We start from the raw sequence: 286,061 nt of genomic DNA on the forward strand, positions 1-286,061 counted from the left end.
CGCCAGGGCCACAGGTCTCTGCTGAGAAACCATCCCACCTTTCCACTGCACCCAGTGCTTCGGTCTGCGTTTAAAAGAGAAGCGGAGGATGGTTTAATGTCAGTAACATTCGTCAAACGGCCCATGGCCCCTGCGCTCACAAACCAACCCTCCCTGCAATGGGAGACAATGCACTAATAACACACAGGCCTCAGCAACGTGGTGCCTGCTCTTCCCGGCTCTTTAGGCTGTTGTGTTTGCATTTTTCTCACCCTCAGGGGCAGCATTTGCATCTCTCCTGTCTCTTAGGAAACGTGTGTGTGTGTGTGTGTGTGTGTGTGTGTGTGTGTGTGTGTGTGTGTGAGAGAGAGAGAGAGAGAGAGAGAGAGAGCACCATAAACGCAGAGGCTGTGGAGTGAGGGTGATAATTTTCTCTTTGAATCTACGACAGTTCTACAACTCCAGCACGCACTGTATCTATGAACAGTCACTTGTTTCCATGCTTCTGTCTTTGAGCCCCAGGCCCCATTCCTACAGCGTCACAGTCCATCTAAGACTGGCCACCAGGCCAGCAGGGTCTGCATCTCCCTCATCCGGCTGGCGGCTCCGTGAAGGTGGCAGCTACCTCCACCATCAGACCGGTGGCTCTCTGAGGGCAAGGGCTGCTCCTCCTCCTTCAGGAGTTTTCACTCCCAGTGCCAGGCACACAGCGGGGGGTGGGTGGGGGGGGGGGCAGAAACCAGTTCTGACCTCGTTATCATGAAGGGAGTGACCGGCAGTTCTGGCGGCTCAGCTGAGATGTCAGAGGGGCAGGTTGTCCAGTTATCCTCACCCACGCCCTTCACCGGCCGAGGGTGGAAGTGTCACTCACACACTTTGGGGTATGAGCAGGAAATATAGGAAAACGGACGTCCTCAGGTCAGCCTAACTGCATATCTTTTTAAACAAAAAATATTTTAATTTATATTAGAGAGGAAGGAAGAGGGAGCGAGAGATAGAAACATCAATGATGGGAGAGAATCATTGATTGAGCCCACAACCTGGGCATGTGCCCTGACCGGGCATGGAACCGTGACCTCCTAGTTCATAGGTGGACACTCAACCACTGAGCCATGCAGCCAGGGCCTAACTGCTTATCTTCTCCCTCTCGCTGTGCTGGATCTAAAGGCACCCATGGCCTGGCACCTTTCCCCTGACCCCTTTCATCCCTCAACTGGATATCAAAGAAAAACAACAAAAATACCCCTTTTGTGGCATGGCTCAGACACTCCATTCCCAGAGTCCACACACTGCAAGGCTGATGAGGGCGGATCACGTCTTTCTCATTTTCCCCCCAAAAGTATATTTTTATTAATTTCAGAGAGGAAGGGAGAGGGGAGAGTGAGATAGAAACATCAATGATGAGAGAGAATCATTGATTGGCTGCCTCCTGCACTCCCCCTACTAGGGATCGAACTCGCAACCCCAGCATGTGTCCTTGACCGGGATTAAACCCGAGACCCTTCAGTCCACAGGCCGATGCTCTATCTGCTGAGCCAAACCAGCTAGGGCATCTCTCTCATTTTTAATTTTATCCCCGGGCACTTGCCACAATGCCAGCCCATGGTAGATGCTTAGTAAGTGTTATGTACTAATGAGTGAATGTCATTTTCAGGAAGGGCTAGGGTGGATCGCCTCATTCTTGGGAGGCCTTATTCACTCCTGGGAAAGTGCCACAACCCAAAGGGTCTGGCACTGTCACCCTTTTTGGAAGAAAAGCTATATTCTGGGGTCTTGGGGCTAGAGGGCAGTGTTCACCTATTGCTGCAAGCAGAGCAGCGTGTGTGTGTGTGTGTGTGTGTGTGTGTGTGTGTGTGTGTGTGAGAGAGAGAGAGAGAGAGAGAGAGAGAGAGAGAGAGAGAGAGAAAGAGAGAGAGATGACTGGACATTAATGAGCTCTGGCTCCACAGAGAATTCTAGAAGTCCCTCAAAACAACTTAGCTCATCTCCCCGAGATATCCTGCTTCTTAAATATGCCAGGAAAAGTTCGTCTGCGTCTAGGCTGCTGAACAATCAAGTTAATTTGAAGAGTTAAGGTATTTTTTAATCCAGTAAATTTTATTTATATATAACAACAGTACAAATCGCGTCCTTGGCTTGCAAAATAGGAGTGTTTCATATTTACAATAGGTACACAATAATATATTAGAATAACAAAAAAACCTATTTTATTGGAACATCTTAAATACTTCATTTTCTTCCAGTTTTATTTTTTTAATTTCGCAACACCTGTAAAAACAAGAAAACCAGACAACGATCGCTGCATTTTCTTAAAAATATAGCTATCACACAAATTCCAGTGTGTCAGGAAGAGTGGGCTTGGGGAGGAGAGGTTGTGGGCAGAGGCTCAGGCCCCTAGTGTCGTGGTACAAGGAGCTGGTCCCTTCCTCCCAGACACACCTGAGGACATCTGCTCTGGATGGAGGGCACTAGTTTCCATTTTGCTCTCCACCTGCAATGCCAGGAAGGAGGGTAACAAGTCAGGGCCTGGACCGAAGCCCAGAGGACCGCCCATCTTCCTTGAGGCTGGGACGGGGGCAGGGTGAGCTGCGGAAAGGGGGGGGGGCGGTCTGAAGGCGGAGCTTCTTTCAGGTGAGGAGGCCGGATGAGGGGGTCCGGGGAAGCCAGAGTCTCAGGTTGCCTTGCTGGGCTGCTGTGCTGTGTGACCAGCAGTGGGCTGATCTCTCCCAGGTCTTTCCTGAGTCCCAGACTGAAACTTGGTCTTTCCTAGGTGGCATCGCTGAGCCCAGTAGCTAAAACTTCACTCCTGGGGGAAACCGGGAGAAGGGAAGAGAGGAGGGAGGTTGGAGAGAGGGGGAGGATGCTGCCAGTTTCTCAGAGCTTGCTCCTGGGGCTCCCCAAGGCCCTGAACTCCATCCCCGAGTCTCGCTGTGGGATCCACTCCTACATGGACCCTGTGTCTGTGCGGCTGCTGGCGTTTTCTCACCGTTGGAGCCCCTGGGTCTCCTGTCTGCAGCCAGGCCTCCCCCAGAGAAGCTGGCTCAGTGTTTACCGGCTGCAGGTTCACGGGGGCAGGTGTGGCAATAGGGAAGCGCCTGGAGATTTAGCGGACGAGGCTTTCAGGCATTCTCTAGGTGTTCTGCTCGGGCCATTTGCAGTCTGTCACACCCATCCTTACTTCTGCATGCGCAGCGGGGCCATTTCTTGTCCTCATTTGGTGGAAATGAAGAAAGTCCAGGGACTCGAGGAGCAGGGGAACTGTCGCCACAAGAGACAGTGGTAATGGAAACGAGGGAGGCTCTATTGCCCAAGTGATGTTCCCAGAATAAGGTAAGGCAGCTGGGTAGGTGGGCTTTCTTCTCTCCTCCGGCCTCCTTGCTTAGAAGACTCCTGCCCCCTGCAGGCGAGGAAGCAGAACTGCGCCTGCTAAGTTGGTGGCAAGAACCAGTAGCCTGGAGAATGTAAACTTGCTAGAAGGTCCTTCTGGGTCTTGTTCGTTGCCTTTTCTCAGCACATAGAGCGGTGCCTAGAGAATAGTTACAGGTCTGAAGGTTCCCTGATTGAATGAATGAATGAATGAATGAAAAAAAAACACAGGTCCCTCCCTGTAGTGACCGTTGACAGCTGATCCACGAGTTCAATGACCGAGCTCTGCAAAGAGGGGTGCTCTTAGCCAGTGGTGGATGGGAAATGGTCCTGAGGGGTGCGCTGTGGGGAGGGGGAGAGGGGATGGCACAGCAGCAGTCGACACCAGGCTGAGGGTGGGAAGCAGCAGGCCGCTGGAGTGACTGGCTCCACCATGATGACATCTTGTCCATCTCCGTGTTGCCCAACACCTTTCTGGGGTCCTGTTTCTTTTCCAGGGGATCGTCTTCTGTGCAGATCAATAAAACACAAGCCGACTGCCTTTCCAGAGACACCTCCTTCCTGGCCTCCCACCAAGGTGGATGGCTTCATGTAGGGGAGAGGCCGTGCCTTTCATACTTATTCTTCACTCAAGGTCAAACCGTCTTCGAATTGGATAACAGTGATGAGGGAGGCCAACTGACTGCCTCTCCTCCCTGTTCCACAGGGTGGACTCCACTGGTTCTTGGTGATCCAAGGTCAAGAGCTGGTGGAGGAGGACTAGGTGAGCAGCCAGAGAGGGGGCAAGGCTCTACAACCACTTGCCCTCCTAGCCTGGCTTGAGTCCAACCGACGTTTCCTTTTCCTTAATTTCTTTCTCAGGGATGCCACTTCCCTTGCCAACCCAACTTCCCCAACTCAGAAACGAGGCCAAGTCTCTTGCCAGCTTTGGCTCTTCTCTCTGCGTCTGTGCGCCTGCTTTTTTCAGTCTCCCCCCCACCCCCCATCATCCTCTACCTTCTCCAAAAACCTTCAAGGAAGCACCCCCAGGGGCAGTGAGCGGCCACCAGAAGTAGCTGCTGGGAGGTGCTCAGGTGGATGCCCAGAGGTAAGGGATGGTTAAGATGCAATGGAGATGTCTAACTTGCTTTTGCTTCTTGGTGGAGCCAAGTCCTGGGTGCCAGTTAGAGCAGTGGTGTGATCAGAAAGCCTGCATGCAGAACTCAGAAGTAAAATGAGGCGAGCCAGAATTTTGTGTGTGTGTGTGGGTAGCACAGAGTTCCTTCTCACATTCCTCTTGCCCATATCTCCTCTCTTCTCATCTCCATAAATCATGGGCTCGGAGCTGATAAGCTTTGGGTGCTGTGAAGAGTAAACACTTTGGCTTAGTGCGGAAGGCCAGTCATTAGTATTTCTTTCAGGCTGTTAATAGAGCCCAGAGAAACTTTAACAGAAGAGGATTATCAGAAGAAAGTGGCCTTGGCATGGCTGGTCGGGAATTAGAATGAAAACAAGCAAGTTTCCTGAGTATTTCGCTGAATGCTTTTCTCTTCCCATTTGTCAGCTGCATTCAGGCAAGAAACTGGAGCTGGGAGCAGGCGATGTCTGCTGTGTGGTCAGCCCAGCAATCCAAAGCCACACGCCAGCGATGGAAGCCAGCCCTCCGGCCTCCCTCCCCCAGCCCTTTCCTGGGAATCCAATGTGGTCAGCAGAGCCTCTGAAAATTGGAATTGTTTGGAGGTAAATCAGGGCACAGAGAAGCTGGGGCCCAGAGTTAATTACAGAGGAAATGACTCTGGTCTTGTCTCCCTGGGGATGGCTGGTCCCGTTTCCCAGCATTGCAGCCCCTTGACAAGGAGGTGGGAAGGGGAGGTTGGTCCGCTCCTGCCTCCCCCACTTCCCATCCCTTTGCCTCTCTCTTGTCCTCCTTCCCCCACACTTCGGTGCTGCTTGTAGAGAAGTCGGAGCCGTCTGCTTGGATCCTTGCCAACGTGGGAGGCCCGGAAACCCGGATGGCTGTCCCGGTCACGGAGGTCTTGTCACCAACAGAGGGCCTTCCTCTTGGTGACTCCCACTGGCTCCCCAGAGTCCTCTGGACCAGGGCTTGGCGCGTGGGTCTCTCTGCTTGGAAACTGCACTCGGGAGAGCTGGTCATCATGGTTTTAGGTGCCAGCAGGAGAGAGCAGGAAAGGAGCCCAGCGAGAAACCGCCCACGTGTCCTTCCAACTCGTAAGGACAAGAGAGGCAGAAGTCATGCGGGGATCGACAGTCTTTTCTCCCCAGGAAGTGCGCCATCAGGAGCGTCCACATGTGAGCGAAGGGTTGTCTGCCCTCGCCAGGCACAAGAGAATGAAAGAAACAAAGCAGGACAGGAAAGCCCGCGGCTTCTGTAGCGCTGCCCTCTGCAGGTACTGCTTGCTGTAAACATGGATGGATGCTTGACTCTCGTTTTCTCTCTAACGGTGAAAACCACCAGCAGACTGGAACGGAATCCAAAGCCAAACACTCATGCCCCCGAAAGGAACCTCCTGGAGGCCTGGCCCCGGGCCTCCAGGCCCTCTCCCCAGGGTGCCTGGTTCAGGACAGTGACTGATGTGAAGGCGGAGCTGCGCATGTCCTCAGGGAGGCCAGTCGTCTGGTCTGAGAGAGGCCCACCTCTCCCCCACTTCCGCTAGGAACTTTGGGGAAACCAAAGGGAAAGGTACCAAAGATCAGCTCCTCATTTGTTGAGGTTTGGGATTAAATAAAACACACACACACACACACACACACACAGAGACACACACACAAAACAAACAAATAAAAAAGCATAGCAAAAAGCATTGGTACTCTAGAGACACATCTCTCGAGAGATGAGAATATACAGGTGTGTGGTCTGTAAAGCTCAATTCCCCATCCGCCAGGCTGAGCTGCTCCACGGCTTTGCAATTGGCGCAAAGTTCTGTAGTTCCCACGCTCTCTGGCTGCCGGGATAATTCCAGGTTTTACTGGCCTCTAGTTTTGCAAAGTGTTTGGTGCAGACTTGTGCTCATTCTTCTTCTCCTCCTTTTTTTTTTTTTTTAATGCCAAGGGAAAAGAAACAATTTCCCCTCCGATTTCTCTCAGCATCTCTGTAGGTGTGTTTTTTTTGTTTTTTTTTTCCTGGCATTTGGAGACAGGAGTTAGCTAAGGAAGGAGGGCAGGGGACAAGAGAAGAAAGGGGGGATAGAACCCAGAATTCAACAAAAGTTGGACGGGATTAACAGGGAAGCTTTCTGTTTTGTTTTATTTCTGGTTTTCCTTTTTCTTAAAAAAAATTAAATAAAGTTCTCATTATTTCCCCAATATACATCAAATGAGTTTTCATGCAAAGCAGCAGTCACAGAGGCGGAACTGTGTCCAGCTGGCGCCTCTCGGCTTGAAGAGCCGCCTCCTCCGCGGCCTGGCTCCTCTCCTGTGCGCCCTGGGGTGGACGACGCCCATGGTCTCTCCCTGCAGGATCCGCCTGGCCTGCGAGGAGACTTGGCTGGCGTGGCTCCCCTCTCCCCGGGATGGGGTCTCGGGGGACAGCAAGCTCTGGGGTCCGATCCCCTTCACTTGTCCTTCCTTCCGAGACGCCCAGCGTCACAGCGTTCACGGGTCCCTCTGCCCAGGAACGGGAGGCTCCGTCTCTCAGCTCTCCATGGACATAGCATTGATGAGCTGTTCCACCTTGTAGGCCAGCCGCTGGCGCCGGGCCTGCTCGTCCTGCTCCAGCGCCCCGATGAGCTGAGGAACAAAGCAAAGGCGGGGAGACTTCAGGACTCAGGACAGGAGACGCATTTCAGAATCTTCCATCCTTCTATCTGCCTTTCCCTTCTGCCCTAATGAGCATAACCTTAAGTAATGTATATGCTTAACTGACTATGTCTGTATATCTGCATTTATATATGTATGTGTGTATAGATGTATATATTATGTATGCATGTGTATATATGTATGTGTATGTAGTATATGTTATGTATGCATATATGTATATATATAGGGACCCTGGACAGCACAGGGATTAGGGGTGCTGACCTCCCAGATAGAAGATTCTCGTATAATTACAGTCAACCCTCTGCATGGGTGGTTCCCCAAAGAATGTTTCATCTCCAAACAACGTGGGTTTGACCGGTGCAAGTTAGCGGAATTGTGGTCAAGTGAAAAAATCCACGTGCAAGTGGATTGTGCAATTCAAACCATGTTTAAGGGGCAGCTGCGTAGCTAAGGTGTTTGAAAGAACATCTGGCATACAGGAAGTGCTATGCAAGCGTTAGTTACTGTTGTTATCATCGTTATCATTACTGACACCGCTTTCAGGCACAATGCTCATGTGTGACAGGTGGATTCCCCGAAGCTGTCCCGTGGAACTGCCACTCATGTGAGGGTCCACCTGCGTCTCTGAAATGTAACTGGCGGGCTGTGCCCTAGTGCGCACCGATTCATTGTTTAAGGAAGAATGAAGTTAACCGCTCAACACTTTCCACTGGAAAACAACAACATTGCTAAAAGTGTTATTTATTGCGTGACTTCGAGTGAAAGACGAGGCGATGTGTAAGGAAGTGCTGGGTGGGTGGGGCAGGCGGGGCTGCCTTTGGAAGGATGGGGGTGATTTTGGAGCACAGGGGTTTTTGCCTCCATGGATGTGTTTTCTAAATGACCCTCTGATGCTGCTATTTCAGGACGGGCACAGGCGTTTGTCTAACCGCCTGGCTTGCTGCCTGTGGGTGTCTGTGCCCCGGGGCCCTGTCTTACCTCTTCGCTGTACTTGCTGACGTAGGAGTAGATCTCATTGAGGGCACTCAGCATGTGGAACTCCACAGCGTGCAGGCGGGACTGCTCGGCGAGGTAGGCGTTCATGTCCTGGTCGCTGATGGCGGGCAGCTTGGCGATGTCTGCATAGTATCTGCCGTGCAGAGGACAGGCTCCTTGAGTGGGGGCTCGCCCGGACCTGGAGCCCCTTGCGAACACGAGGAGTCCCCATTCACTAGCGCCTTCTTATTTCTCTCCTGATGTGGCTTCCTCTGGCCTCTTGCCTCAATCTGAGGCCCCCTAAGGCCAGGTTCCATCTATCCGTGAGCTCCTGGCTGCAGTGCCCCCCAGTGGTGAAAAGCCCAGACTCTGAGCAGAATCCTTATATTCAAATCTCAGATCTGCTACCTGCTAGCTGTTGAACCTTGGGCAAGTGACTCACCCTCTCTGTGCCTCAGTTTCCTTATCAGTAAAATGGGGATGATGATACTACCCACTTCACAACTCTGTTGGATATTTTAATGGGACGGTACAGACAAAATCTTTATCACAGTGCTGGGTGCTTAGCATGTGCTCAATAAATGGTAATTAGGATGATAACAACCTTGACCTGATTTCAAAGGGCACAAAGCTTCCTTTCCTCCCCCCAGCAGGCAGTGTAGCCAAGGGAAAGGATAGAGCAGGCATAAAGGTATCAAACACAGTTGTGAGTGCTGGGTCAGTGAAAGCCACAGGGTGGGGACAGGAGCAGGCAGCGGGCAGGGGCCTGTCCTCGGTGCCACTGACCTCTCCACCCAGCTCTTGTAGCTGGGGATGTCCTTGGCATACAGCAGCTTGTTGGACGGGGAGTCCTTGCCCAGCCGGTGCTCAGACGTGGAGCAAGAGTCCATGAAGGTCTGGGCCACCACGGAGAGGCAGGCGTCCGTGATGCTGCCTTTGTGGATGTCAAACACGAACTGGGGGTTCTTGATCACGTTCACCCAGAAGCGCAGAGGGAGGCTGGGGAAGAGGCGGAGCAGACCCTGAGGGTTGCACCTCGGCTGCCCTCACCCCTGATGCTGGCCACTAATATTCCTCCCTGGCCCCCAAATTCAAGTTCTCTCTCCAAGGGGCAAGGAATGGAATGACAGAAAACTAGTCCAGCCAGGCCTGCAAATTCAGCTCAAGCTGCTCCCGATCCTGAGAGACCACTGCACCCTGATGGGCTGACCCTGCTCTCTAACAGCTGGGGGTGGGCGAGGGGCGTTCTGTTCCTTCCTGGAAGCCGTTTCCAAGGGCCTCCATGCCCCGGGGCAGCACAAGTACAGAGAACGGCACAACTTTCTCAGGGCTGCAAACAAAGCCACCAGGCTCCCTGAGTCCCTTCACAGTGCCCATGGCCATTGTCGGGAAGGGGGCAGCCCGAAGCCCCAGGCAGGGCCTCCGAAGGGCACAAAGGGCACCACCTGTGCTCCCCGCCCAGCCCAGGCCTCTTCCCAGGGCAGCCCCGGCTTCTTGGGCTGAGGAATGGGCTCCCTGGGGGCAGGTCTTTCAGGACTCTCCCCAGGGCTTTCCTGTGTCTCAGGCAGGGGCACAGGGAGCAGAGGAGGCCATTGTTGGCGTGGAAAGGACCCGCTGTAGCTCCGTTTTTCCCACCCCAAGAGGAACCCATCAGTCCTTAGGAGGGTCCCTTTGGCAAAGTGGGAATTCATCATCGGAGCAGAATGCATTTTCTCCGCTCCTCAGGCCAGGAGGAGGGTAAGCCCGGTTAGTCCCCTTCAAACCCAGAACAGCTGCTGTTTTTTCCTGCCTTTCCCAGCTCTGCCTTCTCCTCCAGCTGCCTCCGGGGCCTTAACTCTTTTGGCTCCTCTGTGGAGTGAGCGCTGTCCTCTGGCTTGTCCCTCGGGCTCGAGGTGATGGTCCAGCCACCCAGCCTACCTCTCCTCTCCTGTTTTCATCTTCTCTTGACTCAGATGGACCCCAAACTTTCCCGAATATCTTAGTCCTGCCAAGACTGGGGAAAGATCTGCCTTGCCCACTCCAAGCCCTTCCTTTACGCTTTCTGCTTATCTTCCAAAATAAATGGTAATTAGCCTGGCTGGTGTGGCTCAGTGGTTGAGCACCAGCCTATGAACCAAGAGGTCGCGGTTCGATTCCCGGTCAGGGCACATGCCCAGGTTTCAGCTCCATCCCCAGTAGGGGGTGTGGCAGGAGGCAGCTGAGCAATGATTCTTTCTCATCATTGATGTTTCTATCTCTCTCTCCCCATCCTTTCCTCTCTCTGAAATCAATACAAATCTATTTAAAATAAAAAAATAAATGGTCATGAGGATGATGGTGACCTGGCTTCCCATAACCTGGGAGGAGCTGCCCCCACTGAGAGGTGATGCATGTCTTCCCCCCTCCCTCCGCCAGCCGTGGGGACCTCCTGACAGTCTTTCTTTGGGCATTGGGGGCTTGAGTCTGGGTAAGGGGACTCCCCACCACCACCGCAGGGGAGGGAATTTCTATGCCTTGGGCCTGGCCTGCCACAGGAGGCACTGAGATGGGGAGAATCCAGACTTTTCTTTTGATTTCCCTGAATTTGCCTACTCCTTGCGCTGGACTGGGATCCTCCCTCACAAAGGAGACATCCATGGCCCTGTCCCTGGGGACACAGGCAAAGGGCCTGCCCAGGTGAAGTGCACTGCGGGCTCCGCACCCACGAGCACGCGAGTCTCTCCACTTCACTCCCCTGCGATCAAAGCTGCAGGCTCCGAGGGGCTCAGCGGCCATGACACACCAGAGAAGGAAGGGACAGAAGAGACCGGAGTTGGGTATTTCCAACGTGTTTTGCTGGTTGCTAGGACTTTGGATTCCCAAATAACAGCCGGGGCCCATCTGTGTCGGCTCTGTTTCTGACGAGACCGCTGGCTCCAGACAGCTGTGTGGGCTGCTTGCCCAGCCCCATGCCTGGACCTCCCCTCTCTACTCTCTGTCTCTTTCCTGGAGGAAGGGTTTTGACTCTGACTCCTGGCCAGGCCCGATCGGACCTGAAAGCCAGCCCTTCGCTTGGCTTTTGGTTCAGGTTCAAACCCAGGGGAGAGAGGTCTCATGCCAGCGGCCTGTGGGAGCTGCCTCCTGCGCTGGGTCTGGCTGCGGAGGTGACTTTCAGGGAAGAGAGGGCAAGCCTGCAGGACATCTGCCCGCTGCTTGCTGACAGCCACGGGGTACAAACTTGGCCTTCCGGGATCAGGTTTGCAGGGACCTCCTCCTGATCTGTGGGCTCAAGTCCACAGCAGGTGTGAGCTCTCTCCGGAGCATGGGCCACCTTCCTCGGGGCTCTCGGCTTAACTCAGGGCTCCCAGATCTCAGGAAGTGCCTTCGACTCTGTCCTACTCAGGGTGCCCGGCGCTGCCCGGGCTCTCAGGCTCTGCTGCTAGTTCTCAAATGAGGCGCTTTGCGTAGGTTCCCCCAGCTCCCTTTCCCTGAGAACAGACACCTCAGAGTCAGGGAGGAGGTGCTTCCCGGGAAAAGGTCTCCACCTAGAAGGGCAGAGCTCAAGTGTGCGCCCTGGTGCTGGGCCCCAAGCCAGGCAGGCCTCCCTCGGCGGCAGCGGGGGACCATGGTGGCTCTGCAGAGCATATGTGCGCTATTTGCCCAAGGCGCCTGGGCTTACCAGCCACCGCGAACAGGCTCCTCTGTCCCCCTGGCCCCTGCTGGCCCCAGCCCCTCCCACACACAGCTCGCAGCCTCCCCAGGGCTCCCCAGGGGTTACCAGTTGCTTTTCCAGGTGTGCCGCACATCTGTGTCGTGGATGCTGTGTCTGTCCGCCTGCTCATCCAGGAAGTCAAACATGTACTTGATGGCCAGGGGGAGGGCGCTGCCCCGGTGCACAGTGCTGAACAGGGTCTCGAACAGGTCATCCACGAACTTCTGCAGGGTGCCCTGGGGGAGGGGCAGGGGGGAGAAGATGAGGTGAAGGGAAGGGGAGAGAAGGGGGACAGCAGGCAGCAGGCGGGCAGAGCAGATGGTGCCTTGGACCCATCCCGCCTTGGAAATTTGTCTGCGACTCCAGCCTGAGCAGACAGTGGAGGGGCGGGGGGCGGGGAGGTGACTGTTGGGATGTCGGGGAGGCAGGAGGGCCAAAATGGGCTGCAGATTCCTGAGAAGCTCTGCTCTGGCGTGCAGCCACAGGCCACATTTATGCAGTGTCCATGCCAGGAGGGAAGACAGCGAGAGCTCGGAGTCCAGGCTTCCCATGGGGAAGGGGGTGCAGGCTGATAGGAGAGGGTGTTTGAAGAACCACCCGGAAGACTGGGAGCCTCCTGGCAGGAGCATGGCAGGGCCGCAGAGGGTCTGATAGGTGTGAAAAGGCTTATGATGTTAGGGGCCTGGGGTAAGTGGTGTCTGGAGTTGGGGCTGGAGTGAAGGGTCCAGATCTAACCCTCAGGAAGAACCCTGACCCACAGGGCCTTTGGAGGGTGTCTGTGGAGGGACAAGGCTGGGCCTGGGTCCCACAGTTCGAGGTTCCAGGAATACCTCTGCCGGCCAGGACAATGTCTAACCTCGGTGTCTCTTTGTTGGCCTCTCATTAGTCTTTTAGGCAAAGCAGAATTAAAGACACGTGGCTGGATGGTGTTTTTGGGTGCCATATCAGGAAGCAGGTCTGAGAGTTGGAACCTGGATGCCACTGTGCTGGAACTTCAGTGGCATTTTTGTGGGGCCAGTGGGGAGAGTATTTGAAACCTAGCCCTGCCTGGCCTACGTAGCCGTGTGGTGGCCACACTGACAGGCCTCTTAGTTCTCTGTGAGGGAAGCAGGGAGCAGCTTCACATCACAGTTTCCAGCAACGCAGCCCCCGCCCCCGCAACAGGGGCATATGGGATTGGGGAGTGGGGAGGAGCTTTCTCTGTGATTATTGGCAGGACCAGGCCTTCCTTCGTGCTTTCCCTCCCATTGTGGCCAGCAAGTGGGCAGAAAAGACAGCGATGGTGAGAGCCGGCATATCTGTCCAGTCAGCACCAATAAGAAAACCACAGTCTGTTCCTAAGGGGCTGGGGCAGATGTGGGAGGGTGATGCTGGGCCTAGGAGGGGGCCAGGAGCAGCAATCGGGCTATGATTTTTGCCAAAGGGAAGAAAACAGCAGTGGCTGGTCCCGTGGAAAGCCTGCTGGGAGGCCTGGGCCTGCTCGTCCTCTGGGTTCCCTTGAAAGACAGACTCCGTCATGTCCTCCCTGGGCCGAGCAGAGTAGGAGTTACCTTGGTGGCCAGCAGCCGGGTCAGGTAGATCTCCGACACCATCTTGCTGCCCCGGTCACCCTCCTTCTGGTCTCCGTGGTCGTGGTTCTTCACCAGGTGCCACACCTTGACCCCGCTCTCCAGGTCTGGGGTGATCATGGGGGCCCGGGACCGCAGACTGTCGGGGCTGCCTGTGTACCTGAAGGAGGAGTCTGAGGAGAAGGGGGCGGTGGAGGCCTGTGAGCAGCTGATTGCACCATCCTTGCCTGAAGAATCCTTCTAGAACCCCTGCCCGCTTGCCACACCCACTCGGTAGAAACCAGTTTCCATTGGAAGGGGACTCCTGGCTCCTCCTGTGGCAGGGGGGTGGGGGGGTGGTGGGGGAGAGGGGTGGTTAGGGATTCTTGGTTGGCATGAGGACAGCCTGAGAGCTTTGTGTAAAAGAGGATTCAGGAATTCTGGGAGCTGGAGAGACCTGGGGGATTTCGGAGTCCCCCGGCCCTGATGCTTCCAGCCAAGATGATCAATAGGTAAAATGTCAAACAAATATTTCCTCGAGGGCCTGGGGGAACCTGATACTCGGGAGCTGGGAGCTGTGATCCTCCCTCTTTGCAGTTCATGGGTCCAGAATCGGAACGGCCAAGGCCTTTGGAGCCGCTGGCCTCCGTCCTGAGGTGTCCTTCAGCCGGAGAGCCCAAAGCCTCAGTGCACAGGTGGATCCAGAGGAAACAGAGTAAGAGCAGCACCAGAACCTCATCCCCAGAGGGCACGGGGGGCCCTAACGCTCCTCAGCGTGGACAGGCTAGGACCGTGAACCGACTGCCCAACCTGGGACCCTTTTGAGAGCAAACGGGGCACTATTCCTACTCTCGCCAGGACAACAGACGTAGACTGGGATATGTGAACCTGCCCCATCCAGGTGCCCCTTGAGCTCCTTCACCAGGCCTGGGCTATCGAAGGAAGGGCACAGGCTCCCACAGCTCTGAGGAGGTGGGCTGCTCTGGGAACCACTGGACTAGGGAGGGAGGGAAGCTAATGAGCAAAGGCCTCTGACTGGAGGCAGCAGCAGCCGGGGCTTCCCGCCATCAGAAGGGACAGCGAGTGGTCCCTGGAGGGTCACAGGAGACCGGTCCTCACCATATCTGCTGATGGATGTCCGGGAGATGCTGGCAGAGGCGGGGATGTTGTAGGAGGAGGTCTGTTTGGGGACCAGAGCCACCACCGATCTGTCGGACACCTAGAAGGGTAGGAAAGGTACAGTGCGGGTGACTGTCGGCGTCTTGCGAGACTGAGTAGACAAGCACTTCTACACGGTTATGGAGAAGATGTGGAGCAGAGTGCAAGCAGGTCAGGAATCCCAGAAGTAGCAGGTTCCTGCCATTCAACATGGCAGCACTCCCACCTGTGGCTACTGAGCCCTGGGAATTTGGTTAGTTCAAACCGAGATGCGCTGTAGGTGCCTGAACTGAAATGTGCTACAAATGAATGTTCAGGCCCTGGCTGGTGTGGCTAGGTGGTTAGAGTGTTGGCCCATACACCGAAGGGTCGCAGGTTCGCTCCCTGCTCCGGATCAGGGCACATGCAGGAGGCAATAAGCCGATGTGTCTCTCTCACATCGATGTTTCTCTCTCCCCCTGCCTCCCTTCCACTCTCTCTCAAAAGCAATGGAAAAAATATCCTCAGGTGAGGATTATAAATAAATAAACAAGTGTTCGATATACACTGACTGGGTTTCAATGACTTAGTATGAATAAAAAAGTACAAAACTACCTCATTGATAATTTTTATATTTATTACATGCTGAAATGCTAATTATTTCAGATCAGTGAAATAGATATATTGTTGACATTAATTTCATCAGTGTATTTTTAGTAAAAATGTAAATGTGGCTTGCATCGTATTTCTATTGGGCAGTGCTGGGCTAGAACCGGTCCCCTTCAACCTTGTGAGTTATGGACAATGATGCCCATTTTTCAGAAGAGGGAATCAAAGCATCAAGGGATAAGCAACATCTTACAAGGTCACACCCTGAGCACCTGGAGAGACACCGTCCGCAGCCAGGTCTGCCGGCCCCAGAGCACCGGTTCTCCTCATTAATAAAATCCTCATTGGGATTTTATTTCCAGTCACACTGGTCTGAAGTCCATTTTCCTTTCTGGCTCGGATTTCTTTCTGGCCCGGGTCCTACAATGCCTGGGCCACCTTGAAGAGTTCCTCACACAGAATGGCTGCTCTTAGCGACTCGGAGAAAAAGACGCTGTCTTGCCCAGTTCTCTGCGAGGGTGCCCAGCGCAGCACCCAGCCTGGAGGGCAAGGGCTGATAAATGAGGAGCCATATTGAAGACATTTGGGGCCATTGTGATTTAAGATTACCCTCCATCCAATAAAAACGGAGAATCCCCAGAATTGTGATGATCCAATTAAACCCCTAACGCAGAGGGAATAAAATAGCTATAATAATGTTATGGGCCATAAAACATTCCTATTAAACCATTTTTTATTTTAACAATTTTTATGAACTTTATAAGTTTGATTTATAGCTGCACGAGTCATAAAACCATCTTTCTGGGTCTTAAATTGTCAGTCCTTCTCTCCCACCAAAAAAGAATTAGATGTTGGGAAGTCGAACTATAAATGAACATTAGCGCTAACGAGATTCCCTGATAGCTGGTTTTAGTGGTGGTGTTTAATTTTACCCTCCCCATAAATCTGCAGGAGCCCAGGAAGATGTTAACATCTCTCTGTTAATTAAGATTATGCAGATTTTCTGCCCTGGGAGCTCCAGGGACCTTTGACTCCGGGGAGGGTAACTAGAGGGCAGTCTTTGACCTGATGGCCTAAAGCTGCAGGGTCCTGCCTGGGCACAGGCCCTAGAGGTGCCAAGCTCCCTGATGCCCAGCTGAGCCGCCCTCAGGACCTCCAGCAGTTTGCAGCATCAGCACCAGGTCTGGAACCAGGGGGAACTCTGCACTCTGTCTTTCGGGAACTCTCCTTGCCCCTGACGGCCTAGAAATGATACTTTGAAAGCCTGGGGGCAGGAGGTTACACCCCCCAGAAAGGACAGATTATCTATCGTTTACCGCTTGTTGTCACCTAAAGGAAGAGTCACAGATGCCCCCGAATGAGCACAGTTCGACTCAATTCCAGGTCTCGTCACCAAATCTCTCGTCCTCAGTCTTTCTCTTGGCCAACAGGCAGTGCAAGTCCATGGTCAGGATGCCCAGCTGGGTCTGACCTTGGCTCTGCCACTTCCTGGCTACATTATTCCAGGAAAGCCACTTCACTGCTCCGTGCCTCAGTGGTCTCTTTTGTCCAAGGGATAATCATCTTGTCTAGGTCTGTTGTGCAGATTAAAGGCTGCGGGCCGAGCCTGGTGCCCCGCGAGCACTTGGTGAGAGTTGGCATTATGCTGTTATTATGAGCAGCGGCATCATCTCCGGCCCCCAAAGGGAGGAATACTCCCGGTGGTCCCCTGTCACTCAGGGCTAGCATGTGGGAAGTGCTGCGCATCCAGTAAAGCTCAGTAAATATTTGAGGAATGAATGAATACATGAATGATAAATGGCATCAGGGAATTGGAAGTGCTTTGTGTGACGAGCACTGTAAGAATAGAATATTCCATTCTTCTGATCGAGGGCCATTGGACGGACAGCCCAGTCACAGTGTTAGGGCAACACGGGCAGAGAAGAGAGGCCTCACTCCTGCCCTGGGGACACTAATAACTCGGGGGCAGGATGCTTACTCTGTTTGGCACTTTCTTCTCCAGCTCAAATTGGTTCATTACAACTGTTCTGCAGAATACATTAAGCACTGTGAAGCTGGGGTGGGTGGGATCAACACGAATGTTTGTGGCTCCGTGGATGTGAGTATGCATCCTGGGCACCTCACCTGTTGTTTCTAATCCTTCCAACCGCCTTCACAGTTGGATTGTTATTTTCATCACACAGATGAGAAGCCCGAGTTTTGGTGAGATTAAAGTCACACCACCGGTGAGTGGGGAAGCAGGGATTTCAATAAATACAGGTCACAAAGCCCTTTCTCCTCCCACTACAGCACACTCCCCCTATCTGGGGCAGGGATGCAGGCCCATAGGGGGATGCAGCTTGGAGAGGAGCGGCTCAGGGGTTCCCCAGTGCCCCTGGAGGCACCCAGTCAGCTCCAGTGGCTGTGAAGGTCCCTGATCTCCTGGTCATTGGCAACTCGGTGCCTCAGAGCCGAGCCTGCCAGCCCCCGCACCCTCCCGTGTGAGGCGCGGGAATAGGAGGATGTTATTAGTCAGGCAGTCCCAGCGGGCCTTGCAGCCTCAGGCACTTCCTCTGGTTGGTTTAATTTCCCTTGGTATCTCTCATTTTCAGCTTCTATTTTATAATTTTCCCTGAATCCCCACCTGCCTACCTGTGCTTACTCTTACAGGGGCCCGAGCCCGGAGTAGTTACCATAGGAGGGGAAGGAGGAGGGGATACCTCCTGGATCTTCTCTTCTTTTGCTGGGATTTTTTAAAAATTATATTTTCTTTCTTTAAAATGGTTTGTGTTTTTTTTTTGTCGTTGTTGTTAATCCTCATCCGAGGATATTTTTCCATTGATTTTTTAGAGAGAGTGGAAGGGAGGAGTAGAGGCAGAGAGAAACATCGATGTGAAAGACACATCAGTTGGTTGCCTCTCACACTCGCCCTGACCAGGACCAGGGATCGAGCCTGCAACCAGGATCACCCAGTCCTACCTTCTCTAGGGACCTTGACTAGGATCGAACCCTGGACCCTTCAGTCCACAAGCTAATGCTCTTTCCACTGAACCAAACCGGCGAGGGCTGGGATTTGGGGATTTTTTTTTTTTTATTGTTCATTCAACAGGCAGTTGAGTTCTGCCAGTGTGCTAAACACTTTACCTGCTGTACTTAACCTATTCCACAGGACTTTAAGGGGCAGGGATCACCATTAACTCTATTTTACAGATAAGGAGGACGAGAGCTTCAATCATTTCCCCAAGGACGTCATCGAGCAAGTGACAGAATGTAAGACCTGAAGTCAAGTCTATCCCAGTGGTCGGCAAACTGCGGCTCGCGAGCCACATGCGGCTCTTTGGCCCCTTGAGTGTGGCCACAAAGTTTCAATCGCACTGTACGTGCGTGCCTGCACGTGGTATTTTGTGGAAGAGCCACACTCAAGGGGCCGCAGTTTGCCGACCACTGGTCTATCCAATTTCCTGCTTTGCTGTGCGCGAGAAGCGTAAACTGCATGAGGCACCTACAGTTGGTTACCTTCGAGGCGGACTTTACAACATGCAATTTCCCTGCAGAGGCAGGGCCTCCAGGATAGCAATGCCTGGCCTCACCCCAGGCCAGTCAGTTTCTCAGGTGGGCCTGGTGCTCATGTGTTTGATAAGTTCCCCCAGTAATTCTAATGGGCAGCCGTGGCTGACAGTCACTGCTCTAGGATCCAGGAGGAGGGGAAAAGGAAAGATCAGAAAACCCCTTTGAGGCTTTTCAGGGCCGAGGAGCCAACCTTGGAGGGGAGGGGACATTTGGGACAAAGGTCCTGAAGCAAAGCCGCCTCCCACACCGAGAGGCCCCCCTCACCTGGTAATGCATCAGGGTGTTGAGCCGCTTCCAGTCGCCCTCGATCTTGGTGGTAATGTCCTCGTCTTGCAGCACGACCCTGGCGATCCGGCCTTGACGCCACTCTGGGTGGAGGGGTGGTGCAGGTCACTGTGAGGGGGTGGGGGCTGCCAGCCAGGATCACCCAGTCCTACCTTCTCTAGGGACCTGCAACCCCAGCTCCCTCGAGCTGGTGCATTGGTAGCACCTAAGGCATCTAGGCCTCCATGGGGTCCAGACAGCTGGGCAGACGTGTAGGCCTCACCAAAGGCGGCCCCATCTGAGCAGTAGTTCAGGCTGCCCCTCACTGGGCAGGACCCAGTCACGCCACAGCCCAAATGCCCTCCTTGGAAGCCACCCCCCCCCCCCGCCCACGCCCACCCCCCGCCCACACTCCAAGCCAGGCCTCCTACCCAAGTCCATGTCCACGGCCCTTGGCCGCTGGGAGTAGGGCACGTTCTTGTAGATGGCGTCGAGGATCTTCTCCTTGACCTGCGTGATGGTGTCACAGTTCAACACCTTCACTGGGATCTCTGGACTGTTCTCGTTGTCGGGGTTGACACAGTTCAGGATCTGCAAGTGGCCAGAGAGAGGGAACCGGAGGGAGTTGAGGGAGGAGACGAGGTAACTCTGTCCAAGGCCCCCTCCCTTTCTGGGGATGTGGGGTGCCTCTCTGCCTGTGCTTCACTTTCGTTCACCTCCCTGCCATCTGCCAACAACAACCTGAGCCATTCTGCCCGCCTGTCCTTTCTCAGAGGACCGGGACTCGACTTCCTAGCTCCTGGATGGCTGGGGGTTGCTGTGACCCTGGACACAGGCCTCCTGGCTTCTGAGATGGCCCCTTCCCCGAAGCTTCTCTATTAGGAATCCACAGACTCACGCTCTTTCCCATGATGCCAATTTCCTCATACTTAAGGGTGGGTGATATGTTTTCTCCACCCTATATTGTCTAGGGTAAACTGAGGCACCAAGAGCACTTTGGGCCCACCAACTGAGATGGCGAGAAGGCACCCAGGTGGTCTGCCTGCCCTTGGAGCACATGGACTTGCTCCCAGGCCAGTCAGTCTCCTGGCCTCTTTATCGACCCCCTCAGACTGGCTGTGTGGTCAGAGGGTGAGGTAGAGATCAGGGCAGGAGGTTGGCGCTGTCCCCCCGAGCTTCAGGCCTCCTCACCAGGGTCTTGTACTCGATCTGCTGGCGGATGAGCTTGTCCTCGCTCAGGGAGTAGCGGGCCTCGCCCGTGATGGCGTCGATGGGGCCCTTCTCCATCTGCTGCTTGATGGCGCAGTAGAGCATGAAGAGTGGCTCAGCTGCGCACTCCTGCGGGCACAGGCGGGGCGGGCGTGTGGCAGCACCAGCCTCCTCCCTCCTCTCCCGACCACCCGGCCAGGTGGGGCCCTGCTCCTGAGTGGTCCCCACGCAGCCCCGGGGGCAGGCCCAGAGGAGCAGCCCCCTATCTCGCTCTCAACTGCGGCTCCCGTCTCACTCCCACTCACCTTCAGGAACTTGTGCAGGAGGAAGGCAAACCAGTTGGTCAGCATCTTCTCAGCCACTGACTCTGTCCTGGGGAGGGAGAAGGGACAGGGACAGACCTTTAGGAGAGGTCTCAGGGCAGGGCCTGGTTTGCTGGGGGCACGGATGGACACAGGGCTGAGAGCCAGGACACCTGGGTCCTAGCAAACTCAGCCAATAACCACAGTGGGACCTTGGGCCAGACAGAAATTTCTTCTTTCCGGGCCTCAATTCCCCGTGATGAAGGAGTGGTGCTGCCGTCTGCAGATAAAGGTGCCCAGCCCCCCATCCCCCAGGGCTACAAAGAACCAGTTCTCCCTCCTCCCTCCTGTCCCTCTGGGATTGCTTGCATGCCTGAATACTGTACTCCAGTTCACACGTCCAGAAGGTACCTGGGTACCTGCCCTCTAACACTCAGAGTCAGACTGCCTGGGTTCAAATCCTGGCTCTGCCATGTACTGGCCGTGTGACCTTGTGCCAGTGAGCTCACCTCTCTGAGTTCCATTTCCCCATCTCTAAATCATCATCATCATCTACCCCACAGGATTGCTGTCAGGGTTGAGTGAGTTAATAGATGTAAAGTGCTAAGAATACCACCTGGTATCCTGCCAGGTGGGGTCACTGGGATCAGGTGGGATCTTGGATCCCAGCCCCTCTGGTAGAGAGCAGTGTGTGTGTTTCACTGAGGGGGGACCTGCTTCTGCAAGCACCACCCGTCCCCGCCCCCATCCTGGGCTGCAGGTCTGGGGACTTGGGAAGGAACAAAGCAGCTGTGACAGGTCCTCAGCGATGGGGACGTGGAGGGGCATTTTAACTCCCTGCACGTGGTGCAAATTATACCCTCTGGTTGCAGTAAATCCCAGGCATTTGCCAGGGCTGCTCAGCGATCAGGGCCTGGGAGAGAGTGCCGATGCGGGAGAAATTGCAGCTCTCTCCCGGGCCCCTCCCAGCACCTTCTCCTGCATTGTGCCTGAGATTAGCTCCAATTTAAATACAACCGTTCATAGTGAGAGTTGCTAATGCTCAGATTGGCAGGATAGAGGCTCAGTCGTCAAATAACAAAGCCATTCTTTCTCCCTTCTCACCCCACGTGGGGCCTGGAAGCCTGTGCCCTTGCTCAGAGGAGGCTAACGGGAAGGCGGCGACATAGGCGTGGTGCATTCCAAAGCTGTGCTCTGCTTCCCAGAGCTCCAGAGGGTGAGCTCTAGGGATGGGCCCCAACGTCTCCAGCCCTCTCTCCCCTGCCAGGAGAACGGCAACTGGGCAGGGGGCATGTGGTGGATGCTGGTGATTCAGGTCCAAGACGCTGGGCCCGGGAGGCACCGGCCACACCAAGTCTCTAGCCTGCTGCTGTCCAGTAGGGCCTTCTGCTGGATGCAAATGCTCTCCTTTGGCCGGGATGTGGTGACACTGGTGGAAGGTGGCTAGTGTGATGGAGGGGCTGAATGACACGTTTTGTTTCGTTGTAATGGATGGTCACATGTGGCTGCCATGTTGGACAGCACCGCTCTGGACACGCAGGGAGGGACAGAGATGGTGAAACAGGTGCTCTCAGTGTTGTTTTATCCCGAGGAAACTAAACAGCAGAGGCCATGTCACTGGCCCACGTGTACACAGCCAGTCGGTGGTGGAGCTGGAGTTCAAGCCCAGATCCGAGCCAAGGCCTGTGCTTCTCCATCAGGTCTAGCAGCTGCAGACACCCCACGGTGCCCGGGAGATGGATTCTGTTCTGTGGGATGTGCGCACACAGGCCCTTCCGGGAGGAACCCTCTGGTACCATCTACGGGACCTGCTCTCACGGGCGGTGTCCCTGGTCATACCCGCTGCCCTCCGGGCCTGGCCTCAGCTTACCTCCGGAGCAGCAGCTTGGGGTGGTTCTTGTTCTCCAGGTTCTTGTCGATGAGGTCGGAGAGCAGCTGCTTGAGCACGTCGGTGGCATACTCCAGGCGGCCCTGCAGGCCGGTCATGATGAGCGAGGCCACGTTGCCGCGGTCGCGCATGGAGAAGCTGCGCTGCAGCTCCAGGGTGCGGATGAAGGTCAGCAGGAAGACCTTGTTGTTGATGAGCTGGGCGAAGAGCTTCAGCGCCTTCTCCACATGCTGCTGCCCGTTGCCCTGCACCTGGGATGGGCGGGGGGGTGGGGGGGACACCCTCAGCGGACAGCTCCTGGCCTCCTGGCTCCGCTCCCCCTGAGGGTCTTCCCCCCACCCAAGAGGATGTAGGCATGGCCGGGCTCTGAAGGCCACAGTCTGCTCTGACCTTCTCCTGGGTTGGGAGGGTTGGGTTCCAGGCGGGGCCCTGGGTGCAGATGCCATCCACCTGATTCTCCCAAGGACATGATAGGAGACACCCCGCAAAACCCACTCCGTTGACTAGTCTCCCCTTCATCTCTGTCCTGATTTATCATCTTCAATAAGATAAACCAACAAACAAACTTCACAGAATCCTACATCTTTCCCTAAGCCACCTTCGATCCGTTGGAAAATGAGGCAGAATTGTAGTTAATGAATTCAGTTATTCACTTAAAAATGGCAAACAATGAGCCTCGCCCTGGAATCACCCCAGAGCCTGGGTGCCCCCCTGGCCGTGATCTTCCCGATTGGAACTGTGCCTGTTGGGGTGATGCTGTCACCAGCTGTTTCCCCTCCTCACTTTTCTCTGAGCTGCCGGGCCCCATCGGCCTGTCCTAGGACACCCAGGCGCTGTGTCCCTACTGTGTGGCTGGGCCAGGGAGGCGGGTGTTACCTCCAGCTCCCGCAGGACAGGATGGTCCTCGATGCCGGGGAATAGGACGCGCATGGCATAGGTACGATAGTCCAGGTAGGGGATTCCTGAGCGGTCCAGGTCGCTGGTCAGCTCAATGATGTCTGTCTGGAGTTCAGCAAAAGCTACAAAAGGGCAGCAGAGACAGGGAGGCTCAGGACGGGAACCCCAACAGAAAGGGGAAGGTAGGAGAAGTTTGTGAAGAAGGAGGGGGGTCTGGGAGTACAGACAGGGAGGGTTATAGGGGTACATCTCCAGTGGGGATGGGGTCTCTCCAGGCTGCCTTTCTTAGGTGGTGGGAATATGGGTGATTTCTATGTTACTTCCTTTTTGGTGTTTATCTATAATTTTTAATTTTCTTTGTACGTATGACAAGAAAAAGGAAGAACACCATGCTACAAGTGCTAAAAGCAGGTGAGTGGCCAAGCAAAGACCAAAACAGGAAGCTTTGACCCCTCCTTTTCAAGCAAGAGAATAAATCAAGATGCAAAAGCTTGGGGGACAGTAAAAATCAAAACCACCATGAGATAGTGTGGCTATTACAAAAAAATGGAAAATAACAAATGTTGGCAAGGATGTGGAAATATTGGAACCATCACATATTGCTGGTGGGAATGCAAATAGGTGCTGTCACTTTTTAAAACAATTGGGCAGTTCCTTAAAATATTAAACAGAATTACCATGTGACCCAGCAATTCCGCTCCTAGGTATCTACCCCAAAGAACTGAAAGCAGGAATTTGAACAGATACTTGTACACCCATGTTCACAGCAGCATTATTCACAATATTGGGGTGGAAATAACCCAAATTTGCAAGATGAACGGAGAAGCACAATGTGGTCTATACAGTCAGTGGAATATTCTTCAGCCTTAAAGTGGAATGATAGTTTGACACGTGCTACTACATGGATGAATCATGAAGACATTAGGCTAAGTGAAATAAGCCAGGGACCAAAGGACAAGTACCATATGATTCCACTTATGTGAGGTCCCTAGAGTTGTCAATCTCATGGGACAGAAAATACAATGGCAGTTGCCAAGGGCTGAGCAGGGGGGCGTTATTGCTTAGTGAATACAGTGTTTTAGTTGGGATTGAGAAAGTTCTGGAGATGGATGGTGGTGATGGCTGCACAACGTGAATGTACTTAATGCCACGAAACAGGAGGAGGAGAGAGCCCTGGGGTGTAGAGATAGTGAGGGTTAAAATGGTAACGTTTGTGTTATGTGTATTTTAACACACACACTCATATACATGAGAAACTGAGAACAAAACCAAACCCAGCCTTGGGGCACCCTGGCCATTTGGCCCTCAACCGACAGGGGAGCACCCCCTTGGCGGCAGGCCTGTCTCCTTGTACCCTCCTCTCCCCTCCTCCCCAGCCCTGGCACCAGGAGGAGCCCCTGACCACCTTTGCTCAGCCCAGCTCTTCCCTCTCATCCAGCAGAGGGCTTGTTTCTGGTCCTGATGTTTGCAGCAAAAGAAGAAATGTTTTGATTCCTAATGGAAATGTTTGCCCAGAGAGCTCACTGGGTCCTCAGCCCCCGGGGACGGCAGGTACACTCATTGCCTCACGGCTGTGGTTGCGTGGGAGACCGGAGATGGAAAAACACACACTCTCCACTCCCACACACGTCCATGGCCAAGGTCACCACAAGCGCAGCTTCAGAGCGCTCAGCCTGCTGCACGGAAGAAAAACAAACCCTGGAGTGGGAGGCAGGTGAGATGCTCCTGCCATTCCTGCTGCTGCTCCTGCTGCTGCCCCTTCCACGTGCCCAGGGCCTCTGCAAAAGGGGCCAGGCCCTCCCACGTGGGGGATCGGGAGGCTGAGATTCTGATGGAGGGGGACTGGGGCCCTGAGAGGAAGATGAAGGCAGCCAGACTGAGGCACGCGTCAGGGCAAAGGACAGACCAACGCGATCAGGCCTGGGCCTCACTGTGGGCATTAACAGGACTTCTCTGGTCTCGAGGGCACAGGAAACGGAGGTCAAAGTGGAGCACAATGGCTGGGGTGGGGAGGAAGGAAGTGAAGATGAGCGCTGTTGGTAAGGAGGGAGGTAGTAAGTTCGCTAAAGGCAGAGTGCCTCCACGCACCTTCCTTACACTCCAGGGCCACACGGGACTCCAGGTTGTCCATCTGCATCTGGAGCCTCTTCAGCGTGAGGTCGTTTTCTCGAGACTTCCGCTTGTAGGCGATGAGGACGATGATGACGATGATGAGGAGGAGGCTGCCTCCTGCCGCGATGCTGACGATGGCTGGCAGGGTCAGCAAGCTGTCTGAGACGACACTCACGGAGCCCGGAGAGAACACCATCCCGCCCACGTGGACCTGCACATGGCACACACACAGACGCTGTAGAGCCCTGGCATGCCATCGGATCCTCATCGTTTCAGAAAGGACACGAGAGACCACAACCACACAGTGCAGTCTGTATTCAAAACAACATCCTGCTGATTATCTAGTCCCCCTCCCCCCATTCTTGTGTTCTCAGCTGCTATACATTTCCCATTTTAATGCAGGACGTGGAGAGGGATATGGACTAGAAGGAAGAGAGAGCCTTTATTAGGGCAGATCACGTATGTACGGTGAAGAGGGGAGGACATAATATGAAGAACAGGGAACACTCACCATGACCTTGTGCTGCCCCGTGAGGTTGGGGGGCTCGCAGAGGAGCTGTGTCTCGGACACAGTGACGGCACACGGGGTCTCTCCAATCAGCACCGTGTAATTGAGTTTGGCGCCTCCAGAGGCAGGAGGGCAGAGGTTTTTGCCCTGTAGATAACAGTCATCTTAATAGGAATAATTGACACATGCGCTCAGAAGTTAATTGCCTTTTTCAAAAAAAGGTGAAGGGGATAGATTAAGGAGGGAAGGGCAGCAGTGCAAAAACCAGTGAGTGACTCCATGGTAAGTTTTGAGAGGACTTCAAACAGCCACAATTTAGAGAGAAAGAGAGAAAGCAGATGGAGGAGAGAAAGAAGGAGGAAGATAGTTGGAAAGAGAGAGGAAGGGGAGACAGAACACTAAACAAGTGAAAATTTGGGGAGGACACCTCGGGTATCAATGGAAGCGGTGGACTAACAAAACACTTGTCCCAGATATGTGACCTCCTGAAATATGTGCACAGGTTACAGTGGCCACAACAGTGGTCAAGAAAGGCAATGGTGACTTTCAAGTTCACGGCAGCCCTTTTGGGTCCCAAGGCTCATGAGAACAAGCAGCAATTCTCCACAGTGTTTCTCAGGAATCTCAGGTGCAAGATACAGGGTGGGGCAAAGGTAGGCTGACAGTTGGTCGTATGGAAAAGAATCTATATAATAAAAGCCTAAGCAACCATTATGGCAGAACAACCAGAACGACTGGTCGCTATGATGCGCACTGACCACTAGGGGGCAGACACTCAATGTAGGAGCTTCCCCCTGGTGGTCAGTGCGCTCCTACAGGGGGAGCACCACTCAGCCAGAAGCCGAGAGGTAAGGAGCCTGCTGGTAAGGAGCAAGGGATCCTGGATTGCGAGGAGCCAGCAGGCAGACATTTCCTGAGGGGTCCTGGACTGTGAGAGGGTGCAGGCCGAGCTGAGGCCCACTGCTCCCTCCCCAGTGCACGAATTTTGTGCACTGGGCCTCTAGTAGAATAATAATAACACAAGAATAAATACTGTGTTCTGCATACTCACAACTGTAAAGCTACATTGCCCCACCCTGTACATCGCCCGATGGGTCAATATCTACAAATAAACTCCCTTTACAGGGGGAGGACAGCTTTGCGAGTCCATCCTGTGTAGAAAAGAGAACATAAAAGGCAAAGAGAGGGGATGTTCTCTACAATCCCCGCCCTCCCCACGTTCCTACCTTCAGAATGATGGGGGATCCTGGTTTCTGATTCAAGACTCCAGTGGGGCTGAGTAGTTCAAAGGTTGGGTTGGGGTAGTAGATGAACTTGGTGTCATTGTAAACGAGCAAGGACTGAACATTGTTAAAGACAAAGCCAAACTCGTCTGGCCGTTCCACAGTGTCCAGGCCGGGCCGGTAGTCCGTGGTCAGAGAGGGTGCCAGGCAGGTGAGGGTGGTGTTGTTCACAACTTTACACACCTACAAGGCCCAGAGAGCAGCATTCAAGCGCCTAGCAAGCGACCGGGGGTCTGCGGGGCCCCTCCCACCCTCTGCTTGCTTTGGCTATTACTATTAGGCTACTGCTTGTCTTCATTAGATAGTGAACCCCTTGACGAAAAGGGCTGTGAGACTAATTTTGGGGGGTTGCATTTTAACCTCATTCATTCATTCATTCATTCATTCATTCATTCATTCACCAACATCGCTTGAGCACCTCCTCTGTGGCAGGTGCTGTGCTAGGAGTTGGGGCTACCTGGTGAATAGTCACAGTCTACAGCGGGAGACAAATGATTCAAGCATGATCTAGTCCTGGCAGAGGACTGAGAACACAGGAGGGGGACGAATGGATATGAGGAAGGTCCTGGTGGGGTGGGACCAGGTACAGGGGACTGTCAGTGTGTGGCCATGGGCATGTGTGTGAATGCACATGGCTCACGGAAGCTTCCCCAGGGAAAAAATAAATGAAATTTAATCTGAAGAATGAGTGGGACTTACCTAGACAAGGAGAGGGAGAGAGAGGGGAACAAATCCCAGCAAAAGCCCAGGATGAGAGCATAGAAGGTTCGAGGAAAACGTGGGATGCAGTGCTGGGTGTGAGTGTGAGTATGGAGGGGAGCTGGGGGTGGAGCCGGACATAGTGTGAGATAAGCACTTTGCCGGCACATAGTAGGTGTTCAGTTAATATTTACTGACTACATTGATTCATGATAAGGAGTCTTCAACTCTTTAAATGTTCTACGTAGAATCTCTCTCTTTTCCAACCAAGTCCCCTAACTTCGAGGGAATGTAGCCTTGGTATGGACACTGAGTTCGGAATGTCCTTTCTTTATTGGTGGACGCTGGTCTCCCAAATAAAATCCTAGCTGGGCTGACCCCTCCCTAGCATGAGGTGTGTCATGCTCGCCTCTGGCTTAGAACTGGGGCTGCCCGAGGCCACAGCTGGAATGAAGAAACCACTACGGGACCCACGTGGGGCTTGGGAAGAAACTTGGACTCCTAGCTCCCGGCTCAGTTTCGGTCTTGGGAGCCATGGTGTCCCAGCAACAGCCAAGGGCATCTGTGAGAACTCGGCCTGCTCAAGTACACACTGTCCTGGCAGGTCCGCACATGTGTGTCTGGCCAACATACGCACACATGGACTTCATGCTCAGAAAACAAGGCCGTGTGTGAAACTGAAGAAAGGCTGCCACTGGCACAGAGATGAGGTCAGAGCTCCCAGGCCAAGCGTTAACCCTCTGCTCCCAGAGGCCATTTGCGTTTCAATCAACAGCTCACTGAGGGCTTCCTGCCATCTTGGAGGTCAGTCCCCATCCCCACCCTTTTCAGTCACACTTCAGCAGCCCTTAGAAGCCCAATGTCCCTTTCATGTGCCAGCTGGGGACACTCTGGCGAGAGGAAAATGGGGTGCAGTCTAAGGGTAGAGTTGAGCCAGGGAGACTGAAACCCCGGGCTTTGTGGGCAGACACGCAGCCAGGGTGCCTCTCTTCCCTCCCCACCCCACCTTCTTCCCCACTCTTTCCAGTTCCCCAGACTGGGCTCCTCTGGGAACACGCAGATCACTCCCAAACAAGCAGCCTCTGTTTGCTTCCTGCCCGGTGCTGCATCGGCATTTTGTTTGCCAAACATTCCTTGGGGTTTTGCGGCCTTGGCTTTGGCCCTTCTCACTTTTCACTAGGGGCTGCTTCATGGCCCAAAGGCAAGGAGAGGCCCCAGTCGGCTGAGGCTGCCATGGGGCCCAGGCTGGGCTGAGGGGCCCAGTGCTTCTCTCTCACCACCCTGAGGGGAAGGCCCAGGGCGGAGTTCATGGGCTTCTCACTGTGGAGCTGGCCCTCCCTCTCCATCTGCCCGCCTGCAGGCCCCAGGCAGGTCACTACTGAAGCTGAGGGCCCCAGCCCAGGCTCCTCTTCAGTGGCTTCCCCGGGACCGAGCATCAGCCTTGGAGGCCGACCTCATCAGGCACATCCTCACTCTCCCAAATTCCCCCTGTGCCACGTGAACCGTGCCTCGTACTGTCTGTGTCTGATGCTTTCACATCTGGGCCTCGCTGACTCTGGAGGGACTGCCCCTCCCCAGACTCGCCAATCCCTAGGGACCATCAACAGCGTGCCGCCTGCTAGCTCGTGCTTTCTAAGGCAGACAGCTCATCAGCCCACACGCCAACCACCTCCTTCCACACTGTGGGCAACTATCCACCTTCCCTGACTCTACCAGGGCTGGGCGCCAGAGAACTAGGGCCCCTCTGCCCCACAGCCCATTGAAATGATCATGATCCCAACTGGCCCCAAACCTGCCTGCCTTGCCTGGCTAGTTCCTTCCTGTGGAAACCAAAATAGTTGTCTTTCCTCCTTCTGCTTCCTAACCTACTCTGCGGCTTCCTCTCCCCATCCCCCACACCCCATGGCATGCCCCCCCCCCCCCTTTCTTGGGATCTGTATTGTGTTGTTGTTATTAATCCTCACCTGAGGATATTTTTCCATTGATTTTTAGAGAGAGTGGAAGGGAAGGGGAGAGACACAGAGAGAGAAACACCGATGTGAGGGAGACACATCCATTGGGTGCCTCCTGCATGCACCATGACCAACCCTGGGGATTGAGCCTGCAGCCAAGGTACATGTCCTCGACTGAATCAAACCCAGGACCCTTCGGTCTGCGGGCCGACGCTCTATCCACTGAACCAAACCGGCCAGGGCGGGATCTGTATTAACAAACTATCCAATGGCAGTCATCTCCCGATCTGTTGGCCTTGTCATACCTGAATAATAAAATCTAAGTTTTAAAAGTGCGCCTAATTTTGGGGGATTTTATTTTTCCTGAGTGTGAACTCGCCATTCCCATTCCTACCCCTCACGCTCTTCCCTTCCACATAGGCCCCAGAGTTGGGCAGATGGAGGTGGTCTGTGAGCTATGGGGCAGTGGTCTCAGTCTGGAAGTGGAGTTGGGGCACGGATTCTTTACCCAGGGGTCACACTCTACACCCGGGATAAGGAGACATGTGCTCCTCTAGCGCAAAAAGCTGTGATCGTGGGGTGTAGAAGGTTGCAAAAGGTGTCCCCATGCCTGGCATGATGGAACTCCAAGTCTAGGAGCATCTCATGTGGTTTAGTTATGAAGGAGTTCAGTGGTTGAGCATTGACCTATGAACCAGAAGATCAGGGTTCGATTCCCGGTCAGGGTACATGCCCAGGTTGCCGCCTTCATCCCCAGTGGGGGGTGTGCAGGAGGTAGCTGATCAATGATTCCCTCTCATCATTGATGTTTCTATCTCTCTCTCCCTCTCCTTTCCTGTCTGAAATAAATAAAAAAAATATGTATTTTTTAAAAAGTCCAGATATTTGGGATCTAGCTTGGTCCTGCCACCAGTCATCTGCATGGTTGGGAAGTCATTATTCCTTTCTGGCCTCAGTTTCCTCAGCTGTGAGGGGGTAGGCCCAGATGAACCCTGAGAGCCTCCAGGTCCAGCCTTCTAGCATCCTGTCATTTAGTGCATTTCTGTTTCCTAAGGAAGCCTCAAGCACTCTGGGAATGTGTCAGAGATGAAGGTAGACATAGAGCCATCCTCCCCATCAGCATCTCAGCCTCGTCAATCCCCAGAAGGTCGAAGCAGTAATGATAGCCATTTATTTGAAAAATAATGGCCATAATTCATAGTGCCAGCATCTCCTGGACTATAATTATAAATACAATAACGTTTCAGAAAATATTGGCCAAGAAGAGCCACTAGAACAAACTAAAATATTTATAACATATCAGACATTCTGCCCTTATGATAGAAAACTTCTTTAAAATCACAAAAAATCCATAATGAAAGAAATTGAATTACATGGCTCTGCTCAGAGGAGTAAAGTAAAATGTTCAACCTGATCATCTTAGCAACCAGCATGGGTTTATTCGCATGCAGTGACTACCATTTGTCAAGTGCCAACCTCGTGGGGGCCAATGGCTGCAGGTGACCAATCTGCATGCGAGTCTTAGCACCATATGAAGTGACAGGGGATGGAGGATCAGAGAGGTTAGATGACTTGATCATGGTTGTTCAGCTAATCAATGGCAGTGCCCTGCTTCCAATCCAGAAGTACCTGAATTTGGAGTCAGAACTCCTTCACCCTCTCACAACACTGCTGCTTATCAGACTTCAGAGTGAGCATGTCACACAGCAAGAGCCCTTTTGTGCTACATCTTAAGCTCAGAAGGCACTAGGTCAATGCACTCACTATATCACCTTCTGACAAGAAATGACTATCTACATTAATAAAATGGAAAGATGCAAATTGACCGTACCTTTGCAACACCCACCAGCCAACCAGGAGTGAGTATGCAAATTAACCAACCAATGATGGTGGTTAATTTGCATACGCAGACACTGAGCGGCCAGGGGCGGGGCTGGATGCTTGCGCTGTCGCCAGGCTAATGACGCAGGCATTCCAGACTGCCCCAGCTGCTCAGGGCCTCTGAGCAGCATGGGAAGGCAGAAAAGCAGCTCCAGCCAGAGTGAAGGTGGTGCTGGCAGCCAGGGGAAGGAAGGCCTATTCTTGCACGTGCATCAGGCTTCTAGTGCCATAATTATAAAAATCATTGTCAGGCTTAGGCGTTTGGGGACATGATTCTGGGCTCAGTCTTGAGCCATCTTTCTTCTCCTACGTCCAGTGCCCAGCACATTACAAAACACTGATACATGCAATGTTTGCCGAGGGCCAGGTGACCAGTGGTTACTCACATTGACAGATTCTTTGCCATTAAACTTGACTCGGATCCTTGGCTCCTGAATGACATCCAGGTTGGAGCCTGTGATGGTCAGGGGTGTGTGGCCACTGGGGACAAGCAGAGGCTAGGTTAGGTAAAATTCAAATGGCCACCACCTCACCCCTGGATCCTCTCACAAGCCATACTTGGGCTGAGAGGCTGATGCCACGCGGTGCATTCCTCCACGCCGTGCCTCACCTGGCGATGCTCCACTCCGGCTCGATGCTCTGCACCTGGGGGTCCCCTATGTACTCAAACTTCAGGCTGTTGTTCACACGGGCTCGGTCGACACTCACGAAGACAGGAACACAGCTCTGGCCATTGGACGATGGGGGTGAGACACACACGATCTCATTCATTGACCGCCTGGTGGGGATGTGACAGCAGGAGGGTTGTGAAGAAAGGCGGGGGCAATCAGGGTGCCCTCTGCTGGAAAAGGGGCTTGCCTCAGTCTGAGGGTGTGGCCAGGACGTGTCCTTGGTCCCATGTACTGTATACTATGGAACATCTCCCTTGTCAGTATCCTCTTTCCCTGACATCCAACTCTGGTTCGATTAGGAGGGAGTGGCTGGAGAAGGGGATTAGAGAATGAGGCAGGGGCTGGGCTTCATGAGTTTCACTCTCTTTTCTGGATTTTTCTAGAAAATGACTATTTAACTGATGCTTAGAGTCTAGTCCAGGGGTGAGCAAACTTTTTGACTCGAGGGCCACAATGGGTTCTTAAACTGGACTGGAGGGCCGGAACAAAAGCATGGATGGAGTGTTTGTGTGAACTAATATAAATTCAAAGTAAACATCATTACATAAAAGGGTACGGTCTTTTTTTTTTTTTTTAGTTTTATTCATTTCAAATGGGCCGGATCTGGCCCGCGGGCCGTAGTTTGCCCACAGCTGGCTAGTCAGTCAGTTAATAAATATTCATTGAGTCCAGCAGGCATGGCTCAGTGGTTGAGTGTCGACCTATGAACCAGGAGGTCACCGTTCAATTCCCGGTCAGGGCACATGCCCAGGTTGCAGGCTCGATCCCCAGTGTGGAGCGTGCAGGAGGCAGCCGATCAATGATTCTCTCTCATCATTGATGTTTCTCTCTCTCTCTCTCCTTTTTCCTTCTTCTCTGAAATCAATAAAAATATTTAAAAACATATAAATGCATACATAAATAAATATTCATTGAGCACCTACCATGCAGAAAAGTGAACACTCAGTTCTTGCCCTTAGGGAATTTATGGTTCAAGGAGGAGATTATCAAATACTGGGCAAGTTGGGTTATCATCCATGGATTCTTTAAGAATTCTCTCACCCCCATTGAATGTATTTGACAAATAGTAGGTGTTCAATTTTTTAGGCCTAAGAGATGTCCTGAGGATGAGTCTGGCTTGCTGAGGGCCGAGGCCATGCATTGTCCATGTTTCTCAAGTAACCACAGTGGGGACCTAGTGAATGTGTGGCCTGATGGTGACGGGACAGCTCCTGGGGGCCTTTCTCATCCGCAGTCTCAGGGCTCTCACTTCTCATTATTTTTAGAAGCACCCAGCCCTGTGATTCATGAGGTGTAAACGGACTAGTGCTAAGTGACCAGAATGGTGTTTGGGTCAAGGATGCAGCACATAGGATGGAGGCAGGCAGGCCTATGTGTGAACATGCACAGGAACATGTGTGCATTATGTGTGAACCTGCACAGGAACGTGTGTCCATATGTGTGAACCTGCACACGAATGTGTATATATGTGTGAACATGCACAGGAACATGTGTGCATATGTGTGAACCTGCACACGAATGCGTATATATGTGTGAACATGCACAGGAACATGTGTACATATGTGTGAACCTGCACACAAATGCGTATATATGTGTGGACATGCACAGGAACATGTGCACACATGTGTGAGCATGCACAGGCCACACAAGGACAGTCTCCCAGTGCTCCTTCGAGCGCATCTCACCCATAGAACTCGCAGGTCTGGTTGCCCAGGTACACAGCCACGCTGCTCCCAGCTCCAAGATAACGGCCCGTGATGGTTACCATGGTGCCTCCGGACTCTGGGCCCCGGATGGGGTTGAGGGACAGCACAGAAGGGTTCTTTGTGAGGAAGCAGAGAAATGATCACAGCTCAGGTTTTGTGCAAAGGGACGGACACAGGCTAGACTTAAGGACAGAAGGAGGAACCATGTCCATGCTCTGAGTGGAGGTACTTTTCCTGCCCTTTTGAATCCCACACACTCTCTCCACCCCCCCTGGAGCTGAGACCCTTTCTAAGAGGCTCTGGGCATGTCCAGGGAAGAAAGAAAGGTCATGCTTTGGAATTAATTAACTCCCCAGGGAGTCTCGTGCCCATAACATTGATGGGAAGGCAGAGGTGACACTGACTAATCTATCAATTAGTTTACAAATTGAGAACAATTTGAAAATGCTTCTCTATCTAGAACCTGTACTGATTTTTTTGGCACAAAATCGATAGGGCTGGATAAAGCATCACTGCCTGGATCAGGCCACCCTGAGGCTAAAGTCCTCTATTAAGGGCCACGCACATCTGTTCATGCCTCCCTAAGCATGTGAAGGACACGGTAGTGTCCCTGGTGCAGAGGGCTGTAAGGGAATGTTAGACATGGCTTCCCCGTCCTGCACCAGGAGGATGGATGGCCCATCGCTGGCGGGGGCTTTTCAGTAAGCTCATTAAGTTGTAAAATTAAGCCTGAAGCTTAGAAGAAATGTCATCAGGCAGCTGACCTGAGTCAAGAAGGATTTGCTTCTGCCTCTACAGAGGGCGCTGGGGCAGAGTGGAAAGTGTATTTAACTGAGCAACTACACAGGCATGAACTAGTCCCCATTAGCCACTCAGTAGCAATGAGCCCTGAAGCAAGGCTCTGGATCGCCCTGGGCTTTCATTTGCTCCCCTGTGGAGAGGAGGGTGAGCTAAAGCGTCTCTACAGCTCCTCCCTGCTCTGGCATTCCAACCGCAGTTCTCTCTGCATCCGGTGTTTCTGCACTTGCCTCTCACAGAAGACCCCGTCTGTCTGTGCAGAGGATGGGATAGGCTGGAGGCAGATAGGCCGAGGTTCTCTCCAGCCGAGAGACAAGAATACAAGAAAAAGGTGCAGATGCCGGGACAGGAAGGCAGAGACGGGAGAACCAACAACAAGCAGTAAAAATGCTGCAGAGAACAGCATCTGTGGTTTAGGGATTTTTCAAAACTCTCAGCAAGGCTAGTTTGCCCCCACCTGCTGGTGCTAATACTTCCTAATGAAGCCAGGTAGGTAAGTGTCAGAAAAGGGATTTAAGGGCCCGAAGGCAAATTACTGATTCAGTAGGCACCTTAAAGGAGGCCTTTGTGGTTTTGCTACCTGTTGCCTGAGCACAGAGAGATGATTTCAGGTGTGAATGTGTGCTTACTTGCGTGTAACCACACCAACACACAGAGCAACTCGCTTGTATACCCCACTCCTGTGATCCCGCACAAAGACATGGTCCTGCAGGATTTCAAGGGCCTCCGCTAAATTCCTACTTACAAAGCTTGAGGTGAATCCTAGACCTTTTTAATTGGGTCCTCCAGGCGCTCTGGCCTCATTAGGCCGAATTAGGTGTGAAGATACTACCTCCGCAGGGAAAAGGGCCACCCCTCCCTAGCCTGGGAGGTGCTTTCTAAGATCTGAATTCTAAGAAAGGCCGGATTTTGCCACATTTAGAACTCTGACCTTTGGCTCTGCTGGGCTCCAGTCTTCACAGAATCCTTAGTCACACCCCCATCCCACTCGGAAAGACAGGCTTGCAAAGTGAGGCCCGAAGTTCCCTTTTCTGGTCTCTTGGTGTTGGTGCCTGGCTTGGGAGGAGGTGTGTGGAGGAGTCCAGAAGGAAGTGTGCCCTTGCTGGGAGCCTGCACTAAACCCCACACTCACCACAAAGGTGTACTGTTGATGGGACTTGGTCATGAACTCTGGTTTGCACTCGCCAATGCACAGGCGCACCGGCCCAGACGTGGTCCCCACGAGGGCATGGCCCATCTCACAGACGATCCTGAGAAGAAAGCACACCTTCCGGTGAGAAGCCAGGCAAGAGCTGGCATCCCTGCCCCTGCTGCTCACTATCACAATGAATGACTCCTCACAGCCTTTCAACAGTGCTGAACCAACCAAGATGCAGCTTGCTCACCCATCTGAGCTGTGTGACCTCGAGAAAACAGCTTTCCCTCTCTGGGCTTTAGTGTCTCATCTGTGGAGTGAGAGGTTGGATGAGATCATCTCTACAGCCCTGTGTGCCTCCAAAATGCCCAATTCTCTGAACAAGCGTGTGGTACCCAGTGCCGAGTGCAGTGCCTACCCCTGGGTGGCTGCCCACTATTTGTGAAATAAACCGAATGCCCAGCAGAGAGGTTCTGCCCAATTGAGTGTTCTTTCCCATGTGACAAGCCAACACTGCAACTCTCCCTAAAAGAGGGAGCGAGGGTCTATTTGCCGAACTGATTCAATTGTGGTTTGCTTCCTGCAGTGAGTTTTTAAAAGAGAAGAGATAATCCGGTGAGATAGTGAGAGCCCAGAACAGGAGCCTGGAGCACAGCGGGAGGAGTGGAGTCCTGTGGCAGCGGGCGAAGAGCTGGGAGGCAGATGAGTTCATTAGGACAGTGGCGGGCACTGGACTCCCATTTAATCAAGGGCTGAGCGCAGGAAGCTGCTGGGGGAGGCGGGGACCCAGCCCCAGGGTTGGAAGTCAGGTCTCCTGTTAACAGGAGAGACAGCTGGAGAGGAGAGGGATGCAGCATTCTCTCTCATGAAATGCAGATCAATACCCCCCAGGGATGACTTCCCTGGGGCTTGAGATAAGTTACAACAAGCACAACCAGAGACTGGTTGCCTTGGCCACAGATTAGAAATGGTGGGTGGCTGGAGGGACTGAAGCAATCGGGTTCTTGGGGGGACCTCTTGCCTGGAATGGTAGACGTGGGGTGCGTGGGAAAGGGCCCCACCAGGCAGAGCAAAAAGGAACCTGGGGACAGAGACAATGATTTTCGTTCCCTCCCAACCACACGTTAAGAGTTCAGAGCATCCTGGCACCCTTGGTAGGTTTGCTTAGTGGGGAGTCAGTAAAAGACCCCCTCCTCCCCCCATCCCTCACCCCCTGCACTAATCCCCAGCCTTATCCTGGCCCGGTGGGGAAGATCGGCTTTTAACCGGCTTTTAACCCAGCGATGCTTATCTCAACCACTTCTCTAGGAAGGAAGGTAACTAAACCGAAATTTCATTCCGATGCAATAAAACCTGCATTAAACAAATACACCGCATGCTCGCACACACGGCGTGCGCGGATCTCCATTTCCTCCATCACAGTTAATCCCAAATAAGCACTTCACTCCTGGTGAATATTTACTTAACATGCAATAACTGTCTGGCTACGTTTAGCATATTAGATTCAACAAGCAAGAACTGAATCACAGGGACGGCTACTCTCCCGTCCCTTTCTCTGTGAATGAATACGTTAATTATGAACCTGGAGTAAAGATGAGAGCGATGATCAATTAGTATTTTACACGTAGCTGTCTCCTCAAACCTCATTAGCAGAGCATCGGAGAAGCCTAATTTATGGCACTGTGTGTGGTGATCTCAGTGCTGCTACCTGCGTGGAGTGGCCACGCTCAACCTGCCTCCTGGGCCCTAGCGCCGGCTGCGTGGGGCCGGGCCACCCTGCAGGCCATGAGGAGCTCCAGAGGCACAGAAGAGAAGTGGGCAGGTATGTCTCCTTCCCTCTCTTCCAATCAGGGCTTTCTTGTCCCTCACCCCCCCGCCACTTGGACAATCTGTGCCGAAGCGATTCTCAAGAAGAAAAGGAGGAAGGAATCATGGCAGGCTTGATATCATGGCAAGAGGAAACATGAGAATATCTGAAGGTCATGGGCATATCTGTTCCTCCTTGGGCCACCCCAGGGCCTGTCTAGGAGAAGACAAAGCCTAGACCGGCTTCAGCTGTGCCTGGAGGGTGTTAGCAATGGGCCAGGACCTCTGGGCACTCTGCCTTTTCTAGGACTTTTTTTTTTGCTCAGGGGTCATGTCCCAAAAGATACGCCTCACATGTCAAACACCTGGGAGAAAGGGGATGCATGGAGATGGGCACTGACCAGGTGTCCACGGCTGAATGGCTACAGTAGGCTCTGAGTGCCTCGCCTAGAAAGGGGTGATGTGGGGGGTCAGGGGCTGGGCAGGGGGGCCTGGACCGCTGCAGCTGACCCTCTCCCACCGGTGGAATGAGGTTCCACTGCAGCGAGTGAGCGGGGAGAGAGGTGGTGGGCTGCGGAAAAGGGTCGGTCGGTCTCAGAAACAGGTGAGAATCCTAAGGAACCAGGCAGCGTCGTAGAAGAACTCAGTGCCCTCGAACTCTAGTCCTTTTCCTTCCTGGGAGCCAGGGCTTGCCTCCTGGAGTGTATCTGTTGCAGGTAGCTGTTCTCTGAGCTCAGGGACAGGGGCAGTTCAAGGAGACAGGAAGGGCAGCGGCAGGGAGTGGGAAGTTATCATGAGGAGTGTGGGTCCGGCCAAAGCAGATTCTGTGTCTCCATAGTACCTGGAGCTACCCTGGACTGAGCGGTGACCTGGCAGGCACCGGGTAGGACAGGATCCCGTGTCCTCAGCCTCTCCTACCGGGAGGGTCTGATGAGCTCCTTTTATAGACAATGAAACTCAGGCTCCGAGGTGCTCGGTGACTCACTGTAGCCACAGCTCTGTTAGCCGAAGTGCCCTATTCAAATCCACGTCAGCCGGCTCCAAAGCTCATGCCTTTGACCACTCCACTCCACTGCCTCTGGGATTAATGGAAGGACCTGTGTGTCTGTTGGGAAGGGGCCAGGGTCAACATGGCAGCCATGCTGGGGTGGAGTTGAGGTTGCTGTGGGAAGAGGAGTGGGGGAGGGAAGGCCTGGCTGGGGTCCCAAAGCCCCGAGAGCTAACTACCTGTGCCCCCGCCTTCCTGGCTGTCGATGGCCACAGGCAGCGGTGTGTGCACCACTTCCTCCTTCGGGCCTTACCAGGGGGCCAAGTTCCTGTGGTTTGATTTCTGGAGGCCGCCTACCTTCCCTGCCTCCTCCCAGTGTCCCTGGTGGCTCTGGGCTCCCTACGTGCCATTAGGAGACAACAGATGGCCATGTTTTCTCCTGATAAAGTGAGGAGTTGGACTAAATCCCTGTCCAGCAGTTACTTAGCTCTAGTGTTTGAAGGCTTGACTCCTCCTGGTTGGCAGGGATTTCTGGAGACACATTAGTGCCACCAATGAGCTTTCTAATAATGGGAGGAGCAGGCCCCGTGGGGCATACACTTTATTCCTTCTGCCATCCTAAGGACCACAGATGTCACTATAGGGACCATCTATGTCTACATACCCATTTTCCAGATGAGACATTTGAGGAGCAGAGAGCAAAGTTGCTTGCCCAAAGTCTCCTACCTAGCTCATCAATAGCTGAACTCTTGGCCCCCTGCCACTGCCCTCATACCCACCCGACCACCTCCCTTAAATTGGCATAGGCGATAGTTTTCAGCCCAGCACTGTGCACGTGGGGTGGGGGGCACAGGCATCTAACGTCCATCCAGCTGTGGCTGAGTTCACAGGTGCCGCAGATAGGAGGGAGGTGGTCTGAGCCCCGGAGCTGAGAGTCGATCACACAGAGCCCCCGTCCCAGGACTGGCTCCGTTGCGGCCTCAACCTGCGTCCCACTGCCCGGAAAACGCCCTGTGGTGGGATCCTCCGGCCCTCGCAGTCCTGTGGGGTGCCGACTGTAGGACTAAGCAGGGCCCTTTAACCAACATTAACCTAATTGCTGAGTGATAGATGGCAGGCACCAGCATCTGGTGAGCCATTACCGTGCCTGCTAATCCTGCCCGCAGCCAGGACTCTGCACCATGCACGGCGAGCCAAATCCATCTCTCGAAGACATCTGTAACGATTGTGCCTGCTGCTCCCTGCCCGGGATGGAGGCTTTAATGATGTTAACAAACTCTGAAACCTCGAGAGCAGTGATGAGCCTGGCACGGCTGGAAACCAGGGTTGCATCCCGCTGAGGCGCCGGGCGCGCCCGCCCCTGCGGCCTGCCCTGTGCCCGGAGGCGGTGGTGGTGGTTTTCTAGGGCGACCACCAGCCTTGGCAGGGAGCCCTGGTCCATTCTCCTTCCCGGGCTCCTTCCAGTTCCTATCAGGACTGTCTTCCCCGTGGCCCTGCGCGAGTGCAGAGCATTTGATTTCATAGATAAAACTTTCTTACATTCGTAGGGCACGTTACAGTCCCCGTGTTCTCATCTTACTGAATTTTCCTCAAAACCCGTGCAGCAGGCATCATGGTTTCCATGAGGCCGATGATGGTCAGGAGACCGGACAGATGGCTAAGGTCTCGGGGCTGGGCAGGGGAGCAGCCAGGACTCAGAACACCTTTGCATCCCAAACCTCATGGCACGTCCATGTCCCGCTGCCCAAGCTCTTCTCACCTCAAAGCCATACCCCTCACTCACCCAAGCCCTTTCCTGTGGCATCTCCCCAAGCTGGAGACTTAGCTCATGTCTAGAGGCACAAGGCAGGGCCTGGACGCCCCAGGGATTTGGGTCAGTGAGACCAAGGGGCTAGCTCAGCCTGGCAGGGCACTGGCCCCTGTAAAGCCCTTGACTGTGAGGATCTCTCAGACCGGCCTGGCTCTTGCCCACAGCTGTCCCCTCCTCTCCTGGCTTGGAAGTGCTACTAAGTCACGTCCCTTTCCCCTCCCTCCTCTCTTCCTGCAGACCCTGCCAGCCTTTCTCGACATGCTCTCCTCGCAGGGCTAAGGTTGCCGGCGAAGGATCCCATAGGAAGGAGCTGCAGGTTGAAGGATCAGGCTCCTTCTCCCCTGCTGGCAGGCGTCCCACCCAGCCTCGGAGTCTGGGAGTTCACCCTCTCGCCCTGACCCAGCCCTGGGCCGCACTGGGATCAAGGCCCCGAACCTGGAAGCCACTTCGTGATGCACCATGAGATTTCCAGGCCACTCTCACCCCGAGTCCACCCCATCGCTGGTCAGGAAGGGAAGACTCCAGGCCCCGCTCTGCCTCGGCCACTTGTACTCTGAGCAAACGGGATGAGTTTTCACTCCTTTCTTGCTTTGTAAAATGACGATAACGGTATGTACCTCGCAGAGTCCCGACCAATGAAAAATGAGATAATCGGTGACACTGTGCAAGTGCTGATAGAAGAAAGTGATGCTACTTTTATGGTTGCTGATGCCACTTTTATGGTTGCTACTAAAGGCTGGCTCTGGGGGTGGGGGTCAGAGGGAGGGCCCGAGGCTGCAGGGGGCAAAGCTTAGGGGGAGAAGCCCCATCCCCAAGCTGTGCTCTGAGACCCCCTGGCAGGGCTGTGTTCTCTGAGGAACGAGGGCGACCTGACCAGACTTTATGTGACCAATGATGCAGAGTGATCTGGCTGCTCCCCGCCTTTTCTCCTTTGAAGGGGAGGCACCCCTCCTTGTACCCTCCCGCCCCCCCGCTTCATGCCCGCCTCCTGCCCACCAACTCCACAGTGGCCGCCACTGCCAAGTGAACACCCAGATTGGAACAGATGTCACTCGTGGAGCCCCGATCGCCTGTCCGCTGCGACATGCCTATTTTCTAATTTCCAGCTGACAGTTCCCTTAGTGAAATAAATGAATTTGCTCCGGCGGAGGCCCTGCTCGGATTAAGCTGCTGTCAGAGCCCCAGGAGCCAAACAAATTGTTGCCCACAGCCCACCTTGAGGAATGCATTCCAATGGGGCCTGGCGGGGAGGGGCTGGGAAGAGGCGGAGCCTGGGCTGGCTGGGAACTGACTCAGCCATGCCAGCGGGCAGGGGGGAACTGAAGGAGGGGCAGCATTGCACAGGGATCCCTGAGGCCAGAGGAGCCAGGGGACAGGGAAGAGAATGGACTATGACCTTCTGAGAATGGCGGTGGGAAAGGACAGGGCCCTGGGTGGACTTCTGGGGGCAGGGTCCCCGGGAGAAGGGAGATGAGAAATGACTCTTGGAAAAGCCCCCTCAGAGAAAGGGGGGTGGAGGGGAGTCTCCGCCGGCCCAGAAGCTCCCCTGGGAAGGGGCAGGCCAGAGCAGACCGGACTCACTGCTCAGCGATGATGTACTCCCCGGGCAGGGGTGTGCAGGGCACCCCAGCCACCTGCACGTGATGGGCGATCTCGGAGAAGTCCAGACCCAGGTTCACGCCGTGGATGGTCACTCGAGTCCCTCCTTCGGGTGGTCCAGACACTGTCAAAATCTGTGGGAGGGAAATGGGATTAGCAAGCCTGCGGTCCTCAGGAGTACAGACAGCAGCCTCTGTTGCCTTCCCTAGGGAGGCGCGGGGACTTGGATGGACATCTGGAACCTGGGTGAACAGCGAGCGTTTTCTCTACTTTGTAGCTTGTCTAGGATCCTGGCACCATATTTCTTATACTACCTCCTCGGGTCTTTCGGTCATTAACTCATTCATTCATCCAATTATTAAACAGAAAACAGAAAGTACTAGACTCAAGGAATAAAACCATTGTTTGAACCATTGTTTGAACATGTCTCTAATTCACCAGTTGCCTGACTGTGAGAGTCATCTCTACCAGTCTCACCCCAGGAGCTCCCGAGTACCAAACAGAGGGTGTTTGTGAGCATTCTCTACACCAAAGAGGCCTTGCAATTGTGAGGTGCTGCCATTGCCACTCCTGCGTGCGGGACTCCGTGGGAATACAGTGATGAATGCACAGGAAGTATGCCTGCAAGGAACATATGGTTGAGAGGAGAGATGAAGGAGGCCATACACAATGCTGATGCCGGGCACTCAGTGGATTCCAGGCAAAGCTGGGGGATCCCAGAGGAGCCTGAGGTGAGGCAGCAGCAGAGGGATGATCAAAGATGGGAGGGTGTTTTACGTTGTTCTGGAAAAAAATCCCTGTGATGCATGCTGCAACCCCCCCTTCCCCCAACAATAATAACTTTAGGATTTCCCAAATTTTGCTGGCTTCCTGTGAGTAAGGATTATTTATGGATTCATTTCTTAATCCAGTCACCACCTGATGACTGTCTCATTTTGCTCTGGCCCAACAGGGAAGGGAACTGCTTGGGAGAATCAGGCTCTCCCAAGGCATAAACTTCTGTCTAGGGCAGTGATGGCAAACCTATGACACCCGTGTCAGAGGTGACACGTGAACTCATTTTTTTGGTTGATTTTTCTTTGTTAAATGGCATTGAAATATATAAAATAAATATCAAAAATATAAATCTTTGTTCTACTATGGTTGCAAATATCAAAAAATTTCTATATGTGACACGGCACCAGAGTTAAGTTAGGGATTTTCCAAATGCTGACACGCCGAGCTCAAAAGGTTCGCCATCACTGGTCTAGGGAGAGATCAGGCTCAGGAAGAATGCAGCTCTTAGAGATCCCACGGATGCCAGGGATACGTTCACATCGTGGGCCACAGTCATCCGAAGCGGAAGGACATCAGACCAGAACCCAGTCCTAAGGAGCAACACCCAATTTCAGAACTGGAAGGGGACTTGGGTATCTTAGTCTAAGATGCTTATACAACCTATATGCACAGCTGTAAGGAAGTCCAGGGCTCCTTCCACGACCATAGGAAAGGCAAGGTCGGGAGAGAGGGAGGGGGTTGGTCAAGGCCAAGAGTCCACCAGACTCTCCCGGATGAGGCCTCTGGGCAGAAAGCTGCAGCCTTGGTCCCTTCTGTCCTTAGGCCCCTCTGGGGAGCTTACCCTTATGCTCTTACGTGCTGGTGGGTTGGCCAGTGGGCAGATGAGTCTGGGCACAGATGACAGGTGAGTGTAGGTGAAAATGCTGTTGAAGGCTCTGGAAACTCTTCCACCTCTCGCCTTCCCTAAGGGGCCCTGCTCTCTTCCTGTGATACAGGCACCGTGAGTTCTGTCACCAATTCAAACACGAGTCCCCAGGTGATCGTGGACTGAGAAGAGATGTTGGGGATGGGACCACCACCATCCCTCCTCCATCACTGCCTGAGACCTCAGTAATTTGGCTGCACAGCCAGGACCTGAGATCACTCTGACCTCCTGACATCCTCCCCTCCCCCGCCATCACCTGCAGGCCTTATAAGGTGCAGCCTCCTTCCTTCCTTGTCAGCCCAGGCCCTGAACTCATCTCATCCAGGGACTCATTTCACCTAAGTCACCTTGTCTATGGCTCTGACTCCCTTTCATGGGAATAAAACATCCCACCTTATGAATAAAACCAACAAGATTCATGAAATGAATCAATGGAGGGAGAGTGGAGGGGCACACAGGCATCTCTGAGTGCTGGCACGAGTGTGGGGGGAAGGCGGGACAATTTGGAGAGAAAAGCGCTGGTATGAGGAACCGTGGCCCACAGCTTTTCTGTCCCTGGGATGCTAAAAATAAGCAATACTTGGTCTTGGCTCTCCCACTCTCCCCTGGCAGTGTCTCAGGTCCCCGGGCCTCCTGGACTCTGCAAGATGGACCCTGGGCAATGAGGACCGGGGAAGGGGCTGCTCCCATGCCCCATGCAGGAGCCTCTGTTGGAAGGAATATTGCTCTCAACAAGCTTGAGCACCTGGCTGGCTCTCTTTTGATCCACTTGGAATGAGCTCAGCTGGCCCCTCTCCCCCTCCCCCAGCCACCTGGATGGCAGGAACCCACCTACTAAAAGCAATTGACAAACCCGTGGTGATTGGTTCACTCTCCTTCCCCCACTTTTATTTTTAAAAATGCATTCTTTTGCTCACTGCAGTTAATTACAACCTTTCAGAAAAACTGTGAAATGAAATCTTTCTGGAAAGACTAAAAATATTTTCGTCTTGCAGGTAGCATGTAGGGATTTTATTGTGAGGAGGCAGGGGTGTCAGCGGGTTCCATGGGGCAGCTTCCTCCTGCTGGCAAGTCGTTTAGTATCCCCTGCCCACGCCTCAGGGTCAGGGTCAGGGACATGGTCATGGGCACTGAGCTGCTCAGAAGCATAAGCCAGCTTATACTGTGCAGGGAAGGAAGACTTAAAAAAATCATGAGCAAGTGTTATGATCTTGGCATGAAGACACATGTTGAAGAGGTAGATAGTTTGGGGCGTAGAGACACCAGCCTGATCTTTTCTAAGCCAGCGACCAGCTGCGGGGATGTAAACCTGGAGAACCAGAGTCCTTCTGAGTCATTGGAAAGCACCCGGGGAATGCTGGGGCCATGTGGCTCTTCTTCCCTACAGGGCACACGCTATGTGCTATGTGACATGCTATGTGCTTGCGGCCAGCACCTGGGGTAGGGGGCGGAGGCATTCAGCATCCATCATGCCCTGGGGCTCACATCTTCCTTGATTAAAACGAAACTGATGGGTAAAAGTCTGGATTTCCCAAACATAGGTGAGGTGGTGAGCATTTGATTTGCACGAGAATTCCCAATGCCTCCATTACTGATGACTTTCAAATCTATATTGTTGGCTCAGACCTGCCTCTCGAGCTCCACATCCATATATCCAATTGCTACTGGATACCTCCACGTCCACTGTGTGTCCCGCAGGCACCTCACATTTCACCAGGTCTAAAAATGAACTCTTAATTTTTTCTCCTTCCACCTCTAACCTCATTATCCTCCCAGATTCTCTTTCAAGGTTAACGGAATCACTGTGCACCCAGCCGGGAATCTTGCATTTTCAACTGTTTCCCTTCTCTCGCCTACTATGCGTAATGCATATGGTCGGCGGGCATGACCAGTTCTTACTCCCAGGTATTTTTTTGAATCTGTGCTCTGCTCTGTGCTCCAGACCAGGTGATAAGCAGGGCTCTACCACCTCTCACCCATGCTAACAGCCAGAACCCCATGTTCCTCCCTTAGGTCTGACCTTCATGAACACATACTTGCCCAGTTACCATCTGCTTTAAAAACCTGTCAAGGCACCGGTTCTTCAGGTTCTGACCTTTGTGACTTCTTCATCCACATCTGCCACCCTGTACTATGTCTTCTGTACTATGTCCCCCCAGATACCAGTGATTCTCATACATACACGCACTTTAAAATTTCTGGGCCTTTGCTCATGTCATTGCTCTCCCCTTGCTTACAAATCAGAGAGAGTCAGGTGGAGCTCTGGGCTCAGAGTGCAAAGGGACAGGAAGGTATTCTGTCGGACACAACCCCTGCTATCTGAAAGCTTCCATGTGAGAATGAGTGTAAGGGCCTTGATGCCTGTGCAGTGGCTGGGGTGGTAAAAACGCAGGCATCCTGCTTTCCTATTTCGCCTCAGCACAAGGTGTTGGGGAGATGCTACAGAGGGGAGGCTTGATAAGAAAGGATCTATTCTCCAGAGAGGGAGTGAGCAGGATCCCTCAGGACACCCCCTCAGACCAGGCAGCTGCAGTGTCCCAAGCCCACCCTGGAGACTAATCCTAAGGCTCTTTTCTTAAAAGCAGCATTAGAGCCCGGCCCATGTGGCTCAGTGGTTGAGCACTGAAATATGAATGAAGCAGGTCACAGTTTGATTCCTGTCAGGGCACACGCCTGAGTTGCAGGCTTGATGCCCAGTAGGGGACATGCAGGAGGCAGCGAATTGATGATTATCATCATTGATGTTTCTGTCTCTCTCTTCCTCTTCCTTCCTCTCTGAAATCAATTATATATAATTTTTAAAGCAGCATTAGATTGCAAAGCACCCAGTGTAGCACTCACAAAGCTTATTTCTCTCAGGAGCAAAGTCTTGCCCATCCAACCCGGTCTATAAAGAGGTAACTTGCTGGAGTCCCAGGTACTGCTTCTAGAACGCCAAGGAAGGCCTTGCCTTCTGCCTTGCAGATCAGGAAGGTGTTGGGCTACAGCAGAAGGGAGAGGTGAAGGTGAGAGGGCAGGTGGAGTTATACAGATTTCCCCACTGACAGGGGAGAAGATATGGCCGGGATGGAGAGAGACCATCCGATGCTCAGGCAGTGTCTGTAGCAGGAAGAGAGTGGCCTTTGGCGTCAGATAGACTTGAGTTTGAATTCCAGCTCCGACACGTGTGGGCTATGTGACCTTCCATCCCTGTGTCCTTATCAGAAAACGGACAGTGATGCTCGCCTCACAGGGATGTTGGAAAGTCCCTAATGCAGCGGTGGATTGGAGAGCAGGCCTTGAAAGTAGGCAATTTCCTTCCCTGTGTTCCCCCATACCTGTGCCTTCCTAGATCACAAAACCACGGGGTGGCAGTGTTGGTCGGGAGCTTTAGAGGGTGGGGCTCTTCCTTCTGATCTGGAAGGAGGACACGTGGACCAGACACACATAACCTAGATGCTGGGGTGGCCCAGCTGGGAAAAGGTGCCCTGGGTTAACTGGAGAAAGCCTGGGAGGTGGCCTGCAGCCTGGGCTTGGGCAGGGAGTGGCTGGGGTGCTGAGGGCAGGGCCTGGGTTTTGGTGGGTTCTGGGCCCTGCACAGAAGCATAGTCTGAGCCATGCATCACCTTTTCTCCCGGAATAAATTTGGGAAGACACTGGTCCTGTCTAAAATGGTCCACATCCCTTCCTCCCGTCCTTCCCACCACATCTTTTTCCCTTGGCTAGTAGCCGTTCTGGGGTAGGCACTGACCTTCACAATAAATGCAATGGATTATTTTAAGTCATTCAATAATTCTGAATGAGACATCCGCACAAACAAGTGGTTTGGCAGTTTGGGCTGAGTGAGTGTGTGTGTGTGTGTGTGTGTGTGTGTGTGTACAGTGGCTGAGGGTGTGGAGAGAGGGAGAAGGAAGCTGAAAACCTGTGAAATCAGCTGGCAAGATCTTTAGATATTGACTCATTTCAGCCCCGTGCTCTGTAACCTATTATCATGTGGACCAGAGAGCTATTTAAATTCTCTGTGGTCCTCGGAAGTCAGAGCCCGAAGTCAGGCACGAGGGAGAGAGGATCCCAGAAGCAGCTGCTGTTGCTGAGGGGGGTGAAGGGGGCATGACAATCTCCCCTACGTTCTGTGCTTGCTCCTGCTGGGACCCCCTCCCTACCCACCTCCCTGAGCTCTGGGTCCCCACAGCTAGACAGCTAACTCCCATGTGCATTTGACATGCCCAGGAAGCGTGCCCACTGCGAGTCAGAGGCTTTCTCCGACTCCCTGGGGTAGGGTTGGCAGCACCTTCTCCTACACGCCCACTGCCCTCTGGGAAGGTCCCAGGACAGCAGAGCCCACAGGGACTGTAACTGCTTTTTCCTCATCAAGTCGATAACTATCTTGGGACAGGGACCCTCTCACTTTAGCTTAGCAACCTAATACTCAGCGCGCTGCCTTGACAGACATCCCCAGCTCTTGTGACTAGAAAGTGCTGGTCTTGACCGGATTCTGAAACAAACTGCCCTTTCATGACGGCTGGGAGCATGGGGGTGCCCAGCGTGGCTGGGGATGCTGCTGCTTCTCCACGTGGAATCATCAGGACGCTCTTTCTGCATCTCCCCAGCTTTCATGTAAGCCAGTTTCCGCTGTGATTCCGCATCGAACGGACGACTTAGCAGCTGCCTCCTCATCAAACATCTTTCAGACACTGAGGACGGCCAATCTGTCACCCCTGGCCTTCGCTGCTGCGATTCTCTTAGCCTTCTGTCGGGAGATCTTGTTTTCTAAGCCCTTTGATCATTGCGGATGCTGCTCTTTGGACCTCGGGTTCCCGTGCATCCTCGGAGAGGGTAGTGACCCCTAGGCTTGTGCCCAGGACTTCTTTCCCTTGTCACGCAGACATTCACCAGGCCGGTCCTGCGCAAATCCGAGGGCCAGGGTAGCCCCTTGGTCTCCTTCCCCTTTCTTTCTTTTCTCTCTGGTCTTCCTTCACCCGTTTTAGGCACCTCTCACCCTGCTAGTCTCTCCTCCCTAAAGAAACCTTTATTTGCATCTTAATGGAACATTAGGTTCAGGTTATTACCTTGCCTTAAGAGTACTGGCCTTTCAACTGGCTGTAGGCTCTAAAGTGTTTGTCTATTTGCAGGATTCGGAAGGAAAATGTGGGAACCCATTAGGGCGATGGGCTGAGTTCAGCAGCCCTAAACCCCGTCTGAGAAGCAGTCACTGACCAGGCCTGGGTATAAAGGGGTTAGTTAGTCTGAGTCCTGGCCGAGCACTTCTTTATCTGCTCATCTTCAGCCAGAGGATGTGGGGTGAGGCTGGCGTGTGCTGATGGCAGGGGACTAACTCGGACAGTCCTGTGTCCTGCTGGGTCCTCTCACGCTCAAAGCCTCCCAACACCTCTGGTTTGGAGAGCCACTTCCCCGCCTCCCCAGACCCCACTGCCCTGCACCGCGGCCGAATCTGTGTTCCTGCCCGACTGTGTCATGCGTGTTTCCACCGTGGGTGCCGTGACCTGGAAACCAGTCCCCATGGTGCTGCATTCACTCTGATTCTCATGGAGCAGTTTGGAGGGAACTGTGCCACCAAGCCGCCCTAGGGCCAGTGCAGATGCAGCCGGTTAATTACAGCTGGAGAGCTCCCAGGGGCTGCACCAGGGAGTGGTGAGGGAGGTGCCATGGCCAGAGGCTCCGCAGCCTGGGGAGTGTGGGGTGGGCCATTCCTGGGGCTCAGGAGCCTTGCAGGGGTGGAGTGGGGGCCTCCTGCTGGGTCCGGGCTTAAGGGGTCAGAGGAGAACCCCTTCTTGGTGGGCGCCTCACAAAGCCCAGCTCCCATCCTGGAACCCATCTTTCCCTGGTTGCATCTCTTGTCTGATAGACACAGTGAGAAAAGACAGAATCTGGCATCCGCTCCAGGTCATTAAAGATTCTGCTAATGATGACGACAGGCTTTGCACTTACTAAGGTCTTATCATGAGCCAGGAATTGTGCCAAGGGCTTTACATATTTTATCCCATGATGCGCTCCAAACAAGCTTGGAGGGAGGGACTATTATGACTGCTATTGTATAGATGGGGAATAGTGGTCCAGAGAGGTTCAGTAACTTGCTCAAGGTTGCACAGGGAGTGGCAGAGCCCAGCTAGGCCTATCTAACCTGTGCTTTCAGCCTCGGCACAACAGTGCCTGAGCTGATCATCATCCCACCCTGGGGCAGACCCTGGATCAACTCAAGCTGATCTGCCCATGGGTTCCCTCTCCTCAGGCCCCCGTCCCCTCCCTCAGCTAAGGCCATGCTTGCTGCTTTCCAAGCTCTGAGTTTGGCTTTGTGGTCACCGAGATCTCTCCAAACTTCTCAGCTTCCCTCCTGCCTCCTCTCTGCCCTGTCCCTGTGAATGTACCCCCCTTCCCTCCAGCACCTCTCCCTGGGAGTGGGCACTGGCTTTTCCCCCTCCCTGCAGCGGGCTGATGCCAGAGGCCAGCACCTTCCCTGCCTCCAGCCCTGTGGTGAGAGTTCCAATTGTCTAAGTGAGCCCAGGAGAGGGGTTGAGGATGGTCTACTGGTCAAAGGCGGGCTCTAGCATCAAGTAGCTGAGGGTTAAGTCCCAGTCCTAAAACCTACTAGCAGTGAATTCAAGGGAGTTACCACACCTCACAGAGGCTTGCTTTCCTCACCTGTCAGATGGGGCTGGCAATTATAATAGCTCAACCTCCTAAAAGTTACTGTCAGGTCTGAATGAGTTAACATACCTGAGATGCGAAGCCCCATGCGAGGTGCCAGGTTAAGCATTCAGTGACTCTTAGTTAATTATTTTTCTCATTATTATTTTATGAGTAGGAAATCAGGCAGAAGCTGGGTTAGCTAAAGTTCAGAGGAAAAATGGCTCTTTTTTTTTTTTTTTTTTTTTTTTTTTAAATTGATTTTAGAGAGAGGAAGGGAAAAGAAGAGGGAGGAAGGGAGGGAACATCGATGTGAGCGAGAAACATGGATTGGCTGCCTGACACACACACCCTGACCCGGTACTGAACCCACATCCTGGGTCTGTGCTCTGACTGGGAATCGAAGCCACCACCTTTTGGTGTATGAGATGATGCTCCAACCGACTGAGCCACACCAGCCAGGGCAAGTGGCTCTGGGTCCTATGCAGGTGAGCCTCTGGTGTTGTTCTTGGTGGGGACTCAGGTCACATTGTGGTTCAAAGCTCAAGCAGCCCACAATCAAGACAAGTCTGTGAGGACAAGGCTCATCTCCTGACTTACTCACTCCTTTCCTGTTGCTTAGAGCTTCCCTAACCATAGAGAGCAGTGATGCTGGCATTGTGCCTGCAAATGCTGATCCCACCCTGGATCCCAAAGACACCTGATGCTCATCCAAGATAGCACATTCTTTTCCAACTGGGGTGTGTGTGTGTGTGTGTGTGTGTGCGCGCTCGCGCATGTGGGTGTGCACACTCTTCACGGTGGGCGAGAGCCCAGCTGATGGCTCTGCAGGAATCTATAGCCCTGGCGGTGCCAGCTCTCCTACCCGACATGAATCCTGGCTGCCTCTGTCTTAGCTGATAGGACATTCAAAACCTAATTGTTATCTCAGCAGAGTAACTCCATTATTCATCTTGACACCATCCCCCGTTAGCGGTGTGTTGCCTGGGATGTTATATTAATGAGGCCTGCAAATAAAGGAACGGGGATCAGAGTGCTGACTTGTTTCTCAGCAACGCGGGCTACTTCTCTTGTATTTGTCGGGAACTTTGCAGCCAGTCACTCTGGCCCCGGGCAGGTGATGTTCGGCCTTCCCTGCGGAGATTTGAGGCAGCCCTGCAGATACTGGTAAATACTGTAAAGGCCCAGCTCCCCAAACGGTTTCACAAATGCATTTGAGCCTGAGGGAATCCGGGGGGAAATCTTCTTTAAGTCATTTGGGCAGGAGGGAAGCAGGAGGAAGCCAGAGTGAGGAATCCTGTCAAACAGCAACATGATTTAGGCTTGGTCTTGGAGGGCGGTGTACACGGTTTTCTGCAACGGGCTTTCTTTCCTAGGAACATGCACCTAAGATAACGTTAAAGAGAAGGACTATCCCCTGGGCAGGGACTAGTGAGGTGTAGGGGAAGTTGATGAAGTTGAAAAATGTATAAAGCAAAAGCTACAAGGTGATCAATAGAGAGACAACTGTGTCCTGGCCTGCGTGTACCCTCACTAGGCAATGTGCAGGTGACTTCAGAAACACACAGGGACCTTCTTTGGGATCCAAGTGGTGGTAGGTTCGTGGTCATGCCCTGAGGGTCCAGCACTGGGGACTCACCCCTTGCAGTTCTGGCCATGACTTCACCCTGACCTCGTTCTCACCTACAGGTGTGGACCACGGGGCCCCATCCTCCAGGCTCTCCCATCGGGCTGAGATGCCTCGGAAGGCTGAGCCACCAGCCTAAGGAACTTCCAACTTTCACCTGAACCATCACAGAACTAATAAAGACAACCAGAAACCAACCAAATCAAGTCTGGTGGCTTTAAGAAACCCGAAATTAAAGTTACATCTGCCCTAAGCTAGCAAGAAGTGACATCCTTAAGCTCAAGAGCACCCCAAAACGCTCTTCCTGTTTTCCCCCCACTCACAGGAATGTGTGGACCTAGTTATGTAAAGGTTTTTTTGTTTGTTTTGTCTTTTAAGGCTCAATACAAAGCACAGCCAATATTCTCAGCTTGTCTGGCATCTCTTGGCTCTTCCAGAGGATTCTGACCCTGGGCCCAGGCATTTCTGATATACGTGGAGTGGAGTGAGGTGTATAGCAAGGGAGAACCCCTCCACCCCTCTGACCAAGAGCGGTCACATGGCATGGTGGGAGAGTCTGCTTTCTGGAGTCAGCGGCCTGGCCTTGAGTTTGCTCTGCCATGAACCAATGCATGACTTCTGGCAAACTGTTTACTTCCCTAAGCACAGCTTCCCCAACTCTTAAATGAAGATACTTAGAACCATCTCTTAGGCGTCGTAGGTATGCAAAGTGCACAGGTCCTGGCACACAGCAGAGTCTCGTTAAGGAAAAGCTGTTATTGCTAAGACTCCCAGAACTAGGATGCGGCTCATCGCTTCGTGTCCCTGGCCTGAAGTTTGTGTCCTCTTAGGCGTGGAGAGCTAGGACCCTGCTGCAGTCCTCTTTCCAAACAGGAGACGATGGCAAGGGATGTAGATTAGAAGTGACTGTCTCAGGTCCTTCGGAGGAAGCAGACTGGCTGCAGGGCAAGCAGTTCCCAGCCTCTTCCTGGTGGCCAAGTGCATAGATAGGCTGGAGTTCTACAGAGAGAGGCTGCATCGTCCCGCCTCCTCCCCCAGGACTAACCTATCAGCGAGAACTTCAAGCCTTGCCCAGTGCATGGCATACAGCGGGCACTCACTAAATGAATACTGAATGAGAGAATTCATTTCCTTAAAGCTGGGCATCTCCTTTTTTTCACAGAATGCTGTTATGAGTTGAACTCTGTCCCCTCCAAATCCGTATGTTGAAGCTCTCGCTCCCATTACCGTAGACTGGGACCTTATTTGGAGACAGGATTTACAGAGGTAACCAAGTTCAAATGGGAGCCTTAGTGTTGGCCCTAATTTAACATGACTGGGGTCTTATTGTTGTAAAAGCTGGAGATAGATATGAACCCAGAGAGAGCAGCATGTGGACATGAAGGTGGAGATTGGGGTGATGCTTCTATAAAGCCAAGAAAAGCCAAAGATTGCCACAACCCCCGAAGGTGGGGGAGAGGCATGGAACAGACTGTCCTCACAGCCTCAGAAGAAACCGACCCTGCCAACACCTTGATCTTGGACCTCTAACCTCCAGAACTATAAGAAAACAAATATCTGTTGTTTAAGGCGCCCAGTTGGTGGTGTCTTGTAACTGCTGCCCTAACAAACTAATACATTCACTTTGAGTGGAGACCTCTGTCACATGACCCCCAAAGCCCCTGGTCTTCTCAAATTTCTCCTCCCAAAGAACATAGTCTGTATCCTTCCCCTTCCTGCTGGATGCTGCCCACTCACAGCCTCTTGGAAAATGTTTTTTTCTGAGCCTTCCTGTCTAGTGGGTGGCGCGTCACATCCCCCTCTCTGAGGTCCCAGCAGGACCCGAAGCACACGCTGGGAAGAACAGAAACGTGATGGGCCAGGCATCTCCCCTCCTGGGCTTTCCCACCCTCTGCACGTCGCCTGTTCCTGGGGTTGAACAGGTGACACGTGCACAGACATCCAGGATGACAGCTGGAGTGGGAGCAGCCGGGGATGCCTCCCACGGGGGACAGCGTCATTATCACAACACGGGCTGGCTGGGAAGGAGCAGACGGCGAGTCCTGAGGGGGTCCTAACCTGAAGTTTATGCAAACTGGGAAATTCGATAGGCTGTAAGACTTGTCTTACATGAAACCTCCATAAGAGATGGGTCTCTAGGGGTGGGCTTGGTTGTCATGGAGACAGCGGGGGGTAAGGGGGCGTTAAGGAAGAACACAGCTGTTCATCTAACTAAACTCGGGCCCACTCCTTTTCCTAAAGCAGAACTCGTTCATTTGGGGCATCTCATTGAGTTGCCTGCCCCTGGAAAGGTCAGCACCCGTTCCAGCTCCCCTTCGTTTCCAGCTTTGGAAGTTCTGCAGCCCCCAGCAGCCTTCACAGCTGTCATAGCATCCTCCTCTTTCCACCCCTCAAGAAGCCTCTTCATAGGAAATGGCTTCTGTTGGCACGTGGGCTTGCACTGAGGGGATACCCATAAGGGCCGAGACAAGGAGGAGAAAAAAGGCATAGACCTCATAGAATTCCAGGGACAAGGAGGAGATACAGGGCATGGATCTCATAGAATTCCAGGGATAAGGAGGAGAAAAAGAGCATGGGTCTCATATAATACTAATTATTAAAAGAAAGACCTATCCTAATGTCAAGGAATTGGCCAAAAAGCTGAGGTAAAGAAAATAAGTTAATTCTTCTTAAAAGTTACTTCAAACAAGTTATACATTTTGGGCAAAAAAAAAAAAAAAAAAGCCATAGAAATGAGGTCATGTTCTTAGCACATCCTATGGAGGGGCACATGAGGCTGGTTTCCCCATTCCTAAGAAGTTAACTTTGATCCCGTGGCTGAGGTTGCGTGTGCCAGGTGTTTTTGCTGTGAAGTTAGTATTTCTTATTGTAATTCATAAGTATCTTGGGGGAGATAGCTTGAGACTATGTACATATCGTATTTCTCATCATACTTTCATCCACTAATTTTAACATTCATTGGCCATTCTTGCCTCAAACAATTATCACTGTGAATTTTGCAAACGATGGTTTTTCTATTTCCATAATTCCCTCTACATTTCGGAGCTGAAATTCTAGTATAAAGAAGAGCTTTCTCTCTCCTCCATGAGTTGTTTATTTATATCACTGAGGACCATCAATTCTTATTTTATTCTATTGCTTATAGCCCATTAGGATCATTATTTATTTTCTTGCTAAGATTGCCGCAGATTTGCCCATTGGGGCCAAATCAAGTTGGCCCCTGTGCCCTTTTGACATGTAACCTACAATTTTTTTCTTTCAGTGCTCACTGCCAGAAACATATAACCCGAATTTAATCATGAAGAAACATCGGGCAAATCCACAAATTGAGGAACAACCACAAGATAATTGGCCTGTATCCTCCTTCGACACTATCAAGGTCATGAAACACAAAGAATGATCAGAGCATGAAGGGGACATGACAATGAATGTCACCTTTGACCCTGGGCTGGATCCTGGACCAGAAAAAAAGGACTTCAGAGGGACAACAGGCAAAATGTGAATGAGGCATGTATAGGAGATGGCATTATTGTATCAACGTTAATTTCCCGATTTGATAATTACATTGTGGTTATGTAAGATGTTAATTTTAGAAAATCTGGGTGAAGGGTACATGGCAGTTCTATTTTTGTGCCTTTTGTTAAGTCTGCAATTATTTCAAAAGTTAAAAAAATTGAAAATGGCTTTTACAGGGAAAGGAGGATAGGTTGGAAGGAGGAGATGTAAAGTGAAAGAAAATATTCCTGATAATAGTGGGTCAAACATTCTAAGCCTGGGTCCTCCTTCCCCCCATGCCCTGTCCAGAATGATCTGCCCACAGTGGCTTGGGACACAGCATGGATTTGTCTCTCCAACAACATGCACTTTCCTTTCTCCACGGCCTCTGCTTGAAAAACACCAACAGGAGACCCCACTGCTCAGGGCCTCTGGCTCCTGCTGCTATGTTCTCTGGGAAAATCAATTATAGCCTAATTACCTCAGGGGGTTAATTAGCATCGTGTAGCTGGGTGTCCTCTGTGAGCAGAGCAGCCTGTCAGTCCCCGGTCAGTGAGCAGGGGCGGTGGAGGCAGAGGTTTCCCGGGGAGAAGCCTGCTTTGGGGCTTGGGGGCGGGGGGCCTGCCAGTCAGGGAGTAGACACATGGGGCTGGAGCAGCAGCCAGGGTTGGCAGAGGTGGGAGGTGATGGTGGAGTCCCCGGCTCATTTAAGAGCCCCGATGACACAGGCACAGAGACCTAGAGGCCACAACTGCATCAACAAGAAGAATTACAGACCAGAGCACGTTTCAGGCCAACAGCTGCTGGAAATCATGACAATCGGGGTGAAGGCGTGGAGCCCTGAGCAGGTCGGGGAGCCAGCTGACTGAGAGCAGAGGCTGGGACAGCCCTGTAAGCATTCTTTCCTGCGAGATAAATAAATGCACAGGGGAAAGCCAGTGGGCCCTGTCACTGGCCACATCCGAAAGTGCAATGGGATTGGAGAAGCCCAGTCTTTGACAGGCAGTGTCTCTTTACAGTCTCAGAGCACCTTCCTATTGGTTGCCCGAGGGCCTGGGTGCAGAAACCACCTGGCCCCAGCATTGCGTTTCCCCTGGGATATGCTTCCCTGTGGATGGCTGGCCTCTATCTGGTCCATAGCAGCTAGACAGGTCAGATATACAGGAAGGGGAAGCACCACTGCTTGTTTTATGTTACTTGAGCAAAAATAGTAAAGTGAAAGCTTTAAAAATGGTTTTATAATTAAATACATCCAAGCTAAAATTGGGGCTCTGACACTTAACGGCTGTGTGAACTCGGGCAACTCACTCCCTTCCTCTGAGCCTCGTTGTCTTCATCTGTCAAATGGAGCTGAGAATGGATGTGAGGACTGCCTGAGACCGTGACAACCAAAGCCACTACATGAATATGTGCTCACTCTCCAAATGACCCAGCTGTAGGTGAACAATATTCGTTTGCTCTCAAGGGTTTTCTTTTCTCTGCTCTGCATCTTGGATATGATCATAAGGATGCTTCAGAGGTTTCCCAGGACCCGGCAACACAGGGGAGAGCAGAGGTGCTTTCTTTGGCCAGAAGTGAAAAGGAGGCAGGAAAAGGGACAGAGCTTCTGCTCAGAAAAGAGGTAGAAGAGGAGCGGCCTGTCCCTGCCTTCTTCAAACACAGACCACGGTGGTACCTGCCCAGGCCTTTTTATGCCTCGTAACCAGAGGAACGTTCAGTTAGTTTCGTGGCACAGGTGATAGTCAGCAAGTTGGGAGCAGTGAAGAGTGATGAGTACGTGAACGCCAGCAACGTTAAATTCAACTATGCCTCTCCCAGGCCGTTCAAACCCCAGCAGCTGCATTTCCGTGCACATCACCTATTCATCGTCCTTTGCAATTTGCTATTCAGGACACATCATTTTTCCCCAGGATAATTAATTACCTGTTTCTTCCCATTAAAATGCACACACAACTTGGGACAGAGTAAACCCTGGGAAATGGCATGGTGGCTGATGGAGCGCCTGCCTTTACTTCCTCCGTGTTCAACTGTGCAACTCGGAGCTAATCTCAGCTGCTGAAATCGCATTTCTGCTGAGAAAAGCGAAACCTGCTTTCTGAAACGTTCACCGGCTACGTGGCCAATTTCCCATCCAGTGCCGCCCCCGCTTCCCGGCCAGCAGGCCTGGCTCTGCCTCCCTTGTTGGGTGCACGCACACTCTTGCACAGGCGCGAGGGCACACTTCCATACACTCGTCACTGACCCCTGGACGTGGGCCATCGAGATACTCCCGAGAGGCCAAGAATTCTTCCACAAAGGCTCAGCTGGCGCTCCTGTCCCACTGCCCTGGGGTCAGCTCCTGGCCATCCCATTCTGCTCTGGAACGCGGGGGGACTCACCTCGGTGATCTGCGGGTTGGAGCACTTAACGTTGTGGCTGGACCAGTCGAGCCAGGGACTGGAGGGGCTGGCACAGTGCTGGTGGAGGGTGCACCTGCGCTCGCCGCTGCACCAGCCGCACTCAAACTTCCGGTCGGCCTTGAGGCACAGGCCGCAGCTCTCCCGCTGGGCCGCGCACTTGTAGAGGTGGACTGCAAAGACAGGGGGGCGGTCTCAGAGGGGGTGGGACGGGGCCTCCCACAATTTACCCTCCTCTTACAGGTGTGACAGAAACGTCCCCAGCCACAGATAACATCAATAATCATTGCGATCACTGCAAGAACAATTGATGAATAATTAACAATAAATGGAACATCTTAGCAACCATTTCAAGGCAATACAGAGCTCTAGCTGGTTTGGCTCAGTGGATCAAGCGTTGACCTATGAACCAGAAGGTCATGGTTCCATTCCAGTCAATTGCGGGCTCCATCCACAGTAGCGGACATGATCCACAGTAGTGGGCATGCAGGAGGCAGCCAATCAAGGATTCTCTCTCATCACTGACGTTTCTATCTCTCTCTCCCTTCCTTTCTGAAATCAACAAAAATACATTTTTTTTTAAAAAAAAAAAAAATAAAGGCAATGCAGCAAATAAGATTATTTAAAAGTTCTGGCTCCAGATTGAATCAGATGAGGGCTTTAATGGAGGCTTCACCCCTCCTTAGCCACGTGACAAAGACTTTGACCTCTGGAACCTTGTTTACTTAATCCATAACATGGGGATAATTGTCGTTTGCTGTGAGGTTTGAGTGAGATGTGATATATTCAGTGCTAAGCACTGGGCCTGTAACATACCTGATGTTCTGTACCTGCTTGTTATCTTTTCTTTGAACACACACTACCTTCTTATGCTGGTACCTCTCTGACTCACATGTGGCCTCATCCTGAGATGGAAAGACTAACTTCCCCATTTCACATAAAAATGCAGCTCAGAGCTCAGCCGGCATGGCTCAGTGGTTGAGCGTCAACCTATGAACCAGGAGGTCACGGTTCGATTCCTGGTTGGGGCACATGCCCAGGTTGTGCGCTTGATCCCCAGTGTGGGGTGTGCAGGAGGTGGCTGATCAGTGATTCTCTCTCATCATTGATGTTTCTATCTTTCTTTCCCTCTTCCTTCCTCTCTGAAATAAATAAAAATATATTTTTAAAAAAATGAAGCTCAGAGACTTGTTCACTCTTAGAGCTCACTAAGGTGAGTGCCCCAAGCTGGGATCCTGAAATTCCAACTGGCTGTGTTGCTGGACTGCAGGTCCTGAGCAGGGAGGCACCTGGCCCCGGGCACAGTGGGAAGTGGTGGTCAGGGAGAGGCGTCAGAAAGGCCTGGCGGCTGGCAAAGTAGAGGCAGCCCTGATGAGGAACAGGGTTACCACAGCCCTGTTCATGGCCCTGTGGATGGAGAGGCTGTCCCCAGAGAGGACAAAGTGGCCACTGAGCAGGTCACTTTGAAGTCTGCAAACCCATTGCTGCTGCTATGGCATTTCCTGACTTAGAAGCCCTTGCCCGGCCAGTTAGCAGGCTTGTGAGCCTGGGGTTTAGTTGTTGCCTGCTGGTGTTTTGAACTCAGAGTTCCAAGTAGAATCTATAGAAGCAGAATACTCGGAAAGTGGTTTTCAACTCAAGTCAAGCAGACACAGCTTTCAGGAGTCCTGGCGTGTCTCCGCGGGAGGCCGTGTACATGCCCCAGGGAAGGCGTCGTTTTTCATTCTTCCCACAGGTTCCCATCCTGTTCCTCTGCTCTGTCCAGCATCCCCAGTCCCAGCTGTAGGGACTAGATTTAAACCTCCACCTGCCATGGCTTCCTAGGGTAGGAATCCTAGAAGACGGGAGTCTTACGCTGAGCAAACACACACTGAGCATTTGTCGCTGTGCACACATGGGCCATGTCTAGCTCTCATGGGATGCTCAGGATGACCTTGAGAAAAGGGCATCCTTTCCCCCTGGCACAGATGGGGAACCTGAGGCAGAGAGAGGAACGGTAATTAGCCCGAGTCCACACTACTGTGAGTGAAAGAGACAGGACGTGACCCTGGCTTGTTAGAATCTAGAACGTGAGTCCTCAAACACCATGGCCTCTTCCACCCAGCACGGTGCATAGCTCCAGGATCACTGGGGCTGTGGGAGGGAGACGGAGGTGAAGATGGCATTGCCCGTGCACTCAAGAGCTGCTTAAAAGTTGTCCCGCACCGCAAGGGAGGGTGCTGATGCGACAGCTTGGATGTGGCCATGTTTCTTTCAGCTCCAGGTGCACAGGCAGCCTCTGGGAACCGAGCCTAGAAGCTCAGCAAGGGAAACGTCTATCTCTCAGCACTGAGAAAATGTGGCCTGGGTATGAGGAGAAAGAGGAAAACCCCCAAACCTGCCCTGGCTCAGTTTCTCTCCCCCAGTGCAGGCAGCGTCCGGGACAGGGAGCTGCAGCCCATGGATCCGAAGCCTTTGCAGGCCCTGCTGTGGCCTTGGTCTCCCTCTCGGTGTCCCTGCGGTGACCCTCAGGCACAGGGAGAGGCCTGTGGCAACCCTAGCTGTTTGAACTGTGGTGAGGCATGTGGCTCACAGGGGCGGGGGGGGGGTGGGGGGGTGGGGAGTGTTCTGGGGGAGGAGGCGTCACACCCCACAGTGGCCTCAGTCACTAAGAAGGAAGAGATGTGTTTCAGCGTGAGCTCTGACATCAGATTCTCGTGGTTCAAATCCTGGCTCTTACTAGTTGACTCTTGGTCCATTTCTTTCCTTTATTTTTTCCAGCTTTATTGAGGTAAATTGACAAATAAGATTGTATCATATTGAAATCGTGATGCTGTGCTATACGCATACACAAGGCAAGGATTCCTTTCATTTAGTTCATTAACACACACAGCCTTCACCATACACATAGTGAGAACATGTAAGTTCTGCGCTGCTTGCAAATTTCAATTATACGACACGGTGTTATTAACTAAAGGCACCATGTTTTACATTAGATCCTCAGATCTTTCTCATCTTCTAGTTGAATGTTTGTACCCTGTACACACCTCTCCCTGGTTCCCCCAGTCCCCAGCCCTGGTAACGACTCTTCTACTTCCTGTTTCTATGAGTTTGCCTTTTGTTTGTTTGTTTAAGATTCTACATATAAAGATACCATACAGTATTTGTCTTAAAAACACAAAACACTTTGTGAATTGGCACATTGGTGCAGGGCCAGGCTATATATAGCCTGCATCATTTCAGTCTTAGTATAGGTGCTGTCGAAGTGAGCACTCTCGGTCCATTTCTTAACCTCACTGGGTCTCGGTTTTTTAATCTATAAAATTAGCATAATACTGGTGCTTACCTATCCGGGTTGTTGCAATGATTAAAAAAATAATTTCAGCCTGGCTGGCATGTCTCAGTATTTGAGCACTGACCTATGAACCAGGAAGTCATGGTTCAATTCCAGGTCAGGGCACATGCCCGGGTTGTGGTTTCGATCGATCCCCAATGTGGGGTGTGCAGGAGGCAGCCAATCAATGATTCTCTTTCATCCTTGATGTTTCTATCTCTCTCCCTCTCCCTTCCTTTGTGAAATCAATAAAAATATATTAAAAAAATAATCAATGTGTGCTCATCAAATTGGAGGTACCTTTGTCATTCTTGAGAGCATGATGGAATGTTGGTATTAACTGAACTGAGGGTAGCACCTGCCTGGCACATAGGAGGCGCTGCACATGATGAATGAGGGTGAGCCTCCGGGAGAGTCCCCCTGCATCAGCCCAGCTCCTTCCTGAACTTCCTGCGCCAGCTGTGCACTTGAGTCCCCACGCTGGCCTCTCCCACCCACCCCAGGACCAGGGGAGCAGCTTTGAAAACCTTCTTTGTGCAAGGACGGGGCCAGAACCTGATTGGAAACAAGATCCCCATTTTCCAGGGAAACTGGTGGGACATTCCGCCTGCTGCTCTCCTGGGTCAGGTTCCACAGACACTTCAAAGTCTCTGGGAGCCGAAGAAAACCGCGATGAGCCGGCAGCCACAGCGGATGCTCTGGTTGTAATAAAACAGGGATCCCCACAGGACTCCTTTGATGGCTTCCAGTGTTGCTTTCGGACCCTCGGCAGAGTTCCGCTGACAGAGGTAGTGTGTTATTCATGGCACAGCGGCCGCACGCTCCGATCTCGCCAGCCCCGGTCCTTCCCAGGGCCACGGACGGATCAAAACTCTACCCAGAAGCAGCCGCTTACCTTTCAGGTCCTGAGGGTTGTCGATGATGAAATTGCCATTCCACACCACGGCAAAGTCCACGGCCAGGTTGCTGATGTCCATCCCATCGTACTGGTACTGCGGGGGAGGGCAGAGGCACATGCTGGTGAGGTTATGACGGGGGGCAGGGATGCTGGGCGTCTCAGGGGACCGGAACTACAGCAGGAAAGAAGCTAGGGACCCTGGTTCCCTGGGCTGAGAAAGCAGCAGCGGGCCAATCCGAGGAACCCCATGTGCCGCTCAAATATCTCTGTGGCCCACCACCCTGGCTCCCAGTCACTAAGGCCAACAGGATCCAGGTCAAACCCCTTAGCTCGGCAGTCAGTGCCTTCCAGGTCCAAACCGACTCCTCCAACCTTCTCTTCCTCTGCTCTCCTCCAGAAGTCTCTGAGTCCACTTCACTGCAAACCGACTCGCCCACGTACTCCCCTCCCCCCCACCCCGCCCCCGTGCCTCCATTCCCTCCTCACAAGGAATGCCCCCCTCTCCCTATGACATGGTCCTTCCCCCCCTTTATCTTCCTGGTCTAGCTCAGACTCACCTTCCCCAGGTGTCTTCTCTGACACCCCAGCCAGCCCGCCCCAGGCTCTCTGTCCCCTGGGGTTGCCAACTTCTGCCTTTAACCCAGGACTGCTTTGCATGGTTCCCCGTGCAAGTCTACTCTCTCCAGAGGTGCATGTGCTGCCTGTAAACCCCAGAGCCTTGAGCAGAGCATGTGTGTAACACACGGTTGGCTGGGCCCTGCATGGTCCTTTCTTCCTGCACGTGAGCTGGACCTTGGTCAGCACTCTGCTAGGGAAGGGCCCAGAGCCTCACGGGCGGATACCTGATCAGTGCTGCCACAAACGGCCTCAAGCTGTGGCCAGGAGTCGATTCTCTATGGTGCTGACCCCACAGAGGACATGTAACCCCCCACACACACGTCAGAAATCGCCTCTCTCGGTGGCCCAGGCCCTGTGTCTTTGTGAAGGGGACCTCTGGGAACCCCCTCCGTGGGGACCGCCCCAGCCCTGGCCACTTAGCTCTCAGGGCATGTCCCCATCAGCCCTTTTGCCCGGAGCCCCTCCTGCCACCTTCTCCCTTTGTTGTTCCATTTCTTTCTTGTCCCAACTTCCCTTTGTGCTTGGCGGCCTTCCACCGATTACAAATTCCATCAAGCGCCTGTGACCCGGCAATCTGACAGCTCCCTGATAAGCGGCCCAGATCCTCTTTATCTCTCCCGGGCGAATTAGCTTCCCTCAACACCTTTGTCATGTCACCCCCATCTCCCGCTGACCTCCCACCTGCGGAGACAGGGAGTTGGCAGATAGAAGATCTTCTCCGGGCTGCTATTATAATTAAACACCTCGGGCTTTCTGTCTGGCCTTCGGAATTGGTTGAACCCTGGCTGCTCTTGAAACTCACGGCCTCCACTTCCTTCCTTCCCGCCTCCCCCCATCCCATCCTGCTTCCTGCTGGTCGCTCCCGTGCAGCGCCCTCCTGTTGGTTTATCCACTCCCCAAACGGGGACGGGGTTTGCAGGGTCTGACCGGCTTTGGCTGAAGTTTCGCCAAAGTCCTCGAGAGGCACCCATCCAACTCAGAAAGGGCACAGAGCACTCCAGCTCCTCTGACACCATCGCCTGATCTGTGCTTGCCGAGGGGCTGGTGTGCATGCCTACTCCTCTGTCCCCTGCCTCTGGGATCGGCCTGTGGACCTGGGAGGTTCTGGAAGCTGGGGCAGGCCAGGCCGAGGCCTTGGCAGGGGTGAGAGAAGCCTGGCTCCCGGCAGGGCCCAGGCCCGAGTCCTCTTACCGAGCTGTTCTGGCACTGGACACTGGAGCTGTTGAAGCGCAGGGCGGGGACCCGGTGGACGGCCCCCTGGATGCTGAGGACACACTCATAGCCTCGCTGGCCAGACTGAGGCTGGGGCAGGTTTCGAGCCTTAAGGGTGATGGGCTTTACTTCCCCGACGGGTATCAAGATCTCCTCCGTGGGCACCAGCTGGGGACAGTCCTGGGGGAGCAAGCAGAGAGATTCCGTCTGTCCGGCTCACGCCTTCCTGCTCACCTGAGCCAGGGCAGAAGACAGGGCCCGATGCCAGGCCCAGACCCTCTGGTGTCCAGGTGGGCTGCCCAGGAGAAAGACATGCCTCTCTCAAGGGGCACGTGGAGTCAGCAGGGAAAATGAAATCGATCTCTTAACTCCTGGCCTTGACACTGTTATTCCTAACCCACGAGTTGTCCTGGATCTGGAATGTGTGAAACCCTTTAGGAATTAATTTCCAGGCACTGGTGTGGCAGGCTGCGGATTTTATCTCCCGAGACACAGGATGAAAGAGGCTCCATGGGCCCCTGCCTCCAACCTGGAACCCCCACCTCTCGGTTCCACTCATCTCCCCAGCCGCTTGCACAGTCCCCGCCTGAGGCAGTCTGTTATCAGTGGCCTCAGCTCCCAGCTCCCACTGCGGCCTTTCCAGGAGGCTGGTCAGCCTCCCAGCAATGCTCTAAACACTGGCTCTGGCCTTTTATCTCATTTCATTACCAGGCCCTGCATGGAAGCCGCGTTGCTTTGAGAACAAAACTGAAACACACACACACATACACACACACACACACACACACACACAGGTCTTGATGGGGAGAGGCTCTGAGAAGGACCTTGAGAAAGGAAGTGATTGCTTTTCCGTATTTCTCTTCCTAGATGTTACTTCTCCAGCTCCCCGCAGCCCCGATCCCCTGCCCACTTTCTCCCTCACCAAGGAAGACAGAGTCCAGAAGCCTCGCTCAGTGAGGACCTGGCTGTCATCTCCCCCTGCAACCATTTCCTGTTTTCAGGGATCAACTAGGGAAATTCTGGAAGATGATGCCTCTCCCTATCCCCTTCCCGTCCGCTGCGGTTCCGGTTCGCAGAGGGAGCGTTGGGGAGTCCGTGGGGTTGATGCCCTTACCCTGCAGAGGGAGCTACTGGCATTGAGTGCCTGGGGGCACAGTCACAAGCAATACATTGTCCTAATGCTGGCAGCGAGCCTTAAGGCCCAACACTGCTCAACAGGCAACGGTTAGCAATGGGCAGCCTTAGAGGGAACGGGGAGAGCTGGGCTTAGGCAGGCTCTTCCTCTCTCTGGGCCTCAGATGCAGGCCCTTCACAACCTGGCCCCTGCCTACCTCCTTCGCTGCAGGTTCTTGTGCATCAGGGTCCAGCCATGTGAGCTTACGATTAGTTCTGAGGGGCCAGCCTTACTCATCCACCTCTGGTCCTTGGAAGGTACTTTTCTCTCTATGGGAAACACTCACTCCTACCCCCACCCCCCAATCTTCCTCCTGGCCCACCTTTAGCTAATTGCCTCTAATTAGTCTGCAAACTCAGCATCTCCTTCTTTTTCTTAAAAATAATTTTTATTGTTTTCAGAGAGAAAGGAAGAGGGAGAGATAGAAACATCAATGATGAGAGAGAATCATTGACTGGCTACCTCCTGCACACCTCCCGCTGGGAATCAAGCCCTCAATCCAGGCATGTGCCCTGACCAGGAATCGAACTGTGACCTCCTCCTGGTTCATAGGTCAACGCTCAACCACTGAGCCACACTGACGGGGCAGCATCTCCTGCTTTGGGAAGCTGTCCCTGACCCTCTCCCTGCACTGGCCTCCAGGCTGGGTTACGGATATCCTCCCCTGATCACATCTAGCCCTCAGAATTGGGTTCTGGTTGGCTTGCCTTTCTCACTGGTCTGTGAGCCTTGAGGATCAGGCTCTGTGTCCCCAGTCTTTACCCCAGTTCCTGACAGGTAGTGGATGCCTGGTCATTGCTTCTGGGAGGGTAAATGAAAAATGAGAAAACAAAGCAGCAGACAAAAAGATCTCTAACTTTCCTTCTAGATCTTATTTCTAGATTCTTTACAGAGGAGGGGACAGCCCTGCCTTCTGGACATCAAGACACCTGAGAAGGAGTTTGATTCCCAAAGCTGGGTTGGAAGTGGTCATTGTTTCTACAATCACACAATTACCAACTTGGCATGCCTGTGTCTATTAAGAAATCTGAGGATTTACGAAAAGCTGGACCCAGGGGAAATTTCCCATGGAAACCTATCTAGGAGGCCTGCAGGAAGCTCCAGGTGCTACCCCTGGCCTGCGGGTCAGCTGCACGCGAGGACCCAAGTAGGCGAGGTTTCCACGAGAGCCGGGGTCACAGGGCGACCCCAGACAGAGGGGTCCCTGTTCAGAAGCCAGTCACTCAAGCTGCCAACTCATAAACTTGCTCTTTGCCGAGTTTTCACCTTCATTCCCTGCGGGTACTCTTGACAGAGTCTTTCATATATTTATAGCCAAGAAAAAAATAAACACCACTTTAGGGAAACCCAGGCACCCTATGGAAAAGGCGGTACTGCTTCCTGTGAGTGGCTAAAAAAAAATCCCCATGGAGTCTAATAAATTGGAATGTTAATTTAGACTAGAAATGAGGCTGAGGTACAGTGTGTGTGTGTGTGTGTGTGTGTGTGTGTGTGAGAGAGAGAGAGAGAGAGAGAGAGAGAGAGAGAGAGAAAGAGGTGTGTGTGGAATAAATCTTCAGACTGGAACTAGTTGACATATTGTAAATGATGGCCATTGTTTTTCATCTCTAATGAGCCCAGAGAACAAATTCAAATTCCAGTAGCAGAGCATTAAAGATATGCTTTTGGAAGTAAAATGTCTTGGGTTAGTAAACAGGACTGTAGAATCCTTTTAACTTTGACAAAAATAGATACTTATATAGGGATTTGTTTTATTATGTGTAATATTATAGATGCACACACGTGTACACATCCTTGCTCTTTGTCTGGGCTAAATCTGATTCAGTTTGGAGATTAAAGAATCAAAAGAAGAGACTTCATGAGGGCTCTTAGGAGTTCGTTTGTTTTTTCTTAAGAAATTCTAAACATTTTACAAAAATTCCTTATGGTCTGCTGTTTCAGACCTTCTGGCACTACATTTAAAGACAATGATCAGGGGCTTCCCAAATGCCCAAACGGGCTCCCAGATTGCCCCAGGAGACAAGGATGTCTTAGGCTTTTGCTTGTGTATTTGGCTGCTTCTCTCAGGCCATAGAGAGTAGGATTCGTACTGCTAGTCTCTCGAGCAAAAGAAAAAAATGGTTAGTGGCCAGGTACACTGCCTCCTTGGGAAACAGGGGAAGACAGGGACCTCCGGGGCTGGCAGATGCTCTGGAGGGTGCAGCACCGAGGGGTCAGTGAGTTGTGGGTGGAAATCAGTGGCCAGGGCTGAAGGCAGGCGCAGTGGAGCGGGTGGCCCAGAAAGTTGCCGAATTGTCGGAAATGCAATACCTCTGGGACTTGAGGAAGGTGATGGCTTTCATCAGCTACAATGAGGCCTCTCCAACCTGTTTGCTTCTGTGAGCGCGCGCGCACACACACACACACACACACACACACACAGTTCCTGTCCTAATAACAAGAGACAAAAAACCATGCCATGCTTCTTCTTCCGTGGGATGTAAGGACTGTCGTTAACATCAATAAAATGCCCATTGCTACTACTGGCCCCCTGAGCGTGGACCGGCCTCTCTAGGTCATGATATTCTTCTGTTTATAGGCAGCAGCATCACCTCCTTAGCAGCCACCCGAGTTGCCATCAGCATGAACAGATGTATCTGGGAATACCCCAGGGGCACGGGGAGCCGGGAGGAGGCAACAGGAGCACAGGGAGGGCAGGACCCTGTCACAGGAGCCCCATGGTCTTAGGGTGGCATTGCCCTCCCGTTTAGCTGAGCATCGCCAGCGTTCAGTGCTGGGGACCCTCCACCCTCCGAGACGACTTCTCCCACGTGAAAATGGCATTATCTTCACCCACCGGACTTCAAAGAGCGAGAGCAGCCAGCATCCTGGGCAGCTAATCGGATTTATTTGGTTCTATCTTTCCCCTGGGGCAGGGCATAAAGAAGATATTTATGTATCTACATCTAACTAGGCCTGGCTTAGCCATGGAGGGAGATGAGCTTTTAAAGCTGAAAGCCATGCATACTCCCGTGCACTCCACTTGCTAACACCATGTCGCAGCTGGATCCAGCCCGGGGAGGCGGAGATTTGGGGGCTCCTGTCAGAGATCCGCTGTGCTCTAAGCCAGGAGGTGAGGGTGGGGTGGGGGGGAAGTTCAAGAGATGGTTCAACTGCAATTCCATTTCCTCATCTAGAAAATGGGGCTGATAATGACAAGAGCATGCATGAAAGGGTATAAAAGTATGTCATAAATGGTAATACACGGGATGAACAAGGTTAATATTATTCCTGTGTATTTCTCTCATGTTTATACCTAAACCTCAGTTTATTTTTCCATAATAGAGTCCATTTCATAGAGTAAATGAGATATACAGATATTTAAAATATTGCTTGTATAGTAAGCACTCAATAAATGTTTACTGCGGTGTTTTCATTTTTGCACCGCATTCGCTCCAGAAGAGCGGTTCCTTGTTGTCAAGTCCCTGCATGGAGGTGGGCCACCAGCCCTCTGGAAGGAAGTGGGCTGGTGGCTCTCTCTGGGTGTGGCACTACTGACCCACCTTCCAGGGGCAGTTTCTCCATCCACGGAGAAGGGTCCCTCACAGCCTGAACCCTTAGGACCGACAGCAACGGGCCAGACTGAGTGTGGCTCCAGTGTGGCTGTGGCCATGCAGACAGACACGCTAACTGGCCCTGGTTTTCTGTAGAAAGCATACTGCACTCCGCTTTTTTTGGACGCTTGAGTTCTCTGTAGCCTTGGGCAAAAATCCTGAATTTGTAGCATCTTGGTTACTATATGTGTCAAATATGAATTATGTGAAACTGCAGGTCTGTTGCGAGAATCAATTGAGATGCCATATGTCAGTGGTTCTCAATCTTCGGGCTAACCTGGGATGAGGCCCAAGAATTTGAATTTCTAACAAGTTCCCAGGTGCTGTGGCTGCTGCTCTGTACCCCCCATCCCGCCCCCCCCTCCCCTGCTCTCCACCCCCCCACACACACACGCTGAGAGCTCCTGTCACATGTAAGAGAACTACAAATGTGTAGCGCATTCGTGTTGCCATGCAAATCAACGGAGCTAGTCAGTTATATGTTGTTTCTAGGATGCACAGACCTAAAATTTTGGGGGTGCCTTACTGGAAGTATAAGAGATATTCTAGGAACCCCAAAGAGGCACCTACGGGGTTTCCAGTCTCCAGAAGAACCTGAGGCCTGTCAGAGAACCTAGTAGAGTCAGGGGAACCTCTCCCAAGCTGGACACGTGCACCTTTACTGCCCCACATTTTCAGGAATGAGGTTCCCATAAGCAGAGCTCTGGACAGAGAGAGCAGGGTGCGGGGGGCGGGGGGCGCTATGTGCTGGGATGGGCTGCACAGCGGCCAGGCCTAACAACCCGCTGGGAGCCTTCACCTTATTTCCCTTCCTGAGAAAAATCAGGGGCTAATGGAGTCTGGGCTTCCCTCACCGACCCATCCCAAGACCCTGCAGCCTTGCATATGAGCAGGAAGAGAGGGGTCCACCCCATTCCCGCTGGGGAAGGCTGGGGAAGGTGGGAGGTGCGGGCGGACAAAGGCACCTCTCCTACTCCAGGGAACTGACGTTAAGGAGAAAAAGCAAAACTAAAAGGCGATGGGAAGCCTCTGGGTGGACCCCAGGCCTCTTTCCTTATTAATTCAATCCTGAGATGCAAGGGGTGGAGGGCAAAAGCTTCCCTCAGGCCGAGCTCTCTGGACGCCTGGACCTCAGGCCTGAATCTCAGCCCCGGGGCTGCGAGGGAGCTGTGTTCCAGCGGCTTCTAAAAGGCCGAGGGAGGCCGGCATGCTTCCAATTAGCCTTCTGGGGCCCAGCCCCCGGCCTCCACACCAGGCAGTTTATTTGTCTTGCTCTGTGACACTCCTGCCCTCCTCCAGCTGCTGGCGGTTGCTGGCTTGGCTTTGGGTTTCTCCTGCCCGAGGGGGAGCCCCTAGGAGCAAATGCAGCAGCTGTTCCTTCTTGTCCAGAGCTGGCTCTCTCTCTCTCTCTCTCTCTCTCTCTCTCTCTATCTCTCTCTCTCTCTCTCTCTCCTTCTCTCTCCCTCCCCTCCCCTGCCCTGTGGTCTATCTCCATTTATTCTCTTAAGGAACTCAGCAGTTTAGAAGTGGCCAATGTGAAGGTCAGTCTCTGAGACTATTTTGATCCTTTGCTGCCTGCGCAGGTCTTCCAGTGGCTTCTGCACTTCCTGGCCGCCCACCTCCCAGCCTTCCCATTCTTCCATTAACTCCCAAGCTGGGGTAACCAGCCCACTCCATTCCCTGGGGCTCTCAGGCCTCTCCTACCAGTGAGAAGACAGGCCTGAGAGCAGTTTCAGCTCCTGTAGAATCACGGGCTGGGATGGATTCCCAGGGTCCACTAAGACCAGTGCACTGCTTACTGACCAGCTAAGTCAAAGCCCAGCAACTGGCTGGAGGAGACACCTTTTCTCAAAGGTTTTCAAGCAACTAGGTATCCCATCATGAGGCACCTGGGGGTGGGTCTGCCTTAAATCCCTTTGGGCACCGTCTATGTTTCTCTTATATAACAGGCGAATTCCATTTTTCTGGCTGAATATAACACATATTGCTTCAGAAACTTAGAGTTCAAGGCCAAGAGTATGTGTTTGGGAAACCTTTCAAAGGCCTACTTTCTTTTTAATTTTAATTTAAAAAATGTTTTTAGCTTTATTGAGGTGTAATTGACAAATAAAATTATAAGATATTTAAGGTGCACACCATGATGATTACACACACACACACACACATATATATAGGCCTGCTTTCTCATGTTTATCCAGCACATCTTTCAAGATTAGGAGACACATGAGACTCTATTTCTTGATATATTAGACACATAGATCCAAGGAACCCTTTCTATCAATGGCATTTGGGTAGAGTGCTCCTTGGTCCGTCCATTCTTTCAGGCATGGATTCCACAAACATTCACTGAAGAAGGCACTGAGGACTTAAAGGTAAGATGTAACCTTTGCCTTCAAGGATCTTGTGGTTTAGTGCAAGAGGGAGACATGTACAGAGAGGCTATAGCAGTAAGTGCAAATGCTACTTGTCACCTATTTATGTTTGTGGATTTCTAAAAGGTAGACTAAGAGAGGATGGTTAGCCCTAGCCAGTTGGGCTCAGTGGATAGAGTGTGGACTGAAGGGCCCCAGGTTTGATCCCAGTCAAGGGCATATATCTCAGTTGCAGACTTGACCCCTGGCCTTGGTCGGGGCCTATGTAGGAGGCAACCAATCAATGTGTCTCTCTCACATTGATGTTTCTCTCTCTCTGTCTTTCCCTGTCCCTTCCACTCTCTCTAAAAGTCAATGGAAAAATATCCTCGCTTGAGGATTACAAGGAAAAAAAAAAAGAGGGATATACGTATATATGCACATGTGCATATGTGTGAATGCATAAAGTCTCTACAGTTGTTCAAATGCAACCACTGACTACCCACAGGTATGAAAAACACTGGGAAGGGAAAAGGTAGTTGACCAAGCAGGCTTCATTGTTCTAAGGCATAGCGTGAATATGTAAGAAAGTAAATATCAGTGAATAATCATTGGATGGAATATTCATAGACAGAGAGGCAATTGGGTTTTTTTTTTACTGTTTTGATAACCAAGGTGGGTCAGGCCTTAGGGATGAAACATTGACTACATAATAAAATGGGACTTTTAGCAAGGCCTGGTTCTTTTCACTCACTGAATTTCTCTCTCTCTATAGGCCACCCACCCAGTCATACATCAGAGTCAGAGAATCATTGAATTTCACACTTGGAAGAGAAGCTGGCATGAAAGAATGGTTGCGAGTGAATGTTCTATTGAACTAGACTATGTCTGCAGCCAAGCAAAGGGCTTACACTCAAAGAATAAACGCCATTCACTGCACTTTTCTAGACCATGGAGTCTGTTTGGTGGGATATGTTTCCTCTAAGCTTTCAGCCTCAACCTTCAGTTCCCTTCAAGCTTTTGAATTCATAGAGTCTTAGGAGTCTAGTAGCTACAGAACACTTCTCTGCCTCTGGGGTGTTTCCTGCCACTTTCTGAACTTTATAACAACAGGGCTTTCTAACATGTAGAATCTCTGGAAGAAGACCAAGCTGGGCCAGGGCCAGGAGATGGCCAAGCTGCTGGATTGACCATCTGAAAGGGAGGGCCACTCAGATTCACTGGGAACAATGCCAGGCCAAGGTGATCCCCATTTACCTCTGAAATATTGATCCGGCCCTCCTGGAAGGAGCAGGTGGTGGGGTCGTGAGTGCAGAGGTTGCGGTACTTGCACCAATGGCAGCGGAAGGCGCTGTTGACACAAGACAGGCACCTGCAAGGACAAAGACAGTCAGAGGCAAAGAGAAGGACGCAGAGAGAGAGGATAAGGGCACCAGGCAGCCTATGTATCCTGATGTTAGTCTGTGATCATAGTCTCATTCTCAGGAGAGTATATTGATGGGGCAGCCCTCAACACTGATCATTGTGGATTCTCCTTCTAAGCTATTCACAGGACGAGAGAATTGAAAAAAATAAATGAGTCCAGAGTAGAAATATTGTAACTTATGAAGCAGAGGTGTGCTAGAGCTGGCCTGTATCAGTTCATGAGAGCTGGTTATTTATATCCTCAGGAATTTTGCAAGTGGGTTGATAGCTTGAAATCGACCACAGGGAGTATTTACACCACAGGAATTGGCAAACACTAATATGAGGTTCCCTACCCCGGACTGCTGGTGGTTAAACATTTCTTCTAGGACAGGCAAATTCCACTTTTCTGGCTGAATATAACAGATTGCTTCAGAAACTAGGAGTTCAAGACCAAGAGAGTGTGTTTGGGAAACCCTTCAAAGGCCTACTTAGAAGACAAAAAGGCTGAAAGAGCACTGGGGTAGAAACTGGGCAGCTCTGATTCCAGTCTTGCCTCTGCCTCTGCCACTGGGGTCATCCCGAGTCAGTCACTCCACCTTCTGAATAGGAATTTCTTCATCTGTCTGTAATCAAACTTTCCTGGCTCCTCCACAGGGATTTTAGCATCAAACCAGAGAATGCATAGGAAATGGTTTTGAAAAACACAATGCTAAATGTATTATTTTCAAGCCCTTAAATGACCTGTTATTTCAAACTCTCAAATCATATTTGTTAATGATTGGTTCACATCACTTGTGTTCCTGAGTGCTGGGAGTTAAACAGTATTAAATGGAAACGTTGGCTCTCCAAGTAGCCAGGCATAGGTGGCAATAGGCTGTGTGACTCATGCATTTTTGCCAGGGCGAGCGCTTCCCTCCCTGCTGTTGTACCTGCAGGATGTGCATATTATTTGGCTCTCTGTGTATGACCGGACCATTATAATGGGAATGGATTCTGTAACCTGGGGTTGGTCTTCCTGCCCCTCCACAGCTTCCCTAGCCTAGCCTTTCATGACCGGACAACCTGGAAGGGACATGGCGGGTCTGCAGTCTGGCACCACCTGGTGGGGGCTCTCATTACACTTGGGTGGATGGGGCTCCATCCCTGGGGGCCATTGGCTGTGTGTGTTGGGTGCGTTAGCCAACTGCATTCATTTCCCCCTTGGTGATCATTTGTTTCCCCTCCCGATATGCCCAAAGTGACTTCATTTATGAGCTTAGGCCAGATTGACTGATTCTTGCTAACACCTTACGATTCAGCAAGTAAATAATGACAATGGTCCAAGGATGATGACATGGGGTCTAAGCCTGGCTCTTCCACTGACTAATTTTGTGCCTTTGAAGCACTTGTCCTCCGCAGGCCTCAGTTTCTCACACTAAAAGGAGAGATTGAACTTGGTTCTGTGACTTGTTACTATGAATGCCAAGAGAGATAGTTTTTGGTAATAAAAGGATGGAACCCGTTCTGTCAAGGAGACCTGCTCTTTTGTCTTTCCTAAAACTTGCTGCTTGGGACAGCATCTCTGTTGCCATAGCAATGCATGGTTGAAAGTGGTGACATCACACTGGACTGCCATGGAGGTGAGAATGCGCTCACAAACAGTGGGTTCCATCACCACTGTGTTGGAGTTTGAGAAGAAGGTTGGGAGGTTCTTTTCCCAAGATGTTTGCATTTCCCAGAACAGGGATAGCTGGGATTTGAATGCAGTGGTTAGTGGGCAATGTTGTCTGTTTTGACTTCAGCCCTATTGCCCTGGCTCCTCCCCCCGGACCATTTTTAACACTTGTCCTTTCTCAGCACATCTGTTGACTTGTCCCAATGGGGCTCAGCCATGTCTCCTTCCTTAACTACTGTGGAGGCCCTAGAACTCTAGCAGATGATTCTAATCATCAAAATCAAGAGCAGGGAAAAGAGAATGAAGACTGGCTCATTGGTCTATTTCAGTGGTCAGCAAACTGCAGCTGGCGAGCCACATGCGGCTCTTTGGCCCCTTGAGTGTGGCTCTTCCACAAAATACCACGTGCAGGCGCGCATGTACAGTGCGACTGAAACTTCGTGGCCCATGCGCAGAAGTCGGTATTTTGTGGAAGAGCCACACTCAAGGGGCCAAAGAGCCATATGTGGCTCGAGAGCTGCAGTTTGCCGACCACTGGTCTATTTTAAGGGCTAAAGATTCCTCTCAGGTTTAGCTGCAAACAGACCATCTCCCCTGTGGATGCTGAGCCCACCATGCCCACCCTATAGACTTGATGCCTTGGACTTCTGCTTACTATGTAGACCCCAGGCTGTTCTTGTCCCAAACAATGGGAAGGATGGGTCCACAGAATATTCCTAATTACTGCTTCCTCTGGTATGGAGTTGTTTGATCTCACTCCTTGATGAATGTCCAAGGTCACTGGTCCCTTGACCATTGTTCCCACTTTGTATGAAAGAAGTCTCAGTTTCTTTCCCAAAGAGGCTCAGCAGAAACTGAATGTGGGTCCATTTGTCCACTGCCACTGGCTCCTCCAGCTTCCTGAGCAGCTGTAGGATCTCATAGCTTGTGGGCACCCACTGGTAGGCAATCTGCTGTTGTAGAAGCTGGTGAAGTCAGCTGGGCTGCATTCAAGGCCCTCTGGAGGCTAGGGTTTAGTCTGGCTCCCACCGCCTTCTTAAAAAGTTGAAGGCTGGGTTCGAAACCCAGTGGAGTTAAAGCCTCCTCTCCCTCTCCCAGCCCAGGTTCTGATCCCGGGTGCTGAGCAAGGCTATGGCCCCATCCCTGTCCCTCCTCTGGGGGTAACTGCATGCATAGCTGAGTCAGTTATCTGAGTCCTTCTTCATTTGGTCATGGATGACATGTCTAACTCTACTCACTGTCAATCTCTATGTTCAAATGCACCACCAACTGGTCAGAAATGAAGACTTTTTCTTATGGTTCTAGACCCGTGGTCGGCAAACTGCAGCTCACAAGCCACATGCGGCTCTTTGGCCCCTTGAGTGTGGCTCTTCCTAAGCCTTAGGAGTACCCTAATTAAGTTAATAACAATGTACCTACCTATATAGTTTAAGTTTAAAAAATCTGGCTCTCAAAAGAAATTTTGATCGTTGTACTGTTGATATTTGGCTCTGTTGACCAATGAGTTTGTCGACCACTGTTCTAGACCATGATCTTTGTCTTTACTTCAAACCTTCTTTTTACTCTCTTAGCTTGAGAGCTGGGGGTAGGGTTGTTGGGGGGCGGGGGCGGGAAGGGCAGGCAAGGGAGTCTGAATGAGACCCGAGGCTCTGGTCTGTGACTGCCATTCAGATGAATGTAACTGAATAAACTGAACGGAACGGGAAAGTAACCTTGATGGAGAGCTTCCCCTGTTCCAGACAATGTACTGGGCCCCGTAGGAAGACCGGGAGGTGAAGATGACATGATTCAAGCTCAGAGAAACCCCACACCCACATCCAGACCCAGGGCAAGGCTCTGACAAGGACTTACAGTTGGTGGGCGCTACAGTTGTAGAACTTGAACTCGGTGCTGACAAATATCTTCCCTGTCTCCTTGGATCTCAGCTGCAGTTCTAGCCCAAACCAGTCTGGAAAAATAAAGGACAAAAGATGGAGGTGACAACCTGCGGGCCCAGTGGAGACCCTGGGGGTAAATCATTCCGCTATCTCAGGGCTCGCGGGGCACAGGTGGTAGATAGCACCTGCCTGAGTCATCTCTTCAGAGTCCCTTTCATCCTGCTGAGAGCCAGGCAGCCCCACACCTGGCTTAGGGAGGAAGTCATCAGTCACAACCCACAGAGCCCAGCCTTTGGTCTGGCAAGTTCAGCGACTGAAACACTTTGAGAAGGATTAAGCCAGAACCCCTCAAGCCTCCAGTTCTGTGGAGAGAACCCCACTGGAAACCACCGGCTAAAGCCACAGCCATTCCAAGAAGGGAAGGGAAGTCTAGAAAAATGCTTTGCACACCAATGCAGCCTTAACTCAAATGGGAGCAAGGGATTTCCTTCTTCCTCAGTTTCTCTTTGGGGCATGTCAGTTTGCTCTCAAACTCGTTATATAGCCCATTTGGGTGTTGGGCACAAGGAGACTTGGTCAGGCAACTTCTGTGCCGGTACTTGTTACCTGGTTCCCTGCGTGCTCTACTCCTGGTCCCCCTTGGAGGGCAGGCCCTACCATGTGACTCTCATGGCAGACACTTCTTACCTTGATCCAATGGGATGACAGGAACATCCTTAGGCCCAGGTGAGATGCAGATGACTTTGGTCCCGGACACCTGTCCCTCCACTTCTGTCAGGTTTCCGAAGGCACATTTGATGCCCGCAGACAGATCTGGAGCATCATTCACAACCAGGCTGAGCTGTGGGAGGAGCAAAGAGGCTCAGAAGCAAAGAGCTGATGCCCTTGGAAGAGCCCCAGGGGCGTGGAGACCTGGCCCTAGTCCTGGCCCTGCCATTGCCGCCGCCTCACTAATCTCCCCTGACTTCATCTGTAAGAAAGGATGCTGATGTCGGTGATCTGGCTTTGACATTGAACAATTACAGCAGCGCTGCCAGGGTCAATGGTCTTTATTAATGTTATTATGAATTACTGGGGTGGGGTGCCCTCGGGGGAAAGGTACCCAAATCCATCTCAGACACAGCTAATTTTGACATGAAGCCACGCAAGCTTGAAAGCGAGTCACGAGCTGAGCCCTTCACAAGCTGTAGCCTTGGCTCCTCGGAGAGTAAGTGTCACCAAACTGGAGGTTCCCAGGAGCTCACCAGGTTGGTGAGAGACAGCCAGCTCCTCACCCTGGCTGTCCTTCGGGGTTCAGGGGCTGCTTATCAATGGGGTGAACGTGTTCAAGTTTCTGTTTATCTGTCCCTCTTGGGCTCCGGCCTGCTGACAGCTCCCCTGGAGGGGCAGTCACTTCCCAGGGTTCAGAGAGGATGAGAGAAAGCAGGGAATGGGTGCCAGTGGCATGGATGATGTCAGCTGTTACCTGGAACAGCTTCCAGAGACCTAGGCCAGTGGTAGCCAGCCTTTTCCAGTGTGAACACCCTCCTGGGAACGGTAAAAACGTCCCCGACTGCCCGATTGCCAGAAGAATCTGCTGCTTGAGAAACCATTTAATGGCAAGATGCTGTGCTGAATTCAGTGCACTTGGAAGTGAGCTTGTACTCAATGACCACAATATCACCTCTAAGTGGTATTTAAAACAATATGTGAGAAATGAGACCGGCTCCCTCTGGCAGTGGGAGGTGCCCATAAGGGGTCACAGTGACATACATCAGCCCTATGGCCTCTGTGTTGGGAGCCGTGAGGTCGATGGGCCTCCCTGTGTCTTCCTACGGGCACCTGGCGGGATTTAGCAGCAGTGGGCTTCGCAGTCACAGTGGGTGTCCCCTCGCCTTCCCATACATTTGCTTGCCGCTGAATCCCTGCCCCAGTTTCGTTTCCATGGGGCCCGGAGACTTAGGTACAAACTCCGCTATTTGTTCCCTCAGCTCCCTGGGAGCCGAAACCTCCCCGTGGGGATGAATGAACGGGAATCTTGGAAGGTTCATTAACTAATTAACATTCGTGAATGCTCATAAAACTTCAGAATGAAATAATTGTGCAGGGCCCGAGGACATGAGATATTTGGGGTTGCACTGGTTAAGGGCTATTGTCTTCTCTTTAATATTCTCTTTGAAGCACACACACATACTGTGAATTAAGTCTGTCTCTGTTCCTCTCTCACACACACACGCACACACACACAAATGCAACTCTCAGGTTTCTGTGAGAGGCTGTATGGGTGGAGGATTATAAATACAGCATCTACCAAAGAATGCGTTATCTGCTATCGGATTGCAGGATGTTGTAGATGTTGGCTGCTAAATGCAAAATCGAGGTTTACAAAACAGATCAATGGATAATGAATTTGCAAGGAGTATGCAGGATGACTGTGCCCTTTACAAAAGCAGTTGCCGCGGGTTTTCTATAAATACAGTTCCCGTGGAGCATGTAAAGCACGATCCATTTACAGCTTCCTGCACGAGTGTTAAAGGAACCCGCCCACACGCGTGTGTGCTCCGTGTCCCCCTGTCCTCCTGGTTGAGTGACTTACCTGCCGGCTGTGCTCAGACACTGAGATGCTGCTGGGACGCACCTCGAGGCTCATGCACTGGCTGATGCTGGCAGCAAATCGATTGGGTTCCCAGGCCCGTTGGCACTTGTCCCTGCGGGAGCACCTGCCACAGACACAGATTCGCAAGAGGTCAGGCCTGCGGGAACCCTCTGTTGGGCTCCATTGTCCCCTAGGCGTAAGCAAGAGGGGTTTGCTGCTCTGAGGCCTGTGGCTGGTCCCCTCATTACCACGTTCTCTCATCCCAGAGGCTTGGGTGCCTCCCAGATGGTCTCTATTGCAGTGAAAGGCAGGCTAGGAGGAAGTGGGATTAACTCCCAGAATGAGAGATTCCGTTTAGACACAAAGCATAGCTCTAGTCAGCATCTTTAGAGGTTTCTCAATGAGCCAGGGAGGGGAGGTGGGGACCATGAGTGCACAGGAGGCTAAGAACATAAACTTTGGGGCCAGGCGAGCTGGGTTCTAATCCAGATCAATTGCACGCTGGCTGTGGCCCTTTGGGCAAATTATTTAATCTCTCCGTGTCTCAGTTTCCCCAACTGTAAAATGTTGACCTTATCTCGTAGGGTTGTGGTAAGGATTACATGAGTTATTGCTTAGAAAATGGCTTCCTGGCCCCTGTAATAATATCAATAATGACTATTACTATCCTTCTCCGGGGATATCTGAAAGTCTGCCCAGGGTCTTAGCTGTGTGGGACAACATACATGCGATCTTGTGGCTGGGTGAATGGCTTTCTGAAGGCAGGGGCCGTGTTTTATTCACTGAGATACTCTACCTGTCACGCGGCACATTTTAAATAGATGTGTGTGGTGTGAAATAATGCCTGGAGACAGGGAGACAGACGAGGAGTCGCAGGCAGGGCTGCCTCTGTCAGAATACTGTGTGGCTGTTTCCCGACAACTTTATCTCTGGCTCCCGGCGCCTCGGCCCACGGTGGCAGGTGGGCACCATGGCATCTCCACACAGGGGCATGTGGTTGTCACTTATGTCACACGGAAACACGCTGGTGCTTCCCCAAACTAATAGCCAGGGGACACAGCCGGGACAGTACCAGATTCCCCACTGCAGGGGGGGGGGGGGGGGGCGGAGCAGTGATTCCCACGGAACTCCTCCGCCCTTCCCCCTCTTTCTTTCCAGGCACATAATGGATCTAAATATGAATGCTGTCACAGAAAAGAATTATGGAGGTTTAAGTGAATCCTTAAGATAGCTCTAAAGCGAGCTCTTGACTGGAGCCTTTATCTCATTGACTCGCTGAAATGGCTCTTTTTTATCATACTATTTATGGCACCAGCCCTAACAGAGATAAATAGCCCTGGAGACAATAACACACTCGCAAGAGCAAGGCACACAGAAGAGACAGGAAGGTTGCGAATCCCCCGGGACCCAGAGCTTCTTGAGCAATCTCCCTCAGCCCTCTGCCTCCGCTGAAGTCCAGCGTGTGGGCCCGCGGGCTGAGCTGGGCCCTTCTCCTCCTTCCCTCCCCCAGGCAGGCTGGTGGTGGCCTGTGGGAAGGGTGGCAGGAGGGGCTGGTGAAGAAGAGAGAAGAAAGCTCTGAGTATGACCAGGAAAAAGCTTGCTCCCTGCCTACTCTTGGCAGGCAGAGTGGCTGGAAGGAGGGGTGTGCCCTGGTAGGTGGCAGGGCGTCTCTGAGGACAGGTAAGCAGTTCAGACGGCAAAGGAGATCTGAGACTATGATGACGTGGCTCAGTCATTCTAGAAGCCACATCTGGCCTGGAGGGTGACAGGGGTGGGCCGGAGCCACCAGGAGGCTCCGGCATTGCCGAAAGGTTTGTGGGCACACCTACAAGTTGAGGGATGTGGATGTCCTCGCTGCTGAACGGATGGCAATCCTCCGTCCATAGCTTTGGTGTGTTCTACCTGGGAGAAGTGATGCTAGCAGGAGCTGGTGGCCAAGGCAGGGGCAGCAGGGAGTGAGTGGTACAGTTGGACATGCCCACTGCCCAGTGAGAGGGCAGGTACCCGGGGCACGCTGCGTGGCTGTCGGGTTCTTTGGAGGGAGAACTCCTCTGGAGGAGAGAGGCCACTGGGCAGGTCAGCCTCACAGGAGGGAACCCAATTTTAGGCACCTTTGCCATTCCTGGGCCACAACAGGGATGTCACCAGCCATCTTCATCCCTTGCCTGCCCTTAATGGGGACTCCATGTACGGGTTCCAGTGCAAGCATTTTTATGCAAAACTTTTTTTTTGCAAACCCAAGCGGGGAACCCAGTATTTGTGGGCTCAGATCCAGTCCAGATTTTGCATCTGCGAGGCGCCTGCTTCCCTCTCTCCCTCCGTAGCCCTCCCAACACCTGCTGCAGAGGCTGGGAGCCAAGAGCTATTGTGCGGCCCCTGAACTCTGGCCCCCGCCTCCGCCTCAGCCCCAAACCCAAACCCGGCGCATTTCATAGAGATGCTTTGCTGGCTGGCACCGAGCCACAGAGTTTCCAACTCCGCTGGGGAACAGAATTCCTAGTCAGCGCCTGCCTTTCAGGGTTTCACCCTTTTCTCTCCCTCTGCGGCTCTTCAAATTCAGAAATTTAAGTGTAACTTTGCATTTCTATGGAGCTGGCATTCAATGGCTGGTGTGTGTGTCTGTGTAACTAAATTGGGATATGTGGCCAGTAGGAGTGGGAGGCAGACTTCTTGGAATCCTGAAATAATGAGGCCAGAAGGGTGCCCCTGAGTTCAGGGCCCATAGGCATTATTTTGATTTGTGCAGCTTATTCTGGGCTTCCTCGTTTCCAGAGCGTTTATTATCTCATTTAATCCTCACAATTCACCTATGAGGTAGGTAGGCACTGTCCCTATTGAGTGACAGGGGCTCAGAGGAGTCAGTGGACCACCCTGGGCCCACAGCAGCTCCGTGGAGTCCAAAGTCCCGACTCTACTGCACGGCCATCTGCACACTTGCAACAGGAGACACCTGCTCAGGCTGCCCCAGAAGGTTCCAGAAGGTTCTCAGGAAACCTAGAGATTCTACAGCTTCCCGCTCGAGATTTTCCCAAACCATTACCCTTTCCGTACTGAGGAGGTACAGACTCAGAGCGGCGGGGAGGGCAGGCTTTACAAGTGCAATGAAAGAGCCCGGCCAGCATGTCTCAGGGGTTGAGCTTTGACGCTATGAACCAGGAGGTCGCGGTTTGATTCCCCACCAGGGCACATGCCTGGGTTGCAGGCTCGATCCCCAGTAGGGGGCATGCAGGAGGCAGCCGATCAATGATTCTCTCGCATCATTGTTGTTTCTATCTCTCTCTCCCTCTGCCTTCCCCTCTGCAATAAATAATAAATATATATTTATAGATATTAAAGTGCAATGAAAGACAGAGAGGCAAAGGCGTTGCGTGGGAGGAGGCCCCCCATGACCTGTCTTCCTCTTGCTGCTCCCGGCACAGCAGAGGAAAAGCCCTCCCTCCCTGCAAACCGCTGTCACATCCCTCGTCAACACTCCCAGGAAAGTACCTGGTCTTGTGCATTCCCGGCCCTTTCTCAGAACAGTCCCCAACTTACATGTTGTGCAGGGCACACCAGCCACAGTGAGGGTCCCCCGAGCTCAGGCACTCCCCACAAGTCGTGTACTGCTCACAGGATTCCACGGGGACCCTGGTGATCTGGTGGAGAGAGGAGAGATCATGGTTAGATCTGGTAGCGCCGCCTTGCCGATGTGCGTTCAGACTCGGCTACAATCTCCCCACACTTGCACCGTCACCACCCCTAAAGGGGAGACACTGGGGGGCATTTTGGTGGCCTCCATGTTCTCATCTGTTGGCCTGGCACAGGTAGGAGGCACAGCTAAGCCGACTGCGTTTCTCAGGTGGCAGGTCCAGGCTTCCTGCCTTCCCAGCAATGAGGCAAAACCTCAGTGTCCTTCTGCCCGCACTACAGTCCTCGCGAGAGCTGGGCTTCTCCTGCCAAGTGCTGAAAGCGGTTAACTCTGTTAAAAGGCTATCGCGTGCCTCCAACTCGTCTCTGAAGAGCTTTCAGCTGGGCTTGGGCTGAGACATCCTGCCTGCACAGAACACACTCGAAAAGGGAGAGGAGGAGAAACTTTTCCTATCAAATAATATTCATCATGTGGCACAGTCTCTTTACAGCCGACCAAACATACCACCTGGATCCAATTATCCCCATTCTCTGATGTCTGAATTCCGTTTCTTTAGTAAATGTCCCAGCATCTGAAAAGTCTGGCTAAATGGGAACATCCACAGAGAGGAGCTGCCTTTCTGGGGAAAGTGGGGGTTTTCAGATCAAGCTTCCCACGCCCTCCCTCCCCCACCTCCAACCCCCCAAGACTGCAGCCCCTGCCAACTCCTCCTGGCATCCCGGTTGTGTCCTGCCGGGCTTGAGCTGGGCCTGTTTGGACATTACTCACCCCTCCATGCCCAGCGTGTGCGACATTAAGGCTGGGCAGGAGGGGCAGGGGGTTGAAGTTTTCCAGTTGATATGTCCTAGGTATCTGTTGCTGGCTGGGGCAGGAGGCCGCGGGGCCGCAGAAACATCTACTAGTAATGGGCTGGGAATAGCTCTTCATTTGTTAGGGCGTAGAGGTCCCCCACCTACTGGATGTGTGAGCTCAAGTGAAAACACAACCTCTGGTCCAGCAGCACAGTGTTCCGCCTCTGGCAGGGGCAAAGGAGCTGATGGAGATGCCTTACAGCATCCTCCCGAGAGGCTGGGAGGGAGCCTGACGCTGCTCTTGCAGCAGATGTTCAATAGATGTCACTGTATGGAGGCTCGGACGCTACGCTCGAGAGAAACAACAGCAAACTGGACACAGATCCTGCCCCCGCAGGGCCCACGGTCCAGTGGGAGTTGGAAATGACAAACCAAGTTGCTCTCCACTGTGCCTGGGATGGGTGTGTGCCCTGGTTGATTAAAAAAGGGGTACCCAGTACAACCTGCCGGGAGGAAGGATGGAAAGGCGAGTGGGGAAACAATGGGCCTAGAACAGTGGACGGCAAACTGCGGCTCTCGAGCCACATGCGGCTCTTTGGCACCTTGAGTGTGGCCATGAAGTTTCAATCGCACTGTATGTGCGCGCCCGCACGTGGTATTTTGTGGAAGAGCCACACTCAAGGGGCCACAGTTTGCTGACCACTGGCCTAGAAGGGCATTCCAAGCTGAAAGACCATCACCCACATAAGTAATCAAGCTCAGTACGCGCACGTGTAGGGTGCGCCCTGGATGGGCGGGGTGGAGATGAGGCGGGTGGGATGTAAGCAAGGGCCCAATGACCAAAGGCGCCAGCCTCACGAGCCTTCCTTTTGCTCTGTTGCCCCCTCCCCCCTATGCTTACAAATAACACTTAAGATTCTCTATTTCAAGGCCTTCCTGTTAGTGAGTGACATGATCCGCTTAAACTTCCCTAACCTTCCATTAATCACAAAAATAGAAAATGCAAGAAGGAGAAATGCAAAATCCTGCAGTTTGATTTTAAAAAATTCCTCCTTTAAGTGGAGGCTGGGGGATAGCTGGTTTGAAACAGCTCATGCGGAAGAGACCTGAGGGTTTGCGTCGACTCTATGCCCAACACGACCTGACACAGCGATGGAATAGCTGGAGGGGCTAATTTGCTCACGGGCTGCGGAAACAGGCACAATGTCAAGGCTGAGAGAGGCCGCCCCACAGGGGGCTCCCCGCTCAGGTCTTTGCACCTCCCTCCCCCGACGAGGGGTGTTGCTCAACCAAGGATCCTTCCCAGAGGGAGGTCACAATGGGTGGACCTGGATGTGGCATCGCAAGTACAGCGGATGGACTTGGCCTGTTTCTTTGGCTCAAAAAAGACGAATCTCAGGTTGGCCATGGAGGCTGTTTTTCAATGTGTGAAGGGCAGCAGTGTGGCTGCAATAAGACTCAGGTGAAAAGTGTTAGGAAAGCTCAACAGAAGAAAGGCAAGGCTGTGCAATAATGCACCGGACCTCCCTTCCGGAGGAGCGCCCCCCAGTGGGATGTGTAAGCAGTTAAAGTGACCTGTGTTGTCGGGGGACTGTGAAGGGATTCCTGCCCTCCAAGGGGGCTGATCTAGTCCTTCCACTTCTGCCACTCGGGATTCGGTTTCTCACTGTTTACCTAACTCTGCCCTGACACTGGTTATGCTTTTTGTCCTGTATAACTTGTACAGTTAAAAGGTAATATCCAGCCATCGCCACCAGCCATGGATAGCACATTGCTTTAAGCACAGTGGTTCTCAACCTTCCTAATGCTGGGACCCTTTAATACAGTTCCTCATGTTGTAGTGACCCCCAATTTCATTGTTACAAATTGAACATAATTAAAGCATAGTGATTAATCACAAAAACAACATGTAATTATAGATGTGTTTTCCGATGGTCTTAGGCAACCCCTGTGAAAGGGTCGTTCGACCCCCAAAGGGGTCGCGACCCACAGGTTGAGAACCGCTGCTTTAAGGAGTAACCCTTGACCTCTGACTCCAGGCCTGCGATTCCTACCAGGAGCACCTTTCTGACAGGTGCTTGCCATACACTGTCCTAGTGTGCCTCTCCGGGCCTGGGACTCAGCCCTTGGGGATATCTGTGACCCCGGCCGCCCGCTGGGCTTCCGCCTGGCCCCCTCCCACCCACCCTCCCAGGCCTGAGAGCAGCAGCCCAGTGCCCGGCCTTTCTTTCTTGGGTTTCAGGTTCCATGTGAGTGATGTCTGCATCTGGCTGGAAATTAAAACAACTGTCTGCATTGCATTCGGCCCGTCTGTCAAAACACAGCCCGGCTCTCAGCAGCTGGGCAAGGGGGCCCTGAATGGGAGCAGTGTCTCCATCAACAAAGCCCACTTTCACGCCAAGTGCCATGGAGATAGTGAGAACCCTGTTCTTCTCCAAACATGAAACCAATAGCACAACTATTTTTCCTGTTTCCTGGGCCCTCCTGGTGGGAATTTTTTTTTTTTTTTTAATGCACTGAGTTGAAGAGCAAAGCGAAACAGGAAACTTATTGGGGTGAGGGGGGCGGTTCTAAAACATGAATGTCTCTCTCCTCAAAGATCTAACAGCCACATATAAACCAGGCACAGGGAGGAGGAGACCTTCAGAGTCAGATGTTCGTTACCACGGGCTCCCTGTCTTCGCTATATTCTCGGGCCGTGACAGTCATTCATCACTCAGCAGCCAATATTCACTGATCATGTCCTACACACAGGCCCACACCAAGCGCTTCAGGGGACTAAAAACAGCAGCAGCATTAAAACACAGCCATCATCTTCAAGCTGCAAAGTGACCTGTGTTCTAACAGAGGCGCGGAAAGAAGGCCGAGGGAATTCAGAGCAAAGAGAAAATACATCTGCATCGGCAGTGTCCAATGTGACAGCCACTCGCCCATGTGGCCGTGAGCATCCGGAAGGTGGCCAGCCCTGACTGAGATGTGCCAGAGACTCACAGTACACACTGGCGTTTGAAGATGTCTTACGGAAAAAAAAGAATGTAAAATACCACATTAATGATTTTTATCGACATGTTGAAAAGAAAAATTTAGTAAATACTAGGCTAAATAAAATTAATTTTAATTTCAGCTGCTGCTTCTCACTTTTTAAAAATATGTCTGCCAGCCCTAGCCAGTTTTGCTCAGTTGGCCTGCAGACTGAAGGGTCCTGGGTTCAATTCCGGTCAAGGGCACATGCCCGGGTTGTGGGCTTGATCCTCAGTGTGGGGCGTGCAGAAGGCAGCTAATCAATGATTCCCTTTTATCGTTGACGTTTCTATCCCTCTCTCCCTCTCCCTTCTTCTCTGACATCAATAAAAATGTATTAAAAAATAATTTAAAATATGTCTGCCAGCAAAGTTAAAATTACACACGTGGCTTACATTTCGCTCGCCTTTTAGTTCTGTGGGACAGCCCTGGACTAGATCAGAGTCCCAAGAAGGTGTCATGAGGGACACAGCACGTGTTGTGAATGATGTCTGCCCAGATGAAGCGGGTTCCAGGTGGAAAGAACCGCCTGAGCAGACATAGGAGAGCAGAGTGTCCTCAGAAAACCTGGCGTGAGGGCCAGGGAGCAATGGCTACACATCGGGAAGGACGGAGGAGACCACAAAGCTGGAATATATAAAGTCCTTGGTCAAAAGAATGTCCTTCAAAAAGAGGTGGCCTTGCCTGGCTGGTGTGGCTCAGTGGTTGAACGTCGACCTATGAACCAGGAGGTCACGGTTCCATTCTTGGTCCGGACACATGTAGGGTTGCAGGCTCAATCCCCAGTAGGGGGTGTGCAGGAGGCTGCTGATCAATGATGATCTCTCTCACCATTGATGTTTCTATCTTTCTCCCTTTCTCTCTGAAATATATATATATATATATATATATATATATATATATATATATATATATATATATATTTAAAAGAGGTGGCCTTGTGGTTCTTAAGGACCAATGGCTCTCAAGGCATGGGTCTCAGACCAGTACTCTTGGCATTAACTTGTGCCTTATGAGACAGAAAAGCCAGAGTTCACTGCACCAGAAACTTTGGGATGGTCCCAAAACATTCTCACAGCTTTCCAGCTGATGCCTATGAACGCTAAAGTTGGAGAACCACTGATAGAGACCATCTCACATCTTGGGGAGATCTTGTTAAATGCTAGGGCTCTGGAGCCAGGAAGAAATGGAATGAAACTCTGCTGTGGGGCTCTGTAAGGAACTGGACTGATTTGGAGGTGGGGGGTGAGTGAGGGTACTCTTAGGATTGCTTTATGTCCAGGAAGGAAGAAATGGTTTTAATAACTCTGAGTCTATGGAGGCCCTAAAGGACCAAGTTCAAGTCTCCAGGGTCAGGGGGGCACTTCACTCTGCATCCCCGGGGACAGGTGGGTACTTGCTCTACTAGGACCTGGCGGGGTGGGATGCGATGGGTGGGAGTTGTCTCTGGAAGCTCTAGGAGGGAAGAGTTTCAGGTGGCCTCTGTCAGGGCTGACTCAGAGCTTAATGGGACACTCTAGGAGGCTTTAATGAGTGTTTGTTTATGATGATTGCGTTTTAATTATGCCTGCGTCTCCCCACCCTTTTCACGGAGCGCTGGGATCTGAGGGTGGCTGGGTCCCACGTAGCCCTTAATGAGTGTGGTGATGAGAAGCCCAGGGTCGGAGGGCACCCTTCTGCCCCTCCACCGCCTTCTCCCCGGGACCACGGGCCTGCGTCAGACTTGATTCCACCCTCACACTCTGCATTCTTCTCTGCTTGATCTTATGTCTTGTAATTATGCTTCTAATGAATATAACTGTCCTATTAAGTCATTTACTTAAGAAACAGTCTTCATTAAAGGTGACTCACACTGTGCTCTTGGCTCCTCTAGCCCCAGGCCCCCCGTCTCTGGTACCTTCCTTGGCTGGATTCAGGGGAGCTGGACGTCTATGTGGGAAGGGCTGGCTCAGCAGGGCTTTGCAGAGTTTGGGCAAGTTCCTCCCGATTCTCTCCTTTCAGCAAATTTGGGTCGCCAAGGGGGTGTCAGGCCCCGCACAGTGAGGGACATGATACAGGACTGTTACTGGCGGTGGGGACCAGTCACTGGGGGGACTGCTGGAGCCAGCCTCATCCCTAGAGATCCCAAAGAGCTGGCAGACCTGCGGGTGTGGGCCACCCAGGGTGAGGGCAGACGTGGCTCTGGGCCCTGGAGTCACTACCTTCCTGGGCAGAGGCCCTGAGCACTCACTGCCTTTAGGTGCAAACCCATCGCTCTGCTCTTCGGAGAGGCGTTCCCACGGTGGAGGGAGGAACAGGAGCCCTTCGGTGAGTGCACTGGGGGCAGCGAATCCGAGCTCCACCTCTGCCCCTGAGCGGACACCTGCAAGGAGCCACTTGGCTCTGAGGACCTGGAGGGCTCTGCCGCAGAAACACTGGGGTTAAAAGCGGAACAACAGGTAGGACCCTGACCGTGGATGGGCCCCGGGTCCCACACAGTCCTTAAACGTTTACTGAGCATCTGGGCTGTGTCAAGCTCTCTGCGAGGCATTGGGCTGCATTCTCTGCCCTCCTGGAGCCCGTGGTGCGATTGAGGATGAAACCAAGGAGACAGGGCCTCTCAATGCGGTGGGACAGATGCCACCGTAGAGGTACAATCAGGAGACGGTTGTGGATGAAAGGACAGAGTGGGGGTTCGCCCCAGGGGGGTTTGGTACAAACACTTGGTGTTCAAGAGGCCAGCGGGATTCCTTTGTAATCCTGCAAGGGGGCCAAGAGGGAGGAGTGAGGGAGAGCTGTCCCCCCAGGCTGGAGGGGCCCCTGGGGCGCTGAGCATTTAATCCTTCCCTCCGCTTCCCTGGAATCTGCTCCCCCTGCCAGATAGTACACCTGTCCCCACACGTGTCCCCTGCTTCCTGACACCAGGAAAGAAACAGAGGCCTTCTCAGTGCCGAGACCAGGTGGCCGGGGTGTGAGGTGACACACACCGCCTGGTTGGAGCATGCAGTTGGCCTGATCCGCAGCCCCCTGGTCCCAGGGCCCGGGGCACAGCGCACAGCAGCTGAAACACAACTGGCCGGACTCCCTCTCCTTCCTTTGTACCTTCCCGCGGCCCCTGCCTGCCAGCCCAAGCTCTCTCCCTTGGAGTGTGTAGGTCTCGGACCCACTTTCTCCCTTTCACCCAGTCCGACCTGTTTTCAGGAAAAGATCTGAAGCTCATTTACAGCCTGGGCTGAGGCCCGGGCTGGTGTGTGGACCGAGGTCCAGCATACAACCACAACACCTGGAGGGGGTTTTAGCATCTCCAGGCGCCTTCACACACCTGCCTCTCAGGTCTGCACAGCTCCCTAGGAAGGAAGGGAAGCGAGGTCTCCTCCTGCTCCATTTGCACCAGCAGGAGGCAGGCGCATAGGGCTGGCTCAACCCTAGGCGTGGCCTTGCTGTGAGCAGAGAAGTGGCCAGGAGGACAGTCCTCCATAGCCCCTGATGTGACATGCTATGAGGCGTCTTTTGGAGGGTGAGGAGGGAGAGAAGGTTCAGGGGTCAGTTCCAGGAGCCGGAGGCTGAGGGAGCAGGAAGCGAGGAGCAGCCTGAGGGCAGGGGAGGCTTTTTGTCTCTGACTCCACCGCTCTCAGCGCTGCAGCCGTTAGTTGAGGGGCTGGATGGGTGGGTGGATCTCTCTGCACAGGCTCCCCCAAATCTCTGCAACAGGTGCCAGGAGCACTGGGAGGCCCAGGGCTTAGGGCTCTGTCCTTCCCTTTGCACCAGATGAGGCAGGGGGCAGAGTCCTCACCGGGAGACGGACAGGGGCAGATGGGCAATCAGGGAGGCCTAGCCCGGCCCCCTGCTCTGGCCAGGTTCTCTCAAGCACCAAAGCTATAAAGTGGACACTCCAGGGGTGGGCCAGGCTCGCCGGGCTCCTGACAGGCCTCCAGTGATATCCCCGTTGGCTCAGCAGGTCCCACGGAAAAATACCCATCCTCTCTCCTGTCCTTAAAGGGGAAGGAGCCCATTGTCCATGGCTGCCTGCAGCAGCATCTCAATCTCAGTCTCCCCTGCTGAGTGGGTGGGGGGCGGGGTATTGAGGCAGCAAGGGGATCCCCTCCTCCTGGGGGTTGGGGAAGGGAGAGATGGGGACTGAGGTCTCCAGCTGATGGCTGGCAGGTTCCTTGTTCAGTGCTGGGCAGTTGATGGAACTTGTTGAACAGGATGGAGCAGCAGAGATATTAATAATAATAATAATAATAATAATAATAGTCATTTTTCCAGCACTTACTGCATGCCTATTTTATCTCATTTGATCCCTATACCAACCTTGCAGGGGAAGCAATATTAGGCCCACGTATTAGAAAACTGAGTCTCAGGTTGAGTAACCTGCCCAAGGTCACCCACCTCCTGGGCGTCAGAAACAAACTTAGTTCAAGTTTGTCCGACTCCCAGGCTCAGAGGTGATGTGGAGACAGAGGCATCACTAGAGGGCAGGCCCCTCTCCTGGGGCTGCCCCGAGGGCTGGCTCTCAGGTCACCTTGCTTCCTCCTGGACATGAGGTGCCTTCCATGTACCTTCCCTGTGGTCCGTTAGGCATGAGCTGAGGCTGTTGACAGTGCAATTCCATCCCCCACCACTGCATGCCCCTGAGCTTTCTTACTCTTCTCTGTTCCCTAACCACATTCAGCAGGTGGATCCTGAGCAGAGCAACAGAGGGGAACCAGAGGGGAAGAGGGAGGGAGGGAGGGAGGGAGGGAGGGAGGTCGGGGAGGGTGGGAGATCCCTGCTGGGTGGTTTTCAGCCGCCAGGACCAGCACAGTAAGGGAAGTGGCTCTCAGCAGGTTGCACGTTTCCGTCCAGAGCCCCCCAGGAACGCCAGGGCGACTCAGTGAGGGCAGTGAAGGTGGCAGGGGTGTTTTGTCCCGGTTTTGCCAACTGTTAGCTGTGTGGCCTGGCCGAGCCAGTTAACCTCAAGCCTCCATTTCCTCATCTTTCCAGTGAAAACAGCAATGCCAGTCTCACCCATCTCACCTGCTCATCAGGGAGGACCCTTGAGCTCACATCTTCAGCCTCGGTCTCGTCTACGAATCAGCTTCCCAGTAATTAATGTGAAGAACTCACTATGGTTGTGTCCCCAGTGTTAGATCCAGTTCTTTAAAAATCAATAGTCATCTGTGAGATCCCCGCAAGCCCTCATAAACACAGCCCAGCCCCCTGCTGTCCCCTGAGCTGTGACAATCACATCACCAAGGTCATCAGGGAAAAGGAGACACGAACGCCCAGAAAGCCCGCGGGAGGTTCTGGAGGCTGTGACTGCAGCTAAAGCAACAGGCAACCTTCTGGTCAGAAGATGACCCTGGGCGTCTCCCCGGAACTCCTGACTCTCTGGAGACCTGAGGGGGGACTGGAGTTCAGAGAGAAAATCTATTTTTAATGACCTGGGGAGAAGAGTGGAGTGGCCAAGTACTTCAGAGTAATTAAAGCCATCTATCACTCAGAGAAGTGGAATCCGAAGTTGTTGAACTTTTCAATGACATTTTCTCCCTCCTCATTCATAAAACCCAGCAGAGGGTCACGCAGGAGTCAAAGGGGAGAGGGTGACGGGGAAAGACATGTCTGGCCCCAAAGAGTGGAATTTTATCTTTGTGGTAAGTGCTAGGGGAGCGGCCGCTCTTGAATCTTTTTTTTTTTTTTTAATTATTTTTACATTTTTCTTTTTCTTTTTTAGGTGAAGGCCAAATTTTATTCTGGTTGAGAAGGTGGACTTTGAAAGAGTCCGTCCTCGGTTTCAAATCCAACTCCTATGTGTAACGGCTGTACAACATTAAGTTCTCAGACCTCCTAGACCAGCCGTGGGCAAACTACAGCCTGCGGGCCGGCCCGTTTGAAATGAATAAAACTAAAAAAAAAAAAAAGACCGTACCCTTTTATGTAATGATGTTTACTTTGAATTTATATTAGTTCACACAAACACTCCATCCATGCTTTTGTTCCGGCCCTCCGGTCCAGTTTAAGAACCCATTGTGGCCCTCGAGTCAAAAAGTTTGCCCACCCCTGTCCTAGACGGTCAGTTTCCTTCTTTGTGAAGTGGTGACAATAATGATATCAACGTCACAAGGTTGTTTTGAGGTTTAAGTGACATCTGTGCACCAAGCGCCTTGCACACAGTTGGTGCTCAATAGTGGTCGCTGTCATGTTCAGTCTCTACAGACAGCCCCCACTGAAGGTGGCGTGTGTGTACAAGGAAGTGGTGAGGGCTCCTGCCCAGGCTCTGCACCCAGGGGTCGGGTGACCTTGAGCCGGCCACCGAGGCTCTTTGGGCTGAGACGGCCGCTGTATCTTGTGGGGAGAATTGTATCTGCCCTTTGCATGGAGAGCAGCACAGCCCCTCGCACTATTGTCCTCATGGATGACATGATCCCTTCTAAAGGCCTGAAGTGCACCGACACTCGGGTTCCCTGGCTGCAAGACGTCCACCTAAGCTTCGTCTCCTAAGGAAGAAGGGGGAACTTGGGTATGGAAAACATACAGAGAGGAGAGGAAACCCAACGGGCCAAGCAGATATCCCCAATACCATACTGTGTTTTCCCAGGCAGGACTCCTGGGCCAGAAGTTAGGAGTACGGCCCTTTCTACTAGTCCTGGGTTTTGGAAGGATCGACGAAGCAGCAGAGATGCTAATACTATGTTGTCTCCATGGCAACAGTGGATTTATTCGGTTAGGAAAAGCAGGTGGGGTAGGAAATGAGAGATGAGAAGGATCTGGGAAATAGGCCTTAAGAAATAACTAAAATAGATCTCTCATCTGGAAGCCAGATGCCTGGGATTAGCCAGGTCTCACAAAGCTCCCTATCGGGCTGACATCGATTCATCTGCCGCAGGAGGGAAAAGGGGTGACGGCAACTGGACGGAGTAACAAGTCAGTGACGCCCCTTTCCCCACCCATCCCCATTCATTCACCTCACACTTCTGTTCAGTCAGGTGGTTCTAGTGAGGACCCTGGATGCAGAGACCATGTCTACCCTTACCACACACAGTTTGATTTTACATAAGAGCTGGGCATCTGGCTAATGGTCCTGGCCTTTGGGCCACACCCCGTCAACTACTTCTGGCTCCTCTGCCTTCCAGTCACCAGGAGAGCAAGATGAGAGGGTTTGGAGCTCCAGTTGGTCCCACATTCTCGGTAAAGCATCTATGGTTCATGGGCTTAGCAAGGTGGGGTTTGGGTGTGAATCATCAGGGCCCAAGAGGAGGCTGGTCAGAGATCTGGGGGAAGCACACCTTTGCTGCGGTCTAGGAAGCAGGCAGGGGCTAACGTTAGTACTGTGTGAAGCGAGGACTCAGGAAATCCTTCTTTAAGAGGGAAAGTGGGGCCTGAGGGTTCACTGCTTCTGAAGGGGATCATAACCCTCCCTTCGGCAGAGATCCTGGCATTGCCTGGTGCCCGCCTCCTGGTGCCCGACGTCACCTCCGGTTCTGATGTTGGCACTCACGATTATTGATACAATCTCAGGGATTCTTTGTGTGTTGCTTTTCTATCCTAAATGCCCTCCCTGAAATCTGCGTCTGAGGTTCGGAAGGAACCTCAAGTTGAAGTTCCCAGGTCACCTTGATCTCGGGGGAGCAATCCTACCAAATGATGTATAAGATGGAATCGGATTTTGTCAAGCCCAACTACCCAGGCCCTTCTTTAGTACTCCTCCGTCAGCAGCTGTGTGCATAAGAAAAAAACACAGCTGGCTCAGCCCTATCCATGGACGCCGGATCTGAAACGGTCCCTCCACCTCTCTGCCTACGCTGTCTGCCCTGTAATTCTAAGTAGAAAAGAAATGATTGGCATCTCATGCTGTAATCCAGAATTCCGGTTTCCAGTGGACCCCATGGAGCACATTTCTTCAACCATCTCACAACTTTCCTTTCTAACCATCTAAGACATGGCCATCTTGTCCTTGCTGCCATATTGGATCTGAAAATATTCTGTCTTATTTTCTTAGTATGCCAAGTGGCTAGCACCTTTGGGAAGGACAGAGCCTTTTCTTGTCACTCACAGCTTCCTGGGACAAATTAGTAGATAAGTGGATGAGTGTGTGTATGTCTCTGTGTGTGTCTATCTTTCTGTGTGTGTGTGTGTGTGTGTGTGTGTGTGAGAGAGAGAGAGAGAGAGAGAGAGAGAGAGAGAGAGAGAGAGAGAGATATGGAGGATAAGAGTACATGTTAAATGTCTAAGGCAAAAAAAGTCTCCTGCAGGTATATTTAAATTTCCCTCCTGAATAGAGCACGTGTATTCATTCATGCCATTCATTCATTCATTCATGCAGCCCTGGCAAGGTGGAGATGTGGAAGGCGGGAACCATGCTTTGCTGAATCCTGTGACACTGTGCTGCTTTCGGGAACCTGTACAGACAAGACCATCCCACTGAGGCAGCAATGACGACAGGGACACAGTGCTCTGTACTTGGGAACTAGTCGATATGGGTTAATTGGCCTGGCCTTATGGATCTACATTCAGGTAGACGTCATTTATAACTGAGTAGACCTGCATCTGGTTAAAATACACTCAGTACTTACAATCTGTTCATCTGCTTCTTTATCATTCATGTACTCATTCATTAGTTCATTTAGGAATGCATCCTTCATTCATCGATTCATTTATTCAACAGACCCGGTGTCAGGTCTTGCACTGTGGTGGCACAAATACGAGTTAGCCCCGTTCTCACAGTCCCTCCAAAGAGCATACTCTCTGGTCGGAAAGCTAGAAAGTGAAAGATGTCACAGGAGGTTCTAAGCTGGGAGTGAGCACTTCTGGCTGAAGGAAGCAGGACGGCGTCATCACTGGTGGCAGCCTTGAAAGTGTGGTGATACTTTCATAGACAGGAATGGAGGAAGGACATTCTCTGAGGAGAGAAGGGCATCAGCAAAGAACACCCATGAGCCATGCAGGGAGAATCCCGGTCATCGGACATGTATTAGAACAGGCTGCTGATGAGGAGAATGATCTGAGGGAAGATCGTGCCAGGCCAGGGTCACGGACACAGAACAGGAAGAAGGGAAAGGAGAAGTTTTGCATTTCTTTTATGATGTGTCCCATGTCTGTCCCCGTCATTGTATTCCTTCGGCCTCCCTCTGACTTCCCAGCTGCAGGCCTGCACCCTCACCAGATGTGTTCTGCACATCTTCATTTCCCTTCCCAAAGGCGTAATGGGTGAGGGCAGGGGTCCTAGCGCCAGACGGCCTGGGGCCACATCCCAGCCCCTTGCTCATTACCTGTGTGGCCCTGGGCCCGTTATTCAGCTCTCAGCCTCAGTTGTTGACTTGCGACAGGGTGATAATAATAGCACATACTTATATAAGACCTAATATTTGCAGATGAGGAAGAAGCAGAGGCACAGGGAGTCTTAGTGAATTCACTTAAAGTCGCACAGCCAGTAAGTTGTCGAGTTGGGATTCGAACCCAGGCAGACTGCCTGCAGAAACCCACGCTCTGAACGCCTACACCAGTGGTTGGCAAACTCATTAGTCAACAGAGCCAAATATCAACAGTACGATTGAAATTTCTTTTGAGAGCCAAATTTTTTAAACTTAAACTATATAGGTAGGTACATTGTTATTAACGTAATTAGGGTACTCCTAAGGCTTAGGAAGAGCCACACTCAAGGGGCCAAAGAGCTGCATGTGGCTCGCGAGCCGTAGTTTGCCGATCATGGGCCTACACCAAATTGCCTCTTAGCGTGGGGATGGTCCAGGTTAGAAAACCCTTAGCCCAAGGCCTGACATGTAGCCGTTCCCTGTTATTAATAGAGTAAATATGTATGAAGCACCTGCTATATATTCTGCACAGGTAGGAAGTTCAAAAGATCACCAGACATGACTCTGATCCTGAAGTACTTAGAATATTGCCAGGAAGATGGACGAACCTCCAAACTGTAATGAAATATCAGCACTCTGACTGAGATGTGGGACAGCTAGCTAGCTCTAAGAGCAAAGAAGAAGGGCAAATCTGGGAAGGCTTCCAAGAGGCAGTGTGTTGTAATGACAGCTTCAGCTAAAACAATAACAATACAAAAAAAAAAAAATCAAAACAACAAGAAAAACTGCCTCCTGAATGAAGTTTAGAGTCCAAACACCACAGCCTCATGTTTCAGCTTTTCCACCTCTGCTCCCCATTTCCACCCAGACTGACATTTCCACTCTAGGCTCTGTCTGTCAGCGTCAGCCCCCACCCCTGGCCGGCCGGCCTCCTCTCAGACTCTACACAGTCCTGCCTCCTTAACTTGCTCTCACATTCCTGCTCCTCAGACTGTCGCCCCTCTCTCCCTGCTCATGGGCCCATCCCGGGGCCCTGCCCTCTCCACCCAGCCGCTGGGACCTCCCTCTGAATTTAGAATCAGACTCTGCCCAGGTGGCAGGACTCGAGTGAACTTTTAAACTCTCCCTCTTTTCAGGTGGCTGCGAGGACTCGGCCCTTTATTTCTTCAGATGAGCTATCCCTGTGTGTTCCCACCCCAGTTTCTTACACAAAATAGGTCTATAAACACCCGCTGAGAAGCTAATCACACGTGCCCAGTGATCCAGGTTTTATTTTAAGCTCCTTAAGTAAATGTACTGAGCTCTGGGAAGGCTGGCTAGGTGTGGCTGAGGCCCCTGGCATTCTGCTGGGATCCATTAGGTGACGTGGAGGCTTTTATTTTTTAATGGACTCACTGTTTACACCCCAGCAGAGGCGCACGGTGTCAGGGAAAGGACACGACTGTTAAGGCAGAAGAACTTGGCTCGGCCTCGCCCTGTACTCATCTGCCCTGGGAAGCCACTTCAGCTCTCCGAGCCTCAGTCTCCACATGGGTAAATACTATTGCATGTCCAAGTTCAAGCATCTTCCCAGGCGCCGAGATACAACAAACGCTGCGTGCAGAAGCGCGTGGGCAGCCAGGCCCTCGACTTTCAGAGTTGATTCTCAGGACCCAGGCTCACCCTTCTTCTGTTCTTCATCCTGGGTCCCCTGACCCAGCTCACGGAAATAAAATGGTCCAGAAATAAAGAGAGAGGATTTTGGGAGATGCTTGGGGGAAGGCCCTGGGATGCTGTCGCCTAGCCACCCTTCAGTAGGGCCACCCGGAAAGCTTGAGGGGCATACACTGGATTGGTGGGGACAGAGTAGACAGGAGAATCCAGAAAGCAGGACATCCAGAGGGCAGGTGGGTGAGCTCCCAGGAGGCAGAGTGAAGGCAGGACATGGGGAAGTCACGGAGCTCCCCACCCCTGTGACATGGCAGGAGAGGGCCGGGAAGTGCTTCAGGCGGGAGAGCTGGCCTGTCCAACCGGCCCCTGGAGGTGGGGCTGGGGCCCTGCTGGAAACATCTGTGTGGAGGGACCGTCAGGGCTCAGGGGCGGGTGGTGGGACAGCAGGAGGCATCGCCCATCTGGTGGGAGCTGCAGCCGAGGCTGTCCAAGGGCCAGGAGGGACCCAGCCCCGAAAACCAGCGCCATCAGCCAGCTCTGAGAGCGAGAGCCTCTCTGTGACAATCCCAGTTCAAGTGGAAGGGGACAGTAAGGACAGATCTAGTCGGGGAAGAGAAGGGTGGAAAGGAGGGAAAACAGGCCTCCAGCCCGCATGGCTGCAAGTGGGGAGTGCAGCTGCCCGAGGAGGGCTGGTGGGGGGGAGGTCTGAGCTTCAGTCAAGTCCAGAGTTTCACTTCGGGGCGGGAGCGGGACTTGATGATTCTGAACTGAGATGAGCCTGCATCTGGGATTCGAGGGACCCTGCATTATCCAGCGGTGAGTGGCCGAGCTACGCAGGCTGCCCGGGACCTGGGGGAAGGGGGCGTCAGGGACAACATAAAGCAGTGTTTTGATTCTATCTCCCAGCACACTGGTTGGGCCTGAGAACGCCATGGACTGCCATTCCTGACGCGGTCGTGAGGGTCACAGGCAGTGAGGGCACGACACTGCCCGGTTCAAGATCAGGCTTACTGGACAAGTCCCGGGGAATTATGGGTGTCACCTCTGGTGACAGGATGAGAATTTACTGATAACATGATTCTTAAAACTATCAAACTCGTGTCGTCAACTCTCAGATGGCTCATTGGCCCCTTCTCCCTGAAATCCTGGGATCCCTCTCGGGAGCAAAGAGGGCTGAGGTCTCTTTTCAACCCGAGAAGCTCAGGGGTCAAAAGAAGTTGAGAAGTGCCACACTGGGGACTCGTTGCCTCTGTCTTCCAAGACAAAAAGCACAGTCCTGGGCGATGCCACCGAAGCTGGCCTCATGAGGGCAGGGTGCTGGAAGGAACTGGCTCCTGGCCCGGAGTCCGGTGGCGCCCCTGCCTGCCCGGCCCAGCCTGAGCGCTCAGTGGGGGTTCGGGCTTTGCAGCCTCCCCTGCCTGGGGGCTGGTGGCAGGGACTGCTCACATCTTCACCTTCCTCCCTGCTTTCTAGTCGTGGCCTCCTTAATGATGGCCTCGAAGGTACCCGATGTCACTACGCCTCTGAAGATAGAAAGGGGTGGAGTGGGTACGTGGGGAGTTGGAAGAGAGACAAAGATTTTTCCTTTTTTTTAACCAGGTGCTTAGGAAATTAATTAGGACAAATAATCACCACGTTGTCTGAGTCTCTATTATATTTGGGTCTGGTGTAAAAAAAGGGGGGGGAATTTTAAATAATTTTGGAGTTATAACTGATGTAATTAGATGCTCAGTGAACACTTAGCATCGAGCTGTGCTTATTAAAATTACTGTTTTAATCAGAACATTGCCGGCGAATCATTAATAATACAATGGCTCGATTCCCTGGAACTCTAATTAGACCTGGACTTTTAACCACCTGAGCGTAATCTGGATCCGCACCACGGGTGATGCATTATCATCTCGGGCCCGTGGGGCTGGAGCATGTATACTGCTATTTGGTGACTGCCTGAATGGCTCATTGTGGAGTGTGAGAGCGTGCGGAGGGGGCACAGGGCACGGATGCTGACAGGGGGATCGAAGTGGAGGGAGTCAGCCGGGGCCCGGCTGGGCGGTCCTTGGGAACAAAAGGCAGAGATTTCTCCCGCTGCTGCAGGCTAGACCTGCCTCATGCATTGTTCGGCAGGGGCGCAACCAAGCCACGATGTCACAGAGCCACCCAAAGGCCCTTTCCCGGCATGGCCCGCCTTCACGCGCACCTGCCTCTCACCCAACCAAACACCTATCCAGGGAGGTAAAGTGTTAGTCCCTGCCCAGCCACTGCACATCAGAAACCCAATCCATCAGTCACTACGTGATGACTAATGGTTCATCTGGTGAAGGGCTGGGGCCACTTAATTTCCCTGTCCGGCTCTTTGTGTCACCCTAGAGAGAGACACTGGGAAGGGCTGACTTTTCCAGAACTTTTTTTTTTAAATATATTTTTGTTGATCTCAGAGAGGAAGGGAGAGGGAGAGAGATAGAAACATCAATGATGAGAGAGAATCATTGATCGGCTGCCTCCTGCACGCCCCCAACTGGGGATTGAGCTCGCAACCCAGGCATGTGCCCTTGACAGGAATCAAACCCAGGACCCTTCAGTCCACAGGCCGACGCTCTATCCACTGAGCCAAACCAGCGAGGGCTCCAGAACTTTTGAATCCTTAGGAAATTTTGCAGGTAACTAGGTCCAGAGCTGGAGAGAGGCTGGGTGGGTTTGTGTCCCCTAAGAGGCCTGGTTGAGCTGGTGTTTGGGGAGGGGCAGGGCTCTGAGCACAGATCTGTGGTTTCTCTGCCCCTCCAGCTGGTGGCTCAGTCTCAGCAACACTGATCTGGCCTCTGCTGAGGGGCAGGGGCAGAGTCCCCGGACAGTGTCACAGGGGCGGCTGAAGCAAAGGAACCGGAAACACGCTCTCTCTCCTCTGAGCACCAGCCAGCTCGTCAGAGGGACATGACAGAGATGTAAAAAAGATTTGGAACACTTATAAGCAGATACTGGGAAGTGAAAATGAAGCTGGAGCCAGACGAGCTACTGATCACAGGGCGGTGGGCTTCCTCAGAGGGCGAAGGATCCTTAGGGACAGTCACAGGAGGGCCGTGGGCAGCACCATCGGTGTCTCATTAAGCACCCTTCTGGCTACTACTGGGGGCCTTCAGACAACAAGCTTGAACCTTCTGGGGCTCCTTTTCTGGGCCACTCTCACCAATATTTTTGTGCAATTTGCAAAGGGCACCCCCTCTAGGTAAGGGTTGGTAAGATGAGTGAGGACTTGGTTTCAGCCCCACTTGGCCGGAGCCAGACTCCTCTGAGCAGCACACAGCCTGAACCATTGCATGTGGCGGCCCTGATGCCCAAAGTTCCCAGGAAATGGAGTTGGAACGTGTAGTGTGGGTCTACCAGCATTCTAGCTCACCCTCAGACAGAAGATTTTAAGGGCTAAAGACTGTGACTCTTACAACCCTCTGGGGACAGAGAAGGTGAGAGTCAAGGGTGGATGAGGTGCAGGGAAGACTTAAGAGGGAGGAGGGAGCTGAGGAGGGGCAGGGGGAAGTGTCCGGGCAGGAAAATGTCATAAGCCAAAGCAGGGAGAATGGGCTTTGGGGTGTGCTCTGGGGACAAGAAAGGACACAATAAAGATTTAGATTTCCCCACTTAGATTTCCTGTCTTCCTTGTCAGTAGACATTGTAACTAAGAATCTAAAAAGTAAAGGGACTCCAGGGCTGCCTCCAGGAAGACTAGCCCAATGGAAAACATCCTATATAATAAAAGGCTAATATGCAAATTACCAAACAGCAGAAGACCAGTCGCTATGATGCGCACTGACCACCAGGGGGCAGATGCTCAATGCAGGACCTGCTCCCTGGTGGTCAGTGCTCTCCCACAGGGGGAGCGCTGCTCAGCCAGAAGTCGGGTTTATGGCTGGCAAGCTCAGTGGCAGTGGCAGTGGCAGTGGCCGGAGCCTCTCCTGCCTCCGCGGCAGCACTAAAGATGTCCGACTGACGGCTTAGGCCTGCTCCCCTAAGCCATCAGTCGGACATCTTGCAAGGGCTCCTGGATTGCGAGAGGGTGCAGGCCAGGCTGAGGGAGCCCCCTTCCAGTGCACAAATTTTGTGCACCAGGCCTCTCGTTTTTTATAAACCAATAACTCTGGATGGAGGCGAGTTCCATCACTGGGAACGCTAAGCAGAGGCTCCATGTCTGTACGTGAGGGATGAAGTCGACTTAGGGGAGAGCCTGGCAGGTGCGGTGGGAACCAGTCCCTTTGCTTTGGAAACAAATGATTAGGCCTCCACTCAAGAATCCTTGTGCCTCCGAACAACGACTCGATGAATGACAGCCCCCTGACACACACGCTCACCATCACTCCACAGACGCCTGCTCTTGTACAAACACACTCATGAACACAAACACACATTCATACCGCACACTCACATGTCACACCAACACCCTGACACAACACACACTTCACACGTGCCTTTCACACTCACACCGATATCCCACACACATATTCATGTCACACACACTCATGACACACAGGCCCCCCTCCCAGCCGAGCCTGGACGCCATCGGGAGCTGTCTCCCTGTGGCTGGTAGGGAAGAAGGATTAGGGCTGCGCAAAGATTAAGCGGAGGAGTAAAAAATGACAAACAGACTTCTAAACAGGATTAGAGTCTTAATGAAAGCCATAATGAATGGAAGAGGCACACAGATATCACCCATAAATGGCCATAAATATCAGGCCAACCGATGAGATGCTAGATACTGCAGCTTTGAACCCCGTCAAATGACTTCTATTATAATTCATCAATAAATAACCAAGCTCAGCCTCGTATTTAAGGCCTTGTCGTGCTTTGAAGAATAGTCTCTGAGGCCAGGCAGACTGGGATTGGATTCTGCTTGTGCCCCGATCAACCTGGGCAAGTCAGGCTGCTTGTTTGAGTCTCAGTTTCTTCATCTATAAAATGTGGATAATTATTCCCTAAACAGTGATGCCGTGGAGAGTAAATTAAGTCCTGCACTGCTCTAATAATAATTTGTCATGCGAATAATTTACTATCACAGTTAGGATTAATTTTCACTCGTTCCCTCTCCTTTCAGCTTCCTGAGGTCAAGGAAGGCCCACTGACTGGTGGGACCATTAGGGAGAGGAGGGAAAAGGAAAAGGGAGGTAGAGGAAATAGGCAAGAGCAGGAGACTAAGGCAAGAGAAGGGCAGAAGAAGGGAAAGGCGGAGACAATGAGGACGGCAGACCCCTTGGCTGCCACACACGGGCATCCTCTGTGGCGGGTGCCCATGCCTTCCTGGGTGGTGGTTCCTGGGGGAAGGGGAGGTTATGGAGTAGCCAAACGATTATGGCCCAGCCTTCCCAAGGTTTCTAAAATAATAGCTTTATGGAGATATAATTCACATATCATAAAATCCCCCACTCAAAGTGTACAATTCAACGGTTTTCGGTGTATTCACAAATGGTGTGACCATTACCACAATCGATTTTAGAACACTTCTATCACCCCCAAAAAGAAACCTCATATCCATTAGCAGTCCCTCCCCCCTCCCCCCCACCTGCTCCAGCCCTAGACAACCACCCATCAAGTATGGACTTGCCTCTTCTGGACATTTCATGCAAATGGGATCATACAACATGTGGTCTTCCGTGGCCTGCTCTTCCACTTAGTATTATACTTTCTATGTTCATCATGTTATAGCATATATATTAGTAACTTCCCCAGTTTCTTAATTCCAAGTCAAGACAGTGAAGGCCCAGAGCTTATTATACCCACACACCAGCATGTGTCATAAATAATGGAATCCATCCAAGTGTGCCCCCTAAGAAGTCTAACCGAACCGGGCTAGGCACTAAGTGATCAGCGTCGGGTCAGGCCTCGGAGCCTTCCTGTTTACCCCTGGGAGACCGAAGCGCAGCGAAAGGATGTGTTTTCCGAGTGTGTGCTCCCCGCACCCTCCATATGCCTCTTCTGAAGACAGAAAACCAAACAGGCTCCCAGAGTAAGAGTCTCTAATCTGCGGATTTATGATTGAGATTTCATGTCAAAAGACAAATGGGAATCTCTTGGTATTCTGTCCATATGTCTCTCTCTTACCTCTAAAAAGTGGCAATTCCCAACTCTGTTTTTACAATGGAAAAGAATGACTCTCCTCTAATGGTTATCTGTCATTGTTTATGTTTAAAGTAATTTTAAACGTTGCAAGACTCCAGCATTAGGAAGCAGGAAAGAACACCCCTGGGCCAAAGGCGGTCCCTGAAGTGGGAGGGGCTTATCATCAGGACTGAAAAGGACTAAGCTATTCATTGGACTCAGGAAATGTCAATCATCTTTGCTTTCTAACTGATGTGAGATGTGTCCCTTAGGGCAGCAATTCCAAGAGTTTCAGGAATAACAGGGTATATGTTCCAGCCAGTGGACCCCAGAGACAGAAAATACTTAAAGATTAAATCGTGTGTGCAGCTTCACGCTCTGTATTGATAATCACCATCATTACCCCATGGCCACTAGATGTTAGTCTAGGGCCACGGGTAAAGAAATTGAACTCCCATGCAAAATAGAACCAGACATACCACTAACACTTACGCTTTAGGCAAACCCGACTAAAGAGGGTTACGTGCGGTCTTTCTCTCCTATAAATTCTAATATGGATTTAGCTTGAATTACAAGGAGAGGAACTTGTCCGCAGTCAGGCCAACACAGTGCGACAAGCTGCACTGTCCTTTGATGCCAGGCGTGGTGGCAGCGGTAGCAGCCATAGCTAGAGACCCAGGGAAGAACTCAGATAATGAGGAGTGACCGTGAAGGTCAGGGGTCACTGCTGGTCACTTCCTGTCTGAACTACTCAGTAACCAGCATCTCTGGTGACCTTGGTGAATACTGTGAGAGTCCTAGAATCAAGTTTATCTCTAGAGCTAAATTTATTTGAAAATGGAACAGTCACTATACCAAATGGCATGCTGTATCGGGCCCTCTTTCCTGAAATAAAACGATACAGTGCTGCCACTCTTTAAAAGGTCAAGCATTGCTTATTAACAATGCCCAAAGACTCTCATTAAATCTGCACACATGAGGACAGTACAAACTAATATCACACACGTGCAGTCGCCTGCATCCCAGGGAGGACTGCACCGGGACCAGAGTAGCCGTGTGGCCTCCTGTGGCTGCTGCCAGAGCACCCACGCTCCCCAGAGGGCTGCTCCCCAATGCTCAGCGTCTCCCTCCTTCCATCCAGCATAAAGGAGACACTGGGCACAGCCTCTCAGCCCTAGAGTTCCTTCCTGAATTGCAATTTACTCCTTACTGCATCCTTGGCAAATAAATAGGTGATCTCAGGTGAGGGAGGGAGGATTCGGGGAAAAGTGAGGGGACTAGAATTTTCTCCATTAATCTGGCATGCTCCAATCTGCACTATGAGCATACATTTGCATGCTGAATTCTAGAGGCAGGGACGCTAAGAATGTTAGGTAAAATAAAATTAATTCTTGTAATCCTCTGTGATCATATCCAAACCCAATATTCTCAGCTTGGCACAGAGAATAGGCCTGCCTGCCTGCTTTCCTATTAAAATTATTTTCTCAAACGCTGCATTCTGGCCACACACTCAGCGCTGGGAGGGGACGGGGACTCTAGCCGGCATCTGGTCCCCAGGAGCTTTGAGCCTAATGGGGGAGACACCAAATAGATAGTCACCAGATAGGTGGTTTTGACCGTAAGTTAAAGAGGCTCAGAGAGTAGGATTCATTCTGATTGGGGTGCATATGGATGGTTTTGCGTACTGTGGGGGGCAGAAGAAGCAAGGACACATGAAAGTGGCAGCAAGCTGATACCCTTGTCTTTCCACAGGTTCAAAATATCTGTATGGCTCCTCAGCCTGCGATCTGTTCCCTGTCCTAGGGAGGTTGTTAATGAGAGAGACGGCTCCCTGAGAGGGGATGGCTAACGGCCGGGCCCAGCAGGCCTCAGAGACGCGGGCAGAGCCCATGATCATGGGTAACTGCTGGGTGGGCCTGAGGCCGTGAGTGCGGCCAGCCCACCGCAGAGAGCAGGATGCCAGCCTTGCCCAGTTCCCCGCTGGAACCTGCTGGGCCTGGGGAAGCAACCTTGACACCGAGCAGTGGCTTGGCGCTTCCTGGCCCTCCATGAGCTGGGGCTTTTCCTGTGGTTCTGGAGGTGGAATCGGTCATGAACTGTGGGCTTCCTTTCCTTGGAGAAAGCAGACTCCCTGGGTCTCAGTCTCCAGGGGCTAGTGAGCTAACCACTGCCCATCCCTGCCAGGACGCTGCCAGGACAACTCCAGCTCTTGTTAGAAAGCAGCTGTTTCGAATGTTTGCGGTGCGCCCAGTCCTGGGCTCCGTACTCTACATGCGTCCCCTTGTTTAACCCCTGCAACAAGTAGTAAGTCTACCCCATTATCGACACTTTTTCTAAGAGGAAACTGAGGGCTCCGTGAGATTCGATAATGTGATGAAGGTCAACGTAGTGAGAGGCGAAGCCAGGATTCCAGACGTGCTTAACACAGAGCCTGCCCTTCCCCCACGCCACAGGTCTCCCCACAGCTGGCAGGGACAGGGAGCGGGTGTGTTCAGAGGCTGCCCGATCTACCTGGGAGCCAGAGCTCCGCTTTCGCTCTACCTGCTACTTCCCTTCCCCCTACCCCCACCCCCAACTCCAGAACACTCCTGGAAGGAAACTCAGAGAAGAGAGGCAGGCACACTGTGTCCTGGGCCCGGGGACAGGTGACCTTTCCCATTCCGCACCTTTATAAATCTTCCCTAATGAAGTTAAGGGGAAAAAAGAATTAATGAATAAATGAAGGTTAAATCACTCCCTGCAGAAAATTGATGCTGACAGCGCGGGCCAAGACAAGAGCTTGGAAAATCGGGGGGGGGGGGGGGGGTGAACTTTCACAGGAGGCTTTTAAAATTCCTCCCCCCAAATTCGAGGGAGCTGTAAGGCCGGCCAGCTCTGAGGTGGGCAAAGAAGGCTTTGGGAAGTCCAAGGCAGATGGCCTGAAGGCGATGGAGGAAGCAGCCACGTTCTATCTTGGATCAGTTTTTCCAGAAGCCGATTTGGCTGTAACACACACACATACACACACACACATACACACAAGGTTTACACAATGAACCCCTGCAGCCAATCAAGACACAGGTAGGTTGGGTCAGCCTGGCTCATTCCCGGCCTCCTGGGACCTCGGTGGTATATTTTCTTGTCAACCATCTCTACCTCCTTGTCTACCCCCAACGGCCACCTCCACATCCCCGGGGGCTGCACACCTCAGCCCAGCTGGCTCTGAGGGCCTGGACGTGACTGCGTGGCTGGGCCCAGGGAGAAAGAAGAGAGAAAAGTGGCAGGCCAGCCAGCTAGGAGTTGATGCGAGAGAGGTAGAGCTTGAGGACCAATGGATGAGAAAGAGGAGACACAAGGTAAAGCTCCAAGAACAAACTGGGATGAGGGGCTGGGGGAAACACATGCTCTTCTGGGAAATGCTGCAACTTCCTGCGGGACGGTGGGGGCAGGCCACTTGCTGGTCTAAATCTCAGTTCGTGCTCCAGCGACACAGGATGGAAGGGGAGGCCTGCAGAAGAGAATCAGCAGCAGAAATCCTCCTGGTGGGAGCCCCGAGCAGGAAAGATCAATACTTCTGCTCCCTCCTCCTCTCTGTGGCCACAGGTTTTTAGGAAAATGATCGTGAAGACACAGGTGCTCGAGGGAGCAGCCTAGCTGGCCCATCCTGCAGTGGGATGTGGCCTGGGAGGCAGGGAATCAGCACTGCGCTGCTGAGGGGGTGGGGATGTGGGGGGTGGGCTGGAGGGGGAGGCAGAGAGACCCCGAGCCAAGAGCTGACTAGATCAACCAGTAAATAAAAGGTCACAATGATTTTTCAGGCACCCAGGGAGCAGCAGGCAGAGAGCTCTGCTGACGGCAGGAGCTGACAATTGGCAAATGAGCCTCTGCAGTTATCTGTTTCCCTTCCTTATTCTTGTCTCATAAGACAGAGGCTAGAAATAGATGCAACTGGCAGGTGACTTAAAGATGAAAAATGAGCAACATGGTAGTGTGGGGGCTCCGTGGCAGCGGGACGGGATGCTCACGGAGTGAGCCAGCGGGAAGGGACAGGGCTTAGCTGAAGCTGGTTGCGGGGTTTGGCTCTTTCTCTGTCCCTGGGATTAGTTATTGCGTCTTCTCTGCAATCCTAGAAGGCAGGTATGATTGTTATCCCCACTTTACAGAAGTGAAAACTGAGGCTTACAGAGGATACACCAGGTCCTGTCAAAGAGGGGCAGAGCCAACATTTGAATACAGGCCGAACTGCGTCCAAAGATGAGCTCTCTGCACTACCCTTCAATGCCTCCGTTTCGTAGTTCTCTCTTCTTCCCCTGTCTATCTTCCTAATCTTCAACAAGTGTTTACTGAGCACCTGTAAGGGCCAAACATTGTACTATTTCTGAGGGAGACAGAAGCAGCCCAGACAGGCAAGGCGTCTGCCACCAATAAATGCTGTTGAAATGATTGAATGAATGACCAAATGAATGGATGAGTGAAGTGGTACAGTATCTCTCTTTTCCTCTTCCCATGAACCTGAGATGGGCAGAGGTTTTTACACAGTCAGAGAAGGGGCTGTCCGGAGGGGAAGTGGATTGGCCTGATCACAAAGGGCCGTGGCGGTGGGCGTCGCCCATCCCTGGCATCTTTTATCTTGGCTGAGCTGCTCAGATCCATGGCCTGTCCGGGCCCTGCGGGAGGGCCTGCTGCCCGGGAAGGAGCAGCACTGGGAACTGCATACAAGTTCGTTCCCCCCTCACCCCCCCTCCCCAAATTCTCTGCTGCAGCAGCAGGAGCTGCGGGGCTAAAGCACCGGCTCTTTGAGCCGAGGCTCCTTCCATCTTGGTGAGGGTAGGGGGCTTGAGTCTACCTGAAGGCTGCTCGCCCGGGTGCTATGAAAATTCCGTGAGGGTTGATGCCTTCAGCTCCAACAATAATGAATTCTGGGGAATGGGCCCTGAATATGCTGAACTCTTTTATGCCTCCGTGCTTTCCTTCACTGGGAAAATACTCCTTTGCTTTTTATTCCACTTGGTGAAATTAAATTATTTCATAGTTCAACTAAAGCACCTCCTCCAGGAAGTCCTCCTTGACTCAGGCTCTGTTGGGTGGCACCTTCTCATGCATTCCCAGCGTTCTGCATATCGTACTGTGATTCCCTGCTGACTCGGCTGTTTCCCTGGGGAATGTGATTTTGTGAGGACAAACTCTGTGCACCCAATAGGTCCTCCAAGGTTCTTTATGAATTACTTGGGGGCTTAGTGGTTAACTAGGCATTGTTCTAGGCCCTGTCCATTTTTCTCTCTCCAGTCTTCCTTCTGCCTGACTCTCCTCTCTGCCCATGTCCCCCTTCTCATTAGACATTACTTGAGGGACAGAGGCTGAACCCAGACTGTGTGCTAAGCCACCGACTGCTAAAGACACAGTCACTTCTCCCTCCACCTGGTGCAGATTTCAACTCCAACCTGTTTGCAGAGGTGGGGAGTGGGAGTAACTGGGAGGGAGACTGAGGAAGGCTACCCCGTGCTGAGTGGCAAGGGCTCGGGAATTTAACTGTGCAGCATGCACACGGTGAAGGGGAGACCGTGGTTGGGATGCTGGGTCCCTGAGCGGGCCGGTTACAGAAGGACCGTAGGGCCCACTGGAAAGTACAGCCAAGCGGAGGCCCTGAAAACACAGCAAGCCCTGAGGAGACGGGGCACAGCCCTGCTCTCCCCCAGGACCCTGTCCCGTGGAAGGAAACAGCCCTGTTAGTGTAGACACCCCCGAACACACAGGAGCGCTCACCCCACCTCACTCATCCCACACACCCCTGCTCTCACAAGCACATGTGCACGGGGCCCAGGTCACCGCCAAGTGCTGTGCACAGCCACTGTCTGAAACACACTCAGGGCTAGAAAGGAAGTCCCAAGTGTCATGGCTGCAGGGGCATTCAAAAACATTTGTGGATGGGGAAACTGAGGCTCCAGGAGGCCCTAAGTCAGGTGCACTGGCGGAACTCTGGTGATTAACGGAAGGCAGAACCCTCATCGACCACTCCCCTGTCCCTCTCCCATCTCCCTCTGCCATTGCTCCACCTCCTCCACCAACTCCCTGGCGGCTCAAAGCGGGATTTTAAGTTTCATCTCTAGGACCAGCCTCAGAGAGAAACCTCGTCTAGCAGGCAGCGCATGTGAGATGCTGGCCAGCATTCTCAGGAGTGAGGAAATCTCCCCCCCGCCCCCCTCGCCCGCCAGGATGTCTGGAAACCAGTACAGCCTGGCTGAGGAGCTCACAGGCCTTTCTCTAGAGCAGTGGTTGGCAAACTGCGGCTGGCGAGCCACATGTGGCTCTTTGGCCCCTTCAGTGTGGCTCTTCCACAAAATACCGACTTCTGCGCATGGGCCACGAAGTTTCAATCGCACTGTACGTGTGTGCCCGCACGTGGTATTTTGTGGAAGAGCCACACTGAAGGGGCCAAAGAGCCGCCTGTGGCTCGCGAGCCGCAGTTTGCTGACGACTGCTCTAGAGAAAGTGACTGATGATCAGTTTCCCCCTCACAGGCCTGGGCCTTCTCCTTTCCCCTCCCTTCTGGGCACCTAGGACCCCCGCCCCCTTAGGAAGGAGCCTCACCCACTTGCCTAAAGCCAGGCCTCCTAGGGCCCCCTCTCTGGGGGAGACCACGTGGTACTCGGAACTTCCCAGCATGCTTCTTTCCGCAGGTTTGCTGACTTCCCTTTGTCCCCTCCCCCTGCCCCGATGCCTGGTGCGTCCTCTCTTGGCACCTCTGAAGCTGTGTCCTCACATCGCAGCGACTGTCCCAGTCGTCAGCGGATGGAAATAACTTTTCGTGACGGCTCCTCTGATGCTGCCGTCTTTTGTGTGGATCAAAACAACACAACGGATCAGACTCTCGGTGTCTGATTGACGCCTAATTGGAAATCCAAAGTGGCACTAACTGCTCTGGTCTAAATAAAACCCATCAATGACAGAAACACAACCCAGGGAGCCCGAAGGAAGCTCTGGGGCCGAGGAACAGGCTGCAGAGTCCTGGGGTGTCACCATGGGGTCCTGGCCCTTGGCTGCCTAAGTAAGACTCCAGAGGGCAAACACAGAGCTTTCTAGAGTCTAAGAGCCCTGGTGGGGGCCAGCCTCCTATCCCATACCAGTCTACCCGGGCCAAATCGGGGCCTGGGTGCCATGCTTCTCATGTGTGTCTCCTCTCCTTGCAACGGGGTCCCTTCGCCAGACAGGCCGAGCTGTGGATGGGGGCAAAGAGTGTGCTGAGGAGTCACAGGTCCCTGCAGGGGGCTCCTGGGCGGTGGGGGAGGGCAGGTGGGACAGGAGCTTTGCCACCACAGGGTTGTAGGAATGGCCTGCTCAGGGCACCTCACCTTGCTGAGCCTTCCTCATGTGTCACATGAGGGTGACAGTACCTGTGTTTCAAGGTTGTTGTGAGGAGCTGAGATAATGCTTCTGAGGTGCCTGGCCCGCTGCATAGGATCAACAGCGGCAGTGGCTTCACGCACCACTCTCGCTCCCTCCACTGTGATCACCAGAGACGGCACCTGTGACTGCTCATGTAAGGCCCGGGCAGTGCTCACTATCCTTTACTGGATTTTAAAACAAAACAGTGCACTGCGCCAGTCTCCGTGGGGGTGTCCAGTGGGAGTTGTGAGTCTGTGCTGGTCTCCTGGAGCCTCGAACGCCACCTCTGAGGCCCTTCTCTTAAACTTGGAGCCCGGTGCACCCGCACAGCCGCCAGGGGGCGTCATCTTAGGAAGCTAAAGGTGAGTTTGGCTCTGATGTGTGGGGTGGAGTCCCAGGCCTTTTTTATTTCTTTTTTTTTGAGGAGTGCTGTGGCCCTGGGCAAATTAGGCAGATTGAATGTCACTGTTCTTATCTGTAAAAAAGACCAGGAGATACTACTTATCTCACGGGATTGTTACATTCACTGAGGTCATGTCTGTAAACTAAAATAAGAAAAGACCTGACCTACAGGTTAGCTAGCTGATCGCAACACATCTTCAGGCAGAGCTGAAAGGTAAGGCAGGGTGGATAGGTTCCTTTTTTAGGTGTGGCTGTAGGCAGAGCATGGTCTGCAGGGCTTGGCCCAGTGATTGTGCATGGGGCACAGCCATACACAAAAATATAATTACCACTACGGACGTTTATTAAGCAGGCACTATGTGCCAGGTACCTTTCAAAGTGCTTTTTATGTATTCATTCAATTAACTTAATCCTCAAGCCGATCTCATAATTATGCCCATTTTGCTAATGAGGAAACCAGAGCACAGAGAGGTCAAGCAACTTGCTCAAGGACACCCATCAATGAGTAGTAGAGTCAGGACTTGAACTTAGGCAGACAGGCAGAGTCCAGAGCCCAGTGCTTTTCACAGGGTCAGAAAACCACCCCTCGTCAGCCACTACCTGCCTCTTCACAATCTAGGTAGGTAGACCCGCCCTTCTTAAGAGTCACTTCCCACTTAGGCCTCCTGTCTTCAAGGATAAAGGGCTACTTTTCAAGAGAAAATCTCTGAGGCTCTACTGTTCTGGGTTGCTGTGTCAGAGAGAAGGTGAGTCCTCTGTTACTCCCAGGAGGGACCAGGAGAGGCCTGTTGCTGGCTGGTATGAGTTACTTCAATTATTGAGTGAATGGTGCGCCTTTGCTCTAGCAGTGCTGACTTTAGATTATATATGCTTTTATTTTCATTGAATTTTTTTTTAAGAGAAAGGAAAGGAGAGGTATAGAGAAATAGAAACAATGATGAGAAACATCCCCGATCAGCTGCCTCCTGCACGCCCGCTACTGGGGATCTAGCCTGCAACCTGGGCATGTGCCCTGACTGGGAATCAAACCGGCAACCTCTTGGTTCATAAGTCAACGTTCAACCACTGAGCCACACTAGCTGGGCTATATTGTAATTCATTTATACACTAATCTTCCCACCTGAATGTGACCTCTCTGAGAGCAGGGATTCTATTTTATTTATCTCTACACAGAAGCACACTTACCAGTGTGGTTTTGCATTGAAAGAAAACAGAAAGAAATCAAGACAGTACCTATCTTCAGGGCAGCCCTGTTTATAAGATGTTGGCTGGAATATTACTTAGAAAGACTGCCCTACCTACATCTGCATATGCAAATGACTTGTCAGGTGGACAGCTCTATGCATTATACATGGTAGACACTTAAAGGTCTATTGAATGAATAAGTCTGTATGCAAATGTATGCAAATTTTTCTATTTTAATTTGACCCTTGGGAACACCTTCAGGGACTCTAGGGCCCAGGTTGTTTTAATTTTCTTAATTGAAAGTCTTTTAGCACAACCAGTTTTCTCTCAGAGCGAAGCTGTTGTCAAGTTGGGAAAAGAATGCTGGGCTGGACCAGGTTAATCAGGATTAATTCTGGCTCTTCTGTAATTAAGAGGATGGCCTTGGCAAGTGCCTCTCTTCTCTGGGCATCAGTTTCCTTATCTTTAAAATAAGTGGAGGAAAAAAATAATAAAATAAATAGGTGTGGGATTGGGGTTCCCTTCCGGTGTTGAGGCACCACGACTTCCCCTCTCAGGGTCATGGTCACCTCCTCCTGGGCAGTGGGGTATAAGCATTCAGCAGTACCTGCCTAGAAAGAGAAATCAAATCCCTTGCCAAGGATTAGAGTCTCCAGCCCGCCCTGCCCATTTAGAGAAATGAGTTTTTTGGCGCCAGTTTTTTTAGCTGGGCATTGTATTCAATCACTTCTTTCCAAACCAAAGCATTTTAAAATAAGAAGCTGGAGTTTTCTCTCTTTAATACAACAAGCCAAGCATCTGATTCATAGGGTGGGTTTGCCTCTCCTCTCCCTGGTGTGAAAGTATTTTTCAAAAATGCTCCAATGAGAATATTAATCGCCAAGGAATCAGCTCCATGCCGGCGTCTCTGAAATAGGGGGAAAGACGGAGAGAAAATGGAAACACAGGCTTGAGGTGGTCACTGCTCCCTGGGCCTCCTCCCCAGGAGGTAGGATCCCCCAGTTTCTCTGGGAAAGGCACTGAGATGTGGACGGGCTCCTGGCCCACGCTGGGGGCCCGTCCTTAACCAGAAACACATGTGCATCAAAGGCTTGGATTGAAAGTGACACATTTGAAAACAAAAGTGCAGCAGAAATTCGCTTATCCTCACTTTCCTAATCCGCAAACTCTGTAATGCTCCCCCAAAGTCCCTGGGGCTCCACTGCAGCCCCTGCCTCCTCACATTCCCTCCTCCCCGCGGCTCAGCCAGGCCTCCCGGCCCAGGCAGCAGGCAGGGCTCCTGTTACCAGACTTCCAGGGCCTTGTAAAAATACACCTTGGCACGCTCGGCCTGCGCCCTGGGAAGCCTTATCGCCTGGACTAAACAAATGTGCACAATCAAAATAATCGTCTGAGATGTCAAAATAAATGGTCAGGGGACATCTGGACGCACGGCTCCGTGTGGTTTTCCCTCTCCCTTCCCGGAGTCTTTACAAGCCTTTCTGGTTTGGCAGTTCAGTAGCGTTGGCCACAGGTAGGAGGCTTGTATCACCATCGGCGCTTCGAAAATGCTTCTTATTTTGGGCCCTAGGTCCGGGTTTATAGTTGTCAGGCCCTCCCCCAAACCAAAGAAACCCAAATTAGTTCTCTTGATGAAGGCGGCTAGAGACTGCAGGCATGACATGGGGGACTGGTGTGTCGTTCCCTGCCCTACACAGGATCTTCACCCAAGGGGGGCGGGGGGGGGGGAGGGGGGCGGGTACTGTGCTATACTTGAGACCTGCAGACAAGTGGGGGGAGGGCTTCCCATCTTTGCAAAAAATTTTTGTTTCTAATAGCACCGAGTCAGTTCTCCGTGCCGCTACTCTCTTAAATGACTCAAAGCGTTGTGGTTAAAAAGTCAGTCTCCCGTGATCCGTGCGGGTAAGTTTCCTACCATCCATTGCCCTGCGTGCCAGGCGGACCACCAAGGAGGACCACCTTCTGAGTGGGCGGGTGCCACACCGCCACGGCAGCTCTCACGCTCTGCGGCTCCGTGACCCCGGGAGACAGGAACCCACGGATTTCTCTTCCCCGAGCCTCGTTGCTCAAAGCGTGCTCACGGGCCACACGCATCAGAATCACCTGGGTGGCTGCTGGAGCGAGGTGAGGCAGGGGGAAAAGGGAACCGTGGGATTTCTACGGCTAGGCCACAAAGAAGGCAAGAAAGTGTCTCTTTACTCTGGCAACCCTGAGCTGCCGTCAGCCGTCAGCTGCTCTGGAAGGCTGACGATCCTGAGGCCACCAGGCTGTGAGGAAGTCCAAGACGCACGGCAAGCGTTGTCCAAGGCACGCTGGCCGCCAGTCCCAGCTGATCCCAGCCTCGGAGAAGAGGAGCTTCCAGAGGATTCTAGTCCCTAGTCCTTCTAGTCCCCCCATGCCATTCAAGCTGTAGAGAAGGAAAAAAAAACTCTTTTGGGTGCACCTTGTCTGAATTCCTGGCTTACACAGTTGGTGTTTAACAACGGGTTGTTTTGCCCCTAAATTCTGAAAGTGTTTGGTTATGTAGCAATAAATGCCCAGAACGGTGTGCCAACCACACAGCTATCAGGGCGGGCAGAACTGGGGTCAGAGTGTCCACGGCCTGGAGAAAGGCTGGCCATCTTTTGCAACGAGCTTGAGACTTGGTTTACTTCCTGAAGAGTCCAGAATGAAAAGCCCACGGGCAGCCCCTTTCTGGCCAAGTATCCACACAGGCAGCCAGACCGGGCCCTGGCGGTGGGGGTGACCAGGGCTCGGGACCCCTCCCTTCTCTCCACAGATGCTGCAACCCTGGCCGCTGGGCCTCACACACGGGCCTGGGGCTGCCTCTGCCTGTATCAAGGGGAGCAGGACTGTTTAGTCTGCTGGGCACATTCCTGAATTTTTCAAATAAATAGGAGATTATGAGCAACTCAGCCTGATGCTGTCATTCGGCCAGGCCAGGGGCTTCTGAGGCATCCCTAGAGAGGGGCCTGCAGGCATGGCAGGTTAGAGATGTTTGATGAGACTGGGAACTGCTTCTAGCCCTCTCTAGCCCTCTCAGCGGTCCCAGAGAACTTCTACTACTAATAACAACAGCAATGATAATAATCACTACCGCTGTTTGAAAGCACTGATGATGTGTCAGGCACAGGGTAGATTATTTATGTATATTCTTTCAATCCTCACAATAGTTGCCATTCATAGGCCCATTATACAGATGAAGAGACTGAGATTTAAAGCAGTAAAATAACTTTCTCAAAGCCACACGCCTAGTAAGTGGCCATAGGTTGAGTGAAGAGCAGTCTGACTCCCGTGCTCCAGCTCTTAACCACTGGGTTATGCTGCCTCTCCAAGCCCTGAAATAGATGGCAGCATCCCATGCCCTCCCCTCCCAGCGCCCCCCCGCCCCCCACCCGTCGCCAGCCTTTCTGCTGTTCCCAAGGCCCTTTCCAGCCTGCATACAGCCATTCTCCACTGCGACTCCCTTTTTCCATTTCACCCTTCGCTGGATCATTTTATGCCTCTATTCCCTCTGCTAATTCAAACTAATTAAAGTATAAAATAGAATAATTGCTTCCATCCCCATACTCTTTTTCTATCCACCCAGAGTAGAGTTAGGTTCCCTTTCTAGGAGTGGCCAGCCTGAGAAGTTGGGTGGAAACTGGGGCTATCGAGTTTCTTTTCATCTCGTCGCTTGGTTTTCCACTTGGCTCGCAGCCTGATTTTCCCCGGACTTGCTGTCTGACTTCCATTAGACTCTGAAGATATGGGAGTGACTTGTATTCCCTCCCACAACATCTGTCTACTCACTGTTGAGGAAACTGGGTGGACTTTCTAGGGAAGAGCCAGGCATGTTACCAGTGGAGAGCCTGGGCAAATAACAGGATTGGGGAATAGGTTCCCCCAAACTCCCCTGGGTCTGGCTGGCTTCAGACATATTAACAGCATATTAACTCAACTTGTTAGGCAGTGGCACTAATGACCCAACACTTCTGATTAGTCCTATTCCATTTTTTAATTACATTTAATCAACACATACAGAGAGAGAGAGAGAGAGAGATAGAGAGAGAGAGAGAGAGAGAGAGAGAGAGAATGAATGAGTTATATTGAATTTTTTTAGCTCTGTGGGAAAATGAAAGCCTCTATAGGTGGACCTTAAGACTTGAGACTTCATTCTACTCTCACATGGTGTCCTGAATACAATAGGGTGCCATGTTTGCGGCTGGGGAGGGGAACAGAGAGAGCAGAGCTGGGGGGACAAGGCGAAGACAGGGGTGAGAGTAGGCTGCCTGGAGATTTATCATAAAGTGAGGTGACGCGAAGGCCCATTCCCATGATGTCTTGTAAGGTTTCAGGTCTTCCAGAGAGCTCCAAAGCCTTAAGTCACTGCCTCAAAATAGAGACACACTTATCCACAACCACCAGCATTGCTCCCTCTCTGCAGCGTTCCCCCTTCAGGGAAGAAGTCCGTATGAATACACACGGCCTCGTGAACTTTGAAGCCCGCCTACTGTGCTTTGGTGTTGTCTTCTGGAGAGAAGAGTCCCGGTGCCAAGACCTTAGATAAGCCCCTTTACGATCTGAGAGAGACTGGAGACTAGGATTGATTCTCTCCATCTTTATAGGTGAGGAAACGGAGTCTCTCTGCAAAGTTAAGGGGCCAGGCCACCCAACTTGTTAGAAATGGGACCTGGACTAGAACATAGGCCTCCTGATCAGCCTGGGGCCTCCTGGGTGTGCCACCTGCCACTTCACTTCCTTCTAATCACACTCATTGTAACCACCCTCCTGAGTCATGGAATCAGAAAGCCTGAGAGCTGGAAGGGGCCATATAAAATCTTCACATCGACTATTTGTGTGGTGCTTGAGGCACTGGAAACCAGATTCCCATCTGTGGTCTCCACTGAGCCTCATGTTGACCCAAGACACATTGAGGCGAATTGACTTATAAAAGGCCGCCCAGCTAGAAAATGTTGAGATTGGATCCAAATTGGAGCTTTGGACTTCAGAGACAACCCTATTATCTGATGCCACTCCTTTATTTTACAAGGGAGGTAACTGGAGCTGTGTGAGGGCCATACTTCCGGTTATAGCGAACGCTGGGCTAGAACCCAAGTCATCTGACCGCATTTTCATTGGTTGTTCTGTTGACATACATTAAAGCGTTTCCTTTAGGAGATCCGAGCTGTCTGTCTGTGAACACTCTGTGCTCATAGCTGCTCAGACTCAGACAGATGGGCTTCCTGAGCTGTTCTTGGCCCTCATCCCTGGCCCCAGCCCCTGGTGAAATCACCTGGCTACCTATTTTTACATGCTTTACAGCTCCCCGGGCAACAGGCCTCAGATCTCCACCACAAATCCCCCTTAGACTCTGCCTGCTGCTCATAGCTCCACCTGGTATATGTCACCTACTAGAGACAGCCCCATGGCGTTCAATCCAAACTATTCCTATATCTGTTCAGCGTGACTGGCTACTACTGAGCCCCTCTGTCTGATGCAGCTGAGGCAGAAGGGTAGGACACTTAGAAATAAGTGACATCGACACTTGGTTTAGCCAGAACTGATGCTCTCAAAGGTGACGCAAGAGACGGCCTCAAGAGGCCCTTATATTCTCTAACGGCCTCTCATCAGCCTCCATCCCTGGCCTAGGTGTCTTTGGCCACATTTCAAATGCAATTTCAGAAAGCATCCTATTTGAGAAACAGATATGCACCCGAAAAATGGATGCTTTGACTAAGGTCTCACTGGTCACTTCTATGTGCTGTTTCTGTTTTTCCACTTCAGTGGGCTCAGAGCTTTTACCCAAGAAAGTGCTTTTACCCAGGGTTACCCACTGGTCCTCAGCCATACATAATGCCTTTTGCAAATATCATGTATAATGGGGGTCTATTTGATCCCTCGGAACATCCTTTCACCCACCCATGCAGACTGCCATCTATCCATCCCGCCCTCTATCTGTCCGTTTTCTTGTAGAAAGTGTCTGGAATGATGTTCACCAAATGTTAACAAGGTGTTACATGTTGGGTAGTGGGTTTGGGGACTGGTTGTTATCTTGTTTTCCATATGTATTGTTGAAATTTGTATAGTGAGCAGCTACCATTTTTTAAAAAGAAATAACCCTTGGTTTATAAGAAAAAAAATTGGAAGAAAACGCAGAGTATTTATAGATTTAAACCTGATGTTATAGATTTCTGGGTATGTGTCTCTCCCTCGTTAGACTGTAAGCAACTTCAGGGTAGCGACTGAGCCCCGTTCCTTTTGATATTTTCCCTGTACATTGTTCCCAATAAATATATTTCAAGTAATGGTTTTTCAGGGCTCACCAACTGTCTTATTGGAACGATAGGTCAGTGTTTACTTCCAAGACTGTCTTTCCCACTGAAGGTCAGGCAGAGCCTCCTCCAGCTCCACCAGGTCCCCATCTGGACCTGTTTATGCCTCAACTGCAGGGGCCACATGAAAGGAGGTAAGAAGACAGGTGGGTTCGAGAGGATCTGGATGTAATTTGCATGTCATTAGCATATGATTTGTGCCGTCTATTCTCCAGAAGTAATTTTCAAGTTAGAGCTGCATCACTGCTCCACCTCATGCTGTCATGTGCCCATTCGCCTCTTCCTTCTTCCCTCCACTCATCCATCATCCCCGGAGTCAGAATTCTCACATTCAGAGAGAAAGGAGGGAAAGAGAACTTTGGGTGACACTGATCAAGGACACCTGGAATCCTGGCAGAGTACTTTGAGAATGACACATAAGCTAGAAGGCACCTTGTGAAAGTTTGCTGGACTTCTAGCCCAGCATCCTTGTCTCGCCTAAGTCATTGTCCTCAGCACCAAGACAGAATCACAGTCCTTTTTCTCCATCTTTGGCCTTTGTCTTGCTTACCGTGTTCAGGTCAACGTCAAGACCACCAATGCTGCTGAACAACTGCTGACCCACTTATTGAATGAATGGATAAAACCAGCCTTTCCTAAGGACTTTGCTTTCTGCATCTCCATTGATTTGGAGAATCCCCCATCTTGCCCTTCACCATGGCTCTCCTTACATTTGCCTTCTCGCTGCTCACACATATTCAGAGCAGATACAATCCTGGGAAATAATGCTCTAGCCCCGAGGGTGGGGAACCTGGTCAGCGGTTGCCCAGCAGAGGGTAGAATTCTATTTCTCAAGCAGAGCTTCAGCTCCTCAGTGCTGGCCAATTTCTACCCTGCCTCATCTAAGGCGCAGGCCAAGATTTTTATCTCCTGGGGGGAGGCCCTCTCTTGGGTCTGTCTCTCTCAGGATTGGGCCCAGCCCCGGAGGCCCGGATTATTTACACCTCTCTGGCTCCCTCAAGCAGCAGACTGTGGGCCCGGGAGCAGTAAATCTACCTCCTAATCACACCAAGCTGCTCCGCGCAGTCTGGCCCGTTCCTGCGGGGCTGTTCATCACGCTCTGCGACAGGGGCTGTGGCCTAGAGAGAAGCCTGCGGGAAGTGGCTGGCCCCCGATGCTTCTCTCTGGCTCTCTGCAGGAGCCTCCCTGGACTCTGCCTCTCCCAGGCCCCTGAGTAGCAAGCCCAGAGGTCTCCCTTGTTCGATGCAACAGCTTCTGCATAAAGGTCACAGGTTATCAGCTCCTCTGGGCTTCAGAAAGTAGGAGTAGGCGCCAGCACTTACCTGTCTCTCTGACATGACGTACAGGTAGCGCTGATCGGTGGAGAAGGCCATGTCCCGGAGGATGGGGCTCCCGTCTTTGAGCACAGACACCATCTCATACTGAACCCCGCCATGGGGGGGACCATCAGCTCGAATCTGCACAAGAAACAAGGGCATCCTCAACATCTGCACTCAGCAGTCTCCTGTGGGTGGGCCTCAGCCTCAGTAGTTTTACAGAAGATAATCACCCCACCCCACCATCAATTGCTCCCCTGACCCAGGCGAGGCTGCAGGGAAGACAGAGGTGCCCCTTAGCACAAATAGACCAGTTCCACTAAGACGCATCCTTTCCCACATGCTCTGAGTGTGCAGAGTCTGGGATTTCTATTGGTGGCTTTATTTGTGTGCGTCTCATAAGCCCTTAAGTGTGATTTTGAATATTCCAATGTGGTCATTCTTGTGTGTGTCTACAGACATTTATAGCACAGGATGATGAGTGTATGTGCAAGTGAGTGTGTGCTTGTGTACACTCATTTGAGTTTGGGGCGAGAGAGTCAACATCTGCACAGGGTTTCTGTCTCAGGCACGTAAGGGAGAATAGTGGGACAACACACAAACCACCAAAAAGCTGGCCAAGAGGTGCAAGATATTTGGATCTTAGGAAGGTCTGTCTGCTCCCAAACAGCCCCTGAATGTCTGCAGATCCACTCGGTGAGATCTGGTGAGCCAGGAATCCCAGCTCTGGCTCTCAGAGCCCATCCCAGGGTCATAAGTCAGAAAGGACTTGGACGTCATCTCGTCCAGTGCTTCTCAGTCCTGGCTGCACATAAACATCATCTGGAGAGTTTTAGAAAACATGGATGTCAGGGCTGGGTCCATTCATCAGGATCTCTGTGGTTGGGGCCTGGGCATCCTTTTTGCATTTCAAAGCTTCCCAGGTGAATCTAACGAGCAGCCAGAGTCCAGAATCACTGATGTAGCCCCGTGGTTCTCAAAGCCTAAGAATCACCAGGGGAGAGGGTTGGTAAATGCTTGGCTGGGCCCATGCCCAGAGTTTCTGATTCGGTGGGAATAAGGCCTGAGAATTTTCATTTCTAATAAATTCCCAGGTGATGTGATGCTGCTGATCTGAGGGTTTGAGAAGCACGAATCTAGTCTAAGCAGCATATGGATACAATACTGAGACTCGGTGGGGAGATGTCCCTAGGTCAATGATGGTGAACCTATGACACGCGTGTCAGAGGTGACACGCGAACTCATTTTTTTGTTTGTTTGATTTTTCTTTGTTAAATGGCATTGAAATATATAAAATAAATATCAGAAATATAAGTCTTTGTTTTACTATGGTTGCAAATATCAAAAAATTTCTATATGTGACACGGCACCAGAGTTAAGTTAGGGTTTTTCAAAATGCTGACACGTCGAGCTCCAAAGGTTCGCCATCACTGCCCTAGGTCATCCAAAAGTTGGTGGCCGGGGTCCTTGGTTCGAATGTGTCCCCATCCTAGGTTTCTTGTTCCCAGCAGAGCAGTTGACTGTTGACCAACAATCCTTACCGGTGGCTCATTTCTTTGTCCTCTACTCCTGGAAACCCCTCTAACTCAAGCCCCATCTCCTCCATGAAGTCTTCCTCAATCTCTTCCCCACACTAATTGCACTTCACTCAGATGCCTTTTTCCCTACCAGACATTTTGTCCTAGAATTATAATCAATTGATCTGTTCATCATATATGTACTAGCTAACGTGAATTGGTGACCTATTTATTTTATTTAAAAATATATATATTTTATTGATTTTTTACAGAGAGGAAGGGAGAGGGATAGAGAGTTAGAAACATTGATGAGAGAGAAACATTGATCAGCTGCCTCCTGCACACTCCCTACTGGGGATGTGCCTACAACTAAGGTACATGCCCTTGACCAGAATTGAACCTGGGACCCTTGAGTCCGCAGGCCGACGCTCTCTCTACTGAGCCAAACCAGTTAGGGCTGGTGACCTATTTAAATTGTTCTCTAACTGCTTCACATGTGCAGATGTCCATCAACATTTCTATTTCTCTCATAACCCTCTAACCCTGAAGACTAGGATGGGGCTGGGGACATAGCTGTTAATGGATAAAGGGGAATGCTTGAAAAATACTTGTTGAAAGGACATGAACTACAAACCAACTGATAAAGTATTATGAACTCTTTAGTGCCAAATCCAAATGAAGTCAAAAGACATTTTCTTTGGAAGATTTTAAGATTAAGCCTTCTTGTCCCAATTCCCTTTCTAACCATCTCCTCCCCTCTGCCCCTTTCTCCCACCCCATGGAGAGCTCCTTAGGGGAGGACATGGCTTATTCATCCCAAGGGCTGAGCCTGGTGCCTGATGCCACAGGTAACATGTCAGGATGGACAGGTGGAGGCATCCTCAGTTCCTACTGGCCAAGTAGGGAGGGTTAAGAGCATTACTTATTGCAGAGTTGGGGAAGGAGGACCAGTGCTTCCATTCCTATTTCTCTACCCTCCTGACAATGGCCTACTTGAAGGGCCTGAGCCAGGGCATGGTCTGTACCTGCTGCAATGGAATTGGACTGGAGTGGGCGGGAGGTAGACCATAAGCCCACTGTGAATGGGGAACCGTGTGGCCCTGGATTTCCTAGTGGCAGAAACAGCAGATTCCTGCCTGAGGCCTTGTGCCCAGCCCCAGAGTGAGAATAGTAGAGCAGGGCCTGGAATAGGGGATATTGTTTCTTCTCATCACTTTGATGGTTGAGATGAAGATGAGGAGGTAGCCTCAATGGAACCAAAGAAATTCTGCTCTTAGCCATTCCTACCCAAGTACCTCCCTTTGTGGGCAAGACTCTCCTGTTTCCCCTAAGCTTCTCCTTTGCCTCTTTTCTGCCTGGCTAGTAGCTTCCTGCTGTTCAAAGCTGTTGCCTTGGCAACTGTCACTAAGCCCCTCCTTCCAGGGAAGGGGCCAGGCACCACTGAATTCATTCTCACAGGATGGAGGAAGACTGTGGGGTCAGTGATGATGCTATGGGGCTGAGGCTACTGCCCTGCACCCTGAGCAAATCTGATTATGGACTCAAGAAGAGTGAAGGGCCAGGGTCTTTATGTGGGAAAACACCCCACCATCAAATTGGTTCCCCTTAGCATTCAAAGCAGCACTCTCTCTCAGATGGACAGAAACCAAATTTCCATGAGACTCTTCCAGAAGTGGTAGCTTTTAGTCACAAAAGTTCTTGTGCTATTGCCAAAGGAAGGGGGAAGAGGTAGCTGTCAGGACTCCTGGTTGGCTTGACCTCAGCCTTCTACTTCCATATCATGGGAAGTCCCGGCTCCCTTCTTCCTCTCAAGAGGAAGTGTCCAGTGGCTCTCGCCACCCTCCCTGCGACAGCTGCTCCTCTCCTGTGAGATTCCAAGACTCTGGCTCAGGCTCAGGAGCTGCAGAACCTGGCCCCCTCCTTCCGGCCTGGCCCAGGATCTCTCTGCCCGGGAGGCCAGTTACCCCTCTGCCAAGCAGAGCAGCCTCCCTCCCCACAAGCCTGGGCACCTGCCTGGACCCCCAGCAAGGCCTGGACACAAAGTCAGAAGGAGGAACACCACATGCCTGGCCCTCCCTCTCTGGTGCCTGGGACTAGATGGTACCCACGGCGAGGTTGAAGCTGGGATTGCGCCAAAGACACCTTTTCATCATCACATCCTCTGCAGCATCCCAGTTAGGACCGACCCCAGCCATTCACCTCTTACTGAATCGGAGACCTAAGCAGATTTGTTGTGTTTTGTTTTTTTATTCCCATCTGCAACCCCAATCTTTTAATAAACCAGTTAAAGCCAGAATCAAATCTGCATAACACTCAAACGTCAGAGCTAAAACCAAACCAGAACAGAAAATGTTCTTGGAGCTGAACCTGAACTAAGCTATCCTATTGCATTCAGTCTAAATGCCCCGAGAGAAGAGCAGCACTGCCCAGGGAGCCCCGCCCTCCTCTGACTCATTCCATGCGGTCTGCCCCCAGCTTGTGTGACTCTCCCAGAAACCTTCAGGAGGGCAGAGAAGATGGACAGTGGGCCAGGAGGCCGGGCGGGGGGAGGGGGGTGTCAAAAAAAGGGGGTGGGGCCAGGGACTGGCAGGCAGAAGGCAGGGGAGGCCAGCTGGCCCACAGCGGTCTTTCCCCGCCCTAATTCCGTTTGCTCCCTCTGGCCACACACCGATGTGGGCAGAGCATGGGTCTGCGGTTCAGGGTTCCTGGGTTTCTGGTCTGGCTCTGTTCTTGCCTGGCCTTGATTTCTGCTTACGGGCATACGTTTAGGTCCGTTACCTTGTCTCTCTGAGCCTCAGTTTCCCCCTCTGAGTAACAGGAAGAAGCAATCTGCTTGGGCCCTGTCAGTGGAGAACCACAGACTGTACGATACTGCTGAGAGACAAGGGCTTTGGAGCACATCTCATCCAAACACTCCCAATCAAAGGACGCAGCTAGTATTGGTGGAACGGGGGCTCCATCTGGCTCCCAGCCGGTGTGATCCAGAGGACGCGCATGGCTGAAGGGGGCTACGGGCTAGGTAGGAGGGTCCTCCGGGCGGGGGGGAGGGGGGGTAGGGGTCAAGGTCAGCCAGAGGGAGCAAAGGGAATTGGGGTGGGGAAAGACCTCTGCAGCCCAGTTGGCCTCCCCTGCCTTCTGCCTGCCAGCCCCTGGCCCCACCTCCTTTTCTTGGACCCCCTGGTCTCCCGGCCCACTGTCCATCTTCTCTGCTCACATTGTTCTGTCTTGGATGGGAAGGGTTGAGTTTCAAAGTTGTCCCCCATCCCTGCCAGACCCAGGGTGATAGTGAGGGGCTGTCAGAGAGTCCCAAACAGAAGAGGGATTTTAAAATCCACCTGGTTGAGTCTATTGTGTAGTGGCCCACAAAGTGACAGTTCCATTCAGTTTGAAGCTTGTGTCCCCAGGGCCAAGTTTCAATGCCCAGAAGACAACATTAAACTGCATTAGGCCAAGACCACATGGCTAATAAGGGTGGTAGAAGGGGATTCATTTACACACAAACCTTGATTCTCCTAAGAAAGGATAACACTGGGCCACTCTAGCTGTTCATTGCGGCTAAATGTCCAAATTCTCTCCTTGCCCACTCTTCCTCCTTCAGACCCCAAGGCCAAAGTGGGACAGTCACCTCTTTCCTGGGAGGCAACGATAACAACGATAAACTCCAAATCTAATTTGGTTGGTGGCTAAAAGTCCATTTCTCAGGGATGGCGTTGGGGCTGTGAAATCCAGGGGAGATTTACTGTCCTTTCCCCAGATGGGAGGGGCCTCTCGGATATGAGAATGAAATAGTAATCCTATTAGTAGCTTCCCTTTAAATCACAGCAAGGTCTGTGCAGAAATTAATGGCAGCCTCTTTACATGAACATCCAATTCAAATCAGCATATCCAATTAACTAGCTTACCTACAGCGCCCCCCCCCCGCCCCCCCCGAACTCTTCCTCTTATACATCAATGTCTTCTCTAGTTAGTCCTAAATTATGGTGCCTTTGCTTGGAATGTGATGCTCTAATATCACTTGATTAGTAGTAGTCATGGTCATAGTCATTTTTTTCAAGATCAGCTGATGAGCAGTAGAATCAGGAATTCTCTTCTTGGGCCTTCCCAGTAGGAAGCAGATGTGTGTGAGAGGGATCCCCACACAGTGGGAGGCACTGGTCCCTCTCTGGAGGGCTGGAATGGAATCCCAACTTTCTCGGTAATTGGCTATGTGACTTCAGGCAACTCGCTTCACTTGTTTGTGAAATGGTCTCCATTGCTGCCAAATGAGAGTGGTAGTGCCTGTCCTGACTAGCTCAGAAGAGATGTCGTGAGAATGAAATGAGTTATTAGCTATGGATTTCAGTATCATCCTGTAGGCATTTAGTACATGCCTACGGTGAGCCAGGCCTGTGCTAACCGCTGGGGACACTGTGGGAAAGGATCTTCTTAGGAAGCCCAAGGAACAGGGAAATGGACAATTCTACCCTCTTCACAAACACATGGGAGCCTGGGGAGGCCAGCCTGGCAGGCAGGACAGCACCTCACCTAGAGCCGTGAGGGGAGGCTTCCTGAAGGAGGTGACACCTCAACTGCAAAGCAGAGGCGGAAATGTGAGTTCTTTGCAAAGTTTAAAGCGTGATGTAATATGAAACAGTTGTTGTCATGTGTGAGCCCAGGCTTCTTGGAAACTTGGGGTTGCAGACCTGACACACAGTTACTGAGGGCTCAACAATTCCAGCCCTTGTCACCGTTTGTCCTAAAATTCACTGTGGAAGAGGCCTGTGTGACTTGATTGTATCTCTGCCTCAGCACTCTGGGTTGCATGGTATATAAATGTGTGTGTGCATATAAGTGGTGCATGTGCATATGTGTGTGCATATGTGTGTGCATGCATGCGCACATTTAGACCTTTAAAGAGGGCAAGGTGGAGAAAGCCTGGTGCTGCCCAGACTGAACTCAGTAGTGAGTTAATGAGCGAGTGTGTCCGTAGCTGTGCATTTAGTGCTGAGAGAAGGGATTCATGCTGAAGTTTATTTCTGTACAGCTTCATGACCCGGATTATTTATAGATGGAAGTCTTTAGTAAGTTCAGTCTCTGAGATTCTTCTTCCCTCTATCCTGCACACACACATACATGCACACACACACACAAGCAGCAGCAACTTCCAGGGCATCGTGGGCTCGCCCCCCGCTCCCCACCCCCCACCCTCTGGAGCTGTGCAAACATTAACTAACCACGCAGAGTCATAGCCAAGCAGGCGAGGCTCCCGGAGGACAGCCGGGCACCTGGCCCTAAATGCTTGGCTAATTGGAGAGGGACAGGGAAGCCTGAAAACTTGGCCAGTGGGTTGCACTGACCCAGGAGAGGAGGGGAAGAGGGAAGACAAGGCCCAGGATCTGCCTGCCCATGAAAAGGAAGGAGGTCACTAAGACGTGCTAAACTTGGAGAATTCTGGCCACCACCCCCTGCCCCCCCCCCCCCCAACACACACACACACTCCCAACACTGGTCCCTAGAGAGTTGGAGAGTTGTCGGTTACTCACTGGGGCTCTAACATTAGAGAATGACATTTCCATGTACAATCACTTCTATTTCTATGCGTGTTAGCAATCTGCCCTAAATACTAAACTGCACGTGAGGGGTGCATGGGACTACAGGCTCCTGGACTTCAGAGGGCCAACCCATGGAGGGCTTTCTTCTGAAACATGGTGCAGGGTCTAAGAGGAAGCACTTCTCTGGACTTCTGCACCTTGGGACGGCCTGAGATTTAAGAGCCTGGGTTGTGACAGGGGATAGTGGATGGTGTGAATATTTTATTGAGCACCTACTATGGGTAAAGTAAGTGTTCAAGAGTTGGGTTGGAGTTTGGCTGGAGTGGGGAGTGTTGTTTTTTTCTTTTCCCTAAATCGTGGAGGGCCTGGCAATCACGGATCCCTGTTGCCCATAGGCCTGAGAAGAGCAGCCTCTGCTTCCCACCTTCCTGAGGTTATTGGCTCACTGCGCTCCACCAGGGCACCGACGCGCCTATCCCAGGGGCCTCTCCCTTTAGACTCAGGGGAAAAGGACATCAAAACCCAGAAAGCAGCCCTAATCGGTTTAGCTCAGTGGATAGAGTGTCGGCCTGCAGACAGAAAGGTCCCAGGTTCGATTCTGGTCAAGGGCATGTACCTTGGTTGTGGGCACATCCCCAGTGGGAGGCCTGCAGGAGGCAGCTGATCGATGTTTCTCTCTCATTGATGTTTCTAACTCTCTAACTCTCTCCCTTCCTCTCTGTAAAAAAAAATCAATAAAATATATTTTTAAAAAAACAACAACAACAACCCAGAAGCAAAAGAATCCAACTCTGGGAACTCCCTGTCACGAAGGGCTTTGAGCTTCAAGGCGGGAAGGGACAGGAGCCTGTGCAGGTGAATGGCATGGGTGGGGCAGTTTCTGAGCACAGGGCTTGGTCTCAGACCAGCCCCACCTTTCAGTGTTGCTCCAACTCAAGACTCTGGGCAGGTCAGGAGGCTCCGGGAACAGGATGAAGCTGCCAGGGGCAGAGGAAGCACTTGATTGTTCTGGGAAACAAATAAGATAAACACAGCCAGGGACAGTCAAGGCATTAAGCAGCCTCAGATGAAATCACATCACGCAGCGGCAAAGCAATAATTCACAGGGAGCGTGCACAGAGCTGGGGGGAGCGTAGAGGGATGGGAGGAGGAATTAATAAAGAATAATGAGCAACTGCTGCCAAACAGAATCTCCGTTGACCCAAAGCTCTAATATGTGGGGCTCCAGGCACTGCACACAGGTTCCCGCCTGGGGACGCCCCGGCTGCTTCAGGATTGAATGAATGATTTAGAACCGTCCTTTAGGGCCCCCGTGGGGGGCGGTGCAGCCTTCCTCACCCAGCTCAGGGACAGGGTGTGGTGAGCATTAGGCACGCTGCCACTCAGGTTAACTACCTTGAAAGGCCCCATCACACTGCCAGGGAGGAGCAGGTAAGGGAACCCAGCCCTCCCTGGGATTAGATCTACACAGGCTTTCTTTTTAAAAAATATATATTTTTATTGATTTCAGAGAGGAAGGGAGAGGGAGAGAGAGATAGAAACATCTAAGATGAGACAGAATCTTGATCGGCTGCCCCACACTGGATATTGAGCCTGCAGCCTGGGAATGTGTCCCAACAGGGAATCGAACTGTGACCTCCAGGTTCCTAGGTGGATGCTCAACCACTGAGCCACACGGGCTGGGCGACACAGGCTCTCGAACCATTTCTCTCCCTTCATCAATTTAGCTTAAAGGATTTATTGAACCTCTATTGAACATGGCCATCAGTGTGCAAAAGGTTGGCGATATTAGCAGGAATAATCTTGAACCCTCTATGGGCCAGGCTCCCCATGCCACAGAATAGGAAGTGTGAAGTGTCAGATCACACAGCTGGTCAGGGGTGCAGGGAAGCGCAGAGTGGGTCTGCCTGATTCCAAGGCCTGGACTCTTTCTTCCGGCCACACTCTGAGGCCTCGGTTTTTCCAACTGGTAAGTCCAACAAGAGGGCGCATCTGATGCCCGTGAGACTCAAAATTACATCCCAAGACTGCTGAGTGCCCCTGGAGCTAAATCCTGGGACACAAAATAGATCCTGTAGCTGCCTCCCCCAGGGTGACGAAGACAGGCACCTGTAGTCTGGAAACAGAGCAAAGGCTGGGTGTCTGAGCGGGTTGTCACCCTCTTTAATTAACTCGTTCTTCTCCATGGCCTACCATTGTCCTGCATTTTGTAATCTGGAACAGTCATCTCTTGCTTGCATTGACACTGAGGATGGCATTGCGGGCTGGGAGGCCAAGAAGGAAGGTCAAGATTGGTGTGCACAGCAATCCGACACTGGGCTGTGCCTGAATGCACGGGGCTCCCTGAGATTTTCAAAGGAAAAATCATTTAAAGGATGCGTGTGGCATGTGTATACCACAGTGCAGCAAACGCGTGGTAACTGGGGAAAAAAAAAAGCGGAGACCACATCCCTGTCTCTGTATTTCTCTCCCATTGCTCGCGGGCGAGGTCTGAGTCTTTATTGCCTCTTATCTGTGCGACTGCAATAACCTGAGAAATCTGCCTGCCTCCAGCATATTCCTGCTCTAATCTGTCCTCCCAAACACTGCCAGATTAATCTTCTTAAAACACTTATTTGATCCTGCCTTTTCTGTATGCAAAACCCTTACATTTCAGGTGTTTGTCATTTTCTTTCTCTTGCTTATCTCAGGCTCCTAATTTTTTAAAATAATGAACATACACTAAGTTAGGAATATGGAAAAGACTGAATAGTTGCATGCATCCATGCACACACACACACACAGAACACCTTGAATTGCCCCCACTGGTAATTTAGAAAAGTCATGTAGGGGTTAGCTGACAGGGCCATCTCACCATTTTCCAATGATGTCTCCAGGTTTTTGGTCTTGATGCCTGTGCTTGACAATTCATTCTACCTCCCAGATCCTGACTATCCTTCAAGGCCCAATCCAAATGCCACCTCCTCCATGAAGTCTGTCCTGATCCCTCCTTTGAATTCTCATAGCACCTAGCAGTGTCTCTTGGCACAGTCACTGGTAAACACACGCAGTTATCGTGCCTAAGATGGTAAGTTCCCAGAAAGCAGTCCCTGTGTTTTATACAGCTTCACATGCCCCACTGCATTTGGCACTACTGTGCATACAGCAGGCCCGCAAGGACACATGCTGATGGAGTGAATGAATCCTGCTCTGGGGTCTGGGCAGGAGGGGAACATTAGCCACGGCTCACATATATTTAGCCCCTATGACTGTTAGACCTCATCCTAAGGGTTCTACTATTCCCATGTTATATGTGAGGAAACTGAAGCACAGAGGGGTGAGGTAATTCCTCAAGGTCACACAGCTGGGAGGTGGAAGAAACAGAATCTTATGCCTGTTGGGCCTTCACTTTCCTAGGCCTCTCCCCATCTCTAGAAAAGAATGGGTGGAGAAAGAAGGAATCCTGCTCTGCCATTGCCCTGCCCCCAAACCAAATCTTCTGGAGCTCGCACTGAAACACACTACACACATTTGCTTCTGTTAAAACGGTCTTTTTGCCTCCCCATTGGACCTATAAGGGCTCTTAGAAGGAAAGCACTAAGCACTCAAGGTGCTGTTAGGTAAAGAACTCCAGGGCCATGGAGCTGGAGCTGTGCTAGCTCAAAGGCAGACGGAAAGCAAGGGTTAAGGCAGTGGTTCTCAACCTTCTGGCCCTTTAAATACAGTTCCTCATGTTGTGACCCAACCATAAAATTATCTTCGTTGCTACTTCATCACTGTAATGTTGCTACTGTTATGAATCGTAATGTAAATATCTGATATGCAGGATGGTCTTAGGCGACCCCTGTGAAAGGGTCGTTCGACTGCCAAGGGGGTCGCGACCCACAGGTTGAGAACCGCTGGTAAGGTCACGTTGATGGGTTGGGTCAGAGCTGGGGTCTGAGACTCAGAGTCACAGGAAGAGGAATGACTAGAAAGGGGTGAGGCTGGAAAACCTCCATCCTGAAATCCAGAGCAGCCCACCCAGGGTGGCTCAGGGTCCCCATGTATCTGCTCTGTGGGTCTTTCTGGCAGAGCCCAAGGGCAGAGCAGACAGCTGGGGGAGGGTCTAACTCCTTTCAAAGATTCTGTTTGAATAGCTGTCCCCTTCACACCTTTCCCCATCTCCCCTCCCAGCAGAGGGACTTCAATAATGAGCGGCTCTGTGACAACAGACCCCTAATGAATTCATTACTATTCTTCTGGGCCCAGATCATTCTCATCAGAGTGGGGTGGTGAGCAAGGGTTGTCTGGTCTGCTGGCTCTGCTGGGCTCCCCGGGACCCTTCCCGGTCACCTTGTTCTCTTTGGCTGGACACCTGCTTCTCCTTGACGCCCGCCCCTCCTGGCACTGACGCCCCCACAGCTGCCGGGCATAGCGCCAGCAGGCAGACCTTGCTGGTGGCTGGGTACAACAGCACAGCAGGTGCGAGGATCTCCTTGGAGAGGGAGCAGGAGGGAAGCAGAGGCCTTGTGAGGGCCAAACTGGTTGCCTTTTCTCTGAGAATATCCAATGGGCTGAACGGTCAGCAAAGTGCAGCTCATTCTCCTCCGCCTCCCACATTCTCCAGACCCCGAGGGCTCCCACTCTCCGGGATGCTGTGCTCCTGGCCCTTGTGCAGCCGCACACCACGGTGCCCAAAGGGTGGCGGCGTTTCTACGCCCCGTGCAATTCTCTGCGTCAATTTGAGCAGATGGCAGGGGCCATGGCCACGGGGGCACGCTCCTGGCGATGCTATGGAACACAAAACCTTAGAGAAATCCTCCCTGAAGCTGGGTCACACCTGGTGATGCTGGACATTAAAGAACATACAGGTCCGCCTCCGCAGCTACCTCCCAGATTTTCCGCTCGCTTTCTACGTCTTCTAGGCCCCACACTTCCATCTTCCCTTCCTATAGGTACTGACTGTCCGGTCAGGGCTGAGGTCTTACTAGTAACTGGCTGGGGCGGAGGCCACCCAGGGACACTCAGCCAGGGAGTTCATTCTCACTTCCCTCACCTGCAGAACTGATAAGAACAGCACTGCCCACTAGACAAGGCTGCGGCAGGAACAAATGAGATAAGGAATGTGAAAGCGGTTGGGAAGCTGGAAAGGCTGCGTGGAGGCAAAGAGGTTTTGATGGATTTACCTTCAATCCAGAGATTTGTGTGGGACGCAACTGAGGAGGAAAACTGGGCAGAGAGGAAATTCTTCAGGGGCCCATTGAGGCAACTGGTCACCCTTGCTCTCTGTCTATTCCAGGGGAATAGCTGGGGAAGGAGGAGGGGGAGGAGGGAGGGGCAAAGAGGATGGAGAGCATAAAGAGGGGAGGGGGATGAGCGAGGGTAACTGGAGGGTAGGAGGAGGGAGTAGAGGTGGGGGGAGGAGGAGTGGGAGAAGGAAGAGGAGGGAGGAGGAGAAAAGGCAGAGGAGGGGAAGGAGGGAGGAGGGGGGCAGGGAGACGAGGGGAGGAGGATGAAGGGGAAGAAGGGAGAATCGGGGGAAGGGAGAGGAGCTCAGCCCTTGGCACTGGGGGAGGGTGCAGCCTGAAGTGGCTGAAGGAATGGGTTGGCCAGGGTCTGCATTGGACCTGTGCTGGGACACAGAAGGCTGAGGCCACGGGGCCAAAAGGATGGCAGTGTCTGACTCAGACCCTTTTTACTTTGTGAAAAAGAGAAAGTGAGGGGGAGGCTCCCCTCATTACCCACCGAGAGAAGGCTGCTCAGGGCAAACCTACCCACTTCTAATCTGCTCCTTAAAAAGAGCTGCGAGGAGCGACAGCGTAGCTTTTGTGCAAAGTACTAAAGCATCCCCCTCTCCTGCCCCTCCCACACCCCACTCCTCTCTATTTTTTTCTTCTAGAAGAGCACGTCTCCTCTCCAGGGACTGGAATCATTAACTGAACAGCACTTTGCCTCTCATAGCTTTTGACAATTTGGCAGTGGGCTGGAAAGTACCAGAGACACTGCAAAGAAGCCGAGGGAGAGAGGGTGGGCAGAGGGGATGGTGTGCGCCTGGCCCCTGGCCCGACACCTGGATGCTCTGGCGCTGCCTCCCCTTCCTGCCCAGCTCTGTGGTCAGGGGAGTTCAGGGTCGCCAGCTGCCAGGGAGGGGTGGTGGGATGGGCAGGGAACACCACAGGGCTTCCTGTCCTCACCCCCTTTTGTTGTTGCCTGGAGGCTGCCTGGGGTGGCTGACATCCAATCTGGACAAGGGTGCCCCAAGGAGGGGCAGGAGTGAACACCTGTCATATCCACCTGACACCTGAACCTCCCATGACAAGCGGCGGAGGCACACCTGAGGGTTGAGGTGTGGGAAGTCGATGGGGCTGGGCAAGGAAAGATGGACCTAAACAATGACCTTGGGCAGCAAAACCCAACTCCTGGACGTTTCCGAAGAGGTGAGAGAAAGCAGGCACAGGGATTTCCCGGTCAGGCTGTGATGGAAGCAGAGCAAAGAGAGAATTCTGGGGCCTCAAGAGGCACAACCTAGGAGCACGCAGAACTGGCTTCAGACAGTCGCAAGCATTAGGAGCTGATGGCTTTGAGGGATTCCTCAGAAGGGGCTTTGGGTCCCCAGCCACCTGGGGAGGATTAGAGAACTCTTCCCCTTTGCCTTACTTGGGGTTCCGCGCCTCACACTAGGAATCTAGCCTTATTTGGCAACCCTGGACTGTGTAAGTTCCCACTTACTAAGCTCATATCATGTGTTGCACAGGGCACCAGGTGCCTTTCACAAAATATCTACGTTAATCCCCCAAACCCATCTCACTGATGAGGAAACTGGGGCGCAGAGAGGTTAAATAACACGCCTCAGGTCACAGAGCCAGTAAGGGGCAGGCAGAGATTGGAACCTGAGTCGGTTTGATGGCGTGAGCTTCTATTAAGCCACATGCCTCCCCAAAATGCACCCCCCTTTGCCATCTTACTATCATTTTAATGGTCTTATTCAGCTGTCTGCGCCCCTATGGAAGTGGCAACAAAAATGATAAATTCCCAGATGTAGAGGCTGGATCTACAGAGTTCATTTTATTCAACTTTTGGCAGCGTGCCAAGCATAAGGGGGTGCTTTAAAAAGGTTGCAAGCTCTCCCTGAATCACGTCGGAGCTCCGGCAAGCCACAAACTTGGATCACAAAAGCTAAATCATCAAGCCTCACTTTCCTTAATGGCCTTATCTCCTCCCTTCTTATTGTTGGTTACTCCAGGAGAGTGATTTATTGAATGTTGATTATTCCATGGATGTCACAGCCTTGGCATCTTATTGTGAGTTATTGTAAGAAATCGCCACATAAAAGTTGCTTCCAATTTTGATGTCCAACTTTTCTCCTGGTTTCTGTGCAAGGTTTCACATGATAAATCACTGGTAGAATGTGACATCTGGGAATTGTCTCTCTCCTGAAAAAATAGGTCTACTTCTATCAGAGAGTAAGGATTTCCATCTAGTTCATTCCATTTCCCTTTTTGACTTGGCTGCCAGGAGACTCAGGCCAAATCTGATGCTGGGTGATGGTTCCTATAGGAGCTTTACTGTTGACATAATTACTTCCACTCCACTCTGTGGCTTGGATTTTCCAGTTCCATGCTCGTTTTCATGATATGTGTTTGCCAAATCTTTTCTTCTAAGTTACCTAATTCCTTATTTGAAAAGCGGGTAGAAATATATACAAATAATTACTAATTCATGCACAAATATACTGTTTGCACAGATGCATTTTTACTCTGTTGTATGCTGCCTTGACATATTCTCAGGCCTTTGCACTGTGTGCTTGTATCCTTTGTCTCTGGGTAGGAGTTAGCCAGTGGGTGTATCTGAGGGCCTGGACTACTCCCAAGATGGTTAAGTATATATAGATGGTGCGTTAGAAGAGAGGAAAGAGGTGAGGAGACAGATTCCACGTAAAACCTAGAGCCAGTGGTCAATTAGCTTTCGGTTGGGCTAATAAAAATAAACATCCTTAGATCAGCTATGGGTCTGGCCCATAACAATGCCCCCTACCTATTTGTGAAATGGAAGAATGAATGAATAAATTAATGAACAACTGCTTCACCGAGCCAAGAGATTCTTCACACAGAAGAGAAGGCAAGAACTGTTTGGCAGAGGGGCTCACCTTCAGGTCACAAGCTCCCACCCTACCCATGTCCCCGGCCAGGCCGAAAGCACTGGCCATCTGCACGGAGTGTGGCGAAGCTGGGCCAGTGAGCTGGGTACTAGAAGGAGAGAGGGGAGAGGGGGGGAGCAAGGCAGGGGAGGCCTGCTTCTCCTGCCTGCCTGCTGTCCTCCCTTGAAAGGGAAAGTGACAGCGACGCTGGACACAGGAAATGTGAGGAGAGAAAGGGAGGTATTGGAACATGTGTCTGTCTGTCTGTTTTCACTAGCCATCTCCTTTTAACTCCCACCTGCTGCTCTCTTCCTTCCTCCCTCCCTTGTCATTCTCTTGGCAATTCCAGTTTCTCTGGGTGTCCATTACATCCCCGTCTTCCTCTGTTTTGCTTCTCTGCCTCTCTCTCTAATGCCGGCACATACCGGTCTCCCCGATCCCTGAGAGAGAAGCTCTGGGAGCCCCCCTTCTACCCTCATCCAAGCCCCCAGAAACAGTCAGGAGCAGAAGACCCCAGTCCAGAGCAAGGGGCAGTCCCGCCTGCCCACTGACCTGTGTCCAGACCTGGACTTCGTTCTAATCCCAGTGGCCTTGCTGACATGAGTTGGGCTAATTTTTTTCCTGTAATTAGAAGTGACCCCACCCCCAGCCTATTCCCTCTCTAATCCCAGATAATGAGCTCGCTGATTGTCAGCGCAGGGCAGGAAACCTGGTGTTTGGAGAGGATTTGGTGGTAGACAGATTAGGCAAACACTGTGCAGCAGGAAGCTGCTCCGGGAACACAGGCCGTTCCCAAAGTTTGTTGTTAAAAGAGATGTGTGGTGGGCAACGGGGCCTGGATCCCTGCAGGTGGTCTGCGCTGCCTCTGACCCCTGACCCCTGACCCCGCCAGGGTCTCCAGCAAACAGGTGACATGTCTCAGCGGGCTCCCAGGATCCTCCCTGCGGAGGGTGCTCTCCAGCGCAACGGTCGGTCCCAGGGGCTTCCCACCTTGCTCACAGAGGGCAGTGTGCATGTCTGCATGTGAGAGGGAGGGAGAGCCCCATTGGTGGTCACCCACAGGCTGGCTGGGTGGCGGTCAGAGGTTGCTAAAATGTGGTGGATTACAACAAGACCACCAGGACGCCTACTGACCCCAGGGAGGGGGGATGCCAGGAAAGTGGGGAAATAAAACCCTCTCCTCCAGGCTTTGGGGAGCACTCCCTGTCATGGCCCAGGAGAGGGGCCCTGGGGGTCAGGTCCCCACCCCCGAAGAGGCTGCCACTTGTTGCTGTAACTGGCACCGCAGTACCATGTGGTAACAACCTACCATTTTTTGTTTCTATCATTTTTTATATATTTTATTGATTTTTTTTACAGAGAGGAAGGGAGAGGGATAGAGAGTTAGAAACATCGATGAGAGAGAAACATCAATCAGCTGCCTCCTGCACACTCCCCACTGGGGATGTGCCTGCAACCAAGGTACATGCCCTTGACCAGAATCAAACCTGGGACCCTTGAGTCCGCAGGCCGATGTTCTATCCACTGAGCCAAACCGGTCAGGGCTTTTTTCTATCATTTAAATGTTTTTTCTACAAGCCTCGTGATCATCGTGGGGGGAGGGAGGGGAGAGGTATCCTATTATAGAGGAAGGAAACTGGGTCCCTGAGAAAGAAAAGGCATCCCACAAGGTCACAGAGCAAACCCCTCCGCAGAGCTGAGGACACAGCCCAAGACTCCAGGCAGCTGGTGGTCCCTGCTCTTTGCACTGTCCACGTCTTCCAACCCCGAGACCCCTGTGCTGTGAGAACTTGAGCCCTTAGGATACTGGAGTGATGGGAGACTGGGGGCACCAGATATCCAAGGAGATTAAGGGCTCTGCCAGCCAAGGAGGGCTGGTCGACTCCTCCATGAGGGTTCTGAAAGCCTGGCGCTACCTTAAGGGCAATCTGGCCTGGCCCCTGGCTCAGTGGTTGAGTGTTGAACTATGAGCCTGGAGGTCATGGTTCGATTCCTGGTCAGGGCTGGCTCAGTCTGCAGTGTGGGGCATGCAAGAGGCAGCTGATTGATGATTCTCTCTCGTCATTAATGTTTCTATCTCTCTCTTCTTCTCCCTTCCTCTTTGAATCAATAAAAAAGACATTTTTTAAAAAGGCAATCTGAACTTCTTTCTGACAGGGAAGGGACTACGTTCCCAGGCCCCCTGGGGAAAGACTCAGAGTCCCCTTCCCCTTTCTCCTGCTCTACTGGAAGCCACAAGACCAGCTCACTCTGGTGCTGAGAGGAAGGGGCAGGAGCTGCAGCCAGGAGTGGGTGCCTGGGCGACCTGAGCTTTCAGAGCTAGGAGGGGGCCGTGGGGGCCTGTGGCTGGCACCTGGGGGACCGCCCGGCCTGCTGGTGGAGGCGCCTGGCCCTGCTTCCGCACTATGGCTCCTCCGAGGAGCTCAGGGTGTGGGAGGGGGAGGCAGGCGGTGGATGGATTCCAGATGGGCTATCAGGTTTGCCCACAGTCGACTCTGAGGCTCCTCTGGTCTGGGCAGCTCCCTGGGCTCTGACTCAGCGGCAAGGCCAAAGCCGGCTGTGGAATGCCCTCGATACCCAACCCACTCTGCCCCAGCCTCCCCCTCACCCCGCTGCACTGGAGACAGTGCATGTCTTCCCTGACCCCCCTCTCCTGCATCAGCACCTCCCCCCGCCCCAGGGTGGGAAGGCTTAGAGTTGCGAATTGGCTGATGGCTGGGCTCCCATCTCCAGATCTCTAACTTACTTTCCCCTGGGAAGAAGTAGTTGTATTCGGTTCCAGGTTCAAGTTCTGGATATTTGAGAACAAGGTGCCTGCAGGGGAAGCCTAAGGGTAGAAGGCAGAAACCCCATGTGTCTCTCTGATGGCCAGGTGTGTGCAGCTGGCTCTGGCCCAGGCAGGGGCGGGAAGACAGGGGGACCAGAAACTAGGCAGAATGAGGCAGCCAGCCATTACCACGGCATTGCATCACTGACATCACCACGGCATTGCACCACTGCCCGGCTGCCAGACAAACAGCAGCATCTCCTTCAGTCCACCCTACGGGCTGCAGGGAAGGGAGGCTTTCTTTATCCCCATCCTGCAGATGAACACACTGAGGCTCTCGGGTGGGGGGCGGGGGGAGGCGGGGTTAGAGCAAACATTTGCTGTTGGTCTCGAGTCTGGCCACAAACATTTTCCTCAAAGGATAGTGCTTTTGCTTTGCGGCTATAGCAGCGGTTCTCAACCTGTGGGTTGCGACCCCTTCTGGTGGTCGAACGACCCTTTCACAGGAGTCGCCTAAATACATCCTGCATATCAGATATTTACATTACGATTCATAACAGTAGCAACATTACAGTTATGAAGTAGCAACGAAAATAATTTTATGGTTGGGTCACAACATGAGGAACTGTATTTAAAGGGCCAGAAGGTTGAGAACCACTGGGCTATAGGAACAAACGCAACACAGATCATGCCATAGAAGCCAGGGCTGTTTTCCTTATGGCACGTAATTAACAGATGAATTATCCTCACAGAGGGCCTGCAGGGTCTCGGCATAGAACGGACTTTCACACGTTCTCGCCCGTTCACTGCTGTTTCGACAAGAAGATCAAGTTCACTTCTGCCTTGTAGAGAGAAGAGGGAAGCATTTCAAGTGGGACAAAGGGTTTCCATCAGGATTTCCTATGTCTGGTGAAGCGTGCCTCCGTTTCCCTTTTGGTGATCTGATCCTAAAGGTTCTATACCCCTCCATGTCAGCCTCGTCCCTCAGGGCTGGCCTGCCTCCTCTAGCCACCCGGGGTCCTTGGTTAATGAGTGGCAGGGCGGAGGTGCTGCTGCCCTGTCAGGGTTGATCAGTTGGGCTGAAATTTGTGTTTTGCTTCAAAAAAACCCAGTTTGGGATCAGAAAGCAGCAGGGCACCAGCTTCCAGAGAGAATGCCCCGGAGGCCAGGCATCTGAATTAACCACAGAGCCGTCCTTCCTTCCCTCCTCAAGCCCTCCTCACCTCTCCCCTGCACAGAGGCCTCTAACTGAAGAAGGACTCTCTGAATAGGCCTGCAGATGGAAAAGCCTTTTTTTTTTTTTTTTTTGCTTCAAAGAAGACGTGAAGCTCCCTCCAACCTCCCCAGAGTCAGAGAGGGAACAGGCCGTCTCAAACGCCATTAAAACACCTCTCACATTAAAACAGCCTTGGAATGTGCGACTTCCCGGGGTCAGGATACAGGAGTGCTGGTCTCCAGTACCTGGAGGTACAGACAAGGTCAAAGGCAGCAGCCCAGGCGGGCCCCCAGTTCTGTCCTGTGATGCACCAGTGTCCTTGGGCGAGACATTTGGCTTCTCTGAACCCCAGTCTCACCCTCATTAGTAAAAAAATAAAATCCTCATCTTTCTCACGAGCCACCTTGGGAGCCTCCCTCCCCTCCCCTCCGCTTCCTCTTTCCCCACTCATGGTGCTATTTTAAGTGGAGGCTTCCAGCCAAACTCTGTACTTCATTAATTACACGTCAACTGCTCTGTGTAATGTTTAATGCATTTTCTTTCTTTCTTTTTTAAAATGTTTTTTTTATTGATTCAGAGAGGAAGGGAGAAGGAGAGAGAGATAGAAACATCCATGATGAGAGAGAATCACTGATTGGCTGCCTCCTGCACGCCCCCTACTGGGGATCGAGCCCGCAACCAGGCATATGCCCTTGACCGGAATCGAACCCGGGACCCTTCAGTCCGCAGGCTGAGGCTTTATCCACGGAGCCAAACCAGCTAGGGCATGCATTTTCCAGATTCTATCAAGTCCACAGTGAAGGGAGGAGTCTGAGTGGGTTCTGGGTGCCTGGCAAGGTGGGTCCTGGGAGGGGGGGGATCAATCTGACTGGCAGCTTCCTATTGAAAGAACACACAGCACCCAGCTCCGGCCTGGAGGGTGGGGAAACCGGCCTCAGGAAGGGCCAAGGGCTCAGGACGCTGAGAGCATTGGCAGAGACGGCAGGAGGCTGGGAGTGATTTGGAAGTGTGGCTCAGTGGTAGGCCAGGGAAGGCTGGGGATGACACTGACCATCCATTCTTCTCCAAAGAGGATGGAGATGGCATGCAGGCAGGAGCAGGAACGCTGGGAGTCAGACCCAGGTATTCCATTCCTGGCTGCTGGGCTCGGAGTGCTGAGGAGCTGTGGTGTGAACAAGACCTTCCTTCAGCTCACCTGGGCCGCAGGTGACTGCTCTGTAAATGATTAAAGAGGCTGAGCTGTCTCCTAAAAGCTGTGGGAGCCACTAAAAGGGTTAAAAAATATGGACGCCAACTAGGGAGCCAGCACAAGCTCAGGAGCAGGATGTAAGTCCCAGCTGGGGGAGGGGGGCAGGGAAGAGGGCTCAAAGGAGGGCAGGTGAGGGCACCTGGAGAAGAGGATGGACTAATAATGCGGGGAATGCGGGAGAGGGGGGCGTGAAGGAGTGCAGGGGGCGCAGCACCTGTGCCTGGAAGGGCTGGTGAGGAATGTGGACTGCGGCCCCTAGGGGTGGGGTGGGGCGGGGGCGGGGAAAGAGGCTGGTGAAGTCTTTTTATTCAGCTTAAGCACCACTTGCTCAGGAAGCCCCGCCCCCAACAGTTCTGGTCCCCTGGTTACAAATCATCACCTGCCCGTGGAACCTGTGCACCTCTTTGACACGGTCACCACGGTGACAAGCAGCCAGCCCTGGTGTCTCTTCCCCATCAGCCCTGTGCCCCGGGCCCGGCACAGCACTAGGCAGGTCAATGCTCACGAAATACCTGCTCAGTGAACTTGAGCTCTGCCTCGGGCGGGGTGCCCTTCGCCATCCTTGGGCATCAGGGTCTGGGCTTCTCCCCCCCATTTCCCCAGGGCCCGCACCCGCCTAGGAGCGCAGGGCGGGAGATGTAGTCCTGGCTTCACCTGTCCCCTCTCCCCCACGCTGGTGGGTTCTGGCGCTTCGGTGCATGTTGCCCGGTGGCAATAATGAACAGTTCAGCATGGAAACTGGCCTTGGCAGGAGGGGCTGGTGTGTGCGTGAGCGATTAGAGAGCCTCCTGCGAGCGGACACCTTCAGCCCTGTAAGCTCCCGGCAAGAGGTCTCTGACCCCCTTCCCTGGCCAGCCTCCCAGGGGATCCTCCTCTGCCCCTTCTGTGCCCCCAAACGCTTCTGCTCTGTCACTACCAACATCTACCGGAAAAGGGGGAGGAGGGAGGAGCCCACAGTTCAGTTCCCACTGGCCAGAGAAGTTCCTGTTCTCAGCCTCACAACCCAAAAGGGAAGAGCACGCAGGTGGTCTGCCTCCCCCCTCCTTCCAGGTGACCACCAGTTACTCAATGGTGGTGTTTTCCTCTGAGGACCAGTTCTAGACACTTTCTGAGAGCTCCTTTCCTGCCAAATCCTTGTGGGCAAAGCATAGGATCCTTACTCTCAGATGTGGGCTAAGGGGGATCCTCAAGGGGCAGGGGCAGGGACCATCCCTGAGAACTCCTAAGAAGGGAATGCCTACTCCTTTCGGCTGCACCGGAGCATCCTTCCCGGACCCTGAGCCAGCCTGCCTCCCCCTCAGTGTCCCTCCAGGCCGCCGCCCCCAGGAGGCACCTCCTTAGGACTACTTAGCAGGCGCTGCGGATGCTAGCGGCACTAATGGATTCTGTTATCTCGCAGGGACCCTTGTCTGCAGATCGGCAAAGCGGAAGGAGGTGGCAGGTTAAAAATACTCGGTTAGCCAAGAGGCTTAGGCGGGGGCCGTGCTGTGGGAACCGCAGTGACGAGAGGCTCTGGGACAAGAAGTCACGAGTGGGACCCAAGCTGCTGGACCTTCGGCTGGCCAAACCTCTCGTCCGCCTCCAGTTCAAACTGGCTACAATTCTGAATTTGAATTTGCAAAGGAGCATGGGGATGGAGGGCTTCACTCAGCCTCTTTCATAAGGTCTGGACAGCTAGCCACTTAGAGGGTGAAGTTCCTGACTCTCGCGGCTTGGGTGTGGGTGCCAAGCTCTGATTCATCTTATAGCTCATTCTCTTTCCCGGGATAAGGAACCAAGTCCTGGGTGGGAGGGAATAACAATACCCCACATTATAGGATATTTTTATTGCTTCGGAAGTGTTGCCACGTACATCATGGCAGACTCACAGCATTCCTGAGGTGAGAATCATTACCCCGGCTTTATTTATAGGGAAACAATGCTCAGAGAGTTTATGAGACGTGTCCAAGGTCACGTACCTTGGAAGTAGCAGCATGTGGACTTGAACCAGGGTTTTCATGTTTCCTGTCCGGGATTCACCGTGCATTTTCTGTTTTGCTTTCCTCCATCCCCTTATTGGGGAAAAGCCCATGGGGACCTCCCCAACAGCTCGGGGCAAACTCTCAGCTTATGTCATTGGTCTTAAGTGCCACAGGCCCAGCTGCCTCTAACAGGTCCAGGGCTGGCCTCGCCCTAGGCTGGCCTCAAAGCCCTCTCCCTCCCACCCTGGAGACCGGAGGGAAGTTTGCAGCTGTGGCTTCCCCTCCCCAGCTCCGGGCTGCAGGGTTCCTGGATTGAGGGGAGCCCCAGGATTGAGAGGAACCCCAGGATTGAGAGTAACTCCAGGACTGAGGGGAGCCCCAGGGTTGAGGGGAGCCCTAAGATTGAGGGGATCCCTAGGATTGAGAGGATCCCAGGATTGAGGGAAGCCCCGGGCTTCCAGGTGAGACTCCACTCTCTGCCTGGGCCAGGGATCTAGGTCTGATTTTTTGACGAAAGAGAACCAATGCTCTACAATTTCCACTGGCAAACTGATTCATGCTTTCTGCTCCTCCCTCCTGCTCAGAAAGCCCCCTGTACGGGTTACCTTCCTGCTCTAGCTGCTTATTCTATGCAGGTTAATTGCGGGTCACTTCCCACAAGAGGGCAGGGCGCATCGCCACTGGTCCAAAGAAAGAGCACCCTGAAAAGGGGCCCATCCATACCACCCCAGGAAAGGGCACATTACATTTCCCACATTTACACACGGCGGGGAAAGAAATCAACCCCAACTGGCAAGGTTTGGGGAGAGAAAGAAAAGATCTCATTGGTTAGGAACTCCCACACAAACACCAGCAGCTGCTCGCCTGAGTCCCTCTCCCAGGCCCACCCTCCCTCGGCCAGGTGTCTGGCTTAGGCAAGTGTCCTCAGAGCTGAGATGAAGCTGGTTGGAAGTAGAGCAGCCAACAGGGCCAGCTCTGCCCAAACCCTCAGCAGGCTCTGCCCGCAGAGCTGGGAGCAGGGACTCCGAGGATAAAGACAGGAATGATCCCTGACCTGTGGGGACTTCAAATGTCACCCCAATGTCTGCTGTGCAAAGGGCGGTGCCCGGCACAGAAAGCGGGCTGTGATCTGGGCCTTGCCCTTGCCGGCACCTGTACCAGGAGGGAGCCATACGGGCTCAATGACCATGCACATGGGGGGATTTGGAAAATGTTCCGGAAGTTCCAAAGAACGACACATAAAGTCTATAGGACGGGGTGAGAAAAGGAAAAGGAACGCCCGTGCAAAGCAGCACAGTGATGAAATCCGCAAAGAGCACGGAGTGAGGGCTTCATGCACTGACAGTGATTAACCAGAGTCAGGAAGGGCACGGCGTGGGGGGGGTGGGTGGGGGGGCGGCACACGCTGGCAGGAACGAGGAGAAACTGCTTCTCCCTGTTTCTCTCCCAAGTGGCTAGACCCCTAACCCCGGCTTTGGCCCCTGGCACCTCTCCTGCCTGGCATGCAGCAGCCCTCCTTCCTCTCACCTCCAACCCCTCCGTTCCCAGCCCAGCGGGATTCTGTGCAATGCAGCTCCCGAGCCTGCACCTGACGCTTAGAATGGGAGAGGGCGAGGGCGTCCCCAAAATAGAGAGCAGAGCTCGGGGCTATGACAGAATGTCACTCAGAGTCTCTAGGTCCCTGGGGACTGGCACCAACTTTACTAGACAAAGGAAACCCACACGGAATTTCCAAGCTTCACTGACTTACGTCCGCGCAGAGCTTTCACCCCTTGGCTCACTAAATCTTTGACCAGAGCTCCGAATGGGAGCTTCCTGTGACTACTGAGGATTTCAAGGAGTTTGTGGAAGAAAAGGGCTGGGAGGAAGAGAGCAACAGAAAGGGAGAGGGGGACACCAGGAGAATATCGGGTGCCCTCTCTCCCACACCCCCTGACACCAAAGGGGGCCGCTCATGCATTCATTAACTAGTAGTTTGGAATGTACTCCATTGCACCTCATTGTCTGCAGCTGCCATTCCCTGGAGGCGCCATAATAGACTCAGCGCACACTATATAATTAAATATCAACACATGTGTCCCCTGCCCAGTGCTGGGACGCGTATTTACTTGTGTTAATTAGAACTGGAATGGCCCTACTGATGGAGGTAGGAGGGGCCGCGGCACAGGCCAGCTGAAGTGGAGGTGCTAGCAGCCCCCCACCCCCCTTGGCTCTCGCTTCTCCACCACCTGCTCCCCACATCCTGCCCAGAGAAGGACATCTCAGAACCCCTGGGGGAAGCTTCTCCCGAGCCCACAGGCCAGCGCGCCCCCGGCTCCCCGCTTCCCTAATGAGAGTCAGACGCGGCAGCCCGCACGTGCTGCATAATGACTATGTTTTTGCTTAATACAAATTGCGGTTATTTAGCAGCCCAAGTACCAATTCCCCACTGAGATCCCGTCGTTGGAACCCCACACACATACACAGACTCCGCAGTCACAAGCACAGCACCTGCCTGCTGCCCCTGCCCCCACAACCCATCCCTGAATCACTCCGTGGCCTTGGGGACCACCCAGTGTGATTAATACCGAGAGGGGCGACAAAGGGAACTTTTTATACGGATGCAGACAAGTGGAACCGAAAGGGCAGGGCTTTAGAGTCACAAGGCCTGGGTGCAGAGTCTGCTGGTGCTACTCACCAGCTGTGAAACCCTGGGCAGGTGACCTCGACCTTTGGAGCTTTGGTTTTCTTATTGGAAAGTGGGCACAGTGACACCTACGTCACAGGCCAGGATTACAAGGTGTAATTTATGAAAAATATTAGTGCCTCTCTCCCTCCCTTTCCCCTCTTTATGCATAGCCGTGCCTGGAGGGGGAGTGGAGGCATCTGTCTAGCTGAGGGGAGGGGACTGTAGGGATGTAACATCTCACACACAGGTTTCAGTCTAGGTCTAGAGCAGTGGTTCTCAACCTTCCTAATGCCGTGACCCTTTAATACAGTTCCTCATGTTGTGGTGACCCCCAACCATAAAATTATTTTCGTTGGTACTTCGTAACTGTAATTTTGCTACTGTTATGAATCGTAATGTAAATATCTGTTATGCAGGATGTATTTAGGCGACCCCTGTGAAAGGGTCGTTCGACCCCCAAAGGGGTCACGAACCACAGGTTGAGAACCGCTGGTCTAGAGCGTACGCCTTTGAGTTTAAAGCAGGTAACTAGCAACAGGCTCTTATCTATTTTGTTCACAGATATATATTCCCCCTAGAATAGTGACCAACATATACTGTCTATAGTCAGCGCTCAGAAAATACTGAACAAATAAATAAATGAGACTTGACCAGGTGGCTCAGTAGGTTGGAGCCTTGTTCCATGCACCAAAATATTGTGGGTTCAATTCCTGATCAGGGCACATACCTGGTAGCAGGTTTGATCCCCTGTCGGATGCATACGGGAAGCAAGTGATCGATTTTTCTCTTTCTCTCTCCCTTCTTCTCTCTCTCTCTCTCTCTCAAATCAATGACATATCCTCAGATGAGAATTAAATAAATAAATAGGTAAGTAAATAAGATAAATGGCTTTCTCTTATTTATTCCTCCTAACAACCCCACATGGTAGAGTAAATCGCCAGCACTGTGCAGAATCAGTAGGCCCAGAGAGGCTGGGTGCCTTGCCTAAGCCTGGGATAAAAATACGTGTCTGACTCAAGTGTTCTTTCTGATGCCTTCAGTAGGCTCTAAATGCTTGGGGAGTTGTTAATTTTTTTATTTTTTAATGTGAGACCTTATTTTATTTTTTTCATTGATTTCAGAGAGGAAGGGAGAGAGATAGAGATAGAAACATCAATGATGAGAATCACTGATTGGCTGCCTCCTGCACTCCCCCCTACTGGAGTGGGGGGTGGGGGGTGGGGGGAATCGAGCCTGCAACCAGGGCATGCGCCCTTGGCTGGAGTCGAACCTGGGACCCTTTAGTCCGAAGGCCGACTCTCTATCCACTGAGCTAAACTGGCTAGGGTGGGGAGTTGTTAATTTTGTGAAAAAGGAGGAATAGACATAAAAAGAAGATAAAGTAGGTGTGGTTTTTAAGGATATAGATACTGCTTCTGAGCGGCTAATGGACCCCAACACAGTTCTTAATTGGCATCCGTGGCCAGTAAGTCCCAGTTTCAACCAGGACCCGAGGCCAGGGAAAATGAGCTCCTCAGCAGGCACCAGAGGCCGGGCGTCTGCAGAGCTGAAGCTGGACCCACCCCTCCAGGGTCATGGGCTCCAGGCTCCACCTCCATCCATGTGGATTTCAAAAGCTACCCTGGCCCTTCAGTGGCTTCCGATGAGGCTGAGCTGATCCCAGGCCCGCCCTGCACTTTTAGAGTGTACTCCCTGGGTCCTGAGATCCTCACTCAGGCCCGCGGATGCTCCAGAATGAGTTCCTGGGAGCGGAACAGCTGGGCTGGGGCAAAGGCTGCCCCTCCCTCTGTACTGTGCTCCCCATTACGCCACTGAGAGGCTGGAGGAAAGAAGAGGCTGACCTTTGGGAGTCACTGGCAGACGGGTGACAGGCCACACACTCCAGACCCAGACAGGACACATACTAAAAGACTGATAAACAAGGGCAGATTAATGGGGTGATGACAAGACACAGGGAGAGTTCAGATGGGTTACAAGTGATCGGCAGAGTCTTGGACCACCGGCCTTGTGTGCTGGTAGAACTTTAACTCATCATGACTATTGCTGTCGCCCACAGTGGACTGGACGCTGCAGAGCCCAGCCTCAGGGAAGATTGGTGCTGCATCTAAAAGGATATTTTGGGTGCATCTGGTCCTGTCTGGGAATAAAGCCAGAGCCCCTATCCTAGAAAACATAATCTAGAGCGGCCCCAGCCTTGCGGGCAAGCGAGCAAGGGGCTTAGAGCGCCAAGGAATCAGAGAGACACGGACTTAGACTTGGAGGTTACACTTGGGTGTGCAGGGGCAGAAGCCCAGGGAAGGGAAGACAGAAGAGGGGCAGGGCTCAGGGAGGGGAGAGGAGGGAGAACAGAAAGAGCATATGCAAAAGGTAAGAAGGGGACCGCAGTCAGCAGATGCCAAGAAAACTGGATTCTGGCCCTGGTTTGGGAACAATCAAGTGTGGCTTTGAACAAGTCACTTCCCTTTTATGATCTTAAGTTTCTTTATCCCCCCAAAATGAAAGGGTCAGGTTAGATGAACTCTAAAATCGTTACTTTTTACAAAAATTCTAAAATTCCAGACTTATCACTCCCTCCCAAAATGTCTTGACTTTTCTGGTCGTGGCCAACCACAGAAACCAGGATCTCAAAGGGCTTTCCAGGCAAGTATGAAGCACCCCTGTGCATCCCTCATAAGATATTCACCACCTCTCCTCACTCCCTAGCCCCCCTCCATTTCCCCATATGCAGATGGCTTTGTTTTCCAAACCTGATAGATGCTGACAGGTATATTGTCTCAGCATCACCAGACTGCCAGAGGCAGCTTAAGTCAAATAATTTTCTCTCCCCTAATAACTTGGGGGATTTTTTTTTTCTCTTAAAAGGCAAAAAAAAAAAAAAAAAAAAATAGAGGTCTTCTTTTTAATGCTTTTTTTTTTTACCTTAAAGAGACAGAGTGTCATTTATCTCCTTCTTTAGCCCAAAGTCAAATGAAAGGAATGTTAAACAAAGACCAGCCTGCCTTGGAGCAGTCATTTGTGACTGGAGGCTGGGAGAACAGGGATGGGCCTCAGGGTCCCTCTCCAGAGACTAGTGATTGACAGGCAGAGGGGAAATGGGGTGGGTGAGATCTGAACTGCTGCCAGAAGGAGAGGCACAGCCACCCACAGAGGCAGGGGAGCAGGAGGCCCTGTGAGGTTGGATGCCTGCCAGAGGCAGGGTCAGGGGCTGGCTAGTAGGCAAGAGCTATCTGTGGGGGTGCTCATAAAGGGGCCAGTTCAGCCCAGCACGCTAGGAACCAATCTGATGCGGTCCAAGTCAGACAGGCTTCATGATAGAACTCCATGGCCCCCAAATTATTTGGCCTTCGGCCTTGGAACAGGCCCAGTGCTGACACTTTGCCTTCTCATCTGCCCAGTGCCTTATAAGCTGTATTGTTTTTAATGAACAATTCACCATGATTGGGTGGTCTGCCAACCAACGAGTCCCTTCAGGTCCTCTTGAGTGATAAATATCCTGGCAGTATGAAGATAAATAAAATATACCCTTTGCTCTCAAGAATCCCGGGAGCCAATGAAACGCACAAGATAGGGAAAGAAAAAGGACAGGGAGCTATGCCAGTAAGCAAATGCCTGATACAGATGACAGTCGTGCCAGGAATCAGGGGTCAGTGGGGGTTGAAGGGGAAAGCATCCTGGAGGGGGAGTCATTCCCAGTGATGCTGTAATGGGTGGTGCCATCTCATGAAGGGCTCTACCTTGACTGCAAGTGGGAACAGGGGGACACAATTGAAAGGTACGTAGGAAAGTTTGCTTAGCACTTGACAGAGTTGGAAAGAGGGAAATTGTCCATATGAAAGAAGAGTAGTGGTGGAAGTGGCGGGGAGGGGGTAGGACGCCATGCATTGGCGTTGTCACTGCTTTAGCCCAGGCGACTGGTAAGACTTGTGCGCAGGAGGGCGCTTTTAGCCAGACTTAATGGTACTTATAATCATAGCTAATTTTTTAAAATGTATTTTTATTGATTTCAGAGAGGAAGGGAGAGGGAGGGAGAGAGACAGAAACATCAACAATGAGAGAGAATCATTGATTGGCTGCCTCCTGCACACTCCTGACTGGGGATCAAGCCCACACCCTGGGCATGTGCCCTGACCGGGAATTGAACGGTGACCTCCTGGTTCATAGGTCGATGCTCAACCACGGAACCATGCTGACCAGGCCATAGCTAACCTTTATTAAATGCTTACTAGGGCCAAATACCCCTCTTAATATTTTATATGCATCGTCTTATTTAATCTGCAAAATAAAATTGAGCTAGTTCCCCATTTTAGAGGTGAGAAATTGGAGGCACGGAGAGTTTAAGAAGCTTGCCTAGATTACCTAATCTACTCTCTGAACGTCGGTTTCTTTTGCTATTAAATGACAGTAATAATAGTGCCTACCTAATAGAATTTTATGTTGTGAGGATTCAGTAATGAAGGGAAGGCACTTAGCACAGTGCCTGGCACACAGTAGGAGCTCAATAAATAGTAGCATTGGCATTGTGAGCAGTGTGGGTCTGCAGGAGAGATGAAGACCTATGGGAAAGCCACTGTTTGGAGCCTCAGTTCACTCATGGAGTAATGCTTTTGGGCTGGGGGAAGAATAATTGGAAAGGTAGGTGGGATCATATCATGAGAGGTCTGGGATGCCTGGATTTTGCCTTGTGAAAAGGTATGTTCTATTTTTTCTTCTATTTCTAGCTCACTATTTTGCCACTGCCTGAAAAACAACTCCTAAGAACCTGCAACTTACTGCAGCCCTTCTTCTTCCATTCCTGATGCCTCTGCCTCCTAGCCATGTCCACAGCACTGCCCACATCTGCAGGTGACAGGGGGCTCACAGGTCTGAGCTCAGCCTGGGGGGGGGGGGGGGCAGAACACGTGCCCTCACACTTATCTCACCGCTGCGGAGCTGAGCTTCTGTGCTCTTGGGTGCAAGTGTTCCAAGGAAGCTGTCTTCTCCTGCTAAGAACCTGGAGGGCACAGGCAGGTGACCTTATCGTGTCCTCAGAGAGTATGGCGTCGAGCCTACCTGCATAGAGAGGAGGGCTGGGCGGGCTCTGGCCTTATCTGGAGTCCCCTTAGAAGCCTGCAGGAAGCTGCCTTTTGCATTCAGGAGACACTTTCCAGAGCCACAGAGGAGAAAGGGGTAACCTAGTTGCTCTGGGACTGACTGGCCAATCAGGAGACGGGGCCCTGCAGCACCTCCTAAAGAATGTGGCCAATCAGCCTGATGCCATGGGAGAGCGCCCTGGCTGAGGAGGAAGATTAACAGCTGGTGACCCTGAGCAAGTCCCTGCCCTCTCTGGGCTGAAGCTGCTTCACCGCACATCTGAAGGCAGTGGGGGCAATGCTTGGGAGCAAAGCCCAGAGCCCTTCTCCTTAGGGTTCACTCCTGGCTGTATCAGGAAGTAGCTGCATGGCCCAGGGCAAGCGAGGTATGAATCTCCAGGAGCCCAATATCCTCATTTGAAAAATGAGATGGTGCAGGATTACGAACTGGTACAAAGACAGCCCTGAGAATATGACCCGAACCACTCGATTGCTGTGCGGTGTGACCGCGGGCACCGCAGGGTTCTGTGAAGTCTGTGGCTGCAGTTCCCTGCACCGTGATCGCCATTTAGATCAGACTTAGCGAGCATTAGCTGAGCGCTTACTACACGTGAATATGTTATCATCTTTAATCCTTGAACAAGCCCTGTGAGTCCTGTGTTATTATGCTCATTAAGAAACGGGAAAATCAAAGCTCCCATCATCTGAGTCACGTCCTCAAGGTCACACAGCTTGCACGTGGCAAATGCAGGATTCGCACACGGCCCCGCCCAGTCCTCTTTCCACTCCAGTCTGTCTGCAATGGGACAAGAGTTGCTCCTTCGGTACCAAGCTGTCATGTCTGGCCAAGATCTGGGGCCAAGGCTCCGGTTCCAGGCAGATCCAGTTCTGGGCCTACGTGTGTATGCTAAGCCCGTCTCAAGGGTGGGCAGGGGATTTGCCAGCCAGTGGAAATGCTACCGGCTGAACCAGCATAAGCCAGCCATATCGGGGCTGAGGCTGAGGGGAACTAAAATTAATCCTCTCATTACAGGCCTGACCTGCAGAGGGATGGGTAGCACTGAGCCAGGACGACGAACTCCCAGCAACATCTGCTGCTGCAGTCTGCTCGACTTTCATTTCCTCCGTCCCGCTGGGGAATGCTGCCTGCGCACGGGATGCCAAGACGTGATATGTGTGCACACACGCGCACATGCATACACATATGCACACACGCACAAACACATGAGCATGCACACAAACACAGGGGCGCACACGCAGGCACATACTCACATCAGAGACAGAAGGAGGGGCCCAAGGATTCGGAGTCTTGCAAAGAAAAGAAGTTAGTGGAATATGTGGGTTTTCTCCCTTATGCCAAGTGGCCTCTGAGGAGGGCCCTGGGTCAGAGGCTGGACTCTCAGAGTGATGAGGAGAAGGGTCTTTGCAAACGTGTCCAGGGCCTGCCTGGTCATGGAGAGGCCCTGCCCACCTCCTGGCCCCAGCTCCTGTCAGCCAGATGGGTTTCTGAATGTAGGCACGAGGGGAGTGGGGACTTGATCAGGCTGTGTGTGGGGCTGGGGGCGGGGAGGGAAGGGATAACTCTTTGGAGAGCCTGTATTCTTGTTTTATTTTTGCAGGGCACCTGGGGGAGGCAGGGAGGAACACAGCTGGTAGAGTCATAAGGAGACTCAGCGGGAGGGGGTGGGAGGAGGTGAGGGCTGCGGAGGGAGGGGTAAAGGCGTTGTCAACGTCTCTGGATGGTCATCAGCCAGATGTGCAGACCATATGGAGCCGGGCTGGAGGCGGGTGTGGGGTGCGGAGAGAAGGACAAAATGCAGGGAAATGACTGGGAAGGGCACCAGCGGCAGGTGATGAAGGCAGCGCACCTAGACTGGCTGGCCCAGGTGCCATCGGAGAGGGAAGTGGGAGGCGTTCCTCTGCCTCCTGTGAGGCTGGTTACTCTGCGAAGACGACAGAGACTGCCAGGCGCTCCTGCTGAGCCTGTGCCCCATTCCTCTGCTTGAAGTTCCCCTCACGACTCCATCCCCACCGTACGCCCCCTGCTCCACACTAGCCCTGACGCCTCCTCTCCCCCTTTAGACCTCAAGTTCACTGCTGCAAAGTGATGGCATTCCCAGTTCTGCAGTGTGGATGCAAGACAATGAGCTGGTGTGTCCTGGTCTCCCTCAGTGTCTCCTGCTGCTCTGACCCCTCCTCGGTGCTCGGACTCCCTGGCCAGGCCCAGCCAATTGCTCCCTTTGGGGGAGCAGGGTCAGCTGCGAGCCAGCTGTGGTTGGAACTCTGTGCACTGGCAACTCTGTGGGAACTCCCAGACCCCTTAGAACCCAGAGCTCAACAGCACACTCACCGGCCGTCAGCAGTGAGCAGACGGCTAGTCCTGCCGAAATCGTTAGGAGAACGTGTACAATGAAGGGGTAGAACTCCTGGGGACCCTATACCTGGAGACAACTCAGAAATTAGACTGAGGGAGGGTGGGAAAGAAGGCTAAGGGGTGAGTGTGGGGGAAGATGGGGATGTGTTAGGTCAAGAAGAAAGTGTGGAGCCCCGGCTGGTTTGGCTCAGTTGATAGAGCATCGGCCTGCGGACGGAAGGGTCCCGGGTTCCATTCCGGTCAAGGGCACATGCCTGGGTTGTGGGCTCAATCCCCAGTAGGGAGCGTGCAGGAGGCAGCCCATCAATGATTCTCTCTCATCATTGATGTTTCTCTTTCTCTCTCTCCCTTCCTCTCTGAAATCAATAAAAATATATATTTTTTAAAAGTGTGGATCTTCCACCCAGGTCCACTCATCTCAGCTCAGCATCTGACAGACAGTGCAGTGTGGACTAAGCGTGGGACGCAGCCAGCCACTGGGCAAGGGGGACCATTTCTTCTGGGGAAGGTGCCTCCATGGGCCCCCCGGGACTGTCATGCCTGCCACCCTGGAGTCCTCTGAACGGGAGACCCAAGGGCTCTAGCATCCAAGTAAGAAAGGATTGAGGTTACTGGCTTGAAGGCGATGAGAGAGGGCAAATGACCTCTGAAAAGCCCTGGTAGGGTGGACAAGGTCTCTAATGTGCTGGCATCTCTTAAAATTCTGGGCATCCTGGTGAGGTCTGGATCCTCCTTCTTGGTTCTGATCTCTGCTGGGAGGTCTGGGGCCAGCTGGCTTCATACCAGTAGGAACCACTCTCCTGGGGAATGGGCTGGAAATCTGAAAAGGTTATCCACAGTTCCCGTGTGTGTGTGTGTGGGGGGGACCTACAACCTGAGGCCCTGGAGGGGGCGGGGAGTGGGAAACCGCCTGGAGAAATGGTTTAAGAATGGCAGACTTCCCAAGAGAATGCCTAAAAAAACCCGTCAGTCCGAGATGGAAGACCCTGCAGTTCACAGGATACTTAACAGGTCCCTAGGGACTCACTGGGATAGTTACAGGGTTGGACATGGGTCAGCTTCCCCCTGAGTGGTATCTTGGGCTTTGGTTTGAAGTGAACTGATGGATGGCTCAATTCTGTCCTGAATGAAGCAACCAGCCTTACGTACCCTCCTCTGCCTCATATGTGCCTGGTGCTTCACAGTTTACAAAACGCTTTCAAAGTCGGGTTTAAGTTAAGGTCACACAAGCTCTGTTGAATCAATGGGCGAGGACTTCCCGCACCTTCACAGGTGAGGAAACAGAGGTGGCAGCAGGTTGATGACGAGATCCCGGTTACACAGACCAGGCAAAGCCTTCTAAGTGCAGGGGAGTGAGCACTGCAGAGGAGTCCTAATGGCCTGTAATTAACTCGGGGGCCCATCCATTTCCATGGGTGTGGGCAGGAGGGAGGGCTGTGACTCCTATAGTTCTTCAATTCTGCATGCATCCAAGCCCACCCTACCAGGAGCCTCAGTCAACCCGAGCATGGGCTTTGGGCTACATATCCGCAGGACTTGGGGTCATGGAGAATGAGACCCAAAGACCATGAGTGCCAAGGTCAGAATGAGGTTGACACAGGTTGGAAATGCCTTGAGGATAATGGAAAAGATCAAATAGAGAGAGAGTCCCACTGTGGGCACCAGACCGTCCAGGGATGTTGTCCAGGTAGATAGAAAATGCCAGGGAGGGAGGGCTTTTATTCAGGGTGACTTCTGAGTCACCGAGGAAGCTGGGGGGGGGGGGGGGGTTAGCTCTTGGTGTAGCCCATGCTGGGTCAGAGGCTAAAACCAGGAGTTATCTCTCACAGTCACATTATGTCCCTGACTTGCTCACAGTCCTTAAGCAGCTCCCCCTTGGTTGCCAAAGTCCAAACCGCGAGCAAACCATTCAAGACGGCCCACCACCTGGGCCCTGCCTGCCTGCAGGGCTGGCCCTCTCCGCCTGCCCCCTGCCTCCTTGAGCCCTGGGTCCTCGAGCCCCGGGCCACTCATGGTCCCTGTGCTTACACACTGTGTCTCTGCACAGACTCTTCCAACTGCTGTTGGGGAGTGGCCTTTAGCCTTTGCTTTTATTTATAAGTCAAGCTCAAAGGCCCACTCTTCTTTGATACCTTCTCCCACTTTCCCAGGCTGAGTGATGACTCATTCTCTCCACCTTAGGCCCTCAGCACTTGGTCCATGTTTCTATCTCTATATTTTCCTATAGCAGTGATGGCGAACCTGACACGCAAACTCATTTTTTTGGTTGATTTTTCTTTGTTAAATGGCATTTAAATATATAAAATGAATATCAAAAATATAAGTCTTTGTTTTATTATGGTTGCAAATATCAAAAAATTTCTATATGTGACACGGCACCAGAGTTAAGTTAGGGTTTTTCAAAATGCTGACATGCCGAGCTCAAAAGGTTCGCCATCACTGTCCTATGGCATCCCCTTTGTTAATACAAGGCAAAATGTGACGTATTTAATCTGTGTATTTCTCCAGCACGGTCCTTAAGCGAGTTGGAGGCTGGTTAGGAGTACAGATTCTAGGACCATACTGCCTGGTTTGAATCCCTGCTCTGCCTCTGATGAACCTCATCTTCTCTGTGCCTCAGTTGCCTCGTTTGTAAAATGGGGGTAATCATTACAGATACCTCATAGGATCATTATGAGGGTTAAATGAGTTAATATATGCAAAACCCTAGGGCAGCGCCACTGAGCAAGCACGCCGTGTTTACTCTAATAACGATTACCTTTTGAAAGCAGGAAACAACAACATGGAATTAGAGAGCTGGTCACATTTTCCCTCAGGGGCTTGAGAACCCAGAGCGATCGTAACATGGTGTAGGGATGGAAATCAAGTGGTGATGAAGTGCCACATGGAATTACAGCCAGCGAAAGCCCACTCGATGGGCTGTGGATCCAGCACCGTGGTTCTCAGTGTGGTCCCGGGGCCAGCAAGCATCAGCCCAGCCTGGGAGCTTGTCAGAAATGGGAATGCTCAGCCCTCACCCCAGCCCAGGGATCCTGAATCAGAAACCCCGGGGGGTGGGCGGGGGCTGGGGCCCGGCAGGGGGAGTTTTATCAGCTCTCAGGTGATTCGGGTGCACACGCAAGTCCGAGAACCGCTGGGCTGGACTTGGTCAGTGTCTCATTGTAGTGTGTGCTCCGAGCTTTCAAGCTGCTGTTGCAACACAAGTTTGGGGCCTTCCCCTGAGGACTGGGGCACGTGTCGGGGAGAAAACACTGCCGCTGATAGGAGACCATGTGCCAGGAGGCCAGCGCAGTCTCTGCCCGCGGCAGGAGCTCACCACGTGTCAGTTCCTATGCCCTTTCCTCCGTTTCCTGCAGAGACGTGGGACCAGGGGGATGAAGGGGAGAAAGCCATGCTCTTGGAGGAGAATCCGAGCTCTCCTCAGCAGAGGGGAGGGGCGAGCTACAGCAGGGAACTGTGGGAGGCTTGCTGTGAGGATCAGCGCGCAGTGTGCACCGTGGGGTGCCGGTTCTCTCATGGGCGTGTGCAGCGGGTGGACAGGGACACTGTCACTCCGCGAGCCTGCAGCTCAGCTAGAGGAACAGGTGGAGAAGCATGAGGGAGGAGAGGCTGGCTGGGGCCCCGCTTTCCCCACAAAGGTTTACACATGAGTCAGGCTGGCCCCAGCCTCCCCCCCCCCCCCCCTCAGGAGGGCCTGAAATGCCAAGGGAAGGAATAAATCTTCGGGGGGTGTTGCCTGCCTCTGCCTCCTCTCCAGGGGGGTTGTATATGTGAACGCTAGCAGCACGCTCTTACCTCACACGGCACCTGGGCGCCTGGCCCCCTGGCTGGGAATCTACTTTTGAGGGTATTGAATGAGGCACAATATAAACACCTGTATCCATGAGGCTGTGAGGAGGAGGGGAGTTCAAGGGCCTCGCCCCTTAAATCAACCCAATTTAGGATGATTTGGGGCAAGGGTTTGCAAAGTGTGGTCCCCAGACCCAGAGCATCAGCCTTACCTGAGAAGTGGCAAAATCAGCATCTGGGACAGGCTCATTTCCAGGCCCCAGCCCGTATTCATTAAACCCAGGCCTCTGCTGTGGGCCCAGCCATCTGCATTCTAACACCTTTCAGGGGCTTCTGATGAAGGCCCAGGCTTGAGACCCACTTGTTCAGGGCACGGATGAAAGTCTTTTTCTTTTTTGGAAAAAGGACATGTGCTACCCCACAGGCAAGGGGCCTCCCTCTTATGCTGGCATCTAGTGCTCCCACACAGTCTGTGCCCCCCCCCCCAAACCCCCCAGGATGAAGGCATTTTGGGCCTGGGCCAGGGGTGTCTCTGGGGACAGGGTGGGAGGAGAGGCCCTGTGGGTGGTAGAGGGGAGGAGAGGGGCGGGGAGGCTGCCACAACTCATTTTCTCTGCACACGAAAGCCCAGAGGAGGCCCCAGCCTCCTCGCCATTGCAACTGGCAAATTACCGGATGATGATGGTGATATTACCAATAATGATGATAATAGCGTCAATAACGTGAGGTCAGACGGGCATTTTCCCGTCTTCGGTCAAGGGGTAAGGTTGCAGCTTTCGTGCATTTGCTTCTGATTTGGAAGAAAACCTGGACCCCAGCCAGCTCCATTTCCATGCCAGGGGGTGCAGCTGGGGCTCCTAGCCCCTTGTCCTCCCCCCTCCCCCTTCTGCTGGAGCCTCCCTCCAGTGAGTCACCTCCCCACTCCTGGCACAGGGGTCTGCCAGTGTCTGGGCAGGTGAGGGGCTAGGGAAACAGCCAAGAAGCAGGCAGTACCCACCTTCCACCCCCACTGAACCATCCGTGGGCATTCAGCCTGCGGACTTAGATCCAGCCCCGAGGAAGGCACCAAGAGGTTCACCCTGGATGCTGCCTGCAGGGAGGAGATGAGGGGCCTGGGCTCTGCTGGCCTCCAGGTCGCTCAGAGAAGCCACACAGAGAAACTGGAGGCGAAACCATGCATGTGAGGGTAGGAGGCTTCAGCAAATTCATAAACAGTGAGAGCTACAGTCTCCCCTTAGAGCTCGTCTCCTCCCGCCCCTTGCCCAAAGATACAAGACCGAGCAGAGATCCAGAATTTCAAGGAGAGAAAGGGCATCTGGTAGCATTCTCCTTCCACAATAGCCCCCACCACCCACCCAACCCTCGTTTCTTATTTTTCCAAGATTTCCCGGGATGAAATAGTTCCCCAAATGCTGTAGCGTTTCTGAAAGGATCAAAGGGAGCAACCAAATACCCCAAGTCCTCTGCCTCTTCCCTCTCGCTGCCGGCCACCCTGCCCCCACGCGCCAGCTTCAAACACAGGAGGAAATTAGCACAAGGCCCCCTGTCATCACAGCAGTGACTTGTGAACATGTGCTCGGGGTGTTTCTCCTCCACCGCCAGAGGTTTGGGGCAGCTCACTGGGGGCTTGTATTTTTTTTTTTTTTAAAGAACTGTGTGTATGTTAAAGTCATTAAGGCTTGGAAAGGGGGTGGCGGGTAGGGGAGTAAAGGCCATTATATGGGGAGAGAAGAAAAATGACCTGTCTTCAGGCTGTCAACAGAGGAAACGCCTCTGCCTGGGGCAGAGGGAGAGGGCCTGGCTGGAGCCTGTGCAGCACCTCTGTGCCTGGATGCTGGGGCGGGAGGAGAAGGCAGAGAAAAGGTTTGGGCCTTGGCCGTGGCGGTGGCCGTGGCGGCCTGGGACTGGGCTGTCCCCATGGACAAGAAAGAGCGAGCTAGCACTGATGCAGCACTTCCTATGGATCCGGCATGCGGGGGGAACTGCTACCATCCCCAGCCCACAGAAGAAGACGCTGAGGGTCACAGTGTCATAGCTAGCAAGTGGTGGACAAAGCATGGGAACACAGGCCACGCGACATCATGGCTGAGTCTTTGGAGATTTAGCTCCAGTTGAGCCCAGCTCACTGTCTCATTCCTGCCTCATCCCAAAGCGGCCAAGGGGAGCGGGGACAGAAGAGTCCTAGGCTGGGGTCTGGGGATGAGAGTGGTGACATCAGGGCCGAGGAGAGCTATGGCCCTGGGCAGCTCAAGCGTTTGGTGTCTCCCCTCTGCCCAGGCGTGAGAAAGGGTGATGGGCTCCTCTGGAGCCCGGAACTCCCAGGAGGGAACTCCAGCCTCCAGGCCCTGAGCCTGTGGCTTCTGCCTTCCTTTAGGCCTGAATTTGCCTGCCCGGGGGACAGAATTGCACACGAGTTCTCCGCAGCAACGTGGCTATGTGACGGGGTACCCATCCTGGCTGGCGCTCTGCGGACTCTCACATCCACGTGGCCCCCACCCAGGCCAGCCAGACCGAGCCAAGCCTTGTTCATACTCCTGAGCAGCCCCTCAAGGAGGGGGGGCTGTCATCCAATTCTTCCCCCACGTCCCCTAACCCCCAGGGGTGCGTTCCCCTCCCCAGAGCTCAGGCTCCAAATCACCGCCCCAGTGGCAGCTGCTGCTTTCTGCGTGAGGGAGGTTCAGGAAGGATGAAAGTCCCATCCCACTGGCTGCTCCACAGGCCTCCTTTGCCAAAACATACTGTGAAAGGACCCCTGACCCTCACCTCATCCTTTCTCCGCTCTGCCTCCCGTCAGCCCTGATTGCCTCCCTCCCCACAGAGGGGGCTAGACAGCTCAGTAATTTAGGGATCACGAGCAATAAAGGTGCAGAGGTCAGAAGTCAGCGAGGGGCTGGGAGGGGAATTTCACCCCTGCTCTCTGGCCCGAGCCTTCCCACCATCTGTAGTCCAGGCCCCTGTGGGCCTGGGCTCGGGGGACGCGCCCTGGAGGTGGGAGGGGTGGTGAACGTATGGTTACAGAGGAGGGGAATGCATCGTTTTCACTCATGCCCTGAAAAGTAACTTTCGAGGCCCACATGTACCCTCCAACGTTCCCATTTGGAAATCTTGCCAGGAAAGGGAACGCTAGATTTCCCTGGGGACTCAGCCGCTGTGGGAAGTTCCTTCTATGATCTCACTTCAACTCCTCCCGGTTCTAGCTGCTACACAAACAAAAGCTAATTCACACGTGATCTGTCTCCGCTCTCCCACCCTGTCTGTTCAGTCTAGCTCAGCACTCAGCTCGGCTCCAGGGCGCAGAACAGGTCAGGTGGGGAGTGGCTCAGACTGGGGCAGGGAGGTGAGCACCTGGCTCACCCTCTAACGCCGAACCAAAAGCCTCAAGAGCAGGGGTCCTCAAACTACGGCCCGCGGGCCACATGCAAATACAAATATTGTATTTGTTCCCGTTTTGTTTTTTACTTCAAAATAAGATATGTGCAGTGTGCATAGGAATTTGTTCATAGTTTTTTTTTAAAACTATAGTCCGGCCCTCCAACGGTCTGAGGGACAGTGAACTGGCCCCCTGTTTAAAAAGTTTGAGGACCCCTGCTCAAGAGGATTAGACTGCCATTCTGTAGCTACCAGCAGTTCCTGCTCGGCCCACAGGAGTGGAGTGTTTTGGAAATTACACTCATGGAATGTTAGTTCTCCAAGGGCCCTACAGTGCAATCTCCTCACTTTGCAGATGGGGAAACTGAGGCGCCACTGCCTTCCTTCTGCTGGTTGGTAGGTGTTCTCTGCAGTTACGAGAAAGGAAGGGACCTTGAAGGGCTGCCTTACACCTGAGAAGGGGACGAGGGGGTTTGTGGCCAGTACTCCTGGGTTCTCACCCACCCCGGGAGGGGCAGCTCAGCCTCCCTGGGAAGAATCCGGCTGCTGCGGGACCTGGTGAATTGCAATTCACAGGTGGTCACTTCCCTGGCTGCCCAGCCAGCTGAGGCCAAGGGGCCGGGATCAGAAGAAGGAACCCTTTCCTCCCTGTGGGCTGTCTCCACACGTGGAATCCAGCCGGGGCTGCCGACCTCCTGGCCTAGTAAGGGCTTTCCTCTCTTCCTCCTGGGTACCCGGATGGACGGAAGGTTGGGGTCAGGGGAGGTGGTGGGATTTTTCAGCCTGGGGTAGGGATTGAAGCTCTTCCGGGGCTCCCTCCCCTTCCAGGGGTGAGGTCAGAAGAATAAAGGTCACAGATGGACCTGCCATGGTCTGGGAGGCACATGTGGTCTTGTTTGCACGGGAGGGAGATGGGGACGGTGGGGGGAATGGGCTTTGACAACTCAGACAGGAGAGAAGCATTGATGGCTTAGAAACCAGACAAGGTTCATCCTGAATCTGGGGGGAGGGCAGTGAGCGCCTATGAAGTCACCTTCTTGAATGTCACTAACATTTTATTTCACCCTCACTCTGCCTTCCTGACTCTCTTTTCCTCTTTCCCCCTTAACCTTGCTGGGCAGGGGACGGGGGGCGAGGCAGCCGGAAAAGAGGTCTGCAGGCCTCTCTGACTCTGGTGACCGTCAGCGGCCAAGAGCTGCTGCTGACAGAAAAGCAATGAAGGGGCAGAGACGGAGGGCGAGCAGATGTCTGCAGCTGCAAGGGCTCTGCACGGTGCCCCCACCCGCTGCCTCGGGGTCCAGGCTGGGGCTGGGGGCGGCCAGGTGCAGAGGAGGCCAGGCTGGGGCTGGGGGGAGGGCTGGGCCCCATCATGGTTGCTCCACCCCCAGCTCCTTTGTCCAGGGAACGGATCACAGAAAGACGGCTGGCTGGTGCTGGAGGTGGGAATTAGGCTCGCTCTGGGGCAGATGGGAGGTAGACTGCACTGGGGCATCTTACAAAACGTCCCCTTACAACAGGGACTGAGAGATGGAGGACCCTCCTTTAGGCTTCCAAGTTGCTTCTACTTCATATGCCAGAACTGCATCATCCAGTCCAGTGGCCACACGCAGCCATTTCCATTTAAATGAAGTAAAATGAGAAAGTCAGTCCCTCGGGTGCACTAACACATTTCATCTCTCAGTAGGGCCAGTGGCTATTGTGTGGGACAACCCAGGTATAGACAGTTTCCGGCATCACAGAAAGTTGCTTTGGACACTGCTGTTCTAGAAAGTTCATACTTGAGTCTAATGCTCGCTCTTGATTTCTTCAGATGGTCACAGGCTAGCCTGCTCCTCTGGGGTGAGGGAATGGCGGGCCCTAAGGATGGGTGTGGGTGGGACCGGACGGGGCGGAGGGAAGCGAGATGTAAGAATGTCACAACAATTATGTTCATGTTGGCAGCCCATGTGCTTTCTTTAGACCTGGAGCCTGTTTGCTGGCGCAGGCGGAGGGGTGGCTGCAGCAGAGGAGGAATCCAGGCGGCAGCTAAGCCAAGCGGGTTTTGCAATAATATCCTGCCTCCCACCCCCACCCCTGCTTCAGCGTCAGAAACACCAGGAAGGTAGACCAGGGCAATCCCAGATAAGGTGGGCGGAGTGGCATTAGAAGGCTTGCTCACCACACCCCCTGGCTTCCACTGGGCCGGCAGAGGCAAGAATGGGGACGGGGACATGGGCTGGGGATGAAGTAAGCGGTTATGCTCCAGTCAATTTTGACAATTGTTGACAGGATAGAGCAGGAATGAGAGATGCAGAGTCAGATACTGAGCATGCCTGGCCAAGCCTCCCACCCAACTCATTCACCGGCCTGGCTGCTTTACCACCCTGGGAGGTCCCGGCATGGAGAGAAGTCAGGAAGAGCACAGGCACACACGAACGCACACACACCCTACACACAAACACATACACATATATATATACACCCCACACTCCCACCACACACACACCCACACCATGCACCTATGTATGCAAATGCCACATGCACATATAAACACCAGACATACCACATACATGTACACACACAATAGACACATACACACTCTACACAAACACATACAAACATATATACCACACCCCTCCGCACCACCCCACATGCATGTAAACACACACATACATACACCACACACATATGCTGCAGACACATGCACAAACACATACACACATACATGCACACCACACACATACCGCACACATACATGCACACACCACACATACATACACACACCACACACCATGGAGTTGCAGGGTTTTAGTGGTAAGAACCTTGAGCCCATCTCTTAGTGGCTTCAGCTGTTCCTCCAGGCTCCACGGGGCCCACAGAGGGTCCAGCGAAGCAGGCAGCCTCCAGGGCCTCTAAACCCTGGGTCTGGGCCTTACGGTCTGGCCCCTCTAAGGCCGACAATCCACCTTTTCCCACAGGCACGTGGAGTCATTCCTCCCCGTCCTGGGGCCAGGAAGCCCTCAGGCCTCCGACACCCCTCCGCACCCTGCACTTTCCCGATGGACTTGCCCCCACTCTGCTCTGCAGATTAGGTTACTCGGGATCACAGAAAGGTCTGCTTCCAGCATGTCCTCTAGGCCTCAGGGACCTGCCTGAACGGTTCAAAGGAAAACTGGGCTGAGAGGCATGGCCTCCACCAGGGACTTTTTCTCCACTGGATCCAGGAGGAGGGGTCCCGGGGGATGAAGGCCAAGGACCGCGGTGCCGTCCATGATGCCAGTTCCTTCTCCCCAGGGCCCGGAAGAGCTGCAGGGAGGCCCCGGTGCTCTCCTCTCCTTCCGGAGGCCCCTCCTGCTCCCTGCAGAGCTAACGGCACGACTGGCATAAATATACCCGTATATCTCTCTATAAATATACATATCCTTAACTATATATATCTTTTCTTCTAAAGACTTGGCAAGAACTCCCTGGAAGCCTTTTCCATGACACAATAGAAAACCATCAGTCATCAGTTTGATGGTTCCCACACATAGAGCTCAGGGGGGACCTCGGCAGAGCCCCTGGACCCTGCTCCCAGTAACTCCACCCCTCTCACAGCCCCCACCCCCCAATCACAAAATACAACTCGCTTGCTTTCCTGAAGTTGCCCCTTTAGTCCTCTCTGGCCTCTGAAAGCAAAATAAAATCCATTGCCTTTGACCTCCCACTTAAAACATACATAGGCATTGCATCTGAGCTCCAGCTGGCAGCAGGAGGAAACCAGCCGGCCAGTGGCATCCCCTGGCACTTAGGAGCAGCGTGGGTAAGGGTGGGGTGCTGCTGGCTCGGAGTGGGTTACAACTCCGTGGACAGGATGGGGTCCCGCTGAGTAGGCATCTGTCAGGGCTTGGCAACCACTTGGGCAACAAGCAAAGATGGGCTGGGCTCCTTGTGATGGCTCCTTAGATAAACAGGAGAAACCCCGAGGTACCAGCGAGAGCTGGAAGAGCCGCCTACGTAATGACTTTCTGAGGGAGTTATCACTAGGCACAGGTTCTAAGAATCCCGTCCTCATCACCTGCATCAGCAGTTCTTGGAAGGAGGCCCAGGAAGAGAGGACGGAAAGACTGGTTCTTCCACCTTTCTCTTTCCCCCTCCACTGTTCAAGGGTGGGTGGGTGTAGCCCTGGCCGGTGGTGGCTCAGTTGGTTGAGCATCACCCCATGCACCAAAAGGTCGAATTTTCAATTCCCGGTCAGGGCTCCTGCCTGGGTTGCAGACTCAGTCCCCAGTAAGGGGCATGCAGGAGGAAGCCAATTGATGCTTCTCACACACATCCATGCTTCTCTCTCTCTCTCCCTCCCTCTCCCTTTCTCTCTCTCTAAAGTCAATAAAAATATATGCTTAAAAAAGGGTGGGGTGGAGAGAGCCCGGTGACTCCTCTCTGAGGTATTATGATCCCAGCCACATGCTGACACCGTGTTGAATCCCCAAACAGGTTTTCTCCTCTTGATTTTGAAAGTGGGGGTTGGAAGGGGGTTTCATAAGCAGAGAGTGGGAAATGCAAAGGGATACGAGATCAACAGAGAAAGGCGGGAAATGTAATTTGGAAACACACACACACACACACACACACACCAAAAAATACACCAGAAAAACAAAAAAAACCCCAACCCCACAACTCCACCTCCCGGAGCCTGTCTTGTTTGGTATTCTTTCTTTTTAAAGTCGGTTGGTGTCTTTATAACGGAGATGTGCCAGCAGGTGCTGCTGGCAGCTGTGTAATGACAGTGTCAAGAATGTCTTCCAGGAAGGTAGGCTGGGAGCAGAGGCCCGATGGAGAGAATGGGGGGAGGGGGGCGGAGTTGGCCCACATCTGCAGAGAGTAGCTAAGGAATGGCGCTCTGGGACTTGCACTGTTATTTTGAACAAAATTCTTCCTGTAGGAAGTAAGGGGGAGGGAGGAGAGACACAGTCCAGTGTTTTTCAGCCCCTAAGCACGTTGCGCTGCAATTAAGGGCAGCTCACTGTGTCTTGGGGCAAACATCTTAGCTCTCTTCTCAGCATCTCCCACTTTCTTCTTTTCTGCTCGGATCAACTAGAGAGGCCTGCGGTCCCTTGGAGAGAGACCCCAGCAGGCCCAGGGGTGCTCAGCCCTGCAAAGCTTCCACATCTGGAAAAGGTAATGGCTCCCAGACTGGCGGGGGTGTGTCACAGACCAGCGGGAGAAAGGTGGTTTTGGTTTCCTCGCTGACCTCAGCTCCACACTGTGCGAAGGAGGCTGTGGGAGGCTGGATTCGGAAGGGAGTGGGGCGGAAGGGAAGGGGCCTTCACCATGCATGCAGCCCTCAGGAACGCTCAGAATTTGAAATTCTCTACTGCTCGGTGCTTACTTACAGCTTTCTTCCCTACAACTGACCTTCTGAAGGCAAACCCCAAAACCTCACAAGCAAGTCAAAGTCTTCCTTGGAGAAACCAGGACTGCGAGACGATGTCCCCAGGGGCACTGTGCCCTCCCCAAACTGTTCCTCCCCTGCCTGTTGGGACAATAACCAAGATCTTATGAAAGTCCCTGGCATTTTTTTTCCTCCATCTGAAGGGCATTGCCAGGCCTGATTCTTGGGTTACGACCTGCCGATGTCGGGTTCTATCACTCGGGTCCTGCTCATTCTATGCTTTTCTATTTTTTTAATGGGGAGGGGGGTGTACTTTAACCTGTCATCACACAGGTAACATCTGTAATTGATGGGGGGGGCAGGGTGGACATAGGCTGCGGGCAGCAGCAGTTAAAGCATGCACTGTAATTGCCCTGGTCACAGGACATATGGTCAGGGGACAACGGTGATTAGCATAGAAATGTCTTCTGCGGGTCTCAGGCTGCTAATAAGATGGGAAGGGGACAGAGGCCCTTCATTTGCTTTCCAAATGACTTCACAGGTGTTTTCTCACCAAATGTGCCCCTTGGTCCTGGGAAGTAGGAACCAGAATGACCAATATCTCCATTTTAGAGATAAGGGAACAGGCTGTAGAGCGGGCTGGAGCGCAGGCCTGGAGGATTCTGGGCTTCTCTTCCTCAGCTGCAGAGTCAGGCCTCTGGGAGATGGTGCACAGGAGAGGTGAGAAGGAGGCAAGCACACCCCTGGCAGCTACCTGGGAAAAGGGCCCTTCATTCTCCGTTACATCTTCCACGGCCCATAAGCTAGACTTTACACATCACAGGGGCTCCAAGAATATTGTTTGAATGGCTACTTGCGGTAGGATAAGGGGAAGGACACAACAAGGGTACCAAGGCATCATGGGGGTTGTGAACTTTCAGCCGCAGAACTAGGGTTTATGTCTAGGCTCCCGGGCTTCCTGACTGAGTAATCCGTTGGGGTTTCTGTTGACCTCATCTTCAGAATGGAGAAGGCACACCCAGCTCCTGAGCTGCTATCTGGGCTAAAGGAGATGAGGAATGCAAACAGTGCAAACTGCGATGTGTAAAGCTGGGTCTTGCTGACCTTGAGGTTCAGGAGGTCACCAAAAATGGGAGCACAGAGAGAGAGGGAAGCTCCTCTGCAGAAGGCTCTCAGAGCTACACCCCTGCCCTCCTGCCCCAGACAGGTGAGTAGTGTGTCCAGGAGGGGACAGCGAGCTACGTTAGGGCGACAAGGCATCTAGTGCATGTGTTCTGTCCCTATGCATTCTACAAGTTCCTCTAATGTGAGGCGAATGAGAAGGGAAAACGGGGAGGACAATCATTAGGAACCTTGAGGATCCCTCCCAGCCTCAGAGTCTTAAATGATTTCAGATCTGTCTTCACAAAGGGTCAACTGGCACCATTCTTAGCTCTTCTGTGCCGTGCGTTGGCTCTCTGCTGGGTTAAGGGGTAGATATGGATGACTCTGGCTTACGTGGTCATGTCAGGGGAGGCGGTAGTGGCTGTCGTCAAGTCACCCAACTCACCACAGAGGCAGGGCACAAGGGCACTCTTGTGGCTGACTCAGGGGCCTGGGCTGACCTATCCACGGGGTCCCCAGAGGAGGCCCAGAGCAGGCAGAGAAGCCAGGCTTAGCAGGCCCACCAGAAGGCTGGACTGACTACCTCTCCCATCTGCTGGAGCCCCTGGAAAATGCCAACCTGGGGCCCAGGCGAAAGGATGCCCAGGCTGGCTAGCATGTCTTAAGTACCCCCTCTCGGCCAAGCAACCATGCTAAAAGACGACCGTATCTGACCTCATTTAATTTTCAAAGCACCCTGCCAGGTGGGAATCTTCAATCTCATTTCACAGATGAAGGACCCAGAGCTCCATAAGGTCAACCACTCTTCCCAGCACCATCGACCTAGTAGGTGGCCAGGACAGGGCTTGAACCAACACGGTCTGATTCCAAGGTCCGTTTTCTTCCCATTACACATGCTGCTCCCAAGCAAACAGCCCACGGTCAGGAGCTACAAATAAAACACCGCACCTCCTACGGGAGGCACTAAATCAGCACAAGGAGAGGCTGGCGGGGAGCAGATCTTTATCAAGACACTTGAGGAGCCAGAGAGATATCCCTGCCTCCTCCCACCGGGAGGGTTGGCTGTGTCTGTAAGATGAGAAACATTTTAGGGGTGGGGGGGCAGGGAAAGGGGAGTGCAATCTCAAATAAAATCCCCACCCACACCAAAATAAACTTGAAGGCAAACTGGGGCCTCAAGGGTTTGGTTCCCTTGCCTGTGTGTGTCTGTGAGTAGGTGAGCCTGTGTGGGGAAAGAAGGACAGAAGAAAGCAGAAAAGGAAAAGTAATGTCACTTTTCATACCCAGTGGCATTTATCAAGCAGCGTCTCCACCGAAATTTATGTTTCTCCCTCACGCACTTATTTCATGTTTTCTCCTTCCTGACCTTGTGCAGAGAGAAGCACAGGCTTTGGGGCCAGCAGAACTAGGTTTGCTCTCCGAATCCATACCCACTGAGCCGTCCAATAAACACATAGTTCATCAATGAATGGGAAAATAATTGAACCTCCCTGAGCTTCAGTTTTCTCATCTGGAACAATAAATAGTCATAGTGCCTGCGCTGCAGGGCTGTTTCAAGGATTAAGTAACATTTATTGAGCATCTACTCTGTGCCTGCCACAGACAGAGTGGATGCTCAATACAGGTTGCTCGCTTTGGTCCGTTTCTCCACGTCAGTACTGCTGACATTGGGCAGGGTGATTTTTTGGTGTTGGGGGTGTTCTCTGCATTGTAGGATGTTGGGTAGCATCCCTGGGCTCTATCCACCGGATGCCAGTAGCACCTCCTCCCTCTGAACACAACATTCAAATATGTCTCCAGACATTGCCAAATGTCCACAGAATTGCCCCCGTTGAGAAATACTGGCTTCATGTAATTAATGGTGATATCGGCAGCAAGCAATATATTTGAAAGCACAGAGTAGGCCCTGGTAGTAACATGTATTTTTTTTTGAATGAGGGAGTGAATGTGTGAATGCATACAGTAAGTACTAACAGGTGGAGTTCTGCATCGTCAAGCCTCGGTGTCAGGAGCGGTACCGTCTACTGTGTTCTGGACTCTAGGCAGTTGATGGAATCAGCAGGGGCTGGGAAGGTCATCACCCGGTGCCCCCCACCCCTGCCTCTGCTGCCAGCTGTTTTTTGGCCCAGACCTGGCATCTGCTGGGAGTTGCAGACAGAGCACTGACAGGTGAGTGCCCCTGGGAGCTAAGGAGGCTGAAGGAATTTCCCCTCTGGGAAAGGGCAGTCCCTCGGGATTTGCCTGCAGCAATGAGGGCTTGAATTTCAGTGTAAGAGATGTGATTGCTCTAATCACAAGCACTCCCCCAAAAAGAACCTCCTTTGTGCCCAGGGCCAGTCAGAGACACTGGGTTGAACCCCTGACACTCCACCTGGAGGCACAGCACACACCTGCAAGCCACTTGGACTCACATCAAGAAGGTACCTTACAGCTGGGCAGAGGGGTGACTCCTGTCCCAGGATTTTTTCCCCCTCCCCCCTCCTCCCCTTCTTCCCTCCTCCCTCCTTCCTTTTTCTAAAACAATGACTGAATGTCTACTCTATTAGTTGGTAAAATGGGCACGGAGATGAGAAGCTGAGAAGCGCAGCCCTTATCCTAAAATTACTGAGTGCACCGAGGGACAGAGAAAGGAAAAGGGAAATTATAATAATCATAGCTAACATTGACTGAGCACTTAGTCTATTTTGGAAACTGATCTATGTGCTTTACATGCATCAACTCATTTGCGTTGTCCCTCACAACAAGTCTGTGAGGCAGAAACTATTATTTCCGGTTTTCAGATGAAGAAACAGGGACAGAAAGGTGAAGCGATTCTTACTACATCACCCAGATTGCTAGGGGCAGTGTCAGGAGTGGAGCCCAGGGCACTTTGGTTCCCGGGCCTCAACTCTTCTGAACCACTTTGCTCTTCTGCTCTGATAATCATGTGATAGACGCTATGAAGTACATCACGGGGGACTTCCTGGAGGAGGGGTACCACAGAATCTTGAAGATGAGAAGTGATAGCTGGGCAAGGAGAAGGGAGAAGTGTTTCTAGTCTGAGAGAACAACACATGCAAAGTCCAAGGTGAGGAGCATGGAGACCCATCAAGGTATCATGGGGCAATTCTTACCCTCCCATGTGAGGCCCCTCCCCTGGCCTCTTGACTGATAGGACTACCTCTTGCCTCTCTAAAATCAATAAAAAAATATATTCTTAAAAAGGGTTTGAATGAAAGATGACGACATGCTGGGCCTGTCTGGCTCTCATGTGGTGTGTCTCTCTGGACACTCACGTGGAGCCACCTAGTTGGCCTCCTTTGCCAGCCGTGCTGTCTGATTTAAAGGCTGGGAGGGATCCATGCTCGGTCTCCCATAGGTGTGGTCTTCAGCACCACTCCTCCCTGTGCCGGATCTGCTCTCCCCGCCTCGGCCCTCTGGCTCACCTCTTGGCCCTGATCTGGGTTGTTTCAGCATCGTCTTGTTCTGCTGACACCAGGTCTGGGGGTGGGAGTGTGTGTATGTGTGTGTGGCAGGTGGTGATTATGATGTATGTGTGCCTGTTACAAGGGGTACACACCACATGAAGGTCAGGGAGGCCCAGCATTTCATCATCTTTCGTTCAAACCCTTGACTTCAGAGAGGAAAGGAAAGCGGGGAGAGAGAGAGAAACATCAATGATGAGAGAGAATCGTTGATGGGCTGCCTCCTGCTTGCCCCCCCTCCCCACCACCACCACATACACACTGGGGAACGAGCCTGCAACCAGGCATATGCCCTGACTGGGAATTGAATCGTGACCTCCTAGTTCATAGGTTAATGCTCAACCAATGAGCACGCCAACCATCCAAACCTTTTTTTTAAAAAAAAACAACAACAAAATAATTCTACTTATAACCCTACTTATATATGGGAGGGTGAAATTGAGGAATTAGAGTGGTCACGATAGAGCTCAAAGGCACACTGCCTAAAAACTTGTCTAAAAACCATTAGACAAAGGGCTGTAGACAGCTTTGAGAATGTGATGACAGCAATGGTATCTCCACACAGAAATTATAGACCTACAAATGTTTGCACAGCATTTTTCTCTAGATCATGGACCCCCTGGATCCTGGAATCAGGTTAAAAATCCTGTCCACTTAGCTTCGGCCATATTTTCCCACTGGGTCTCCCTGCCCCGCTGACTGCAAGGGGAGATGTAAGCTGTCGGTGGCTGCAGACAGTCAATGACGAAGCCCAGACAGTCCTGGCATTGCTTCGTCTGCCCTCAGAGAGCAGAGACCTAGGGTTTGGAAAGCCCGACCTTCTCGGGTTCAAATGTCTATGATGAAAGCATTGGTGTTAACACTGTTCCCACACAGCCAGCCCTCGTGGGCCTGGGGGTCAGAGATGATTTGTGCCTCATTTTCCTCACTAGCCTAATGCTAGTGAGCTCACATATCTGGGCTAGGATTAGAATAGACAAAGGAGGGCATCCAGGTTCCAATTCAGCGCCATTCCTGAGTAGTCATGGGTAAATCATTTGATCCCTCCGGGCCAGCTTCCTCGTCCACAAGATCACAGCCCATGGTTGTTGGGATTACTAGATGAGCTCAAAACGGGTGAGATACACATGAAAGCGCTTCATGTACCTCAAACCACTAGGATTATTATCTTGGTGTTCAGAGACTAAGAGATACACCAAGAGGATTGCCTTCCAGACCGGCAACCAGGGGGGCTGAGGGAAATCACTTTTACTTAACAAGGTCAAGTAAAACAAAGGTTTGTATTTTTTATATTTATTTTATATATTTAAATGCCATTTAACAAAGAAAAATCAACCAAGAAAATGAGTTCACGTGTCACCTCTGACACGTGTGTCATAGGTTCGCCATCACTGCTCTAGAAAACCCCAGCATCATCCAGTGGTACATCATCCAGTGGCCCTGAGTCATCTGTCCCCCTACCCTCCCCCTCCCCCCCGCCCACCTCCCCCCAACCAATACTCCCTCCTATCCCTCAGCCAAGGACAGAGACTCTGGGAACTTGCTCCCTGGTCCTGTGTGCTCAGGTTGGGGTGCTTATCTGCTATGATATGCAAATCAACTTCCACACTCCCAGTGATGGGAGAACAAGAAGGTTCTTCCTTGGTCTGCCTGCCGTTCAAGAGCTGATCTGGGGGCAAAGATCCAGTGGAAATGACCAATCTCCGCCAGAGTCACCGAAGTGCTCTGTGCAGCCTACATACGTGTTTTATGCAGCGTTCTGGCTGCTGGCGCCTGCCTGTATGTTTATGAGATTAAAGCCCAGTGCTCAATAAATAATTTAGCAGCTTGCTGCAAAAAAACATACACGCAGCATAATAGCTACTATCTCCAGCAGTCTGATGTGTACAGTCATTGCAAATGCACATCACTTTCATCTGTGTGTTTCCATTAGATGTGGGGTCCAAAACCAATAAGGAGGAGAAAGGAACATCGCCCCATCCTCTGTGTGCATCCTGCCACTCAGATGAGGCTGATGAAGCAGGAAACTCGTCAATGCACTAATTATCCAGGGCCTCACTGGCTGGTCCTGCACCTCCCACCCCCCTTCTATCTGTGCTCTAGTCTCCGCTTTCGGTTGCTGTTTGTACGTACAGGAAGAATCTGCAATCTCCACTAGACCAATTATTCACTTGGAATTTGGTTTTCTTCTCCCAGGGGAGCCCTTTGGGAGCAAAGCTGGGTCCAGGTGCTGTCATGAGTGACTTGCTCGTAGGTGCAGCGTAAAAGCAGAAATAAAAAAAAAAAAAACAACACATCACTGCCACCGCCACCAGAGCCCTGGCTGAAGTTTTAATAAGCCAGAAGAAGTGGTGACGGATGGTAAGGCTTGGCCCTGGGCATGATGGAGGGGGAAAGTATTGGAGAGGGGAGGAGGAAGAGGTTGGGGTGCTGTCACGGGGGGGGAGGGTGCAAGAAGGCAGACACACTTTTGGGAAGTTCCTCCAAGGTCCAGAAGCATCAATGGGAGATGAGCGGCACATGGCGATCTATGCAACAACATGAGCTCCCAGGAGAGAAGAATGTCAAAGGGAACCATCTTCTCCCCATTGGAAAGTTCCCCGGTTGTGATTACTGTTAAGGGACAGGTGGCTTCAGTGGGGGAGCCGGGCATGACAGAGTGACTGGGGAAATCTGGAAGGGCAGCATCCACTTCAGCACTAGCCCTTGATTCTCCTATAGGTGGCATCTACTCCATATCCACTGGCCACTGGGCTTGTGGGGACACCACCAAGCTTACCCCAGTCCCTCGCCCCCCACCTCCTTGGCCTTGGGTGCATTTATTGCCGGTGACTGTGGTTTTTCTCCCATTGTTTATGGCCTGGGACAGGCCGCCTACAAATAGCTCCCCAAAGAGTGGAGAAACGCAGGCATCTGCCATTCCGTGTGGCTCTTCCCCAGAAATGAAAAGGACAGTCATAAAAGGTTGCGCTGGGGGAGGGCTGGGGGAGGGGTAACGCATCATAAAAAGCGTAATGGACTAATGCAGATGCACAGACTGGCTGCAGCCCAGGGGTGTCTGCTGAGCTCAGACGTAAATACTGGGGAGGCACCAAGGAGACAGATTTTTTATTTCTTTGATTTGATGGTGGGGGGAGGTTGGGCACATTTTTCCCTCTATTTCTCTACGGCCATTCCTCTGGGGATACCACCTGTCTGTCTGAGACGGAAGCTACTCCACGTTTTACGGGTTCCAGAGCAGTTAGACTCTTGGAAAGACTGGAGGTGCAGGAGGGTTTGTGGGTGCATCACATTACCTCACAGGGTGAGTCAATTTTGGAGTTTTGTTTGGATCATCCAAGATTTTGCAAATAGCAAAAGAACAGAAGCGGGTGAGGATAATTATATTAAATGTGTGCTTCGATGCACGAATGAGTAACTGCGTACTTGCCCAACATCAGGCTAATTTCCAACATTAAGAGGACTGAATTATGTTCTCTACTTAGTGGGAATTAAAACAGCAGCTTTACCAACAATAACTCAACAATAATCTCCATCTTGCTCAACACTCCAGGTATGAAGTGCAAAACAGTTGTTTGGTAATTAATGAAACATTCAAGTTGAGGACTCATCCATACACATTTTTTTCTTCTAGCATTTTATGTGGCGAAGCACCTACATTCTCTGGTTGATGTTGGCCGTCGGCCAATTGCCATGTGTCCACACATTTGCCTTAGAGTGTGCACTTCGGTAGAATGGGCGAATGTACAGGGGGTGTGGGGGGCAGAAGGCAGAGTGAATACACATCCTGTATAATAAGGGCCTCCTGGGGGATGCGAGGATGCTCTCGCTCCTGTCTCCATACACCCAAAGCCCTCAATGCTAGCGCTCTGGGCCCTGAGCTCAAGGGTGAATTCAGTTCACCTAAGACCATGGGCTACCTGAGGATAAGGAGAAACAGCAGAAACGAGGGTACCTACAGTCGGACAAGAAGTGCCTTGTTCCATCTTTTAGTTGGTGGGGAGAAAAAGCCTGAAGGCATTTGAAATTCATGCTCCCGTTCACTCCATGTTTTGGAAGAGTTAATTTTCCTTGTGCTGTCCCGTTGATGGGAGGGGAGTAAAGTGGCATTCCTCGGAATGCCATGGGTACCAAGAGCTAGGCTGTTGTCCTGTCTATCTGGGTCTATGTGAAAGGAGGAAGGGAGGGGATGGGGAGTGTTATTAGGTATAGAAGACCTATGATGAGCAATTCAGATAATTCTTCAACCTTATTCTAAGTCTTATAAAGTAGCTATTATTATCCCTATTTTAAAAATGATAATTCTCCATTCCAAGCTCCCAAGTGGGGGAAGTAACTTAGTCAGGGTCTCATCCTTAACAAAGAGTGAAGTTAGGACTTGAACTCATACCATTGTCTTCTCCCAATGACTTAAACATATGAAAGGGAAAAAAATCAATAAATGATGATTTGGAGGAAAAATTATTTCCAGCCTGAAGGTCAAAGAGCAGGGACTAATGCATCCCTTATGCCAACTGGTGTGTATTATGATTCCAAGTGATGAAGTGGCGGGAGGGGGGTGGCCACCACATGTGCCAGTGGGAAAGAGTTAGAGAACCTTGTGTGCACGGTGACACATGATTACTCAAATTGGGGGTGAAGGGGGGATCGAGAGTCTCCAACACTGAACTGGGGGCCTGATAACCATAAAAGACTGGGCTCCCCAGTCAACAAATGCTGCACATTTGCCTGGAGAAGCATCTCGCCCTGAGAGAGAGCTCATCCCTTCCCACCAGGTGTAGCGCAGGCTCTTTTATGCGTGAGGCCAACCTGTGCTCTGTGGCCCATGGAGGTCTCTGGGTGGGGGGTCTTCGGAATCAGTTGTGAGCAGGGGTCTTGCCGAATCATCTACCCACGATGGAGGCCCAATTGGGCTCAGCCCGTTCAACCAACCTTAGGGCATAAAGAGAAGTTCCTCTTTCCTGAGTTGGCTCATTGCCACCGTAAAGTCTGAGAAGGAAACTACCAGAACAACTGGTCTCTTAGGTACAGCTGGCTAGCGTTAGGCTGGACTCAAGAGAGCCCTTCCTGGCTGTGAGCTGCCCGAGCCTTGACCATGAGCGGCCAGCACTGGCTCTGGCATATCCGTTCCTAACGACTTTAAAGAGTGTGAGAGACACCTAATTGCTGCCCACAGCACTGGGCAGGCGAGAGCCTTCCCTCCAGCCTCACCTTTGCTCGCTGGTATTTTAGTGAAGGCCCGATACCAAGATAGAATGTATAATTTTCACATCACTCCTGGCAAACCCCAGGTGCGCCCCATTAGCAGCGTTCCAAGGATGCCATTTTCTATCAAGAAAGAGACGTGCCGCATCGTAGTGCTTAGCTCAGGGCCCTATTAATAGCAATCCTAATTATATGGCTGAAAATTTAATTCATAGCAATGATTAGTGTCAGAATCAAAGGCATCAGGCATCAATATTGATGGAATTGCATAAGCCCATAAACAGAGAACAAGCATTCCGGCCCTGCCCCCGCCCCCCCCCCCCCCCAACGCGGCTTGCTGTTAACTATTGCATTAATGTCTCTTCCAATTTTGCCAGACGAAAATGACTCCATTTCCCAGTGTCCCCCTCCTTTGCCCCGCCAGCTCTGAATGGGTATGACTGGCACACAAAAGATCCCAGACAGCGTCTTTGAAGAAGAGCCCTAGGGCTCCAAGGGATGCTCGGGTGATGGGGCAGGCCTCACGCTTTACACAGCAGCTTTTGGCCTTGTCAGCAATCCCCCTTTGTCTCCCTTTCAGAAAGCTCTGGGCAAACAATGCTGCCTGGAGAAAGGGGAGTCAGCTGGGACTGTGTGTGGCACAAAAGGCTGCCACCCCATCCATTGTGGCCTGGGCTGAGATGGGTGGGGAGGGGGAGGAGGAGGCCCGAGGGGAGTGACACAAGGCAGCGTGTGCCCAGGTGACAGCTGCCAGGTCCTGGGTTTCCAGGGCATCTTTGCTGAAAAGAGCACAACGTGTTAGCCCTTCTACTCGTCTCTCGGCATCTCCTGGTAGCTCTCTGTAGGGCATATGGTGGGATATAGATGGACAAACAGAATCTTCAAGGAGGCCAACAGAGTGCTAACACTGGTGGTTAACAAAGCCCAGGTCTGGGGTCAGAAAGATCTGGGTTCAAATTCCAGCTCTTCACTCGGTAGCAACGTGACTCTGGCAAGTTACCTAGGTTTGGGCTCAGTTTGCTCATCTGGAAAATGGACATAAGGTTAATCCTTCTCTCCTAAGAGCAATGTGAGGTGCAACTGAACAAAAACCAAACTACTTCTCCCAGGGTTTAGCAAAGAGGGAGTGCTTACTTGGTAATAGCCCCCTCATGTCCCCCCGAAAGTGGCATGCCTAGATAGAGAACTAACATGTAGGGCTTGAGTTTCCCAAGTCAGTGTTAGGATTTGCCAGAACTTCTTAGCCCCAAGGCAAGAATTTTGGGGTTAAACAGGCCTTCTTGCTGGCCAGGCTCTAATAATAAGATTCCTGAGACATGTGGGGTGAGGGCTCAGGGAGGCTGGTCACCCCTGAGCAAGGCTGCATGGCCATGCCTGGGATAGGACGCTAACTGAGACTCTCGCCCTGGGGAGAGCGATCCCCGGACCAATTTTAGGTCCCGCTTAGGGAATGCTTGCACGCTAGGGAGAGGCAGAGGTTAGTCTGATGTTTCCTGCATAGGAGCGTTCTTCCCTTGGATGGAGAGAGAAGGGTCCAAAACATGGCAATCTAAAGACCTGGATTTCGGTCCCGCCCCTGCTGCTAAGCATCTCGGTGATTTCCTGCAGATCACTTAGCCTTTCTAGGCCTCAGTGGTCTTACCCATAAAATAGAATACACATCTCAACTGCCTAAAGTCTGGAAGCTGGACCACTTTTCTGAGGTCCTTTCTAGTTATGAAATCAGAGGAAGATCCTGACAGAGGTAGAGTCCCCCTCCTCTGCAGTTGGGGGGGGTGGTGGTTCCCGAACCCTCTTCAGGGTCCCAGCTGCATGGCCTCGCCCCCTTCCTTGACTGTGCTCTCACTCACCGTGACAGTAAAGCGTGAGATTCCCAGATTTGTTACTAAACCCTGTGATGCCACTGCCCCTTTGAGGTTAGGTGGCGACATCCAACTGGTGGCAGTAGCCGTTGAAATAGAAATAGAAATGTGCTACCAAGTGATGGCTGATTGGGACGAGGCCAGAGGCACCAGCTTCTAAGTTCGGCTGCACCTTGCAGCCCAGAACCCTTTCTGGAAGCGGAGACCAGGAGAGGGACAGAATCCCAAGAAGAGACTCTGAAGGCCAGACCTTAGTTGACCCTCCCCACCTGCACCTCTGCATCTGCTTCTCTGGGCAGCAGAATGCGTGATGACAAGAAGAAAAGAGAAGTTCAAGTAGCTGCAAGCTTTTAGCTGTGCCACCTTTGGACTCTACAAGTGTGTGCTGGGCCCATCTCCACCTGAAATATTTGTAGCTGTGGTTCCAGTTCCCACATCTTCCCCTTAGTTACCCGTGACCCCGAGTAAGTCCATAATCTGAGTTTCGGTATTAGTATGTGCAACAGAGCGGAGAAACATCCCAACCCTTCCTGTCCATTCAAAATGTTGTGGGATTAATGACGTAATATAAACCAAGGGAATCTGGCTGGGCCCTTGGGAGAAAAGCGTGACAATAATGTAGGAGGAGCAGTAGCAATCTGAGTGAGAGTCATACTCATGGCGAGAGTGCTAATAGCAGCAATGGCTGCTCTTTATTAAGCACCTACCACGCATCAGCCTCTGTAGTAGCCTTGCACCTCCCATGTCTGACACGCACAGCAATCTTGGAAGACCAGCTGAGAAAACTGAAGTCCCCCAAGATCGCACAGTTAATCTGGGATGGAGCTAGCTGTGCGGCACTAGGATATTATGGTTGCCCTGGGAGTGTGCAAAGGGCACGGAATGGCCCTGTTTTAGCCAGTCTGTAAAGCTGCAAGAGCAAACCACCACTTCCCCAGCCCCGCCCTGGGGAGGGGCCAGCCCGTATTGTGTGGCGACAGGGGACTCGGAAAGCTCTCACTGGTGACTAATGCAGCAGTGGGACGTGGTGCCAATGTCCAGCAGGAGTAGATTAGTTCGGCTCAGCTGGTCTAGTCTTTGGAGTATTTTTTCCCATGACTCAGGGCTGGGGGCAGGGGGGCAGGGTTCTCTTCCTCCATCTGACCTTGCAAACATGTCACTGAAAAGGGAGCTGATATGACAGCTCCACTTCCCCAGGGAGCCAGAGGAGAGTGGGCTTTGGGGGAGGGGGGGGCTCGAAGATGTTAGTGATAATCATGAAAAGCACTTTTGTGCTTGCTTTCATTTAGTTCTTACAACAACCATGCAAAGTGTTCATTACTGCCCACTCTATAGAAGAAAAATACATAGGCTCACAAGTTAAGGAGCAACAGCAGTGATATTTAAGTTCATATCCGCTCCAGCTCGGCACCACTCTTCTCGGGAATTAGTTCTTTCTGCTCTATTTTTCCCCATTAGCACTAATTATTTTCTAAACATACTGTTGGTTTATGGGGGGTTTTTTTGTCCATCTTCCCATATGAAGATATAATCTTCATTAGGAAAGGCAGTTTTGACTGTTTTGTTCACTACTTATACCCCCAAAATGGCACATAGTAGGTGTTCAATAAATTTGCATTCCATAATGAATTATTTCATTTAAGCTTCATTACAACCTCACGAGGCAGGTATTATAATTGTCCTCCTTTTACACCCGAGGACACTGAATCTGAGAGGTCCTGTAGCTAGTAGGTCTGAGTTAGGAAGACATCCCATGAGCTCACATACTTCTTTGTTGTGGAAATCAATTCCTACTGGGAGGCAGAGGACTGGACTCCTGGTCTTTGGCGGTCCCTTCCAGCCCTGGCCCACAGGCAGGTGAGGCGCACTGGCCAGAAAGAGGTGCATCTATGTCAGGGGTGGGCAAACTTTTTGACTCGAGGGCCACAATGGGTTCTTAAACTGGACCGGAGGGCCGGAACAAAAGCATGGATGGAGTGTTTGTGTGAACTAATATAAATTCAAAGTAAACATCATTACATAAAAGGGTACGGTCTTTTTTTTTTTTTTAGTTTTATTCATTTCAAACAGGCCGGATCCGGAACACGGCTGATCTATGTGGTTGGTGTTTTCCTAAAGCTGAGTGCCTGTAACATTAGTACCTTAGCCTCTTGGAAACTCCGCACAGCCTATGTGGGTCACCTGGATTCCATAAGCTGCACCCCTCCCTCCCCCTGTCCTGCGATGAAGCTCTGAGCTCCAAGGAGCAAACTCTTGGATATGAAGCAGCCTGCTGAGCGCACAGCCTGATGCCTCCTACAGGGATTGTCCAAGATTGAGGCAAACGAAGAGCTGCACAAAAAAGGTGCAAAAAAATAAATGAGTCTTCAGTTTCTCCCTTTCAGCCCGGCTCTGGGAGATCAGGGCCTCCTCCCCCTGGGGTCAGCTGGGGCTCTGCACAGAAACCCACACTCCGTCTCTACACCTGTCATGTGGGGAGGGGGGCAAGAGTGGGGGGGGGCACTCTGTAAATATGCCTCCTTCCCTGTGCCAACCAAATGCTGCCTTTCCCAGCTTTCAGAAGACCAGTTCTCCTGACTCAAGAGGGCTATAAAACAACAAAACAAACAGCGAGTTTGGCGGCAGGAGTCTGGGCAGGGAGCCAGACTCATTCCTAGGGCTGCGATGGTGAGTTCCGAGCCACCACTGGCCTCTTCCATGCCGGCTCCCAGGAAGGAGAGAGGGTGTCTACCCCTGACCCCTGCTCCCCCAGCCCCAGTCCTGCGGAGATGCCCGGGGAGTTAGGGCATCAGATCAGTAGTTCCAGGTTCCAGGAGAGCCAGGAGGTCTCCTGGAAATGGAGCTGCAGCCATGGCTGTTTACAGGATCCAGGGTTCACACTGAGAGACGAGTGAATCATTTCCACTCAGTGGAATGAGTGGCTATTGTTTGGTGGGGTTGGCACAGAGGGGAAGGCATGTTTCTCAGCATTTCATCCAACTTGGCCGGGTGTCTGCCAAGACAGCTCCACCCCATGAGGGAGCCAAGTCAAAGGTTAGGAACTTCTCTGGGTGTTTTGGGAGGAAGTACAATTGCCAATGTCAATATTGCCCAGGGAGGGGCCATATAACCTTGGGCAAGATGCTTAGTATCTCTGTGGCTCGGTTTTGCACATCTGCAAAATGGGGACGAGCACCACACTTAACAGCAGTATTTGTGGAAGATGGAAGGGGCCACGGGAAAGGTAGCTTGTAAGTAATCAGCGTTATCGAATACCTCCGGGGCCTGGGGCAGTTAGTTAATACTTTGGTGTTCTCAATGGATTCTTTCCAGCGCCTAAGATGCTACTAAAGAAGCTCCCACTCTTCCTGGCTTTGCTTAGCAAATTGTTGGTGAGATTACAAAGAGAAGAATAGGATTGGGACGTCAGCGGGCTGAGGACTGGAGACCTTGGGTTGGTATGGCCCTTAGGGAAAGGCAGAAAGAATGTTCCTCAAGAATTTCACAGGCATTTCTGCAGCTGGCTGCAGCTAATGGGAAATAAGGTGGTGCCCAAAGAGGCCACACGGCTTCCCCCAACTGGAAAAGGGCTGTCTCTGTGGATTTTGGGAATGTCCAGGGGGCTGATGGGGTAGAGCGGAGCAGTGGTCACCTGAGCCTTTGTACCTGCCTCCCTGCCCGGGTGAGGTAGATGCCACCCCCCTATGTTATTCTATATTAGGGGTCTCAAGCAACAGTATAAATGCCCTCCCCTTTTCCCAACCCAGCCAACATTTCTGAGAGCACCTCCCCACCCTCATCCAAGTGTTGTTAACCAGCAAACAAACTCTTTTCCTGTTACCCACAGCAGTTCTCTCACTCCTGATTCCTCATCCCACCACCGCGCATCCCTCCTGCCTCTGCCTCCTCCTCCCCGTCCAGCGTATCCAACACATAATACATCCTTCCTTTGCCAACCAGCCTCGTCCATAGGAGTCACTCTTGGTATCTAATCTGTGTACACAGGAGTCTGGTCAGGAGAAAGCCCCCCAAAAATATGACATAAATTTAATGAGCCCCTGATGTCTGAGAGATGTTGGCTCTGACCGTGGGGATGGATGATATAAATGTGAAAGGAGGGTCCCTGCCCGTAAGGATCTGTGAATCTCAAGAGAGGTGGACACATGTGTAGCTGCTCCTGTGTCAGATGCTGTCCTAGCAGAACGACGTGCCATGAGGGATCTGAGGAAGGCACAGTGCAGATGCTCCAAGGGACAGGGTAGAGATCTCGTCACCAGCCCTTGAGCAGCAGGCAAGTTTCCAGTGGGGACAGAAAGCGAGGAGCCAACACACTTCCTGCTGCTGTGTGAGGCCCGGGGGCCGGAGGAGGCCTGGACCGAGCCAGCCCTTCTAGCAGCTGCAGATGAAGAGAAGGAACCAGAGGGACTTTGCCTGATGAGGAAGAAGGGAGGGAATCCTTCCCCCCAGGTCCTGCTGGCTGCTACCTTCTCAGCTGGCCCTTCTCTCCACCGCCTCAGGGCCTGTGCTTGCACCTGGCTCCTCCCTTCAACCAGGAAGTGGAATTAAATGAGGTTGTGGTTAGCACTGTACAGGAGCTGTTCCCACTGCTCTTTCTCCATCTGCTTCGGTGCTAGCACCCAGCATCTGTCCTCTGGCCTCCCACAGCCTGCTCTTACCGGGAGGGATGCCATCGCAGTGAACCGGCCCAGAACAGCCTGTTGTCGCTCCCCTGGCTCCTGCCCGGGGCTTCCTGCCCTCTTCACCTTGGCAAAGCCGATCCCTGTCGCTGCCAAGCACCTACTCCTGGACCCTGAGGGGCTTTCCATCACACTCTGAGGCAAGCTCGAACCCAGCCGTGACTTCAAAGCCCGCACCCAGGGGGCCTTGGCCTCCCTCTCTGCTCCTGTCTCTGCCACAGCCTGCCCGCCCTGTCACCCACTCCCACCAGAGGAGCAGAGAAAGACTGAGGACAGGACTACAAAGATCATGTGGTTAGTGCAGGGGCCCTGCTACAGCTTCCCTGATCCATGACCATCCAGTCTCTGCTTGAATATTTCCGGTGACTGGGAGCTCACTCCCACTTGAGTCAACTCTTTCCATTATGGGACAGTTTGGCCACAAGAAACCTCTTCCTTTTTTTAAGTGGAAAGCTATCTACTGTCACTCCTATACAATAGCCCTGTCCCGTCCTCTGGGGCCACATCAAATAGGTCTAAGTCGTTCTCTACAGCTTAATGATTGAGCATGCTGTTTGTGGAACTCAATGATCAAGGATCCAATCCTGGGTCTGCCATTTACTCGCTATGGGGCATTAGCTGCATTTCTTTACCTGTCTTGGCCTCCATTTCCTCATCTATAAAATGGAGATAATAATAGCACCTACTTCATGAGTTACATACGGGCTGAGTGAGTTAGTAGATATAAGCTCTTAGAACAGCACATGACACATAATACATGCTCAGTAAATTACAGTATCTGAACAAAACGGTCTCCTCCTTTTCTCTTCTTAGCTTAACATCCTTTTAACAGTATTCATACGGCATGACTTCCACATCCCCCCAGCTCTCGTTTAGCTCACACTTTAGTGGGCTTAAGGCCCCCTTACAATGTTATCTCCAACGTGGAGCCCCCACTTCTCATGACCCGGAACTTGTCCTTCTGTCAGTGTGGCGAAGACTAATTAACTTTGCTCGTTTGTATCAAGCAGTTGGCTCCTGTCAACCTCGTGGTCAGTGAAAATCCCAAGATCCTTCTCACTTGCTTCTTTTAGGGGTTGGATCCTCACGGCACTACCTCTGCCCTCCACTCCACCAAGTCCTCCAAGCTCCCTATATACTCTATAGCACCCAAGGTCTAGAGTACCCTTCTTTCATACCCCCCAACTCATCCATGGACCTGTCTCAGTCCTTAAGCCAAGCCTGGTGAAGGTCCTCCCTGATACAGACTCCCAGGTTGACCACTCTATTGCGGCTGGTGTTTCTGGAATTGTTCCATCCCGGTGGCAAAGCTTCACCTGTCTTCTTGTCACCTGCATGCACTGACCCTTGGCCTGGGCAAGCATGACACATCTCCCATCTTGGCTTTGAGGACTTGTCCTTTTTCCTCCTGGTCCTTCTGCATATTTGTGGCTCAGAGGAAGTGGCCTCATGGTCATGCACTTGTCATGAGTCTCTGCTTCCTCTAAACTTCCCCTTTCAGGGACATCCTATTCCTTCCTGTGGGCTGCCATGGATGAGTGCTGGGCAGTCTGGCAGACGCCTGCTCAGGCTGGGAAAGAGTGCACAGTTCTGACACAGCCTGCTTCCCTCCCCTCCCTACGCTCTTAGCTGGATTTTTTTTTTCTTTATTTTCCTTCCTGTGTTGAAAGAGCTATGGGGCCTGGACCATGGTAAGATTTCCTGGGGACATTCCATAAATTCATCATGGGCCGTTTCTCTGGAGAGGGATGGGTGGGTAAGTGGGAGGCCAGCGGGAGCTGGGGTGTGAGTACCAGGTGCCTCAAAGGAGTGTGGGTAGGAAAGGAAGGGCGAGTTGCACAGAGAAGGGGAGGGGTATTATGAGCTCATAGACAGAGTCAAAGAAAGGCACAGCGAAGAGTGAGAAGCAGCAGCCAACTTGCAGGTTGGAACAAGCTGAGGGCAGCCACACTCCCAGCCTTGCCCTTGAACTGGCTGACTTGCCTCCATAAGGACTCGCCCGCCAGGGTTTGGAGAACTTTGCTCGCTCGGGTGTGTGGCCTGGAAAGATGCCCCAAGCAGCCCCTGCTGTGTGCTGTGCAAGATACACAGAGACATGGGGAAGGTCAACACAGGGGCCCTCTGAGTCTGGCTAGGTCGTTCTTCTTTCATTCAGTCCTCACCCGTCCGTTCAGCAAACACTAACTCCTTAACTCAGATCCAAGACCAAAAAGGGTGGAGGCACTAGCCCCTGGCTGACCCCTCCTGCAAGTCTGCGCCCAAAGATTGTTCCCAGCATCCATCCCTGGGCTCTGTGGCTGCTTCTTTAAGTAAAAAATGGTGTCAAACTCGGTGTCAAGGCAAGAAGCAACTTGGCCAAGTCTCTAGGCTTGGACAAGTCCCTGGGCCTCAGTTTCCCTGCTGAATACTGAGAGTATTGGGCCAGATGATCTCTAAGTTTCCTTAGAGGATGGTTCTATTTTTCAAAACACTTTTGAGGGCTATCCCATGTGTGACCACACATGGGGAACAATTAGGGAGAAAGAAGGAAATAAATATGAATAAAGCATGGCCCCTGCTTTTAATAAAACTTTCAAGAGGATAAAGGAGACGGAGTTACATGAGTGATCCAGAACCCTGTGGCTACTGCTGCCCCAGACAGCCCTTGTGTGGTTTAGAAAAAGGTGGTCTCTATGGGCAGAGAGACTAGTAAGAGCAGCCTCTCTGGGAGAATGTTTATACCCTCAGGGGCATGGTTGACAGGGAGAGCTGAGGCTGGACTTCAGCTCCCATAGGCCACTTGGTTCAAAGCCCCCTTGCAAGGAGCAGTCTACCCAACCGCACAGGAATACAGGAAGCTGCTGAGCAGGGAAGCAGTAGCCGCAGGGTCCAAGCTGAACCTTGTTTGGTGGAATACATCACTTTTATGTTTTTATTGATTTTTTTGAGAGAGAGGAGGGGAAGGGTGTAGAGAGATAGAAACATCAATGAGAGAGGAACATCATCAATCAGCTGCTTCCTGCACGCCCCCTATTGGGGATGGAGCCTGCAACCCAGGCATGTGCCCTGACCGGGATTCGAACCATGACCTCCTGGTTTATGGGTCGACACTGAGCCACACCGGCGGGCGGAATATATCACTGTTAAATCTTAATGGAATCTCATAAGGCAGTTCCTTTCCTCCCTTGTTTTGGGAAAGCAGGGACCACACTCAGCCTCCCTTCCATGTGTCTAAAAGCCAAGCCAGGATTCGCTGGCAGAGGAGCGGGCACGGCACAGGGAAAGGAGAAAGGACCAAAGGGCGTTGGTCTCATGAGAACCAGAAGAGGTCTGGAGGGTTCAGCACCTCCACATACACCCAGGCCCGTTGTTCTTACCTCCTCTGGCAGCAGCTCAGAACAAGCAGATCACGGAAATTCTTCCTCACGCTCCCGCCCTGCCACCCTCGTTCCCAAATAACATCTCTCCCAGGCTCTAAATGGATTAGGAGGGAAGAGCTACAGGGGTGATGGCAACATCAAGGGTGAGACGTGGTGTGATCCACAGGTGGGGGGAGGGCTGGAGAAAGGTGGCAGGAAGGTAAGTTTAGGGAAAGGGGATTAGCTGGGACCGGAAAGAATGTGGCCGCCGTAATCCCACATAATGAGCCAGACCGTGCTCGGTCTCCGCACCCAAGCACCAGGCAAGCAGCTACAAGCTTGCTGCACACAAGGGCACCCACACTGTTAGCCCAGACGGCCCCGGCCCTCCTGTTGGCAGAGGTGCCCAGGGCAGGCAGGGGTTAAGATGTCTGCTTCCTCCTGGAAGCTCAGGGCTTGGGGGTGGGTGGGAGTGGAGGAGTGGAGAAGACTCTCTAATTTCCGAAAGAAGAGAGACCGAAGGAAGGCGTCTTCCCCAGGCACCATGTGCCCTCGAGGGCAGCCCCACCATTTGCCCTGTCCTTAGAATGGAGACCCCTCATCTGCTTCAGCCAGATGCTCTGAACTCAACAAAGACTTTTGACCAGTACAATCAACTCTCGGGGCTGTGGGGAGGAATTCGTGATGTTAGCTATTTATAATACCGAGAATCGAATAATCAAATCAGTTCTTCTTAACTTGGAGATAAAGAGTGGAGTGTTTTTCTCCCTTAGGCAAACCCACCTTCCTAATTCCTTGAAGGGTGGGCAATGTGAAACACGCTTGCATTTCCTACACACCCATTGACGAATGGCTGGGGAAACAACTAGAAGATAAGCCGCAAAAATAACTCCCTATCCGACCCGTCTGCCAAGAAAATCAGAGTGGCCTGTTGTGCAGTCTCCACCAACAGCTCCCTTCCAGAAGCGGCTCCCAGCTGAGGAGCTGAAGGGCCGCGGGCTCGCAGTCTCTTACCTTCTTCAGCTTGCCACTCTTAGTCCCCACGAACACCACGCTGTAGCCGTTGTAAACATATGAGGCCACTGATGTCATGCGGTCCCGGCTGGTGGTGTACAGGGTCAGGCCCTCCACCGGCGTGGAACCTCCTAGCGGCTGGTTGATGTCTAATCCACAGAAGTTGTCGTCGATGGGGACCGGCTGGAGGGAAGGGGAGGAGATGGGGGTGAACAACAGCAGAGTCATGGCCATCAGTCTATAGCCCACCCCTAAGCCCCAGCCCTAGGACCAGGCTTCGGCAAGGTGTGACACAGGAGCAGGGCCCTGACACTCGGTGTAAACAACATCTCACCAGCTGACCCATGTGTCCCACAGGGGCATCTGGTGATACCAGCCATCCTCCTCATTCACCTGCAGTCACCACTCCCTTTCTATCAAGAGATCCAGGGTAATTTGTAAAGCTTATGGCTTAAACTCACTTTCTGGCCATTTTAATGTCTCGGTGGACATGCCATTTTGGTGATCTTTCTATTTAGACAGTAGTGGTTCGGTCCAGAGGCAACACCCCCGGATTTCTACCAGCCTGGAGAGGATTTCTTGTTTGTTTGGGATGCCACACCTCCCTTTGGGCATAAAGAATTTTAAGACAACTATTCACCACTTTCTATACGGGGGATGGATTGGAAAGGGTCATTTTAATGTCAAACATAAAATTTTAATTTGAAAAATGCACTTAATCTATATAAACCTCAGTTTCTTCATTTGTCAAACCACCTGCCCACCTTTCTGAGAGAATGACTGAAGAGCGAATGAAACAATGCCTGCAGGAGAGTCTGAAGTTACGTAATGATTTCCACTGTCCAGTATAGGCCTCCCGCCCTGTCCAGGTGACAGCCGCCCTGCCACCAGTGGTGAAGGGAGTGGTGTTATGCCTCTGTGTATCTTTCAGGAGAGAGTAGGGGCACTTCCATTCATTTTTATATTTTCATTATTGACAGAGACTAGGGCGTTTTGGAAAGAAGATCACCTTAAACCAATGAAAAACGAGTTGGACAGAAAGTAGGAAGCCCCGAGTTCTAGCCTCTGCTCTACCGCTAAGTACCTCTATGTATCAACTTGGACCAGTGGCATCCTCTTTGGTTGCTGTTAAAGGGGGGTGTTAAATTGATTATTTCTAAGATCGCATTCAGTTATGTAAATAAAAAGACTGTATGCTTCCTGAGGACAGGGGCTACCAAAGGGCCTATGGTCTCTGCCCAGTGCCCATCCTGGGGCTGGGCCGTAACAGGCCCTCCGAAACACCTCAGTGGACTATACACCTGGAATCCTGCGGGCAAAGGCTGCCCACTCTGGGCCAGCTGAGAGCCCGGAGTCCTGTGACAGCTGTTTCTTCTGGGTCTGGAAAGGCATCCCAGAGGAGGAAGGAAATGACTGTTGTCGCGTAGAAAGCGTCAGGGAAAAACTTGCAACCTGTTCCCTTCAACCTCCTCCTCTCACCCTTCCCAGGAAATAGCTGGCTGGTGCCTCACTGGTCAGCGGCCTCCTGGCCTTAAAATAACTGGCGTATAAGCTAGGACATGTGCTTGCTAAACCAGGGTCTTCCTTCCGTTCCCTCCCGAGAAACACAGGAACAGAGACTTGTGTTTTGGAGAGAGTTGTGCTCCTGCTGCTGGTAGGAATGGTGGTGCTGCCCTTGTGTGTGTGTGTGAGTGTGTGTGTGTGTGTGTGTGTGTGTGAGTATGTGAGTGTGTATGTGAGTATGTGAGTATGTGTGTGTGTGTGTATGTGTGTGTATTCTTTAGGAAAGAGAACTGACTTTTAGGGTGAAGATAACCTAGAACTCTGGTAAGATGGAGCCACCACCACACCCCAAGCCCTGCCCCAGCAGAAGGGATGAGCTTCTGAGGAAGGGAGGGAAGGGAGCAGGGGTATGCCGGAGCCAGCCCCTGAGGGTTGACGGCAGATCTCTGCATTCAGTGACATCACACCGGTGGAGTGAAATCGGCTGTGGTGGGAGCACTCACACCATGGACATTAGCAAATGCTTCTAGGCAAGGCTCCCACCACCACCACCACCACCACCACCACCACTGCCGCCACAGCCTGCTTAGAGCTCGCTGTTTAATCTTTACCAGCACACCACGGGAGCCCATGTGGAAAGAATCTTGTGCCTAGGAATGGAGCCAGAGGAGCAGCTACTACCTTTTACACCTTCTACTTGTCCTTCTCATCCCCACACGGCAGGCAGCAGGGGCCCTGGAAAACTCCTAAGATCTAGATTGTAGTCCTGTCTCTAAGACCAGCTAGCCACTTCACCTTGATGTGTCACATGCCCGCTCTGGGCCTCAGTTTTCCCATCTGTGAAGTGAAAAGGGTGGACCAGGTAATCATCAACCTTCCTTTCAACTCCGCAAGTCCCTGTCAAGGTTTCAGTTTATTTCCCACCGTCTCCTGGGGCTGACATAGCTGCAGAGTCTGCACACAGCCATAGTCCAAGCCAGCTTCTGAGAGATGATGACAGAAGCAAAAGTCTGCTGGTGATTGTGGGTTTCTCTACCATCCCCCCTGACTCTAGAATGTCCAGACCATGAGGAAAACGGATTATTCTCAGTCTAAACCCCTGGGAATGGCTGACATTTCTCTCTGTCCTCTAAACTGTCAGATCCTCCCAAACACCTGATGCGCCTTCACTTTTGCTCAAATGGTGAGATCTTGGAGTGTGGCTTTCTTTAAAGCAGCGTGGCTAGACAGAAATAACTTGGACTTGTAGTAGGCAGGTAGACATGAGTAGAACAAGGATGACAGCCAGGTACAAAAAGCCCCAGGTGCCTAGCAAAGGGCAAAACTGGGAAAACAAAGACCTGGCCCCAGGGTATCTTTGTCCCCTAGCATATCCCTGGTTTAGAGGCCCCCGACCATTCATGTTTCTGGTCATGCATTTTTTTTTCCTTTTTTTTTTTTTAATATATATTTTATTGATTTTTTACAGAGAGGAAGGGAGAGAGATAGAGAGTTAGAAACATCGATGCGAGAGAAACATCGATTAGCTGCCTCCTGCACATCTCCCACTGGGGATGTGCCCACAACCCAGGTACATGCCCTTGACCGGAATCGAACCTGGGACCTTTCAGTCCGCAGGCCGACGCTCTATCCACTGAGCCAAACCGGTTTCGGCTGGTCATGCATTTTTGATGCTCCCCTGGCATATTTCTAGTCTATTGGGTTAGACTCCCTTAGCGGGGGAAGGGAGGAGGGGTGGAGAATAGCCCTTAAGCATTAAGCCCCAAGACAAGGAGGCTCTGACCCGCATCAGATATATCTAGGCCTCGGTTGTGTTTCATCTCTAGGCCCAGAAAAGCAGCAAAATCAGACAAGTGATGTCATGACTGACCTCAGGACCAGTTGCACTGACCAATGGCCCCCGGCTCTGACACTGACCCATCAGTAGAGGCCATGACCCTGAAAGGACCCACCTGACAAGCTGGTGAATATTCTATTGGGACCCTCTCTGACAGGATAGTGCTCACAACTGCTTATCTTGTCTCTGCTGCCCTCTGGCCTGGATCCGGAGCTCCCTTTCTCCTCCTCTCTTCCCTTCACCGGATTATGTTTCTCCAGTTTGCAATCTACCATTCGAGCTTAATTCCCTTCCCTCTCCTCCGCTTCCATATCCACCTGCCTACCCGACACCCCAACTTGGCTTCCCAGTGGCCTACAAGCCTCTGCACAGACACCATCTGATCCTGTTATCTCTGACCGCCCGCCTCACCTTCCCCCACTCCTTCTCCCCCATGCGCTGATGCAGCTGCAGTGGCCTCCTTGCCGGTCCCCACACACGCCAGGCATGCCCCGTATGCTTGGCCCTTGCCGTTCCCTCTCGGGAATGTTTTCCCCAGATTCCCACATGGCTCGCTTCCTTACCCTCCTCAGTCTTTGCTCAATGAATCAGCCCTTTCAGGGACTGCCTCTTCCCTTTCTCTGCTTTATTTTTCTCTACAGCCATCATCACCATTTGACAGGCTACATACGTTATGAGTGCTTATTTGTCTTGCCTCACTAATGAAAGCTCCATGAGGGCAGGGGGCTTTGCTGTTCAGGTCACCACTGAAGCCGGCAGTGCCTGGTGTTGTGTAGGCTCTTGATATATATATATATATATTAGTTGACCCTTGAGCAACATGCATGTTTTTCAATAAATACTATAAATGTATTTTCTCTTCCTTATATTTTCTTAGTATTTCTTTTCCCTAGCTTACTTTAAGAATACAATATCCAGTAATACAAAATATAAGTATTGATCAACTGTTTATGTTATGGGCAAGGCTTCCAGTCAACACTAGGCTATTAATTACGTTTTTGGGGAGTCAAACGTTATAAGTGGATTTCTGTCCGCACAGTGGGTCGGTGCCCCAACCCCACTGCTCAAGGGTCAACCATAGTTGGAATGGCTCAGTGGACCAACAAACGTGTGTCTGGTGTAGGTCAGACTCGGTGCGATTGGTCACCACCTGATGACGTGAGCAGAGCAGGTGCGCGCCTCCTTACCGCCTTGGTGCACTGGACTTCCTTCCCCAGCAGCCAGTTGAGCTCCAGGTGGCCCTCACCCTGGTAGCAGGACTGCAGGCGCTCCTTGATCTGCAAGTTGATGGCAGGGATGGGGAAGGCACAGAGGGCGGAGTCATCGGGCGGGTGGTGGTACTGCTTCTGCCCTTTGGAGAAGATGGCGAAGAGCACGTCATCCTGGCTGCTGATGTTGAAGGCCTGGGCCAGGGAGGCCCCGGGCTTGGCGAGGTAAGCCGCCTGCAGGAGGCGGTATTCCACCCCAGCCCGCGTGCAGCCGAAAGGCAGGGACACGTAGGAATGGAACTTGGGGTCATTCTTGCAGAGCCTCACGATGCGCGAGGTGTAGAAGAGGTCTCCGGCCGAGTTGATGGCCACCCCCTCGGGGGTCTCGGGCTGCACCGTGAGGAAGTAGACGAAGCCCCCGCTGGCGAAGCCGTAGATGTAGAAGATGTCGAAGTGGGAGACCAGGGCCAAGGTGTCGGAGGGGATCTTGATGAGGGAGGACACGAAGTCACTGTGCAGCTCGTAGTCCAGCATGGCGGAGGACTCGGGGTCGCGAGGCAGCTTCCTGCTGGACAGGGTGGGGAAGTAATCCTGCTTTCCGTCCACGGCCGTGCCGATGAAGAGCTTGCCGTCCTGCCCCTCGGAGCGCACGATCACCCCGTACATCGTCCCCGTCTTGTTGACGCTGGACAGGTAGTGCTCCTTCTTGTGGAATGGCTCCGCCAGGATAAAGAGGTCGTCCAGCCGCAGCAGCTTGCAGACCCCCTGGTAGAGGCTGCCACAGGCCAGCAGGCGGTTCTCGGGGTAGTCAATGATGAGCAGCTTGTTGACGTTGTTGGTGAGGGTGAGCGCCTCGCTGCAGGGCTGCACGGTGAGGGGCGGGTAACAAGACTTGTTGTCCTCCCGCGGCCCAGTCATGTGAGCCACCTGGATGGTCAGGTTGCCCGTCAGCTTGTAGACCCGGTTGATGGCCCCGACGTACACTGCCCCCGTCCCTCGGTGGACAGTCAAGTGGTTGAAGGTCCAGTCTCGGTTCTCAGAGTGGAAGGTGCTGAACTGAGGCATGCCGGCTGCCGGGGGGGCCAGCAGCACCCAGACCACGGAGAGCAAGACCACAGACCGGCTGTCGACCTCCACCCGTGGCCAGGGCCTCCTCTGTTCCATGCTGAGCGGGGCAAGGACCAGGAGGCGGATCCTCTGAGCGCTCATCCACGCCGCCTTCCTGAGCTGGCCCTCACATGGTTCTGGAAAACACAAGGCAGGGAGGTCAGACGGGAAATCGGTCCTGAGAGGAGTGAATCGAATGGCCTGACCTGGAGTCCCAGCCCCGACTGGCTCTGCATCTCTTCCTTGCGTATTTCAGTGTTTCTATTTTTAACAGACTTTCTCCCTCTTGGGGTTGTTCAGGGAATCCTGTTATCTATTTTGGTCTCCAGCCTTTACGCTGTAAATTCCTTTCTTTTGCTTTACAAAACATCTCTATTTCTGTCCTCTTAAGACACCATTTTTATCTCTCAGAGAGGTTAAAAGCCAGTTCAAGTTCACCGGGCCAGTGGATCCCGGGTCGGGACTAAAGCCAGTCTTCCTTCCCGGGTATCACGTCTGCCCTCTCCCCATCAGGTGGAAATCTCCCGGTTTTAAATGCTTGAGGGCAGGCCCTCTCCTGGGCTCCCCTGGCCAACTACGCCCAGAGCGGGACATCGCAAACAAAATTCCTCTTGGTCTGACTTCCAGCTCCTCACGCAGCTGCACCTCCTTACTTCCTCAAGCTCTGTCCTCCACGGGAAAGGACTTCTGAATGACAGTGCCTCCCGCTGCCCCTCAGCCTCGGCCTCTCCAGAAGAACCCGATGTTACCTGTTACAACCTGTGAGACATGTGAGATACGCTGTGGCCAACAGGCCTGGGACTGTCACCCGTGCCGTTCAGGAACCTGAACAGCCCTGGGGAGATGGGTAGACACCCCCCACCCATTCCTCTTTGAGACAGGCGGGTGCCAGTCACTGCCACCTGGTGAGGGGGCTGCCAGGCCCTGGGGACATTGCTTCAACTTCTGCTTCTGTGCAGGTGGGCCTCCTCGCTATGGGGACTGGCCCTCTGAGCCCAGCTTCAGAGGCCTGGGTGGGTTTGGAAAATGTGAGAGAGGCAAACGAAAGCAAGTTGAGGGTCGGTCTCATTGTAGCTACTTCCGAGGCCTCGTGACTATTTAAGGATCCATGAAGTCACCCCGGGCCTCAGCCTATCGCTCGGAGCCTGTCCCCTGCCCTGACTCCTGCGCTCCCTCCCCTCCCTCCAGACCCTTCTGTTTTTCAAGGAAGCCTCCCAGAGGAGCAAAATGGGGGGTTCCAGGGCTTCTGGAGATGCTTGGGCCAGGGGAGCAGAGGGGCCTGTCCCCCACTCTGAAAGCGCGGCTCATGGCCAGTGAGAAGAGGGACAGCAGCAGAAGGAGGCCGCGAGCCGCGCCGTCTGGCAGGGACCTCTTTTCTCCCGCTGGACAAATGGACAAATGGCCCGGCACCCTTCTCAGACAAGGGCAGGCAACTCTAGGCAGCCAGGCGACAGAAGTGAACACACCCCGGCCCAGGATGGAGAACTGGCTCCCAGGCAGCTTAGCAGGGTCCTGCCTCCTTCCACCCACCGGGCTGGCTGGACTGGGTTAGAATCAGGCCAGGCGCCACCTCAGGAATTTACTCCGTATCTTTAGAAACTCTCCTTCCTCCCCTTGCACCCTGGGCCCAGGGCCTGACAGCCACCGCGGTGCCAGAGGGGCCACCTGACTGCTCTCCTCCAACCAGCTCCGCGGGGTGACTCATGAGGCCCGGGCTCCCTCGGAAAGAGGAAGGCCACAGCGGCGTGAGGCCCGGGCTGACCTCGGGGACTCCAGCATGGCCCTTCCGGCCCCGAGCCCGCACCCACCAGGAAGACCTCCGACAGGCAGAGCTTTCAGTTTAAAAAACCAGAGGTTATTTTTAGCGATGTCCAGGGGCTGGTCGCAGGACGTGAATTCCTCAAGAGGAGCTGCAAAAGGAAATAACAGAATCCTCACGTCCCCACTGGACAGGGCGCCACGGGAGGCCGGAGGCTGTGCTGGGCATGCCCCTGTCCCAGCGGGGGAAGGGCAGCGTGTCCCACCAGGAGCCACAAGGAGGAAAATGACTGTCACCACATGGTGCTAGGGTTTTGCCTTTTAGAAAGTGCTCTCTCAGACACTCCGGCACTGAGTTGTGGACAGCACTCTCCTGCCTTCTCCACGACATACATGCACATTACGTTTAGCCTGACATCCATGCACCTTATTTAGCCCCATGTACATGAACATTATAGTCAGCCCGTGGCTACAGGAAGAAGGTCCTGGTAGCAGAGATAACATCAAAGGACAAAGTGTGAGGCTAAGATCAACCGTCTCACCTCCCTACCCAACATCCCAAGACAGGGTTTGAATCGTGAGTGGCTTTGTTGGTAGGCAGAGTTTGGGAACAAGTTTGGGAAAGTGGGCAAGTCAAGTCTCATCTCCCTTTCTGGGAGAGTGGGGATCCCTGCAGTACCGACCTCTCTGGCTGTCATGAGAGTAAATGAGATAACGCAGGGGAACCTCTTAGCCCGCTGGCTGGCTGGCACACTGAATGCTCAGCCTCTGCTCATTGTTACTATTTTCACCGAAGCCTCCCCAGGAGACCACACTTCAGGAATCCTGCCAGAGCCCCCGGCTTCCTTTTTTTGCTCATATTCTTTCTTTCCATGGGAATGGACACCGTGGGTAGACCTTTGATCCCCAGCTTTCCCTGACCCCGCGAAGGGGTTCAATCTGGGAAGCATGTGTCAAAGGAAAGAGAACAGATCTGAGGTGATCTTCTCTATCATACCACTGCACAAGTCCCAACATAGTCCCTCGGCCGCCTGCGGGGACGTTGGCAGAGGCACAGGATCCTGAGAGCTGAAATGGGGAAATTGGTCTGGTGGCTAGAAGGCATGCAGTCATGGGGGAGGAGGAAGAGTGGGGGTCTCAGGAGCTTTTGATTCAAATCCTGTCTGTTAGCCATGAGCCATATGGCTTTGGACTGGTCTCGCATCTCCCTGAGCCCATTTCTTGATTTTAAAATAAAGGGGGCTTGCAGGAGCCAGTTTGTAAGATTTCTTCTTTCAGATGAAATAATGCCTGGAGGCTTGCTTCCTTCAGCTTCTAGTCTGTGACTGAGACAGCTGCGGAGGTCCTTCCCTCCGACCTGATAAAGCTGGTTAGGTCAGGAATTCTCAACAGACCACCACAGTTGGGCCTGTTTCTCCCCCACCCCCCAACCCCGACTCCTCCATCAGCATCCACTTTGACCAGCCAAGCGAATTCATCCCATGGGGCTCAAGGTTCACCCATGTGGGAGCAGCAGGTGCTGGCGGAGTGGAGGCAGGAGGCGGCATGGTCTCCTGCAGGGCAGGGGTGGCAGGGAAGACGCCCACTCTACCTCAGGAGTGTGGTTTTCACAAGGACAACTGACTCCCACAGCAATTTGAGGGCCTCTGTGTTTCCATGCCAAGGCTGATGGAACCAGATCGCTGTTCCAAAGCAGGGCCCAGCTGGCAAGGATCAAGTCTCCTCTCCGCGTTCAGAGAAAGGGGGACGAGCCCCCTCCTTAGTACCTCTGACGAGAAGCCGTGCAGTGCAATGGTTAAATGCATGAACGCTGAGCTGCGATGCTTGGATAGCTGTGCAAACTTGGTCAAGGTCCTCAGCCATTCTGCGATGCTATCTCACTATCGGCATCAAATGGGATTAGTACTTGCATCTGCCTCGTGGGATTATTACGGTGAACTCAGTTAATACAGATAGAGCACTTGGAACAATGCCTGGCCCATCGTAAGTGTTCACCATTCATTAGTCTTTATTAGTAGTAATTTATTTGTCAATATTTCCAGCTCTTCACCTCCGTCCATTCTATGCTCTGTCTTAGAATAAACCGTCCATCCTCGATTTGGTTGAAGCCAGTGAGCATAGGCCCGTGAGTTTGCATACCTATTATTTTCTCCTAACTCCGATCTTCTGCTAATGTCAGCCTCCGGAGTTTCCACTCCACGATGCCTCCTGTTCCCCATCGCTTCTCCTCTGTCTAGTTCGTGAAGTCACTTTGTCACATGCATTCAAGTGCCAAAGCTTGTCTCTCCCTCACCCCAAGTCTCGCACCAGGACATGCGGCGGTGGGACGCTTGCCTTACCAGCGGAGCCTCCCGGGACATCTTACCCCGAGCCCTTCCGATGCCAAGCGGAGGCCACGACCGCCTCTGTGGGAAGCAATGTCACTGAATATTTTATTTGGGCGGCCCGATGACACCATCTCCCCGATCAGGATTCGGGGGGCAGGTGCTGGTGACAGCCAGTGGAGGCATCGGATACCTTCCCGACCAGCTGCTGCGGGCGTCAGTGGCTAAGCAGCGAGGAAGTGACAATCAGGCATTTCCAGTTCAGCTCAGTGCAGGGTTCTCTCCACCTGCCGACCCGCTCTGTGGCCTTGCCCAGGAGATCCGGGCACGCAGCTTTCACTTGTCCTTTTCTTATTGCAAAAGGCACCGCTCGGAAGAGGCGTTAGAGTCGGGATGTGATTTTGTCAAATTGAGTCAAAGTTCGTGAGAGTAGATCTCACACCCTTGGACCCTCCTGTAGCTCCGCCACCTCCATTCTGTCATGGCCGTCACCCCCGTCATCACCCCCGCCGTCCTGGCTAGGATAGTTTTCCTAATGACAGTAACAAGTGCCTACGATCATGACTGCCCTATTCAGTGGCTCACACAGCCAGCATCCTGAGGAGCCAGACTGTAAAGAGAAAGGCTGTAAGCCAGGGCAGGGTGAGCAGAGGGAGGTTCCCCCCCCCCCCCCATCTCCTTTCCAATCAGTAGCACCTTTAAAGCAGCCACTCGGGGCCCATGCTGAAGGCCATTATGATTATTCCAATCCATGACTTATTTTTAGGTGAAGAAACTAAAACCTTCGGAAAGGAAAAAACTGTCCCAAGTCAATCAGGGACAGGCTGCCATCAGAACTCTGCAAAAAGTCTAGCACTGCCTCCGTCATGGGGCAAAGGGGTCCTGAGAGTCAGTCACATTCTGCCTTGAGGCTGCCCTGTTTGGGGGAAAGAAAGTGCCTTGAATGATGATGGCCCCATGATGGGAGCTCTCAGAACGGCCCCCTCTGTGCTGGGGAGAAGGACTTCCCGGGACGGACTCTAGGCCCAGGAAGTCATCAGGGGCAGGAAGGAAACCTATGCCATGACTTGGGGGCTGGGGGGTGGGGGGGGCTGTGCCACACCCCTCCGGTTACAGACAGCCTGACAGGCAGGCCAGCTGGACTCTAAGCACAGGAGGCCTCTTCTCCCCGGAGTCAGAGCTGCAGCAGGAGGGACTCAAGGTAGATATTCAGGGGACATCCTATCCGGAGAGGATCCCGGGGGCAGAGCGCCAAGGAGATGATGGAATTTTCCGACAGTGAAGGGTCCCGACAGCTGTCTAGGAATAAGTTACCCAGAGGCAGGGAAGACTTCAGAAGTCTTCTTCTGCTTTAAGATGTCTAGGAGGATAAAATGTCTAAATGTGAGATCGGGGGGCCCCCAGGTTGTCCCCTGTGGGTGGAATGACCCCGAAGGGCCCGGCATAATGTCCTCTGCGTGGCTGTACATGCAAACATTCCGAGCGTCACTGTGTAACACCGACCTCAGAGGTAGTCCAGGCACGTTGGTAGCACAAGGTGAGCGAGAGGGCGCACACAGAGGCCCTGGGGAATGCCAGCAGCTGAAAGGCCTCAATTAGAGTGAAAGGCGTTATCTGGTATTTAAATAATTATTAGATTGAAGGAATAATCATGGGTTTGAGCTGATTTTTTCCCCACTGTCACCCTGATGGCGCCTATAATATTATTATTCAAATGCCCATGATTCTCACCGAGGAGAGACCATGAGAGAGAGAGGAGAGAGTGGGGGAGAGGGGTGGGGAATGGGGAGGGGGAGAGAGAGACTCATTTAATCTCCATGTGACAGGGCTGCAGGAGGTACGATTAGTCTTTTTCTTATTTCAGCTGTCACTCATGCACAGACACCAAGATTGTTATTAGCGTATTTTATGCACACGATTTAAAGGAAAAGGGGGGCGGGGTGGGGAGAGGGAGAATTTCCTACAGAAAATAATGGGACCAAAGGAACAATTTAGATGTCACTGCTATACCAGCTGCGTTTGCTTCATTAATCGAATGTCATTTTTCCCCCCAGACTCTGTGTGCTGTTATGTGAAGCTAAGTGGCTCTACCTCGCCCCGGAGTGAGAGAGAAGGAAGGCGAGGGAGACCGGAGGACAACGGGCCTCGGCCTACATGCCCTCCTGGCATCCTTCCCAGAGAAGGTGAACCCCATGACACTGGGGCACCCCAGTGTGAGCCAACACAACTTTTGGCGACCATGTCTATCCAGCTGCCCTCTCTCACCATGAGAAGAGACATCCCCTGCTTGTCTTTATATGCGATCCCTTTTGTTGGTCGATAAACCGGATCCGATCGCCAGTAACTGAGAAGTCAGAGAGAGAGAGATTCCGGGGGTGGGCCCCGACAGTCCGGCTCAGCAATGAGCCCTCGTGACTGTGGCTGCGGGTGGCTCTCTGCTCAGGCAACAGGCCCGGGACCCACGGGAGCCCATGGCTGCGCTGGACTCGACCTCTTAGCTGGCAAAATGGGCAGACGTGGGGTGATGTGCAGGGGCTGGGCGCTGGCAAGAAACGCAGAACGGCAGGTGTTATGGGTTGAACTGTGTCTCCCCCATCCCACCCCCCATTCATATGTGGAAGTCCTAACCCCCAGTACCTCAGAACGGGACTGCATTTGGAAATCATTTTTAAAGAGGAAATCGAGTTAAAATGAGGTCATTAGGGAGGGCCGTAATGCAAAAGGGGAATGTGGGCAGAGACGGAGACAGACCGCCCCAGAGGGAAGCAGATGTGAGGAGACACGCGGGGAAGATGGCACCTACAAGCCAAGGATGGAGGCTGATCCTTCCTTCCCAGACCTCAGGAGGCGCCACCCTGCTGAGACCCTGACTTCTTGCCTGCAAAACGGTGAGACAATACACGCTGCTATGGAAGCCACCCGCCTGTGCTACTTTGTTAAGCGGCCCCAGCAGACTGAGAGCAGGGAGGAGTAACACGTCCAGGCATCCTGGCTCCCAGATTGTTCTTTTAGAGAAAGGGGGAGGGGTGTGTGCACAGGGTCTAAACGCACATGCTCGTGCCCCGCGGTGGTGGGGTGCATAGATGTCTTGCCCCCTTTGTGAGGACCAGGATGGCACCACAGGCTTCCTCTTTCCCCAGAGGGCTCGCTTGCTTTGCCTCTCCCGGCTTTATCCCCTCGAGTCCTGGCTGGGCTCTCCCTGCAGAGGGTTCTCTCCTTTTTGCCTCCCCTGCCCGCTCTTCTGCTCCTGCCCAGCAGAGTCAGTGTGTCCGTTCCCAGACCCCAAGGGCCTTATGGAATATTGTGTGACTCCCAGAGCCGATGGCCCTCCTATCCCACCCCAGTTCCCGCCTGTGCCTGTCCTGGCCAGGGCCTTTTCATGCTGGGGAGGGTTTTCTGTTACATCCCCCCCTCCCGACCCCCAGGTCTCCCAGCGGGCTCGGGTGGAGCCCTGGAAACCGCACGGGTTCTCGCAGGGCCTTAGCAAAACACGCAGTGTTTGTCCTCTGCTCTGGCCGCCTGTAAAAGTTTGCAGTTGTCCCCCTGAATTATGAAGGGTTCTGAAGACGCTCACTTGAGGGGTGGCGCAGGGGAGGGGGCACTGGCCGGGCTGGCTTTGCAAAGTCAAAACAAGATTCATTACCCTGGGGCCGGGAGCAGGGAGATACACGCCTGACCCTGCAGACCTGCCCCATATGTCATGGGCCTGTCAGAAATCTCCCAGAATTCCCTTTATTATCTAAAGGTCGCCACCCGGGCAGCACTGAGAGAGCCCAGGGTATAAACTAAACTACAGGAGCAATCAATTTCAAGCAGCTGCCTTCCCCCCATCCTGCCCCTCCCCCTACCATGGCTCTGCTCTCTTCAGCCCCCTGTGGGGTCAGGACAGCCAGCAAGGAGGGCCTGCCCATGGACACCTCATCCCGGGGGGGGGGGGGGGGGAGAAAGAATTTCTGCAGGTGAGCAGGGCTCTGAGGCTAGGAGCAGTAGGCCCTAGGAGCGAGCCTGCTCTGGACACGGTGAGCTCAGAAAGGTCACCCCACTGCTCCCCTGACTCCAAGCCAGACCGTGCTTAAGCCATCCTGGTAGGGGGGCCGTCTGGTAGGCATTATGGGATTAAAGAACAGGGGAAAGAATGCTCAGGCTCCTTCCAAAATCAGGCCGAAGAATAAAAGTGGGGGTATGTGGCTATAGTCAAGTCCAAATTCATGCTAGGAGGCCTGGTACCCTAAGGGGACGAGCAGCAAAATCACAGCAACTCCCATTTGCTTCTAGAAAAAATCATAAATGTTATTATTAACGACCTGCTACATGGCGCTCTGTGCTAGACTGTTTGCATATGCAAGGGGAAATTTTGTGTTTATCTTGCAAGAAGGGTATTATTCTCCCATTTCACAGGTAGGAAATCAGGATCCCAGGGAGCTGGAGAGCCGCACTGGAATCATTCCGCCAGGACACAGAACTTTCTGGAGCCGCGCTATCCCCACTAATCCACACTGCCTTGAGAGTCAGCATTTATTTTTCAACCAAACCCTCTTATCTCTGGTCTGGAAAGACTCACTAAAATGTTAAGTAAGACTTGGCAAGTACCTTCTTTTAAAGGTCAAAACTTGAGGCCCCCACTTTGGTCCCGGCGCAGGGCTGGGGGTGGGGGTTGAGTTATGTGCTACATGGTGGAATCCAGGGGTGTCTCGAGGCGAGTGGGGTGCTAGCTGGCAGTCACCTTTCGGAGATATTCCAGTGACCTTTCCAGGGCGCCTGGAGATGCGCCTCCTGCTTTCTCACGCGTCCTCACTGTCCATGGCAGAGCCGGGAGTTGGAGGGAGACATGGCAGGAGAGCAGGCCACAGGGTAGAAAGTGCCCAACGAAATCGTTAAATAAATTACAGTTACTCCACATAATGGCATATTATGCTGCCATTAACCACTGTAATGTTTTCAAAGAATAATGACACAGCTCCAGTCCACAGCAGTGGGAGGCGGAGGGAGGAAAATAAGGGGGTAGAAACAATTCAAACAAAACGCCAGGCATTCCTCTCGGCTCCCAGGCAGTGGACTGGCCTCGAACTCACTGCCTGTCCCCAGAAGGTCTCCCCCTCTTTCTCCTCTTGAAGAAAACGTAATGGCCTCTGGGAGTCCCCGGGTGAGAGCACTTCCTGCTTCTCTTACAGACCCTCCCACCCTCCTGCTTCCAGGGGCTTCCATGGTGGTCCCGGCGGCCATCTGGGGACCCCTCATGCTGCTTCAGCCTAAGTCAGGGAAAGCGGCCATTCGTGCCAGGCCAAGGCTCATTGTTGAACACTGTCCACTTCCACAAGTCGGGGGTCCCCGGTGTTCAAAAGAGTGGGCCTCTTGACCAGCAAGCCTGGTGTCGCCTCCCTGAAAATGCACGGAAGACTGCACAGGGGACGATGGGCTAGGCGTGACCCCGGAGAAAGCCCTGGGCAGCTGTAGATACTCTGCCCGGTGTGCCTGGCTCTGCTTCGTTTCTTGTACCTCAGACTCCTTGTCTACCTTGGGCAGGCACACGGCCAGAGTGTGACGTCCACCCATGGGGGCACCTTCTATTGCCCAGATGGACTCAAAGCTGGACTCCTACGCACTCAAGTTCATGTCCTTCCCGAGCTGGCTCTTCTGTCTTTCTCTGCCTCTCTTCCCATCTCTCCCAGGGACTCCACTCCCAAGACACTGGCTCATGTGTCGAGTCCCCAGAACACCTTGGACAGTTGCACCTGAGCGGTCCCCTCTCCTGGGAACCCCTATCTCCACTTTCAGCGTTGCCTATTCCAACCCATCCCTCCCTCAAAGCCTCCTGAAGACTCCAGGTCCCCCATCACCCATCTCTCCTCCAAAGTCAGTTAGAAATGGCTGTTGCTAGCACACACTGCATTGCAGTGCTGGCTCTTGCAGACTATGGGACTAGGTCCCATCTCCCCACTGAACTGGAGGCTCAGAGAAGGCAGGGACAATACCTCATGCTCTTCAGCACCCCGTGCTGGGCTAGCCCAGTGCCTTTCACTCGGTCTGAATCCCGCGGAGCAGAGGAGAAGGGAGACGGGACTATTCAATGCCTTTTCTCAATTGCTGGCCTGACCTGAGATGCGGTTGAACTCCCACGCCCAGCTCAGTGATTTGTCATAAGGGCTCTTTGGTGGAAGTGAAGAAGGCAGCGAACCGTTTGGGAAGGATCCTGCCGATTATTCCTCTTGAAGCCACAGGGTGGAGAGCAGTCTCACTGGCCAGGTGGGTGAGGTGGGGAGAAGGATGGAGAAGAACGGGAAGACACCAGTCTGCCTTTGAAAACTGCCCAACGCAGACTGGGCTTGTGCAGGAAGAGTCTTGGCAAGAGAGCCCTGAAGCCACAAATCGTACAATATCATAGGTCACATGGAAGTATGTGATATGAAAGGGTCAACGGACAGCAGGAAGCGGTCAGGAGCAGAGTGGGGTGGGTGAGACTCCCCAGGAAGTGTTCAGAACAGGGCTCGCTGACAGGGCCAGGCTTGCATTGGTGCATGTAGCCAGGCAGTGGGTGCACAGAGCAGACTCTGGGCTTCGGAGACAGTCCCGGGCCCCAGTCTTGCCCTATCACTTTCACTTGATGACCTTGAATTGTTATTTAACCTTTCGGAGCCTCAGTTTCCTCAGCCACAAAAGGACACCTCGCAGGGTTGTGGTGAGAATCACTGAGATGATGGATGTGAAAGTGTTTTTTCTGTAAACTCTGCAGGTCTGAATAAACACCAACGACTCGCATTTCTGTTTTTGGAGAAACACGGTTCAAGGAAATCATCTCCTTGGCGATGGCAGCTGCCCCATATGATGGCAACAAAGGCTGGGGGCTCCGTTTCAGCCAGGTGAGGGGAGATTCTTGTGCCGGGGAATGTGGTCGCCCAGCTCCCAGCCCCTAGGGATGCTGAGAAGGAACTGGGTGCTGCTGGTCCCTAGTAGCCATTCTCCCCAGTCCCTTCGGCCCCACACAGTCCAGATTACCCCACTTCTGCTGCTCTTGTGAATCCTCCAGGGACCCTTGGCAGGGAAGAGGGAGGAGAGGAGGAAAGAGGAAGGCCTTCCCCCGGGAGGAGGAGATGCCCAGAACAGTTTCGCGGGCTGGAGCTCCGCATCCTGGGTCTGGCCAGCTCCTGGGATGAGCTTCCCCTGCCTTATCCTTTCCTGCCTCTCCTCCTCTCCGGTGCCTTTCCGAACCGACAGCCAAGCCTTCGAATCAAAAGCTAACTCCTTTTTTATGAGGGAGCTTTTTTAAGCAGCCTGTGTCCCCGCCCTGGACCGCCCCACCTTCGGTTTCTATTATTTTTCTCTCTGTCTGGAACTCTGAGTTTTTGCAGAACAGATCCTGAGCCGTCAGCAGCCTCTGTGAAGTGACAGGGGAGCTCAGTCACAAGCCGCAGCAGGGCAAGTGCTGCGGGGCTGGATAAAAGCCACCCTGGAGATGGCTGGGTGGCTGGCATTCCGGAGGGAGGGGCAGAGCTCTGTCCTGGTAAGGAGCTGGGCTGTGCCAAGATGCACGCACACTGGCCTGCGCCTGCACCAGGAGCGGCATCGGCCCCTGGGTGAGCGTGCAGAGCAGAAGAGATGTTTGATGTCTGGGACCCCAGCCCTGCAGCCCAGGGAAAGTGAAGGGAGCAATTACCGGAGCCTGACACAGGGGAAGAATGTGCTGGAGGGAAGGCAGGGGGAGGCGGTGGCCAGTGCAGCGGGGCACCTGGGGCAGAGAGATGAAAAGATCTCCCTGAGTGGGAATCTGGCCCCGTGATGAATGGGGTGTGAGAGAGGAGTCTGCAAAGGGATAAACAGCCAGGAGGGACGCAGGAGGGAGGGAGGGCTGAGGGGAAAGAATGTTGAGGTCAAAGAGCAATGCCGAATGCTCCTGGAATGATTGAATCAAGATCCAGCATGTCGCACACCCGGTGGGATGGGTGCTGATGTGCACACAGACATGGGGCCCTGCCCCCCGCCTCAGCCCCCACCCCTGCCGAGGGGTGAGCAAGTCAGCTCTCCTCCCAGACACATTCAGTGCCCCCTGAAACCCCCGCCCGCCCCCGCCCTGCCCCATGGCTAGTTCTGAGGCCCCAAGGGGAGCCCCCTGTAACATACACTAGCATTTGTGCAGTGACCGAGTTTCACTGTTCGCTACGAATTTCATGTATGTTTCCCCATTAATGCACCCCCCCCACCCAAGCCAGTGAGGGACAGGGCAGCGTCAGCGTCACTTTTCACAGGTGGGAAGTCTCGGGTGTCTTAGAGGTGAAGTATTTTGGCAAAGGCACCAGGTGTGGAACCAGGGCTTGGACGTGGGCTCCTGGAGTTAAACGTATCATCCTGCTTCGCTGCCGCCTGGAGTTGTAGGGGCCACCACCTGACACCTCCAAGGAGAGATCACTTACCCCAGACATCGCTCTCGGCTCCCGCTGGGCAAGGCTCTGCCCCTGCTCAGGACAGACTCTTTGGGAGTGGGGGTGGGGATTAGGAGCTCAGCTCAGAGTTGGGTTCTTGGGGACCCCCTGTGAGAGAGGCAAAGGCCATTCGGCTCCTACTCAGACCTGACTGGTGGGAAGGAGGGCTGGGAAGGGCTGAGGACTGGAGTTGGCCCCCGGGGCTGCTCAGGAGATGGCAGATAGAAAGAGCCCAGAGGCAGGACTTTGTAGGGAGAGAGGCTGGGGTGCCAGAGTCCTCCTTCCTATCCATGAGGCAGAACACTGGCTGCCCACCACCCCTCTAAAGACTATGACATTTCCTTAGCCCCTGCTGGTGGCCCCAGCGAGCAGGCAGCTCCGACCTGCCACCTCCTCCCCACCACACCCCCCACTCACGTCCTCCCTGCTACCCTGGCCCTGCCGCTCTTCAATTTCCAACCCCTGGCAGATCACTGATTAATTCAGGGCTGTTTAATAACCCTTCCATTTCAATGAAACAAGCTGTCTTGTTTTCTTTATTTTTAACACCGACTTGCGTTTCTTTGCTAAGCATCTTACTGTCATTTAAATTTCTCTGTCTCCAACCAAGCTGATAATAGACTGGAGCGAGCAGCTGCTTCCCTCCCGCTTATGACAATGATTAGAAGTTAGAGCAGTGCCGAGAGCTGACCAGCCTCGGTTCAGAGGGTCTGCCCCTGCTTGTAGAGGGAGTGCTCATTCTAACGCGATTAGGAGAATTCTGGCTCCCGGCGAGACCAAGGCTTACCCTGGCCTAGCCTGCCGGGCACCCTGTGCCGCTGAGGGGAGCTGTCGGGATGAAGGTGTGAGAACCAGCTCTGTTTACGATAGCATTAAGGCCAGCAGCTGCAGGCCTGACACTCAACTTCACTTGTCAACTTTGTCTTCCTTGAGTTTACTGAGCAGCAAACAGGGAGACTCAAGGTTAGAGGACTGGGAGGCGGGTGGCAGTCTCAGCCATCAGCTATTACACCTTTCTGCTCCACACAGGAATCCCTTTACTTAAAAAAACAGATTTTTTCTGATTTCAGAGAGGAAGGAAGAGAGATAGATAGAAACATCATTGATGAGAGAGAATCACTGATCGGCTGCCTCCTGCCCGCCCCCTACTGGGGATGGAGCCCACAACCCGGGCATATGCCCTGACTGGGAATCGAACTGTGACCTCCAGGCTCGTAGGTCCATGCTCAACCACTGAACCACGCTGGCCGGGCAGGAATCCCTTCTTAAGACCTGGTCCACAGCTTCCGACCTCTGCCTGAGTTCTCCAAATGAGGCGGAGCTCACACCCTTCCCAGACGGCCCTTCTGGGGGTGGAGGGCTCTGGCCACCTCTCCTCGGTCCTGCAGCACTCACACCGAACGCGGGTAATAGCATTCATGTGCATACCCTTTCTTCCCTGGCACACTGCACGGTCCTCAAGAGCCAGCACAGAAACGTGCCTCCCTCCCGCAATACCTGGCACATAGTAGATATTCAACAAACATTTGCCCCATCACATGAAATTATGGTCAGTCTCCTCGCAAGTCCTGGGCCCCCCCTTCTGCCTGGGCAGGCCCCTGGGGAAGCTTCTAGTTTTCCTCTACCGGGACAAGTGCCGCCCCTTCCTGTCCTCAGGCCAGAAATGCCTGCGTCCTCAGGAGCCAGGTCCCTTCTCTCTCCCCCCAGGCTCCAGGGACAACAAAGCTAGAGAAAAGCTTGGCCAAGGAAACTGGAGTGTCGGGTGGAAGCCAATCAAAAGGCCTGGACCAGGCCCTCTGGATCCCAGCTCTCCCCCATTCCCTCTGGGTTGGGCCTGGCTGCCTGAGAAAGTGCCCAGGTGCGAGGTGCACAAAACCTGGCTGGCCCAAGGCGCAGGGATGGGGGGGGGGGGGGGGGCGGGGCTCCCAGCTGGCAGTCTGCAGGCAGCTGCTGGGGTCATTGTCTCACCCTCTCCTAGTGTGAATGCTGAGCCTATAGAGACCGAAGCACAAACAGTGTCCACAGGGCCTCTTGTGAAGGGAGGGGTGCCAGAACCATTGGCTGTGCAAATATCAAGACCTGCTGTGCCTGGGGGAAAGCTGGTGGGGCTATTGAAGAGAAGGGGAACTTCCTACACCATCCTGCTCCTGCCCAGAGCGAGAGGCTGTCCGTGTGTCCTAAGGGCCAGGGGACTGGCAGAGAAGGGGAGGGGTCAGCTCCAGGGGATCGCCACTGTGAGGTGCCTGCCTCCTCTGGGCATGAGGTCAGGGAAGGAGAGACTGGAAGAGAAGGTGGCTCAGTGGGCAGGTCGAGAGGGTGTGCTGGGCGAGGCTGGGGCCAGCAAACCTCCTCGAGATGAGAGCAGAGCCTGGCCACTCGCCATGTGACGCAGGGCGCTCCACTCCCCCAGTGTGGAGTTGGGTTTCACATCTATTATGTGGGCCCGGGTAAAAGCTGCTAGGAAATACGCAGAAACATTTTCCCCAAGTATTCTACACAGAACACCTATTTCCTTGGTAGTTCAAACGTTTTTTAAAATAATATGTTAGAAAAGAAAATGAAGGCACCTCACACTCATTTCCCACAGCTGGCTCTTGGGCACTGCTCTGAATGCATACGACTCGCTCCTCTGAGAGCCGCCTTCCCACGCTCCGCACGTCCAACAAGGGACGGGCCCTTGTGCATCAGCTGGGAGGGCAGTGGGCAGCTCCTTGGGCTAGAAGACAGCCGATGTGTCCCCCAAACCTCCTGCTACATTCTGACCAATGATGGGAGCCGGCTGAGGATCTAATCCCTGTGCCCCAGGGTCCCGCTTGGGCCCTGGGACGCAGCGCCTGCTAATGTCTTCCCGTCGGGCCATATACTGAAGGCTACTGATTGATGTTTCTCTCTCCCTTTCTCTCTCTCTCTAGAAATCAATAAAGACATATCCTCAGGAGAGGATTTAAAAACTAATGCTAACCAGGAGCCACGCACCAGTGGCCTCCCTCTCCGTTTCCAGTCTCCACTGAGTCTTCAGCCTTTTATCTATCTTTATATATAACAACCTTCAGCACACAGATCTTCTTTAAATAAAATCTCCTTTTTTTTTCCTCAGAAAGTCCCAAACAAATTCAGAGAAAGAGAAGAACTTGTCCCTAGCTTGGCTTCGTTCCTGCTCTCAATTTTGAGATAGTTTTGCACGCTTGCAACAATTGTCCTTTTTCCAAATCCCCCCCACCATCTTGCTCTGCCTGGCGCCAGGCACAGAGGCAACTGGGGGACGTGGGGAGACCTGAAAAGCAGTCATTCCCACCACACAAATGGAGAAGCTACGGTGCTGGGTACAGGGCAGGGGCCAGCTCTCCCAGGGTGGCTTGTGGCTCTGTCTCCTCGCCCTCCCCGGACCCGGGAGCAAATGGTGGGGAGGTGAGAAATCCTTCAGGAAGAAGGAGGAGCTCAGGTGTGAAGGTGGGCCCTTTGTGCTGGCCCATTAGGACCCTATCTGACACCAGCTTCTTCCTGGCCATCTGTTGGGACACTTTGCGGTGGGACCCGACCTCCAGCACCGGGGTGAGAGCACGGCTTCCCAGCCTCGCAGGCTAGTCAGATCCTTTTCCCCAAGCCTCTCACAGCTGGGTCCTGGGCCACTCCCAGTGGGCGGCAGACTTGAATTTTCTTAATTTCCGGATGAACCTCAGGGGGGTGTTTGCCTAACAGAAACCCTAGTGGTGTGGTTTGAGTTCCACGGAGAGTCCAGGGACTTGTCAGGATGGACGAGTCAGCTGGAGCAAAGGGGAGGGAGGGGGGCAGTCTTGTCAGGGGACTGTGACATCCTGACCCCCTCACTCCTGGAAAACACCGCCCACCGCCAGGTCCTGTCTGCTTTGGGCTGGGCCCCCCATCCCGTGGAGGACCCCAAGTTCAGAGAACAGGCTCTTCGCCCTTGGGTACCTTTGTTACTCAGAAGGACGGAGAAGCTGGGGCAGCAATCAGGGGAGGTGGGAGGTCAGAGGCCAACGTAATATTTACCCAGCCCCGCGAGGTCTCTGCTTTTATGAAGCAGGAAAGCGCTTCAAAGCAGCAACATCCCCTCTTGCCACTTGTCTGCCCCTGTTCTCCTGCCCTTCGGGGCAAGCCCGGTAGCTTTCCCAGCCCTTCCTCTCCTCCGGAACTTCCCACCCTCTCTCCCTTGAAGGGAGATGCCCCTGCCCTGCTTCCTCATCGGAGAGGGACAAGGACTTGCCCGGGGTTGCAGAGCAATTCCAAGGCCTGGCTTCCCCTGGCATTTGGAGCCCGGCTTGGATTTCTCCTGTTTACTCTGAGTGAGTCATCCATCGACTCCCGTGGATGGAGGAGAGAGAGGGGCTGGGCCCCAGTTCCTCATCCGAAGCTGCAGTCCAACCCCCAGAGCAGGACCCAGCAACATGGGGGGTATACTAGGCGGTGTACTGGTTCTTTCCATTTTTGACTGGGGTCACAAAGCCTTCAGAAATATACAGAGATCTCCGCCTACGTCTAGAGAGCATTCACTTGTCAGGGTGTCACAAAGGCGGCTGAAGGCCCACGCACGCCCCTGGTTCTGTGCATCCTGGTCCAGGGGCCTCCGGGACCCCAGACTGGATTAGAGCACTTCAAGGAGACAGGAGAGCCCTACCTTCCAGGTTAAGATCAGAGACAGTTTGTAAACTGTGCTGAAGCTGGCCTTCCCCCTAACCTCCCTCCTCGCATCCTTCTCTGCCTTCTTTCTACAGAAACTTCGGGGTTCCTTCTCCAGGGAGCAGGGGGCAGGGGTGGCTGGGAAGTGCCTCTCTGTTCAGCCAAGGGGCAGGGCTACAGTCTGGATTTTCTCTCTGGTGGGATCCATTCAGTGAGTTCACTGGGATCAGAGAGGGTGAGTAGCAGCAGGATTCTGGACCCTGATATGCGAGCACAGATGAGTAATAACATGTCCGGAAGGACCGCCCCAGCCAGCTCCAGGGGACCGGAAAGGGATGCGATTTACATAGAATACAATGTGAAACCCTAGGGAGTGGGCCTGGAGACCTTGCTCTAGGACTCTGACTAATAGAAAACAACCCCAGTGTCCTCCCTTTAAAGTCTGTGGAGGAGAAGGAGGGGAAAGAATCCTTAGGGGCAGGTCTTAGAGGCTGAGGAATGAGAGGTTAGTCATTCCCAGCCAGCCACTTTGAAGTCCTCAGGCACCTGAGTCTCTCTCCTGGCCTCTCGTTATCAGCACTGGCTGTTTCTGGCTCATCTCCAAGGCACCTTGTATGGCCTAGAGCAAGGGCTTCCAGAAACTTCTGCCCTTTCACTTCCTGAGGCCCAGTGCCCAGTGGCCTATGTTCTGCCTTATGCTAAGGCTCTCTGGGGGACACTCGGCTTATGTCCGTCTCTCTCCCCCCTAGGATACTGTCCACTTCTTAAAGGTAGGACCTATGACATTTCCCTTCTGTACTGGCTGCTGCGACATGCCTAGCACTGCCTACGTGGTCAATTTCTGCTGGTTTCACGGACATGGATCACAGTCCCTGCTTTCGGTGTCTGCTGTTCGCTGCAAGGGCCGGCAGCGTGGGGTACAGCTCCAATGTGAGGGTTCATGTTGGAGGGGATGTTCATTCCCTCCATCCCTCCATCTCCCAACTAAGGGGGGAGGGGAGGCTGTTTCAATGCAAAGGGAGGAAGCCCCTGGGTGTCATTCCTGGACAGTGCAGGCAGCCCTGGGGTGCCCATTGGAGCACGGGTGTTAGGGGCACAGGAGAGAGGTTCATTGACGGGCTGTTCACCCTGGGCCCCAGGACCCCTCTCCCTCTTCCTTCTCAAACACCGCTGAACTTTCCAACCGCCTTATCTCGCACACCGAAAGCAATTTCAGCCAAGGAAAAGCAGGATTAAACTTTCAGAACACGATACATTTATCTTGTTTTTCTTGTCTCTCTCCCCCCGCCTCCTCCCCTCCTTGACCCCAGGTCAACGTGCACCAAAGGGAAACCAAGATGAACTATCAGGGGCTGGTATCAGGTCTGAGGAGATGCTACACTCTGGCCCCCTGCCCGCCCCGCGTCCATATTTCTGCACACCCTCTCAGGCAGTTATTATCTCCCCGATGAGAAAGGCCCTCTCCACATTGTCCTGCGCGGAAATGAAAGGGGGAATTATCATTCAGAGAAAGGCTCCCACAGAGAACATGAAGACCGAGATTAAATCAGCGATGCGCCCTGGACAGGCCTTCCGTTCCCGAAAGATCTTTTGAAAACAGTCTCCCCAGAAACAGTTTTGCCACCACCTGGGCGGGTTTCGAAAGTCCTCGTGCAGGCAGGGAGTTGGAAGGAGGGAAGGCATGTGAAGGCGCCTTGGGGATGGGCCAAAAACTTTTATTGCTGATAAAGACAGGCAAGGGCCTCTTGGCGGGCCGGCCAGCAGACTGAGTGCTGCTAACTCGAGAAGGCAGCCCTCCTCCCCAACCCTCCTCCCGGCCTCACACCCCCAGGCATCCTGTCCGGACAGGCTTCTCCCTGGCTGCTCCCCACCCTGGGGCGCCCTGCTTAATGCTGCAGGCGCCTTTTCCAGTCCCCAGCAACCAGACAGGGCCCCGAGGTCCCCCTGGCAATGGGACTCTACCAGTTGTGGTCTCTGGGTAGTGACAGCTGGTAGTTTCTAATATATCTCATCTATTTTTTTCTTGTCTTAAAAAAGAAAAAAAAGGCACAAAAACCACTGTTTAGATCCAAGCCTGGTTTTCAAGAGCCCCCTCTAGTGGCGATAACCTGCTACTTCAGCCTCCCAGTTCACCCAGAGGAGCCTCCCCCTCCCTGGGAAGATAGGAAGGAGCCCCCATTTGCCTGGAAGGGTCTTTGCCACGTGCTTTCTGCTTTAGCTCTCAGCTCTTTCTGCTCCATTCACACTGTCAGTCTCTCTGTCTTCGCCGTCCCTTTCTGTCACCTGCTTCTCTCCGTCTATCTGTGACTGTCTATATCAGGCCTTGGGTCTTTTGTGGTGCGCCCAGACTGCTGCATCTTTGGTCCACCTGCTGGACACCAGGTCTGGTGAGCTGGAAACCCTCTGACAAGGCCTCTGATTGAATGACCTAATCTCAGAGGCCAACACAGGGACCCTTAAGCCAGACCCACAGCGAGAAGCACAAGGAAGACCGAGGAGAATGGAACTTGGGCGTCAGCTGCCTTCCGCAGCCCTACCCCCAGGGACACCTGGGCTGACTCATGTGTGAAGTGGTCTAGAACCTGGGCTGGGAGTTCCTGCTCTGGAGCCCAGCGTGGAACCAGCTCCTGACTCTCCCCAGCGTGCTGCCCGCCTCCTGGCCTCTGCCAGTACCCTACCATGCAGACAACTAACGGGCAATACCATGATGGAGGGCCAGCTGGCAGGGGGTGTGAGGAGGGTGCCAGGGAAGAGGGGGAGAAAAGGCCCGGACTAAGCCTGGGGCTGGAGCTGGCAAGGGGAGACAGAGTGGATATTCTGCTGGGGCAAGAGGGCCGCAGGGAGCACCTGCGAGTCCTCTGGGTTTCCGAGGATGTCCTCACCCACGCAGGAGATGTGGCCAGGCCAGGGCCGGGGGTTAATGGTTAACCAGCTGAGAGAGCAGGCACTTTTGCACTGCTCAGGCCTAAGCCTTTCCTTTCAGCTCCCCCTCCTTTCTTTACACTCTTACCCAGGAGGGACCCTGCTCCCCAACAAAGAACTTTCTCGCCTCTATTTCTGCCCTCAGTTCCAGATGGGAGAGTCTGGAGCGAGATAAAGAAGTTCCATATGCCCCATGCCAGGCAATGGACCCCCAGGAGAAAGGGAGGGGGTCCACTTCTGACCATCTCACCCTCTCTTGGGACCAGCTGTTTGACCCTGGGAAGCGCGGCCTTTCTCTCTCCACAGGGCTCACCTTTAGAAATGACCAGAAGAGAAGTGGACACACACCCGCCCTCATTTACTTTAATCGGGCATGAAATCTTTGTCACTAAGTGAAAAAACTGTTTCCCATAAGGGAATCGGGCCCATTCATCATTGTTTGAACGGAGCATATGTGCAGGGGAGAAACAGAATATTCCCATATAATGAATTGATAACAGACTGCCCCTGGGCGAGGGTGGTGGTGATGGGAGGGGTGCACATGAGCTATAAAACTACAGCACCTCCAAGCCCGGTTCTGCATTTCCCCGTGGACAGCCCTGAATTATTTGTAGTTAACAGACTGTAACACAATGCTCCAGTCTCTTTATGGTCAGAATGGGGGTGGGGGTGGGGGGCTTGGCTGGGAGCTCCCTGCCTCCCCGTTGGCCATGATGGACAGAAGTATATTGGGCCCCAGCCTGTGTGTATGGGGACAGCTGTGTGGCAGCAGACAGACAGCTGGGGGCGGGGGCTGTTGCTGCTGGAGACAGGAATAGTCTCCCCTCACCAGACCCCCTGTCTTGAGGACGCAGCCAGAGAAAAGGAGGCAGGAGAGAGACTATAAAACCCCAAACAGTGCCAACTCCAGAACCGTAAATATTTCATAGCACCTGAGCAGGCGGGCTCGGGCTGCTGCCAGCTGCTGCCCTGTATATTTAACTGTGTCACCGGTTTCCCTCCCGCTCTGTGCGTTTCCTTGTAACGTGCCCATGAAATACAGATTAACGGAATCATCAGAAGTGTGTGTAGATGGGAAAGAGACCTAAGAGAGAAGGGGCTGCTCTTTGCGGGTTTTCTTCTCAACCCTGTTGGAAGCGCAGACTCCAGTAAAACGGAGGGTGAACTTTTACGTTTCCCTCACCTGCAGCTTCAGACGGTCAGCAGGGTGAGAGGGTGAATGGCCCCTGGCGCTTTGGGGCCAGGGCCAGGTAGTCAGACCAGCCCTGAAAGGGGGCCAGTGACCTTGTCATGACACGGCTGCTTTTAGGCAATGGACATGCAGCACCACCTTTTACTCCTCCTTTAGACTTGGGAGCCCAGCCGGCCCCCTGCCCTGCTCCGGGCTGTGAGAGGATGACCGACCCTATGTCCTGCCAAAGGAGAGGCCAGGTGGGACCCCCTTGTCAGACTTGGGGTCCCTGGGCAGAGGAGACCTGCCGGTACTTTGCCAGGTCGGATTTTGCTGCTCCGCGGCACCACCATCTCCACTGCCCATAGCTCCAAATGTCATTCCCATGCAAGAGCATTGCCAGCCAACTTGCCCCATCCGAAGGCAATTTGCAGAAGACAGTGAGGGAGCAGAGAGGGCCGTGTGCACACCCCTCCTTTATCAGCGGGACCCTGAGGAGGGTCCGCTGGGGGATGGAGGGAATGGCTCCCTTAGGGAATGCTCCTGGGTGCGGAAGGGTTGGGGTGAAAGGTAGAGACTCAGGTGGAAGAAGGGAAAAGAAACACCACCTGGCTAGGGCATCTTGACAGATGCTCCTTCAGTTTCCCTGGTCCCCTCCCCTCTCTCCTCACTCCCCCACCCCCACTCCCCAGACCAAGGAGGGGAGATCACTGGTAATTATTTCACTTGGTGCTTAGAGAGGTGAGGGGGAAGTTCATGGATTCTTCTCTCTTCCATCCAGGAGGCCAGAGGAGAGAGGGCTGCTAGCAACTCCAGGAGCTTTCTGGGGTGAGCGCATAAAACTTGTGCATTTCCATCCAGGAATAGCTCATTCCTCCTGCCAGAGCTACCTCTTCCCTGGGCTCTGTGGCTCCGTTGAAGGCCCCAGAATTCATAGCCCGCCCAGAGGGAAGAGGGGAGTTTCAAGGTCTGAGAAAGAAGCCCAGAGGTGTGGGTTGGGGGGAGGGGGGAGCCTGCTATCATCATCCCAGGAGGAGAGAGCTGAATTTGACTCTCCTCCTGAAATGTCCAGCCCAGTGCAGATACTCATAAATCTTGTCCACTGCACTCGAGGATACAAGTCAGAGAATGAATGGGTCCCCAAATTTCTGCAGGTTCCTACAAACTGCTGGATCCCCCAGCCACTGCCAAGATCCAGCTGGCAGCCCGAGGCCCTCAGACTGGCCGTATTGTCTGTCCCTTGCACAGCCACTGCCGCTATGTCACTGGATCCCCACAGGAGACTTGGCCATATTTCCACTGCCCACCTCAGGGGGCTCTCACTGTAGACTCTTAACCGGCCTAGAACCCCAAGTCTTGTACTCCCCACCCCCATTATCTCTATCACCCAGGACCTGAGTTTGAGTAGGTAACTCCTTTGGCAAGGGTCATGCTAAGTGGACGGACATTTGTCCGGGAGCTGAAATGACAGTTTTTGGGGACTCTCTCTGGCCATCCAGCCCAGGACTAACATTTAAGGAGTCTACCTGTGGGATGGCTCCAAAGGGCTAGAATTTTCTAAGGTCCCTACATCACTTGGGGGGGGGGGGCGGCGAGAAGGCTCCCGTTGGTCCTGGGCAAGCATCTACTCCAGTTCCCAGCCCGCGCCTCTGCCCACGCCCAGGGCAGGTGCCCATTGGTGCGCACCACGAGGGCGCGCGGAGAGGGCATGGGGGCGCCTCTCCCCGTTCAGCACCTCGGACTGGCTCCCTGAGCCCCTGGAGCCCGCGCAGCTTCCTCTTCCATTCCCCAGTCAGTCCCCTGATCCCCAGGAACAGCCGCCGGCCGCCAGGGACTCTGGCCCGGGAGTGAACATCCCCCCGCCCCCTGGCCCCCCGAGTCGAGCGCTGGCCACAGTGGCCTGGGGCTCTCTTGCTCTCGTGCCACCTCTGCCCACACTGACCCCAGCTCTCGGGACAGCCTCGCCGCCCCCGGGCTCCCCGAAGCCGCAGAGCCCGGCAGGTGCGCGGGGAAGGCGCGCCCCGGAGCGCCGCGGCCACCGGCAGCCGGCGGCGGGGGAGCCCGAGCTGCCAGGGCTCCGAGTCCGCCCGCGGACTCGCCCGTCGCCGCCGAGCCCGGGAGCCGGGGGCCGGGACCCCGGAGAGGCGCCTGGGAGCCGGAGGAGCCGGCGCGGGGCGGCCGGGTGTCTGGGGAGAGAGGGCCGAGGGCGCCGGCGACCGGAGCGCCGCTTACCCGGCTCCGCGGCGTCCGTCTGTCCTGGCGTCTCCGGTCCGTCCGCCCGCGCCGCCGAGGCCCGCAGCTCGCAGTCACCGGGAGAGCCACGTCCACATGGAGTCCACATTCACGAAGACCCCCGGCCACTTCTCTGTCTTCTCGGAGCGGCCCCTCGGTCTCCGGGGCGCGCGCCCCTCCGTCCCCGGGCGCTGGCCGCCGGCTCGCGGGGGACCCGGGCGGCGCCGAGGGGGCGTGGGGGGTGGCGAGGGGTGGCGGTGCCGGTCCTGGGGAAGCGGCGGAGCCCAGGCGGTCCTCAGGTTTTCCCAGCGCGACTTTCCGGGCGCCTCTGACATCAGCAATCTCGGCGCTTCCTTCCCTTGGCTCGCCAGGTCCGCTCACGGTCCCATTTCCTCCGGGAGCCGCGCTGGCTCGGGCTGCGGGGAGGTCCGCCGCGCTCGCGCCCCCCGGCTCGCGGGGGCTCCCTCCCCGGGGCTCGCCCTCTCGGCTGAGGACCGCCGGCCCCTGCCCCGCCGCCTCCCGCTCCCGGCTGGCGAGGACGCCGCTCCGCTGCTCCGGCTGCTGGGCTCCCGCGGCGGCGGCGGCGGCGGCGCTGCTCCGCGCCCGGCCTCCCTCCCTATATTACCAGGCGGCTCATTATCATAGAGGCCGCGCGCCTTAACCCCCTCCCTGCCGGCCGCGCCCGCCGCTGGCACCGCCCGCCGCCAGCCCCCGGCCCCCTCCCCGCCCTCCCCGACTTCCTCCCCCGCCAGCTGTCAACAAAGGAGAAGCCCGTTTGGCATCGGGAGGCCGCCCCTCTGCCCTCCAGGCGCCCGGCTCAGCCCGGCCCCACCGGCCCCCTTAAGTGCCAAGGGGGCAGCGAAAAAAATCCTGCCGGGGCCTGGGAATGCGGGTGGAGGCTTGGCCAGCCCAGCTGGCTGCGCCCGGGGCGCGGGGAGAGCTCGGGACCCAGGCCGAGGGGGTGAGGGCCGCGGGGACAGGCACTCCCCCACCCTGAGCATCACCGGTCCCCGCGCACAGCCCGCACACCTCCCTCTCCATCTTTCATTTGCGCGTGGGGTGAAGTGGGGGGAGGGAGGAACCGGCCTTGGCTGCCAAGGTTGACACTGGGGGGTCTCGGAATCTGTGGGAGCAAATTTCTTCTGCTGGTGAATCTCCGAAAGCCAACAAGCTGTCAAATGAGATTTGAAGTTGTTATGAATTATTATTTTCATAACGCAAAGATGAGTCTTGCTCGGAATCTCCAGCTTCCAGCTCTTGGGGGTCCCGGGCCTCTGGCGAGCGGAGGGGACCGGAGGGGAGCTGTCTATACCCCGACCCGGCGCCTGCCCGGCGGGGGAATCTGAGAGGTGGCCTTAAGACAACTTATTTTAATAACCTCAGGTGAGAGGTTTCTGGGTTCCGGGTGGCCATGCCTCGGCGCCCTTATGACCACTGATTACGCCCCGTGAAGGGTCTGGGTATCTCTGGACGCGGCTGTCGGAACCGAACCGGGCCTGCAAGCCAGACCCCGGCGAGTTCCCGGGGTCTGCGTAGTCCCTGCTGGAGATGAGAGCACGGGAGAGTTTACTGGGCACGTCCGAGTATTCCGAGAAACTCCCTCTACTGCCCTCCCGTGGCCACAGTCTTCAGTGGTAAAAATAAGGGGGAACATTGACTCCTGAAACCCCAGAGTTGCCTGAAATTCCCAAAGCAGCAGGGGCCTGAAAAAAGAAAAAAAGAAAGAAATGAAGACTCACCTGTCATCTTGCACAATTGTCCATTCGATACCGGACTGGGGGCAATCCAGGCTTTACTTCATCTACAGAAATTAGCTACTGATTCAAAAACGCTTTCTTCGTTGTAATGAGCTGAAATTTGTCTCCCTGTCACTTTCACTGGGTATTATTCCTTGTTATGTCCTGTGGAGCCACAAAATAATCTAAGCTGTTTTCCCTGACCCATACCTGTTCTCTTCTGTGAACTTCTGCAGCATTTATTGTTGGCACCCCTCCAGGCAATTACCATAAATTACCCTATATTATTATTAATTTCTCCTTATAAGTAGATCTTGTCTCCCCATCCAGACAGTCTCGTCTACCTCCTTATCGCTGAGTAGGCGACATCTAAACCACAATTTATTACGGAAGATGATTTGAAGAAGGCGCTGGGAGATTTTGCAACAACATTTCTCCCATTTGTTTGATACATGGGACATCAGTCTGGCCAGCGACACCTCAGCCAGCCAGCGGCAGGTTGGAAATAGCTAGGTGATAAAGCTCGAAGCTGAAGATCAGGGCCTCTGGTTCTAAATCACGTGCTCTGTGACCCTGGTATAGGTCACACCTCTCCCCCATGCATCAGTTTAATCACATCTTAGGAACATTATAATACAATTTAAATAATTAAATTGCATTAATACAATTGTGTGACTACCACCCAGGGCCCAGAAATAAATTCTAAAGAGAGGGCAAGAAAGGATAAAATGAAACAAATTCCTCCACTTCTTCTATCCTTCACTCCTAGCCTCCCCTTTTCTTTCTGAGAGAGAGAGAGGGAGAGAGAGAGAGAGAGAGAGAGAGAGAGAGAGAGAGAGAGAGAGAGAGAGAGAGAGAGAGAGAGAGAAGACAGGCAGGAGCACACATTGAAGGCAGCGTGGCAGTGACTTAGTTCCCATTGCCACTCAGTGAGTCTGAGATTTGAGTCCTGAGAGATTGTGGGAATACCCGTGGTCACATAACAATGGGAAGAACACTAACCTGGTCTATTGGGAGGTACCCTGGATGAAGTAGCCTTAACATCTCTGGGCCTCAGTTTGTCCATCTGTAAGATGGGGATGTCTACCATCAATCACCAGACAGTTGAAGGAATCAAAATAGACATATTTAAAAGTATTGGAAGAATTAATGGTATCATTAAAATGGAAATATTTATTCATATGTTCAGTCCTAATCAGCTAAAGGAAAAATGTGAATCTTGTTAGTTAAGCACATAATTATAATAATATATCATGGGAGTTAAAAGAACAACTCAGGTTCATGGCTTATATTTAGCTATAACATCCTTCTAGGTAATGTCCTTGGTCTTTAAAGGTGTTTAAATAACCTCATTTCTCTTTTCACTGGGTATCCATTCATTCATTCATTTATTCCACAAATATTATTTATTAAAAGGGAATTTATTAGATTTCATCCTTTAAGGAAATTATATGCAGCACATAATTATCTCGTCCACACATTTTCTTTTTCTTAGAAATCATGCTAATAATCTAGCAGGCTCTCTACCCCTAGGCCTGCCTATGTCTTTCTGGGATTCGAGTTTTCTGGTATCTAGTTGGCTTTGATGTCCTCTTCCTCATCCTGCCCAAATGGTGTCAAACCCACAGCCCCCGGGGACTCACCAAGCTTTGGCACAGTGCCTTGCAGTGCATCTTCATTTCCATGAGGAGGGGCAGCCACAGCCCAGTCCAGTGGTGGGTATTCAATAAATATTTATCAAATGGGTACAGGGAACATGATCGTCTTATATAAAATCATCATTTTTTGGAAAATCCTCAAAAACTCAGCAGGGTTCTTCTCCATCCCAACCTACCCTCCTCCACTGGTCTCCATGCTCCCGGAGAGTCGTCTGTGGGTCCAGGGCCCAGGCCCCTTCTGTGCTGGTCACTAGACGGGTGACTTGGGGAAGAGGACAGGAGAAGTGGGAGCGAACAGGGCGAGGGCAGTCTAGAATGGAGCTGAATCTTTCCTGGGAGCCATGAGTACGGATTTCCCCTGCAGAGGGTGAGTCTGGCTGAGTAGCCCTCCTAGGGCCCTTGCAAGGAGGCCTTAGACTTTGGGGAGAACAGGCCCCAATGGGCAACCAGCCGATGCCAGGGGGGAAGTCCTCTCTCTGTCACAGCAGCAGCTCCAGGCCCACAAATAGATGCCAGTACAGTAGTCCCTCGGATCACAAGATGTATTTTTGGTGCTGGAAGCCGGCCACTCTTCGGCAGCCTTTCAGCATTAAGTCTGCTTGCTTTCGGGGGGGCGGGGGGGGGGGGCAAGCCTTCAGTGCGCAGCATGGGAATGCTGCCTGGGAGTGTGGGCACGCATATATGTAGGCTGCCCGGAGCAGAATGGGGGCTGGCCTGGGAGGCTGTGTGCCTGGACCTGTGGCCTAGAGGCTGGAGGGCTTGCCAGCCACAGCGTGTGAACTTTGGGGAAGTGATCTCTGTTCGCAGGCTGCAGCTGGCTCTCAAGGCTGAGACCATGGATGCCACCACCAACGTGACCTATCTTTGCTCTAAAATGCATGTCAGCCAGGCCAGCGAGGATCAGGGGTTGAGGGTAGACCTATGAACCAGGAGGTTACGGTTTGATTCCCAGTCTGGGCAGATGCCCAGGTTGCAGGCTCAAACCCCAGTGTGGGGCTTGAGTGCAGGAGGCAGCCGATCAATGATTCTCTCTTACCATTGATGTTTCTATTTCTCTCCCTCTCTTTTCCTCTCTGAAATCAATAAAAATATATTAAAAATAAATAAAATTCACGTCCTCTTTCCCTTGCCCCGACCCTGAGACTGTCCCTGGTGGGTGGGCCCTCTGTCTCCCACCAGACCTCGCCGTCTTGGGGCAGACACTGTCAGGCAGAAGCAGGCCCTTCCTCTACCCCCCACAGAGTTGGGAACAAAGGGATTCCTCTGATGGGCCAGACAGGAGTGTGTGGGCCAAGTCCCATGAATGGAAGAGGAGCCACTGGGATGCCAGCTTGGCGGGCCTCGGCCGGGCAAGGGGGCCAGGGGCCCAGGGGCCCAGGACACAGAGCAACAGGGCACCTGCGCCAGGATTCTCAGCACCATTCATAGGATGTCCCCTCCTCTCTCCGCACCTCTCATCCCTCCACAAATCCCACTTGCCTGTGTACTTTACACAGTAGCGAGCCTGTTAAGGCTCCAAATCCAACAAGGCGGGATTTCACTCCTTTTTCACTACACCTCCCACAAGTGGAGCTTATGTCCCTGTATGCCTCGCCCTCTCTCCCTGCCTCCTCTCCGCCTCTCCATCTGTCTAGAATGGTTCTCTGGGGAAAGGATAGTCTCTGAGAGGCCCAGCCTAGCCCAGCTCTGCAGCTACTTACATGGGTCCCTGGGACAGTGCAGGCTGCAGGAGGAGGGAGGGAGCCTGGACTCCACTGGGCTTCAGGCAAGCAAGGCCAGGGCTGCGTGCAGGCGCCTGACTTTTGTCCCTGCTGTGTGCCTAGCAGTAAGGGCCTGAGAAAGGGTCTTCTGTCCTTATTGTCTCTAAGAGAGTCCAAAATTGGAGGTGCCACCCATCTGGTCACGTCATCCCTGGCTAATTCTCTCGGTGCCTCAGTTTCCCCATCTGTAAAGTGGGGATAATATTCTCCGCCTCGCAGCCACCGCTTCATAAGAAGCAAATAAGACCCTGGCTGGGAATCGGAACGCGTCAGACACATGTGGGGGTGTTGTCTTACCATCTAGGCAACTTTTCCAGAGCCAAACCCACTGCTCGACGGCTGTGGTTCAGCTCATTCTCTGGCTTGGTTTTCAACACAAAGCAGCTGACTCCTCAGAAATATGCCTTCTCTTCAGGGGTGGCTGCATCATCTTCCCGTCACTTCGGGGTCCCTCTTTCTCTCCCCTGGAAACTGCTACAGGCCCAGAGGTTCTGTCAGTTACCTTCCTACACAGACACAGAGCACAGGGATGCTGGAGCACACACACACACACACACACACACACACACACACACGCCCCGCCCAGGCAGGCAGGGAGCAGGGGAGTGGCTGAGATGCCAGAGAACACCCTGGATTGGACAAGCACTGGAAAGGCATGGACCCTCATTGCCTGAGGTGTATTATGAAGATGCGCCTTTGGGGTCAGTGGCCCCCCACACGTACCCCCTGGCTTCGATGGCCCAGCCTGGCTTGGATGACAGTTGCTCTCGGAGCTTCAGTGGGAGGTGGGCTGCCAGCTTTCCGAGGGACCGTGTCTGACGGGCAGGCTCACCCAGGGCCATCTGGGGTGGGAGTGAGTAAGACAGGACAGAGCCCGTCTGGTTCATTCCTTTGAGATCAGAAACTCTTGGAACTGATCGGAAGCAATCATGTTATCCAAGGTTCTTCCTTTAAATAAAATGATGGCTTCCCTTCTGTTGTTTACAATGATCATAATAATGGCGAGAGCCAGGAAGTATTGGGTGGCCACCCCGTTTCAATTGCAGTGCTTGGCGGTGGGCCTATAGCAGCCGTGGGCAAACTACGGCCCGCGGGCCGGATCCGGCCCATTTGAAATGAATAAAACTAAAAAAATAAAAAGACCGTACCCTTTTATGTAATGATGTTTACTTTGAATTTATATCAGTTCACACAAACACTCCATCCATGCTTTTGTTCCGGCCCTCCGGGCCAGTTTAAGAACCCATTGTGGCCCTCGAGTCAAAAAGTTTGCCCACCCCTGGCCTATCGGATGCCTAGTCCTCACCAGTCTTGTCTTACAAAGTGTTATCGTCTCATTTTGCAGATGCAAAAACCGATGGGCAGAAGGTCAAGTGCTTGCTCCCAAGGCCACGCAGATAGAACGTGGTATGGTCAGAATTTGCAGCTAGGTTTATCTGACCTGATATCCATTTTCTTTTCTTTTTTTAATATATGTTTTTATTGATTTCAGAGAGGAAGGGAGAAGGAGAGAGAGATAAAAACACCAATGATGAGAGAGAATCATTGATGGGCTGCCTCCTGCACACCCCACACTGGGGTTCAAGCGCTGACCAGGAATTGAACCATGACCTCTGGGTTCATAGATTGACGCTCAACCATTGAGCCACACCGACCAGGCCCATTTTCTCTAGCGTTGTCCTCTCCTGAAGGAGGAGAAAGTGATGACAAAGGGGAGCCATACTTCCAATGCCAGAACATGGGAAGCAGGGGCCTCATCCTTCTGAGCATTCACCCAGCTGGTGGCCTGGAGCCCCGAATCAGGAGGCCCTCCAGACGCCCCAGAGTCCAGCAAAGCCGCCCTGGGCTTCTGTTCCCCTGAGGGTCAGGGTGTCATTTTCTCTAACAAAGGAGCGCATGTTGCAATTATTACCATGATTATTATAAGCAATCATCCTAATGAGCTCAATTCTCCTCCGCTTTGCAGGGTGTCTGTGTTTAACAATGAGAGTGGCCCAGAGGAAAGAAGCTGCCGACACATGCAAATCTCCACCAGCCATGTCACCTCTGCCCTGCACAAGGCTGCCCAGCACATATGTGGCCATGCCTGCCTTTCAAAATAATGGGCTAATTGGGTGCAACGTGTATCCCCCCCCACCCCTTAGAGAGCATGCCAGCCGGCCTTTATGGGGGTCCACGGGGAGCAGGGGGAGCCAGACTCCAGTGTCTGCCTGCTCCCTGATTGCATCTGTGCCCTGCAAACCTCAACAGAATTGAACTTACATCTCCTCCTAATTAGGGGAGAAAGGAAGACAAGAATGATAGCAGAAGAATTTCTCCCTGCTTCTGACTGCGGGCTTTTCAGGGACAGAATGTCAAGCTCTCCCTCTGCCGGCCCCTAACCCCAACTCCTCTTTCCTGACTGATATCTGGCGTCCCTAACACAGTGCCAGGCTCCCCCTGGGCCCGGAGTCCTGTGCGATGACAGTGATGAACAGGGCCTGGGAGGGAATGCTAGACTGCTTGCTGCTGAGACTGTGCAGAGCATGGGGGAGTCTGGGAGGCCTCAAACCAGGCAGGTGGGGGCTGGCCCGGGGCCCGGTGGGGTGGGGGAGGCCTTGCCTGGGAGGAGGCTGGCAGTGGAGTCCATCTCCCTTGCAAAAACAAATAAGCACATTGCTTACATAAATCACACACTCTGACATCCAGGTGCAAACCCAGGGCCTGCCTCAACGCTGTGAATGCAGGGCAGGGTGTGAAGGACACAGGTCTAGAAAGGAAAATCCAGAAAGGGCACAGCTCTTGGCAGGTAGGAGTCAACTGCGTCATCACCCACGTCATGAAACAATGGCCGGAGAAAAAGCACGTTCGCACCGTCTTCTGCATCCTGAGTTTCCAATTCCTAGAAAGAAAGGGCCACACTTTTCCTTCAAAGTCAGCTTAGCGTTGAGTTCATTACTGTCCTGTTTGCGACTTCTCTCCTGTCGGACGTCTGGGCGGAACAGGAGGTGGGAAGCAGAGATCAACAGGAGGAATTGTTTCTGTCCTTCTTTCTGATGTTGCCTCTTTCTCTTTTTCTTTCTTTCTTTTCTTCTAGAATGGCCTCGATCGCTCAGAACTCACATTTGAATGAAAAGACTGTCATTTTCATCAAAACGCAGAGGTCGGAACCGCTAGCTTAGGTGTCAGGTGTCAGGAGCCCTGGGTTCTAATCCCGCCCCTGCTGTTCCCTGTCCTAGTACACAGGTCACCTCCCTTCTTTGGGCCCTGGCTCCCCCCACCCTCCTGTAAAAAGCAGAAATCATGCTGGGTCCTCTCCTCTCTCCCAGCACAGCTGTGCTGTCATTACTCCAAGCCTCTCCTTGGAGAACACAGGAAGGACATTGGACACAAAAAAGCCTTAAAAAATCGACGGGGGTGTGCGACCAGGGACAGAGCTGGGAAACAAGATTGCGCCTTTGAATTGTCTCGAGGTGGATGACGGCTCTCCCTGCCTGCCTTTGATAAATGCTTCTGTTCGGGGCTCTGCTGGTATGAATCTTTCTGAGTCATGGGTGGCTCCAGCCCCTTCAATCCATCCAGCTGTCAATATTTCCCGATGTTTCAGAAGCCAAGAGTCTCTGGGGTGATCGGGTATCACCTCTCTCCTTCTCCCACCCACCTCGCTCTCCTGCCTCCTCTCTTTCTTGTGGAATTCTTATTCTGCGTTGTTCAGCGAGGTCCTGGGATGAGGGCAGATCCCAGCCCTGGGCGACTGGAGAAGCTTGAGAGCAGAAAGGCTTCTGTGGTCGCTGGAGGGCATCACCGCCCCCTGGTGGAAGGAAGGGGAACTGTCCGGAAAAGCTGGGGCGCCGGCAGGGAGCCTTACCTTGCCTTGCACGTTGCAATGTGCTCTTAATGATTACCCCGTGTTAATCACGGCAGTGGAAGGATTGCAGGCCATTATTTCGAAATGATTGGCTTTGGTCAATGAGGACTTAAGACGGCAGAAGGGAAACATCAGCGCCGGGGTGTCCCCATGTAAGTGGGACCTTGACTGAATGATCAGGAATAATGGACTGGGCATTTAGCTCCATTTTCCTCCCCAAGGGGGCCCTGTCAAAGGAATTTCCCCTTCCGTGCACTAAGCCTCGCTATTATTCATAATATCTTTTTGGGAGAATAAAACAAAAGTGGACCCTCCTCCTCCCCGCCCTGTCTCTCCCCCCCCCCCCGCCCCCCCGCCCCCCCCCCCCCCATCAACTGTGTCTCTTTCTGGAGTTTGGCAAACACAGCTCTTTCCTCCTGCTGTGCTTTCAGTGGAGCTGAAATGAATGTGGCTCTAGTTTTATTTTCCCTTAATCATTCTTTTGCTTTTTTGCTGGAGAGCATTTTCATGAAGCACAATCACAGAGGAACAGAATGTCCTGATGTTTGGGTGAGCAGCATGCATTCCTTTTCTTTTTTTCTCCCCTGGATTAAAAATAACACCCATAACCATAATATCGGAGGACTTGAAGGCCATCTTTCAAGGTTTTTCATAAGCTTGCCTTGCCCTCTGTGCTCCATCTCATTCCTAACAACCCCTACCCACCCGTCCCAGGCACACGGGCTCTCTCTCAGTCCTTTGAGATCACTGTACCCCCCTGAACTTCTGCCTGTTATTCCTGCATTCTGGAATGGTCCATTGCTCTTCCTCCTCTCCCACAGCCTGAGCCAGGTTTAGGACCTCATAGAGACCCATCTCTTCTACAATATGTTTCCCAGTCTTTGCTCGGGGCGCCTTATGGTCATACTGTGTTTAAGAAAGAACTTGTTCCTGTCCGTGGTAAGCTTGGCATAGAGACGTCACCTCATAAATGTTTGCTGAATGACGTTCACTGATGGCATCTGCCATTTCTTACTCACTTCAGAGCTGCTGAAGGAACGATGTTCAGAGAGGTTCAGTAATGTGGGGATCACAGGTCCAGGAAGTGGCAGAGAGCATACCGGAGCTCGGGTGTTGTAATTCCAAGGCCAGGGTCTCCCCCCACCCGCATCTGCCTCGCTACATTCCTACTTCAACCCCCTCTAACCTCTCCTGGTACAATCAGCACTTCCTCTTCTCATCAGATTGCATCACGGGCAGGGACCATGTCTCATGTTTTTCTTGTACTTACCTTGGAAGTAAAAGTTATATATCGATCTCGTGACCGCTTCACCCCAGCCTTTCTCCAGTCTGTCGAACTGGTCACAACATTGTGGAGCCAAACTTTGGAAGGTCTTGGTGCTGACGCTGGCGTCTCCTGCGGACCTGGATCGGCAAACACCCGTCATCTGTGCTCCTCTCCCAGGCTGACACCAGGGGCTGCCCAGCTCCGCCCCGCTGGTCTGGGTCTCTCATTCAGCAGTGTGGTGATAGCGGGAATGTCAGGAGGCCCAGTGTCTCCTCCTTTGAGACATTAAAGGTGCCTTCAGTTTCACTGCTACCAGCTCTACCTCCAGCTCTACCACCAGCACTTCTAGCCTTCTTGAAACAAAGTACTATCCTCTCCTTTCTGTTGACTGATGAGCCCAGAGAAGACCCTTTGACAGAAGAAGGTGCCAAATTGCCTTGGAATTTTTATATCCACCTCATCCCAGGACCTATGAATCACCTCTGTGCGTTTGATGAGCTTCAAAGTCAAACCAATACTCACTTCTCTTTAATGCAATCATACTTAACAGTGAATGTTAATCATTAATATCACAGTATGTATAGCAGGTTACCATTGGCAAAGTTTTCACGTTCATTCGAAAGCAGATAGATAGAGACTAAAAAAAAAAAAAATGCTGGGTTCAGTCACAGTTGCTGAGAGCATAGATTTCAGAGTGGGTTTGACTCCTGGCTCTGCCACTGCTTCCTTCATGGTCTCAGCAAAGTTACATAATCACTTGCTGACTTTAATCTCCTCAATGGCAAGACAGGGAAAGGATGTGGGCATCATGGGGTTGGATGAGAATTAAATGAGGACCTCAAAAACCACTGTGCCTGGCCCAACAGGAACTGCTACTCACAGGACAGGTGTGCTGCGGTAGCCTCTGTCTGCTGTGGCCTTGGGGAAGTCCGGTCGCTTCATTGTCCTCCTCTGTAGAGCAAGAAGCTTTGGGTCCTGATGCATTTTGGTCTTCAGAGCAACACAGAAAGGTGGGAAGTAGGGGAGTTGTCCCTATTTTCAGCGGAGGAGACAGGTTTAGGAGAGGGAGTCCTTTGCCCAGGGGAATGCAGGTGATAAATGGAGAAGTGGGTCCCAAACCAGGTCCCCTGCATCTGGCCTCATGCACCGCTCACGGAGATGCACAGGCTCGCCTACCAGTCTCCTTTGTCCTTTGACATTGGCCATCTTTACTTTTGGCCATAGTTTCCCTGGAGGATGACCGGGGTGCCTGCCCCTGAGAACACCGGCATCGATTCAGAACCATCTGTCTCAGGTAACTCAGTCTTAGAGAGCGCTGTGACCTTGAGACTGAGCCCACTCTGCTTTGTCTCCCATCTCATTCTCCCGCCATGGCCCTGGGAGATTTAGTCTCTAATGGCATTAGTGTGTGCCGTCTGCAGTGCTGATTGGATTATCTTAATTGTTTGGGATTGAATGGCGCTCCTGAGTCAGGAATCCCACTTGACAGCCCTGGGGACTGGGGTCTGGTTCCTGTCCATTAGATTGACCAGCTGTTTTACATGGGAAGGCGGCCCATGTGTGAGAGAGTGTGGTAGTGTGACACGTCGAACCCTTTCTTGAGGAAAGGAGAATCCCGTTGAGAATCTCCTTACAGGACCTACGATGGCTTTTACGTTTCCCTACGGCTCATTGGCAGATAGGCTTTCCTCTCTTTCATGATAGGACTGTGTGGAAATCAGTTCAGAAAGATGTTTCTGCATAAACTCCCAGCAAAGAAACCTCCATGATTTAGGTCTGCAGCCATTGCCGTTGGAAGAGACCCCCCACGCCTCCTGGTCTCACCCTGTGTTAGTTTCCTAAGGCTCTGCCATAAAAAGGACCGGAAACTGGTGGTGTAAAACAGCTGTTCTCTCAGAGGGTTTCATCAGGGCTACGCTCTTCCTGAAGGCTCCAGGAAGGGATCTTTCGTGCCTCTTCTAGATCCTGGTCATTGTCCCTGGTGCTTGGCGTTCCTTAGTTGGTAGGTGCATCACTCCTTGTGCACCTTCTTGTGCATGTGTGTGTCTGTGGTGTGTGTGTGTGTGTGTGTGTGTGTGTTCACATGGCCTTCTTGTAAGGACACCAGTCATTGGATGGGGGCCTAGCCTATTCCAGTCTGACCTTATCTTATCCAGATTACATCTGCAAAGACCCTATTTCCAAATAAGGTCACATTCAGAGGCTCTAGAGGTAAGGACTTGAACATATCTTTTGAGGGAACACAATTCAACCCCACTACATCCTCTATAACAGTGGTGGCGAACCTATGACACGCGTGTCAGAGGTGACACGCGAACTCATTTTTTTGGTTGATTTTTCTTTGTTAAATGGCATTTAAATATATAAAATAAATATCAAAAATATGTCTTTGTTTTACTATGGTTGCAAATATCAAAACATTTCTATATGTGACACGGCACCAGAGTTAAGGTAGGGTGTTTCAAAATGCTGACACGCCGAGCTCAAAAGGTTCGCCATCACTGCTCTATAAAAATGTCTCCTAGATCAACTCAGTCAGTGGTCATTCTTTGTCTCCTTGTACCCATCTAATGATAAGGCATTTACCAACTTATAACTTTTTTTAATCCTCACTGGAGGATATGTTTTTATTAATTTTAGTGAGAGCAGAAGGGAGGGAGGGAGAGGGAGAGAGAGAGAGAGAGATAAAAACATTGATATGGAAAAGAAACATCGATCAGTTGCCTCCCATAAGTGCCCTGACTGGAAATCCAACCCAACCTAGGTATGTATGTGCTCAGACTGGAAATCGAACCTGCAAACTTTTGATATACAGGACAACACTCTAACCGAGTACCTGGCCAGGGCAGCCACCTTATATCTTTTAGGAAGTCTAGAATATATTACTGGTAGTCCTACCACCTGTTATAGTTTTACAGTACTTTTACTCTGGAAGATTCTAAATTTTCCTTTTAAACTTTAATGGAAAGTTTAAACAATAATTTCTATGAAAGCCTTGGACAGAAGGCTCTATAACTTCCTTTTCAATAGCAAGATTGTGAGCATCTTGGAGGCTCCTATCACACATCATAGTTTTATGTGCGTCCTAGTGAGAAAAAGAGACCCAGAATTATCACAATAAAATATTCCTGATTAGCATTCCTATGGGACTTTTGCCTTCAAAGCCACTTGGGCCCCCCTTCTCTGGCACACATTCAAGTTCAACAGCATGCTTGCCCACCCTCTCTGGTTTCCTACATCCCCCACAACCTAAAGCTTGTGGTTTGAATAGTTTATTTGCCTTGACTCACTATGAAAGCCAGGAGGCCAGTGTAAGCTCTAGAGAGTACATTGAGATAAACGATTGTATTAGTGTGTATGCATATGTGTGTATGTGTGTGTGTGTATGTGTGTGTGTGTGTGCATGCTGCCTGGGACTGAAACTCTGTTGGGTTTAACTGATGCATTCAATTACTATGATGATTCCTTCCCTGGAGCTTTCAAAAATAGCCAGATGTACCAAGGAGACCACCTCCAGTTTTTGCCTTTGGTTCAAACTGCGGGCAGGGGACAGGGAATGGCAAGGATTATGTAGATTGGCACAATGGAAGAAAAACCTACGCCTCATTTCTATAGAGCGCAGCCCCCATCTCTTTCCCCCAGGACATAAATTAGACTATCTCGGCCCTATGGAGGGAGCCTGGGGATAAAAGTGCAAAGGCAGACGTGGGGGAAGCCAACTGTGAGGCTCCTCCTGGGGGTCCCCCGCCCCCAGGCACCCCACCCACCCACTGCCTCTTTTCACTGCTAGATGATCAAGAAAAAGCAAACGAGAGAGCTCATTTAAAGTGATTGTAGGAGGAGATAATCCTTTCTCAGCCCACTCCCCCCTCTTCCTCTCAGCTTACTTTGGGTGTACTTCCTGGATACGGCTCTAGCAATGGCTTTTGTCACTAAAGCTTAGACAAGTCCAGTAGGGTCTGATTCTTGCCTTCGACACAGTTGCAGAAATGTGACATTAGGCTGAGACTAGATGTCAACAACTCCCTTCATTCATGCCACCCACTTCAATGGATTGGCTGTTAGCTATGATGGCACAAAAGTAGATGAGACCCCGCAGCTAGAGAAGTGAAGAGCCTAATCAACCAGGAATGAACGCTGGATTCTGGTCCGAGCTCTGCCTTTCACCGCCTTGCTGATCCAGGCCACAGTTTTCTCACCTTAGGGATTGAATTAGATCCTTCAAATCCCTCTGGCTCTCAAGTCCTGCCTGGGGATGGAAGTGCACTTGGAGGGCTGGGGAGATGTGTGTCACCTCTACCCTCCAGTAATCCTAGGATTGGCAAAGGAAAGCAGCTGTTTGCTGATGGTGACAGAGCCCTGGGCCAGAAGATCACAAAGCCAGCTTCATCCTAGGTTTTCGACAACTGTGTGACCTTAAAAAGTAATTAACTTTGATATGCAACCAACTCTCTCTCCAAGGCCTAAACCCACTCTCCCCAGTTCTTTATGAAAATCATCAGGGACGATGAAGGGACCAGCTAAGGTTTCCTTTTGGCTTTGCTGACACAGAATGGCACCATCTCAGACAGCAGAGGGGAGCAAATACTAAGAACCATTCACTGTAAGGGCTGTGCTCCATCCGGGCCTTTATACAGAGTGGCTGCTGGTCAATGACTCTCCAACTGTTCGTATAATGGAGTCATACCACATCATTTAACCCAGACTCTTGGCAATCACTTTTGGGGATTCTGATTCAGTGGGCCTTGGGTTAGAACTTGACAACCTGCACTGTTAAAAAGCTGAAATGGCTGGATCGGTAATTTGGATGCTTATCCGGGACTAAGAGGCATCGCTTTGTGCATTCAGTTCAACAGTTTTTCATTGAGGCTGTGGCTGTCTGGAATATAAAAAATATGTAAGGGCTGGTCTTGTCCTAGCTTTTAAGGAAATCCTAGCAACTTTTGCTACCAAGGGAGGCAGATGTGAATGCAAAGAACTGTAATCAGATAAAACTCAGGCACCAAACAATTAGAATAGAGAAGCTAGCAATCAGCATGGAGTCTAGCTGTGAACAATGCATGTGACCATACCAGTGTATTGTCAGGCAGGGTGCACTTCTGGCAATAATTAATTTCACGAGTACTCTATTTTTGGTGGTGAGGCCTAGAGGAGTAATATTGGAGCTGAGGCTTGAAGGACGAGGAGGGTACAGATATATCTTTGTATTTTCTTAAAGTAATCATAGAAAGATAAATTGTAAAAGCAACATGTTCAAAAAAAGAGAGGGAATAAAAGACCAGGATAGGCACAAGACTTCTTTGAATATACCACATTTTCTGGATTTGTCCTTAGAACTATGTAAATATTTTTTACACAACTTTAAAACAAAATAAAACAAAGTGGTTTCTAAAAATTTAGAAAGTGAAATGAAAGAAAACAAAAGCGAATGTAACCGTATATCCAGTTGGAGCAAAACCACACCAAGAAAGTATTTCAAGTAACTTAAAAAATAAGTATAAAAATTTTTATATCCCTAGTGGGATCCACCCTAAGAACAAAAAGAAATACAAAATGAAACCAAGCTTAAGCTATTTTGAGCAATCGTATTGGTGCTGGTAGTGTTGATATTGTATAGCAAGTCCTCAACATCCTTGATAGAACTCAACCATAAGTTCAGTGATATGAACAAGAGTTAGATTCCTCTGGCGTCTCATCAATATTCTAACAAAATGATGTTGAACGAAATGACATTTGAGGACCTGCTATGTATTGTTTTATGTGTATGTGTTGTATATGAGTAATTATATACTAAATGTCATTGGCAGCAGGGAGAAGAGACACAGATGTGAGATCAATGAGGTGAAGAAAAACCTGTGATTCTGTATTTGTATTGGGAATACTATAATGAACTCACAATTCATGTTAACTTTTAAAAATACATGTTTACTGGCTCTGTCTCTTGAAAAGACCTACAAATAATGAACTAGAGCACCCTTAGCTCCAAGATTACGTTTTCTAAATACCATTTTCTCCTAAAAGGATGCAAGATTTCTTGATGCCAGATCCAGGGCAGGAAATGCACAAGGTGAGTCTGGAAAATCTTGTCATTCCAGAAAGAAAACTAAATACCAAACACTACTAGTGTGATGTCAAAAGGACTCAGGAGCCTGGTAGGATAGATTCTCACTGAGCAGAGATGGGAGGGTTTAAGCACCAGAAATGAGGTCGGTATTAGCAATATCTCTATTTTACAGAAAGGATAATAGCTGCAAAAGATTGAAATTCACAGCCAATATATTTACATCTGTGAGTTCATCATGATACCTCTATTGGCCATTGAAGGAATTGTCTCATGATTTTGAAATTGATAAATAAAAAGAAAAATCGAGCCTTTATCCTGCTTTTCATGGATAGTCTGTCTGTCAGGGCTATCTAATAGATGAGAGGAAGTTTCTCTTTATATAAGTCGTACAGCTAACAAATAAAGAAGGAATCATAGAATGTCATCATTTTGCAGCCCCCATTTAGGGTTGTTAGATTTAGCAAATAAAACATAAGACCCTCAGTTATATACATTTCAGATTAAAACCAAATAATTACCTGGATAAGTGGATTTGGGATATGCTTACACTAAACAATCATTAGTTATTTATATGAAATTCAGCTGTAACCGGACATTCTGTGTTTTATTTGGAAACCTGACAAAGAGTTAATAAGCTTAGGCAATGATCACTAATATTGCTAACATCACAGTAAAAGAACCAACCAGGCATCGTGAACCTCCTGACAGAAATACTTACGAGGACCCGTGAAGTGGTCTTTTCAAATTAGTGAAGCTCTATCAATTGATCCTGCAGATCTATCAATTTATAGGAAATGCAGAGTGGCAAGAGAAGCATGTTAAATGATATGCAATCAACGAAATGCAGACTGTCAGAAACATTACACAACAAATGATCTAATCTCCTGACTAAAACATTGCAAGGGGAAAATAGTATAAAGTAATTGAAGGGGTGTAACCTACAAATTAAAGAGACTTAAGACTTAAAAGACTAATATGTAGACCTTTTTTTCATATCATTTCTGATAGAGGGGAAGAAAGAGAGAGAGAAAAAGAGAGAGAGAGAGAAGACAAATGATTGATGTTTAGTATTGTAGAATTATTCTTATAATTTTGGGGAGTGTGGTAATGCTATTATGGTTATACATTTTTAAGACATTCCCCACTTTTTAGAGATGCATAACAAAATATTTAAAGATGAAATATTATTTGCTTTAAAATAATAGGGATGGAAATGAAGTGGAAAGAGTTAAGATAAAGCAAGAGTGACCATGCGTTGATCACTGTTGAAATTAGGTGAGGCATTCATTATTCTATGTTGATATATGAGAGTACATTATATTGATATTTATGCTTTTGTACACATATATATGTATATATGCATATATATATACACACACACATATATATATAATGACTTATAAAACATTTTTTCAAATGAGGAGCATCTCAGTTACTTGATTTGTTGAGATAGCAATATTTTAGGTGCTTGATTCATATTAGCTCATTTTCATCTTACAAATACCAAATGAGGTAGGTATTATCAATATCTCTATTTTACAGATGAAGAACTGAGGTACAGGTGGGTCAAGTAAGTGGTCTCCAAGGTCACCTAGGCGTAAATGAACCAGGGTTTGAACTTGGGGAGTCTAATTCCAGGCAGACTAAGCCCATGATCCTAACCACCAGTCGTCCCTTACGCTGGCAAAGCTGGTTTCTCTGCCTTGGCATCTTGTTCCCACTTGAGATGATGTGGCTCTGCCCAGCCCTGCATCTCGAGCTGTGCTGCTGGCAGTCATGGTCATACCATTGGTGGTGGACTGTGCTATGCAGGCATTCTAGCATGAGGTCAGTGATCTGACTAAATGGGTTTTAAGGTCATGTCTAATTATGAGACTCTATGATTCTGAGTAGTTTCTTCCCCATTAAAGTGATTGTCCTGAGAGCGTGATGTAGCACTAAACATGTCATCTCCAGGAGCTGTGAAGGCAACTAGGAGATAAATCAGTAACCCAGGGTGAGGCAGCACAGGGCAAGGGATTCACAGAGCCTGGAATTCCTCAAGAAAACTCCCTGTCTCTGCCCTAGCCAGCGTCATTCAGTGGCTAGAGCATCGACCTGGAAACCAAAGGGTCGCAGGTTTGATTCTGGTCAAGGTTTGCAGGTTCCCTACCCAACTGGTATGGGCCTCTCATATCGACGTTTCTCTTTCTCTCTCACCCTCCACCTCCCCACTCCCTTCCAGTGTCTTTAAAATCAATGGAAAAAAATGTCTCCCAGTGGGGATTAACCACCACAACAAAAAAGGCCCTGTGTCCCTTCCCCTTGCAGAAGCCTATATAGGGATGGCAGACTCTCTGTTCTCCAGGCCGGAAAACTGGTTTGAATATTTGCAAAATGTTCCCGTCAGCTTCTGGGTATAACCAGCGTCCCCTTCATTAAGATTCACTCCGCAGCTCAAGGAGATAAACAGTGTCTGCCATTGACCTGTTTGTCAACATTGCAGTTCCCCCAAGTCAGACCAAACCTTCTCCAAAGTGCAATCTCGAGAGAGCTGGGATTCAAATGCTTCCCCTTGAAGAATACAACTACATTTCTCTGTACCCCAGATCTCCCCTTTCACTAAAATGCCCCTTGCTCTTTTGCCTCACAAACCTCTATGAGTAGAAGGATTTGGGGGTTGCAGTCAGAGGAACTGGACAGGTGGCTTCAACTTCAGAGTTGTTACAGGTGCATCGCCTTCTTCAGTTCACAGGAAGGGAAGACGAGTTCATGGGCAAGGCTGCTTTTTTTTCAGATTGGGGACAATCTCATAGATTGGCTGACACATATGTACTATTTTTCATAACTCAGAACTATCTTTGGAGCTGCCAAAAGTCAATTCCAACTCTGTTTGGATAAGATGGAGTTTTCAAAGGAAAGTTTTCCTTGGCAAAATGTATGTCTTGGCTCCAACAGTCCAAGGATGAAAATACCCAAGACCAAAGGCGAGGCAGGGCTGCTTCCAATTACTGGGGCTGAGTTCGTTGGGAACAGGCCTCATGACATGTCTCCGATCAGGAGCAGACAGTGTTTCGATTGGCAAGTCAGGGGAAAAATAGAGACCATTTCTCTGCTATTTGGTGGACTTTCCCAATTATGGAAAGGTAATTCACGTCTTTGGTGACTTTGGAAGGCTTCCTACTGGAATGTTCCCATTGGTTTTTAGTATTTGCCTTATTCTTGAGCTTTGAGAATAGTCTGGAGGGAGTGGAGTCTAAGTGGCCTGGGGGCTTGAGAGGAATTCTTGGGCAAGTGGCATTGGCAGAGGAGTTGCCTGGGACTCGCCCAAATGTCTCAGAAGGTTCTGGCTTTTCATGTGAATTGCACTCATTACCAACAAAAGAAGAGCAGCCTAGGTTGCTGGAAAAGGGCAAACCAAAAATCTCTTTAAGGCAAAAACTCTAAGATGCTTAATAGTAAAGTCAGTAGAAAATGAACTCAGACATGAGGAGGATGGGGGAAGAATGATAATTCTCCCTTTTTGGATTGCAAACTGGGAGAAGAAAAACAACTATGTTGAGTTGCTCCCTAGGCATTTTACAGTATGACAACCCTGTTCACACTCAGAGTCTGGACACTTAGATAAGGACCTGAGCTCAGGGCTGATTCCTGCTCCAGGTTCCCCCTTTGCTTTTCCCAGGGGCACCCTTTTAAATAACCACTTAGAGTTGAAAAGTTAGTGACCTCTGCCCCCAACCACCTTGTAAGTAAAAAGTGCTTCTATCCTGCTGGCTGGTGACCTGGGACAGTGAGCTGCCCTTCCCCAGGCTCATTGCACCCTCCCCACTCCCCTGGTTCTGGGATCTGTAAGTAACACGTCTTATGGCTTTAATGCTTTTGTGTGAGTGTATTGGAACTGCGCCTTCCATCAAAACGACCCTGGGGTTTTCACTTCCCCAAAGTGGGAGCTTAGGTGCTGAGGGATTTACCTGCTGACCTGATGTGGGCCACTGTGCCTCCTCCTTCTGCAGGTCATAACCTGCATATTCTTAATTTAATGCACCAGCTCTGGCTTCTCAATGCACAGCCCATAAAATGTTTTGTTTTTCTGATGATCCTCAGTCTGATAAGGAAACCTATGTGCTCTGTCTAGGCAACTCATTTCATGAAGGTCAAAGAGGGTAGGTAGGCCTGGCCCTTTGGTCCTTGACAATACTCTGCCCTCTCTTCAGAACTTCATACTTGCTGAGATATCTGAATGGAGAGGAGATGAGAAACTGTTGACTAAAATAAATACTTCCCATTTTTCGAGTTTTATTTCTTCTTTTAGTTTTTAAACAGTTGCACATGGCTCCCCCCGCGCCTCCCCTCAGGTCCCCTTCTCCTTCCAAAGTCCCAGACCTCCCACACTGCTCTAGACCCCAGGGCCTTCTAATGACCATCTGTGTGGCCCCACACAGGCCTCAGCCATCCCAGCTATAGAGGAGGGATGCAATGCGTTAGTGCTTTGGGCTTCCGTTCCCTGTGGGTGAAAGTAAACTGAGAGAACAAATATATGGTCATCTCTACTAAAATCTAAGATACACCTTCAGTAGACATAGTATATATGAATCCGCGATTCCTTCAGTCCCCTCACAAATGGCAAATGCCCAGGTGAGTCGGCCTGACCATTCTCACATGGGCCAGGAATGGCTTGACTATCAGCTGGATCACAGTTCCCGTCCCTGCCCTCAGAGCAGTGACCATTCAAGCAACACTCCCGTTGAAGATCTCAGCTCAGCCTCTGCCAGCTAGGTGAAAACAGAAGGGACATTCCGACTGCCCCTCTCCAGAGACAAGAATTCCTTGCAGAGGGAGGTGCAGGAGGACAGAGGTGCTGGAATCCATCTTCCCGTGACAGCTCCCTCCACAATCCCCCAACCCCCATCGCCTACCATCCCCTCCGGCCAGCCCCAGGCTTTCTGCAGCAGGAGGCCGAGGTGTCTGGGAAGGATCAAACACTAGCAGGGCCAGCAGCTTCAAATTTAATTTCCTGAAGGGACACAAGAAACAGCAGCATGGTGGTGACAGAGCGCTCCTCTGGAGAAAGATCCTGAAGGCTGTCCTTTTGATACAGATGGGAGGGAGGGAGGGGAGCAGGTCAGGCTCTTCTCAGCACCAGCATGAAGAGCCCACCCAGCTAGACAGCTCTGTCCACACCCTCCACCCCATCTCCTCATCCCAGGCAAGGGCTCAGAGGCCAAGCACACCTTCCATGCTCTTTGCCTCTCTCCTTACTTTCCTGCAGGGTCCTACCACCTGGATGGTTTGAACATGCTTGATTGGCACTTGCCCAGTCCTATTTTGGGGGGCTTAGAGAGGTTGAGTTCCACATTTAGAATGTCACCGGCCTTCCATTTTACCAAGGCATGCCCTTCCCTGTTCTAAAATCGACCTCTATTTTATTTCCTCCTGGAGTTCAGGTCACCCTTTAACATCTGCGCCCACTTTAGGGCCCAACTTGTCATAGTGTCATACAACGTCTGGGCCGTGGATGGCCTTGGAGATCACCCAACTGTCTCATGTTCCTTTGGGAAAACGGAGGCCCTGCGTGGGAAAGGAAGTTGTACGGTCACGCCATGAGGGGTGCTACAGCCTGGATTATAACTCAGGGTTTATACCTTCTGACCCAGGACACCTTTTTCCATGCAAACTTATCTTGCTTCTCCTTCTCGTGCATTTGACTTCACATCCCTATCGATCTCGGACTTTCTGAGAGCATGGTCTCTCCTTCTCCTTTTAGAGGCATCCCGGTGCCCGCCACAGCCCATACCTCATGCTTGGGGCACATTATATATTTTTAGAGGTTATCTAAATTATTTCATTCCAGCCTCATAAAGATACTCTCCAGCAGCGGCAGAGATATAATTTACCCCCGTTAACAGATAATGGAAGTTCGATGGAGAGAATTCAATGGCTCATTCAAGGACACGTCGGCTCACAGAAGACCCTGGCACAAAACAGCCATGCGGACAGTGAAACTGATTGCTACCCAACAAGACCTGTAGCCAAGGGAACCCTGATGCTCGCAGAAGATGATGGGGTTCACATGGATCAGTGCCCTATCCCATATTTCCCTGAGGTTCTCTGCTCGCAGGATGCCTGATTCTGTGGTATTATGCTTAAAAATGGCAATGCTCAGAGGCATGGCCAGGTGGAGAAGAGGGGCTTGCTATTAGCACTGATTATTTAAGCAACTCTAATCCTTCCCTTCTAGTGCCCCTCCTCTCCCCCCCCCCCCCCTTAAGCTTGCCTTGTGCAAATTTCCTGAGGATTCCTAAGGGAATGTTGTGCTCCCAGACAGCGGGCCCTTTCTCCCTCCCCCCGTGTGTGCTGGGGGAAATGCAGTCACATCATTTGCATTTATCATGGAGAATATACCGCCTTGTCTGTAGCCTTTAGTCTGACTGAATTGCTTTTCTGCTTCATGAGACACACAGCGAGGCAGCCCAGCGCTCACCGCTCTCCTCTCTTCACCAGCGTCGGGCCGTAGCCCACTTGGCTCTGCCGCACATTTATCATATTGATCGTATAAGAAATAGATCATAAGCAGAATGAAATTACCGAATGCAATGATCTGGGGCATCCTATGGACCAGATCAATCTTGGGGCAGCCAGGAAAAAAGTCCCTGGCTGTGAGGGTTTCCAAAGTTGATTTTCATTGCAAATAGACATTTCCATCAGCTGAGGCGCCCTGGAGGGAAATGCCTGCTGTGCTGACAAGGTGTGTGTGTGTGTGTGTGTGTGTAAGAAAATGGAAAAGGAGAGAGAGAGAGAGAGAGAGAGAGAGAGAGAGAGAGAGAGAGAGCGCTTGATAAGCCTCATAAGTCTCCCTGATTAGGAGGGAGACTTCCTTAGCTAGAACTCATTTGAGATGGATGTTCGAGGCTCCAGTTGTGACAATATCCCTTTTCTCTTGCCTATCTCAGATTCTCCAAATTAAATCGTTCTTTTGGTGCCTGTGTTGGGTGGAGGGTGGGCATGGATGTTGGTAAGACTCACACGTGCTCGGAAGACCCATCCAGGACCTTTCCAATGTCCCGTGAAGCGGGGTGTGAGCTGCCTGTCCTGTCACCCTGGTCCTGTCTGTGAATCTGGCCCCCGTCAGTGGGAGGCAGGGGCTGTAACAGCGCAGTTTGCACAGGGGTTTGTTTATAAACGACTCCTTGAAAACATAAGCTTGGAGCACCAGCACCCCTCCCCCTCCCCCCAGACTCGAGGCTCCAGACATGACCTCTGCCATAATAAGAACGTTCTTTCTGTCTGGAGACAAGGCTGGTGAGTTCAGCTGGGACTGGAAACCCAAGTGAACAAGGTCCCTGGCAGCCTGCCACCAGCTCAGACTGAAGCAGAAACCCACAGTGGGAATGCGGTCCGAGGCCCCGGTCACCCCCTTCCCACTGTGAAATCCATCCCCAGACACCGAGACTCACTTCTATTGGCTTTGGCAACATTCGTCATGCCAATAAAGTCATTGAAACTGAAGAAACCAGAGGGGAGAAGGAGAGCAGGGAATGGAGGCGGCAGGAGGGAGAGAGGGAGGGGGGTGTACAAAGGCCAGCAGGGAAGAGGAGCTGCCCCCAACTCTCCAGTGAGCTTAAAGGGCGAGACGTCATGGATGCCGAATGTCTGAGTTCATGGAGAAGGGCAGGCCCGGGCATTAACAGACGGCCTCCCAGCCCCCAAGGCCATCTCTGCTCCCAGTCTCCGCTGAGGCTTCTATACTCATGGAAATGTGTCTGGAAACCTTCTCGAGGGGCAAATGGCCAAGGAAATGCACGTACATGCACACACACATGCACACACATTGCCGTCAGTGAGGCAGGAGACAATGAAAGAGGAAGAACCACAAAACGCACCCACCAGGACTACGAGGGACTACACCAGCCCCTCGGGACACGCTCAAGCCAAAGGAGACCCAGGCTCGGTCAAACTGCTCAGCGACTGGACAGAGTCAGGCTCCTACTGGCTCCACCCTCCCCACCTTAAGCCTGCTTGTTGCCTCCGTTGCCCTGGGTATAGCTCCTCTATTTTCATAGTTTTCTGGAGATAAAAATGCTCCTAGAAATTCCAGGCTAGCTCAGTATTGTGTTCCCTGGAGAAGAAACTGCCTCTCCTAATCTCAAAGAGCCCCAGATAGGGGGAAAGCTGGGTTTCACAGTCTTGTCATGAGGAAAGCCCACCCATTCGCTGATACTGTGGTCGTGGCTGTTTCCCTGGACTCTGGGGGTTGGGCCAGCGGTGCGGCACCAGGCACCAGCGCCTGCAGGTGCTTGCTGAGGGGAACAGCCAGGCTGCACCTCTGGGTGAAACAACTCCTACGTCCAGAGCCTCTTACTCAGCCTGTCTGGGTCAAAGGGTGCCTTTGCTTCCTGGCAGTCCTGGACTGTCCTTCTGGCACCTTTCTTGCCACTTGTTTCTTCCAGGGTCAGTGGAGAGCTGGCTTGTCTGTTCTCTAACCTGGCACATTTCCCCACCTACCATACTTTTATAGGTAAATATGCAAAATAATAATAATAATAATAATAATAATAATAATAATAATAAAAATAATAATAATAAAATAGGAGCACCTGCTAAGTAAGGAGGGGTAAGAGGACCATTAGAGGAAATTGATATTAAATTTTTTGTTACTCTTTACCTGAGGATATTTTTCTATTGATTCTAAAAGAGAGTGGAAGGAAGAGGGAGGGACAGGGAGAGAGAAAACATCTATGTGAGAGAGACTCATGGATTGGTTGCCTCCCACAGGAGCCCCGACCAGGGTCGGCGATCGAGCCTGCAACCAAAGTACATGCCCTTGACCAGAATCAAACCCAGGATCCTTCCGTCCTCAGGCCGATGCTCTATCCACTGAGCCAAATCGGTTGGGGCTGATAGTAATTTTAAGTGAGCCAAAGTGAAGGCGGGATAGAGAGCTACGACAGACTTGGAGACCACGCAGAGCTATGACTGAGCAGCAAGGAACCCCAGAACGTACAATGGAGTTTTGAAGACCCCCTCCTCCCCCCGGCTCTTTGAAAACTGGGTTGGGTTTGGTTGGCTCAGATTTTGAGAAGAGGGTACTGACATGGCTAAGAACCATCATTTGACTTTAGGAAGGGGCTGCTTACTTTTCAAAAGAAAATTTATTTCATCATCGCAGGTTATTCTGTTGATTCCCAGTCAATGATTAGATTCATGTTGCAACTGATCACTGGGCTGGTCAAACGTGTGGCTTTCTCAGTGCCACCCCGAACTGACTACTGACTGCATGGAACGGCAGAGCCCTCTTGGCCAAGGGTGAGGACCTGGATATGTGTTTGCAAATGACATCATTTTCCCGAGGGAAGAAAGCATCCTATGGAGGAACTTCGGGGGGGAGGCAGAGACATGTGTCACGTGTAAGAAGACAACTGTGGGTGGTGTTGACTCGGTCTGAGCCAGCTGAGAAACTTTGTGGACTCAGAGAGAGACCAAAGAGCATGCAGGGATAGGAGTTGGGGTTCAGGAATGTTCCCCAATGACTCCACGGGAAGCTTTTTATCAGCTGGGGGTTCATTTGAGACGAAAAGCTGGTGTGGCTGGCGAGCACGGGATTCCCGCTCTGTCCTGGGCCTGATGGGTCCATTCCCTTAATGAAATGCACTCAGTTTATTTTACCAACTCTAATTACATGAAGAATGAGTGTCAGGTTTCTTTATCCTTCTGCCGGCCCTGAATCCAGGCCAACCTCACAAGCCTTCCGTGCTCTGAGGCTAATGGAGCTTTTATTCCAATGAGTTGAGAGCCAACCCACCTTTGTAGAGAGGAGAATATTTAAAAAAAAAAAAAAAGAAGAAGAAGAAGAAGAAGAAAGAAATACTTAATGTTCGTCTAGCGGATGAAAAATTTCACAAGATAAATTAAAGTGTTTTCTGGCTGAACGGAGAAACCAGGGCGGGATGGTGGAGATAATTTTCCCAGGACTCAAAATGATTTATCTTATCTCTGTGTTCTTTAGACAAGAGGTTCCATTTATTTAGTCATTTATTTTATTAGTTTCCTGAAGGTATCCCCCCATGCTCCCACCACCAACACAAAGACATGGCACTTGGCACAGGGAGCGTAGGTGGGGTTGGGAAGGAGAGGGGGACGTAGCCTGCCATTCATCCCAGCAATGATTCATTCCCTTAGGACGTGCTGTGCCCGGCACCGGGCCACGGGCTGGAGAGGCGGCAATGCTCGGCTGGAAATGGCTCCTGTCCTCACAAAGCTACAACCTAATGGGAGATGCGCACCCACAAATAACCAACATCACTCTCTGTGATCAGTGCTATGTGTCAGAGCCCTCTCTGCCCCCACGCACCCCAGTAATGAACTTGAGGAGACCTCAGGAGATCATCGAGTGTGGGAGTTCTCAAAAGGGGTGATTTCACTCTCAGGGGACATTTGACAATGGCTGTTGGCGTGTCACCTGGGGGAGGGGCTGCACAGGCATGTAGTGTGTAGAGGCCAGAAAAGCTGCAAAACACCCGGCCATGCACAGAACTGCTCCTACAATGGAGATGCCTCGGCCCGCATGTCAGCAGCGCCACTGGTGACAGACTGCCCCAGTCTCTCCGCATGCCTCAAAGCAGTCCCGGGCTAACCCATGCTGGGAGCCGGCCTGCTTCTCTCAGCATCCCTGTTTCTTTTTCTTTTTCTATAATATATTTTTATTGATTTCAGAGAGGGAGGGAAAGGGAGCGAGATAGAAACATCAATGATGAGAGAGAATCATTGATCGTCTGCCTCCTGCACGCCCCCTGCTGGAGATGAAGTCCAAAACCTGGCATGGGCTCTAACTGGGAATTGAATTGCGGCCTCCTGGTCAACCACTGAGCCACGCCCGCCAGGCTCAGCCTCCCTGTTTTATGCGGGGCTTGTCTTTGCTCAGACACTGCTGTATGCACCTGGGAGAGGGCCTTTTCCCTGCTCTGTCCTCACAACTGGAAAAGACCTATATTTTATTTTTTAACCACAGCTGACTAGGACTGTATTGGAAAAGTAGCATTCGTGAGTAAACTTATTTACTGTGAGGGGTAGAAAAGGTTTTAAAAGAGCGTTTCAGATTCAGGGTGGAACAGATGAAAGATGTCATTCGGCCGGGATGCCTCTCATTCCTGTTCCGAAGGACTGTCTCGTGTGGAGTCCTTGGCAGAGGCAACAGCTTGGGACCAGGCTGAGTCCTTAAATAGTTTCCCTTTTGCATGCCCCAACCATCATCCTGCATGTTTGTCAAAAGACTGCCAGGCTTCTCCTCCGGCTCTTTCGTGTGACTGTATGTTACATTCCACGGAGTTATTTCTGTGCAGTTAAGGATCCCCTCGCCAGGTTTTCTCATCAGCGACCACAGGCATAAAGAGAAGCCTTGTGTCTGGCTTTCCCGAGAAGCAGATGGCACTTTGGGTCCTGGCAGGAGACAGGTGTGAAGTTTCAGGGGCCGGAGGGCTTGTCTGGCATTCTATGTAAATTTGGCTCTGTTTTGAATCCCTCCTCCCAGGAGCTACAACCAAATGGAGCCTGCTGTGTGTGTGTGTGTGTGTGTGTGTGTGTGTGTGAGAGAGAGAGAGAGAGAGAGAGAGAGAGAGGGATTGATTGTGATGGAGGTCTGTGTGGTCTGTGTATATGTGTATTGGGGTGAGCAAGATCAGCTATGCACTTTGCAGGTGAGAATAAAGCAATTCTTTGGTGTTAAGGAAAGTTTCCATTTTATTCTGTTCTAAATTGTAACAGAGAAAAAGATGGATAATCTCCCAGCGTCAGCTCTCCGGAGGACAATGCATAGTTAACTTGATTAGCCTCTGAGTCTGCTCCCAGGGCGGCACTGGCCAGAGTTTCCTGACATCCTGACATGCAGAGACGGAGCCTCCCTTTACCTGCAGGCTGCTGAGCCCTCTGAGTGAGCAGCTTAGCTGCCAAGAGGCACGAAGAGGCTGAGCTGAGCGGTGCTGATGAGCCCTTCCTACACGTGGACCACAGGCACCGCCTAGTTGTCCTCAGTGATTTGTGTTAATGGGCTCACCCTGGATGATGCCTATTGTATTCCCCGTCAATGAGGGGACTGTGCATTTTAAATGCTTTTTTCCCTTATATTTTCCTAAGCACACTCACTCTTGTCAAACCATATGCCCAACTTTTATGTTTTTAAAAAAATCTTCCATGTAACTACCAGAGTATTTGTTTTGTTATGGAAACATTCTCTAGTTCATGATAATCGAGAAACCAGAAGAGAAAAGCCTTACTTCGACTGACTTTCCCGTTTCTGCCCCAGCACCACCCGAGCCTATGAATGCACAGATGCAGGCTGGAGGGGAATTTGACTGTAACCAGTTAAGCAATATCAACTGCACGTCCTCTCTCACCCAGAGCGAGATTGGCCACACCACTCTCCATCTTGCCTTTCATGATTAGGGTCTGCTTGTTTTCACTCAAACGCCCTTACATGACAAGAATGGGTTACTCATGGCCCTATTTGGGTTGGACAAAGGAAGAGGCATGACTCAGTGGAAACCCATCCCGTGGTTGGTCAATACCATAAATTTGCAATGAAAATGACTGCAGTTAGTAACACATTCTCTCGGAAACTTGCAGAAAAGGTGGAGAATATGTGTCATGAATAACAGGAGACATATCATGTTTGCTCGGCCTGAGCCAGCGGGACCCACATGCTGTGAGGCAGAAGACTCTGCTCCGACAGGCCTGTTGGTCCCCTCACCAAGGACTGAGAGAGCCACCTCTGTGCTCACCTGTGGCTCACCTGTCAGTATTCAATGTCTAGTTGAGGACGTGGCAGTGAAGGCCCTCAGAGATACCTGCATACAGACCGAGTTCTAGGTATCCAGACACATAGACCACAGAGGCCAAGAAGAGCTCCCCCATCTTTTAGGAATAGAATTAACACCATTTTCTCTACAGGCTGGTTACTTCCTGAGGTGAGGACACAGGTCTCAGGAGAGCCAGGAGGGACCTAAACAGATCAATTCACTCCTCAGAAGCCTTCAGTGGTTCCCCTGCAGGCACCAGCCAATCGAAACTCCTAGGCTTGGCAGCCATAGCCCACCCATGCTCTGACCCTCAGGGACTTTGCCAGTGCTGCCTCCCACTGTCCTCACTTCGTTGCTCCCTGTAAAGCAGTGTGGACGTATTCTCCACTCCCTGAGTGCCCCTATTCCCATGGAATGCTGCCCCTCCCCTAACATTTTCTTACTGAAGTCCCTGTATTTGGATTTAAAAAAAAATATATGTTTTTATTGATTTCAGAGAGGAAGGGAGAGGAAGAAAGGGATAGAAACGTCAATGATGAGAGAGAGAGACATGGATTGGCTGCTTCCTGCACCCCCCCCCCCAATGGGGATTGAGCCCACAACCCAGACATGTGCCCTGACTGGGAATCGAACCGTGACCTCCTGTTCATAGGTCAATGCTCAACCACTGAGCCACGTGGCCGGGCCCTGTATTTGAATTTGATATTAAGCCTGGGCACAGGGACTGGCACTGGAGATCCAGCTTGAAAGTAAATATAAAAGAGTGTGAGATGGTGCTGGTAAGAAAAGTAAAGGTGCCGCTGGGTGATTTCCCGTAGGCACCTTACAGACATGCTTTTATTTAGAATGTTGAGTCCTCACAATTACTGAGTGAGTCAGCATCATTCCATGGCTTGTTTAGAGGACCAACATCTTCCCAAATGGAGAGAAACCTGGACCTCTAATCTTTGCTTTTTGGTGTCATGGTTGACTTTTACTGCTCTTGGGAGAGTTTACTAGTCCTGTCTGTGTTCTTCCCTAGAGCAGAGGCCATGACAGGGACAGGGGTTCTACACAGAGACCTATGTAGCCCCCCCAAAGTGGCCCGAGCGCCATTCTTCCTGACCCAGCTTAGGTCACACCTCCTCCACCAGGGGTACTGATCCTCTTCACGTGGAGTTCATTTCTCCCTTCCCTCATCCCACAGCGTGTCTATGGCTTGCTCCAGCTCCCCTCACCTCTCTATGAGTTCAGCTGATCTGCCTGACTGAGCGCTCCATGCGGGCAGGAGTCACGTGTATTGTATTCAGGTTTGTATTCCCTGAGCTTTGCTGGACACATAAGAGGCGTTAGCACATTAACTGAATTTAACTGATTTATAAAGACAGCTGAGAAAGCTCCGGGTCACACCATTGTGACCCATGTTTGAGCTCAGTCCCAGGAGATGGTGTGTGTGTGTGTGTGTATGTGTGTGTGTGTGTGTGTGTGTGTGTGTGTGTGTGTGTGTGTGTGTAGAACAGGGATCCCACATGGAGGAGAGATTTGGAGTGAAGGTTTATGGTGGTAAAACAACTACAGCTGGGCCACTTTTCAGGGAGCTTAGGAATTTGTTTATAGAAAAGATGATTCCAGACTGAAATATAAGCCTTTTCTTGATTTAGCTGTTGCTTTCCTCAGAGGGGCCTCAGAGTCTGATCACTCTTAGCACAGAGAATTCTCAGGACCTGGCACATCAAGGTAAAGGCTGGAGATGGAGACATAGCTGGTGCTCCTCCTGGCATCCCCCTCCCTCCTCTGCCCTCCTGACAGCTCCTCTTCCTTTAATTCCCGTGTGTCTGCCCCTATCAACTCTATCAATTCTTTGCTTCTCTTAGTTGAGTTTCTCCATAAACTTTAAAAAATATATATTTTTATTCAAAAGAGAGAGAGAGAGAGAGAGAGAAGCATGGATCGGCCGCTTCCTGTACACCCCCTACTGGAGATTGAACCCACAACCCTGGCATGTGCCTTGACCGGGAATCCAACCTGTGACCTTAAGGTGCATGAGACAAACTTCAACCAACTGAGGCACACCGGCCCGGGCTCCATAGACTCTTGGAGCAGCAGTACTGTGGGTCCCCGGGACTTTAGAAACTGGTGAGCTGTGGCTGTGTACATGCCTCTGCCTGTGAGCTCGGGAGGGGTCTGTGTGGCTGTGAAAATGCACGTGGGCTGGGGCGGGTGTGATCTGGACACTAAGGGTACTCCTCTTCTCTTGGCTCTGATCGTCATTCATTCAACATCTCAAAAATTACATACCCGTATGAAAACTTTCCTCTCAAGCGCTGTGCTAAGATCTGGGGTAATGGAGCTGAGGAATAAAGACACAGTGCTGGCTTGGAGGAGAGAGGTACACAGCGAGGAGAGACACACAGCGAGTAACTGTGCAACAATATGACAGTGCAATGGTCCAGGTGTGAATCAAAAGCACAAAGGAGTAAGGGAGACGGAGCAGAGAATTATGTGTGATGTCTGCACCTGATACCTGCACTGATATGCCGGTAGGATGAGGAAGCACATGGTGGCAGCATGAAAAGAGTTTATCTGTAGCAGTGTTACCTGGGGGCTACGACACTTAGCACCGAGTGCTGGGTGACTGAGCCAGGCAGAGGAGGAGAAGGCTGAGCCCAGCCTGTGGAATCAAGGGCCCGAGTTAGAACTTAACTCACCATGGCCCAGCTGGGAGCCTGACACAGTCCCTTGTGTTTTCAGAACTTTAGTCACTACTTTTATAACCTGTGGACAGTACCACCACTCTACAGTGTTGACGTGGGGGTAGACTTAGGGCATGGTTGAAAATGTACTCTGACATCTACAAAGTGATATGCGCGCAGCAGGAGTCATTTTAGTATTGCGAGAAGGGAGGGCAGAGAATAAAGCCATGACGTTTAAGACAGGTCCCGTAGAGTGAGGAATGGCGGGTCCCGCTGGGAGGAGGTGGTATTACTGCAAAACAGTCTCACAGGCGTAATGAGGCTGCAGAGCGCACACCCCACGTCCACAGCAGCCTGGCCCAATGCTCAGAGCTCCCATGCTATATAGAGTTGGCCGTATATGGCTGCTGACTATTAAAAAGTGGCTGCCCAGTTTTGAGATTGAAAAATAGAGTATCATTTGATTTGTGCTGTCAGAAAAAAATAACAAAACAGACCAGCCTTGACCTATGTAGCTCAGGGTTAGAGCGCCAGCCTGTGTGCCAAAGGGTCTCAGGTTTGATTCCTGGTCAAGGGCATGCACCTGGTGGCAGGTTCTATCCCAGGCCCCAGTTAGGGTGCATGTGGGAGGCAACTAATTGATGTGTCTCTCTCACTTCAATGTTTCTTCTCTCACTCTCCTCCGTGTCCCCATGCCAATCCTTCCCTTCCATTCCCTGTAAAAATCAATGGAAAAAATATCCTCAGATGAGAATTAGCAACAAGAGTTAGACCAGGAAAATTCTCTTAAAATACATGTGCAGTTTGGGGATAGTTTGTCATCACTGTGGCTCCAGTTTTACAGGTTTTGCTCTTGCCTTATTGAGATACAAATTCAAAGTTCATGTTGACATTCTGAACAGAGAGTCATAATTACGCCACACTCTTTCCTAAGCGTGTTTCCTGAGGAAGCTAAGGGCACTTATTAAGTGTGCTCTGGTATTACACATAACAGTGAATGAAGATGCATTCAAGAGTGTTACTCCCCCTTAGGGTCCGAGTTGACCTAGAAGGGCGTTTCTGAGCCAAGCAGGGTGCTTGTGGGGGCTGTTGCCAGGCAGAACCAGGAGCCCAGCAACCAAGCAGAACTGGGTAGCAGGCAGTGCCAAGAGCCCATAACCAGAGATTGGGAAGAAGAGCCTGGATTGCAGCCAAATCAGGAAGCAAATTGAGGGGTTCATGGGCACCTTAAATCTACAATGGGGATTAAACGGGAGGTTACAATGTGAGTGGATTTACTTCAAGTTTGGGTGCAAAGTGTGAAATGTGCAAAGGAAAACAAGTCCAAGGGGACTAAGGATGAAGGCTGTGAGGAGCACAAGAAGCATGGAGGCTTGCTCTTCTTTGGCGTTTCTGCGCATGCTGGGTGGACCCATCGCCTGGAGTATGGCTAGAGGTGGATGCCCAGTTCCAGAGTATTTGAAATTCCTCAGTTACGTGTGTATTCCCTTCACTCAGCATTCATTCAGCCAACATTTCTTGAGCATCTATTATGTGGAAGATGTTATCCTAGACATTTGGGGCACATTGGTGATAAAAAAAAAAAAAAAAAAGCTCAAAAATTCATGCTTTCATAGAGCTTACATTCTAGCGAGGTATGAGATAAAAGTAAATGAACAATAAACATAATGAACAATACAAGTATGCAGTATGTTATAAAATGACAAGTGGAACAAATAGTACAGGTTAAAGGGGGTTTGGAGGGAGCAGGGGTTGGGGAGTGGTACGGAGCAGGTAGAGTTTGCATTGGGATGCTTAGGGAAGGGAGGAGACCTCCTAGAAAAGGTTGTATTTGAGCAAAGACTTGATGGAGTGAGCCAAGGAGATTTCTGGGGAAATATTATTCTAGTCAGAAAGCATAGCCAGGGCAAAGACTAAAACAGGAAATGCAGTAAGGAGACCACTTGGCTGGAAGGGAGTGAGTAGGGAACTAAGAGGGAAATTAGTAAGACATGAAATCAGAAATGGGGGGGGGGGTGGTGGTGAGGGAAGTAAATTGTGAAGGGGCTCGTAGGACACTAATAAATAGGGACTTTGGCTTTTACTTTGAGGTTAAGCCCTAACCAGTTTAGCATCCTTTCTTAAGTGCAAATGCCCCGGTGACAATATACCTTCGGTGACTAAAAGCTAATTATAAAAGCATTTGTCAGAAAACGTATATCGTTGTTCATAGCATGGGACCAGATTATTCAGGGCTTCCTGCTTGTGCTGAAATGATGAAGAGGGCATAAAAAGGCAACACTGGAGTATCTGAGCCCATGTTTATCTAGCTCACCTGCATTCATATCACTGGAATGAAGGTGTTGAATCTCTATGCAATTTATTTTCATTGCTGATTTTCATATGGCAGGTCCTGATTGATGAAATGTCACCTGAGTTGTCCTCTTGAAGCTCTTTCCCTCCCCTCCCCTCCCCTCCCCTCCCCTCCCCTCCCCTCCCCTCCCCTCCCCTCCCCTCCCTTCCTCTCCCCTCCCCTCCTCTCCTCTCCCCTCCCCCCTCCTCTTATCTCCTCTCTTCTCTCTTCCTTTCAGGCAGGGCAGCCACAGGAGCACTCTGGGAAGGGAGGGGAGGAGGGAGGGACCGCCTGAGGAGGGAGTTGGCATCCAGCCTCTGCCAAGCCCAGGAATGGAGCAGGTCACCACCACTACCTTTCTCTGCTGGAGGTGAACTTTCTCTACACAACAGGAGGGAAGGGACAAAGACAAATACAGGCCTTTGGGTCTGCTGTTTGCCTTCAAGGAGCTGTGCTTGGTAGCCTGTCAGGAAATGGTTTCCAATAAGGGTGGGTCCCAGAGGACGGAAAGTCAACTTGGATTGAGAGAGCTGGAAGCCTGGAAGAGGGTGGCAATCAAATCCCAAATGTTATTGGCTGGACAACTCATTCCTGACCCAAGTCTGAGAAAATGTTGTTCTTTGTGTTGGAAGTCTCTTGCTTTGCTTATCTAATGTTGTTTTAAGGACAGAAATGTCAACTACATGTGTGTCTTTAGGAAGTCCTGGGAAATCAAATTAAATACCCCAAGTCAAAGGTAAGGGTTTCAAGTTGAGGCCACGAGTTTTCCTGGGAAATCACCTTGTTCGTTTCTCTGTGACCAGGTACGTAGGACTGAATCCCTCCCAGGCTGGGGGTGAGCACTGAGTGTGTGTGTTTAGTCATCTATGAAACTTCCACAGGCTCACTGGAAAGCTTTCCTATATGTAAACAACATTTCTCTTGGTTATAACCCCCAATAAGCACAGTTTCTATTGGAATAAGTGTGAAGCAGTCACTTCAACCTTCCTGTCTTCATTATGTGGAGTTGAGACAGACAACAGTCTACACACTGTTATTTCAGACACCTCTGACCCCATGTATTTCCTCTGTGACCTATCCTGGTGCCCCAAATAGCATTACAAGCAATTCATTTCTTTGCTCCTTGAAGCCTCATTAAGATACAGGCTATTAAAATGTAAATATTTCTGAGACTGAGAGCTTTGGGTAATGCTTCAAAAAGCCAAAGCTCCGTTAGGACAGCTAGTTGAGGTAGACAAGATATTTTAGGGATAAAGGCTTTGAAGTTCTACAGAGCTGGGTTTGAATCTTGGCTCTGTCATTCAAGAATTATGTGATCTGGACAACTTCTTTAGCATCTCTCTTGTTTTTTCTCTTCTGGAAAATGGGGGAAATGATACTAGCCTTCAATTTTGCTTGAAGATTTAATGAGAAAATAAGTATAACAAATTTACACAATGCTTGGAACATAATAAATACCAACAAAGGAGCATTATTGTGGTTAAGGGCTCTGGGATGAAATCTGGGGTGGCTGGGGGCAGGATTATTGGGAGCAGCGCAAGAACTCCCAGGGAAGAAAAGCCATCCAAACCCTTTATTCCTCTTCCTCGGCTGGCCCTTCCTTAGACCCTCGGCTGAAAGCTGTACGCAGAAAAATTAATGAGCAAAGAAGAAAGTATTCAGGGATGCATTTCCTCCAAGCCCCTCAACTACTTTTCCCCTGGTGATGGTTTCCTTTCTCCCTATTTTATCATGCATTTCTTTACCTACTACCCAGGGTGCAATACAGAGAGAGAAACTTGGCTTTCAAAACCACAATCCCATCATGTGGGCAGTGGGGCAACCAGATGCCAATCCGAGTGCTGCATCAGAGCGGGTGAGACTTGGGCATCATGGCCCTGGCATAGCCCAGGCTCCATTGTGCCAAGGCTCATGCTGCGTGATCACGCGCTTCCTCTTCTGAAGTCTGCTGCATCCACAGATTTAGGAACCAGCTTGATGGAAGGGAGTGGGCACTGGGGAGTTTTGGAGCACCAATCCGTGCATGCCATCTGTAGCTAGCTTTATTTAGTGCCGGGGAAAGGGACAGATCAGGACGAAATGGTTGGCTTTGTTTGACTTCGATGGGAGAGAGGGGGCAGGAGAAGTGAGACTGCTAAAATTGCCTGGGAGTAGGTGATGATAATTCCCCCCCCCCACACACACACACCTAATGTGTCTCCTTTACTACTTTGGAACAGAATTAACCTGTAGTTTCTCTGGAGAGGAAAGCTGAGGCAGTCACATCTGATTATCTGATGGTCACAGAAGACAGAGACACCAGTTTGAACTTGTAGATTCTGAGACAATAGAAAAGGTTGCTATTATTGCTGGGTAATAGGGAGAAAGAGCAGAGGAAGGATGGTACTGCTAGAAGCCACCAGTTCAGCCTCTGTCCCCCAGGTATGAAACGAATCCAGATGGCAGAGAACACTTGGGTAGAGATCTTTTTCTGTAGAAAAGGGCTATACTCTGTAGGGATGCATTTCAAGGTGATCATTTGCTTTTCAGTCTTAGGACCGTCGAACCTCAGCTCTACAAGTGAAAGTGTTAGTTCTCTGCCACACAAGAGATAACTACCTCGCCTTCGTTGGCCCAAGAGAACGAGTTGCAGGGATATGCTTGAGATCCAATAGATAGAACTTGAGCATTACATCCATTCTGAAAACTCATCTCTGACATCTGCTTTTCTACATGGTTTCCTCCACCACTGAGAGTACTGATGCTCTTCCCTCTTCTTCAGGCCCAGCTGCACGCTTCTATCATTGTATGCGGTACTCCAATCGTCCCTGTTTGTGTATACGCCTTCCCTACCAACTGAAGTCCTGGAGGGCAAAGTCTATCTTAGTTATCATTGCATCTTCTGTGTCTAGTTCTGTGCCTGAAGAAGGGCAAGGGGTCCTCACCCCAAACCTTCCCCTTGTGGGGTGGTTCCAGGGCAGAGGCAGCTTCCATCAAAGCTTGAAGCAGCTCATGCTAATGGCATCTTAGTACTTCGGGAACATTCTCTGTCTCAACAGATATGGAGTCAGAATTTGAATTATTTTTGGTAAGTAATCCAGTAATGGCTCCTCTGGGTGACTATTCTGAAGCTGGAGGGTTTCCATGGTCTTTTTTCTCATTCAGGATCCAGACCCGAATGAGAACAATTCAAAGTTTAATTTGTTTCTAACGGTGATGGTCAGTTTATTCTTGCAGCCTTCTAAACCTGCTTTGAGAAGGAGAAGGGCAACACATTAAAACTTGTAGCCTGGGCTTCCCACTCTTTGTCAGTTTTGAAAAAGCATGTTACTTTCCTTTGGGAGTCTGCTTTCCTAACATTTCTCTTCTTTCTACGAAGATTAGTGAATCTTTAAGCTATGGTGTGTGCCTCCTCATTAGCAGGTTTATACTCAGTATATACTCAAGTGCAGCTCAACACTGACATCGGCGAAGATGTTCAGTGTCTAGACCAGTATAGGTGCAGCAATTCTCTCCTTTCCCAAACTTGCCCCCCTGAGGCCACCGCCTTCTGTGAGGAGACTTGTGGGTCTATCCGGTAGGAACACATTATGTCAGCCTGCAATGACTCCTCTCGGGGCCTTTTGGTAGAACTTGCTGCTCGGTCAGCATGGAATAAGCAGGGGATGTGAGAGTGAGGAGAATTTGTTCATAACTTAGTACCTTCAGTTACTCCCCAGGTGATCTTGGGCAAGCCCCTAGATCTCAATGTCCTGTTTCTACGAAATAGCAAGTGCTATAACCACCTTGCAGCCCTAATGGGGAGCTGAATTAGGTGCCTCTTATAAAACCAGTGACTTCTCAACAAGGAGTTATTTTAGTGCTGTGGTGTCCTGTGCATGTGCTTCGAATGCAGTTTTTCAGCAATACATTCAGGTCCCAGCTCTCCCCTACTTATTAGCTTGGAAAGCCAATGACCTTCCCTACGTTTCATGTTCTTTGGCTATAAAATGGGGACAGTAACACATAGCTCTAAGAATAGGAGGGTTCATTGTGGCAGCGCATGCCCTCAACAACTGTTTATTTTACGTCCCATCCCATTTGCATGAGTCACTTGAATTCCATGGACTCCTGAGATTATACTTTACCCATTTGATGCAGAATAGCTGCAGTTCAGTTCCGAGGGATAATTTATCCAAAAGATGCAGGGCGTTCAACCGAGTTCTCTCTGCATCCTATTGGAAAGCACGTTTTCTTGGACCCACTATTCTTCCATGAGTCTAAATTTATAGATTTTTAGGAATCACGGGGATCTCAAACACATTTTCCTATAGAGGCCAGGCAATAGTATAAATGTATGAAGTAGCCCATGTATAAGGCGTTAGGGAATAGTGAGGCCTATAGCAGTGTCTGTCTTGCAAAGCCAAATTAAAACAACAACAACTAGTAAAACGCTTTGTAAGACAAGTAGCCTGATTTGGCACAAAGGATGCTAGATTGAGATTCATGTATACCAGGACATATGCATAAGAATATTCACAGCAGTGCTGTTCAAGAGCAAAAATGTAAACAACTCAATTACCCATTGAGGGAGAAGGGGGTGAAAGAACTAGGGCAGTGATGGCGAACCTTTTGAGCTCGGCGTGTCAGCATTTTGAAAAACCCTAACTTAACTCTGGTGCCATGTCACATATAGAAATTTTTTGATCTTTGCAACCATAGTAAAACAAAGACATATTTTTGATATTTATTTTATATATTTAAATGCCATTTAACAAAAAAAATCAACCAAAAAAATGAGTTCGCGTGTCACCTCTGACACGCGTGTCATAGGTTCGCCATCACTGAACTAGGGTATAGTTAGTCATATAATGACAAATATTCCTTTTATCTAGCAGACAAAAGGAATACATCACAGCTCCATGTAGCAATATGGTTGAAACTTAGCAATATATATCTTAAATTCTAAAAAGTAAGCTACAAAGATTTTCTCTGGCATGATGCCCATTTCATAAAGTTTAAAAAACAAAAATGAAAATATGCTTTTTAGAAATGCATACGAAGGGAAGCCCATGGTTTTCTTTAGTGCACTGTTATAGGCTGTGGGTAGGGGAGTGGATGGAATGGGCAAAGACTACAGCACTGACAGGTACAAGTTCTTGTCAAGGTGCTAATGTGTGTGTTGTCTGTAGGTACATGGTTGCTTACTATATTATTTAGAGATAAAACAAAGTGAGATAAAAAATATTCTTCAGACCTTTCAGAACGTTGTCTGAAACAAATGAGTACTTTAATGGGAAAGTGTTTTGTAAACTCCAGTACACAACATAAATGTAAGAGGTTTTATGATAAAGGGGTCTTGGACATTGATAGCTTATTGCTAAATTCCTGAGGTATTATGTGTTATCCATTTGGTGGACTGTATGTAGTATGTCTTTAGGCAATAGCTTTGCAGTACCAGACTCATTTTTACCCAAATTGCCATTCTCCCCCTTCACTCTCCCTGGTAATGAGTATGTGCTCAGGGAACAGGCACATATGCATGGTCAGCAAAAACAAAGGTCAAACTGTAAAAGTGAATGTCACACACAATTGCACATGCCTCTTCCTGCTTCATTCATACCATGCACACCCACCTCCCCTCCACCCACCCACCCACACACACACACAGACACACACACACATATTTATACCACAATGTCATGCACCCCAAACCAGCTAGAAATGACTTCTGGATCGTCTGTTGATTTTGGCTATTGATGCCAGTCTTATTTCTCTGATAAAGCCGGTGATAATCATTTTCAGAGTAATTAACAATAGATTCTGCTTCCCCGTTTTTTTCTAGGTTGTAATTAAACATCAGTATAAATAGTTGTATGTAAAATTACTAAAGGAAAGGGGCCTTCTTAAGGTGAGACAGAGGCATTTGTTAATGACTTATCTGCTATTTACTGTCTATTTGCAAAGTGTTCCCTGTGATACCTCCAGTCCCCACCTGGCCCCGCACATAGTTATTACAATATTATTGGCTATATTTCCTATGCTGTACTTTACATCTCCATGACTACTTTGTAACTACCAATTTGTGCTTCTTAATGCCTTCACACGTATATAATTGTCTAACCACTAAATGGTACACCTGAAACCAATACAAAATAATATGCAAACTGTCAGTGGAAAATAAAATTGAAATTAAAAAAGAAAAAGTAAATAAATTCTTATTTTAAACAACCAAAAAAAAAAAAAAAAAAAAAAAGGAACGGCATCTGCAATGCTTCTTCTTCGATAGATGTTCTGGATGAATAAGACAGCAGTTGCCCCTGAAGGTCTCCGAGTTTGTTAGAGAATGGACTCACCCACATGCCACATGTTATTCGTATTTAGGAGGAACACTCAACGTTGTATTAAGGAAGGGGAGCGTCCCGGGTGCTATCTAGCTCCCCAAGCCCAGTCACAAAGCTGATGTTGTCTTCCTGCCTCTCCCATCGGCCTCTGCTCTGACAACCCTGGATCCCCAGAGCTTTGGGAAGTTGTGTCTCTCCTTTTTAATGAGTAATGGTTAATTAATGAATCACTGACCTTACTAAGTAAAACAAATTTGGGGAGAGATTATTCTGTTTCACGCGTCCCTGGCACATCGATCCGCGGACTGGAGCTTGAGTTGGCTCTTGAGGTTACTTGCTGACCTTTGAAAACAGACCCTCTCTGTGATCTTGTGTCCAACTGCCTGTCTTTTTTGTGTGTGTGTGATTGGCCTCCTATCCGGTGGCTGTGGCCCCCACAAGTTTTCCTAGGTAGAGGGGACTTTCTGGTCACAGGCAAGCCCACCAGCTGTGATGGCAGCCATGGGAACCAGACACCTCAGGGTGCTCCTCCACATGATGTTGGGTGGCACACACTCCCATCTCTCCGGGATAGTTTAGGCAAAGTTTCCATGGAAGCATGGAGGCAGGACGACTGCAGATCCTCGTGGGAGCCTGAGGGTCCTTGTGTGGAATTCTTTGGAGCTCAAATCATGGGGCGGTTGTTACAGAAGATGGTTGTCAGAGAAAACACATCTAATATTTATGGAGCAATGAATATTGCTTATTTATTCCGTTCTAAGCTATGTACTTGTGCTACCTTATTCAGTCCTTACAACAACACTGTTACGGTCTGCACTTAACACGTTAGGAAAGGAAAGTGCAAGAAAGATAAATAACTTGTCCAAGGTGACGGCCAGGGCATGGCAGTGCATTCTTTGCCACAATATGATTCTGCCTCCTGTACAGATTCATGGACCCCCTGACCTTGAAATGACCTCAAGTGATCGTTTGGTTCGCTCTCTGTCTCCAGGCAGTTACGGTTTTATCGTGGGTCTTCCCCTTTCCTTTTTACTTACAAAGCAATGGAGACCCAAGGGGTTAAGTAACTTGTCAAAACATGGAGGTATTAAGTGCTTGGAGGGAAGGGAGCCCCTCTGTTGATGGTCAGAGGAGCACCACTCCTTGCTGGCTCACTCCCTTCAACACAGGCCAAACCAAACACGCCTTCCCGTTCTCTCTCCAGCAATCCTGCTTTCCTCCCATCTAGGATTCTACTTCATTTCCTCTGTGTTTTTTTTTTTTTTTTTTAAGGCAGATCACTCAAGCCAGTTTGTATATTTTGTTTTAAAGAAAAAAATATTCAAGGGCCTCCATCTCCCTCTCTTTGTGTCTAATTGGCTTTGACTAGGGCACAAAAGGACAACATTTCCATGATTCCCTCTGGCCCAGACCTGGCCTCTGTGAGGCAGCATGCCGGGGTCAGCAGGAGAGGGGACTGGGGGTGCTGGGGAGGGAGGGAACCTGAGTTACAAGAAAATGTTTTGCTTAAATTTTTACCACCCACTCCCATTTGTGTTGCAAATCAGAGACACGTTCTGACAAGTTCAGAGACATCAGGATTCAGATGTGGTTATATTCCTTTCTGTTAATTCAAGGTAGCTAAGGGATAGCCTTTCTAGCTAAGGCAAAGCAAGCCTGCCTCTGCCCTCCATCTCCCCCCCCCCAACCCTCCCCCCCCCCCCCCAACTTCAACCCATTCCTCCCCTCCGCCCCTGAGGCAGATCTGAAATGGCTGGCAAGGCCATTTCCAATGTTCTGTGCCCAACACTTTGCATCATTGGCTTTCTCCAGGTGCGACTCTCTCATCAAAGCCAGCCCAGAAGCTGATTATGCCGGGAGGCTGCGGGTCCAGGTGGTGGGTCAGCCAGGCCCTTGGCTCTCTCTCCTCCCTCCTGTGGTCATGGTCATCAGCACAAGAGAAGACAGGAGAGACTCAGACTGGGTAATTGTGTTTCACCCCTGGGGCTATCTGTAATGTATGAAGCTGAACAAAATTCATGAAGGAGAGCTTCAAATACAGAAAAATTGTGATATAAGGGCACAGATATGCCCTTTGGCTCACCCCCACACCTAATTCATTAGCACCTCCAGAATAGCTCTTAAATCTATCCACTTTTCCCCAGCTCACTGCCCCCACCTAATCCAAGTCACCATCAGCTCCCACTTGGATGACTGTGATAATCTTCTATTTGGTCTCCTTGCCACCATTCTAGGACCTTTGTAACTCATTCTCCACACTGTAGCAGAGTGATCTTTTTCTAAAGCAAATCCTTTGCTTAAAAAGCTTCATTTGTTGCCTAGCCAGTGAGGTTCAGTGGTTGAGCCTCGACCTATGAATCATGGTTTGATTCCCAGTTAGGGCACATGCCCAGGTTTCAGGCTAGATCCCCAGTAGGGCTGTGCAGAAGGCAGCCCATCAATGATTCTCTCTCATTATTGATGTTTATATATCTCTTTCTCTCTCCTTTCCTCTCTCTGAAATCAATAAAAAACACACATATATTTTTAAAAGCTTCACTTGGTCTTAGAGTAAAACCTGCCTCCTTAGCATGATGCACAAAGCCCTGTGTGACCCTGCCCTGCCCTAGCTTCTTCTCTCACATCTTGTCCCAGGGCCTTCTCCCGTTACCCACCAGCCATGGTGGCCCCCTCTTAAGTCCTCGGACAGGCCACACTTGCTCCTGCTTCAGAGGCCTCTTCCCTCTGCCTAGCACTCTCCTCCTCTGCTCATTACCTAGATTCTTCTCATCCTTCAGGTCCAATGTCTCCTCAAAATAGAAATCTCCCCTGACCATTGTATCTAAGTGGTCCCATCTCCGGCCTTTCTCCATCAGATCATCCTGTGTGTGCCCTTTATAACATTTATCATCACTTAAAGTTACCAGGTTTAACTCTTGGTTTATCCCGAGTTATCATGCTCTTTAATTATTTTTTGTATTTAGAAATAATCTTGAGACAGGCAGAGTCGATTTTTATTTGGCTCTCTGTTAAATTCCTTAGGCCTGGAGCTTAGTGGGCATTCACTGAATAGATGCTGAATGAAAAAAATGAATCACTTGGGCTCTGGACAAGTTGAAGCTCTCAAATTTCGGAGCATCCATTCAATTTTGAGTCATCCATCATATCAGCCAAAGGGTGGCGCGTGGTTTATGGAGATCTATTTTGTGTATAAAGTTCTATAGAGTGTGGAGATACAATGACTCTAGCATCTGCAGGGGCACCTCTGTCACTTCCTCTCAGCACCTCCCCACCTCCCTCACCTGTGGACTTGATTTCCTGCTTGATAACGCTCCTTACAGGAAAAATGAATTTGTTTCTGACTCCAGCAATGAGCACGATTAATGTGTTCTTCTTTCAGTTCAGGACCTCAATTTAAACCCTTCCCTGTTCAACTGGATCGGGAAAGGTTACATGGTGGATCTGGGCTGAAACAAATCCCTGGACGCACGGAGTTAATGATTCCCTGCTCCCCGAGGTCTCCACGCTGAAGGGAACATTCCCACGCAGTGCTGGGTCTGGGTCCGCAGGGGGCACAGCCTATCTGTGCCATCACCCACAGATGGCAGAGCTTGTGTTGGCTTTGTGGCCATTGCCCACGGATGTCAAGTGGATTTTTCCTGTTACAACTTGTCGTTAGGTTGTGGCTTTTTCTTCGTCTGCCCCTTATAGTCTGTTAGCACAATAGTGTCAGGGTCATTAACTCTGTTAGATTCAGGGAATTTGTAGGAATGCGATAGAACATTCTAACAACATGCAATTGCCAAGTTTTGGTTCAATCTCCCAATTCTAGGTGTGTTATATGTAGTGTGGAGTCAGACTGCCTGGGTTTAAATCCTTGATGTGCTGTCTTGGGAAAATCACTTAGCCTCCCGGGACCTCAGTTTCTTCATCTGCGAAATGGAAGTGATAATACTAATTACTTCATAAGGGCATTGCCAGGACTAAATAAAATGCAATGTATGGCTCAAAGCAAGCGCTTAGCATATTTAGCTATTATTATATGGCTATAGAAGAGGAACCAGACAGAAAAGTCACCAAAAGTCATTCTGTTAATTGGGAGGCATAACTATTAGGATATAAGCTCCCGTGGAGCAGAAATAGTCTGTCTTTGCGATTTCTTCATCTCAAATTCCACTTCTGAAAAATGGGTATAAAAACACTACCTACCTCAGTAGATTGTTCTAATATTTAAAGTACCCAGTCAATGTGAACTACTTAAAATAGTACTTTACACAAATTACTCACTCAAAATGTTATTATTATTGACATTATTAAGTAACATTTTTTTGTTGTTTTGTTATTTTAATTATTTTAAGTTTTCCAGAACTTAACCTAGGGTTTAGAATCTTGCAGTCTCAATAAATTTGTAATGAATGAATAAATGAACCAGAAGGAGAAGTCAGGTCTCCTGACTCCCAGTTCTGTAATCTTTCCTCCAGATCACATGGTCTCAGGCCTTCCAAAAATGGTGCTCTTCCCATGGCTAAGTTAGCTTAATTCAGGTTTGAAATGTTAGCCACCCTGGGGCTCCCAGGCATGTACCCTTCTCCTATTCTCTAGCTCAAAATTAAGTCATTGCCTTTGAGATGTACTGCCATCAGCTTCTGATAGAAAACAAACTTGGTGGTCACCTCCCTTCCCAACTGCCCACTACCCTGTCTTCTAGGAAATCTCATTTGCTCTCATTCTTCTTTGTGCATTTGGTTGGAGGCTCTTAGTTGATTCTGATCCATTACTGTTAAGGCTTTTATTTTCTTTCATCTTTTTTTTTTCATCCCTATGGCTCATCCTGTACCAGCATGCTCTGAGCTCCAGGCTATTCTGGTTAGCTCTGACCCAGCTCTAGCTTTTGACACTCACCTGGACCCTCATTATCTCCTCTCTGTATCCTTATTTCTCTAATCATGTATCCATTAACTTCATCATTTCACCCCTAATATCATTCCTCTCACCCAACCCCTTCCCCCCAAACCTGAATATCAGTTTCCTACCAAAGTCACAATATGACAAATACACAGCAAAAGGCAATCTTCATCAGGCTCTGGAAGTTTCAGAGATTTGCACTTAAAATATATAAATTACTTAAAATTCCCTAATTTCAAAGTCACTTTGGGTAGGGGGAGAATTTTGCTATTTGGTGCTTCCAGTCTTTCTTATCTTCTACGCTTGCTATTCTGAGCGTGATCTGAGGACCAGCAACTATGACATCGTCTGGGAACTCGTCAGGACTGTAGACTCTCAGGCCTACTCCAGGCCTATTGAGTCAGAATCTGCATTCCAACAAGACCTCAGTTCTGTCATATGTGTATTAACGTCTCCTGAGTGCGGCTCCATCCTGTTTCTCAAACTATCACGTGAATGAGATTCCAGTGGTGCCTGTTAAAATGCCTATGACTGGGCTCTGCACCCAGAGAGTTGACTCAATAGGCCTGAGATGGCACCCAGAAACTGGCCTTTCCTCATTCACTCTTACGGTGGCTCTGATCCGGCTGAGGGCTGCACTTTGAGAAACACTGCTCTTGTCTGACAGCATCCCGAGTCTCCTGCCCAGGGTTTAGAATGTGGCGAGCAAAAAGCAGGCATTCAATAAATCGTTATTGCATTGAGCGGAACTTCTCTTGTTTATCCCTCCCCTCCCCCCCCCTCCCCGAGACTATAAAAGGGGACCTGAAGGTGGCATTTTAGCACTCTGGCTATTAGTTGAGTATATTAATCCTGTATATCATAATGAATGAACCAAACTGCTGGGGCTTTCTTGAGTTCTTTATTAAACACCTATTTTTGTATGGCTTCCATGTTCTGCTGAATTCGCCTGTCTTGTGGAAGATGGAGAATATCAAATAATCTGACCAATTCCTTAACTTGTTCTTTTGAAAGCCTACTCTAAAACTTAAGTGTGTGAAGGAGTTTTTACTTCCAGATTCCTGGGTGTGGCAGACAGACTCCAGGGTGGCCCCTGTGATTTCCTTCTAAACCAGTGATGGCGAACCTATGAACTCATTTTTTTTGGTTGATTTTTCTTTGTTAAATGGCATTTAAATATATAAAATAAATATCAAAAATATAAGTCTTTGTTTTACTATGGTTGCAAATATCAAAAAATTTCTCTATGTGACACGGCACCAGAGTTAAGTTAGGGTTTTTCAAAATGCTGGCACGCCGAGCTCAAAAGGTTCGCCATCACTGTTCTAAACCAACAGAATACAGCAAACATGATAGGATGTCCCCTTTTGTGATGACAAAGCACATCATGTAATTCAGTGGTTCTCAACCTTGGCTGCACATTAGAATCACCTGGGAATCTTTTAAAAATCCTGATTTCTGGGCCTCATTGTGGAGGATTGATAAGAGAAGTCAAGGTGATTCCAAGGTGACTCTAATGTGCAGCCAAGGTTGAGAACCACTGATGTAACATTCTGTTGTATAAGGCTCCTTCTTGATATCAGACTCTAAACGCTCTCCTTGATGAAAGTGGGCATGATCAGAAGATCCACGTGCCAAGGAACTGCCTGGGGCCCTTAGGAACCATGCCCCGCAGCCAGCACAAGACAGCTGCAAGGAGCAGGGTGCTGCCAAGACCACGTGCACAGGAAAGCAGATTCTTCATCAAATGAGAGTCCAGCCCCAGCCCACACCTTCATCACAGCCACCTGAGACCCTAAGCATAGGACTCAGCTGAGTCATGCTGAGACTCCCGATCTGCTGAAACTGTGACACAATAAGTGTGTGCTATTTAGGCCTCTAAGCTTGTGGTAATTGGTTATATAACCATAGGGAACTAATGCATGGTAATGGCCACTAAGTGGACCTGCAAGGAGACAGCTCCATCAGCTGGGTTAGCAGAAATGGAAGCCACTGGGAGTGAGGAGACCAGAATTAGGTGAACTGTACCTGGTCATCCCCATCGTAGTTCTCATGAGATGAGTGGGATTGGTCTATTCACAGGAGACAGCTCCTTTAACTTCCTCAGTGACTGTTTAATCCATCCTTCTACATTGCCTCAGTTTCCCCACCGCTAATAGTAATCCAACCTGATGTTTCCACTTGGGTTAATAGAACCAAGGTGACCATGCATGACAACATTTAATTAATACCCATAACCTGTTTAGAGACTAGGATAAAACTGCTACCTAAGTAAAAAGTGTTTTTTTCCCCCCAACTATTTTTTTCATGTGACAGATCATTTCTCTAAGCCTGTCAGATGCGTTAGCATTCTTCTGAAATCTGCTGATTCGGGCTTTCTGGAAAACCAAAGAAAAGGAGATACACAGAGATGTAAACACATTTTCCATTTGCCAAATAAATAGAATTTGGAGCAAAGAGGTTATCGTTTCCTTAACCCTGTGAAGACCACACAAGATACAATCTCCCCCTGGCGAGGAATGCCAGACCCTTGTATTTGTGTGTGTGTAAGAGAAAAATCTTGATCAATAATTCATTCTGAAATGCCTCCTCTTTCTGGGTACTCCCCTTGCACATCCTTTGGAGAACACTCCAGTCACTGTGGTATATATATTTAATTGGTTCCAGGACAAGACTTGTTCACCTTGAAAGCAAGTGGCTTTCAGAAGTGAAGGTCAGAGGATGGGGGACAGAATGGAGTCTGTCTCCAGCTCCGTCTAGATTTGCCTGAATGAAAGGGTGGCGGTTGCGTGCAGTAGCTCTCTGGTAGGGCTGTGGAGCTGAGACTTGCTTGACAAAAAAGAAACTTGGAATCCTCTTTTCAAGTGGAAAAGATTAAGTGGCGCATAATGCCAGGCAAAAGGCTTTGTAACGGCTCTTTTCGCAGAAACATACTTGCTCCTCTCCACTATTTTTTTCTTCAGTTGAGGAAAAAGTCAGTTTGAGTTGGTCCCCCACTCCTCCCCCCAGCTCCCTGGAATGTTCTGCAATGAAGACCGGAGACTATTGAAAATCCAAGCTTTCCATGAATAGTTCTACAGCTCCCATAGTTACCTTTGAACTTCAGGGCCTCATTTAACATTATGAGTTACATTTTAATGACACACAGACACAAAGAGGGAGATTAGCGGTAGTTTCTGGGGAGGAGACATTGGGAAGAGGGAGCAATTGCCACAGCTCTTCTCACCCGCCTGAGAAAATGTTTTCTGGTGGTAAATCTGTCCCGCTTCCAGCTTCCAGCCTGAACTCTGACTGTTCCCCATCCCAGGAGGCAAAACAGCTCCGTGTTCTGACAGCATCCGCAACTACAAATGCACTCAGCATCGCCATCCCTCACTTCCAGGCTCAGAATTTCAATTGCAACACAACAATATGAAGGCGGTAAAGGGCAGCCGCCTTTCACAGGCCTCAAGCAATTTCTGGCTGTGTCGCTGCGGGAGTCCTTCGAGGCCTTGCTCACATGCGGAGGCCCGTGCGGTGGTAGCTGGGATGAGAGGGAAGGAGGTGCCAGGGTAAGGGAGGAAGCCTCACAGTTGGCAGATTGTGGTCTGTCAAGACAGTAGCTAACGTTGCCCTTGCAACTTCCTCTCCATTTCTCAGATGAGAAAGCTGAGTTTCATTTCCCACTTTTATGTTTTCCCCTTATGATTTAAGAATTTGCACCAGGAGGAGTTTTTCAAGTTTTCACGCAGGTGTTTTATTGAGTATGAGTTGCTTATTCTAAACTGTGTGAGGTGTTTTATAAAAGAATAGCACGTGGTACGGTGCAGTCCCTGGGCCCCAGTTCTTGCCCCGAAGAAGCAGGGAGTGTTGGGGGAACCAGACTTAAGCAAGGTAAAGAGGACGGCATCAGACAGAGTGGACGGGAGACTGGGAAGAGGATGTATTTCCTCCCGCTAGTTATTTTAAAGGTTGAGGGAGGAAAGAGTAAGACAGCTGCATAGTTTGTGGCTTTTTCTCAGAGCCACTTCTTGGAGTTGAGGGACAGGCTTACTGGGGTAATTCTTTTTCTCCATTCTCCCTCCACATTTTGTCGTTGCCACTTTGTTCTCTGCTTCCAAACACACTCTGACCTTTAGTTGTCAGTAAGTTTAGGCAAGTCACTTCCACTGCCTGGGCAGTTTTTCATTATTTTTTAGGTTTCAGGTATACGATTCTATACTGCATCATCTATATATTGTATTGTGTGTTCACCACCCCAAGCCGAGTCTCCTTCCATCACCATTTATCCCCCCTGTACCCTCTTCTACCTCCTTCCCCTCAGGTAATCGCCATGCTGTTGTCTGTGTGGGCAGCGTCTCTTATCTGTAAAAAGGAAGGGATTAACTGATCTTCCAACTTCAATTGGCTGCAAGTCTCCAAAAGCAAAATCAGGTCAAGAGAAAGGCGAGCAGCCAGAGTAATGCTAGAAAGTTCTTCTCCTAAACACAGAATGACTCCCCTGTCCTTCTCCGTGTCCCTCTCCTTTCTGCCCTCTTCCTTCCTCCCCTCCCTGTCTGGGTGGTAGTTAAAGCTTGACTGGGCTTTGTAAGGTGGGGAGAGGTAAGGTCCAATCTAGTGCCAGAGAACTCAAGACTAAGAGTCAAGAAGTCTCCATCCGAACTTGTCACCAACTGGCTATGTGACCCTGGGCAAGTCATCCATGACTCCCTGTGGACTTTGTTCCTTATAGGATCCAGATGACCCTGAGACCTCCAGCTCTGAGAAGTTCCTCAGCTTTCCCTGTGTTACTCAGCATCAGCGGCAGCCCCCTTTTCCACCTGCGGAAAAGGCAGGCCTTCTACCAGGTTCCCCTGTCCATGTTTTTGGAGGGAGGTTTACCCCAGGAACGTTCCCATACTCCACAGATCCATCCTGGTGACCTCATCATCTCCATAAACTATTTTTCTCTGGATCTCTGTGGTGTTGATCCTTCTTACCATCTTGTAACTGGTTTGTTTCTCCAGACTGCTCACTCTCAGGCTGACATGTTGAACAAAACTGAGGTTTGAAGGTAACAGAAGGAAATTCTAGCCGAGAATAGAAAATTTAAAAACAGATGCTAAGCAACGTGGCTTCTATTGTTTATAGCACCGGACTCTCCTCTCTCTCGGTCTCTCCCTGTCTCTATTTCTATCTTTCTCTCTCCATTACGTTCCCAGGGTCAGGTAGCTGCCTCCCACATGAGTGTCTTTGTCCATAGTCTACTCTGAGGTCCAGGCCGCTCAGACTCTCCGAGGTTTCAAGGGGAAACAAACAAGAAATTTATTTCCCCGTCATAACCGCACACCTGCCCCCATCAAACAGTCATATTTCCAGAAATACAAACATACCCGCAGTGCAGGCAGAGCTTGACATTGTTTTGTAGGACAGATTAAGTTTTTCTGTCCCAAGTATTCCCACCTAACCAAACGTTTAAGAAAGTGTCCACTTCCCATCAACAAAGAGCTCCCAGCTCCCAAATATGAATATGCACATATTTAATTTTTATTTAACATGAATAATTTCTTGCAGTGTTAAAATATTAATTCCCTCTGCTTCTGGCCATCAATGATTCAGAAATATCAGGGTCCTTCCACAGAACACCCCTTCAGTTCGTGGCTATACATCATCCTCAAATGATCCTTCCATTCTGACAGCCCTTAAACTCTCGGGTTCTGTGAAGTTCTCTACTTGGAAGGGTGTCGCCTTCAGTCTCTTTTTGGTGAGCTTCTTCTCCTAAGGCAGTGATGGTGAACCTATGAACGTCTCAGAGGTGACACACGAACTCATTTTTTTGGTTTATTTTTCTTTGTTAAATGGCATTTAAATATATAAAATAAATATCAAAAATATAAATCTTTGTTTTACTATGGTTGCAAATATCAAAACATTTCTATATGTGACACGGCACCAGAGTTAAGTTAGGGTTTTTCAAAATGCTGACACACTGAGCTCAAAAGGTTCGCCATCACTGTCCTAGGGGATGTAGGGAAGTGACAGAGTATGTGTGCTGGCCTGTGACTCACTACTAGCTACTGTGCTCAAGGTCATCCTGAGTGACACACACACGTCCAGGCTGCCCCTGGTGACCACCCATTCATGGTCATGGTGGTGGAGGGGTCATAAGAGGCCGTGGGTGCCCCCTTCCACATCACTTATTTGCCTGCTCTCGTTTTCTTTAAGTCTTCACCTATTCTGGGAGCAGTCAATCTTAGGCTGTATTTGCAGCCCCAGCAGGGAGCCCATTTCCATTGAAGAGAAGACTCCTTTAATAAATCTAGCTCATTTGCGCAGGAGTAAGTGCAGCCATTGATTAGAGGGCTGATTGGAGCTGTGACTTTCCTTAGGAAGAAAATTAAGAAAACAGATGAAAGGCAAATGATGGGCGGCCTTGCCTTCTCGTCTCCTTCTGTTCTGCCTCACCTGGGCTGATGCAAGGTTAGAAATACTCTGCAAGAGGAATTAACTCCTTTAGGTCACTGTCTGCTACCCTCTCTGGCAGAGGATCACCGGATCTCAATGCTGAAATGAACCTTGATGGTCATTGGCTGAAGTCCTTGATTTTATAAACGAGAAAATGGAATCAGAGAGGGAACCTGGTGTGACTGAGGTCAGACAGGTCGTCTGCACATTCTTCCTGCAGGCTGCAGCAAATCACTGTCTGTGATGCAGAAAAATCTGAAATAAAATCAAACTGGGTCCAAGGGAAAGATGGAAACATGGTGGCTTCTCTACATGGGACAGCTCCTCCCATCTGGGTGGTAGCACCAGAGAACAGATGGAGAAAAGGAGGTGAGTGGCGTTTGATAAGGGGGATGTTGCCGAGCTGTTGGGGGCACTCCAACCTAGTCCCACCCTCGCTTTCTTTCTGGAACTTTCCCCTTGTGCCCTTTATTTTTCAGCATCTTCCTGGTTCTGCCTCACTGACACACTGGTTATTCACTCTTTGGAACAGAGATGGAGGCATCTTTTATTTTTCAAAGCATTTCGTAGGCACCTGGAAGCCTCAAGAACCTTCTAAAGTTGTTCTGCACTGTCATTGTTCACATCAGATCTAACACTAAGGTGATAAGATACATCAAAAGTCAGTGCTGGATGTCCAGGCACATCCCACTGTGAACTTTTAGGCTTGGAATTCCCCGAGTCTAACAGTTTGGTCCTTCTCAGCACTCAAAGAACATCTGTTGGCTGGCTGACTGAATGAATGAAATGCATAGATATGAGATTGGAGACACTTGCAGTTGCCTCCTGGGGATATTATTTTTGCTCACATTACAGTGGACTTTTAAGTTCCATTATAGGAACTGCTTTCAGATTTAATTTACTTATCATCCCACATCTTTTACTAAAAAAAAAGAAAAACAAACAAACAAAAAACCTTTTAAAACTTGACATTTAGACTTTATGGCCCAGAGAACACTTGTACACATAGTATCTCTTGATCGTCAAAAAATTCCAAGAAGAAATTGTTATTCCCATTTTACAGATGAGGAAACTGAGGCCGAGAACAGTTATGGACTCACCTAAAGCAGAGAATCAGCCTGGATCTTCTGACATAGAATCTCGAGCCCTTTTTATTATATCACCCAGCCTCCTCATCTCTAAAACTTGTGTCCCAGGCTTGTTTTCCAATTTATCCTCCAGAGCTCTGAGAGACTTTTGGCTGTTAGCAAAGATCAAATCAATTCACACTCAGAAAATGAAGATTTGCTGCTGTCAAAGTTACACTGAATTTGCTAAGCCCTTGATGTTCTCTGGGATGAGTTAGTTCTAAAAAAGTGTGATTGAATAATGGCAGCGCTATTGTTATAAAAATGTAACTTCCCAAACACATGTATTGTTTTTTATAATTATGAATATACAAGAGGGTGTGTGTGTGTGTGTGTGTGTGTGTGTGTGTGTCCTCTCAGACATAGTAGGGACCTTGATAATGTGCCATATTTCAGGTCTTTATTTTTTACTAACCCTTTTAATCCTCACATCACTGAAACTAAGTTAACTGAGACTCAGGGAGGCTGCAAGAGAAGCCAGGTGACTCCAAGTCTTCCATTCTTTCCTCTGTGATACCTCATGAGTAACAATCCAGCCTTTATTCCCATTGGAGGGTCAGTGAGAAAAGAGAAGAAAGCAGGAAAAATTAAGTGCATCTCCTTGCGTGTATCTCCAGGTGGCCAGGATGCCTGAGTTCGAGATGCCTTCTGCTAATTGTGCCAGGGCTGGCGCAGAGCCTGCGTGTGTGGGAGAGGAGTGAAAGCGAACACATTACCCGGATTCTGTTTATATTGCACAAATGCTTCGATGCTTGTGAGTAATGTGTCTCTCAGCTCTGTTAACTTTGCAAATAGAATAAGAGCCTTATTGCTTATGCATAGGAAAGATGGGAACTGGGATGGAGGGAATGGCAAGTAGAGGGTAGAGAGGATTTTGGTGTGGAATGGGCAAAAAGGCGTGAGCCTTGAATTCCAGCTTTGCTTCTGTCACTATTTACATGTGACCTTGTGTAAACCACTTTTCCTCTCTGCGTTACAGTTTCACTGTCTGTAAAATTTTGGACCAGGATCAGGGCTCCCATATTGGCAGCCAGCTGGCAGAATTTAGCCTAAGGACATTTTTTAAAGCATTTAAAAAGAAAGGAAAAAATACCAATATTGGGTTGCTCTCACGTCCCACCATTCACAGGCCCCCCCCTGCACCTTGCTGGATTTATATATAGATGTTACTTGCCTATGTATGTAGGAATCTGAGGTAGGAACAATTGGACTAGATACTTTAGAAGGATCCTAACCTGTTTGATTCTATCGACGTGCTAAGCTTGTTGAAAACAGAATCTTGGTGAACATAAACGTCAGAATTACTAGCGTCCTGCTAAGTGTCAGGACCCAGAGCTCGTCGAAATCTGTGCTCTGCCACCTATTTGCACATTACTCATCGGCCCTGTGGCCTCAGTTTGCTCATCTTCTTGATGGACACACTCCTGTGAGGATGAAGTGAATCCATTTCTCTAAAGAGCTCAGAATACTGCCAGGAACATCTTAAATGGTCAGAGTAACTGGCTGTCACTGTGCTTACTACCAGGCTTTTTAATGAAATATTTACCCAATCTTGTCTTGAGTAGCAAGTAATCTTAAAGTGTTGGGCTAAAATTTCCAGGATAAGACTGAGTGTCTGATATTAGGAAATGTGGAGATTATGCAACCCAAGGGCCAGGCATAGAGACCATTTCCGAAAGGCTCTCTAAACGAGCCATGTAAGTACATATGAAGCCAAGTTTCCCATAATTCTTTTTCCCTACAAACGTTTATTTGCTGATGTCTCACTCAATCCCTGAGAGGTGGGAGGAGGCTGGGTCTGTGGAGCTCTCCTAGGCCTGCGGGCTGAGTTCACGACCGCCGTGTCTCATGTCCCTGGAAGGCGGCCCCTCCATTTCTCCTGGGCCATGCGTGCTGGTTTTCTTTGGGGCTGGACTGGCTCTGAGGACCCTGGTGCTGCTCTCATTGAAGAAGCAGGTGGGGGAAGAATCCTTGCGGAGAAAACTCATCAACTATAGCAAGCAGCTGCCATCCATTTTTCATGTGGCATAAAATAAAAGTAGATAAGATTAGGAAATGAAGGCGCAAATGAGATGCCTGAGTGCTCTCTGTGTGTCATTGCGTCTCTCTCACGGTTTCAATAATAAACATGTTATTTGAGTAGTTTGCCAATCACACTCATCAATTCTAAACTTCAGACTCCTACTACACATACTGTATTTATAATCCCCTTAATATGGCCAGACACATCAATGCCTGCAGACGTAGAGGCCCAAGCGACCGTTCTGGGCTTGCTTGCTTGCAGCCCAAGCCCTCTGAAGGGCGATGCCAAGGGGACACTAACCTGTTTTGAAGGCAGACAAGGAGCAACAGGGTGGGTGTGTGAGTAGCATTAGTAGAAATTCTCCCTCTGACACTTTTCCTTAAGCAGAGGGAGCTGACAGAGAGACTCCTGGACACCATGACAGGCAAGCAATTAACCTCCCAGAGAAGAACCACAGTTCTCAAGGAGAGCGAAGGAAGAAAGGGAGGCGAGGACTCCCAGGGGGTGGCTGCAGCCTTCCCCAGAAGTGCCCGCCGCTGGCCACGCTGGCCCTCGGTGCTGTGCTTCCCTCGGCAAAGGCACAGGCCGCCTCACTTCTGTGCTGACTCTGCAACTGGGAGCCCCACCAAGTGCAGGAACAATGCCTGGATCCACTGGGCCTGTGTCTGCTGGGTTTCCCAGGCTGTGAAGCTGGCATTGCCCCTCCCCGATGACCTCCTCTGGGCCTGTTGTGCTTTGCCGTCTGTAGGTGATCCGTACAGTATGTGTGCGAGGGTGGAGGCAGGCTCCAAGCTCTCTGCCCGTGTTTCCACACAGACCAACTTCTGTTTCCCATGGGGGTGCCATTGGCATTTTGGGTGGAATGTCCTCTGTTCCTTTGTCATACGGCACTGCCCTTCACGTTATAGGGTGTTTAGCATCTCTCACTCTTGCCACTAAATGCTGGTCGTATCTCCCCGTGATTTTAAACACACCTCCCACCCCACCCCCGCACCATGGAAATTTGGTAGCGACTGCAAAGAATCAAGCACTCTCCCAGCCCTCCCTCTCTGGAGCAGTGATTTCTTTCATTAATGAATTTGGGTGAAGAAACGTTGCTCAGCCTTTGCCTTCTCACTGTCAGACCTGCACGCCCATGGACACAGTGCGTTCAAGCCCACAACCGGTGCATGTGCCCTGACTGACCTCAAATTGAACCTTGGCCTCCTGGTTCACGGGTCAGTGCTCAACCACTGAGCCACACCGGCAGGGCAGAAGGCCTTATTTTCTATGCAATTTATCAAACATGGTGATAGTTTGATCTTTATTTATCTGCTCTGAAATCTTCTTTCTTCTAAACTTGAGAGTAGAAGCAAGGAGTGTTACTTCCTGAACTCCTTGAACCTCAATAAATACACATCTGATGTTGGCCAGCACCCCCTTCCCAGTTTTCTGCCCGAGTCTGTTTTTCATCACCAGGTCCACAGGAGAATAGTTGGGGGGCACAGGGGGGCTGCTAATGGAAAGGAGCAGCTCACTACCCTGTCATCCCCTCTCAGCTGCCACTGGGGAGAGAGTGGCTCGAAGAGATGTCAGGACAGTTTCGTGCTGGGAGCAAATGATTTGGGCTCAGCCTGGCCTCTGTTCACTCAGACTAGAGAACCCCACATTTCCCTGCGACTCTCCCCGACTCAGGAGCACGAGCACTCGCCGTGGTTGAGTTGGATTCAAACCTCCTTTCCTATTTCTGAAGGTGAACACAAGAGCGGCGGACTCTTCGTCCAATAGAGACCACGGGCCCGGCGGGACTATAGGGGAGCCAGTTTCCTCCTGGGGCCTCGGTGGAGAGGTTTGGGTGTCACCCAGATCAGGGCTCCAGCACAGCCTCGTCTGTGGGAGCAGCAGAGCGATACCTTCCGGGTGCTCCTAAGAAGCAGATGCTGGGATAGAACTGACATGTGTCACGGTGTCAGGTGAAGATGTCCACGTGTTGATTTGATACACTTATAATTGCAGTCTAATCACCCTTGCAGTGTTAGCTAACACCTCCACCTAGTCACATAATTATTTCTTTTTTGTTGTGAGAACATTTAGCATCTACTCTCTTAGCAACTTTCAAGTATGTAGTACAGTATTGTTACCTATGATCACCAGACTGGGCACCCGATCCTTGCAGCTTAGTCATCTTCTAATTAGAGGGTTGTGCCCTTTGACTAGTATCTCCCTTTCCCCCACCCCCAGGCCTTGGTAACCACCGTTTTACTCTATGTTTTTATGAGGTCAGCTTTTTAAAAAGGCGAAAGATTTATGTGATCTGAAGAGAAACCAGAGTATAGCTTTTTCGATTGTATATTTTAGGAGAAGGTACCATATTTGTCTTTCTCTATCCAGCTGGTTTCATTGAGCATAATGCCTCAAGGTCCATCCATGTCGTCACAAATGGCAAGATATCTCTCCTTCTTATGGATGAATAATATTCCATTGTGTATATAAACACACACATTTTTGGAGGCGTGCTCTTGGGGAAAGGTGAGTGAGGGAATCAAGATGAAGCAGGGGGAAAGCTAAATAGAAATCTGTTCTGATCTGGACACTCGCTTCATTCATGTCTGATTCCTAACAGAAGCTTTGAAGCACAAAGCATGACCCCCATGGTTATGTCCTGGGTTGAGTACCTGGAGGTGGGAGAGGTGGTCTCCGAGTTAGCAATGCTCCTACTCCATTAAAGGCAATTCTGCAGAGCTGGGGGTTGGGAGTGGATATCTGGCCATCACACAACAGCTGGGGATGGCTGCCCCTAGAGTAAAAGGGATCTGGGTGGACAGGAATAGCACCCATTCTAAGAGGGTTATAGCAATATTAACAGTAGTGGCTCTGACCAGAGTATGTCTTTTTTCACCAGGCAGTCCCAGGGAGAGGGCCAATGGGCTGTTTTTGGTGGAGCTATAAACTGGGTCTAGTTATGGCTTTTATCAAGAGCAGCCAGGCATTTATGCCTGGACCACATATGCACACATAACCCATCAATGCTTTCCAATGGCATCTCTGAAAACCTCTCTCACACTTGTCATTCAAACAGAGCACTTGTACCTGAACTCAAATCATGGGACTTATAAGTCAATTTGATTATCTTGTTTATAACATAAAGCCTACAGGCTCTACCCAAGACTCCCAGGCAGAAGAAATCTTTCAAGTTGGCATTTGCTTGGAGGGTACATGGCGATGGTATTTTCAGGACCAGACTAAATAACAACTTGAAGCTCACTACTCATCGTTTCAAACAATGTGCTCACTACCTTGGCCCCCTTCTCTCTGTCAGTGTCCTTGGGCTCCCAGAGCTCTTCTCCACCTCCAGGGGCTTTGTGAGCCCTCATCCGTTAGCTGCTTATACAAGTGTGGCACTTATCCTCTCAGAGCTGGTCTGTCTTCTGTCCCATTCCCCTAGGAGCCTGCTCTCTGCTAATGTGATGATATGTGACAATGTCGTTGCCTTGGAACAAGACAAGCTCCCAAATAAAATGCTCCCTTGGCCCCACACTCAGGACTCTTACCTTGGTTAATGTTCTGTGAAAGTGGCTGTGGAAAAGAGATATGCAAATGGAGGTGCTTTGCAAATGTAAATAGAATGAACATGCACATAAACAGAAAATCTTCATTGGGCCAACCACTGCTCAAGAAAGGAAAGGGGAAAAACGGAATGATTTCTCATAAGGTTGGGGGATGGAACTGGATGGTGAAGTTCCATGGAGAAACTGCAGAAGGAGAGGGGGAGAGGATGCGAGGAAGCTGACTAGACAAATCTCAAAGATTCGGGAATAGATAATATGCATAAAGGGAAAGCCATGACTTCGGAATTAAAGAATAGGTCTGACATGTTGAGTCTGCCACATAGCAGCCTTGTGATCTTGGGTAAGTTACTTAACTTCTCTGAGGTTCAGTGTTCTCTTGTATATTAACAGGATACTAATAACCACTTAATGGGCTATTAGGCAATTGGATGAGTGACATGTGTGAAACATGTAGAAGAACGGCTGACACATAGAAGGGACTGAATAAATGCTATTTTTCTACCTTTTCTTCCCCTCTCATTAAGTGCCAGAGTCGTAATGGCCTTGGTTAAAAGAAAGGAGCTGTAGAAATCTCGTAAAGGACTGGTAGATATGGGAACCGAAGAGGAAAGACTGTCAATTGTTAGCATCAGAGTGCTGAAGAAAAAATAACTTCTGCCTGAACTTGAGGTTATTTTGGGGAACTGCCATTAAGGTGTTGCTCCTTAAGAAAGGAGCTTAGATGGATTAGGAGGGAAGCAGAGTGGAGCTAAGGTCAGATAAGAGTAAACTGGCAAAGTTGGTGCCTGAAGCTAAGAAAGACAGTAACTCCAGAGATGAGGTGCTTGAGTGTTGGAATTAGACCAAGTTTGTTTCAACTATCCTCTCAGCCACTAGCTACCCTATGGCCTCAGACAATGGCCTAAGCTAGTTCTCAGTTTGTTCATCTGCAAAATGGGGACAATTCATGTCTCTGGCTTATAGGGTTGCTGTGAAGGATAAATGAGACATAAGCATCATATTTATTGTGATTGACTGGCATATTTCACATGCTCAAATCTTAGCTATTGTCACTGTTAGTATATTTGCACATTGATGAAACCTATGTAGCTTTATCCTCGGCTGCATCATCAGGCCGAGGAATGATTCATCCATTTTAACATGCTGAGTGAGTGTGGGGCCTCCCGAAGAATTGCCAAAGAGAAGGAGTTCTAGACACAAGGATCTGGAGTGGAAAAGGGAAGGGATCAGAAAACAGGGTGTTAGAAAGGCAGACAAGCAATGAATTCCACTTCGGACAGCCAATGTCTATCAATTCATTTCCTTAGGCATTGATTCAACATACGTTGTATATATTATGTGTGGTGTGCTGGAGATGCAGCCACGAATGACAGAGTTGTGATCCTGAGAAAAATAGAAAGAGTAAAAGTTTGATCAGGGCTATAAGGAGCATGAAGAAAAAGATTGGGGTAGCGTTAGAATAAAAGATGAGGAAAATCATTCTTTGGGAGTGTCACATAAGCAGAGACCTGAATCATAACTAGGAGCTAGCCAGGCGCAGTTTGGGGGAAGAGGAAACATCATATGCAAAAGGTCTGAGGCAGGAGGGACCTTCGGGGGATGCACTAAGACAAACTTGCCTAGCACAGAGTGGAAAGGGGAGGGAGAAGTAGAAATACGCACAGGCGAGGTAGGCTTGGACCCATCATATCAGGTCTGTAGGCAATGCTAAAGATTTCAGCTTTTTTTCTAAAAGCCAGAAGTTAATGAAAGGTTGACAGGAAAAGAAGATATCCTCTGATTAAATGGCCAGATTGACTTCATTGAAGCTTTTGAGTATTGCCCCAGAAGGTCCATGCAGCGAAGCTGCTGTAGAGGGGGCGGAAGTCAAGATCTTCACCCCTGAGTCCCTGGCACTCTGCAGGCTTTGGGCACCGTGGGCGATGTGGCCGATGAAAGAGTTGGAGGAAGATCCTTTCCTCAGGAGAACATGTGAATGGTCCCCTATGTCGGGTGGCAGGATCCAGACATGGGGCAGGGGCCACATGAAACTTGATCTGAGTTGAGATGTCCTCATAACTGCTAAAAAAGCTCTCAAATGATGCTGCAAAATATTTTGAATCCATGCAGATAAATACAACAAGAGAGTGGCCAGCAATTGTTAAAAAGTTTTCTCTGTACCCATAATTTGATTTTGAACCATCGCCTCTTGGTAAGAGGTGGGCATGTAGACAATAATAGATTAAAAGATCTATTAGCTATCATTTGCTCAACCACTTCTTTAGACACATGATGATAACAATCCCAACTTATTGTACACCTACTATATCCCAGGCATGGCAATAACTGCTTTACATATATCATTTTATTTAATCTTCATAGCAATCTTGCAAATTTGTTATTATTAAGCCCTTTTATAGGTAAGAAAACTAAGGACTAGAGCAGTGATTTTCAACTGGTGTGCTGCAGTTATTTTTAAAACGTGATATCTGACTAGGCAGGGGCACTGACCTCTTTTCCCTTAGATTGCCAATGATAAAAATGACAAAAGCCAACACAACAACAGCCCTCCAGTGTGAATGCCCTGTCTTAACCATAAATATATAGGGCATATAATAGAGTTGCATCTTACTGGGGATGTTGCATAATAGGGTTACGTTTGATTAGTTAATTCTTGGTCCCAGAAATCCTTATATACAAGTATAGGTACTGGCTTTTTAATAAAAGCCATTTTGGAGTAAAAAGGGTAGGTAATTACTATTATTATTTTTTATAAGTTAATCAAAATTATACCTATTTTTTTGTCAGATCTGCAAAAAAACATAATATATTTTTTTGGTGTGCCACAGATGAGAGGAAAAGGGTTGAAAATTACTGGACTAAAGACATTACATAATTTAGGAATAAGAAGCATAAATTGGTAGTTCCAAAATCGTCTCAGGATGTAAAGTACAGCATAGGGAATATAGTTGATAATATTGTTAATAACTATGTGTAGTGCCAGGTGAGTACTGGGAATATTGAGGGACCACTTAGTAAAAGATATGAATGTCAACAACTATGCTGTACACCTCATACAAAATAATTGAATATAAACTGTAATTTAAAAAATAAAAAAAGAAGAAACAGCTCATAAATGGTAGACCTGGGCTTAAATCCAGGTTGACCTGGTTCTCTGAATGTTCCTGTCATTCTGCCTCCCAGATGAAAAGGGGGAGACCAGGCAGGTAAGGCACTTAGACTAAGTGAGGACTTGAGCCCAGGCCACATGAAAAAAATAAGTCAAAAGAAACAGGTAAAATTCATGTTGTCATAGATTTTATTTGACCCAATAATTCTAAAATATAATTTCTATGTGTAATCAGTATATTTTACGTTCATTTTGTATACTTTCTCTTTAAACCCGGTGTGTATTTGTACACTTACAACAAACAACCACAGTAGACTACTCACATTTCAGTTACTTGGCACTGGGGAGGCACTTGGTAAAATTCTCTCTGGTTCCTACCCATCAATCACAAGATACATACTTGGAAATATTTCAATTATCCATATTAAATTCAGAAAACTTAACATTTATGATTAACAATTTATTTCCAGGTTGCTTTGTTATGCAATATAGATAGATAGATAGATAGATAGATAGGGCAGCATATTTTATTATCTAATTATGTTCTGTAGATGATAATTCAGAAATAAAGTTTCCTTTTCTCACTCATGGGCAGAAGGGGTCCTGAAGCCACCTGGATGTCAAGGTGATTCAGCCTAGGCAAGCAGGTAGACGTGTGTTCCTTACCCATTGACATTATTGGTTGATGGCACATTTACCAATGAGGACAGAGCAGGAACCGCCCAGTTCTAAGTGCACCAAGAGAAGAATTCATTGATGGTATGGATCTTATTAGCAGAACAACTGGAAAAAAAGCAGCTATTTCTTTGGGTGGAAGATCAGGTTCTAAGTGGAAGAGAGAATGAGTGGGAAAGAGACTTAAATGCCACTTTTATTAAATGATTTATATATTAGCTTTTTTTTTCTTTTGAAATTATAGCAAAAAAAATCCAGATGGGAGAAGGCTTAGATTGGACATCAAGCTTGAAAATGGTACCTTGGTCTGTCTCTCCAACTTCCCTGTGCAACAGTGTTCCTCACCCTTCCTTCCCCGTCCTTTCACTTCCCCTCCCTTTGGAACCATCTCCACTTCATTTGCAAGCTGATTTCATGATGGAGCAAAAATGCCAATCAATCGTTTGGTCATCAGTAGGAGAGCATCTCCAATCTGCATTAGCCTGCTGGGCTGCCTTCCAGAGCGTCATCTACTGCACATGAATTATTACGGAAACATTACTGCTGTCAGCACATTCCACTCTATACAACGTCTTATTATTATTTTTTTGGCGGACAACAGTGAAATTTTAAATAGTTTAATCTTTCTTAAGTAATGTGAATTTGGTGGCTCTAGAAACAACTTTTGGCCACAACAGTGAAAACCCACCCACAACAGTGGTGGGGCTTAGAGGCAGGTAGGGAGTGGGGTCTAGCACAAGAGGAGATCTGGCCGCCCTTCGATTTGTTTTCCCCTTTCTGAGGTCATCCTCTTCCCAGCATCGCTTCTCCTTCCTTTGTTGTCCATGGCAACAGGAGGCTGCTGGGATCCTGATGTTTGGGTAACAGAGGAGAGGGAGCTGGGGATAAATCAGCTTGACGTCAGCAGGGTCATGGAGCGTTGCTTGGGTCTTCTCTCACCAGAGAACGCATGTGCTCAGTAGCTGGGCTGTCTCTGTGATTCATTTGGACCCTGTACTCTGGTGACGATAACAGATCTAGTTTGGAGGCTCCTGAACAGAAGTAGATGGTTTTTGTCTCTTTTAAAATTCTATGGCAAAATGGGTCATTTATTATTCTGGAGCGCGCATGTGTGTGTGTGTGTGTGTGTGTAGTGTTTGGAGAGCATAGGGTCAAAGTTGAAGTTCAGTTGCTGATACCCAGCAAGAGAAGGCCATCAAATCAGGTGGGCCAGCCAAAGTCAGGTCATACCTGATAAAGGACTCCCAAGGGAAACTGAGGACCATATCTATTCACATGGAAAGAATGAAGATACAAAAGGGACAAGAGAATTTTTTTTTAAAAAAATTGTTTAGCACAACGGGTGTGGCTCAGTAGTTGAAAATCAACCTATGAGCCAGGAAGTCATAATTTGATTTCTGGTTAGGGCACATGCCCAGGTTGTGGGCTCGATTCCCAGTGGGGGATGTGCAGGAGGCAGCCAATCAATGATTCTCTCTCATCATTGATGTTTCTCTCTCCCTCTCCCTTACTCTCTAAAATCAATAAAAATATATACTTAAATTTTTACTTTTATTTTTAACCACTTTAAAAATATTTTTTATTTTTCAATTGCAGTTTGCATTCAATATTATTTTGTATTGGTTTCAGGTGTAGTGGTTAGACAATCGTATACTTTATAAAGTATTGCCCCCAATATTTCCAGTCCCCACATGGCACCATCCAGAGTTATTACAATATTATTGAGTCTATTTCCTAGGCTGTACTTAACATCCCGGTGACTATTTTGTAACTACCAACTGAAAAGAAAATTCCAAATCTCAGGCAAAAAGTTAAAAACCACTGGATATACTGAAGGTTAGAGATGGAACCAGAAAGGAAAAGCAGGGACGTAGGTGTGCTGTGAGTAACAGGGACTCTGGTTGTTGAGACAGTTCTTTGGCCTTGATGCCAGCACTGTTGTGTGGGCGGGAACCAGGGTAAACTGGTCTAGGACGAGGCTGAAGATGTGGTGAGAGGTGAGAATGCAGCCCAGGGCCAGGGCTGAATGAGGAGGTGGAGAGAGAAAGGATTCTTGCTCCTGTTTGCATTTTGCTGCTACCATCCGGGGGAGGGGGTCAGAGTGGGGGAGGGACCCCCCCCCCCCCGAGGGTTTTAACGTTAGACAAAATGTTAGGAACCACGGCCCTCCCCTTGTTCTCTTTAGAATCACACATATTTTGCCATGAATCTGCTTAGGCCAATGTTTGGGTTACGGGAACTTTTTTGACAAGGTCTAGTGATTTTACAGTACAAACTCTATCTAGCAGTCGCAGCCCTGTTCCTATTCCTTCCTTTCTCACACGGATCTCTCCAGTGAAGGGGCCTGTTTTGATTTTAGGCCACTCCGGTCTCTGAACCAATTTCAGGAATGTAGACAGGACATGTCCAAGCAGCCTTTGCCCTACATGAGCTGGGAGGAGAAAGTGTCCGCTTTATGGGAATTTGGATGAAGCAGTTCAGTCGCAAAGGCTCCTGGGTTTCTGTGGGCTCTTTCTCCTCAGTGGTCTTGGGTCCCATGACTGGGAGTCATTCCTGGGACTTGAGTTAGTTCTCCTCCCGTGTGGACCTGCTTAGGGCAGGCTTCCTTCCGTGCTAGGTCCCGGGGCTTCCCTAAGCACCCTTATTCTTACCTGTCACCTCCAGGTCTGTCGCCAGGGAAAAGGCCCTCTTGACCTTGAAGGGAACATTTCCTTTGGCAGTTTGTAGGGGGGTGTTGGGGAAGGTCATGGGTCAGTTGGTACTGTTCTCTAGATTGGCCCCTGCTTTAACCCACAAGCCCAAGACACACCATTGGTGCTCATCACCTTTGATAATTATTTAGATTCCAACTATGGATATGTATGTTTTCTATTCAAAAGCATTAAAAATACTCTTTGCCAGTTGATCTGGTATTGCCTTAGTAACCCTAGAGCAGTGGTTCTCAACCTTCCTAATGCCGCGACCCTTTAATACAGTTCCTCGTGTTGTGGTGACCCCCAAACATAAAATTATTTTCGTTGCTACTTCATAACTGTAATTTTGCTACTGTTATGAATCATAATGTAAATATCTGATATGCAGGATGTATTTCCTTGGTACAAATTGAACATAATTAAAGCATAGTGATTAATCACAAAAACAATATGTAATTATATATGTGTTTTCTGATGGTCTTAGGTGATCCCTGTGAAAGGGTCGTTCAACCCCCAAAGGGGTCGCGACCCACAGGTTGAGAACTGCTGCCCTAGAGTCTTTCTCTGGTTCCCTGGAAAGCAAAGCTTGAGGCCAAAATTATGGTAAATGTTTTATTGTGTGTATGCAAGAGAGGCAATGCCAGGGAAGCAAACTGAGGCAAAAAGGAACGCATTGGACAGGGCAGAAAGAACATCAAACACAGGCAGTGCATGGCAAAGCTGGCCAGTTTCACCAGAACACACAGCTACCCTGGCCAAGCAGATCCTGGAAATTGAGAGCACATTTGCCTCAAGGAATTCACAGTTTTGAATGCTGGCCATACAGCAAAAACCAATCCTTTACATATATTAACTGATTTGCTCTTCACAGTGGTGCTATCCATAGCCCTGTTTCACGGCAGAGGAAACAGATGTACCGAGATGCTTGAAGGTAGTTGAGACAATATTTAAACCCAAGAATTTGGCTTGAGCACCTACATACTCAACCACTCCATCATACTGACTTTCAGCACAATGGAGTGTTTTGGTGCATTAAATATTCCTTGGATATTTATCAAAGGTGACAGCAGTCATGGTGAGAGGATTTTGTGAAATCTCTGATGCAAACCTCCAGCAGATGTATAAAGTCAGGGTCCTTTATGCATCTACTGGAGTTTTGCATCAGAGATTTTACAAAACTAACATGCTTAGGTATTAAGTCCTGCTGGGAGGGTTGGTCTACATTTTGGCTTAGGCATATATAGCTTGGAAATGTCCCACAGGTGAGTCTTATCAGCTCTGAGGATTGGAAACTATGTTCATATCTATCTACCAAGATCTAAGGTAGGAATAAAGGTAGAACAGATAGCCAAGTCTTCTTTGAAATAGACTAGAGAGGGTTCTCTCTAGCCTACAGTCCTTAATCTTTTTTTTATGGCAGCAGCCTTTTGGTAATGCTGGTTGTATGTATGTGTGTGTGTGTGTGTGTGTGTGTGTGTGTGTGTGTGTGTGTACTAGTATCTTACTGGCCTCCCTGTGTTTTGCTTACTGCACTGAAGTTCATTTGGACAAATAGATATGCACTGGATGCCTCAAGAAACATAAATGGAGGATGTTAGATTTGACATAATATCACAAAATATTTCTGTTCACATTGGGTTTTATTAATTCACCTTAAAAATATACATGTATGTGCACATACACAAACTCCCCTGAAATTTGTTTGTGAAGTTAGTTGACCATATTTCTAATATTTACTAAATGCTATCTGGAGCCAGGGCTGTTCTCTGGTAACATGTGACCAAAAATGTCTTAAAAGGCATTAGGAATACATTCCTGAGTGCTGATGCTGTGCCCAGCTGTTCCTGGAGCACATTTGTTGTAACATAGAGACCATGTAAAACAAAGGACTCCATTCTCATCAAATGTATGTACCAGAAAGAAAGACAAGTAATGATTGTGGGTGGGTTCTGGGGTGTGTGTGTGTGTCTGTGTGTGTGTGCATGCGCGCTCGCGCGCGCACGCTTGTGTCCAGCAGGCACATAAAATTTCATAGCTGTTTAAACCCTCCAAAAAAGGATCCTTGTATGTAAATCCAGCCACCTGTCTGGCCACTCTTAGCAACTCATCTCTTAAGTCACTAAAACTGAGAACTAGAACAGATCTCGTCATTTTACAGATGAGGAAGCTGACACCAGAGAACAAATTGCTAGTTGGAGGTAGAGCTGGGATTCTATTTTATTCTAGGTCTTTTAGCAGCAGCTACTCAGGCCTAGGTAGTAAATCCTTAGGTGTTTAGGAGAATTCTTTGAGGTTTGGGCTCTGTTTCTCTCTCTGGCTAAGAATTATATTTTAAAGGACAGATTCTTCAATTCTTTGGACCCTGAGTTTGATGTATGGTTATATATTCTTGGACAGTCTTGATACTATCCTCTGCAATTATGAGGAATTGGATTGATAGGCAAACACAAAGGGAGAAATGTGAATTATAAAACCTATAGGAGAGTGATCGTGATGCTCGCTCTTGGAAAAATCCTTATAATCAAGCTGATGGTCTGTGAACACATAAGAAATAGAAGTGATCACTAGAAGCACCCATGATTTCCTAAAAGCCAAATGTCCTTAGTTCCTTTTCGAACATCTTTATGAGACTGGCAGACGTGGATGGCAGTGGGTAGGGTGGGTAGGAGACATAAAGAGTAACAATATAGGAAGGCTTCTGACAGTTTCTCCTGATATCCTCTGGAATGACCTAGAAAGTACAGGCTGTGTGTGCATTTGTGGCTGATAGCAAAATGCTATTCAAAAGAGAGACGATTTCTGAAATGATATCTAAGGGGAGGGAGCTCCATAAGCAGCAACTTAAAGGACGTTTGCCTGTCCCTGTCATGTCCAAGTATTTATCAATGACGTGGATGAAACATTGACTATGTGCTTATCGAATTTGTGATGACATGAAGCAGGGGGTCAGAGGATGTGACAAATGATATAAACAACTTTCAAAAGATCTTGACATCGGGAATGATGGGTTGAAACTAACTAGATAAATTTAACAAGGATAAAACTAGAAGTTTGGTTTTTCGGGTTGAAAGATAGCTTGATTTCACAAATAGAGGATGAGGAAGAAGTGGCTTAAATGTAGTTTATATAAGGAATATCTAAATGTAGATTTTATTAGGCTGTATATATATATTATAGATATAAATATAGATGTATTTTGTTATATATATTTTAATATATATGTAAATATGTATATTTTATTACATATTTTTATTTATTATGAATATTAACATATGTATGTGAATAGATATGTATTTTATTATATATATTTTAATAGATATGTAAATATACATGCAAATACATATGCATTTTATTATAGATATATATTTTTTTATCTACCATGCAGGTTATTTATGTATAAATACTGTGCATGGCTTATCTGCAGAGCCTAGTGAGAGGTCCCCAGTCCTCAGAGCTCTGTGGTCAGTTCTGGGCTCCATGTTTGCGTAGGAGGGACACTGACAAGTAGAGAATGGAGACCAGATCTCTTCGAGAATGTCTGGATATCTTGTCAACAGGAGATTGGTTGAGAAAGTTGGCAACGCGTTAGGAAGAGAACATGTTGGGAAGTAACGACAGCTGGCTTTAGATGTTTGAAAGGGTCTCCTGGAGAAGATGAACTGGATTATTCCTTTGTAGTCCAGAGGGCAGAGCTGGGGCCTATGAACGGTGTGATGGGGGAGAGGGTATTGGCTCAATGCCCAGAAGATTAAAACAATGATTGGCAGGAGCCGAATATGGCAGACTTCCGATTAGCCAACCCCTGAGGGCTGAAAGGTTACCAGCAGAGGGTAGCTGCCCACCCGAGGACCAGGATGCTGCTGAGAAGGTTCTAGCACAGAACGTGTGGGTGAGCCGGGGGATCTCCATGATACCCTCTGACTCTCAGGCTGCATCTGTCTTCCCGGTCAGGGCACCCTTCCTGGCCACTAACTGGTGCTTGGTCCAAATTACAGGAGCCCCTGTTTACATTGTCCTCCAGCCTCTGCCACTGATAAGATCAAGGAAAGGGAAATAAACAGCTTGCCAGGGGATTGGAGTTATCAGAAAGTTCTGTCTGTTCCAGGCCCGGCGCTCTGAGCACTACAGAGAGCAGCTGCCCCTCCAGACGGCCCAGATGCCGGAGCAGATTCCTCGACTTCAAATGGGAAGGAAAACAGCCACTCCTTTGAAGTGCATGTATCAAAGCTTTAATAAGAGCTAATAAAACTATTATGTTCAGTGCACATCTCCTGAGAGTATCAAGTCAAAGCCTCCCCGAGGAAAGAAACTGTTATAGAACTATGCTTAGGGTTTTATTTTTGTTCCAAAATCAATCCTTAGTTAAAAGACCACAATAATTATTTTGGATTAATTATAGAATATTAATTAAATCTTAATTGAGCTGTTCAGATTTTTTTTTTTTTGAGTAATGAAGATGTTGGGTAGTGGCTAAAAACCGAACCCAGGATAGAGCCCCCTGAGTGAGCTACCTGGGCGTGCGCAGGTGCAGGGACAGGTGGCTGTGTGTCCTGGGCTTTGGGGAGTCCACGCTGTCCCAAAGCTGCTGACAGTGGCAATAGTGAATTGTTTCATCTGGGAAGGGTTAAAAATTCCAGAAGTCTCTTACACAGATAAGGACAGGCCATCTCTGGGAGACCCAGGTTCATTGACCAGCTGTCAGGAACAAAGGCCTGCCTGGGGGTGTGGAGAGTAGAGGGTGAGGAACGTAGCATTCATATCCAGAAACAGGGGCAATCAGGTGAGGTGGTACCCGGCACCCAGCCCGCCGGGAGAGGTTGTGTGGAAGAAGGGGAAGCCTAGGAAAACTGACAGCTTAAATGCCAGGAGCCACGTTATGACGTGGGTATTATAATTATTTTACATTCAAGGCGGAAGAACTCAAAGAAAAAAATTACCTCCAAGGGTTGCTCAAGGTCACGCACGTTTTAAATGGCAGTGCTGGGATTTGAACTGCAGCCAGCCTGCGAGAGTCTCATTACACCACACGGCCTCGAAGGGTACACATGTCCAGCCCATGAAGTGTGGCCAATGGGATTCTTTCCAGTTTGGGGCATATGCACTCACCTGTGAAGATGTCTCAAACACCAGGCTGCCATCTGCCATTTCTGGTTCCCCAAGGAGAGGAGGGGGAGTCGTGTGCAGCCAGGCAAAGAGGGGTTAAAGCCAGAGAGCAGGAGGGAGGGTGAGCTCTCGGTGGCAGGAGAAAGCACTCACAGGCAGCCCACTGCTCTGGAGGAGCCACAGGCAGAAGGGCGGTGTGGGGAGCGCATGGCGAGGGGGACCAGAAGCTGAAAGCCATCTGGACGGATGGAGACAGGGAGGGCCCCTCCGTGGTCTGAACCACTCGACCAGTCCCTCCCCTCGGGGGCACAGAAACCCCTTCCCCTGATGAGCCCGGCTTCCTTGCCAGCCACTTTCCTGGGCCCAGGAAGCCGGGAGGAGGAGGAAGAGGAAAGTGTGGGGAAGACAGAGCTGAATGGGTGGCTGTGAGTGAGCAAGGGACACACAATGAACCCTGCTCTTTCTGTAAATGAGAAAAGCCACTCTCCATTCTAGTCTTAATTCATGGGGAAATGTTGTGCTTATCACACTCTCCTGCTTTCTGTGACTCAGAATTTAAATATTGCTGTGTCCTTGGGGTCAAACAGAAAGGCAGGTAGTGCTCTTGCGCAGTAATCACAGACCCCACCATGGGGGCAGAGGGAGACAAGGTTTCAAGGAGAAAATCCCAGGGAACTCGAGCCCCCAGGAGTCCATCTTCATGCCCTTGGCCAGGACTGCAGCTACCACCCCACGCAGGGAAGCACCTGGGTCTGGGCAGGGGCCTGAGAGCCCGCAGTCTTAGCACCCTCCCTGCCGCTGTCATTTGCGGAGCATGTTTTGGGGAGTAAGTTGTCAGGTCAGGTGCAGAAAGGGAGCCCGCGGTCTGAGATCTCACCGCGTTCGGCCAGGGAGTTTGTCTGTTTGATCAAAAGACACTAAGGGCGACCTCTGCTTTCTTTCCCTCCTGCTCAGGGGAAAGGTGCAAACAAGGTTGTGAACCCGCTCTTTATGCCAACACCTCCCGTCTTTCAGGCGTCCTGAGCTCTCACCTGGCCTGCAGGGAGCGGGGATGCGGTTCTTGAGGGCATGATTGGGAAAGGGTTGATTCCCCTGTTTTCCCGTGTGCCTGGCCCAAGGCCACCCTAAATGACTAATCAGAAGGGTCAAGGTAACAACCACTGGTTTTTAGGACCAACCTGGGTGGAAATAATGATGATGGGGAAAAACCTGGTGAAAGTTCCAAGTTGGGTCAGGTTTTTGCAACCTATGCTGCTTCTTTGTGTTCCATAGACTGTCCAGAGGCCTGCCTCCTGTGTGGCTGCAGGGGAAATAGGAACAACTGTGCACATCTGTCTCCTGGGTTATTCTTGGTGCTCAGCTGCCTGCTAGTCAGACACAGATTCCTCTCAAGCTGATCCCCTGGTCCGAGTGAGTGCCCTATCCCTTTTGATGAAGGCTTCCCAGCAGCGCCAGCGCTGGCAGATGGGCTGTGCATTGAGGGCCCGTCTGCCCACGTGGAACCATTTCTGGGCTCATTTGGAGCAAAGGCTCAACCTGCAGTGCCGTCCCTGCTCTCCAAGCCTCTTGGGAGGGATGCCACAGGCCCCCGCCCCACAATGCCAGGTCATGGGATGTTCCTCCTCAGCCTAATGTAACTGTCTGTCTTCTCTCACCGGTCGCAGTCAGACCCTTCTCAGCAGCTGGCTTATGTGTCCTGTAA

General features: G+C 51.2%; 1 protein-coding gene and 1 long non-coding RNA gene across 12 annotated transcripts; one reads left to right on the top strand and one right to left on the bottom strand.

Annotated features, from left to right (window-relative positions):
• Window positions 1-2,055: 2,055 nt before the first annotated feature.
• Window positions 2,056-214,991, bottom strand: PLXNA2 (plexin A2). 11 transcript variants are annotated; one of them, XM_036342297.1, is made up of 32 exons: window positions 214,370-214,986; window positions 189,783-191,047; window positions 185,256-185,438; window positions 119,638-119,772; window positions 82,147-82,247; window positions 78,613-78,736; window positions 76,725-76,878; window positions 76,012-76,108; window positions 72,357-72,471; window positions 63,961-64,161; window positions 62,149-62,245; window positions 57,923-58,113; window positions 42,079-42,230; window positions 35,891-36,008; window positions 33,940-34,076; window positions 32,194-32,361; window positions 31,970-32,063; window positions 26,995-27,234; window positions 25,772-25,915; window positions 25,237-25,471; window positions 23,128-23,270; window positions 22,234-22,502; window positions 20,367-20,433; window positions 20,044-20,190; window positions 19,284-19,443; window positions 18,853-18,956; window positions 14,413-14,512; window positions 13,297-13,487; window positions 11,813-11,982; window positions 8,863-9,075; window positions 8,080-8,230; window positions 2,056-7,071 (listed from the first exon to the last, which is right to left on the bottom strand). In XM_036342297.1, exons 1-32 carry the CDS (start codon window positions 214,476-214,478, stop codon window positions 6,976-6,978), a joined length of 5,871 nt encoding a protein of 1,956 aa, XP_036198190.1. In that variant the 5' UTR covers window positions 214,479-214,986; the 3' UTR covers window positions 2,056-6,975. The 11 variants fall into 11 exon arrangements, 8 of the variants coding, with proteins under 8 accessions (XP_036198190.1, XP_036198191.1, XP_036198192.1 ...); XM_036342298.1 differs by lacking the exon at window positions 119,638-119,772 and having other exon boundaries at window positions 214,370-214,987; XM_036342299.1 differs by lacking the exons at window positions 2,056-7,071; window positions 8,080-8,230 and adding an exon at window positions 8,259-8,411 and having other exon boundaries at window positions 214,370-214,988.
• On the top strand, window positions 197,716-206,451 carry LOC118672690. The gene is made up of 4 exons (XR_004973186.1): window positions 197,716-197,880; window positions 199,391-199,564; window positions 201,723-201,849; window positions 206,319-206,451. It is a non-coding gene; the product is annotated as an uncharacterized LOC118672690 (long non-coding RNA).
• Window positions 214,992-286,061: the final 71,070 nt, after the last annotated feature.

This window comes from Myotis myotis, unplaced genomic scaffold (assembly GCF_014108235.1).
Source record: "Myotis myotis isolate mMyoMyo1 unplaced genomic scaffold, mMyoMyo1.p scaffold_m19_p_18, whole genome shotgun sequence".
Taxonomy (NCBI): domain Eukaryota; kingdom Metazoa; phylum Chordata; class Mammalia; order Chiroptera; family Vespertilionidae; genus Myotis; species Myotis myotis.

Coding starts and splice junctions, on each gene's coding strand:
- PLXNA2 (XM_036342297.1), bottom strand. CDS start 214,478: ATGTGGACTCCATGTGGACGTGGCTCTCCCGGTGACTGCGAGCTGCGG. Junction 191,048..214,369: donor GACGGACGCCGCGGAGCCGG/GTAAGCGGCGCT, acceptor TGTGTTTTCCAG/AACCATGTGAGGGCCAGCTC. Junction 8,231..8,862: donor TACAAGAGCTGGGTGGAGAG/GTCAGTGGCACC, acceptor TCTGCACGGCAG/ATACTATGCAGACATCGCCA.